The 288358-nt window shown below is 34.1% G+C and overlaps 8 protein-coding genes across 10 annotated transcripts; 3 read left to right on the top strand and 5 right to left on the bottom strand.

The window, feature by feature from the left end:
- The first annotated feature begins 4945 nt into the window (after positions 1 to 4945).
- On the top strand, positions 4946 to 33653 carry LOC123671144 (chymotrypsinogen B-like). Its single transcript, XM_045604839.1, has 6 exons — positions 4946 to 5214; positions 5274 to 5374; positions 24686 to 24792; positions 31556 to 31701; positions 32656 to 32936; positions 33458 to 33653. The coding sequence occupies exons 1-6, from the start codon at positions 5145 to 5147 to the stop codon at positions 33632 to 33634; spliced, it is 882 nt and encodes a 293-aa protein (XP_045460795.1). The 5' UTR covers positions 4946 to 5144; the 3' UTR covers positions 33635 to 33653.
- Positions 33654 to 42168: 8515 nt separating this feature from the next.
- On the bottom strand, positions 42169 to 58271 carry LOC123671143 (scavenger receptor class B member 1-like). The gene is made up of 6 exons (XM_045604838.1): positions 58064 to 58271; positions 50034 to 50125; positions 47582 to 47742; positions 46672 to 46816; positions 45268 to 45468; positions 42169 to 43336 (listed from the first exon to the last, which is right to left on the bottom strand). Exons 1-6 carry the CDS (start codon positions 58089 to 58091, stop codon positions 42335 to 42337), a joined length of 1629 nt encoding a protein of 542 aa, XP_045460794.1. The 5' UTR covers positions 58092 to 58271; the 3' UTR covers positions 42169 to 42334.
- An 83507-nt stretch (positions 58272 to 141778) lies between these two features.
- Positions 141779 to 142769, bottom strand: LOC123671142 (cilia- and flagella-associated protein 20). Its single transcript, XM_045604837.1, has 3 exons — positions 142422 to 142769; positions 142093 to 142325; positions 141779 to 141975 (listed from the first exon to the last, which is right to left on the bottom strand). Exons 1-3 carry the CDS (start codon positions 142695 to 142697, stop codon positions 141888 to 141890), a joined length of 597 nt encoding a protein of 198 aa, XP_045460793.1. The 5' UTR covers positions 142698 to 142769; the 3' UTR covers positions 141779 to 141887.
- A 286-nt stretch (positions 142770 to 143055) lies between these two features.
- Positions 143056 to 145417, top strand: LOC123671141 (saccharopine dehydrogenase-like oxidoreductase). The gene is made up of 2 exons (XM_045604836.1): positions 143056 to 143949; positions 144062 to 145417. The coding sequence occupies exons 1-2, from the start codon at positions 143208 to 143210 to the stop codon at positions 144619 to 144621; spliced, it is 1302 nt and encodes a 433-aa protein (XP_045460792.1). The 5' UTR covers positions 143056 to 143207; the 3' UTR covers positions 144622 to 145417.
- A 1279-nt stretch (positions 145418 to 146696) lies between these two features.
- LOC123671140 (saccharopine dehydrogenase-like oxidoreductase) lies at positions 146697 to 148495 on the bottom strand. Its single transcript, XM_045604835.1, has one exon. It carries the CDS (start codon positions 148341 to 148343, stop codon positions 147048 to 147050), a length of 1296 nt encoding a protein of 431 aa, XP_045460791.1. The 5' UTR covers positions 148344 to 148495; the 3' UTR covers positions 146697 to 147047.
- A 2275-nt stretch (positions 148496 to 150770) lies between these two features.
- Positions 150771 to 152063, bottom strand: LOC123673917 (saccharopine dehydrogenase-like oxidoreductase). Its single transcript, XM_045608686.1, has one exon. It carries the CDS (start codon positions 152061 to 152063, stop codon positions 150771 to 150773), a length of 1293 nt encoding a protein of 430 aa, XP_045464642.1.
- Positions 152064 to 158057: 5994 nt separating this feature from the next.
- On the top strand, positions 158058 to 159353 carry LOC123673909 (saccharopine dehydrogenase-like oxidoreductase). Its single transcript, XM_045608675.1, has one exon. It carries the CDS (start codon positions 158058 to 158060, stop codon positions 159351 to 159353), a length of 1296 nt encoding a protein of 431 aa, XP_045464631.1.
- Positions 159354 to 161931: 2578 nt separating this feature from the next.
- On the bottom strand, positions 161932 to 271725 carry LOC123671138 (choline O-acetyltransferase). 3 transcript variants are annotated; one of them, XM_045604833.1, is made up of 5 exons: positions 271564 to 271725; positions 218805 to 218914; positions 183045 to 183236; positions 165434 to 166593; positions 161932 to 163336 (listed from the first exon to the last, which is right to left on the bottom strand). In XM_045604833.1, the coding sequence occupies exons 2-5, from the start codon at positions 218841 to 218843 to the stop codon at positions 162793 to 162795; spliced, it is 1935 nt and encodes a 644-aa protein (XP_045460789.1). In that variant the 5' UTR covers positions 218844 to 218914; positions 271564 to 271725; the 3' UTR covers positions 161932 to 162792. The 3 variants fall into 3 exon arrangements, with proteins under 3 accessions (XP_045460789.1, XP_045460788.1, XP_045460787.1); XM_045604832.1 differs by lacking the exons at positions 218805 to 218914; positions 271564 to 271725 and adding an exon at positions 212303 to 212482; XM_045604831.1 differs by lacking the exons at positions 218805 to 218914; positions 271564 to 271725 and adding an exon at positions 188928 to 189113.
- Positions 271726 to 288358: the final 16633 nt, after the last annotated feature.

The following is a 288358-nucleotide window of genomic DNA, read 5'->3' as shown; positions in this document are numbered from 1 at the left end:
AGTTGTGTAACTTGGATCCTGAAGCTTAAGCGCTCAGAAAACTGGAGGCTTTCGAAATGTGGTGCTACTGACGAATGCTGAGAATATGTTGGAGGGTGTATACTTCAAATGACGACGTGATGAGAATGATGGACACAGAGAGCCAATTGGTTGGCTTGATTAAATGAGAAAAATCGAATATTTTGGTCATATAAGCAGAGGACCAAAATATTATTTACTTCGTCTTTAATAAATTATGAGACGTTTCTGAGCCAATTTCTTAATTCTGCACGCGTTTTTTAGATGTGTTCAGTTCCAATTGTCGTTGGGAGCTGTTTTCATGGTTTTCCTGATAACACTTTTTGCTAAGTATGACGTTTCACGTGATCGCTTTCAGAGTTTAGTTTCTCCAGGCATTCAATTTTACTATTTCTAACCTTCTCTTCCTTTGTGTTGATATTAGGTATTTTCTTCACATAATGTTTTTACGAGCACCGAAGAAACATACATTGCCCCTTCTAGAGCTCCGTGCAGAAGACCAAGAGGAGAAAAAGAGAGAAATACAACAGATTCTCCTCGGTTCCCTGAGGTGGTACGTTCATGACATCATCACCATGATACCAATAGGTCCTAGGCACTGCCACACTCAAGGTATATAGATTTTACTCAGGTTATCTCGTAACTTAGTTTGTAGTGAGTGGGTAACGCGTCATCCGTTATCCATATCGACATTGGCCAAGATCTATAGATTAGACATTGCCTCGTAACTTCAACCAATCAGCGTCAACCATTCGTGACGTCCGAATTCAATTAGAAAGTTAAGATGCAACCTGCCTAATTTAAAGACGTTGCGCCACTCTTTAACTTAGGTGTTAAGGTATATCCGCCACAACTAACACAAAGTTAGGTCAGGACTCACTGTTGGGACTTTGAACATGGCTTCAGAAAAAATATCGTAAGCTATATTTTTGAAATGGTAATTTTAAGCTCTATCGAAATATGTAGAAATATACAGGGTGTCCCATTTGAGAAAAAAATTCATAGCGATATCTCAAAATATCACTTTGCTGGAAATGAAATTCACATTATCAAATTTTTCGTAGAAATTGCTACAATAATATGTTTTTAAAAAAATATAAACTCCCAACAGAAGGAAAAATACAGCAATATTTCGAAAATGAACATTCTTGAAAAACACCCTGTAACTATAAAACGGTGATAGCTATGGAGTTGCGGTTTTCGCCAATGAGTTTCTCATGAAAACTGAACCTCAGACACCGACATTGTCTTTCGCCTATCTATTAAATAAATTGGACTTCCCCTTCAAAAATGTCCAATTTGGTCCTTCTTGTACCTACAAACATTGCAAGGTAAATGAAAGCTTATAAAAAACTCGCAAAATCTCTACGGAAGTTGAAGAATTCCCCAGCATTTTTCTTCCTGCCTTCTTCCTCAACAATGATGGTTTTATATTCAGTTGACACGGTACATTTAACATCCTTTCGAAGCAGTAGCACCAACGTTTTAACGATAATTAATTTTCGCCAGGACATACAGGTATACCTGAAGTGAGTAATATTAATCTCGTTAATCTAGAACCGATGTCTAATTCTTACAGGATTGTGCCTTGTAAACCTACAGCAGACTATCATTTATCTTAATTGAGATGTTTAACAGTAGCGTCCCGTTTATTGGTATTTAACCTTATTAGAAAAGCCGTGATAGTAATCTTGGCTATTCGTGGGAATTATCTTTGTAAGAGATTTGAATTTGCTTTGTATAAATTATTGAACTTCAGAATAACTCTTCTATGTAATAACTTATCAATATCTAGATGACTAGAGATACTAGGGAAAAATTTGTTTGTATTTGAAAATGCGGAAAGCAAGTTAAGACTGGAGCATTTGGGCGTTTGTTCATTTATGCATTACTTATGCCCTTGAAGATCACACAATGGTAGATATATATTTCCAACTCAATGCTTCCTTCTTTTTCGAGCGCTTGTTCTCGGAACCGATTACAATGTCTGAAATTCTTGAATTTCGAGCTGGAAATACCCTCAACCGACAGCTGATGACGAATCTGCCCTCATTTTCGATTATGTCCGTCCGTCCGGCCTTATACTTGGTGAGTTCTGAATTGAAGGGCCCAGAATCTTGAAATTTTCAAGATAGGTTCAGATGTCCCATACCGCGATTGAGTTCGTTGATGGGCAAAATCCGACAAAGGGTTCCGTGAATATTGCCTTTCAAAATATTTTTTTCTTGTTTTTTCCAAAACTGTTCTGCAGTAATGAAAATTTGGATTTTAGCAATTTCAAGTTTCGTGAGAAATTTCATGATGATTGCGTACTAAAACCATAGGAAATTCAAAAAAGGAATCGAAAAAGAATTACCAAATTATTAACGCGCCGATAATTTCTGGATATTGATATGCAATAACAATTTCAAGCTGATCTTATCATTTGAACCATAAAAAAATTCGAGAAAAATATTTCTGTTATAACAGATCCGATTGGGTAGTCAGGCTTCTTGATAATTGCTCATCAGAACTATAGAAACTTTGAGTACAGTATCCAAAAATAAAAACCTAATATTTCATTGACAGCAATTCCGATCGAGTTGATATTCTGCCTGTTTATTTAGAATAGCAATTTCAAGCTTCCTGCAAATTTTCGTGTTGATAGCGAACTCAGAAATATAAAACATTTGAGTACAGTATCGAAAAAAATTAGGGAAGTATTGATGTAAAGTCAGACTCATTTGAGCGCACATTCATTCATACGCCTATTGCACCCTTGCAGAGCACATATAGAATAGACCCTTACATGAGCGCTCAAAAGCTCTTGATATCTCTTCTGTGTCTCTTTTTTTCGATATTTTGATTAAAATTTTCTACGACTCTGGATATGCCATCGATGAAATTTGTTATTATACATCTACACACAAAATGTCCACTTGGTCGGATCTGTCGTCAATGAAATATTATTTCTTTTTGATACTCTTTTCGACTTTTCTCGTGTCTTGCCATAGTTTGGTGCGGCTCCGGCGGGTTCATGAGGATCAACGCGTTGCAGCGGAGTCACCTCTCCATGGTGTGAGAGGATTTCTTGGGCAGAGATCGCTGAAGAATCTGAAGAGAAGAGAACTGAAGAGTCTACCAGCAATCTCGAGTGAGGGTGCACCTATAACATTTGGCTCGAGAAGCGATTTCTGAGGTTAGAGTACCTATATTTCAAAAGCAAAGACTCATTGTTCTACAGAAAAGGTAGTGAAAAGTTAGTGGAGCGTTGTAATGCATGCATCATTCTTTAAAGAGACTAATCTGAGTTTTTACTGTCTTGAGCTGGATATTTTTTAGTGAAGTGTTCTGTTTGGGGACGAGTGCTCAGAAATTTGAATGCAATTCTGATAACGAACTCTCGTTATATTCAAGAATTGGTCACATCCAGGAAATAGTCATTTTCCCTAGCCTGAATAAAGATAAGCTTCGTAATCAAATTTGCAGGTGTCTTCCACACTGCATTGTTACACAAAACAAGAAACAGTAATTCCAAAGCAATTATAGATAGTGGAGTCAGTTCGAAGTTTCCTCCTATGTTGCTCCAGAAACGAGAGAAGTTTTCAAATGACTTTGATGAAGATATTCACTTCAAATTCAAAGTGAATGATAATTTTCATTGAAATGCATGTATAATATATCATAGTGAAGGTAAGGTAGGTTTTTAAGAAAAAATCGAATAATTGGTTTAGACAATTGATGTTCACTTTGAATTATGAATAAACAGGCTGTTTCCTAACTATAGACCGAAAATTCAGATTCGTTAGGTCGTTAAAAACAATATTTCCTATGAACGTATGTCCGGAGTTGCTTAATATTATAAAATACAGAGGTACAGATTGAACTTCATTTTGATAACCTACAAAACTCCTTCTACCGACCAATCTTACACCTGGTTTTTGAGAATAGCGAAAATTATCAATTGAAAAATTTTTTGTTCGACCGGAGCCACACATTTGATATGTTTATATTACCTAAAAAAAACCATATTGAAATATTTCAGTACGAAAATTTGTGAAAATTGATCTCACTTCTATATTTCATACATATATTTTTTCTTTATGAATATTCAAGATTACAATCTTATCACTTGTGAATATCCCATTCTCAAATAAATAGAAATATTTGGAAGCAAATTACTTCAAACGAATTTATATTAAGTAATCTATTGATATTATAAGAAAATTTTGTAATATTCCGCTTACAACATATCAAGAAAAGCCATACAAAATTTGCGCCATTCAAACGAAAACCTGAATATCATTTTATTTTTTTCGCTTTTGTCGAATTTCTATTATATATTTTATTGATATCATATACTGAGTGATATGTGTTATCTGACGCGTGAATTGAAATTTTTCAATACTGTCCTGCAATTTTTGAATTTATCTTTTTTGTGAGCTGAAGGAGAATGCTTATAGCAACAATCCTGTGAATTATCAGCGAAAAATTTACCATTTTAACGAAGATATGTGAGTTCAGAGTTTCAGCAATTTTTCATAAATCACCCTATAACCCTGAAAACAATATCCTTGCAACATTTAAACCCCCTAATTCTCATTCAGTTTGTGGTCCTTCAGCTCCATTGAGCTGTTTTCTCTTACGTCACCAGTCACCCAGTATATTCATTTATCGGTGTTTTATAATTTTTTGGACATTTGTGGATTTCTCAATAAATAATTCATGAACTTGGAAACAAAAGTTCCTGATTTCCTTTCTCGAATTTTTCCTCGAGAAACCCATAAAAGTCAACCCGTCACGATATATAATTTATACTTTATTTACAATAATCATCCTGGGTTCATAATAAATCATTAACGGCAAACATCATCAATTCAAACTCTCATTATTTCTTCCATCTACAATCCACATTCCCACTCACTATCTGGGTTACAATAAGTGAGGAGATTCGATATTCCGTCCACAAGAAACGACCACTTTCATTGTTCTCACTATCACTCTCACTTGGTCATTCAAACCACAGAATACGACGGATTAGATCCGTCTGTGCAGGACCAATTGTACTGATGCAGCATCGAGCCCCTGGAAGTGCGTCCTACCCCTCAGTGGCATGAACACTGAGATATCACAATCCTGGTTTCATCATGGGCTTGCAGCTCAGAACGATTTTCATCCTGTTGGTGATACAGGAGACGATCCTGTCCACCCAGCAAGGTAGAATTTGTTTGAGGTTGAGTGTGGCGGATTTCTCAAGTGTAATGTGTTTTGTGCAGATTGCGGTAGGAGCGTCAGAAGGTCGAGGCAACCACGTGTGGGATCTCTTGGGAGGATTATCCAAGGGAAGCAGAGCGTAAGGGGAGCTTGGCCTTGGCAGGTGAGTTGTTGATATTTCATTGTTTCATTACGTTTATTACATATCTGGCCGTTTACGCGACCGTCAAATGTGAGGGAGAATATAATTTTTAGCGTTTGATCTTTTTTTATATTGTTGGGACATGAATACTGCAAATTTTGAAAGATATTGTGCTTACTTTTTGAGCCAACCTTTTCAGAATCGTTATACAGGGTAATTGAAAATTCAGTTAGGGCCGTATTTATCAAGTCACAATAGGACTTTTTTTCCATAAACATAAGTCCGCAAATGCTTCGTTACCGAACCACAGATTCGTTTCAAGATTTTTTGGTTTTTTCTCCATAGCTTCTCATGAGATATTAAGATACAATTTGAAAAATGTTTTCGTTAGGTTTTTCATTTTTTCAAGGAAATTTGTATTTCAGATCATTTACCAAATACGTAAATTTTTTTGTTTTTACCGTGGTAATAGATTCCTCCCCCTTGTTAACAATTATAATAAAATGTATACCGAATTACAAAAAATGATTTGACCCTTTCTCGATGACAATCGCAGATGCGTAAAAATAAAATTGCAAGAAAATTCATCAACAAAATATGGAATTATTTTCTTTTGTTAGAATCTACTAACGCCGCTCTACAAAAATGTTTATGAGGCCCCTAAAAAATCTCTCTGTGACTTTTTACGATCTCTCGGCATACTGAATGATGTAAACACCAAAACGTAACCTCTCGATAACCCAAAAATTGAAAGAGATATGAAAAAAAAACTAAAAAAATCTTGAAACTTTAGCGTCCTGTATTTCAGTAACGAAGCGTGTGCGGACAAATATTCATGTAAAAATGTCTTATTTTGACCTGAAAATACGCTCCTTGAATCTTGGTACTGAATTCTGAATCACCCTTAATAATTCAGTCACATTGTCTATATTTTTCTAAATTTGAACCGAGATTGGTCGCAAACGATTAGTGATAATTCTAAATCAAATTGAATTATGTTCCTACGATCGGTCAACACGATAACAGTGGAATGGAAAAACTAGGGAACTCACAATTTTCACGTCAGAATCGAGTGTTGAATCCAGAAATTTTTCTCCGCCGAAGAAATTCAACATCTAGGGGTTATTATACAATAGTTATTTATAATACGAGTACAGAAGGCATTGATATTCTTTCACCAGTTCAAAATTCAAAAACAAGCCACGAAGTGGCGAATTTTCGAATAAACGAGTGGTAGAATGAGCCTTCTGTACGAGTATTATATATTATTTTCTCTAATTCATTGCATTCTTATTGAAATTAATGAAAAATTTCCATAAATATCATTCAGTGGTTTTTGCATTAAATAATGTTGGTTGGCAGAACTGATTTCTTTAAGGCAAATTGATGAATTGACAGATAAAGCCGTGGCGGACAGTTCGGAGTACCAACATATAATAATAAAATATAACCATGAAAAACATGCTTTTCTGATATATTCTCGCACGATTTTGTTATACAACATGTTGAAAGAATGAACGGAATAACCAGAGAATTAGAGAAATAATATTCAATATTTCAATTTTCCATCCAGGATCTAAGACTCATGAGGCATCTTATAGATTTGTCTTTTAACCTATTGCGGGTTAGAGCAGCTCTGGAAAATTGTATTTCAAAAGGAGCTGAAGATGCTGGCGTTGATGAAAAATCCTTGGCCATTTTGGCCAAGTTTGGAAAGATATTTCTCAAACAACCAAAATCTACCAACAGATTCCATAGAAATGTGAGAAAACTACTAATAACGTCACACTGGCGAATGCTTTAGTCTCTCGGCGTTCGAGGAATCCCCTCATTCAGTCTAATCGCACACGAGATTGCAGAAATATATGCCGTGCGACGCGAGCATATCAAGCTCAAGTAATATCATGTAGCTTGATATCAAGTTAAGCAATAAATATCTAAAATCAAGCCAACGATCGTAGTCGAACTTAAGACGAAATTATATTGAAATGACGATATTGAATGCAATAAATTGATCTAAAAGATTCCGCATTCTTTTAGCGCAATAATTATTTCGGAGTTATACATTTTTTTTAGTGGATCTATATAAGGAATAAATGAACTCGTATTCACACCTCGTTGCTTTATACATATCTATTAGTTTTTTCTGTTTGAGCTGAAATATCCTACAAAGTAGGAGGGAATATTAAATCATTTGTAAAATTTTTTGCAGTTTTTTTTAATAGTATATTTTTTGTCGGTTTCAATCAGTAAAATTATAATTGAACATATATAAATAATTAATTATTCTCAACTGCCATGAACATTTCGAATCTTGATCAGACTTCAGAAGATTTATAGTGTGATGAACATCATTTCTGTTTTTCATCTTCATCAAACACGATTGAAAGAGAAGAGAGAATAAATTAGTTGCTGACTCCCACTGGGGACGGAACAATTAGCATATCGAAGATCTAATAAATTCGTTTTTTGTTGAATCCGATATACCTCTGCTCTTTCTGATCAACATAGATAATTATACGAATTAGTAGATGCTTGATTACTCAGTGCTTTTTTTCATGATTATCATAGTGGGACAATCGATTTCCAGGTTTTAAAATGGCAGTACACCGACATGAAATCATTCTGAATATGTGATGGATAGTTCATCTTTTTTTACTATATTTTTCTTAGGTTGTCTTTTAGTATTCACATCTCATTATTATTCAGATTAATTCATTGAGCATACGTTTCCTTAATAGTGCCCTCTATCTATCAGTCACAATGTCGGTCTGTCTGTCTGACCGTAAGCACGATATTTATCGAACGTAAAGACCTAAAGCTGCGTTTCCCCTCAGTTATGTGCTGGCAGCTCATCGATTCCTATGAAAACAGAGAATTCTTTTGGAATATAAAAAACAAACAAAATTTTAATCGAAATAAGAGAGAGGATGAGTGAAAGGAATTTAGTTGTAATCTTAGGTACATAACACATTTGTACAAAAACTAGAACTGAAGGCAGCTTGCTTGAGGGCTCACCCCACTTCAGCAATTTTTCGCTCTGAATGCTGCTCTGTTTTTGGTAGTGCGAAATTTTACTCGAAGCGAGTAAGTTTCACCCGAGTGACTTTCGCGAGGGATTATCGCTAATGTAAACGCAGCTTAAGAACTTGAAATTTTGAGTTTGAGTTCCAATCTCGAATTCAGTGGCTAATTTCACTGAAGGACAAGATCCGTCTTATGTGAATATGTAAATTTCAATAAAGTTATAACCTTGAACCAGAGAAAATTCAAGAGACATTTGACTAATAAATTATGCAATGTTTCCATGACCTTTGAAGTTGTGATTGTTTTTCAGAATCAAAGGAAATTCAAGAACATTATTGAAAAACAAATATCCAGATCGGATCTGTAACACAGAAATATTGGATATTTATTTTTGAATATTCTTCTTGAATTTTCCACTGTTCAAATGATATGATCAGCATGAAATTGTGTTACATATAAAAATTCAGAATTTGTGGTTAATTATTTCTCGTTATTTTTCTTGAAATTTTTTTCAATTTTGGTTACGCCTATGGAGATCACTGTGTATAAATTTATGGTCTTTTCGATATTCGTACATATCAGATTCAGCCTATTCCACTTAGTTTACATAGTATTCTGGGCTTGATTCATGTTGCATTTTTGTTTTGTGAAAAATATTTGAGTAACTCATGGGCGGATTGGAGAGTGGGGGCAATAGAAATAGTTCAAACAGAATGGAAATGCATTTTCAACCCTTTTTTATATTCACAAAATCCACAAATCCACTTCTTTTGCCTCCTTCCTAATTTTTAAAATATATGTTATTATTTATTTGGTAGAACCTCAGACTTCGGCAAATATATTATACTTTCGTATCGTTATATGGTGGTCATTAAATAAGAGGCTCTTGATAATGCTGTCAAAATGTGGACAGGATTATTTTCTAAAGGTTTCTATAGAGTAACCTTCTGGTTATATATAGAAAATCAATTCGTTTAAAAACTACACTGTAGGAAAAAGCTGTTGTGCAGAAATTTCAATGTAAGAAGATGAAGAAGTTTGTAGAGATTATTACATTTTCTAATTTTCACGTTACGCAATTATATATAACCTTCTCCTACTGTACCCGTATTATTTGTCATTGACATAAACTATTATGTAAAAAAAAGAAAATCCATGTTTTCTATGTCTGTGTATCAATTAGAACAGTAAAAACCTTTGTCTATCATGTTGATCTATCATCAAATCATCGAATTCACCTTCCTCTCAAAGTATAAACATAAATTCTAGGAACAATCTTGATTTTTTCAAAACCATGGAAATCTAAACATAGATAACAAAGGTAGGTCAATGACACTTCCGTAAATACAAATAAATACATCTGGTTATGCTATCTCATGAGGTAACATTGCTGTTTGGCATTAAGCTTGAGGATATAGTGCCAAGTACATCTTATTTATAGCTGCGTTCAATAAATAAACCTGCTCTCACTGAATGACCTGTGAGAAAGATATCTTTTATGACACCATCACTTTCCAAATACTACAGATGGGTGATGGGAAGTATTAAGTGCATAATTGTCAGCGCTCGTTCCCAGAACAGAACAGTACATCATTTTGTTACGATTTTTCGAATATTGAGTCACGAATAGTTTTGAACTACACTTCTGCAATATATTAAAGCACCACAAAAAATCAGTCAAACGTTTAAGATACATTTTCGTCAAAACTTCTCATGCGATTTCGACGTTTTTTTTAATGACAGGTTATTTTCTTGCTAACGTTATTGTGTAAACCGTATATGTGAATAAAAACCTCTATTTTATAAATACCAGGTGTCGCAATTATAGCCAGTTTTTTTTTCATAAAATTTGTAACACTCTGTAGAATGCAACAGTTACATTATCAAGTTGGAACAAAACTTACACTTTAGCCTCATCGTTTTTCAACAATTTCTTTTTGGATTCACTTCATTATCTTCCTCATTATACCATTTTTTATTGAATTTAATTAGTCATATCAGCACGTGGAAGTAGCAAGGTGTATCTAGACAAATACAAATGCTTAGTGTCGTATTTTTTACAAATTCTTTTATTGCAGCGAAAATGCACTTAAATCCCTAAATCCCAGACGCGAAGAATGCGCTCAAACAGTAATATTGTTTGGGGAAGGTTGGAGTTACCATTGATGAATTGGTGAAAGATTACATGTTATGTTGATACAAAACCGTTTCATTTCTTTGATTGGTCGCGCGAAACTTGTGATCATCAATGAAATTCTTACAACTGAAAGGTACATATTGGAGATTTTAAAATTGCATGTAATGCCATTTGCGCCAAATAAATATATGGCAAGGATTTTTTTTTTGATGAATGATCATGTCAAGCCTCACGCCGCTCGAGTTGTGAGAAATTATCTAGAGGTAGTCGGTATCGTTACCAAGATATAGCCAGCTCTGAGCCCATATTTAAATCCTATAGAGAATTTAGGGATATTCTTGGCACAAACATAATTTGAATACTCTGGAAAGACGTACGGAGATACTGATTCCAATTTGAGAAGATCTGGATCAAAATGACGTTTGGTCTCTTATTTTAAGTATGGGATGTTGTTGCTCAGAAGAGTTATTCATGGAAAGACTCGCCACTGACACTATCGTTCAACCTGTTCATTTTGTTTCGTTTCTCCGTTGTGTAATTTCGATTTTCATTTCACATAAAATCATTTTATGCTATAAAATGGTGTTTCTCGAGTGATAAAAAAGATAATGAAGTGAATTGAAAATTGAATTATTGAAAAATGAGGAGTCTAAAGTGTAAGTTCAATCCCAAGCTCACAATGTAACTGTTATACTTTACAGATTGTTACAAATTTTATGAAAAAAAAAAGAGGCTACAATTACGATACCCGGTATTTATAAAATAGAGGTTTTCATTCACATACAGTTTACACTATATCGTTCTGAAGAAAATAAACTGTCATTCAAAAAAAAAAAAAAACAAATCGGACAAGTAGTTTTGATGAAAATGTATCTTGAACTTTTGCCTTATTTTTAGTGGTGCGTTAATTTATTGGGTAGGGATATATGATTCAAGGATAAATGTTGTTTGGATAAAGTCGTCAGAATCATAGGAAATTCCAACAAAATATTGATTGAATATTGGAGCTTTTAGCACAATATCTTGACAAAAAACACAAATGGTAGTCGTTCAAAGCACTGATCGTTAAAAAAACATTTTTTTTTTGATTTTCCACAAATAAAATATCAAAAAAGGCGAGCAAAAAATGGTTTGCATAAGACTTGAACCCAAATGACCACGTGATACATCACTAATTCGTTAATTGGATGATATGTCTTGAAGTCACTGAATGACCACTAAGAGCGTAAACAATTTTGTTAGCTTCTGGAAAAGAATAGCTTATGCAGACCATTATCAAACTTTTTAGCACTTCAAAGGTAATACCATTCAACAAATATGCATTATCATGCGAGAATATATTATAGTTTTCATAGAAATATGTTGTATTGTTAGCGTCATCGAAATCATAGGAAATTCACGAAAAATATATAAAGAAAAAACTCAATATTTCAGTGATAACAGATCTGATCAAGATGGGATTAGCGAGCAAATGAAGGAAAAACTTGTTGCAGAAGTTCTCATACAGCGTGGCAAAAAAGTGAGGCAACTTGTCAATAATTCTTGTACGAAGAATTATTGAGGAAAATATTTTAATAAAAACTGGCTCAACCAATTATACTTTTGGTGACATAGCTGAATAGGTAATCAAATTACCTTACATTTGATGTATCAAAATTTATTTATTACCCTTTGACGACGGGTGCGTTACTTTTTTCGCACGCTGTATATCGCATCATCTGAACCATAGAAATTTCAGGCAGAATATAAAAAAATAAAACATTATATTACAGTGACTATGAATCTGATCTATTTGAAATTATCCTTGCATATATACAGGCTGATTCAAATTAACCCTTTTTTCCATAAAAATTTGTCAGCAAAGGCCAGCAGTGTAAAAAAAGATTATGGGACGAAAAACGGCTTGACCCCTGAAGCTTGTTACGATCACTCGCCTTAGTGGATGTTGTAAACCCTAAAATTTAACCTTCATTTCACATTTGATTTTAATATCTCAAGAATGGAAAGAAGTACGAAGCAAAAACTAAAAATTCTTGAAATTTGAACGCTCTGTTGTACGGTAACAAATCGTTTGTGGACCCTAGTTTATGGAAAAAAAGTCAGATTTAAACTTGAAAATTACGCCCCTGAAATCTAGATACTGAATTTCAGATCACCTTTTATAGATTACCAATTCCTAGCTTCGTGCAAAATATCGTGTTGATATCGTTGTTATAAAAATAGAGAATTGAAACAGCATGGCGCCTATTGCAATTATCACAATTGGATGACCAGCGAGCAGAAAGTCCAGACCTCACGTCAGTGCCATCGTCAGTTTTTCATTCCAGTCTTAACATTCATAAACGTAAACTGTGAACATTTGTTAGGGTCAAAGTTTTCTTCTTCAATTTCAAATTTTCAATTTATTAATGAAAAAAATACACCAAACTAGAGGCTGTACATACAACATAGTACCTATCTGCTTACATTGTCTTGTTTTGAAGTTCTCTTTTTCGGAAATTTATTTTGGATTTCGAAGCTATGGCGCGATATCTTCCAGTGAAATTTATTTTGTTGGTGTATTTTAGTGTACAATTTTTTATTAAGGAACTACTGCCTTCCCAAACTCGCACCAATACTCGACATTGAACGTAACACCAATGTGAAACTAGTGGATTCTCAGAATCCCTTGTACAGGGTCTTCTGATTTAATATTCGCAAAAGGAATATTCCAAAATGCTCCATTACAAGTCCCTGTCGACCATCAATTTTGCCAAAGATTACCGCAACCAATAATTTGCAACAATTAATGTCACATTCGCAACCTTCTTATTGATAAAACAAGTTTATTCATCATACTTCAATGACTTAAAATCGTATTATTCATATTCCACTGAGCGAACAATAAATCAGTTTTTATATCTTCCCTTCTCATAACTTCGAATAGATGTGAAGAAAAACTGGGAGTGACTATGTTATGCTTATTCTCAATGTTGTCATGGCGAGAATATGATTGATATGAAAATAAAATACAGAACGACAAGGTTAATAAAATGGAATAATTATATTTATATGTCTATGAATTATTTCAATGCATTTTGTGGTTTTTCTTGAAGGTTTTACCTCAGATTCCTAAATATCTAACGGTTTACAGTCAGCGATAGAATGATCACATGCTGCATGAATTACCTTCATCGAATTTGTCTCGAAATATACAGGGCGATCCACCAACAATTGAGCAAGCGAATATTGTAGATACCCAAATTCAATTAGGGACGATTGGACATTATGTATCTAATCTGAAAGAGAAATATTGACAGGAATTTTTCTTTGGCATTAGGCAAATTAATATCACTTTCAGTGACAAAGAAACAACGTGTTATTCCATTTTGTTTCACCCGGTCCCTTCTTGAAGCTTCACGAGATACCTTATTTGATGATAATTTCAGCGATATGCCAAAACTCATGAAAACTAAAAGATTACTGAAAAAAATGTGGGTGACGACGACTCACATTTTCTGAATCAACCATGATTGATAGGTATGCTAAGTTTCAACGAGGTGAAATGAGCACCGAAGACGGCGAACGCAGTGGACGACCAAAAGTAGCTGTCCCCGATGAAAAAATCAAAAAACTTCACAAAATAATTTTGAATGACCGTAAAGTGAAAATAATCGAGATAGCAGATATTGTGAAGATATTATCTGAAGGTGTACATCATATCATTCACGAATATTTGTACATGAGAAAGCTGTGTGCGAAATGGGTGCCGCGCGAGCTTACAATCGATCAAAAGCAACAACGTATTAATTATTCTGAGCATTGCTTGAAGTTGTTTAGGTGCAATAAACCTGAGTTTTTGCATCGATATGTGACAATGGATGAAATATGGCTCCATCATTTCACTCCGGAGTCCAATCGACAGTCAGATGACTGGACTGCATATACGATGAATCTAACCCAAAGCGAGTAAAACCACAACAGTCAGCTGGCAAGGTTATGGCAGCAGTATTCTGGGATGCGCAAGGTATAATATTCATTGATTACCTCCAAAAGGGTCAGACTATCAATAGCGATTATTATATAGCGTTGGATCGTTAAAAGGATGAAATCGTTAAAAAACAGCCCCTATTTGAAGAAAAAAGGTGCTGTTTCTTCAAGACAAGGCGCCTTGTCACAAATCAATGAAAACAAAGGCAAAATTGCACGAATTGGGCTTCGAATTGCTTCTGCATCCACCGTGTTCGCTAGATCTGGCCCCAGTGTGTTTTTCTTGTTCTCAGACCTCAAAAGAATGCTCGCTGAAAAAAAATTATCGCCAATAAGGAAGTAATCGCCGAAACTGAGACCTATTTTAAAGCAAAAGAAAAATTGTACTACAAAAATGGTATCGAAAAGCTGGAAGATCGCTATAATCGCTGGATCGTCCTCGAAGGCAACTATGTTGAATAATAAAATCGAATATAGCCAAAAAATATGTTTTTTTTTCTATGGTAGACTGGTGACTTTTCAATTGGCCTGTTACATATACCTATATCGTATTTACAATGGGGGAGACTTTTTTGTCATAATGAAAATGGGACGTATCGAATGGCACTTTTCCCCACAAAAGAACGCACGTCGAACGTTGAACCCAAAAACGATGCAAGATTCGAGTAATATTTAAAATGACTGTAACCGAACGATAAATGTGAATTATTCAAACCAGATTGGCTCACATCAAGTAATCAAATATAGATTAATTATTAAGATCGAAGTGTGTTACGATCACTTCAACTCCTTTCATTTTGCCGCTAATTGGATAATTCGTTGATCGAACTACACAGCATGAACGCAGCTTAATGTTTTTCCTTGGAACTCCGTTCACCGGATTTATATCCTATCGATCAACATGTAGGGACTTAAGTGCCCAATTTGCACCATCTTATACAGATTCAGTTGCAGTATGAGGTTCCAAAACCAGAAATAATTTGGTTTTCCAGCCAACCAAAGGTAGTGAAGTGTTCTGATCCCCTCCTCTTGGTGCTAACGAATTTATTACTGAATTATTTGCTGAAATCATTTTCAGAACCATGTTGGAACTATTTTTTCACTATTTCAAAACATCAAAAAACCCACTTTGTATAACCAACCTTTTTGTTCTGGGATATCCAAGAATATCTATATTCTGTATAATGTACTGAAAATATATCATTTTGATTCCGAATCTACTGAAGCCAGCATGAGCTACAATGCTTATACTGCGATCACTTTTAAGATGAACACAATTTTTGTCGCCGACTTTTTTTTCATTCGCAAAATGCTTTTCAGAAAATGGTCTCAACCTATACAATTTCATCAGGTTTTACCGTAGATGGTGCAACACTAAATTCAGCTTTTATATTGAAGGATAGGCGTTGAACATGCGCGAAAGTTTCTATTTCTACTCTTACGAATGTACGAAACGCCTTGCTCATGCGCATCTGTGTAACATCCCTGTTACCTTATTTATGTCAATGATATTTCTCTCTTGTTTCGTCATACTGATTTCGGAATTATTGAAAATACTTTGAATGAAGATCAAAAAATTATGGATAATTATTTTCTTGAGTGGCGCTCATGTCCTAATCCAAATGAAACGAAAGTTTCTTGTTTTCATTTGATAATCAACAAAAATAAAGAAAATTGAAAGTAACTTTCAATAATTCCGTCTTGAATCATAATTATACTCCCTTACTCCCAAATATCTTGGAGTTGAACTTGATTCTTCTTTGAATTTCAATGTCCACTTGAAAAATTTACGTTTGCAATTGAAATTGAGGAGTAATATTCTTCAAAAATTAGCTGGTTCTGCAGCTTTGGCCTAGGTGTTTTCTACTGCTGAATACTGTTGTTCTGTTGGGTTCAATAGTGCTCATGTTCATAAAATCGATGCACAGCTTAACGTTTCCATGAGAATTATCATTGGAACTATTAGATCTACATCTTTATATCGGTTAACAGTGTGTTATGACATATACTTCCGGGTCATATTCGTAGACAGGTCTCAGTCAAGAAATATTGGAAAAAATTTCATTTCTACCCGAACAGTCGAACTTATTTCTAATTGTATCTTACTCCCAGATACTAAAACTGCCAGATTAAAGTCACGCAAAACTTTATAGATTAATATCTTCCTTCAATCTAATGAAAGTGACAAGGAACTTTGGAGTTCGGAAAGGAGTTCTTGTAATGTCTTCAACAAAAGTCTAATCAATGATCCTTAAGAGAAAGTTCTAGGGTTCAATCTACCTAGGAAAATTTGATGTATTTTGAATTGACTTAGGACTGGTCACATGGTAGTTGCAATAGTATACATTCTATTGAAAGCCCACTATGTGATGTGATGTAGAAAAAACCATTCACCACTTGGTGGATACTTCACAGGGATATTAGCCTATTTGCCTACAGTGTGTGCATTGCGCATGGGTAAATTTTTTTCGCTAGGTAATAGATACCTCAGTTTGGAATTCTACCTTTTCAGCAGAGGAAAATGAGGTAGTGATTGTCGAGTACCACATTACTATGAAATCAAGTAGAGGAAGGTATTCCTTCCGGGTATATCTACCACTTTTGAAGTCATTGGGTATATCTACTGTAGAATGAAGTATAACTTCGTCAGGTTGAATGAAAAGTATCCTCCTGATAGAATACCTATTTCAAAACATTTCGAACGATCATACCTTCGGATCTCCTAGTAAATTTTGGCCCTTTGTCGAACTCAAGGGTGGTGGGTATTTAAGATCCGAAGCTTTCTTGAAAATTCTCTTGGTTTTTCCTGATAATAATCAGACTTATGGTTCCGCGTTTGGAATTCAAAAATTGCAGACATCGCATTGAAATGACATGGAGCTCTGTTTAGGGAAAAAACGCGCAAAAAGAAATACCAAGATATTCATTTGCTTATTTTCATGATTCAATGCTAGTAAGTAGTATCTCGTAAAAAATTCTCTAGACAATATAGTAAAAAATCAAATCTACGCAGAATTATGAAAAGTAAGAACAAGGTTGAGTTTTTACACTTAATTTAAAGTTCACAACTGGAAGAAATAAACCAACAGCCCATAATGACTAAATCATGTAGATATTATCCTTGGAAAATGTCTCTACTGAGAAGTAACTTGTCGACAAGTTGATGAAAAACCTTGCTGCCACATTCAGGCACGTCACTCGGGTTTCTCACAGTTCAAATACCTTACCAACTCGTCCAATCATTAATCAAGTACCACGATTGTCGATCAAGATCAAATGACTGGTGATAAACACCTCTCTTCAATTAGGCAGGAGTCTAGAGTCGACCGGCTAAGGATATTCGATAACAATATCCTTCCTTGACACCAAATCGTTCAAATAACGAGTGTCATCGGTCATTTAAGACGAATAATTCTGGTGTCTGTCAACTGGTCAAGCAACTTCCGAACAATATAGACCTTATTTGGTGACAGCAGGGTCGTTTTAAATTGGGGATTTCACTTTTCGGGTTGCACCTATTGACCTCTGGAAAATTTTAGAAATTAATCAGAATGGACATTATTGGAGAATACGATCTATTATGCATCGAGAGCAGTATCTGTTGCACAACTTTGATGGATTGGGTATCAAATTATCTTGGAATATAAAGCCTTTAATTAGTAATCAATTAATGAGTTGTTTGGTGCGGTTGTTCTACGAAGAGAACGATCTATCATTTCGTCACGATGACGGTCGTTCGTACAGGTATGTGTACAGAGTGTCCCAAATTCGGTGCTCACTAAAAGCATCTCGAGAACCAGAAGACTTAGAAAAAATCTTCAGGAACCCCCTATCTCTTTTTTCGAAATAATAAGATATCAGGAAGTAGATCATAGATATCTTGATTTGTTCTCGAGTTACAGGACGTTTCTGAAAGAATTACTGTTTCAAATATCTCACTTTATATTGGTTTCTGTTCGATATGTTCGAAAAATTCTACAACGTGTTTTCAGTGATCTTTATGGTTTATATGATACGCATAACATATCATAGAAATCAATTGCCATTTTAGAGATAAAGAGGAGAGTTGGTGTTCCTTAAATGGAAGATTTTCAAAGAATTTCTTTAGCCGCAGATTTGTCGAAAATCATCTCGTTATCGGTTCTTCAAAAATGTCAACCATTTCGAAAATAATCACTTTGTCGACTTATTTCTTTTTTTGAGAGGACTCCTTAGGTATATACTCAGAGTTATAAACAAAGATAGAGGGAGCATATGTCAATTTCAGTAAGCAAATTTTGTCCCCAATAAATGAAAATATATCAGTGAAACGAGATTTCACTCAATTCGCGAGTTTCTCCACAAAGAACGCACTTCTTATGTCCCATAGTGCATCAACGTTTCATATTAACTCAAAATGTATTGGAATAAATACCTTAATATATCAGACATTCAGAAACCAAACTTCAAGTGCGCCAAACGACGTGAAACAATCGATGACACTAGGAGAGCAAAAATTGCCAAACCTTGGATTTCAGCAAATATAGAAAATGATGAATATTCTGATGCTTATTATAAATTCAAAGTTTGGAAAAATATCGGATTCCAAATATTCAAATTTGCATATTTAATCGGGAATTACTCAAATAAATATATTTCATTCAATATAATATACATTCATAACGATATATGTAGTAAAGTTGTGGATTTGAAAATATATCACAATCCGACAACGTAACCTAACCATGTTGGGAACATATAAAAATTGTCTTTACTCCCTATATCTTTGTTTATTACTCAATTACTCTATGGGTATATATAAATATTTTTCATTTATTTCGAGATTTAATTGATTTTGTGTCCATTGTATAATTGTAATCAAATGATATATTGGGTGTTCCATTTAAAAAACACCAATTCTTCTTCATATCTCCAAAACGATAATAATTTTTTAATTGAATGGGACACCCTATATATGACTTGATGACACAAAAAGAATTGAATCTCGAAATAAAAGGAAATATCTATATGTATACAGATTAAAGGGTGAGTACTTGACTTGTACATACGAGTATATTTCAACCGAAGATTCCTGAGGTCGAGGAAAAGAATTTCTTCCTTTACCATGTTTCCGATTCGGCTCAGTTAAAAAGATACAAATACAGACTGCTGAAAATCTATTAAAGAAAATAGTTTTTAGTTATTTATCACAAATGGAAAGGAATCGAAGGAGAAGATTCTCGGAATATAATTTTTTAGTGATGATCTTTTGATCTTATTTTGATCTTTTCCGAACATAAAATTTTGTCCGGTCAACTCTAAAATGCCCCCTCTACTAAGAAAAAAAAATCGACTTTAAGAAAAAAGTAAAGGAAAAAAGAGTTTCTGTTGACCTCTGTAATCTTTGCTAGAAATATTTGTACGTGCAAGTAAAAGACTCTGCCTGCCTGGGTATATGGTCTCCAAGGATGCAATTGACGCATGAAATAACTAGCACCCAAAACTCATGACTTCACGTCAGGAGCTTTCCTTATTTTTTCAATCTTATTTCAGTACCTACTAACTACAGAGTTGCGAACCTTGAAATTAATTTTGAGGTCGAATTAATTTCTTATTCATTAATTATTTAGAGATCAATATCACATTTTCTGTATTGAAACAATTATATAAGCAACGAAACATGAAGTGAAATCACAAAAAACATTACTTATAGTCATTATAGACACTGTCGCGTCAAAAAAATAAAAATTGTGTTGGCCAACCTGATATTTTGACATTTAAAGAGGAAAACTTCAATTGAATTTCATGACTGATTCAAACACTGTCGCGTCGAATAAATAAAATTTGTGTTAACAACCTGATATTTCGACATTTCGAGAGAAAAACTTCGATTGAATTTCAGGACAATCGCAAAAGTATGATTAAATGCATTTCACACTAAACTACAGTCAATTCCTGCTCACAAGACCCTCTCAGGGGAAAGTTTTCGGTTAATTTTTATTTCTTCGATTATATAACGGGTGTTTTTTTTCGAGGTATATATATATCTTATATATAAGATGGCGACCGATTTCACAGCTGTCAAGTGATTTATTCTCAGTTTGATTTGGCAATTCATCGTGAATAGACTCACGCCTGAACAAAGATTGCAAATAGTGCAATTTCATTTCGAAAATAATGGTTCTGTGCGGAATACGTATCGCGCACTACGTCCATTTTATTTTGTTTAGCGATGAAGCGCACTTCTGGTTGAATGGCTACGTCAAAAAACAAAACTGCCGCATTTGGAGTGAAGCTAATCCTCAAGTGTATGTCGAAACACTGTTACATCCAGAAAAACTGACTGTTTGGTGCGCTTTATGCGCTGGTGGAATCATTGGTCCGTACTTCTTCAAAAACGATGATGGCCAGAACGTTACAGTCAAACAAGACGGCGCAACATGTCACACAGCTCGTGCCACAAACGATTTATTGAAAGACATGTTTGGTGACCGCCTAATTTCTCGTTTTGGACCTGTGAATTGGCCTCCAAGATTTTGTGATTTAACACCGCTTGACTACTTTCTGTGGGGCTATGTAAATTCATTGGTCTATGACTCTATGCGGATAAGCCACAAGCCCTTGACCATTTGAAAGACAACATTCGCCGTGTTATTGCCGATATACGGCCACAAATGTTGGAAAAAGTCATCGAAAATTGGACGTCCAGATTGAACTACATCCGGGCCAGCCGTGGCGGTCATATGCCATAAATCATATTTAAAATGTAATGCCACAAGATTATCTTGCGGATAAATAAAATTCATGTCAATCGAATAATCCATCGTTGTTTTATTGCAATTCAAAGTTCTATAGCTCTAAAAAAACACCCTTTATGTATGTAAAAAAAAATTTTAAAAAAGGGAAATTTTTTTTTTTTGCATGCGGGAAGTATCAATTTTGATGACCACCCATACAAATACAAATAAGTAAATAACATAAAGTTTTCTACAAATTCCGTTCATTAAGTATTGACTCAAAAGATATTTGAAAATTGGCGTATTTTATATGTCGCTGCAAAAATCCACTTTTAGGGATAGTTTTGATTTCTTCGATTTGATATGTTTTTTGGGGTGCTGAATCCGAATCTGAGGTTAAAGACCAACATTTCGTGATGGAACATTGCCTGAAATGCAAAGAAATAAAAAATTTCATTTTTTGCTATGTTACTCCGAAAATATCGATTTTTCGTGGATGACCCTTTGACACAAAAAAACGAATTTGAATGAAACAAATATAAAGAAATAATCTAAATTTTAAAAAGTGATTTTGATTGATTATGGCTTTCTATGCTAAACCCATCTGGATTGTATTGAAAAAAGTAATTATTGAGTAGAAGACATGCCATTAATAACAATTCAAGGTTGTGGTGTGGAAAATTGGGTTTTTGCAGACCGTCAAATACGCCTTTTTTCAACTATCGTTTAAGCCAGAACGCTTCATCCGACAAAAAAATCAATGAAAAAAATTTGTAGGAAATTTTATGTTATTTATTTTTGTATGGAAAGGTCATTAACGAAAAATTATATTTCTCGAGTTATAAGCAGTAAACCGCCAAAAAATGGAATTTTTCACCTTTTTTTTTAATGTTTTGTCAGGAAATTTAGGTAGAAAACTTCAGATTCAGATTAGCAGCTCAAAAAACATAAATTATCGAAAAAATCAAAACTACTCCAGAACTTTCCTGTAACAAACATAATTTATTGACTGGACTATCGAGCTCAGATATAGACACGTAAGTTAATAGGTATTTTTTCGACGTATGCAGATCATAACTTCACTTATTTTGTAAGAGGTTGCATAGACAAAAATGAATCGAACCTAAATCTTCATCGGTGTGCCCACAATTTGAAACCATTTCATACCAAAACTCTGAGAAATAAGATCATTTAGAGAAAATGAGCACTCTTTCTTGGATCAAGTTTTGCAGAATCTAATCTATCTAATTGATAACGATCTAAAAGGTATAAGTTAATGTTTATTCCGCGAATAAACTAGTTTCTATCTTAACCCTTCTTTTTCTTTAATAGTTGGAAAGTAGTAAATAATCATTAAAGACGGCTAAGCTCTATAATTATTGTGACAAAAAGAAAACAATAATGAATAGAAATCCTTAAATATAATTCATCTCAATTTTTTCAAAGCACCCAACAGGTATGCAAATGTAGATTATCAACGACATCATATCAATTATACTTTTGAGTGCTTACAAGATTCCGACCAATGTGTTGGTGCTCTTTTATCATAAAGAGTATGTACCTAATTAGCAAACATCCAAGTTATTATGTTATACATCACATTATTTTTTTGAAAACCGGGTTGTTTGTTTAAAAGAAGATACCAACTGAAATAAACTAAATCCAAGAAAGTGAGCTTAACTTGTTATAACCTGCTTTATATTATTCCGTGGCGAACATAACAAAGGATAGTTTCCTTCAAAAAACTAATCGTGAAAAAGATATATACCGCAGTTTAATTGTGACAGTTTGCACAACTGTATATCAAGTTGTTTTCTAGGAGAAAATAACCAGCTGGACACAAATATTTGGTTTTTATTCAAGTTGCCGCACATGAATTGAGCCTGGTGTGGTTTATTTCGTATTCAGAGGTGAACACATTAAATGAGAAATTGTGGAAAGATAGTACTTTTTGTTGTAAATGTGACGATCAAACAATGAATATCATTGTAATGGCTTAGTACCTACCTATAGAAAAGACATTTAGTTTGCATAATTTTGTAATTCGATTGCGAGAAAAGCATTGTTCGATCTTTAAATGGGTAGATTAAATCAATTGATGAAAGCATGGGATATTTTAACATTCACGAAAGTGAAAATAAGTCGGCAGAAAAATCTGTTTAGATGAATCATCAACGTGGGGAATTATTTTATTTTAACGATCATTTCAATCATCCTTCATTATTTTATATGAGATATAACTGCCATTCACATTTCTAGCGATTGTTCTAGTCCATTACTTTCAATGATCAATATATTTTTTGTTTTCACTATTACTTTGTACCTACCATAAAATTTTCGTAAGTAATTGCACAAGTGCATCAAAATTACCGATAATTTTGCATGACAGCGTGTTGTCATAAAAACTGTATGAGTTCATTTTCATTTCATTTTTCCAAAAATCGCTGTAATTTTCGATAATTGTTCTCCATATACATAGAATTTTTGACAGGAGGGAAATATTCATTGTAACAAATTTTTTTTTTATCTTCAGTTGAAACGATCCTCAAATTTCGCAGGAACAGAAGTTGTTTTTACTAGATTCTGGAAAAGACAAGGCAGCACCTTAATTCAAAAATTGTCACCTGTTCATTTTTCTGAATTTTGTAAAATATGACCTCCTGAACAAGAAAGTCTATAGATCCAACTCAATTCCATGACTAGTTTTCGAGTTGCAGGGCGTCGAAATTGGAAAACTGAAGTCATTAGAATACCATGAACGTCGTCTATTTCCTGATTTGGCTTTTGAAGAACTTGAAAATTTATTGCGTCATTAAGCTTATTTATTATCAATTCCTTATCATGTAAACAAACAGAATTGCAGAATTTGGAATGTTAAAAATCCACTCGAAACAAACTGATTACTCCATTACATTCAGAAAAAGTCACTGTGAAATGAAAAATTAATGCTGGCGAAATATTGGACCATATTTCTTTCAAAAAATAGTCGAAGAGTAACAGTCAATGCGAAATCAAACAGAACCATGTTGAAGTTTTTTTTTTCTTGCTGTATTAACCACAACAATCGATATATTGAAAACAAAATTTGATGATTGATTTATCCCAAGAAATGATCTAATATTATCTTTCGGGTTTTTGCGATTTAAAATACGTTGTGATTTCTTCCTTTTAGGATATGTTATATCACAAGTTTGTTCTGACAATCCGATAACAACTGAGCAATTGATGAAATATAGCCAAATTGATGGAAAAAAATTATGAAAAATTGTATGAAGAGAGTGCAGTAAATGTATCTTGAACTTTGGCCTAATTTTTAGTGGTACGTTATTTTATTGGTGTATATTATTGTTATATTTCCACATTGTATCGTCAATATCGGAAACCCATTATATTTCATTGAAATTAATTTGCTACTTAGCTGCTGAGCTCCTACTTATTCATCTATAGAAAATACAATGTTGGCTAACTGCTTGTATTTTATAGGTTTCTTTGCAACTCCTGCATCCTGAGTTTGGATTTCTTGGACATTGGTGTGGAGGTACGTTAATAACTCAAGACTGGCTACTTACTGCTGCACATTGTGTAAAAAAGTGAGTACATCCACATTTGTCTCCATATTAAATACATCTCTAAGTGATGGATCATTGAGAAGTAGTGAGCATCTACTAGGGTTGTTCAATTAGTTTTGCGGTTCGCTAAAAGAGGGCATTGCTATCAGTCTACATTTTTTTTTTTTATGTTGGTACAATCTCAATAATATAAACGTGTGTGATTCTTTGTTTTCAAGCCATTTAGTATCGACGATTCACAGTAGTTTTTTACAATGGAAAAAATCAAGTATCGTAATTTATGGAAGGTTTAAATGAACGAATGTTAAAAGTGTGTAAGGACTATTCGCCTACAATTAATACAGTAGAAGGATAGGTTAGGTCAGGCTGTACATTAAGGACGTCCAAAAACAGCAACAACACCAGAAATCGTAGAAATAATAAACTATATCGTATGGAAAAATCATCGAATGAATGGATTTAGTTAGATCCCTAGGAATTTCAGTAGGCGGTGTAAGCAATATTTCCACTGTAGTTTTGATTCTGAATGCTGTGAGTAAAATGGGTGCAGCATGGAGCAAAAACATATTCGAATGCGACTTTGTCGGCATCATTTAGAACGTTTTTGATAGGATAAAGTGGTGGAACAATAAATTCTGAATATAATTGTAACGTTTTAGATCAGCTGAAAGAAAAAATTCGTAAAAATATACTAGGCATTACTGTATTTCAGCTCCTAGCGACATCTATTCCAAACCTAAAAAAAATTCATGCGTGGAAAGCGTTTTTCATTTAATGATGAGGTCATAACAGTTGCAGAAGCGTATTTACAACCCTTGCAGATTCTCACTTCAAGGATGGAATTCATAAATTGAAATCTCGATGAAACAAGTGTATCAATATCGAACCGCTAATCTTATTGAACAATCTAGTATATACAAGGAATGGACGCCAAAATTTTGCCGTTTTCATTTCAATAACCCAATATCTTTCTAAAAAATAAAAATAAAAAAAAAATTTCTGTTAATGAAATGTTTGAAAAAAGAACCTCTTTGCCAAAATTTTGTGATTTTTTTTTTTATCAATAGGATGTTTTTTACTCCATTTGAAATCCAAAGTAGCAGTCTTGAATGGAGAGAACTTACCAACTAAAATTAATGGCAGATCGCTAATAATGGTATCAAATTTCATCCGATTGCTTTTCCTTGTTTTCAATAATTAGATTCTCTATTATCCAAATCGTTAGGGAGAAACTTTCAACAGGGTTGGAATTTCATCGCTCTGTCGATTCAAATATTTTATTTACTGAATAACTGAAACGCTCGAATCTTTAGCTATCTTATTTCCACATTGATGGATTATTGGACATAACGCTATCGAAATATTAGTCGATTTGTGTCTGCATCATGAAGTTATTCTCGATTAAACATGTCAGCTTACGAGCCAAACTCACGTCATTTGCGGGAGGTTTTAATTTTCTGCTTCAATATGAAGAAATATGCTGCTGAGGCTCATCTAATGCTCTCAAATACCTATGGTTAGGCCACCATTAGTGAAAGAACGTGCCGAGAGTGGTTTCAACGCATCAAGAAAGGTGATTTTGACCTCGAAGACCAGCATGGCGGTGAAAGAGAGAAGGTTTTCGAAGATGCAGAATTGGAGGCCCTATTTGATCAAGACTCGTGTCAAACGCAACAAGAATTGGCAGGATCATTGGGAGTGACGCAACACGCCATTTCAAAAGAAGTCATGGGAATGATTCAGAAACAAGGAAATTGGATGTCGTACGAGTTGAAGCCGAAAGATGTTGAACGGCGTTTCTTTGCTTGTGAACAGCTGCTTGCCAGGCAAAGACAGAAGGGTTTTCTTTATCGCATTGTGACTGGGGACGAAAAATGGATTCATTACGATAATCCCAAGCGCAGAAAATTATGGGGCTATCCCGGGCATGCTTCCACGTTGACGGCCAAACCGAATATTCACGGTTCCAAGGTCATGCTCAGCGTAGTGTATTATGAGTTGTTAAAATCGACTGAAACAATCACAGGCGATCGTTATCGAACGCGATTGATGCGTTTGAGCCGAGCATTGGAAGACAAACGATTGAAATACAACGAGAGAAATGATAAAGCGATTTTACAGCATGCCAATGCTCGACCCCATGTTGCGAAAGTAGTGTGAGACATACATGAATACGTTGAAGTCTCTATATTCGCTGGTCGTCTTTACCTGTGTAGGGGACATGCAGAGAAGAACTTCCATCTTCTATAACATGAGGTAGTCTGGCCGTCATTGGCTTTTGCTCTACAAGCGCAATCTCACAGAGGCCTAAGGTAGTTGGGATAATAACTTTATCGTTAATTAATGTCCCTTATGAAGATGATTATCATGAGTAAATTCTACCACTGGAAGTGTTGGATGTCAGCCGTAAGTCCTATTTTCATTTACTCGGATAAACGACCGTTGTCACTTGTCAGCTTTTCAATTAGTTCATAACTCCTAATTATTTTCTTGTTTATAATCGTAATACTACATAATTCGTGACAATTAAGATTGTGGAATCATAATATATAGGGTATCCTTCATAAAACAGCCCATCCGTATACTTCCGTGAAACCACGAAACTGGTAAATTTGCATGTGGAGGTAGTCATCTTGTGATTGCATATTTACGAACTACTCGTAAAGTTCAGAGGATTTTGGGGGCCATTTCTATTCTAGGGAAAATGATACCTCAGAGAGTCTCGCAACAGGGGCTGCATCCTCTTCTTGTCCATTTCGATTTTCTTTTTCCATAATCTTCAAAAGACGTGGTCATCACATGGTGATGTTAACACTCGCGTTTATGGAAAACTAATCATGATTTTGTGCTGTAAATTTGCATATTGGGGTTTGAGACAATGATCTTTATCCCTCGAACATTATCAAACCTTCACAACTTCTGATTATACCGGAAACAGACTACTACTTTCTTATTTCAAATTGTACACCCAGTATAGTATTACATCATTAGATAGGTTATTCCATGACAATTCCAGCAATATTCCTTAACTTGGGTATAAACTCAACGGTTCATGAGTTAATGCTATTTTATGGAAAAAATGGTTGCGACGAGTACTCAAGTTATTTTAAATATTTTTGCAGAAAATGCTTTTTTCAAAAAATCCTTTTTCATGCCCTGTTCTGTCAATATGTAGTATTATAAGACTATTTCCGGTTTGGACTAAAAATGTACAGTGTTTTCATGAGACTTCGACTACCAAATTCATTAGAACACAAGTATGTACCGCATATATACCATAAAAGATCAGAAATATACAATTAAATAATTTTTGTATCTGAAGAGCATTGAATTGAAGTTATTCATGAAAAACATTTCTAGTAGTTGATAGCACGTCGGCGGCCCAATAAGTCCCGGTCCTGCTTACATATGGCAGTACCAAGCTTAAAAAAGAAGCGTATCCAACTTCCGGAAGGTAAAATTCAGACTGGTCTGTTATTTTGGATAATGTCAGAAAAGGTGATGAAATGCTTTTGAGCGGTCATGAATTGACAATCTGTGAAAAAGCGGTGGAGTTCGAGATATCAGAAAGACGTGTATTCACTATTTTGCCTGAACATTTATCCATCAAAAACGTTTCCAAAAACGAATCGTCGATTTCGACAGCTGTTTAAGCATAATAAACAGGATTTTCTCAGATGGAGATGTGACAGTGGAAGAAACATGTATTCATCAATAACTTTTTAAGTCAAAGAAAACATCAGCTCAGTAGAAAGCAATGGGTGAAAATCGCCCGAATCCACCAAAATATCAGCTAGCAATGTTATGCCATCCGTATTATAGGATGTATATGGTATATTGTTCTTTGACTAACTTGACCATCACAAAAAAACCATCAGCAATGAGTATTTTTTAATATTATTGGATCGATGACTACAGAAATTAAGAAAAAACGACCTCCTTAGAGAACGTGGTGAGGTGAAAAATCTCTTTCGCCAAGACTATGCTCCTTATTACAAATCGATGAAAACCATGGTCAAATTAAACGAATGGAGCTTATTCTCCAGATATGGCCACAATAGATTACTGCCTCAAAAGATGCCCTAGGGAAAACAAACTATAATAAAGAAGTGATTGCAGTGGTTGAAACCTATTCCAAAACCATGGACGAATCTTTCTGCATAAAAGGTTTTGCGAAATACGAGAAGAGTTGAATAGTATCACTCTTGAAGATCACTATGTTGTCGAATTTTTAAGAAGCAGGTGTTTTTGCCGGATAAGCTCAGGATTTCTTGAGTGGAGTGTTAAGAGCTACAATGACTATAGATTAACATGTAAAACATCTGTGTGTCAGCCTAAGAACTAAGAACAGTCCACCTAAAATTTCATATATTGTCATTTGACCTTTTGAGGCTCTCTATTATGTCATATCGATATTTGTAATTTTAGAATTTTGACCAGGAAAAGGTCTTAAAAGATTCACTGATGACGAATCCGGACTCAAATTCAATTCTGTCATTCCGTGAACACAATGACTTGCGAACGGAAAGAGCTAGAAACTTGAAATTTTCAGAGTAGGTTCTTACTTCGAATTCCATAGTGTTGAGTTCGGTTATAGACAAAATTTGACTAGTTCTTCGATAAATATGTTTTCATGCTAATTCCGAAACTGTACATTAGATCAAGATGAAAAATAAGAATTTCAAGGTTTGTGCAAAATTTCATGGTGATCACGAAACCAAAACCAAATAAAATTCGAGAAATTCAAGAAGAACATCGAAAAAAATTAACCAATTTTTTTTAAGACCACGTAACCGATAGAGTTGAGTTTTTTCCTTAAGATTGGAGCATGAATGAACGAGCGATAAGAAACTCCTGACTTCACGTTGGTAGTTTCCTCATTTTTTCATCCTTTTTAATGTCAATACTCAACAAAAAAATACGAAGAGCATTCGTAAAATTCTGTAGGCGCTCAATACGTTAATTAACTTTTCTGTTGTTTCGGACCTGCTCATACACTACAATTTCAGCTTATAAATTAGACTCTGAGAGGAGCTGGGGCAAAAAAGGGTTCTAAATGATCTAATTACGATAGAGGACTTCTAGATGGAAAAAGTTTTCCTTTTTTCTATCTGCTGCATGTAGAATTCTGACTCCCAACTAATAACGAGTTCTTTCACGTACGTAAGTGCACTGACCGTGAAAATTGAAACGACACATCTTTTCAGTATGTTATGGTACACACCGTTTTTCAGGAAATTAATCGCAGCAATTTTACTAGCACAGTAATTGACATATTTCATTTCCGTAATTGATAAATGAAAATTTGGAGAAAATTGCGTTGGTGAGTGCAACATCTTCTATTTAATAGCAAATGAATTCATTATACAGGGTGGCCATTTGAAAACGAAACAGAGGAGATTACAGACGAAATAAAGTTTTTCGATAGAAATGCTCGGACAGGTCGATTTCTGTTTCGAGGGGGACAACTTAAGATGTAGGTTACGGACGCACAGCGCTTCAACCCTTGCTGCTACAACCCCCACCCCCAATTTTTGAATAGGGAAGATGGGGTGGGTGATACCTCAATTTAAAGGTATTTTTATACTGATTTCAGCACAGTAATTGTTTTTTCATTTTATGCATTAGTTCTCGAAATATTCATGCGTTAGTTAGTTAGGAAGGAAGCCACAGTCATGGTTGTTTTGAAGCTCAAAATGTCGATTTTTCACAAAACACTACAAGTGCCATGAAAACACCACTTCATTTTCAAATACTTAGTTGAGAATATTTCGAGAACTAATGCATAAAATGAAAAAACAATTACTGTGCTGAAATCAGTATAAAAATACCTTTCAAATGAGGTATCACTCACCCCATCTTCCCTATTCAAAATTTGGGGGTGAGGGTTGTAGTAGCAAGGGTTGAAGCGCTATGCGTCCGTAACCTACATCTTAAGTTGTCCCCCTCGAAACAGAAATCGACCTGTCCGAGCATTTCTATCGAAAAACTTTATTTCGTCTGTAATCTCGTCTGTTTCGTTTTCAAATGGCCACCTTGTATAGTGAAAAAATTCATTATTTTTGCATGAAAAACAAGGCTTTAATTACCAAAGTTGGCATGATTTGATTTAGGTTGAATATGCGCCGTTTTGTTCAATAACTTCTTGACATTTTGATGGTAATATTATAAGGCTCCTCTCATAGAAGCCCTCGTCCCTATTGGAAAAAAAATTGAGACAGTCGATTTTCACAAGCCTCTGTTGAAGCGAATTTTTCACCAAAATTGTTCGCCATGGACAGACACAGATTGGCATCACTTGGTGCCAGGTCCCTACTATAAGGTGGATGCATTAGAACCTCCCAACCAAGCTTCTGGCGAGTCACTATCCATGTGTGAGGCCTGGGCCCCTCTAAAATTCTGCTGGCCTCCTCCAAAATTTGATATACTAAGGCTAAAAGATCAGCAGAACTATAGTTTTGCTTTACTTCGGCCCCCCCAAAAAAAAATCCAGCCCCTTCTTGGCCACTTTGAAAGCTGGCGTCCCCACTTCTATCTATATTCTAAGGTTTCGATATATTTTGATACTTTCATCAATGAAATTCATGAGGCTTGTGATAATATGTTTATTATCTATATCCATACCATAAACCTAATATTTAGCCTCTGGGCTCAAATGTAATGTGTATTACTAGTTATTAAAAAAAAACTGTTTCATGTAATTATCTGCAAGATTATTTGCCTAATTAAAATAATTCACTATTGTAGATCTATGTATTCTCAGAATGAGGTCAATCTGTTTTAGTGATCTTTTTAACCTACCCCTTCCACCCTTATGGACTGCTGTACTAGGAGATTGGGATCGTGATGTCGAAGAAAACTCAGAGGAAAGAATACCTGTTGAAGATATCATCATTCATGAACGATTCCATAACTACCAACATGATATTGGTATGACGAAGGGAATTTTTTTTTTCTAATTGACGATATATTTTCAGGATGGATACTTCTTTAACGTCTGCGAATAAAGTATTATAGTCAAACTTCTTATGAGCACTGCTATAAATTTGCACATTTTGTGTTTCATATTCTTCTATTCAAGAGTAGCGTATTTGTGTGTTTTAAATTAACATATTCAACTTTTATTTAATTTTATTCTTGAATTTCATTCAAATTAATTTTCATTCTCCTCTCTCCTTCCTCATTCATAATTCTCATCCTCAATTTTCATTCCTCATTTTCAATTCATCTTGTAGATTTTCAAAATGAACTATATTATCACTCATTACTCATTCTTTTTCCTCATTCTCATTTCTCATTCCTCATTATCATTTCTCATATTCATTCCTGATTCTCATTCCAGATTTTCATTTTCAGTTAATCCTGTAGATTTTGAGAATGAACCATATTATTCCTCATTCCTCATTCTCATTCCTTATTACCCATTCTCATTGCTAATTCTCATTCCTCATTTCCCATTGCTCATTCTCATTCCTCGTTTCTTATTTCACACTCTCGTTTCTCATTCTCATTCTCCACTCTCATTAGTGTCATTCCTCATTCCTCATTTCTCATTCCCATTCCTTATTTATCATTCCTCATTTCTCATTCCACATTCTTATTCCTCACCCTCTTTAGTGTCATTCCTCATTCTCATACTTCATTTTTCATTTCCCCTTCCACATTTTCATTCCTCTCACTCATCAGTCTCATTTTTCACTCTCATTAGTCTCATTCCTTACTCTCATTCTCATATTCACATTTCATTGGCATTATTCGTTTCGAATGATCTCATCTCCCATTCTTATTCAAGGAATTTATCTTCAATTCATGAAGTGATTTCGTTCAAGAAGTATTCTGGTCGGATATTTGCAACCTATTACACCCACAACTATTTTTTCTCAGCATTGATGAAGTTGTCACGACCTGCTAAAATAATGGGTGATAGCAGAATAAGATCCGTGTGTCTTCCAACTAAGAGACTTTCCTATAACCAAACCGCCAAGTGTGTTGCCACTGGTTGGGGAAGAGATGTTGAAGATGGTTTGTTACCAGGTAAACTTCTGGAAGCCAAGGTACCAGTTCATGATAATGCCGTGTGTAGGAAGAAGTACGGCCACACAGTTACCATAAAATCTGGACATCTTTGTGCTGGTCATTTGGATGGATCTTCCGGAACTTGTGTCGTGAGTAAATAAATCGTGTACTGACATTGTCGAGTGAAGAATTGAAAGTTTTTGGTCCAAATATAGGTTAAAGGGTCTCAAAAGAATACTAGAGCAAATAAACAATCAAACTCAATTTTAAATAATAATTTTGAGTTTGTTAGTGCTAAGTAGCATATGATTACAACATTGAGAGATTGGTCTCCTTATTTAAGAAACAAAATTTCAGTTCTACAGAATTTAATCATTATCCAGATTTGAATAGCCAATAATTGTGGCTAATTTGCTTGAGTGCTAAAACTTACAAAAAACTTTGCCAACTCGTTTGAAAATGATTTTCAGAAGAACGATCACACTATTATGCTTCTTCTCGGAAATGATTTTAATTTAATAAAGAATGCTTTTCTTCGATCAAACAATTTGAAGATAAAAACGGCATGATCTTACTCTTTGTAGACACAAGATTTTTTGACGAATGAATCGAGTTCTATTTCATTAAATGGAATGGGCGTGTAATTGTCACGTGATTTTTATAATTTCAGGGTGACAGTGGTGGTCCCCTCCAGTGTGTTCTAAAGGATGGAAGATGGATACTAGCAGGAATAACATCCTTCGGTTCTGGATGCGCCAAGCCAGGATTTCCAGATGTTTATACTAGACTTTCATATTATTTACCTTGGATCAGATCGAAAGTGAAATCGTTAACTACAGTTTTGTGATACATAAATGGGTTCTGTATGAAGCTACAATTTTTTATATGTACCTTTTTTTCGAATTGGATGAATACTTGTATATATTAATTAAGTACCTAATTAATAAATAATTTATTTTTCTCTATCTTTCTTTCCATCCATTGGTCATTAGTATAGCCAAATGAATAGATAGAAAATATTACAGATATAAGCTGAAAACTAAGACAATAATAGTAAAAGAAAATCAAGATTATATTACATCGTTTGATTTCTTCTGAATTTTCGAAATCATTCCTCACATATTTGGTTGAAGAACATGGTTTCCAAAAAAAACAACGTTTGAATTATGAGACAAAAAGGGTCTCAAATGATTGTTCCAAAGACCAATATTTCATGGTAAGTCAAATAGGGGTCGAAAACGAATAACCTATAAATGAATATTGAATGAATGAATATGTTGAACTGATTCAAAAATCAATTGAATTGATTTAAGAACTAATTCAAATTGTATCAAAATCAGATCGATTTTTTTTATAATCATTGAAGTTGGCAGAGGCGGATCAAGGGGGTAAATAGGGTAATTATATGACCCCCTGAAACAGTACCATGGATCTGCCACTGAAAGCTTCTTCTTCAGAAAAAAAATTGATAATTTTGTTCATTATTTTTATTATACTTAATTGTTTCATTTATTATTTTTTTTTATTCAGAATTGGACCAAGGTTTTTTGAACATAATGAAATGTGAATATATGGATAGACATCGTCAAACTCTGTTTTTCTGATTAAACTTGAGGAGAAAATGGAGATTTTTCATATGATGAGAGCAAAAAGAAAATATTATTTATTTCCGGTGCTGTATTTCGAACTCTTTTGTTTTTTATTTTGTTCAAATATCTCTAATAGGTCATTTTCAAAATCCAAAAAAAATATATGAGGTTAAATTCGTTTTCTTGTCAACGTTCAAAATTTTATATGCACTAATAATTTGGAATACCAATATCAAAAATTCACAAATGAGTGTTAAAAAGCTGGTCAGTGGAATTAGTTCGTAGCAGTGGCGACGGCAGCTTTCAAGGATAGGGGGCCAAGGAGGGTTCAGGTTTTTAAAGGGAGGGCCAAGATTTCCAGGTCCATTTAGTTTACGTTAAATTCACGTTGAATTTGTTGCTCATGCGATATTTTAGCCACCACTGGTTGATAGTGACTGTTTTTTGAGTGTTATACTCGTAGTTCATATATATTTTTTGAGGTAGAGCAATACAAAAAATTATCAACTTCAAACAATGAAGCATGAGTAGATGTAATCTCACTATTAGAAGAGGAAATGTAAACGGGGAATCATGCAATTCAACGTATGATACAACTGCACATTTAAAGACCTCCGCAAAAACTCTGTCTCCTGTATAGGTGGTTTGTGTATTTATTTACAAATAAGCTGACATATTTATATTGAAGGTCTTCCTCTTCATCCGAACAAAATCCTCTCCATCCTTTCTCTTCATCAACGGTTGACGACTTCATAATTGAATTTGAAAACAAGAAAAAAAAAAGAACCAGAAATGAGTCATAAATGAAAGTTTCCATTATATTGACTTGGAGTTAGCGACCCGTTCAAAAAATAAATCCGAAACTGAATGCATAGCTTGAAAACCCCTATGAAATTTATAAATTGGACAAGTATTCACCAAGTGGTCCTCACTCTCACATAGTGGGCTTTCAATAGAATACCATTTGAACCAGTCCTGAGTCAATATGAAATACACAAAATTTTCCTAGGAAGATTGAAACTACTTTCAACGTTTAAACTTTTGTTGAAGATATTAAAAGAAGTCCATTCCGATTGCATAGTGCAAACGGACAGAGACGACATTGGGTACAAGTTCAAGAATTTAATTCACAATTTTTCTGCTAATCCTTTAAGTAAATTTCAACTTCCAGCCTCTAAGATGATTCATCTTGGTAACCCCTTTACCTGCATCTGCTAGAAATGCTGACAAGAAGTGTTTAACATTGACCTTTGTTACGTTCGTGTTAAGTAGGCGTAAATATGTAGCGATATTTTTACTTTTCTACACCATTGCGGAAATCTGGCTCTCTCGTAAGTCGAATCCGTACGGAAACACGCGAGGTCTTGAAAAAATCAGTGAAGTTTTGTTTATAATGTGCTTTTCCCTATTGAAAGAATTGAGTTTCTCTACTTCTATTTCCGTTTAAAAATTTATTGAATTCGTTGAGATGATTTGCAAAATAAATTGATTCTATATTTTTATATTCCTACAACGAGTTCAGAGTATTCTAGCACATCGTCTATCCAGGGTTTAGGGGTTCAAACGAACATGAAGGATTCCCTGGATAATTTTAAGAAGAAAAAGTTCTACAAAGTTTTTGTTTTCGAAATAAAGTTTGATTTTTTTTTCAATTTTTTTCCCATAGCACCGTCCTCTCACAAGATATTATTTAACTTAAATTTAACACAGTTATTCCAATTTAGATTTGACATCACGTGACATGCCAATTTCGATTGCATATTTGCAGGATAATTTTTTATTGGACCACGGTAGTGAAAAAAAACTGTAGTCTAATACTGAACTTTTCGATATTCTGTAGTTTTGTCGTATCTGCTTTCGATTTCGGGAGAAAAATTTCAAACCATCTCTCAAAATCCTTGAAAAAATTCAAATTATCATAAAATCCCACTCAGTAAGCTGTAATGCATAAAATAGTTTTGTTGCTAGTTTTTTGGATATGTAGCGTTTAATGATTCATAATGATTCGATGAACTCGAATAAACATGACAAAAAAATAGGACTACAAAAAACACGCAATATTTCGAAAACAAACCGTTGTCGGGCTCATGTGTGTATGACTTCTTGTGTTTAAATTTAATTGAAGAATCTCTCTGGTTTCATTTGCATCACCAGTTAGGAACCCCCTGTATGAGGAATAAATCTAGAGTTTGATATAATTTTCAGGATATTATTATCATTTGAGGATTTCATCAGCTTCAAGCTGAAGTGATGTTCAGATCAAATAGTTTTTTCATTTCGTTGATTCTCGCTATTAGTAGTTAATATTGGTCAATTAGAATTTCATGAGAATTCCAATAAACAACAGCGTGGTCCAGTTTGAAAGGCGGAAACTCGGATACGACAGAATGGAACAATAATATGAATTTCCTTGAACTATATTCGGAATAGATTCTTTTAGAAAGTACAAAATCGATTGAAAAAATGAATTTGATTTTCGAAAATTTTCTTGAATTCAGTTGAAATAACATACAGAACTACATTAAACATTCACTTATCAATTCAAGGTATATTTATAAAAAAATTCAGATTTATCCTAAAAACGTTTCCTGAATAACCTGCCGGATATGATAGTTTGAAATTAAACTGGATGAATCTCCTTCATATTATGGAATTGTCGTTAGTTGATGGCAAATATGAATTGGCCAGCTAGGGAGAGATGATATCAATAACAACATGGTCAATAGAATTCGACCAGTTGTTTGGCCACCTAGATCAACGGATCCAATTCTTTTAGTCTTCTACGTCTGGAGAAATATGTCTTAAAAGAAAATTTCTCCTAGGTGAAAATGTGATTGAAAGTAAAAAATATTGATCTATTATGAAAATACACTATTTGGGAATATATTTCCTGAAAATTGTATCTTCCAAATGTCTACCCTCGTGTTGAAGATACTCAATCTAACACTAAAATTCCTGATCACGGCTTGGCAAGTATGTTCCGTGATGACTCCAATTTTATGGCGAATATTTTGTTTGTACCTACTGAGCCAGGGAAGTTACTTCACTTACGTAAACTTCAGATTTTAAGAATTCCCTCAGGTGAAAGTTCATAGGCGTCAAATGAGGTTTGCGAGAGGGTCCAATGAATGTCATCTCTCTTCAATTAATCTGGAGAAATTTCACCAACTTGGGACAGAGACACATTGCACGTGTAAGAAGTTGTTCATCCTGGTGGAACCAAGTTCTTTGGTAAAAGGCAGGAAAGTTCCGAAGTTCAGGCAAAAAAATTTTCATTTTGATTTATCTTGTGCTTAACCGGTCCTCTCAAACTTTTTTACCCATTTCCAAATAAGAGGAATTGTTGATGAATCATTTAAAACCTCGAATATCGAAAAAATTGCTTCGAGCTAGTCACAGAATTACCACTTTTTAAAATTCTCGTACGCACAACGTGCGATCCGCTCCCGAAAAACGCTGCATTGCTACTAAATTCCCAAGATCCAGGCTACCGATTGACATCCCTTGCGATTCACTGAATTATAGTCTAAAGAAATATAAACTTTCTTTTGAGATATCTTGTACAACAAATTTGCTTACACTTAGTACGAAACTCGAATAGAAGGAAGGGATGATTTTATTTCAATAATTCATGAAGTTTGCGGAGACATTCGACAAAATCTGAGCAGGTCAGATGAAAATCTGAAATATCAGCTCCAAAACAATCATCAACTAGGAGATAACGAAAATGTATTGAGTTTGGTGAATTGCATCTCGAACAATTTTATTCTCTATTTTTGTAGTTATATTTATTTTTTTTTATTTATATTTTTTTTATTTTCTTTATGCGAGAAAGCTTTTTTTGAATTGGATGAGGAAATCGAAATTGATGCTTATTCACATAAAGAGGAGAGGCGAAACAATTTTTACCTTCAAATATCTATTCATGTAGTTCTATTACATTCTTATTCATGAAGTTAGCAAAGACATGCGACATCTGAACAGATCAGATGGAAATCTGAAGTATCAGCTCCAATACAATAATTAACGAGGAGATACCGGAAATGTATTGAGTTTGGTAAATTGCATTTCGATCAATTTTATTCTCTTTTTTTGTAGTTATATTATGATTCATAAAAGAAATTTTTTCCTTAAAAATATCTAGTCATGTTCTATTACAGACGCTACCGGTATAAAAAAAATAGTTTTCGTCATAAAATCAGGCCTGGGAAATTCCATTCGAATATATCCATCCATTTGACATCAATACATTTAATTTTTTCGAATGATACTTGAACACCTAGTATTTTGTAAATGTGAAGTATTTCCCGAATATAATTCATTGGGCCAATTCATTTAATTTTTCGATTCTCAGTCGGCTCCTGGACCACCCTGTATAAAGTGTTAATTGACTGAGAAATCAATGACTGAAAAGCTTCTGACGTATTTCTTTCTTTCTTCAGATGAGTAATTCATCAAATAAAACACAATTCATTTTGTAACAGTGAGAGATTTCTTAAAAACCAAATAATATAGAATCAGCACGTGTCATTCAAAACCTGTTAAACTCTCTAGTCGTTTTTAGCGGATCGAATTATTTATTACTTCTTCCAGTATTCCGTCCTTCCTCTCAGGAAACCTTCTGATTATCACCGCGATAACAACACTTTATACCGATTCTCGTAATGTTTTGACTAATTACCATAAATATCGAATAGGTTTCGTCTAGCTCATTATGAGAAAACCATAACAAGGTCAATGTCTCATTTCCTCATTTGGAGACTTAATTGTAGAGTTAACAACGATAATGCTATTCTAGTTATTTTTCAGTTCCATGTTCGGATAACAGAACCTTCTTTGGGTGATTTTAGACATCTCATTATGACAGACGGCAATGAATTATTTCTGTTTCTCACTTTTATTTGCATAGAATTTGAATTTTATCGCGTTCTTCTGGAGAAAATCAATGACCTGAGGACATTCTTGTGCGTTTTTTATACACTTATAGCGGAAAGACAATTTGAAGAATAGCAAAAAATGCTAACATGATGTTGGGAGCCTTTTGTGGCTTGTTTTTCGTCCAATTACATAATTCCACCCATAAATATTCTATCAAACACTATTAATACTTATAATTTATTGGGAAGAGCTCCACACATTCAAAAGTTTTGCATCACCTTATTCTCATATGAAGGATTTTTAAATATTTTGTGGGTTTGTTTATCAATGTTTTTTCTTCCAGAATCACAAAACTTTCAGAAGCAACAGATGTTCACAATTTTTCTTTAAGATATCACAATTTTAGTGCGAATATATTTAGTTTGTGAAAGCAGTTGAATTTTATGATTTTGACTGCCGATATGAATAGAAGAGTGATAAGTGCGAGAATTGTGGCTCTAATCGGAGAAGGCATGCTCAATAGAGTTGGTGTTTTGCAAAGTGACGTATTTCGCACGTTCCATCACTATCTCCTCGCCCATTCTCTTCATGACAGACCAACGAGCAGAAGAATTTGATCACTAATCAACGACAAAACATGAAACTTGACATGGAAATTCAAATATTACGGAGACGAATACTTGCGACAGGTTTGAGGTGTCGTCTACCACTGATGAATTTTGGAATTTAGTGTTGCTTCCAACAAAAGATAGCTATCAAATAAGTTGTGGAGGGCAGCCAATAAGAGCAGCTCTGCTCGACCATACTTAGCCTCTGTGTCCCTTTGCAATAAGTTTTGGGCTGGTTACACAGAGCCATATTCAGGAACCACGTTTGGTAATAGATGCCTCAAGAAGATTTTCCATCCTCACGTGAGATAAGGGCAAGCAGCTAACGGTGATGATTCGTTTCCATGGACGATAATGGTCAATGGACGGCCTCATTGTACTAGAGCGGTGAATGTGTATTTTGAAACTGAAATCATCAATATTTGGACCCGCCCGCCTTATCTCCAGACATGAATCCCATAGAACATGATTGGAGCATGCATGGCAGGTCAGTAACAGCACCCTGAGAGGACCCTATTTCAAACCGCTCAAGAGGAATGGCTCAATAACCCTCAGCAGCATATCGTTAATCAGGTTGATATGTATAAGCGTATAGGAGCTTGCATAAATGCCAGTGGAGAAATACTCGCTTCAAGGCCGAATATAGATCAGCATTTTCCAAAAAAATAATAAAATATTTTTAAATTATTTTTATTCAGAATACTTTTTTATTGAAGGAATGATGGTGTGGTAATAAAATGTACAAAAGTTTAATGTTTATTTTTAAGTTGGAACTTTTCAATTAAATAGAATATGCAAAACTTTTGAATAAATTTGTATTTTGAAAAAAATACAAATATTTTTGATGTGACTTATTTATCTTCAGAACGGATCGGTAATTTTAACTGAGGAAGATATACACCACACAAGTACTTTCAAGTGGAAATTTTCATGGAATATAAGAGAAATTCGTTTATGCAAATTATGGCTATAGAGGGCGTCACTTACCTGATATAAATATGGAACGCTAGATATAGACTCACAGTATGAAGGTAGAATATTCGGATGTCACATCCCGAGGAATTGAAAATGGTCTCTGTCATACTCATGATATTCGTTATAAAACATAACTTTCCCCAATTCAAAATACCATCATTTTTTGATCAAATGATAAATGACAAAAGTTGGAATATTAATAGTGGAAGTTGAAAAAGAAATATTTCAGAATAATGCGATATTTTTCCAAGTAGTGAGTTATGTCTATCGGATTTCCGACAAAATCACAAACTGTAATTACTGAGTGTCATGAACTGTTGTTGCTTATTGATAAGAAAAAATTGGCGCAAAAAGAATAGATTCGTCTGATTCAAGTTTCTAGAGAATTTCATTTATTTTTACCTTTGCACAAAGAACGATCGTATAAATAAAAATTTTTCGTCAGTGGGTTTGGACACTGTACTTCCTCGTCCTCAGTCGTCCACATGAAGGTCTTGAAATACAATTATATTATAGCTCACAAAATGATCTAATTCATGCAAGTACAACTCCACCGTATAACCAAAAAAGCTGAAATTCTTATGGAATATTTAATTTCGTGTAGAGACTCTCTCTGCTCACAGATGGCGTTATTGGTTTCCGTGCCACACTATTTGGCCCCGGCGGATTTAAAGGGGTCGTCGAGTTGCAACAGAGTCACCTCTCCACGATGGTGTAAGAGGTTGTGTCTTAGGCAGAGATCGCTGGATTGTTTAACTGAAGAGACTACCAGTTATCTCGGGACGAAACACCAAACCCCTGGGCGCACCTCGTAACTCGCCAAAGTTCCAACTTGAGTAACCAAATTCTCACATATTTCGTCAAAATCGAGAACAACTCGAAATATTCAGATTCCGAGTATCTCACGTTTGCGCATAAGCAAAGCGTACCGTACATCAGAAAGATCTCAAATTTTCACGAAACTTTCTTTCTACCCAACCTAAATATCTATTACTACCAAGTTTTGTCAACATCAGACAAGTAGAACGCGATATATGAAAATATCAGCAATTTCATTTCAGTGCACATTTTATCTGGAAAGGCTGTATGGGGTCATCTTTAACTGAAACTGAATGCCTTCACCAAATTTCATTAGAATCGAATGAGAGTTGTAAAAGTTGAGGTGGCTATAAAGATTGTGTGGATACACAGACATACACAAACCAAAGTTTTTCTGGATGCATTTTGCGAGTGGAAATTTTGAAATCGAAAACTAAACTTTGTTTTTTCCCTGAAATAATCGCAATGTTTCCACTACCTTCCGTAGACTAGGAATAAAAAATCAAAGACGGTTAAATATGAAACTATTTTAATTAACTTCACTTACAAAACCACACTAATCTAAGTATCACCAAAAATATCACTTTTCGAACTATGTACAATTGAATTGGCAATAAATTAATTAAAAATCAGTCTATACAGCATCACAGATGCTAAAATCTACTTTCAAAATAAAGTTCACTTAGATATTCTCCTCATATTCTGTCTTAAATATTGAGGAGGTGAACTCACTGGGATCGGTTTATATTCACTGCTCCTTCTCAAACTAAACCTACTGAATGGTAGAGCCTCTATATTTGTTTCGGCTATTTCCGTGGAATTAAGCATTAGTAGAGCTGAACAAGAGATCATAGCAGCTCCAAAAACGCCCAGAAGGTATTTGCACATAACTTCAGTGACTGGAAGTATCCCATAGGCTAATGTAATCAAAATTTTAACGATGGAAGGGACCTCATCAACTTGAAGCTCTAACCAACATAAGGGTACATGGAGGTTGTTGAATATGGTCGTTTTGGCATTGTACTTTGTCTGACCAACATCCAAGTTGACCTGTATTCTCAGGTTGGCTTTGATTGGCAGTCCCAGACGTTTATGAAGGGTGAAGTTCAAGTCGTGTAGAGATTTACTGGGAGCTAGACCTGTAACCTGCTCAACCAGGCTAGGATCAGCGTTGTAAAAATGAGGTTGGGATAGAGTCATAGGAATGTCATAGTAGCATGGTGCGATGCTAACTAGTCCTCTTGGTAAGCAATCTCCTTCATCTTTGCAGTAACAGGCGTTATCTGGATTGACAGAAGGTTCATACAAGAAGTTCTTTTGCACACCAAATTCAATAGCTTCATAACCATCCATGGTGACTTCTCTGACAGGAAAAGCTGGGAGTGCTCTGCAAAAACCTCTCCTATACAAGAGCATACCATGGTCCATTGTTAAGTCTCTAGGGAAGAGGGTACCATCATAAGAGCCGCCGATGAAATTGCATTTCGAATTGGAGGTGCTTGTCTCATTTCCTTCAGTATCTTCGTAACCCCATTGTTGAAGACCTGGCGAACCATTGAACTCCTGAATGTAGAATTGTCGTTTGGTATCTTCTATGTCATACAGGGGGTTTGCAGGTGTTGCCTTCTTATAGTTGTTCGTTATAGTGACAATATTCGAGCCATTTTCTAATGCCATAATCTGGAAGAGAAATATACATATTGATTATGGTACTCAGAATTCATGCGTTTAGAATGGTCGCAGAGTTTATTCTTTTCTTTCACTGACGGCCATTTATAAAAATATCTATATTATTTGTAGTTATTAGCTATAACAAAGTGAATGGTACAAATTGTGATATGTCCTGCGAATGAATAGATATTTCTTATTCGAAAGTAAATTACTTCACGTGTTATAAGTCATTGAAATTAAACGTTCATTTGTTCCTGTTACAGTTGACTCATAAATTAATATTTGTACAAAAAAAGAGGGAGAATTTAAAACCACAAACATATTTTGAAATTATGAGAATTAAGGTTCCATTAGAACCAAAAGATACATACGTATTCTACTTGCTCGTCGAAAGAACTAAGTATATGTTATGTTGTTAAAAAATAGAAATTGATTTCTTTTGAATTGTTATTCACAGATACAAAACGATACACGAGAGAGAAAATTTTCGTAGCAAGTGCAAGCTAAATGCAAAAATGCCAATCATTTTAAAAATTATTGCGAATAAAATATCGAGTTCATCCACACAATATTAACAAGTTTGATGCAGAATGACCCTTCTTCTTTGAGCAGCAATGATATAACTGCATATATCAGAGCAAATCAAACCTTTCTAGCTCGCAATATTCATTAACTTTATAAAAATTCATAATTTCCGAAAAAGTAATGAATGCTATATTTTTTCGTTATGTTTATATGCGAAATTCCATAAAAAAAATTACAAAAAGACGAATAACGACCCCTGAAAACTACTGACTTCTTTTTCTGATGGAAAAAACCCTTAAAAATGCGCTAATTGGAATTATGTTTCAATAATTTGGCCTATAGAAAAACTGTATATGACTGTTGAACTTTTTGTTTGCCCTGACTTAGACTTTAACATATTGAAAATTCAGCCAACTTGACAGGCGGCCACTTTCTCTAATAAAGTGTGCGGTATTCTTTTCCCAAATTAATTTATTCACCTCTGTCAGATGTTGACAAGCAAAGACTGCATAATCGCTTATTCCCTAGAACGAATTAAAACTATTATTCATTCGCTAAAAGCACTTCGATTTACATGGCATGTAAATAGCTTTATTTCATACAGTGTTAATGAAAAGACAAAGTTCAAGACCAACCCATACCTGCAATATTCAAATTTTAAATTTCGATTTATTGTAACTGATGGATCAATTACTGGATTTGAACAGGAAATGTTGATTCAGAAGACGATAGCAGTTAATGTTTGTTTTAATGAACAGACGCAATTGAATATTTGATAGATGATGTCTCCATAGAATAAAAAATGCATTACTCTCACAAAAAATCGTGGAATCGAGCGAGAAAAAACCGACATTGTATTAGAGAATTGATGAATTAATGAGTTTTTTTCAGGCCAAATTATCAATGCTATTTTCAAAATTAAATTTCATATAGTTCTTTTTTTGGCAATTTATAATTCGTCAGATTGAATTAAGAATCATATTCAATGAAAAGAGCTGAAGTATTCCGAACTAATTATTCAAAAACCAGAATAAAAAATATTCTGGGCAATGGAATAATAATTAAAACTAATAAATAGGTACAACTATATTGTCATGAATATAGTTCTCTCACTCACGCGTAAAAATGTAATACATTTTTAATTTAAAAAATTGTGAGAAATGTGGGCACATTCATCAGATAGCGGTTTAGGATCATAAACTCGCTACATAATTCAACAATATACAAGATATCGAGCTTGTATCTAGAGACTATTTTGGTATAAGACATGAATCAGGAAGAACATAAACAAATTTCAAGGTTAAATTCTCGACTTGAGGTTAATTTACATATTGATAGCGTCAACATCAAAATATAAAAAATGTTTTGTACATATCTCTTCTTCAGCATTTATAATTGGTGTATAAGAAACTTACCCTATCCAAAATACCGAATCTTTCGAAGTTGATCCAGGTAGGTAGAGCTGTATGTGCTAATTTCACTAGGAGATCATCGTATCCAAAGAGGTAGTCATGGACAGTTATATTCACGAAGGATTTGGAGTTTGCTGTGTTACTGACCATCGTCAATGCTAAATTGGTGAACATGGAGGATTCTCTCAACATAGCAGAAATTCCCTAGAAACAAAAATATCGTGTTAACGATGTTGGTTTCTTCCTCTTCAATACCGAGCAGTTGTAATCTATCTGCTCCAAAAATATATCGCACCTCTTTTAGATATTTTAACATACTCGATTTTTGTAGAAATCTGAGACATTTGAATAAAATAACAATTTCAAGCTCAATACAATTGGCGCATGAATGAAGAAACGAGCGCTCAAAAGCTCTGAAGTCAATACTTTTCGCTTTCTTGAAATGTAAATTTTTGTACTCGGGTTTTGTTTTTTTAATAAAAATAATGATTCCTTCAATAGATCACTACTAATCATGAAGGTCTTTTTAAATATTTGAACTAACAATAATTTCGCGGAAATATTAACTCACCATGAATAAGTGGAAAATTATTTACAGTAATTGGAGAATTAACCAACATACAAACCAAAATATGAACGACTTAATTGAATGATGTAACTGGAACTCAATATCATATTCTCAAAAAAATCCAAACAATTTGAGACTCGAATGCAACGAACTGCAAATATTTGAGAGTAGAAGCTTCTGTTTGAAATGTTGACAAGAACAGAACTGCTTAAACCGATTTGACTCAATTTCGGTGAAATTTAAAGAAAACAAAGTGTTCAATTGAATCCAGAATTATCCAAATTCGATATTAAAAGATACGGTTCAATTATCTATGCAATCGAAATGATATTTATCTATTCATTTACAGTTACTGGAAATTACGTAGTAAGTAATTTAGTATTATTTAGTATTTAGATTCAAACACACTCATGGGGACTCAAAGAACACCCCAAATGAATAACTTCCATAAATGAAAATTTTCTAAATTAGAAGTGAATTTGCCCTAAATAAAAAATATCGAAATGGTAAGTTACCGTTTGAAACAATATCACTTGATGAATATTTGAACTTCAAACCAAACAAATGATTCCAATATAATCATAATATTTTATTTCGATAATGTTCTTATAGTGATATAGGAAGTGATAACAACAAGAAAGTAGAATGATATGATGGAGATTTTTCTTCAAAATTAAAAAAGTTATGGATATAAGGTATCCAGTTACTTTAATTTTTCATGAAAAAGAACTGGAAAATGTTCCATCCGGTTTCTAAATCTATAGTACTCAGCTTCATTCTGTTTATTGCTTGAAAACCATTCACCATTTGTTCCAACAAAATATCAAAGAAAAACTTACCACTAGAGGTATATTAGGTGATATAATTCTGTCAATATTAATGTCTCCAGCGGACCTCTCAGGTATGAATTTAAGGGTTCTCACTGGTATATAGGTGACTGTGCCATTTGGATGGAATGTTGCATTGGTATTGAGAAGGATTTCCCTAAAAGAAAAATGAATATTTCAGATAAATACTTCAGATATATATTACTTTCTAATAAAGTAACGTAACAAAAATTTTAAATTTCAAAATATCAAGTCGGCTCTGAAAAGAATGTTTCCAATGATTGTCATTTTGAAGATAATCCAGTTTTCAAAATCGATTGCAGCGTTATAACTTATGAATTTCAAAAAAGATCAAATAGTTCGACTTTTTGAAAATCTAAAATGTTTTTGGATATATTGTGCAATAGAAAAATTTGAGGAAGGTTCACCTTGTCTAAATCTTCCGAAATGTGTAAAACCTAAATTGTTGAATGCACATAGAGCAAATCGTTAGAGTTAATAGAAAGTGTAAAAAAAAAAATCGAAAGTAATTGACAAAACTATCACGGCGTTCGTTTGGTAGGGTCTTTCTGGGACACCCAATATATGGGACAAGTAAGACGCGAAGCTGTGAACAGTCAAAGTTATATTCGCAATTGCTCAACAAAATGAATAATTTCATCAACCAAAATCATGCTCAAGATGATATGATGAGAGGTTATGCTTTGGCTTCAAGTCAAAATGCAGGTGACTATCAAATTTGGTTGAAGGCTCACAACAAACCTTTTGTACCGAAAAACAAAACACGAAGGTATCCTGAACGTGAATTGAAAATTACGGCAATTATTCTTTTTCCGAACGATTCTTGAATTATAATCGGAAATAATGAATCAAAATGCATCCAGAAGTGTGAGATTTCGTAGAAATTTCAAAAAATACTTACTGGAAGCAGTAGGGCCCCACTTCCTGAAGAGCTAACTTCTCCTCACCCCTTGTGAATTTTTCTTGATTCGTTACATTGAATATGTTCACATTTATGTATATTTTGTATGGCGGATCTTTCCAAAGGAAGAAAAACAGAGTTCCTGATTCCAAGGACAATAGCTGAAACAATAAGAAGAAAGGCTATCAGGAAATTGCTCAGGATATATACAACTGATTATTAAAGGCATTGCAAATCTAGAAGGAATCAATTTGACAGTTGTTGTAAGAAAAAACATAAGATAATAAAATTATGTAGGTACTGTTATGATTCTACGGATGTTCTCTCTTCATTTGAATGAAATATTTGAATAAAAATATTCCACATTAATCGATTTTCTTCTCAACACTTCATTCGAATGTTCATTAAAAAATACACGTTTTTGGAAATCAAACAATAAAATGAGATTACGTAGGTGGGTATAAAAAGGCTAATAAAATATGTTTTCTTTTTTTGCTAAACTAACATCGGTATTTACTCCATTGAGATTTTTTGGAAGTTTAATTCTACGAAGAATTCCTTGAATTATTCATGTATATTTCACGATGTGAAAATGAATTTAAATTTGAGTTCGCTACCTCTGTGATAGGTATCCGTATAAAAAAATTTAAACTCGCACATTACACGCTATTAACTTCATGATATATACATGAGTTGATTATTGATTAGCAGCTAGATTAATAGGAGAAATATGTTAATCTATAAAACATTTCATTATCAGTTCGTGGATAAAAATAAGTTTCTGTTCAAATATAACATGAATGATTTCGATGTCAAATCCTTTTTTTATACTATCCAATGAGAAATTATTCTTCGATTGTACTATTCCTTTTTCATATTTATTTGTAGTGTATTTCTGTGTTGAATTTCTCACATATAACTGGCACTATTACATTGTCTAATTGATGCTCATTTCAAAGCTAATATTTCAGGGATTGATATCACATTTTTTGGTATCAACAAGAATATATGAAGTGAAATTATTTAATAACTATTTATAACCATACGCCGAATTAAATATATTTGCATATGCAAATGCAAATCCAGCCAATTCTCACCAGTTATTTTCAATACTTAGTAAAATCTAGGGATTCTTAATTTTATTTTGATGTGCTTATTTGAAATATCGTAGAGTATCTAGTAAATTAAATTAAGTAATTAAATCAAATGGTTCTCAATTTGACAGAATCATAATTTTTCATCGATAAACCTATTGGAAAGATATGACTGATATTGTCCACTTGAGAATCATTATGTTTATCTACTACCAAGCCCGCAGTATTTTGATATGAAAAAATTCTTAGGTGTTATATGTTATATGATCGAATTTGATGAGGCTATACAAGGATAACTGGAGTGTGACTGATTTTATAAAAAAAATTGAGATATTTCGTGAAAACGCAAAATGTTGAATTAAAGAATTAGATACCGTCATTATTTCGATCATATATGACACTTTAATTGAAAATAAGCTCTCTATATTAGGAGAAGCTATTTCTCCGATACGAATTTATTATTTTATATTGTAAGGCTAAAGGACGTCAGTCGATGGCCACTAAAGAACAGTTATTATTATTTCACATTATTCAATTTTCCTTGAATATAATTTTTTCTTCAATTTTATTGTTGGACCAAATTAAATTTCAATAGCTGTGATCAATTCTTGTAGAGGTTTAGAAGGCAGACGGATGAATTTTTTCTCAATTCTACTGATTATAAGACGCGAAATTTTTCAGGAAATTTAAATTTTTATAATTATTAATCTGTTAACCTCATTTGCTTGTCCGACATCAAACAAATAAAAGTTGTGTTGGAGGATCTAATATTTCAAGAGGGAAAATCGAACAAGTCAAGCTCCGGGAAAGCTCTAAATTATTTGATCATTGCTCGAATTTTTTTTAGCATTTTTAATTTTGTGCCATGTTTGAAGTTTCATACTATATGAAATACAACTCGTGAAAAATGTATCTGTTTTATTTTACGAAACGAATGAAATTGAAATCCTGTTACAAAATGGCGAATGCGCCATGACCATCAGTAGGCTGTTGAAAGGACTCTATGAGAATTTTTTATTTCCACATGTTCAGGGGTGCAGAAGACATGATATTGTTTCACTGAAAATGTTTATAAATTCCTAAAGTAGAAACATCTGATACATCGTCTTTTTAAATGTTTTTTACATAATAGTAGCCTTTGAAATATGTTTTCTACCGCTTTTCACTAATATTGGCAACTACATATTATATATAAAAAATTAATAATCATATATTGTTTTTCATCAATAAGTTATTACTGATTCTCATTCAAATTTGTGAATGTTGTTCGAAATCAGAGATAAGGAGAAATATTTGAACATCAGTAATTAACAATCATTTATAACAACCCTATATGTGTCTCAATTATTTTAACTCACCTTATTCACCAGTAGACTGATAGGTTCGTAGATAAACATGAAATATGAAGATAATACCATTATGACTCCCATCAGAGCCAGTAGTAATATTTCTGAAAAAAAAATAGCACAATCAGATAAAAAATTCAATATGAAACACCAAAAATTGCATATGATTCAATGAGGTTGCACATAACTTTTATTTGATAACTGCACATGCTTTCCCCGTATTTATTTCTTTGGAGTGTAAAATCAACATCTAATTGACCGCTACATGTTGTATGCAAACACTCATCCATTAATCTGTACAAATTTACATGGAGAAAATGAAACATTGAGGTGGCCAATATATTTGCACATCCTTCAGTTTCTCCGATAAATTTATTTATCTTCTCAGCAGATAATCCGCGTACAGTATTCTATCGAATATTATTTAAATTTTTATGAATGTTGTTCCACGTTATAGCCAATCTAGTTGGCATTAATCCTGTAGATAAATAAAAATACTAATTTGGTGGGAATGACATCTTGTTCTTCTATAATTAGGTCGCACGATATAAATTCTAGAAGAAGAATAACTCATGAATAAATCATAAACTTGTTTGGATTTGTTTAAATGAAAATAACATGTGCAATCGCTAGATATACGTTTATTATGATTTATATAGATTCGTAAAAAAATCAGTAGGTAATACAAGAGCTACAGCAATTCTGATCTCACTCGCATAAAAAAGCAAGATATAATAGTCTTCTCCAATACAGAATATCTCGTATAATTTTTTTTGCTTCGATTCCTGAGATTCGTTATCGAAAATATTAAACCAAAATTATTCAGGAGAAAATTTAGGTTCACTTTATGGATTATTTTTCATCAGAAAATACCTCAAATTATTGAAAATAGCGGTTAACAAAATTAAAAAAAGGCGGAACATATCGAGAAATTATATATTTAACAATTTATAATTCAGAAACTATAAGTGCAATGAAAATGTTTTCAATTTTATGTTTATATGTTTTTCAGTTTTGGAGAAATTAATTTTTTCATTTTATTTTCTTGATTTTTGTTTTCTCAAAGCATGGATCGTATTCTTAAGCTATCTGGATCAATGTGGGATGGCTATTGACTTTTGTACCAAATATCATGCAGAGATCTCGTATGGTTCAATTGAAAAGCTCTTAACGGCGGTTTTTTCATTTGTTTTGTAGATTCTGTAGATTTTGTAGATAGAAAATTTCAGGAGGGGGGTCAAGATATTGTTTTTTCCTAAATTATTTCAAAAGTGTATGTTTGAGAATATTGAACTTCAAATATGAAAGTTGAAAAAAAAGTTTTCTCTTCATTGTCAGTTTGAGCATGCGCTCAACAAGTGTGTCCATTAGATATTGCGAGATTGTAATATGTTTAGTGAAATAACACCGAAATCACTGCGCGTTTTAATTTTTGTTTTTTAATTTTGTTTTTTGGAAAACCTTTACTTTTAATTGGGGTCCAACAATTTTTACTACATGGCCAACAATCACTTCGAATATCATTTCTGTACTTTCTTAATGCAAGGTATAATCTCAAAGAGAAATAATTATTTTTAGGTTTTTCCTTATACATATCATATTTCCATAACCGCTGCTTGTTGTTGGTAAGAGTTAACAGTCCTGTTTCAGAAACCTTATTTCTGTCGAATCCACACCGACGTCAATATCCGGAAAGTTTTAGAATTCAAGTTCGTCAAATTGATTAAAATTATCGTATCTTTCGTATTTTCCAGATTTCGTCTGTTTATTCATATCTCCCACATAAAATCCGGATTTGAAGAGGAAGGATAAAGAAATGTATCGAACGGATGCTGCAACGTCCGATCTCCTGCGGTAATTTGGAACCAGAACTGGCGACATACACTGGTTAACATTGAACATGACCGTGAACAGGTGAATTTCGCAGAAATTTCATATATGGATTTCTTCGACATTGTGTTCCGATTGAACTTCCTCAAAATACTTTCGTGGTTGCATTGGAGGTTTGAGTATGAAGAGTGCAATAGGAATATACTGATATTGGCTTGATTGATGTCAGATAGAATTTTCTCAATGGAAGATATGTTTCGTATAAACATTTTAAATATCAACAACTTTGCCACATTCCAAGGTTTTTACATCTTCTATGATATTTAATTGCATAGTCAATATTTTAACTAATAGTAATGCATTAGTCAATACATTTTCATGTGTTTTTCCAATATGAACAAATAAAAGGATACGAAACTTTAACTGTTTCATAGAAAATAATGTGTAAAATCACATGCAGATGAATCGGAAAGAAAAATTGATTATTATTGAAAAATAATTATTTATTAGATTTGCAATACAAAACGATAGTGTTAGACTTTGTGATGACGATTTTGTCATCAAATATGACTCTATCCGTCGGTTGATGAGATAACTTTCGAACGGAAAGCTTGAAAAACTTAAAATTTTCAGGGTATATTTGCATCTCGAATTTTGCTTCGAACTTTTGAAGTACGTTAATGAGCATAATCCGTAATTCCGTATCATGCCAAAACTACCTATTCTTTCGGAATGAAATGTTGAATATATTGAGAATATAAATTATTACTTACAAGCAACTTTTCATGATGATCGCGTCACAAAAACTAGCCAAAATTCAAAGGGAATATTAAATATATAAATTAATAAAAAAATTGAATCCGGATTCATTTTATTGCTCACAGGGTAGGTCAGTCCCAAAACAATTCATTTTACGTCAACGATTTCTGGAATAATCATATTCATTTGTTCCAATTTTGTGGTAAATTCGTTTATCCTGCCATAATTTATGAAACGAAAACGAGCAGGAATATTTCGCTTTCACACACATTCATGGTTATATTTCATTATAATATGTTGGTACTCTCTCAATCAATCAATACAAAAATCACTGAACGATATTTATGGAAATACTTATTTCATCAATTTTAAATTTTCATTGAATTATAGAAAATAATATATACCTAATACTCATTCATTCAAAAACTCGTGGAAAAATATCAATGCTTTCTGTACTATTATAAGTAACTAGTCTGGAATCGGTTTCAGTAACGAATTCTTTGTAACGTCTTGCTTGGATATACCAATTTGAATTAAGGAATGGTTTTACAGTTTGATCTGTTGAGTTTTTGGCCAGAAATTATGATGTTAAAAATCTAAAAATTCTTTGTCTCTTATTATAATGAAATGTTGAAACTTGATTAACTTGATATTTATTACCAGAATGAAAATTTAAACAAACTAAATGACAAGTGAATGAAAAAGACAGATGTATCAACGCAGTTATAGAAAGAATTTCAACAATGTCTTCGACTGGACTTTGATTTTTTTTATTTCGAGATAATTGAAAGTTTCCACTTAATCTATCACAATATAGTGTCTACGTGAATTCTTTCGTCTCCTAATGGATATTTGACTGAGAATATAATAATTCTCCATAATTCCAAAACCATTTGAGGAATTACCTAAGTTATATGATCTCCTAACAACAACCGATAAAATAGAAAACTTGTTCAAATTCATATTATATTTGAGTGATCGTTCTCCCAATAGAATATTTCATTACATGTCTGCAATTTTTTAATTTTGAGACAGAAATCTGTCCTCAAATTCCATTATGTACGTCCTATCGTCGTTTCAAATTGAAACAGAAGATTCTTTTCGAAAAATAAATGAATCCCTGTTTTTCCAATGTCGTTCGTTCCATAGACAAAGGATGTTAAATATGAGAAATAAAAAATAATTTTTATTCATAACTTCCACAATTTGCTAAATTTTTCAATTAAATTTTAAAGAATTTTTGTGTTCAATAGATGCTTCATTTTGAAAAAAAAACATTTGCAAAATTTCGTTAGAAGAACGTCTTCAGAACCATGAAAAATTCAAGCAGCATATCGAAAAATCAAACCTCATGTTTAGGAGAAAATTTAAAGTTAATAACGGCGACAAAACCATAAAAAATTCAGAATAACAAAAAAATTTGAAGAAAGAAACTGATAAGAAGAATTCGAAAGCTGTTTATCGTTTGTTCATTTATACCCAAATGGCACCCTTGCAGACCGCATTTAAACCTAACTTCACATCAGTGCTTTCCTCTTATTTCATTTCATAATTTCGAAATTGGGTCCCTACAATCAAAACATTTGGTCGAAATGTAGAAATTCAAGATTGAGGGAGACTCTCGAAGTATGGCCTTATCAATCAATTCATAGATATACAAAATAACTCACCAAGAAGAAATCATCAACGAATAGTTTACAGATTATGCTAATTCGGAGTTTTATTAATTAGTACTCAAGAAACCATTTCGAATGTAGTTAATAAAATTTTAGCTTCCAGCGACATTCAACTCTTCGATTAGATTTCGAAAGCAGCAAAATATACGTTTCGGTTAGACTAGGGCCTTGAATTTGACGTCAGCTGAAATTTACCTTATCCCCAATTTCGCCAGTTGAATTAACTGATCTTCTTTTGTGATGGGTATCAGATCCAGGTCAAATTCAGCACTCAAGATATGAATTTTCAACTGGAAGCTTGTAATTTTCTATGCGAAAACGATAATTACACATATTTGCAGTTTACTATCTAGATTAATTGTATCAGCCGCAAACATGTTTAGATATGAAGATATGATACATTTGCTATAATGCATTAGAAGACAGTGGCGGATCAACGCAAAAGATATGGAAGCACGAACTTGGGGCTCCAAAAGAAAAGGGACCCCAAAATCTATGAAATTCACTCGTCGCTTTGGTGAAGATAAATTAAAGTGCTCTCATTTAATCTAGATACCTGTAATATTTTCCAGTTCACATTGTAATGTCTATGAATGATCAATTCAAATAAAAAATCAGTTAGGCAGTGATAAAAAAATTGGATTAATATAATAAAACAAATTCTGCATATTTATATGAGTCATATTAAATTTGAAGTTTTAACCATCAATAATATTCCTTGAGATAAGAATTTGTTCATGAAATCGAAATCAATTTCCTGTGTTATATCATCATATTGAGCAAATTCGTTCTTGACCTCCAATATTTGCATGAATATATTCTCTAATCTTTCTATACTAAACAAAAAAAACATTGCAAATTTCAGCCAATTTTTTATCAATTTTCTTTTTCTTGAAGATTATCAACTCATCCATAAGTAAATGATATTATCAATTTGATAACATTGTAGTTTGTTCTGGATGTCATTAATCAATCAAATATTGGAAATTTCATGATTCTGAAAAAGATTTCTGCCAAAATTATTTCAGTAGCTCATTTTTAATTGTTTTCAAGAAATATTTTTTTTGCTGTTGAATTTTTAGTCCTTGGATTTCATAGAGTGAATTATCCATCTAGATAACATACTACAATCGGTAAATTGCAAATAATTGGGGGGTTTAGAGTACGTAATATCTTCAAAATGATCCTAAAAATATTTTTGTGGTGATAAAATGAATACTTAGCATAAAACACCATCATAATCTTGAAGGATTTATTTCTACTGGATTCACACACCCATTCTATTTATAAATACCTATCCAAATACTTATGGTATTAAATTACCTCCTTATGAGACGACTAACTGTGATTTTCCGAATACCACCAACACACATATGCAAAGGGGAGGTCACACACTCTTAAAGCTAGATAATCACTTATGCATACAAACAAGTCTATCGCAAAAAAAAATAGTTCAATATCATCCACTAAAATTCCCAGTTGCACATTCAACAATATAATTATATGTTTGGATAAATAATATTACCGGAATTTCACAAACATTTAAGACCTTGGGGTACAATTCGATCTGTTTGATTATTTACTACATTGGTACAGAAGGAAAGTGAAACAGTTCTTGATCCATGGTATTTTCATAAACGAGTTCGTTAACTCAGGAAATAATGTAACTCTGACCATTCAGAAATGATATAACTCAATTTAATCTCATCTATAGCAGCAACGGATCAATTAATATTGGTTTATAAATAGTTATAATTATTATTGATCGGTGTGGTATGCTTAGAATTCTAATTGAAAGAGTTTGTCTAAGGGATAATTTTTTTTGGGAAACAGGTCGAAAATGAATTCATTATTGTAGTATTCGCCTTATTAATATTCGATATTTTCAATATTGAAATATAATTTGTGTTGAGCTCTGTTTAACATTCTAAAAATGCTCATATCCTCTCATCAATTAACGATTTCAACATATTCTTCGATTCAGTTCACTAGAATAACCTTGATAAGATAAACTACCACTTAAATGGCACCTACTTCTCAGATATCGAAGTTTTGTGACTTGAACGAATCTCTTTCAATATTTTGACCAAGAAATGCATTATTTGAATTCTTACAAATAAGCACCTCGTTGTAGTGAAACCAACATGGAATTTCTTCATTTAGAGTAAACTCACATTATTTTTAAATAAGCATAACAACTTAAAAGGCCATGAACTTTCATTGCAGAAAATTTTCGTAGAAGTATTACTGTCTTGATAATGATCACGTTTGAATGATTTTTAGACGTGTTGGTCATGGAGATACGAAGTAGTGAAATGGTTAAGGTTCATTAATTTGAAAAATGGGAATTTTTATTAGTACTACAGATATATTTGAGCTGGTTGAAGGATTTTATGTTATCTTATATTTTTATGAGAAAAATGAGCTATAAAATTTATAGTTATTGTTTTCTACAAAATAGGAAAAAGATTTAGTCACCAAATAATCATCATAATAGTACAAATTTGATTTAATTATTCATCTTAATTAGTAACCAGAATACTGCAACTGATAGAAAAGAGTTTGAGGTGATTACTTTTCTTCATGTACAGTATTTGTTTACACCCAATTTTTCCCTATTTTTCAACAGTTATAATCGAAATAAATACAGAACAGATCTGCCTTATAAAATAGTCGATTTGAAATCATCTTGCGTCACTTATATCATTCAATTAATTTGTGTTAGTCAGTTTATCAATCATGAAATTTTCTAGACTAAGCTTGTTAAATTGATTACTGCTAGAATTCACATAATTTGTGAGGTATATAAATTAATTTTCAGATTTTAGGAATATGATCCCTTAATTAACAGATCTGCATAGATGTAAGATTTTTCATTCAACATTTGTACTTGAATCTTTTCTTTGAAATTATTGAAAGTTTTCATTAGAAGGAACATAACAATTTGAATTGACGATATAATAAGCAAGACGGCAAATAGGAAGTCGGGACTTCACAAATACGATAATGTAAAATTATTTCGTATAAAAGAACCATTTCGTTCAAATAATGAAGAAAAGTAGCTATTGTTTAATATAAACCGCACGTTGGTGACTATTTGATGTTGTAGTTAGAATAGTTAGTACAAATAAAAAGTAATTCATTGCCTTACGATGCATTGTACAATTCTTCAATGAGTAACATTCATAAAACTATTTATCCTGCGAAAATAATATTTCCGTCTTCATGTTAACCTTATACTGACTTAAAAAACTGCATTACTTATTTCAAACATGGTAAACTCATTAATCCGAAGAAGGATTCGATTCGAATTAATGAATTAATTGATGTTATCCGAATTTTTTCTCTCATTTACATAATCGAGTTTTTTATTATAAGGAAAACCTTGTCCTCTTAAGTGAAGAATATTGTTTGAACTTATGGAAAATTTCATTATACTTGAAACAATAAATAATAACAAATTCATCAAAATTCGTGGCTCTGACGAATATCTACCTAATCGATCAAGTTTTCTCATGAGGATATGCCAAATTCAGGCAATAAATTTGTTTTTAAGCCCCTAGGTATCCGAACATATTTTTGGTACGAATTCAAATGAGTGGAAAGTTTTGAAGATACTTTATTAAGCAAGGATATTTAGAAGTTTCTGTTTGGCGGTTCGAAATCGAAATAAATCGGATAAAATTACAGATAAATCAAAATTGAAATTTGTAGGGTTTGTCGCTTGGCCCACTGTCGGTATCTCCAAGTATAAGGGAACATAGAGTAGGTACTTACTTGTGTTGAATTTGTAAGGTAACTCCATATTTGTCACTAAGGGTGGTAAAAATCACTTAAAATCACTAAAATCGAGCGGTGTTCACGTTACGTACCCACGTATCCCCCCAATAAATCGGGGAAGTTGAACGTTTGAAATCTTGCCGGTCCACAATTACAGTGGTCTTGTCTCGTATGAATATGTCGAGTAAATTGAGGACAAAAATGAAGAATGAATTGGTTTTTAAAAGACGAGACGTCGGGATGCCGGTGGAATGGGTGGGGGTTTCAGCACTATGACGTATTTGCGTTTTTCAAGAATTGATACGATGCGAGCGGTAATAATTATTTGTTTTAATGAGTTGTGGACGTTATAGCTGAAGAAAGAAGTCTACTTCGATCCCTGATCTAGTTAATTCAATTTTAATTGTCGTATTTGTTATCTCTGGAATGGGTATTGGATTTCGGAGTCGTGGGTGTTCGAAATTTATATGCATTTGGAACTTGTTAGATACATTTTGATTATGCTTAGAAAAATCGAACTTTAGTGAAAAACCTCGAAATATGGTGGTGACCTTGAAATTCGGGTTTGTTGTTTGATGTAATTAAATATGCCTTGATTATGGTACTTAAGGATTGAACACGATGAATTTAATGTAATCTTTGAACCTCTTATGCCTTTTTTGTTTTAAAAACTTGTTTTCTGAAAGAAATTTATTCAACTTCCAATGATTCAAAGAGCTTGTGTGGTGTGATTTGCTGATGTTGCGTTATGACTCAAATCAGTATGTATGTATACTTTTTGCTATTCGTACTTATTCAGAATTTTTCTGAGCAGAAAACGTGGTGACGTCAAAATATTCTTTTATTCAAATAGAGAAAGCGGTATTTGTGTTTTTGAAAGAATTAAGAGATGAATTATTCATGAAATCGTATGGGGATTTCCTTTTCAGCCAAATATTCGAAAGTGATTTCGATTTTTAATTTCAGTAATAGAGGCATGGATTAACTTAGAAGATATCTACTGAATTCGTTAAATAGTTTGAATAGGTTCATCAAATTTCTCATTTTCTAATCAAACACTGATTCAACTCAAAAATTTGAGGTTTTACAAAAGAAAAATTTCTTGAAAATCTGTTTGAATTGATTATTTTCGTTGTACATTCATATCATTAAGAGGATATTATCAAATGCTGTCACAATATCTATCAAAATAAAACTGTGAAATATTTTAGTAGAAAAATTTATTTCAACGTTAATATTTTCGGTAATGTAATAGGTAATAATGAAAAAATATTCGAAAATAAACATGGGGACTTTTTATTTCTCGATATTCCACAGAAAAACTGTCAAAATGAGAATATCAATAATTATTTATATTATGCAGCAATTTTCAATTCGTATCTATTTGTTCTACGAATTTCGTATGAAGTACAAAGTTACCGTTAGGGGTAAAATTAAGCAGTTATATTAATCGTCTTACCATCACATTTTTTCCATTTCATGATTTATTATAGTTCCGGTAATAAGAGCTATTTAAATTTATTTCTTAATTTTTTTATATTCAAATTAAGTTAATGTTTTTTTGGAGCTAGAAGACTTAAAACGATAAAATTGCTTAATTATCATTCAAAACTGCTCTTATAAATTCAGAAAAAAGTATACGTTGAAAGTTTTAGAGGTGGGGTAAATTTTTTATTGAATGGTTCCAAAGGTTCATTATCCAAAATAATGAACCGAAGACTGTCCTTCATCTTTGAAACGTCTACTTTGTAAGGTTTTTTTTTGGAAATATAACGACTATTCGTAAAATTAGCTTATATCACTTATGCTTTAGTATTCATCTCTTCATTTGAAAATTTGAACCATATGAGTCGAACGAATTCAAATTATTTATGGTTTCTAACTAACGAATGATTATATGCTATTTTTGAAAATTTCAATGCGACTATTTCAGAATAGTCAAAAATAATGTTCCTGTAATGGTAATAAATGAAATCTGATTTATATTTTCCAACAAATAATTTTTTGAGTGATCTCAAGCGACATTTCAGGATTGAAATTTTTCCATTTTTCGTTCATATTATGAATAAGGCGATGAAAAAGTATGGCTATGGTTTTTTGTATTCCATGAGAACCAATGTCAATCTCAAAAATGATTTAATGGAAAGATTCATCCAACATTCCCAAATTCTTGCCGATTGAATTGTTGAATTTGATGAATAGATTAAAAAAATTATATTCGAATGACGTCTATCCAGGTTTTTCATCTGAACGTATAGTATATGAATGAACTGCTATCATACCACATTGGTACTTTCAGCTGGATTATTATATTTTGGGGCAAGGAATAAAAATTTGAAAAAACAGTCCTTGGAAAATTGATGAAATATCGTAATGAAACTCCAGATATTTATGACTAATTTGTGTTTGATATTTGTCGTTATTTCTACTGGTAAAAAGCCTTTTGAGGTACTTCTGAACATCTTTTAACATATAATATTCAATTTCTACAATTCTTACTAGATTTTGATAAAATTTGGTAGAGATATCCTATTTGAGCTGTAGACAATTCTTCATGAAGCTCTTCTGTTCTTCTTACCTAAAATTCTTAGTTATCCCATTCAATTGTTGTTACTGTTGTTATTAATTTTTGGACTGATTACTTGCCATGCTTAATACATGTATCTATATTTTATTTCCTTTTTCATTTTCTCGAAACAAGTGTTTCTACACTAATCGAGAGACAAATGTTTGTTCTTTGATATTGTTTGTGTATTGTTTATCCTGTGGATTTCTGAATAAACATAATTATTATTATTATTATCTATGTTTGACACACCCTGTAGCATTTTTGAGGGGAATAAATGAGTTATGGGTTAACTCGTTTGGCTTGTACGTTGATTTTAATGAAATTTATTCAGATTGGGTTGAGAATGATTTTATGAGAAAAAGCTCTCATACAGTGCGCGTCAAAATTATGGAAAAATTCATTTTCTCAGAAAAAAAATATTTATCAACAAAATCCTGAAGCAGGTCAATTTTTGTTTCACTTTTACCAAATTTTTATGCATTTTTGAAGGATTTTTTTCAATTTTTTGAATGGGGAAAGTGAGGCATGTGATAGTTTTTTGGCAAGGTCTTTGTATTTTCTTTACAGGCGTGCATAAATTTTCGAGAAAAAATTTTTTTTTCGAAAAATAAATTAGTTCAAAGAAGTTTTCAATATGTGCACTTTGTCAAAAAAGTACCATATGACCCATTTTCCCTATACAAAAAATCCAGAGGGTTGATAAGAATGGCACAGGGTGCAAGAAGAATCCTTCAAATATACAAAAAATTTGGTAAAAGTGAAACAAAAATTGACCTATTTCAGGATTTTATTGCCAAATATTTTTCTTCTGAGAAAATGAATTTGTTCATTAATTTTGAAGCGCACTGTATAATCCCAAAATTTCGAGTTCATCCAGATGCAAGTTTGTACCTATAGCAAATTCGATACCCATTTGTATTGAGAATGGATATATTGTACGCATCACGCACTCGAAAACGTGAAATTCCCTCGATTGCTGTATTTCCCGTTTTACTAGTCTGATTTAATCAATTAGATCCCGTATGAGAGTTTGTGTTGAGACATAATCAACTCCTTCGAATATGATCATGAGTAAATTGGGTTTTTTTGTGCACCAAAATTAAGAGGACTGTAAAGGGCTGATTTTAGAAGCGAAGTACGAGAAAGCCTAGTATTTTACCTATTAGCGAGTATGAGGATAAATGAAACTGATCAAAACCTTCAGAATTCTTTAGCGCCCGTTCTCCGAAAACAGATCACACTGTAATTTCGACATAATTTCTGTAATTTTTCAATTACGAGCTGGAAATGGTCTTGAACGGTAGATTAGATTCAAATCACTGATGGCGAATATCACTGATTTACTGATATCGATTCTGTTCGTCCAGCCGGTCATATAACTGTTGATTTTTTTCGAGGTATATAACTTTAAGTTGGTATTACTGTTCAAGATGGCGACCGATTTAACAGCTGTCAAGTGATTTATTCTCAGTTTGGTTTGGCAATTTATTATGAATATACTCACGCCTGAACAACGCTTGCAAATAATGCAATTTTTTTCGAAAATAATGGTTCTGTGCGGAATACGTATCGCGCACTACGTCCATTTTATTTTGTTTAGCGATGAAGCGCACTTCTGGTTGAATGGCTACGTCAACAAACAAAACTGCCGCATTTGGAGTGAAGCTAATTCTCAAGTGTATGTCGAAACACCGTTACATCCAAAGAACTGACTGTTTGGTGCGCTTTATGGGCTGGTGGAATCATTGGTCCGTACTTCTTCAAAAACGATGATGGCCAGAACGTTACAGTCAATGGTGATCAGTATAGAGCCATTATTACTAACTTTTTCATTCCTGAATTGTACAACCATGATGTCCAGGAGCTGTGGTTCCAACAAGACGGCGCAACATGTTACACAGCTCGTGTCACAATCGATTTATTGAAAGACTCGTTTGGTGACCACCTAATTTCACGTTTTGGACCTGTGAATTGGCCTCCAACATTTTGTGATTTAACGCCGCTAAACTACTTTCTGTGGGGCTATGTGAAGTCATTGGTCTACGCGGATAAGCCACAAACCATTGACCATTTGGAAGACAACATTCGCCGTGTTATTGCCGATATACGGCCACAAATGTTGGAAAAAGTCATCGAAAATTGGACGTCCAGATTGGACTACATCCGAGCCAGCCGTGGCGTTCATATGCCAGAAATCATATTCAAAATGTAATGCCACAAGATTTCATGTCAATCGAATAATCCATCGTTGTTTTATTGCAATTCAAAGTTCTATAGCTCTAATAAAATTACCCTTTACATGATAACTTTAGAACGATGGAACGAAGAGGAGACATAAAAACTTGGAAATTTTCAGTATTGGATCGGATTAAAAATGTCAAGATTGACTTTAATTGTAATGTAATTCCCAGCTTTGTGCAGAATTTTATATTGATCGCGTTACCAGAAATATTAATAAAAATTTCAAAAAGAATATGAAAAAAATATTATTATTAATTATTCCCGTGAACATAAAATTGATCTAATTGAGGTGTTGTTCTTTTATATAAAATAACAATTTCGAGCTCCGTGCGAAAATTAAGTCGATTATATTATCAGAACCTTAAAAAATAAAGCAAATAAAATTCAAGAAGAATATTGCAGTATATATATACTGCAGTACAGTATATACATATATGCACCCAAAATATCCGTGATTACAGATTCAATCAGTTTGAATTGTTCGTGTATATATAGAAAGTCTATTTCAATTTCTTGTGAATTTTTGTGTGAAAAGCATACCTTCTGGGTAGTATGCTATCCAAATGAAAATTTCCATAGAAAAATCAAAACGACAAACAAACATCTGATATTTCAGAGAAGATAGATCCGTTAAAGATGTAATGTGTAGTGTAGGTTGTTAGCTTGACTTTGATGCAGTCTGATATTTCTCTAGTCTCGGCTGAAATATTTCTATACAAATTTGAATCATGAAATTTGTGGAGGTAATTTTTTTTTCTGGAATTTGTGTTGGTAGTCGGACGAAAAACACCAAATGATTCAAGATGACTGAAATACCTTCGGTTTATTTTTTTAAGCTTTTTCGTCTCCCCAAAAAAAATTTTCCAAGTGATAAATGACATTTGTTGAAAATAGATACATACTCTTATTCCTTCATGGTATATGTCACTTTGATAATAACATAATAATTGAATTTGATTAAGAATCAAGAGACCAGAAATCATACATTTTCAACTTGTATTCAAAATTCTGAATATATTTAAACAAAAATCTAAAATATCAGAATACGTTGAGCATAACTGAGATATTTACATGAGAGTGAACATTAGATCGTAAACACGTTCACGCATAAATCTATTACTTGGTTGTGAGATAATTGTTTGGAAGTGTGTATGATATTTCTTGAACAAAATTACATCAATATAAATAATGTGATCTTCAAGAGCACAATTGGCGCATTAATGAAATGGCGCTCAAAAGCTTGTGACTTCACGTCAGTGCAGTGTCAGTCAAATACTCGAATATTTTCCCAACTGCAAGTGCAGTATCATATTCATCAATATGATTAATTGAAAGTTTTTGAAAGGGATAGGTAGACTTGAATATTTCAAATGAGAGCAAGCCTATCCTGTATCTTTTAGGTTCTTACAAAAAAAAAAACACAGAATATTTCACCAAATAATATATATTCAAAAGTTGCTTATATTTTGGGCTAAAAAGCATTTCAAGTCAGTGAATATTTGTTCAACATAGTTAAGTAATAATTAGGGATAATTAATTCGAATGAAAGTGGAATAATTCACAAAAATCAACAATAGAAGTTTTCACATCGAAAATCAATCTGTCTAAAAAGTTCTCAGTCTCCAATCACGTTTTTGTTAATTAAAAATTTTCATAATTCTTGCTTCTATCTTGAAATTCATCAGATGTTAGTCAAAATATTTGATGAGTAGAAAAATAACAATACTTGCTCTGGTAGAAAACAGCATTGCAGGGAAAATATTCTGCAGTAATATACCAACTGACACTTGCAGTATTACTGATTTAATTGTTTCTTTATCGTTGTTTGCAAGAAGCGAGACAGGCTGATCGAAGTGTTAAAAATAAGAGGCTTCCATAATAATTTTATTTCCACATTCCACAAACTGCTATCAGCGTGTAGAAAAACAATGTGCTGTTTGTTTGGTCGTAAGATCTATTTTTCGAAATCACTCATTATAGAACGACAAATTACCTCAACAACTATTAAATTCCTATCGTGAATATAATAATTCATTAACAAAGCGTTGACATATCACTGCATAAGGCAAGTGATAAGATATCGATTCAAGGGTTAAATGACTGGAGTAGTGTTATTTCTGTTCTTCAGTACACGAGCCCATTATAAATACATAATATCAATTTTTTCATTTATTTTCATTCATTCCCGTTTCTTGTTATGTCCACGATGCTGTGAGTAACCGGTACTACAATCAATGTTCATTCGAGATAAGTTTCTGTAGAAACTTTGTTTATGTTTTGTTCACAGAATGAACTCATCAAATTCAGATCGGAAATAACGAACAATCATAAACAGCTTTTATGGAGATTAAGAAAATCGCGATTCAAATTCGTTAACTCAAAAATGCAACAATATTTTGGTGATATATCTGAAATTTAGCATAAGCACTTGAGATAGCTAAATGCAAAATGAGATAAAAGATGTACAGAACGATTTTAAAAGAGCGATGGCCTTGCATTAGCTTTGTGAATGATAACATTTTTTATAACTATAGAGATCCGACGACATTTTGTTTGATAGATTAGTCTTAAATTTATCATACCTAGGTAGATACAAATTTTCAAATTTCCTTCGACAAGATCGAATTCTCACAAGAAATAAACAGTGAGAAATCAACTTCCCATCCTTCATTGAAAATGGATATTCTTTTCGTCAGTTCATTATTTTCAACAGTCAAACGAACGCATAGTTATTTATGCAACAAGTGCAAAAAGTGAATGTTTATTGCACTCGACGTGAAATTGTCGTTGGACAACCCGTCGAGTGCAATAAACAATTTTTGCACGAGTTGCATACAACATTTTTTCTACGTTCATGCAAAAAGCAAAAAATGATTTATTGAGGTGCGGCACTAGGTGTAGGAAAATGAAAAGCGCAACTTGAATACTTTATTATTAATATCGATTTGCATTGAAACAGGAACTAATACGTTACGAACAATTTAACTCAAACTTTATTTTTACCCTCAATGTTGAAAATGAATGAACAATTGGTGCAATTTTCAATATGAATATTTCGTAGTGAAGTACTTTTTGAATCCACTTCTTGATTTGTTACTGCTGTAAACGTACTAGTACTTGGTAACTGTACATCGTTATTTCCTTCAGGCTGTTTTGCAACACTGAGTGGGTTTGAACGTTTATGTTTGTCATGATGACAGCACGTTGAAGTAGAATGACAGATGAGTGCAATAAAAACTTTATTGCACTAGTGCAATAAAGAACTTCTTTTTCCACTGAATATAGTTCAATAAAGTTCTGCTTTTTGCATGAATGTAGAAAAAATAATTTATGGTTTCTTAATATTGACGAATGATTTTATTGCATCTTTGAAGATTTCAATGTGAAATTCGATTCTGTCCGTCCTGTCGTATACACGATAACTTTCGAACGAAGCGATCTAGGAACTTGAAATTTTATAGAAAGAATTCTATTTCAAAAAGACCAGTTCATTTCGTAAATAGGGAAAATCCGACAAGGGGTTCCGTAAATATGACCGCTCAAAGTTTCTCTTGCTGATTATCTAAAAACTACAGATGAAAGATGGGAATTGACTGTAAAAGTGTAAAATGACAATTTTAGGTCTCCTGCGGAATTTTATGTTGGTTACTCAACCAGAAATATACCAAATAAGTATATTACCAGAAAACAGACAGAAATCATCAGAACCTTGAAAATTGACACTGTATTATCGAATGAAGTCGAGAACCATAAAAATGAATACGTTTTAGAATGTTTCGAATATCTCGAACTTCTGTTCGAGATGTCGATATCTTGGTTTCTATCAGATTTTGGGACACCCAGTACTTTGAAGACATTCATACACGTGTATCATAAAATATTATTTTCAAACCTGCATCTTACCAATGTTGGAAATGAATTTCAGATCAGATTAATGTTTTCCTTTCACATTTCATATGATTGATGATTTCAAAACGATTGCAAATCAAGGCGAACTCTCATCCAAATCAAAATTGATTACAGAAAAAAAAATACGAAAAATTCAATCCTATGAATCAGCAAAAATCAAACAGGATTTATATAGTTGAAATTATTTTTGTTACCTGAAAAACTTCATCAGATCACAATAGCCAGAATGATATTCAATATCCGATTAAGGATGAGCACTTTTAAGAAGAAGAAGAAACCTTGAAACCACGATGGACTTTGATCTGAGATTTAGCATTTAACAAGCAATTGCATTTCTCAGTTAAAAAAAAATTAATATCAAACTGTATGAAATATTAGAGAGGAGCACTTTGTATCAGGAATCTTACTGCTCCTTCAATCACACTTCGTTGGAGACCACAGAATTTTATATGAGTAAAATGACATTTCAATTCAGAGTAATAAACATAGATAGAGGTAGCATATGTCATTTTCAGTAATAAAATTTTTTCCCCAACATGAACTAACAAATTTGACATGAAGCGCGCGGAAATGAAAACGAATCATTGATTCGATATTTCACTCAATTCGCGAATTTCTCCACAATGAACTCACTTTTCATTTCTCATAGTGAATCAACGTTTCATATCAACTCAAAATATATTGGAGTAAATACCTAAATATATCAGAAATTCAGAAAACAAAATTCAAGCGCGCAAAGCGATGTGAAACAGCCGATGACACTAGGAGAGCAACAGTTGCCAAACCTTGAATTTTGTCAGATAGATACAGAAAATAATTAATATTCTGCTTACTCTATATTCGACAATCAAGGAAAAAATCGGATTCCAAATATTCAAATTTGCATATTTAATCGGGAATCACTCAAATATATATATTTCATACAATATAATATACATTCATAATGATATAGTGAAATTGTAGATTTGAAAATATATCAAATTCCGACAACGTAATCTAACCATGTTGAGGACATTTAAAAATTTCCTCTATCTATGTATATTACTCTATAGATTTTAACTATCTTGAATTGGATGTCGTTGAAATATTCAGATATTCTGCTTAAATTTTCAACGCTTTAGGTAACGCGATCCACATGAAATTTCTCATGAGGCTTGAAATTATTATTAATTGATACTTATTGTCATATTTCATCCTGATCGAGTTCATAGATTTGTTATTATGAGGTAAATTCTGCCCATTAATGAATTCAACGGCCGCATTCGGAAACAAAATAGAACAATCAGTTCTGGAACGAGAACATAAAAGAAAACAAAGTGTCTGAGAGCTGTCTCCATTGTAATCATACAACTTGTGATTAAAATCCCCTGAGATAGTGTTACTTCTGATCCTCTATATACACGAGCCGCCCAACATATCAATTTTTCAATATTAATTTTCATTCGATCCTGCTTTTTGTTTTCACGTGATTTTGGGTAACCGGTACGTCAATCTCTTTTTGTTTGAGATATATATCCCTATCTTTGTTTTAAAATGAGGTCATCAATTTCAGATAAAAAGAAAAAAACGATTATAAACAGCTTGTATCAGTATTAAGAAAAATGCTATAGAAACAAGCTCACCATAGCTAGTTATAGGTTATAATATGTGTGTCTAGTATAGGTTTGTTTAGGAAATGGGTAGATTAGGATTATTGGAATCAAAAAAATATTCTCTGCCAATGGGTATGACATTATGGTTCCTCGTCTTCCAATCCTGAAAAGTCAGCATTCTTGTTAGATTTTTATCTTCCGAAAAGATTTTTACGGCTACCCAGCGCACAATCATAATAGGTTAATTTCTAATTGGACGAATAGAGTGCAAAATATTGGGATCTCAAGTATTTCACGTTCGAACTGCGCGATCAATATCCAATTTTCTTAGAATTCACACTACGTGAAATATAGAAATATTTTAATATTCATGGTTGCGCATGCTTAACGCAAACCCTTTCTCTATGAAAACTTTAAATGGGACTATTTACAGCCCAACCTGAATGCTCATACCAAATTTCAGCAAAATGGATGAGAATTGTAGAAGTTAAAGCTATACAAGAGTGTCAAATACACAAACCGACAGACAGACACAAAACCAAAGTTGTTTGAAACAGAAATTTTGAAATCGGTGACCAACATTTTTTTTTAATCCTAACTCCTTAAAAATCATATCTCATGTATACTTTCATGCATGTAATTGTGTGGATTTCAAGTACGCAATATGCGCACGTATGACAAGAGCCTGAAACCACCTGAAGCCAAGTCAGATTTTCTCTCGCATCTATATCGATGAAAATCAAGTAGGTGGTACCACAAATGTTTAAAGATGTGATTTCGATTTGATCAGATACTTAAAAGAATCTTATTTTCGATCCTTTTGAAAAATTAATCACTCATACGACTTAATTTTATCATTCTACACACTTCTTGAATGTTTTGAATAATTTTTCAAGTGATTAAGAAAATAACAACAGTCTTACATAATCTTGATATTTCAATAAAAAGTTCTATTCCTCTAATAATTGATTCCATTCTTCTCGAAGTTCAACTTAATTATTAATGCATCCAGTTATTAATTTCCGATAACGGTATAATTGTATCTTATATCGAACACTTTGTTGTTTATTATATGTTGATAAATGAATTGAATTCCAGAATAGAGGAATCAATACTTTGATAATATTCCAGATTTTGAGATGGGTGTATCAACTAATAATCTACCTACATTATATCAATATAATTACTACTCCATATGCGGCAAACTACAATGTATGGGATGAGTCAATTTTGATTCGGTGATTGGAAAAAGAAGAAATTGAAAATTAAATTTCTATATTGACAAAAAGATATCCGATAAACATTTACTAACATTTACTGAATATTACTCTTCTACTATTGCGGTAGTGATTTATGATGTTATCAGAAAACAAAACTTATTATTATTATTATTATTAAACTATATACAGGGTGATTCCGGAGGAGACCGTCAGATTTTAGGAGAAGTTTACACTAGTCAATGCAGTTTCTGAACAATGTTTGGTTTATGGTTGGGGGCTTTTATTGAGAGTCTACAGGATGATTTGTCCGATTCGAACCAATCATTGTTCATCTGCGCAACGAATTTGGGAATATTTTTATTTATCAGGATGATAACGCGCCACCACAGCGCACACGAAAGGTTCAAAACATTCGTCAAGAGAACAATATCCAGATAATGAACTGGCCAGTAAACTCACCAGACATGAATCCAATTGAGCAATAAACAATCACCAAAACCCACCTTCAGCTTTTCAAGAATTGAGTTCAGCCTTCAGGAAGAATGGAACGGTATGGCTGAAAATTTCATAAATGAGTTGATTCGTGGGATGCCTTAGCGTATTGGGCAGTTGATTGAAAGAAGAGGTGGTAATACGTACCATTGAATAACTATAATTAATCAAAAATAAACAATCGATGAATTCAGATTTTTTCTTATTTTTCCTATTTTGTCTCATCTGGCATAAAGCAAGGAGTATCAAAAGTTTTCTGACAAATATATTGCGGTTGAAATAGAGGAAAATATTTATCTCAATTCCAGAACATAGATTGTTGGGCCAAGACTTTTGACGATGTGTATATGTAAACGAGTCAATCGAATGATCATGCTGAATTTTAGGAGGATCGTATTAACAATACCCCCCATCTAGATAAACTAATCGACAAAAGTGATGACATGGTAAATCTCATCTCATATATAACAATAAGTTTTGAGGTTCGATAAGAAAAGCACAATTTTATGGTTTGAAATACACTTTTTACGGTATAGTGTCCCCAAACATCAATACAATTGTTCCAAAGAATTTCCAATTTATGAATTTCATCCCTGAAGTGAGAAACTGGAAGGGTTGCAAAATACTCTTTTATAGCTGTTATGGCCTCATTATTTTATAAAAAACGCTTTTGACTCATGAATTTTTTATGTTTGAAAAAAGCTGGAAGTCGCTAGGGGCCGAATCTGGAGAATACGATGCATGCTCTAACAATTCGAACTCACGTCAAATAATTAATAATAATTTTCTTATGCAAACTAGTTTCATTTCCACTATTTTTTTTCTTCAGGTGGTCTAAAAAGTTATAATAATATTCAGAATTCATTGTTTCACCAATTTCCAAGCAATCCAAAGACAAAATTCCTTTCGCATCCTAAAAAACGCATGCTAACACCTTCTTGACCGATTTCTGGACACGTACTCGTTTCGGATCCGAACCAGGCTCACACCACTCTTTAGCCTTTTGTTTTGATTCAGGATCATGGTGATAGACTCATGATTCGACCATAGTGATGAATCGACACACCAAATCTATTTTATCATTTCGAAAACGCTCTAAATGTTGCTGAGAAAATCGCATTTGAATGTGTTCCACTGTTAGCGAATGCGGTGCTAATATTGCACACAGCTTTCTGAAGCCCAATACTTTAGTCAAATATTCACGGGCGCCCGCAAAAATTTTTCTCGGGGGGGCAAAATGAAAATTATTGAAAAACGATAAGGCGTCCATGTTTGTCATTGAAAACCGGAAAATTGTTTTGAATCCATTACTTTCCTTTTTTCCATGGCCTTTGGATTGAAAAAGTAATATTGAGGGTATTGTGCTGAAAAATGATGGAATCAAAATCTCAAGGGGGCCATGGCCCCCCTGGCCGCCCCTGTTGGCGCCCATGCAAATATTGCTTGCACTGCCCAATGAGATGCCAGGATCTCATACTAAATCTTTTTCATTCACTCGACGATTTTCCAATACTATATTCTGTATTTTGTCTACGATTTCTGTCTTCTGGTCTTGTGCTATTTTTGGAGGTCCTTGACGTGGATTGTTTTCAAGGTTTGCAGCGCCAGCGCGGGTAATTTTGGCGCCTGAAGCAGAGAATCAATAACAAAAAAAAAGAGCACCTGTTCCGATAATAACACAGAACTTTCTTACGATGAAGAATCTTGCGGTAAGGCATGCAAAGTTTCATTATTACTTCGAAAACTAATTGGGATTACAAACATGACGTGTTCCGCCGAAAACATTTGACATTCAATAGTAAATAGTTTCGAATGCAAAACCGTAGGAATTTTCTGTATGTTGAATATGTAAACATCGGCTTCGAAAGCGAAGGTAGTGGTATTTTTCGTCTTTGTCAAATACATAATGATTTCATCCCTCTTTCAATGAGAGTAATAGGGAATTCTGTTTATATTGGTTCGGCTTAGAATATAGAGGCGGTTTGAATATGATTATTGACAAACACAGCGGAGCGACTGGGCCGAATGGCCGCCTCTCAAATATAGGAGCCTGAAACGAATGCTCCACTGTTTCAACGCCATCCCTGAAGGCTTGTACGACCACGTTCAAATTCAGCATCCCATCTTTCTACTGTACGAATTGAAGATGAAGAGGCCTTATTCACTTTCAACATTCGCCCATAATTTTTTTTTTTTTCAAAAAATTTAGGCTAGTAGCACCGCACTTCCTTAACAAACCGCAAAACTTATTGAACAATCCATGTATATTTATTTCTATAGTTTTTTGGTCTACAAGGGTGCAATAGATGCAATAATGACGATCAATCAGAAGATTCTAATGTTGTTTATCTACAATTTTTGATGTTGTTTATCTACAATGTGGACTTCTTTACACCAACGGCTCAACTGTATTCTGGTAGGCCTAATTCGATATTAAACATAAATGGACTGAAAAAAATGGAACAGACGAAATTGGTTTACGAAATGAAGAATAACGTCAGAAGTAAAAATGCAATGAGAAAGAAATATGCAAGAACATGTATCGGACAGAATTCTCCAATGTTTCGGGCTGTTGATGTTTTCAATTCTATTCCTATGGAAATAACAATTAGTTAACATTAATTCTCCATATACAATAATAATATATAAAGAAATTATAGAAGTTTAAGAAACTCCTTGAGGTCATGGCACATTTTTCCAATATTTCCACTAATTGTTATTTCCATAGGAATAGAATTGAAAACATCAACAGCCCGAAACATTGGAGAATTCTGTCCGATACATGTTCTTGCATATTTCTTTCTCATTGCATTTTTACTGACGTTATTCTTCATTTCGTAAACCAATTTTGTCTGTTCCATTTTTTTCAGTCCATTTATGTTTAATATCGAAGTAGGCCTTCGATATTAAACATAAATGGACTGAAAAAAATGAAATGAAAAAATTCTGCTAAAGATACATAGTGAACATTTTGATTAGATATTCCGCTGTGAATAATGTTTAAGGTTCATTGTTTGAAATAATGAAACACCAAGAAGAAACAACCAACGTATGAGTTTTATCAATTACGCAATACAAAGAGATATTTTTTTTAATGTCGATTAGTAGGTAACATATTTTGTTATGCTGATGGTCCAATGAAGCATAACTCATTCGAATTTATGAGATAATATTTTCGAAACAGACATAAAACAGAAACCAAAACGTCGAATAGATTTTCGACACACCGGACATCAAAATGAACATGAATTGGAAATAAATAACCTCACTTCAAAGCAAACTGCAGTTTGCATTGATTTGAGATATGATCGAATCAAACTAATCATCTGTAGTTGCCGCTCAGCCATGATCTACTTATGTAGATTGCTTTATTCTTTTGTAATTTCGTCGTTAGTACGTCATTGTGTAAGATGAAAAAAATTGTTTATGTAAGTGTGTAAGTACCAATCTACATATGTCGAAAAATAGATCTTTGATCGGTCAGTTACCTATGTCGAAATAGTCATAGAATTTTTCTACTGCATTTATATTTTATAAATAATATTTCGAGAGAAGTATCAAAAGCTTTTGAGAGCTAGTTCATTCATACGAATATTGGGTCCTTGAAGATACAGAACTGAACACAAATAAATAAATGTTGTAGGTAATTATCTATAGATGAAGGGATCCAATGGTTCCATCCTCCTGAAATTCGACAAGAACCAAATCATTATTTTACCGTAAAGTATGGAACAAATTCATTTTTAGCTAAACACACCATTTTAAGAAATAATCCTGAAACACATCGATTTTTTATTTTAATTTACCGTATTTTAAAATAATAATCTAATGTCTAGGGTGAATTACTTTCGAGTAATAATGTCACCGTAATTTTTTTAAATGGAACACCCCAATTTTCCGAATACTCCAGCTGAACTGATTCCAAAAATGTATCACATGTTGATTCGAATTGGTACAGGGTGGACAAAAATAAAATAGTTTTGTGTGTACTCATAAAGTAACGCGTAACATTCTTTATTAGTTAAATTAACAATATTATCAAAAATATCTATTGCAATTGGTTCAAATGTAACACCCTGTAGTTTGTTACATTTTTAGATTATAAAAATGTATTAAAATAAGAAATAATTTCTTTCATATTCTGTCTGCTAAATCACAAGTACCAAACATGTTTGGAAACAGCTTATTTTTATTGATCTAAAAATGTAACAAACTACAGGGTGTTACATTCAAACCAATTGCCGCTAGACAATAAGTATTTTTGATAATATTGTTAATTCAACTAATAAAGAATGTTACGCGTTACTTTATGAGCACACTCAAAACTATTGTATTTTTGTCCACCCTGTACCAATTGGAATCAACATGTTATACATTTTTGGAATCAGCTCAGCTAGAGTAAACAGAAAATTGAGACAAAATGAGGGTGTTCCATAAAAAAAAATGACGGTGACGGCATTACTCGAAAGAAATTCACCCTTAATATTAGATATTCATTTTATAATACGGTAAATTAAAATGAAAAATCGACGTGTTTCAGGATTATTTCTTGAAATGGTCTGTTAAGCTAAAAATTAATTTGTTTCATACTTTACGGACACAGTGTATCTATATTATACTTTTATGGATTATAATAATAATAAAATGGATGATTTTCTCCCGAAAAATTGTAGCCTGAGAGTGAAGTTCGAGGGTGCTTTAAAGATATAGCATCCGCGACTGTGTTCGTACCGAATTAAAATTAAAAAATCTGAATAAATGAATTGTCGATATGACATTTTAAATTCGAGAACACCATAATCTGGATGGAATTCATATATAAATTTGTTTACTATGATGACTTATAAATAAGGGTAGCCATTTTACTTTTGTAGATATCGAACAAGTGTACTCGCATTTCATGAGTTGGTTTTCAAAGTTTTTTAGAAATATTACAGAAGCGTCTGACGAAATTATTGGAGAAGCTGCTGCACAAATAGTGGATGATTTAGTTTCATAAATATTCCGGAAGATTTATGGAAAGTCCTTGAAGGAATTTTGTCATTTGTGTGATTCTTAACCAAATAGAGGAAATTCATAGCCAGAGTCTGAAACTGGTATATTTTATCGAGAAGGAGAACTATTTCGAGGCTTTCACCAATTTTTTTTTATATTCTACTTGAATTTTCTAGAATAGATCCCTTATAGAGGAAATTTTTTTTTCGATGATTTTCTAGAATATTGTCTAGTTTTGATTCAAAGATCAGTATGAAATTCAACACGTTTATTGACGTTGTTATTAGACATATGTATAAATGCAGAATTTTATCACTATCGAATTCGTAGTTTTTTAAATTATCGTGAAAACAAAATTTGGATCATTCATATTTACGATACTTCTTGTTGAATTTTGCTCAAACCTAACCTCGGTAGTCGAGATCCGAACATAACTAAAAATTTTACGTTTCTAGGTTCTTATGTTCAAGAGTTATCATTTTTACGAGCAGGCGCAGAATTGGATTTTGGGACAGATTCGTCAGGCGAAAAATACAGACAAAATGAAAAAGAATTGGTGTAAGAATATTAGTTGTGTGTTAAAGTTAAATTGAGATTTTTCTTGGGTTCTTTATCTTTCCACTCATGATCGAAAGGCACCCTAGAAATATTTAATTAAAATTTTAGAAATATTTAATTAAAATTTTACCAAGTTTACCCTAGTTTTCTGCTCCAAGCTCTCAAAAAAACCAAATGATTCATTCAGATAATTATGTACCTACATAAGTTTACCTTCATAAATTATTCACAAAATTATTAGGTATATTGCATTGTTTTGACGTGTTTTGAATCTTACAATATAATTGAATGACGGTACTTCATTAGTGATAGTGATTGCTGTGGACTAATTCATTCGAGTGTTTTATAATGGCAAAATACCATAGGAACAGCTTGTTTTCTTTCTTTCTATCACAGCAAAACCGATTCTGATAAATATCATTGAATTAAAATTTTTAAAACTAAAGAGTACTCTATTATTGTTGAATGAGCGAGGTGTTTCTGTTTGTTCTGAAATTGTCTAACGAATACCATTTGAACGAATATATTCCTGCAAAGTTTTACTAGCATAAAAAAAACCATTAAACACATTTCAAAACCATCATTAGAATACTCAATCATTTTAGGGAATAAAATTATTGTTTATCGCGAAATAAACCGTTTTGTAGATATCCAAGGTATAATAATATTATATCGATGAAAAATTCGTCAAATTTCAACTTAGGTAATTATGGATCCACCCCAAGGAAGGAAATGCCTTGAACACAGCTGAGGATATGTTGTCGCGTTTTATTTGTATGTACAATCAAAGTCAAAGGTAATTAATTTCCTGACGAAGGACATGCATTATACGATTTTTTCTTGCTACCGAAATAATAACTCCAAATTGAAATTTGATCACAAAATGTTCGTTTTCTATCTATATACCAAAAGTTAATTACGCACAGGTAAATATTTCGTGAAATAAATACCTCTGTAATTTTTTTATGTTTATAGTAAATAAACATTATATTATCTTGATATAACTAGATTTATGAGACATCGAAGAAGCTGTATAAGCCCATTTGACCTTATGATTTATTGTTCTTTTTCATCTCAAACGATATGTATATCATTGAAAATGCGTAACAAAAATTCTTTCGAAAAAAACTTTATTTTACATGAATTATTTTCCGAATATGCATACCCTTTGAGATGAGAAAAGATAATAAATCATATAAGGTCAAGTGGGCATTATTTTTGGTTTAATATCCACAATAATGAACACCTCTTCAATTGTTTACGTTTTGGGTTGTTCCATAGAATCCGAAAATGTCATAAAAAAATTCCATTCCGTCGTACACAGGCCAGAGCTTCTTACGGAATTAATGGGAGCTATTTTTATAAAATTTGGTAAAAAAAATGGGTTGGTATGCCGCATTGATCCTTCTAGTTCTGAAATATGATCCATGGGTTTTTAAACCGAAAAAATCATGGGAAAAAATTTAAAAAATATTTCTCAGAAAATTACTAACAGATGATCAAGAAATGAAAAGCAAGTTTTGCTACGATGATAATAAATACAAAATTTTTACCGCAAGGTCCTAACATTTATAATTTCGGAGATATGAAATTTGGAAATTTTCACGGATTTCGGAATTAATGCTGCCACTGGATATTCATAAAAAATTCTTTTACCATTGATAATTTCATATCTTTTTCGTGATTTTGGTGATATTTTTCGTCAAAAGAAATTTACATTTTATTTCAATAAAACATAGTGTGAAATTTGCAGTGTTTGTCAAGTAGAATAATCTTTTCTTGGAATTGGGAGGAGCTAGGAGGACCAATACAATATAATATCACTTTATTTCACCCAATTTCTTGGCCATAATTCTTATAGTTCTAATATAAATCTCTGCAGGACGCTTGGAGGATGAAGTGTTTTTTATTCGATTTTATACATCTCTAAGCATATACAGAAAATTTCAGGTGGGTTGAAAAATTTTGTCCCCCAAACGATTCCAAAGGTTCATTTTCCGTTTGACAAACCAGAAGTCAATATTGAAATCCGAAAAGAAAATATCATCCATGAATTCCTGAAAAGAAGCAATTACCATAGAAAAATTTAAAATAACTAATCTAACATCGTTTAACAATGATCGCTCATGCAAATTTGTCACTATATTAATGTATAGCTAAATATTATGTAAATTCATTAACTAATACCCAATTATAAGTATGTAAACAATCACATTTAATGATGCTCACAATGAGTGGCGTCTTCGAAAATATGACCTGACAGCTGTTAGACTTCTATAAAAGGTTGAACTACATAGACTCGACCTCGTCTTCTAGATTATCGGCTGATAAACCAAGGTTTCACAAAGATTCAACTTGGTCATATGTAGAGGAAGGTGATTATTCCAATAGTTATGATATGATTATGTAAAGAAAGCAATGAAGATTTGATGTGAATATTGCAGTTTTAAATTTTTTAATTATCCGTCCAACAAATATTTGTTCTGTTTTAATTGCCTTCTAAGTGAGTGCAATCGATGTTGAAATAAGTTATACTTATTTGATTTGATTGAATTTTTCCTATTTGTTTAAATCACTTATTTTCTTGTTACCCAACTGAAATGTTCGGAAAAACACTGCAAATTTACACTTTCGTATATTATTTACTCCCACCTTATGTTATGATATATCTGAATTATTGTATTAAAAGGAATTAAAAAATTCGAAAAAAGAAACTCTTCATTGGGACCTGTACCTTCGGCAATGCAGTAGGGTAGGTCAAATGTAAATAACTATGCTTAGATGCATGCTTAAATATTGAAAAAATCGAATTTGAAACTATAAAAATGCGCAACTAATTTTTTCAATTCTATTTTTATGTTTTTCTAAGTTTCTGAAAAATTAATTTTGTTTTTTGGATTACTCAATTTTTTTCCAAAAAAAATTTTTTTCTTTAAAAATCATGCACCGTGTTCCCGAGCTCGTATAGGATCAATGCAGTACAACAATGGAATTTTGTACCAAATTTTATGCAAGCTGCACTTTCAGTTTTCGAGAAAACTTCTGGACGAATTTTTGTTATTCAATTTTTTTGGATTCTATGCATTCCAACACAAGAAATTGAAGGTTTGAGAGGGACTTGTCTGTGGTATTCAGAGATTTAGAGTGTAAAAATTTCACTCATTTTTTATGAGAAGTACATGAAAAATATATTGAGTATTTCTTATGGATTTAAATTTAAATAGAATAGATGATGCGTAGGAAACGTGGAATGGAATCAACAATAAACGTGCTCTACATAATTCTAATAAATGAATTATGAATTATATGAAATGAATTTAGGTTTCAGATTTTTCTGCTCAATTCCTACTGTATAAAACGCTCGAACATTTCGTTAATTCTTTTAAGATTGTGTAAAACAGTGGGACAATTATTTTTAATTCGAATGCGCCCACGCCCAACACTAGGTATAACAACAAACGAATAGATGTTGCAGACCTCTTGATGCAAAGATGTTTGAGATTAGCGAATTTGACAAAATAAATCATGTGTGAAATAAGTTGAAATTTAAAAAATTAGTTCAAAAATTTCTCGTGAAAAAAAGAAAATGCCGCCCTTCAATATTTGCCGCACCTCTAGAGCGGGATCTGTGGTTTCAGGTTCTTCTGCTGAGTTTCGACTTCATAAAATGCTTTAAAATTCTGTTGATAATGAAGATGAACCATTGTTTCAAATTCGAATGCGGCCACGCATTCGTTGCAAATTGAAAAAAATTGTTCGTACATTCTTCTAAGAATGCGGATTTCTTGGAAAAAGTAGAAAATGCAATATTTGCTGCCCCAGCAAAATGCCGATTTCCCGACGCCCTCTAGAGATTTTTTTTTTCAAATTGTTACAACTATCAATACCAAATTTGAGCATTATAAGTCAATGTTCTGTTTATTTCGCCAGTTTATAAAAAAATTGCTGCTTAAAATCTTCGTAATTGAATCGAAAGAAAATTACCAATTCTGTGGCCTCCATGGGTGCAATTGGCGTTTGAAGGAACTAGCGCTCAAAGCATCTGACTTTAGTGCTTTTCTTATAATTTTTTACGTTGCAGCTCACTTCGTATAAATTCGATCATATCCGTTATTTTTCTCTAAAATGTCCTTATACCTTAAAAGTTTCTGATCTAAAGATGCAGATTAAGGTCGATTCAAGTTGAGCACCTTCAATAAGAGACTTCCGTGTACTGCGTATATTCAATTGAAAAGAGGTGCTCACAAATGTGCTAATGCTTTAATGGGAAACCTCAATATTTTATAATCTTTTATTGTCCAAAAAAAAGTCGAGGCCATGAAAGTTTCTTGAACATATTCTTTTTTACTTCGGTACATATTTACGGTGGGAATAGAATTGTTGATGCTTAATCCCACATTTGGGAAATTTCTGGATTTCCCCACTTAATGAGATAAGGATATGTCTTTATTAGTAAATATCATAAATTTTGTTTCTCACTATAAGCGCCTACTAAATTGGATGTTTTTTTTTTATGTTTGAAACAACTGCTTCGTGTTGATGATACGATTGATGTTGTGGCAGTTTTATAGCGCTATTATCGTCCATAATTTCTTCGAGCGTCAATAATCCAAATAAATCAATTCAATTAATGCTTTTTGATTTTATTGGAGTTTTAAAGATTTGTTGTCATCGACCTCGTGAATGACCAGAAATGACCATACACCCAAAATTTTGTATGGTGTTCTGATACCACCGTGAAAAAATTTCTTTTGTAAAGATCACGTCCGAAATTGAGGTGTTATAAATGCAGCAATTTTTTTGTATATTTTCTGGGTATTATTCCAAAGTGATCAAATTTCAATTTGGTCCCCTTGGAAAAACAAAAATGAAGAATTGGTGAGGATAACCTTTTCGAAATCATCAAGATTATGTTTATTGCGATCGGTGTCTAACTAACCTATTCCATACCGTACGTGTATGTTTTTGAGTGCTCTTTCTACGCAGGGCCGGTGTTAAAGGTGAAACAGTAAAGTGGACGTTTCAGGCGCCTCTTTTTGAAGGGCGGCAATTCGACCCAGTCAGCTGGCTGCCTCTTTATGTTTCATCCTTGATTCTTAAAAACAACATAAGGTTGTTTCGCTCCGCTAGAGATTCGCGGCTTGGCTTGATTTTGACTTGATTTCAAGTCAAGCTCGAGTCAAGTAGTAGTTTTTCAATCTTAAGTCAAGTCAAGTATTTATTTATCAAGTACTTGAATCATATCAGGCTACTTGATTTTTAGCTCTTTTATTGTGTGGTGTCACATCAATAACAAAAGGATGAAATGAGAAAGAACCTTGCAAAAAATACTTTTATTTATTAAGCTTATTGTATAAAAGAACCGAAAATATCAACTCTTTTGAAATAGAAACATGAATTAAATCATTATGAATCATAACAAAATAAAAATAATAAAAAAATTAAGTTTCTTGATATTGAGAAACCTGCAGGCTTTGTTTGTTACATAATTTTCCATCCAGTATCTAAGACACATGAGGCATCTTATAGATTTGTCGCCTAACCTATTGCGGGTTTTTGCAACTGTAAGAGCACTTATATATTTCTGCAACTGCCAAAATCTACCAATAGATTTCATAGAAATGTGATAAAACTACAAATAAAGTCACACTGGCGAATGCTTCAGTCTCTCGGCGCTCAAAATGTCACTTAAACAGTTGATGTAAGTCAAAATACACGAGTACCTACTATTCTGGAACACTATCAAGTCAATAATTTTATGAACAATTGAGATATATTTAATATACATCGTCTTTTCAGACTCTGAATGAATTGTTGCATAGAGCTAAAATCACGCTTCAGCTGTATTCAAAGTCAAGTACATGTTTGACATTCACTACAACAACTTCAATGAGCTCCTAGGTCATGTTTATGATTTATGAAATAATTATTTTGGTTTTATAGATTCTGATTAGCCAGGAAAATGTTATGTTATTTCCAATAGTATATAAATATCTTGTGTTCTATAAAAATATGAATCTGAGTTCCGGTGAAGAAGAGAATTTCCTCAATCATAAATTCTTTTAATATTATTCAAAAAATGTGATTTAGTTACCTTCAATGCAATAAAATAGGAAGTGATGTTTTGTGTACCTTGTAAGTGAAATTTATTGAAGAATTTGGCCCTGATAGAAAGTTATAAAAGTTGAAGATATATCATAATTTTATTGAAGGTAGCAAAAGGTCATAAATTGAAATCCTTTTCAGATGAACACCTAAAGGTCTTACCTTAAAGCATTTTAATGGCCTCACAATCCTACCGATATTGAAAATCCGATAACTCACAAAAGATTGAAAGTATTAGTATTTTCTTTCGTTGAGTAAGTATATTTATATAGTAAGTATATAATACTGAGTTGAGTAACTTATTTTGTCCTATTGTTACACAAATATTTCTCAGGGCCCCCGCAACCGCGCGTTCAACGCGTGCACCGCACGCGGGCGCCACTCTGAAGGGGCGCCAAAATCTCTTATAGACCGCATGAAAAACCGAAAGACCAAAGGTTTTTGAAAAATTTTTTTTTTTATTTTTTCAACAATTTTCAACGTGCAAAGACATCTTTTACACATCCAAACAAGTTCCCGAACCCGAACGTCGCAATCCCCATAAAATAACCTCGGCCACAGATTGCAATTATACGATTCTTTTCGAGTAAACAAATCATAAATAATCATCCCTTACGGTACGGGATTTTTAATGGACCACCTGCACCGGACGGCGGGAACCATTTCTTCGATCTTCACTAAAACGCCTATGGTACACATAAACAATCATAAATACCGAAGCAATAGCTTTTAGCCAGGGGAATTACTGAAACTTTCGCCACCATCTGTAGGAAAAATACTACAGGTTACAGAGAATTTCTGAAACTACCATAATCTGCTTGCTATGCTATAACAGCAGAAACCTATCCAAAGAATAGTTATTTTGTTTCGAAACGTTTAGGGGTTGAGGTCAAGACGCAAAAAATTAAAATACTCAGATAATTGGAAAGATTTGTATTTTGTGTAATTATGGTTTGTTTTACTGTTTCTTGTTGTGATTCAATTAAATTTTATGAAATGGTAAGTACCTATCCACATATATTATTATTATAGTATTAGCATTTCTATTAGTCTATAAAATTCGATAATTTTTTTTCTGTTTAAAAACGTGCACATCCTAAATTAGCCCATACCTATATACTATAATTTTATTTTTATTTGCTTCAAATAGGGAAGTATTGTTTGTAATCGTGAAAAAATTGAATCGACTTTGATATTTTGAATTTGTTACCTGGGGCCACCATCATATTATACTTAATTTTTTTTTTTTAATATGCACCCTGGATCTGTATTATTTATTTGATGTTCGTAGCCGTAGCATTTCTATTAGTCTATAAAATTCGATAATTTTTTTTCTGTTTAAAACGTGCACATCCTAAATTAGCCCATACCTATATACTATAATTTTATTTTTATTTGCTTCAAATAGGGAAGTATTGTTTGTAATCGTGAAAAAATTGAATCGACTTTGATATTTTGAATTTGTTACCTGGGCCACCATCATATTATACTTAATTTTTTTTTTTAATATGCACCCTGGATCTGTATTATTTATTTGATGTTCGTAGCCGTTTGACATTCTAAAAAAATTATATTTCACCTTTGCCAAAAATTAATTATTATAACAGGAACAGGGTATGTGCTTCAGATCGGTCTTAACTTATTATTATTATTAATATTAACTCCGTTTAGGTTTAAAGGCTCGGATTTAAGGTTTAAATTCATAAAAATGAAAACATACGGGTTATTCTCAAAGAGATGGCGCAAAGTAAATCATGGGTGAATGTCCTTACCAATTTTGGATCGAGTTTTTCTTAAATTCTAGGAGCCATACAAGAGAAAACGACCTTCTGGTGCAAAATTTCGACAGCAAAAAAAAGCTAGACTTCAACAAAGGGAGAAGATGGCTGGGAGTATGTTCTAATACTGAAACGATAGAGGGAGAAGAAATTACAGTTTCTAAAGCGGCGCCATCGCCATCTTCTGCAACATGTGAACCATCTACATTAACAAGTATTGAAAATCTAGCCTCTGTAGAGTCGGCCATCCTAACAACTACGACTACAAGCGACACTTTTGATGATTGTCAGATTGTCACAAGAAAGATTATCTGGTTTGGCCATCTTAGCTATAGAGCAAGAGATACTCGATAAAATTGATTTTGATGATATATTAAAAGAATTCGCAGCAGCCAAATCTAGAAAAACATCCATTCAATTTTATCCTTCAATTGAATATTTTATTTGTTATTTGTTTATTGTTTGGTTTATATATTTATGAATAGATTAAAGAAGAATAAAGCTCAGGTTTTGAAAACTCTGCAGTTTCATTACAAAATTAAAATAAAATGCGGTTTTGATCGAATGCTTGAATAAAATAATGAAAAATTTAAAAAATGTATTATGCAACAACTGACAGCATAAAGTTCTTGAAGCATCCAATAAAGGTTGCTGATAGTTTTTTTAACCCTTCTACAAATAAATTCCTAACAAAAACTGAAACATTTTTTGCCGATTATCCTGCGACGTTTTTCTCCACTTCCCCCCTTTAAGGGGCGCCAAAATATTTTCGGCACGCGGGCGTTGATGGCCCTTGCGGGGGCCCTGATATTTCTGATAAAAAAAGTACGAGCTTGAGTTAAAAGCTTGCCTAATATATTTCTGATAGCCTATGAGTAATATTTAATTGTAGTATTTTGAACCCTTTCATGCCATTTTAATGAAATATGATACAAATTGGATTTTTTTTGTCATCAATTCAAGTATATTCGAATGAATTTGAAAAAATTGTTGTTGATCAATTATTAGGAGAAAACAATAGTTCATCAAGACTATAAGTATTTTTCATTGAATCATCAATACCATTCGAGTTAAACTTAGATCCATCAAAAGAGTTTGAATTAATTTAATAGGTATTAATTTTATTTGTATTTTTTGATATTATATACTTATGTATTATGATTTCTTAGAAATATCCCAATCACAGTATCAATGGAATATAATATTCTGTGGCTCTAATTCTAAATTCCTAGGTTTTATTTTATTCAATATGTTTAGATACCTACTTCCTTATGTTGTAATGGTAGGAAAATTTTTTTCATTTCATGACTCACATCGTACGGATGAGCTGTTCATTAACTATGCAAAAATCTTGATAAAGTACAAAAATGATGGAGTATCATCATAGCACGCGTCATGTATACGTATGTATATACGAAAAAAAAATTGAAAATGTAATATCGAAAAAAACATCATCACCCATTCACGTGAAACGTGCTTTATCGTGAGAAGTCAAAAATCAACGAATTGTACCTAGTTGGATAATGAAATACGACAAAGGAAATCAATTACGTTCTAATGACTGTCGCAGCGTCAATAACAAGATGATGGAAAAAATCACTAAAAATAAATTTGAACTCAACTGATGAACATTGATGTTTTCAGATGTCAAATACTCAATTTTTTTCTACTATGGAGCAAAAATTTTAGTTTTTTTTATGAGTCATTTTAAAAGCTACTGATGAGATAATTCAGGAATGATATCGAAAAAAACTCAATATTTTAGTGACAACAGTACAGATCCAACCGAATTGAGAAAAAAAATTTCAGCTTCGTGCAGACTTGGTTGAAAATCAGTTTTTTTATAATGTGTTGAATTAGTGTTTAATAACCACTCGAATGTTTTTGCCGAATTCAAGGGGATCTCATCATCAGAACCACTCATCTGGAAAAACTAACAGACAACAATGACAGTTCTATTGACGCGAAAGGCGTGTGAATGAACAAGCTCGTTGCAGTCAACTAGTTTCTTCAAGTGGACATTCAAATTGTCGCTTGCTTCTTCAAAAACCCTATAGGCTTTCCATTCTTGGTCCCTATAGCTTTGATGGCTTCGTTCGCACCACGGTATATTCATGGTAGCTCTTGGCAGTTTATTTTCAGCGGCTGGAACTTTCTGATTGGCTTTTGTCTTCATAGCCCTATTCTGCCAATCCAAAGTTTAGTTGAGGTCTTGCAATTGACTTGATCACTCTCAGTTTCGAATTTTGGATCATTTGGTTCTTTCTTTCTATGAGTGGGTAAATTCTGCTCATTGCTGACTTTGTTTCACCATTAAGTAAATATATGGTTTGCACATGTATGTTAATTATCTAGAGAGCAAAATGTCTCTTTCCTTCAAGCTTCTTCTCTACAAATTCACCATCCGGCAAGTCATGACTTAGGCCTGGCTTGGAGGATACTTCTGCAGATCCTTCAAGTCATGTAGAATGACACTCTGAGACAATCAGTAAATGTACCTTGATTCGTCAGCAACGAATGAATTCATGAGGATCAAATTCTATTCCTTGAAGACCACCTAATAGAACTAAGTAAGTGCGAAGATATTCAATAAAGCGAAAGAACTCACAAACCTCTTACAAGGATGGCTCTCGACTAATATGAAAAAGCCCAGAAGAACCACAAGTGATCGAGGATGACATTCCCATAAGAATTTATTTTTAAAGCAAACATCAGCTGACAGCGGCACGATGTAATTAGGAATTACACAACAACTTTTTCTCTGGTATACAGCCACCTGTTGTGTAGGGCTCAATGCTTCACCAGAGGTGAATAACACTGAGATAGACCAGTAAGAGGTAGAAGGAATGTCTGAAAAAGAGAGAAAAGCCAAAGTTTAATATTTTTGACAAATAAAATTGTTCATTAATAATTTCTAATTGATAAATTATTGAAGGGTAAGGTAGCATATTCAATCCCCCTGTCGAGATTTTACAAATACTCTGGAGCTATTTTTATCAAATATTTGGTACAAAAATCAGTAAGGTATGATAATATATTGGTTCTTCAAACTTGGAAACGGCATCGCCTGCATTTTTGAACTTAGAATTAGAAATTATACAAGTTTTAGAAATCAATGTTTAATATCTTTCAGAACGAAAATGTAAAAATTTGGAGATTTTTCTACAGCCTTATAAGTTAATAATATTGGAAGTAATAAACCAATAGAAGATTGACCTTCATTTTCAGGCACGGTCACTGACAGAATGAGAATTATCTTTTGTATCATCTCTAATTTCAAGACAATATTAATATCCAAAAGGTGTTTAGAAATCAATTTATCTCAGTCGTAGATAGAGTTAATCATTCATCAATTTGCTGGCGATAGCTATACCTACGCATTATAGCGATACTCGATCATTAATTCAAAAAGCTTTTGTGATGTAATGTTTAGGATGTTCATACACTTCATTTGAGTAGTGGAGGCGACAATTATATTTCCGCGATCCAACATTCTGAATTATTCAAGTTATTTTTTGTTTAGACGTTGGGTTTTGTTACTGCTTACTAGACCGACGGCGACGTCTCCATAAAAAGACATTCAATTTCAAAAATTACCAAAAAAAAAAAATATTTACATAAATTTATTAACAAAATTACACTTTAAACATGAAATAACGTTACTACAAGTATTTATGGTTATGTCTCTTGTATGCTATTTCATTATATATCACGAGTAGACCAATAATCGTGCTTTCACTGGGCCTTTACAAATTTGGTTCAAAGGACTTACCTAATCAATATTTTATAATTTCTTAATTGGGATACTTCAATATTCTTTAGTCGGTCATATAAACACATATACATATTAGGTAAAAACTTGCTTATATTTCTTTGTTTTAGAGAGAATATGTACCTTAGAAATCACATTCTGTTCTGACATATACAATTAACATGCAACTTTAAATGATCTGGAAACATAGAATGATACAACAGAGCCGAAACAAAATGTAGCTGTTTTAAACTTTTAAATTTTGATAAACGAAATGTACATTTCGTTGAAAACTAACTCAACTATGTTGGAACTCATATAACGTAAAGTCCTGATTTTTTTTGTTTATCGTACTACGTATAGAGCAATAATTGAATAAACAGCAATCTTGAAAAAATGAGAAAAATGGTAAAGTGAAGTCAGGAGATTTTGTAAACTTGTTCAATTTCATATTGAATTTTCCTATAAATATCGTATGAACTTCGAAACCCTGATCTGAGACCTATTAGTGGATTTCTGCTTAATCCTATTTTCGATTCGATATTCAGGAAGTTTCATGAAGATCAACGTTTTATAATACATTGGGAATTTTCAATTCAATATACATACATCGTCAAAAGTCTTCTCCCCCCTAGGTTTCCCAACAAATAAACAATCTGTGTTCTGAAAATGAGATGAATATTTTCCTCCATTTTAACTGCAATTTATTCGTTGAAAGTCTTCGTTCGTTACTTTTTGCTTTATGCAGGATGAGACAAAATAGAAAAAATGAAAGAAAATCTAAAGTTATCATTATTTATTTTTGATTAATTATAGGTATTCCACAACTGCATCCAAATTCAATAGTCCGTATGACCACCTCTTCTTTCAAATAACTGCATCCCACGAATCAAGTCATTAATGAAATTTTCAGGAATATCATTTTTACTAAAGAGCTAGGCAATTTCCAGGCTACTAAGTAATAAAATCTCCGAGACTAAAAAATTGCCAGTGTACGAGAGGTCTGAGGTTCGAAATTTGATTCTGTTAACAGAAAGAACTAGAAACTGTCAAGGTAGCTTCGGATCTCAAACTATAGAAAATTCCAGATGAGTTTTTGCATATGAAGGGTGTTTTTTTTAAAGCTATAGAACTTCAAATTGCAATAAAACAACGATGGATTATTCGATTGACATCAATTTTATTAATCCGCAAGATAATCTTGTGGCATTACATTTTAAATATGATTTCTGGCATATGACCGCCACGGCTGGCTCGGATGTAGTCCAATCTGGACGTCCAATTTTCGATGACTTTAACCAACATTTGTGGCCGTATATCGGCAATAACACGGCGAATGTTGTCTTCCAAATGGTCAAGGGTTTGTGGCTTATCCGCATAGACCAATGACTTTACATTAGCCCCACAGAAAGTTGTCTGGCGGTGTTAAATCACAAGATCTTGGAGGCCAATTCACAGGTCCAAAACGTGAAATTAGGCGGTCACCAAACGTGTCTTTCAATAAATCGATTGTGGCACGAGCTGTGTGACATATTGCGCCGTCTAGTTGGAACCACAGCTCCTGGACATCATGGTTGTTCAATTCAGGAATGAAAAAGTTAGTAATCATGGCTCTATACCGATCACCATTGACTGTAACGTTCTGGCCATCATCGTTTTTGAAGAAGTACCGACCAATGATTCCACCAGCCCATAAAGCGCACCAAACAGTCAGTTTTTCTGGATATAACGGTGTTTCGACATATACTTGAGGATTAGCTTCACTCCAAATGCGGCAGTTTTGTTCTTCGAAATAAAATTGCACTATTTGCAAGAGTTGTTCAGGCCTGAGTCTATTCATGATGAATTGCCAAACCAAACTGAGAATAAATCACTTGACAGCTGTTAAATCAGTCGCCATCTTGAACAGTAATACCAACTCAAAGTTATATACCTCGAAAAAAAACACCCGTTACATTCAAAATCTCAACTGCTGCATATAAGATAACCATGTCGAAATGTTGTGTCGATAGCATTTCCAGAACTGCTGAAAATTCAAGGAAAATATCGAACAAAAGAGGAAAAAACTGAAATGGAGTTAGAAATTTTTGAGCGCTCATTCATTTATGTCCCAATAGCTCCCTTGGAGGCTATATTTATACCTATATACAGTTAAATTGTCTCCAAAGGTATAATTGCCGCATGATTGAGGGAACGTCAGTACTTTTCCCATTTTTGTAGATCTCCCCACAAACATACATCATTTTGAATTTTCAGTTATTTTATATTTTACTTCAGATAGAGGAAATAAAATGGAACTGTATGAAATTCGAGACCTTTTTCAATCCAATCGAAAACATTTTCGTTATGATTTATGGGTCCACCCATCTTCACCTTCCAAGGAAAACTATTATATATACACAATATTGTTTGTAGTTTCCGTTGCAGAAATCATGGTCAATCAGAACTGAGTGTTTATCAGAAAGGTGTGTAGTTGCCGTTCACAAGTAGTTGGCGTAATTGTTCATTGATCTTTGACCTACTGATAATGAAACACGGATTTGTTTGAATTTATTGTTGGATGTCGAATTCCGGGATTCCTTGAATGACTATGATTTAACAACGATCGATAGTAAAGTATCAAGACACACTTTGATTAATTAACGTGTATGAAAGTAAAAATGGGACCTTCATTTTGAACAACTATAATATGTTGGGTACTTCAATTTAAGAAATGATGTCGATGAAAGGTAGAATATATTGTTATAACTTCAATTTCGAATCTAAATTGATGTAGGTAATACTTTTTATAGGTGTTTAATTTTATGTTAAAATATAGACAATCAAGGTGGTAAAATTACATTATTAACTTCAATTGTACCTATTGATATAAATCTAAAAACATTTTAGAGGAAAATTCTAATGAGGTACAATTTAATTTTCCTTGTACAAACTACTATGAATTCCAAATCAAGATAAGGTGTTGATCTATGAATTTTATAGACCTGAAAAAAAAGATCATATCTGAATAAATTCTTCCTTAATGAATTATGATGACTATATAATTATGAAATACGAAACCTGTGATTTTTTATATACGATATATGTATGAATTTTTTTTTCAGAATATACTGGTAGTCTGGTGACCACTGGGGCAACGTGAAGATAGGGGACGTCTAAGTTAGTCGGGAAATGCTATTTAAAGTAATTTCATGTTTCTGAAAATTTTGATAAATTTCAAACAGCTCTAACTTTCGAAACAGTCAATAGATTTTGGCGATGTTTTTGTAAAATTGGTGACATTAGAGTCAAGTTTGCTGAAAGAGTGGAGAGATGTAATTCAAGGTCCGTAAGCAAGAATTAATGAAACGAAAAATCTGTGTTATTGTTGAAAAATACAGATATTGGAAGTGCAGAAAATTGTTTTTATATCCATCCATTAAAACGGATGGCATAAATTTCCAAAGTCATCTTCTGAATACATGAACGTAAGTTGGTCGATTGCTCTCATTGAGTTTGCAATTTTTCAATTTTGAGCTGGGTAGAATGAATAATAGCATGACTAAGCACTCGGGCAACAGAAAAATACCTTTGCTTCAAAAGAAAAATGTTTTTTGAGGCTATTTAGTGTGAATCAATGGAGAGAGTTACTATGATTTGTGAAGAATTTTTTCTTCGCCTTCTAGGCAATATCTCTCAAATAGGAAACATTTTTCAGAATCATGGCACTCCATTTCATTCCTCATCACGAGTCAGGAATTATTATTATATTATCAGTACTGATAGCCCAAAGGCCCACGACGGCCAGACCGTTGTTAGTTTAGAAAAGCTGAAAAATTTTCTGAGCATTTCATCAACAGGGATGGATGGCAAGGGGTAGCAACTATATAATTATCCGACAATGGAGAACGAGTTTTCTCAAGTTACCCTGAAGAACACATAAAAAAATTGAGCTTTATACTTCAAAGAATTTGATGTACTAATTTATACACCTTCACTATCTTTTTTTATAAACGGAGGGAAGTCCACCCAACAAATCTCGACAAGCGTAAAACACCTGTCGGCACCAGTTAGGTAGTGTGAGGCTCTCCTGAAGGGCATACTCAATAAAAACCTCCATTAAACCTCCGCCGAACCCATAGAGAAAGGTTTCAAGAACGCCAAACTTCTCTTACGCGTTCAGCCTCAGTGCGGCCGGCTCACCGAGGGTTTGGTACTCTACGGTGGAATGTCGTTCTTATTTCACGCTGTCCTGCCCTAGAGGAGTATGTGATAGGGCAGGAACAATTCGTTGAAGGTGGTAGAGTTATCTAGTAGGTAGCCAAAAAAATGTGAGGCATCTACCCACCTATGACCTTCCTCGCTCCGTGGTTTTTCCTATGCCTGAGGTAGTTCCCAAAGAAGGCAAGCCTCCTCCCTTATCTCCACGAGGAGACGCCTCTTGACCCTGGTCTTGCGAACTTGCGCAACTAACGCAAACCTTAAGTTCTCACATCATAGGATCAACCGTAGTTTGTGCAGGGAAGTTATAAGGATGGGGGTTTTTTGAAGGGAGTTCAGTAGTTTAGACTGGGAGTAGTAGGGTTGAGCAGAATGCTAACATAACTTTTGTTATCCTCGTTTCGAGGGCATTAAAGTCATAGTTACTCCTTGAACAGAGTACCGACAATTACACTCTAGGTCCTAAACTGGCGCCAGCGGAAACATAAGTAGCCCCTATTCCACCACGTACTCACAGCCAACAGTTGGCATCATCTTTCTTCCTTCTCGGCCTCTTGTGTTTCGTTCGGCTAGACCTGTCAATAATATTCACCTACCTTTGTGGCCTCTGTCTGGTCGGTTCTGCGCCTCTTTCTCCTCTTTAGTTAGGCCAACTGGTGGGCTGCTTGGATTCGCATGGCAAATCAACCAAGGGTCTATCTTTGATAATCTGTGAAGTTCAGATCATAAATATATTCGGTGACCACCAAAGGTCTCCAGATCTAATACCGTTAGACTTTTTCAACATTTTCATTTTGATGAATTTTGTTCTTCGAATGACCTTGGGAAAAATCAATCTGTGCTAAATCCGAAGACCTCAGAGGCCACCGGATTTTCTAATTATCTGAAGTTCACAGATTTTTATAGATAGGCACAAGGTTGATTCGCCATCTGAAACAGAAATTTTGGATGATTTTTATAGTTTATTGAGACTTTCGAATATGTCTACAATACGACGAATAGTAAGTTGATCAACTGAATAATGTCTATGAATTCTTCTTGAAGTTCTCCCACTACTCAGAAATGAGCAATGATTTTGACAAAACAATTCAACAAACGTTGTTGAAGTGTGTATCTTTTGATTATTAAATGAAATAACCTACTGAACACAAATGACATAAGAAATGTCAACAAATTATATACAGTGTTGGCATTATAGTCATTTCAAATTGCGTCACTCCTATTAAAAAACTTTTTACTTTCTTTCATCGTCTGAAAAATTTTCTGGTACCTATTGAAATTCCTTCACAAAATTTTTCAGTTTCGATTTTCAATTTCAATAATTGTCCAAATACCATAAGTAGGTAATTATAAAATGTATAACTGTCATTAAGATATAATTTTTCTTATTTGAGATATTTTATGTCTTTGGAATGACGCATCGGATTATCATGCTAACATTTTCATTACTATCATACCATATTAAAGGCATTAAAAAATTTTGGTATTCAAGAAATGGAAGAAACTCCAAACGGAACTGAATTACAGTGTGTGAGCATAATATGCTGTCAGGAATAGTTGTTTACCTGATATACCAGTAATATTTTTATGAACAGAAAATATCAATTTTCTTGATCTGACGTAGATAGTGCGTGGAATTGACTGAAGTAAAAATAAAAAGAAGAGATTCTAAAAGCCTGCTATTGGATTTCCCGCCAGTTTATGGAAAATTACTCGAAATGGCCAAGGCATGCAACGAAAACAAGTTTCAGCAGTCAACGCAAAGCATATAATCGCCCAAGAATAGTGTTGTTAGAAGATCCCTGACGCAGAACATATAAACGTTTATTGATGAGGCCAATATTCAAATTAGGAAACAATAATTTAGAAGTATATTATTATCAATCAGATATTTAATGGATATTTCGTAAATTCCGTTTACGATATTTGTGTTTGCGATTTTGCAGCCATCGTCCTACTAGTCCATTTATGAAGTGCTGAGGCCAATTTTGGAGCGGAGATCGAAATATACTCATTTATTATTGGTTCATTCGTTCAGATATTAGTGATTTCTTCATGATCAGTGTCATTTCAATGTGATGTAGCGATTAAACATGTTGAAATCACGAGCACTCACACAATTTTTTTTAACACAAATATTAAATTATACTCATTTACATAAGATGTGTTACACCCGAAAGTAATAATTTCTTTTACTCAATCATTTTTCATCTTGATATAGTTGTCTATTGAAAATGGAATAATAACAATTACAGATTGCAAATAGACCTCAATAATTCCCAGGTCAGGCCAAAAATAAATAAAAATTCAACTTTATTCGTCAACGTAATCACATTTAAGCTTGGTTACCGAAAAAAATTCAAAAACAAAAAAATATATTCACAATTTCCCCGATGGGTTACGCATTTTCATTTTGAATTTAATATCTTTTCCTAAAGAATTCACAGGTTCATCAAGCATACTTCTAATTGATATTTTTAGCAGCCTGTTACAACACTCAGTAGGGTCCTGAGGGTCTACAATGAAAGAGAGTGGAACAAAAAGCAATAAAATCTGAAAAATTATCAGATCACATCGAATATTATCACAAAAGGAATAAAAACAGGACCGTATTTCAAAAAAGTTACATAACAGATAAATTCTTTCGTTTGCTACTCCTTTGAAAAAGTGTGCCATTCAAAGTAAAAATTGAATTGATTAGAATGAATTATGTATGAAAGTGTTCATGACAATTATGGTATTTCTCTAAAACGTGTAAAAAATATAGATTTCGAAGTCTGAAGGAAAAAAGTCAATGATCTGAGTACTGCCCTGAAAATATTGAAATTACTTTAATCGTTTTGAAGCACTGCATGAAGTTAATAAACCCACAAAATTTGAAGAAAATTGCACTGCTGATTCCCAAGTTATAGAGATCAGAAATTTAGACCAATTTTCATGAATCACCATGTATTTCCGAAACTAACAGTCTTGGGATACAAACCAAGCTACTTTTCTGGAAAGCCTGAATGATGCTGATAAATTATACCAAATAGGTTTTAGAGGCATAATCCTGGATTGGATTCTGAGCTACCTCTCTAATCATTCCATATATATGTATGTATATGCCCATGTAGGGGAACACGTTTCTACCGAGTATGAGAACAATCTTGGTATCCCTCAGGGATCAATTCTTGGGCCACTCATTTTTATTCTGTTCATGAATGACTTGCCTGAATATCTTGTAGAGTGCATTCTGATTCTGTTCGCAGATGACACCTCTTTTGCTATCAAGGCTAATAGCCTAATCGAATTAATATCTAAATGTGAGATGGTGATCCATCTCTTCAATAAGTGGTGCAGAACTAATTCACTCATCATGAATGTGGATAAGACTCAAGTGATCCGATTCCGCTTACGGGATTCGTCATCAGTTTCGCCGTTGATTCTCAGTTCTCAGGGGGGAGCTCTGAAATCTCTCGAATGCATCAGATTCCTTGGGTTGTATGTAGACGAGTTTCTGAGATGGAATTTCCATATTGAACATCAAGCAAAAAAATTGAAACGGTCTTTTTACGCCATTCATCGTCTAAAACACTCGCTACCCATGGATGCATTAATAAATATGTATATACTACGGTATGGTAAACTGTCACCTTCGTTATAATATAGTTTTATGGGGAGGGTCTTCTGGTAGCGACCGAGTTTTCATTGCCCAGAAGAAAATCATTAGATTAATTTTCAATCTGCGTCCTCAAGAGTCCTGTAGACCGACATTTAAGAATTTTGGAATCCTGACATTTCCATCTCTTTACATCTTAAACTGTCTCCTGCATGTAAAATATAACATTAATAACCTTATGAAGTGTTCTGACTTTCACGAATATCAGACAAGACATAGTAGCATCGTCTGCATACCACGACATAACACAAGCAAATATGAGACCTCGCCTACTTTTGCGGGAATCAAGTTTTACAATCATCTTCCGAACGAGCTGAAATCACTAGATATCAAAACTTTCAAAAAAAGATCAGATGTATATTAGCTGATAAATGCTTTCACATCACTCAGGAGTTTCTTTCTGACTCATTGAGTTAATCCTTTATATTGTTTCTTGTAATGTCAAATTTTGCATCTCAAAGTTTGTAACTATGCTATTTTTTTTTCCTGATGTTGACTTATCCTATACATTATTCGGTGTCTTAGGGATCAATAAAGAATTGAATTGAATTGAATTGATCTGCATTCACCACTAGGCTATGGTCAGTCACTCATGTTACACCTTGTATATTTTCAATATTTCTGAACTCAGGTATTAAGGCATCACTGAAACGGCATAAATGGGCGAGTCCTGTCTTTCTTCCCTGTAGACTTTCTCTGTGTGCCTTCCAGTTGGGGTTTCGGTTTATTACAATTCCGAGCAACTTGATATTTTCCCATATCGCTTACTTGCACCCATTTAAAGTTAAATGTTTCGAGCTGTCTGTAGTAGGATGGAAAATGACAAAGTTAGTTTTGGCATTCTTCAAAATCAAATTATTTTCTTGCAAGCCAAGTTTGAGTGTACTCCATTGCATCTGGTGCCTGGAACTTGAGATCTGGCCACAGTTACAATGAGCAGATTTGTGTCATCTACATAATGTACCGGGTTTTTCACCATAATTTGACCCCCCCTTTAACTTCATAACTAAAAGAGGTACAAAAAAATATTTTTCACAAAAGTTTCACGAAATCGACTAGTATTTTTTTAAATTATTTCACAAAACGAAATATATACAGAGTGGACAACATATTGATTGCAACTTCATTCTTTCGAATGGAACACCCTGTATATTTTTGTATATTTGACTAGTTCTTTTTTCCTTGATTTCGAATATGCAACATATGTTTGGTTTATCTCTCTTATTCTGAGTACCACAGAGTTTCAAATTTTAAAAACCACCTGGCAAGCTAAGTAATCAGTTTTCAAGTGGAAGGCTCTGCGATAATTCAAAATGTCATTTTTTGAGTTATCTCGTTTGCAACGATATATGACATACGTTTGTCATTGAATGAAACTATTAAACGAATTAGCACTACACAGAAGCGGAAAAATTTGTGATATTTCCACTTTATGTGAAGAACAATGAAAATAAGAAAGCTACAAGGAGAGAAAATATGGAGTATGTCATACCGTTGCCACAGAGGTAACTTAAGAAAAGGCATTTTGAGATATCGCAGCCTACCACTTGAAAACTGATTACTAAGCATGCCAGGTGGTTCTTAAAATTTGAAATTGTGTGGTACTCAGAATAAGAGAGATAGACCAAGCATATGTTGTATATTCGAAATCAGGAGAAAAAGAGCTAGTCAAATGCAGAAAATTATACAGAGTGTCCCATTTGAAAAAATTAAGTTGCAATCAATATGTTGCCCACTCTGTATATATTTCGTTTTGTGAAATCATTTTAAAAAACACTAGTTGATTTCGTGAAACTTTTGTAGAAAACATCTTTCTGTACCTCTCTAAGTAATGAAGTTGAAGGGGGGGTCAAATTGTGGTGAAAATCCCGGTAACACTTATAATTTTTCCATTAAACCACCTGACTTCAATTACATAACCTTTCGGATATATTATGAAGCACTGCCATCCTATGCTATTCAAAATATGATTTACTTCAAGTCAGATCTCATATAAAATGAATACGGGTAATCGTTTTTCTATTATTTAGTATCCAACGACAGAAACTTCTCCTATGGTCTCCATCTCCTGATTCCGATTTTTGCACGTTTTGGTAATTTTTCTGATCTCAACGATCCAAAGACTTTCATATGCGAAATATTCAATGTGTTTTCTACTCTTTTGGTACTTGTTGTAGAATTTTAAGCTACTAAATCTAAAATTTCCTGTTGTTGTACAATTGGTTGTACTACATGAGAACGCTCAAAACTTGTTACGTTCGGAAATATTCCACGATGTTGTAGGTAATAACACACATTTGTAAATGTTCCTTTATTAGGTAATCTTCTGACGATATTCTCGTACTGCTGCTCTCGAATTTCCATTGCAAAAGTCATACACAAACGTCAAATCGAAATACTCATTATTGGTGTAGGTGTTTCAGAAACATGGCTTAATTGTCAATTAAACTATTTGATTTTGACAGCTATGTTGAGGAGCATAAAATATATTTCCTTTGGAAGTTTTCCTAAAGAAAACGAAAAGAAAAATAGATAGTATCTTGATGGGAGCTATAAAATGTGTAGCTTCATTACGAACATCCCTTATCTATCTCTTTCGAAACTATGTTATCAATTGAAATGAATAGGTATAAATTTTCTCAAAAAACTAAGTTATTTTTGCTATGAAGAAAATATACTCACGGTTTTTGTTTCAAATTTAATACCTATCTAAAGAATTCGTAGTTTTGACAAGTATATTTTAAATTTAAATTGATATTTTCCGCAGCGTGTCACGGATGATTACTAAGAAAGAGAGTAAAACTGAAAGCTATAAAATCCAAAATCTCAACAACATAAACATCGAATGACTGGTCTCTAAAAGAAGCTCGATTCACGGCTTGGCTTGATATTCAAGCTACTTGTCTTGAGCTTGACTTGATTTCAAGTTGATTTCAAGAGCTCGACTTGATTTTAGTCAAGCTCAAGTCAAGTAGTAGTTTTTCAATCTCAAGTTGAAAATGGAAAATTGTCGTTCAACATGAGCTGAAGATGCTGGCTTTGATAAAAAATCCTAACCCATTTTGGCCAAGTTCGGAAAGATATTTCTCTAATTCTGTGGTTATCCCGTTCATTCTTCCACATCTTGTAGAACAAAATCGTGCGAGAATATATCAGAAACGCACAGTTTTCATGGTTATATTTTATTATTCTATGTTGGTACTCCGAACTTTCCGCCACGGCTTTATCTGTCAATTCATCAATTTGCCTTAAAGAAATCAGTTCTGCAAACCAACATTTTTCAATGCAAAAATCACTAAAATATATTTATGGAAATATTTCATTAATTTCAATGAAAATGCAATGAATTAGAGAAAATAATGTATAATACTCGTACAGAAGGCTCATTCTACCACTCGTTCATTCCAAAACTCGCCACTTCGTGGCTCGTTTTTGAATTTTGAACTCGTGGAAGAATATCAATGCCTTCTGCACTTGTATTATAAATAACTATTCTGAAACTACCAAAATCTACTAATAAATTTCTTTGAAATGTGAGAAAACTACTAATAAAGTCACACTGGCAAATGCTTCAGTCCCTCGGCGTTCGAGAAATCCCCTTATTCAGTCCAAGCGCGCACAAGATTGCAGAAATATATGCCGTGCGACGCGTGCATATCAAGCTAAAGTACTATCAAGTAGCTTGATAGCAAGTCAAGCAATAAATATCTAAAATCAAGTCAAGTCAAGCTCAAGTATATAATTTTTCACGATCTCGATTTTCAAGTCAAGTAGTCGGTTAAAATGTCTTGCTACTTGGCTTGATAAATCCCTAATGGGTACAACACGAATTAACGCAAACAATCTCATGGACCAAATTTCCATGTGCTAATCACTGCTGAATCGCAACAAAATCGAATCATTTTTGAACTGGTTGGTAACTGGTGATGAAAATGGATAACTTACGACAACGTCAAGCGAAAACGGTCGTGGTCGAAACGCAGTGAGCTGGCGGAAACGGTGGCCAAGCTAGAATTGACGGCCAGGAAGGTTTTGCTGTGTGGAATTAGCAGAGACTTATCTACTAAGAGCTGCTTCCCTACGCCTGAATTGTTTACTCGGAACTGTACCTTCAACAAATGAACCGTCTGAAGAAAGCAATCACCCAAGTACGCCAGGTCACACACATCGATAGTGATTCGCCAGAAACTCCGATAGCTTGGTTGGGAAGTTCTTATGCATCCACCTTATAGTCCGGACCTGGCACCAAGTGATAACCATCTGTTTCTGTCCATGGAGAACAATTTTGCTGGTGAAAAATTCGCTTCAACAGAGGCTTGTAAAAATCGACTGTCTCAGTTGTTTGCCAATAGGGTTGAAGGTTTTTATGAGAGAGGCATAATGGCAATAAATTATCGAGCAAAACGGCGCATATTTGACCTAAATCGGATAGTACTAACTATGGTAAGTAAAGCCTTGTTTTTCATGCAAAAATAATGCACTTTTTACTAGATTTTGTACTTTTTGTATCTTGAAGAGTTAGTATTCCAAAGAAAATTCTTGGAGGCATCCATTGCTGAATGATTCCGCCAGAGTATTTTTTATTCGGTTTCCTCATTCTTTTGAACCTTTTTTTGAGGTCTATTTTCCCATACTACAAAAAAAATCCATGCCACTAAAATGCGTTCGTATTATCCTACTACCAATTGTATTAGCTTCTTCATTTTCCTTGACTCTTGAGTAGTCAGAAATCCTGACTGAAAGCATTTTATAATTATTGCCTAATTCATTTGTTATTTTTCTCCGGTACTGTCATATCAATTTTGAATCTATGACATAGAGGTTCGGTGCTTTTGCTTTGTGAAGAGTTCGCTATATCAGGTTACTGCTAGCTTCTCTCCTCATTCTTTTGAAACTTTTTTAAGAGGTCTATTTTTCCATACTACAAAAAAAATTCCATGCCACGAAAAGGCGTTCGTATAATCCTACTACCACTTCTTCTTCATTCATTTTCCTCGACTCTTGAGTGGTCAGAAATCCTGACTGAAAGCAATGCATAATTTTTGCCTAATTCATTTGTTTTTTCTTCGGTACTGCGATATCAATTTTGAATCTATGACAAAGAGGCTATGTGAATGGTTCGCTATCTCGAATTTTGAAGAAAATAGATAAATCCATAGCGGAAGAGTTCCCAAAAGGTACCAACATATACATAATATAAAAATATAATCATGAAATCTGTGTAAATCTGAGATCTCGCAGGATTTTTTTCTTCAAGGTATTGCCGAATGACCGGCTTTGCTACAGAATCAGAGAAAATATAATCTGTAAAAATAAAATCAAGTGTATGAGAATTCGTGGAAATTCAATATTGGAAAAACCACGAATGTTCTCAGTTTTTGGAACGAATCGAATCGAAAATAAAATTCACGCTGTGAAGGTGAACACAATGAGTAATGTATCAATTAAAAAAATCTTCGTCACTGTCCATTCAAAATATTAGCATGTCTTCCGACTTGTTCCCCAGATATTTCCAAAATTGTTCTCAATTGCATCAAATTATCACTTCGCACAGTTATATTATTCATTCTTGGAAAGTCTACTGCAAAACAAAAATTCCGAAGTAGGAAATTGTGACTGATCAAAGATTACTGTTGTTACGTCAGTTGGATGAAGGTGTTCCAGTATGCGTAATATCCATATTCAATTTTTGTTCACAGTAAATCGAAGGAACGCATCATATCGTACCTATCTCAAAACTCTTTTCAAATTTAATCAAAAAATTATTCCTCGAAAATTATATCATACGGAATCGGGGAATATATTGATATTCAATTTTATGATATCGCCTTCATCATCAATAGTTTTGGAGTTATGGATTTCTTGGAAAAAATGTTTTTCGTATGAGGTGGTGTATTCTAAGAGAGAAACGGAAATAAAAGGATATTAACGAAGGACCATGCAGCAACTTGCTGGAAACATTGTCAGTGGTTAATTTTTCAGAATTTTTTGTATTTCGTAGAATTTGACCCACTGAACAAGAAAGTCTATGTGCCCAACTCAGTCATATGACTAGTTGCTGAGATACAGGGTGTCGAAGTTGAAAAAAAGCATCTCTTCAAAGTAATATTTCTCGTAGGAACGCATCTTGAAAGGAACACTTCTACTCGACAAATATTGCTTATAAGGTAATAATTTTTGACTCGTTTTTGATGAAAATTATTGTAAGATACGAGTCAAGTCAAACATGATTCAAATGAAATTCGTTCAGTTCATACTTGTAACTGAAAAAGTCGATCGTGGAATTTTTCAATTTTTTGTCATTACTCTTACTTCGAGTACACTATTATAATGTGAAACAGTATTGGCCTTGCTAGACCAGTTTTTGAGATACACAGGGTAATATATTAAGTGGGCGATCTTTATTAGGTACAAAAGTTGTCAAAAAATTGTATACAATGAAAGTCATACAGACTAATGGTAAGAGACACGTTGGCGTTTACTTATTGTTTTTTTGTCCTGTATACTATAAAGGACATTGTACAGGATGTCTCAAATTGGATGTTCGGATGTACTAGGAAATAAAAAAGTCTAAAGCACAATACAAATAGTTTCAGATGAGAAATTAAGTAAGTATTGTGACTTAGTTACCTACGGTTAATATGAGAATCTCAATGACTCGGAATATTTAACCGACCCGAAGCTGTTCTATGTTTGTGCATGCTCAAATCTTGCTCTTCACCTAAAAAATTTTGAATTGGACCATCTTTGACTGAAGCTGACTACTCATACAAAATTTTATCGAAATCGGATCAGAATCGTAGGCGTAAAGGATGTGCGACCACACAGACCGACAGTCAGACACGAAACCAAAGTTTTTCAGGCTGATCTGAAATGAACTTTTCAAAAATTCCAAAATCAGAGACCAAATTTTAAGTGATCACAATGCTACCTTCAGTAGACTCGGAGCAGTTGGAATGGTATAATATAGGTACTTCCATTATAGCTTATGGGCCCACACTAATGCTTTTTGGAAAATAAAGGATAAGAGGCTGAAACAAAGTGAATCGAGATATGTCTTCTTCAAAAACCTATCCGATTAGAATGTTGGCAATCATATTGGGATTCATAATTTTGTTGGTAGCAGCTCGAAACAGTTCTCCTGAGCTTTTCCCAAACCAGGTTCTAAAAGGTTTCGCAACCATGATATTCTTCTTCTTCTTCTGGGTCTCCTTCACTTTCCCTAGAATTGTATTCTGCAGTAGGGAGTATCTCTATTTATTTCTCATAATATCCCAGGTATTCGAGCCTTCTTCTCTTAACTGTATGAACGATTTCTAGGTCTTTTCTCATTTTCTTTAGCACTTCTTCATTTGTTATGTGAGCTATCCAAGATATCCTAGGTAATCTTTTATATAGCCACATTTCGAAAGCTTTCAGTTTTTAGTGGTGATTTCTGTTAGTGTCCCAGTTTCTACGCCATACAGTAATACGGAAAAGACATAGCATCTCAGTTGTCTTACCTTCGTTTCCAAAGATAAGTTGTGGTTCTTGAAGATGGCACTCATTTTGTTGAAAACCGTCCTAGCCTTCCTAAGGGACTTTTTTTCTCGTGCACTGTCCCATTTCTCATTTATTACAGTACCGTTCACGTACATTCTCTCAGAGTACAAGTTAAAGATCAACTGATATAAGATACAACCCTGTCTGACCCCATGCAATATCTTTACTTTTTCCTTTCGTCTCTGTCCAGTCTTGCGCACGCTGTCGGATTCCATTAGAGGTTTGGAATTATCTGGATATCTTGATCGTCCAAACCAGTGCCTTCTAGAATATTCACCATTTTATGATGTTGAACGCGATCAAAGACTTTTACATAATCGATGAGACATGCGTACACATCACAGAATCGGGAATAAGGCCTCCCTGGTACCAGCTGCCTTCATGAATGGTTGTGCGATATCTGTTCTTCGCATTTGCTATAGATTCTTCCATGAAAGATCCAAATGAACACCTTCAACCCATGACTCATAAGGCTGATGGTCCGATATTCCTCACATCTTTTGGGGATTTCTCTGAATTCCGACTTTAGCCATTCTTCGGGAAAGGTCCCGAAGTTATAGATCCTCTTGAAGTATCAGTAATCCAGGCTATTCCTTCCCCATCCAAAAGTTCAAGAAAGTCAACTTCTACGTTGTCTGGCCCAACTGCTTCTCTCATTTTTAATTAGTCCACTGCAATTTCCACCACATGGATCAGTATGGTTGGCCTGTTGGTTCTTCTGATAGGGGATTATTGAGTTCTGGTCTCTGATCTTCTCCAAGTACGATTTCCATCTGGTTTTTTAAGTCTTGCTTTTCGATGATAACTTCCATTTGTGTCCATGATCTTCATCACTTATCGCTTTCTGAATATACCAGTTGCCTCTTTCGGATTTTTGTATACGTCAAAATTGTCGTACCTGGCTTGAAGCATCTAAGATTTCTTCTCGACAACTTTTTTCGGTTTAAAATCTCTCTTTCTGTGTTCTCCACTATCTTCATGAATTCTTTCATCTCTGCTGAGACTACTCATTAGGTGCTTTAGGGATTAACTTACTCGTTTTAATCCCTAATTTCGGGGACTAAAATGTTTTTTTTAATCCCTGGGGATTAAAAATGATCAACATCCCCTTTCTATAAGACTTCTTATCGGACATGTTTTTGAGAAATTAGTAATTTGTTATTGAATCCTTCATTTTAATTGCTCATAGATAAATATGATATGATATCTTCTCCAAAGTATATCAAATATCGTATAATCCGCGAATTGTAGCCCTCGCTACGTTCAGGCTACAAACTCTTCGCCTCGGGAATAAATGTACCACTTTAGTCCCTAGCCTTATAATATACTATTGATAATTTAATTCCGAAAAATGCAAGATTATAATGTTACTTTCGAAGCATATGTTAACCCCGTGAAACGTTGTGTTCCGCACGTAGATACATTAAAGAATATCGCTTAATTCTCGATACCAAATATCAACAACCCATAGAACAGGCCCATTCCGAGAACAAAACCTGCCGAATTCTTTTAACGGTGCCTTTGAGACTGCAATGACGCATGTATTTTTTACCCGATGCAAATTACAGGTTCGATCTTTCAGCTGTAAGAATATAACGAGAACGAAACAACTTTAATCCAGTAATTCCATGTAGTATCCTTATCTGAAAAAAAATACATAATAACTCGAATAGAATTCGGATATGTCATTTGTTCTCGTAAAACGTTAATGATAGATGTAATAGATATAACCACTGAGTAATTTACTAAAAGACTATGTTGATTGGATACAGTCTGCCTTGGAAATTGTATTTGAAACTATATCGTCCTAATTTGTGCGATATACGTGATATAAAATATTCGCAAAACATCTAACAAAAAATTCGGCTTGATGGAGATGTTGTTTGGTTGTTTTTGTGTTCTTTCAATAACAGGTATATAGGAGTAATCCCAGACGGATTTTGAATTAGTATATTACCGTGTGATATTGTACAAGGAAGTGGAGTATTAAATATTTGGATTTTTGAACACAAGAAGAATAAACCATGGAAAACTAGGTCTCTGTGATTATCCACCAGGAATATTCCATAATTATTATAAGAATTCCTTCAATACGTCAATATTTTGATTTGGAAGATTTTATATGTGGATCTTATGATTGAGTGTGTCATTATTACATACAGGGTGTCCCGAGAAGAATGCGATGAACAAATACCATGAATGAAGGTTATCATGAGGGACTCTTATCAAAGGGTTCCAATCGCCTGAGTGCCTCCATTTGAGATACACAGGCTGATGTTCATCTTATGAGTGAAATTTCACAGTTCAATAACTGTTTAACTAATCGACCCAATAATTTCAAATTTTGAAGTATTGTCACCCTTCTCTATCGCCTTCTTTCAATATTTTTAAAATCGAATAAATCAGATCAGGACTAGTAAAATTTCAGACTTCTTTCTATTTCCGTGAATATTGGATCACCCTGTACGTGGACATTATATTTTTTTTTTTATGAAAAAGAAAACTAGTGTTTAATCAGAGATGTAGGATTTCACATATGCCTACTTATGCGTTTCGTCCCTGGCACACACACCGGACTCATCAGTGTGACTTTGGTATATTTGTGTGTGCCGTGTCACAGACGCTTGGGGAATTTATTATTATCGGGAGCCGCCGGGACTCGAACCCGGCACCTTGTCGCATCTCGGTGAGTGAGTCTACTCTTAACGTATAGGCTACCGAATGCTGTGTTTGTTGTTGCTTTGTGGAGCTTTATGAGAAGCCGCCACAGAGAGTTTTCGTAACCACAAAGAATTAATTCATAATAAAAATTCTAAGTCTCAAAGATCAGTAGTACAAATGAATTCCCAAGTTAGATTGTCGATAAATGTTTGGTGTGGTATCTACAAAAATCGTTTGAAAATGGGTTGACAGGAGAAATTAATAAGAATTTCTGGGAACATACTTTGCCTAGTTTGTTAGAAAACATTCCAATGGAAACATCGTGCTTCCAACACGATGCAGCTCCTGCGCACTATTCAAGAGGAGTGTGCTAATATGTTCCTAAGACTTTCGAAAACAGATTGATTGGCAGAGGTGGACGTGTGTCTTGACCTCGTCGATCCCCTGATTTAAATCCCTTGGATTATTTATTATGGCGAGCGATTTAACGAGAGATCTATGCAGTACAGATTGACAGTAGGGGGCAACTGCTACAAAGAATGATGCTTTCAATATTATTAAATCTCAACGGTATACGATATCGAAATCTGTGAAACTACTATATTAACGTTCTGAAAACTATATGAAATGGAATGATACCATTTTGAACAATTTTTGAACTAAGAATTTTCTCATTTATTTCGTTTATGGTTAATTATTTTTAAATTCAAATATTTGTTGTTTTTTGTTCTATTCATTTCCAGTTAGTTGATCGAAGTATTCTCTAATAAATTCGTTTCATTTATGAACACTTTTTCGAATCTGATATCTTAATATTAACCAAAAAACTAGTATTTTTTTTCAATCATAAAAATAAAAAACATGATGTTCACGTACAGAGAGATTCGATATCACTGGAAATATAGTACAGAATTTTACTAGTCTGTTTCTGTTTTTTCGTAAATGGTGAAAAATTGCTTAATTTATTTACTATGAAATTTCACTCATAAGAGAATGTCGTCTGATCACCCTAGTATAGAATTTTACTAGTCTGTTTCTGTTTTTTCGTAAATGGTGAAAAATTGCTTAATTTATTTACTATGAAATTTCACTCATAAGAGAATGTCGTCTGATCACCCTGTATGACGGTGGCAAGCGGAGATTTAAAATTAAAAAAGTCACAATGTTCACCTACAGGTTGATCCAATATTTTACAGAATAGGAAAATCAAAAATTGTACTAGTGTGGATCTGATCCTCGACAATCTTCGGAATTAGGCAATATTAATGCTTTTTCTTTGCCGGAATTATAAGTTATTGGTGTGGAAAGCGTTTATTTTAAAAAGACGGCGCTACATGCCACTCAAACAACGAAATAATAGCAATTTAGCAGGAAAAGTTTGCAGGCCGTGTAATTTCTCGAAAACGTTATAACAATTGATCTTGTTATTTAACACCTTTTTTTTTGAGGCTGCGTGGAAAATAAGGTCCATGTGTGATGTTTAATTCATGAAGAATTACATTTCCAAAGGTTGAATATATACGTTATGTTTTCAACTAATATAACACTTCATAAGTTATGATAGTATAGGTACTAGGATTTCTTGGTTACGCCTCCACCAATTCGTTCAAAAGTAATCTAAACAAAATATGTAGGTCACCGGAAGAATCAAGAAATTCATATTTAACATAAACTTTCAGCAAACATGATGAATATTACTGATATATGACAAAATGACAATCACAATGAATGGAGGTCCAACTAAAATTCAATCACGATAACTCAGGTGTTGTGATTTTTTCCATCTATTCAAAGAAAATCCCTAAAGTATATAATCATAATTTTTTATTTACACGATTCTGTAAATATCCGCAATTTTCAGTCAAATAATAATATTATTCTATTCTGACGTCAAAAAACGCAAAAAACCAATCTCATAAAACTGAAACTGGTATTCTATATCTCTTTGTTCGACATTTTATGATTAGTGATATTCATCTACTGAATAATAGCATTCTGAGCCGAATATAACGCCTAATAATTGGTGGGTACTAAAATTGCTTAAGTACAAGCTGTAAAAAACAACTTCCAAATGGACCATAATTGAGGACGATATGCACCTGTCTGGAGAGAGGAGAGACAGAGGATTGCTGTTGTTGAAGATATGATAAATATTTTCTTTCGGTAATTGACCATAAAAACGTCCGAAACATATACACAAATATTAGGGAATGAAAATTTATTGAATAAAACACAAGAAAATCCCATTAGCCGTTTTCCCATGACTTCAGGTAGACATATCGAAATAATGAATTTGGTGACCTTCTAGATTGAATAATATTTCATTTTTTGCTGGATTGTCAATATACATCTTCTTAGAAAATAATACAAAGGAATTGATTTCTTGAGAAACCTAGGGGGAGAGGTTTCTCAAGAAATAAACAATCTATGTCCTGGAAATGAGATGAATATTTTCCTCAATTTCAACTGCAATATAATTGATACAAAGTCTTTGTTTATTACAGTTTGCTTCAGGATGAGATAGAATAGGAAAAATGAGGAAAAATCTAAATTTATCGATTATTCATTTTGGTTATTTATAGTTATTCCACAACTGAATCCAATTTCAATAGTCCGTATTACCACCTCTTCTTTCAATCAACTGCCCAATACACCTATAGGCATCCCACGAATCAAGTCATAAATGAAATTTTCAGGCATATCGTTCTATTCTTCCTGAAGGGCTGAACTCAATTCCTGAAAAGTTGGAGGTGGGTTTTGGTGATTGGGTATTGCTCTCCTCAAGTAATCCAATTGGTGCTCAATTGGATTCATGTCTGGTAAGTTTGCTGGCCAGTTCATTCTCTGGATATTGTTCTCTTGAAGAAATGCAGACATGTGGTTTTAATTTCTTTCTTCTCTCGGAAAAAGTGCTTAAAAATATATTCCTCTTGCTAGTGTAGGTCCGGAGATCCCATCATTAAACATCGAACTTGAACCACAGCTTATGAAGAAGCTGTGTAAGGGTGTTTTTCTGTTGAGAGGTATGTCGATCCCTTGTCGGCGGCTATTCCTAGGGCTATTTTGCTCTTTTATTATCACATCTAAAGTATGGCATTTTGGCAAAGGGTAACTCGCCACAGAGTTTTCGTTTTGCAGAGGAGAGCTCTCAGGATAGTTTCTGCTGCAAGTTATCGCGATGATTGTACCAAAATCCCTGTTCATATCCAAAGAGGCCGAAGAGGTTTTTTCCTTTTAGACCAAAAATGGAAATATAGACAATTTCCAGTGTAAATATATTCAAAAATAAGAGTAAACATTTTTAAATTCATTACGAAAAGCAACTATCCTTCAACTCTTGGGATAGCTTTCAGAACGGCTTATAGAGCATTTGAGGTGAAATCAAGGACTTCTTTTATTTTTATGGTCACTTTTCCCATTATGAAGATTGATACTAATGTTTTAATTTTTTTTCTTTTAATTAAATATTGTTATATTTCAACAGATTGATACTTTTGATATTTTCCGATGAAACATTTCAATATTCTATTTTTCAACTATCCTTCATAATTTTTTTTCTTTTTTAATGATAATGTTTTACCATTTGGGCGCTGCACTGCTCATATCCTTCCATTTTATGATTGTATTCTACACCTGTTTTTCCCACTGTAGATATCACCACAAACAGGCTCTGATTTAGTGGATTTCTCTATTGATGTCATGGGCGCCCGCAGAAATTTTTCTCAGGGGGGGCAAAATGAAAATTATTGAAAAACGATAAGGCGTCCATGATTGTCGTAAGCGACATCAGTATTCCGTTTCTTTCTATTTCTGTATTTATATTTATCACCAGCGTCTATTCTGAATTTCAAAACATCACTAAAATTGCCAGAGTTCTTGTTGCTCTTTCGTATAGGTATATCGTGAGTTCCACAAAAAACTATTTTTTTTTATAATCGGTAAATTTTTTGTCTATTTTCTGCAATACTTTTTTTCTTACCTTTATCTATTGAAGATAATATGTCAGGTTTTTCATTTGATAGCACATCAATAAAATTTTTAGCACGGAAAGTTGAATCCTTATGCCAAGCGGAACTAGCATAATTTTTGCCTGCATGTGTAAATCTTTGTATTTTATGTATGGTCTTTTTATGAATGTGCCTAAAGTACTACCATGGATCACAGATGATGGAAATATTACACAGTATTTACACAGTGCACCTTTAAGGGCTCTGGAATAAACCATCCATTCATATTGATCCAGCCATTTATAAATAAATGGTCTTTCATTTGCTCCAACATCTTGTCTAAAATAAGAAGTTGCTGGTGGCTTATATGGCATTCTTAGTAAATCATATTTTTGTTTGTTTTGAATAGATGAGAAAGCTATAAAATTTCCAATATCTGTTGATTGTCCAAAGTCCACCGCAAAATTTGGGAAAATTCAAGCCCGCGTGTTGAATTTCGCTATATTCCTTTTTTTTGTATTGCTTCTTTATTGGTACTGGAGGAATGAGCCGCCATTTGTATATAAAGCTTAATATTTTTAGGAGACTAATTGCAATCGTCATCGGCAATTGATTTCCTTTCGAAAAATTTTCGAATATCCATATTTCCAAGGGTAAATCTATCATAAAAACATAAACATAAGTGAAAATGACTCTCAACAAACAAAAGAAAAAAAAGAAACGGAGCAGTCTTTGGGCACTGCCGAAAGGCGCCTAACTGAAAAATCAGCTCTGTAATTATTTATAGAACTTATCTATACTAACGTAATATGAAGTCACAGACATTAAAAATACTCTCTAAACACACTCTCAACGTGGTTTGTCTAGAATAGGAATACAAATGAAAAAATTCTGTATTTATCCCCTTCATTCTTACTTCTTCTCGAGAAAAAAATATCTTGATTGGAGAATGGACAATTATTATTGAAATATGAGAGAAGCCGCATGAAGAATCCCACATCAAAGAAAGCGCCTAAAAAGAAGCCGTCCATAAAACGATCATCTGGTGACGTTCAAAGAAAATGCCGATCGCCGACACGCATATAAATATACTATGAATTTATAAACAAATTGACACGCATGGAGTGCTTTCGGTTCCATGATTTTTCTTCACCCAAGAAGTGCTCAACGTGCCTAAAAAAGTTTTCGATTAAAAAAATACCTCTGCCGATTATTATTATATGTATAGTATGTAATTACATTGAAAACCGGAAAATTGTAATCAATCCATTACTTTCCTTTTTTCCCTTTGGATTGAGAAAATAATATTGAGGGTGACGAGGGTCTTGTGCTGAAAAATGAGACAATCAAAATCTCAGGGGGGGCCCCCCCTGGCCCCCCCTGCGGGCGCCCATGATTGATGTATTGATGAAGACATCAATTTAGATCTGAAAGATGTCTCTAAAGTAAAACTCAAAGTGGTGCTTCCTATGTCGTTATAAATCTTCTCAATAGGATCCCTTCGGCTATTCAGGACTTGCCCTCAAATAAGTTCAAGCGAGGAATTAAGAGTTTGCTTCTTCAATGTACTTTTTATGATTTTGAATTGTGATGTAGGAGCAGTTTGGTCCCGCTGTTAGCTGGTTTTTACCTTTTATTGTGTTTGCATATTTTACAAATATATTATGTTTTTCTTCGGTGGAATTCCTGCCAAGTGCAAACAAATTCGCATGATAGGATACTAGTAAATAAATCAAATGTTGGCCTCTTCTGTTCGATCGCTAGCATTGAACAGTCGAGTTGAGATGTTCACAGTCGAAGCAGAACTTTGTCAAGAAATTTAGAGTTCTTTGCATGATACTTTATATAATATTATTAATAAGCGGTTATAAGATCATTTTATCTTACTTTGACCAGAGTTGAAGAATTCATTCCTAAAATACTGAAAGAGAAAATTTTTCATATTTCATAACTGGTTTCGAATGCCGCAATTAGACATTTTTTATAATTTTTTAGGTCGGTATATTTATTATCATATTTCCGAAGTTAATAAATTAACTGAAGCGTAAATAAGTTTTATATTCTGAAGCTCCTATAATGTACACATAGATCCTCCTTATATGTATATTCAAATTTGAACGGTGTGTGAGATTGTGCTGATATACTCATATGTAATTTCCTAGTCATTGACAGATTCAATTTTTTCTTTGCTTCGAATGGCTTTTATGATTGAAAGGCTCGACATATTAATCCTAAAAAATAATTGTTTTCCATTTTATTTCGTGAAAATCGGATATAATAATAATGGAATAATAATTGGGAGATTATCTAGATAATTGAAAAATAGATGGACAAACGAACAGAATTCAATACTGCACTACGTGATAGAATTTTCAATAGATATAGAAATGCAATATTGTTGAATACTGATTTTCATAAATGTAGGGAATAAAATCAATCCAATCAGAAAAATTAGCTCATGTGTAGGCAGATTCAGAATCCGCAATATCTAATTGATTTAAATCGAAAATTATAACATAATCGTTGTAGAAATTCAATAGTAGGTAATTTTAAATAATGGAATATTGTTATTTCTACAAAAAGTTCACATTTTAACTACCTGATCGTGATAATTTTCAACGGAGTTTGAATATTGTCCCATATGTATCTACATACATGCTTCAACTGTACATAAATTAAGACTTATTTTTGATGATTGAGTCAGTCATGAAATACAACTGAACATTTCTGCCGCAAATGTTATGTATTTGACGTGACAGTTAAAATTGGAAATACAAATTTTATGAAAGTTGTCTAAAAAGGAAGTTTATATTTGTTTAACTTACTTCGTGAGCAACTGAAAGGGGGCAGGAGATATGTCATTCGGTAGCCAGGCTCTTGGGATTTCAGTCCCTAAGGAGCGTTTCTTGGGAGCGGATCGTTCGTTGTGCGTACGCGAATTTTAGAAAATGGTAATTCTGCGACTATAGCTGAAATTTTCTGCAATATTTCAGGTTTTCGTCACCCAAATGATGCGCCAAGCATTTTTCATTCGGAAAGGATTAAAAAAGTTTTAGGACACCGGTTCAACACTAGGTTAACCAAAACCTGGTCACCACAAGTACATTGTCTATTCCTCATGATCCCGACCTCTCTATTTGGAAACCTGCAGGTGCTTTGAATGTACACTATATTTCACAAAAATATATAAAGCTACATCCCTATAAAATTCAATTGGTGCAAGAAACCAATTTCCAAGAAAATTAATCTCCAGGGGATGTGACATCCATAGCCCACTCCGCTGACCTGATTGACTACTATAGACTTTAACCTGTAGGGTTTTCTTGAATATAAAATTTACGTTTGTGAACCAATTTCCCTGACCCAGTTGAAACAAAATATACTTACCTCGTAGTCTTTTAGAGTTATTAGATTATTAGATATAATTCCTAATTTCACTTTTCCACTAGTAAAATCGTATTGATTCAAAATATTAATATCTCAAAAATGTATATACAGGGTGTTTTCAAAATAACCGTGAACCTTGGAGGAGGTTTAGTATTTTTCTACGTTGACCAATTTAGATGTGAATTTCGGATTATTTTCATCAGAAAAGAATATAATGTGTATGACAAAAGTAGAACTATGCTGTATTCGATGTTGAATGAAAACGTGATTTGAACGTTGATGGTAGATGATGAAAAGAATAGTAAACATCTAATACAAATTGTCCTGCAACTTTAGATTTCCACAATTTATGTAAGACAAAAATATTTTGAAAACTTGCCAAATTCCATCTTTATTTCCTAAAAAAGTTTGAAGTAAATATTTGAGTAGAAAATGTAATAACCTCCACCATTCCTTATACTATATAAGTATAATATAAGTTGTTACTTTCTGCCTGAAGTTTACTCTCAATCTTCTCGCTGCTTCGTCTATTTATAATTATAATCGAATTTGATCAACATAAAAAATATTGATGAAAAATGAAGTAAAGTGAGAAATCTTCTAAAAATCACAAGAACTGAAATATCTCATAAATTGTTGATTTTTGGTTTTTACTAAAGATGGATCGAACGACAGCAAATGAGTCCTACTAACACGTCATCCAAGGTTCACTTCTAATTTGGATACCCCCTTATAAACAAAAGAAAAAATTGAAAACTTTTTTCTTCATATATTACTTGCATTATGGTATTTCTGTATTCCCATATTTTTTATTGGTAGCGAAATTTTTTCTAGTTTGCTGAATATAACTTTGTCAAAATCACCTCCGGACGTTTTTCCTAAAGTAAAAAATTCTAACAAACATTCCCGATTCTCATAATTCTTTCGTCGCTATTATTCACAAAATGATTTGTGAACACTTTGGCATATCTACAAATCAGTTTATAAATGTTATCTACTCTACGTGACTTACATCATGGGTATTAGCAAGTATCGAAAACATGCTTGAAAAATAAAAAAATATGGAGCTGAATTTCATTATTTTAATTAGTCCTCGAATCCAAAGGTGAGTTCAAAAAGTAAGAATATGGTAACACTTACTTTGCAAGTAATTATATTAAACGATTACAAAATATTATAATTGATTGTAGTGTAAAATGAAAACATATTGGAATAGTAAAATATGGAAATTGTGAAATAGGTATTTCTCCAATATTTTGCATTCTTTTGAGGAATCAACGTTCCGATTGGAGAATTCAAAATAAAAATAACCCCAAATATGGATTAAAATTTGGCAAAGTTCATCAAAGATAAACACGAAAACGGCCTTCTGAAATATCGAGTTAACAAAATCGTTGCAAAACTGAAGTTATATTTTCAAATACCGTAGCCAGGTGTCAATATCTCCAATTCACATATCAATTCATTCGAGAAATCAATAAAACTGTCTCCAATCAACGAATACAAAATAACACGATCGGAGATGTTATCTATAAAACTATGTAAATGTATAGTATACGTCAAAAACATCCCACAACTTCCGAGAATCTGCTCCGATTTGTAGAAATTCAGATAGGTGAAGAAGATTCAATGCCCCACTGAATCTGATACCTGCTCTTTCGCATAAGAAGATCGAAAAGCAGCCACCAAGCTCCTACGTCAAGCCAACGGTGATAAAAAAAAGACGAACACTTCGTGCGTCATCAAACAGCCATATATTATAGAGAATTAAAATCACTAGAGATTTGTTACTGGTAGGGAACATCTATAATTAAAATTTTGTGGGTCCTCATCTGCACCAAGATACTCAGAATATCGCCTTAAGGAATACAGGCCAGTCTCTCCAAGGATTGTTTCTTTATTTTTATATCCGTTGACGAGATGAATATACGTTAGTTTCCAAGAATAGAGACGTTAAAAAACTATGTATTAAATAATATAGTTTCGAAAAATTAATTCACATTTTTTGATTGGCTATGATGACAATAATAAATTTATTTTTTATGTCGAAATGATACAAAACCATAGAGGTTGATGTTGATTGCTATAATTTGTAAATTTTCACGGAATTTCGGACGTATATTTTTGCTTTTATGCAGTGTGTGGATAAAATAAGGAATAAAATCCCCAACTCCGTTATTGAATGTTTTCCAGGAAAATTCATGGACAGACCAATTTCAGTTTTTAATCAACCACTTCATGGCATACAAATTTTACTCACGACATCATTTATTTTTACTGAGTGACGTCATATTCTTGTAATGACCACCCCAATAATTTCCTTATTGACTCATCAGACACTGCAAAAAACCTAATTGATGATGTAAAAAAATGGCATCGAGATATCAATTTTATTTGAAAAAAAAACACATTTTCTGTGTGGAATTTCAAAGCGATATTTCATTAAATATCAGTTTGCGAAAATTCAATTATGTACCTTCATTGAATTCTACGTAAGAAGTTACCACAAGAATGTTTTTACAGAAATGAAAAATTTTCAAGAAAGAAAAAGTTCAAGAAAAGTTACAGCAATATATCGAAAATTAACATATTCGAAAAACAATAATACGTGTCCATTTCAGCCCACCCTGTACATCTACATGAATAGGGGAAAATGCATGAAGCTTGAAGTTCTCATTTCGAATTTAAATGCAACATTTAAATTCCATTGAATAGGTAGTTTTGAAATTATCAGGAAAATTAAATTTTGAACTGCTATATTTACGGAATCCCTAGTCGGAATACGTGCATTAACGATAATATTCTTTTCTTCGAGAGTGATCGTGTTTACTGCCGGACATACTTGAATTTGACCAAAAATTTGTTATCAGTAAGTTTCAGGCTAAAACTCTAAAATGAATAACTAATAGCAATCTGCAATTATGAAACTCATTCACAAAATTTTAAAATAAATTTAAGTTAACTGTATGAATTTACTTTTTTTGTCCGATTCCAAAATTTCCGCGACATAAAATGGAAAATTCCATTGAAGACCCTCCTTTAAATTTAAAAAAATGTGGTTTCATACAAAATGGTGCTCTGGGACATAGTAACTAGGTAGGTATATAGTATATATTTCTCCAATCCATTTCACACATGAAATAAACAAACCATGATATTGAAGATAACATGTGATTTCTTAAAAATACCATATGTGGCGCTACTTGTCATCTTGCACAGATTTGTCTGAATCGATACGGTTTAAGTTCTTGTATTTCAGTCGATTAAGTTAGACTTTCAGCCAGTCACAGTCACATCATCTGTCATTCAGTGATCGACGCAGCTCAGCAACAGACACAACAGACAGTCGGCTGATTGTTACATTTACGATCGTAAAGCACGGACGAGTTGGACATAAAAGTTCAACCCAGTGCAACTTCATCAGCATTCGCCAATAAGCACGGCCAAAAAGTTCCTGTTACCAGCGATCCCAAAGCCGTAAAAAAACAAGAATTCCTCCAAAATGTAGGACATTAATGCAAGAACCAGGATGTCCACGAACGAGAACCTTCCAAGTATCCAAAACGAATAAACAGAAAAAGGAGATGACGATGGAAAACCACAAAAACCGACGGCAACACAACACTATTTCAACCACGCACAAGACAATTATAGAGTGGGCCCACAATGCATGAAGTACACTACGCAAGAGAGGAAAAGATGGTGGTGACTTCACCAACGAAGTGCATCAACTGCCAAGATCCTCACTCCGCCAATTACAGAGGTTGTCCAAAATTCCCGGAAGAGGAGAAGAAACAGCGTTCAAATAAAACTCTGAAAAGGCCACAAATTTTTAAAAAACCCAGACAGCCTTCTACAAGCACATACATAGTGGAAAGAAAATAAACACACATTCAATTTCGAAGAAACGAAAATATTAGATAAAGAAAATATAAAAAACACATAATTCCGCGAAATGATTTACATTAAATAAAATCAGAATTCGACAAATGATAGAACTGACATAAAAGGATTGAACAAAATCTATTCAACACTCATACAAAAAGTAATAAGTAACAGTAGTGAAAAAGAAAAGACCACAGTTTGAATATTTGATAATCATTAATTCAATAATTTAACAACATAAGGTGATGCGTTAAGGCTGACTATCTCGATATTCGAAACAAATAAGGAGTTATTATTCATTACAGTACTCAAAGAGGTAATGGATCTCTATCTGTTTGTTTTTTGATTGTATAATGTTTGTAATTCATTATTATTACTAGGCATTGAAAAAGGGTTCTACCCGAAACATTTTTACAATTGTGACTGTGTTAAGAATCACAATAAAAAGTTCTTAGTAAACAATTATCCCAAATAATCAAATACTTAACAAATTGAATTAAAGAAATTAATGAACTAAGTTCAACAAATAATATACCAAAATTCAGATACTTTCCTGATAGATGGAAAAGAACCACCGTGAAAATGGCCATGGGCCAACGCTGAGTGCGTCTGCTTGAAAGGTAGGTTGCATTTTTTCCGTCAAGAGTATCTACTCTTTTCTTTGTATTATTGTAAAAGGCAAAAAAGCGTATTGTGTTCAGGTGTTCGGCTGCTTTTTACAAATGGTTTTTCTGATTGTGAATCATTCTATAGAACTATAGTTTCATCCAAGTTGTCAAAACCTATCACTGTTTTCTTCACTAAACTGTTTTAGAGCAATTTCTTCGAAAAGAGGATCGTCAACATCATTTTTTTTAAAGAACTTGATGTGTTCAAAACTAACTTAATATCGGACGTGGTGCCCTGTTGACCCTTAATAAACTTTACGCGACAATAACATCAACATCGAACCGTTTGATTCTTTTTGTGTTATTAAACAATGTTATGACTTGAAGGTACAGGGGTCTGTAACCTATTGCAAAAATTTGAGCAGCGGTGCCAGATTAGAATTTCGCTTGGGTCGGAGAGGCACCACGTCCGTAGCTAAAGGTTAAACCATGCCTCTCTCTTAAAATCCGCAATTACCAGACCCATCGTAAGGACCGGACTGACTAGAGAAAAGATGGAACAACCATCTTGATCAAGAAGTTCGTTGATCATTCGGAGATAAATCTACCTGATCTCAAGCGTTTAGAATCCAAGGCAATTACTGTGTTCACCAAAATCGGTGACATAAAGTCTTATTGTAGCATATAACATACTAGGACAACCATTTTTTAATGAGGACTTGATACGTATTTTCGAACTAGAACACCGAACATTCCACTGTCCTGGGAACTGTCCACACAATACATCGCAGTGTCAGGGGTGCCACAGGACAGCAATCTTGGTCCCTTTCTATTTGTGAGATGTACAGAAAGTGGTACATATCAACGCAAACGAAAAAATGCAGAAGAGGTTTTTAAGGTATTTATACTTGAGAATTCATAGTACTTATCTCTATATGATTTCTTATGAAAGTATGCTGACAGAATTTAATATGGTTAGATTAAGTATTAGACGTGACCTGATTGATGTACTATTTATTTATAATATTGTTAATGATATAAAGTAGAAAAAATATTCCTTGATTGGAATCATATCATTTGTAGTTCCTAAAATGAACTTGAGAATAGGAAATGAAAAGCTTCTCCAGTGTTTGACTTCAAGTAGTTCACCTGTGAATCGAATTTTATGTAAATTTAATGAAGCGGTTCAAAAATTTGATAGTTATGGATTTAGTCAATAGTACAGTACGACAAATTAAATCCGTGATTTTGGATAATGTTTGATGTTCATATGTGTTTGTATGTTTCTAGTCATGGTTGATAGGTTAGCTGTAGTTTTAGGCTAGTGAGCACTCTTATCATGTAATTACATTTCTACAATGGGTTTGTAAGACTTGTAAGAGTATAATTATAAATAAATAAATTATGATCGAAGATCTGAACATATGACAAAGCAGAATCACCGAAAAATGAAAGAATTCTGACCAATTTTGCGGGCAATATCTGAAAAATTGATAATGATGCTCTGAATGAGCTACAGATCGATATGTCGTCCAGACATGTTGGACATTATATGGATGATGTTTGGAGCTCAATCTCCTTTTGGTCCATCTCGAGGATGAATACGAAGACGATTCATCGAAGACAAAATCATGGACCAACTGGCAGGTTTTCCAGAACCAAATAATGACAAATATGGATCAGATTGAGCCAATATCTAACCCTAGAGAACTGGAGAATCAGCCTTGACAAATATTAGTACCTAACGGATTAGATCCGTGAGAAACAAAACTGACATAAGATGTTAAGACTAATTATTTTCATTAGAATTGATGAACACAACCGCTGCCAAAATATAACATTGTTTGGTTCATCAGCAATAAATTCGAAGTTATTTTCAAGTCTGATCAAAAGGGGATCTACAGAAGAAACAATGGATAATAATTCATTTTTGTACAGCGAGTGATCGTAAAAACAATTGGATAACCATCAACTGTAACAAAAAATTGTTGACTACATCGTTAAGTCCATATGATGAAAAACTCAGTGCAAATGAACATCGCAGAACTATGAAATCAGCATTTCATGAGCATTACCTTAATGACTGGTTTATTATCTAATATTGTTCTTTTTTCGATGTATCCAACTTATTACGTGTACCTACTGTAGATAGGTACGAGTGTCTGAGGATACCTTAAAATTTTTTACACATTCACTAGATGGTGAAAATGATTTGAATTTAACATTGACCTTTGTTGTCAGGATCTTTTGTAGTGAAGAATGATAGTTTGATAGTTTCAAAGTACCAATAATCTCGCAATCATTTCACAGAGATTGACAGTGATTCTTTGTCGACTTTTTAAGCGCTCGTTTCCTGAACAGATCTGTCTATAATTTCGTCGTCTGTAATTTTCTGATTTTTTGCCGATAAATTTCGACTCACTGTTAACGAATCAGTCCGTCTGGCCGTCCATAAACACAATAACTCTCGAACGGAGCGAAGCTATGAATTTTCAAGGTTGGTTCTCGAATGTCAAGGTTAAATTCGTTAATGGGTAAAATCCGTCATTGGGTTCTGTGAATATAACCGTTGGTTTTCCTGAAAAATTCGAATTTCAAGCTCCATGCGAAATTTTATATCCATCGAGTAACAGAAAATTCAGGAAGAATATTGCAAAACAAATACCCTATATTTGACAACATATAGGATCAGGTTAAAATTTGGCATGATAGATTCGGAGAAACCATATAGAACTCTAGCCAAATTTCGAAAAATTAAATCCAATATATTAGTGTTGAGATTTTGTGAATAATGATTTAAAGAATTAAAGAAAATTTCTTATTGATCGCATCATCAGATTCATATCAAATTCAAGAAGAATATCGAAATGAATATTGGAAATCACTGACCTTACTTCAGAAGCCCACAGAGTGGTCTCTCTGACGAATTCGTCCTCAAATTCTATTATGTCTGTCCGTCCGTCCCTATACAAGGTAACTTGTGAATGGGAGGACCTAGAGCCTTGAAATTGGATGTAGTATCGGATCTCCAATATGAGCGCTCGAAATTTTGTTTTTTTTTTTATTTCAAGACTACTATTAGATCTAAATGAAAATTGGGAAAAAAATTACAATTTCAAGCGAATCAGAAAAATTACACAATATTTCTGTGACCACAGAACCGACGGAGTTGTGATTCTAGGTGGTTTATACGAAATAATGCTTAGGCTCCTTGCAATAAGAAATCGTCAGAAGAAATTCAAGAAGATTATAGGAAAATAATATTTTCTTGATTACAGATTTGATCGGCTTGGGAATCTGTGTGTATATATATAAAGAAAATCCATTTCAGGCTTCCTGCAAAATTGGTGAGCATAACATAACAAAAATCAGAGAAAATTCAGGAGGGATATCGAAAAACTAAAAACCTAAAAAAAATGATATGCTGCAGGGCCAATAGTGAACAGTCTCTCTAGTCTCAGCTGAAATTTTTCGATCTGGAAGTTGAACCGTTAGTCAGAGAGATGTTTTTTTGGAATGTGCGTTGATTATCTGATAAAACAGGTGAAATAATAAGTGATGACCGAAGTACCTACCTTCAAAACATTTTTTTTCATAAGCGTTTACGTGTGCTCAACATGATTTTTTCAACACAGTGATAAGTGATATTGTGTTGGAAGTAGGTTCTCCGATACAATTTATTCATAACATATCACTTTGCCGATATATTGTACTTTGTATTCTATAATGATTAAACTTCGGTGGCACATATTTTGAAAACCAAACCAGTAATTTCAGACTTCAGACTTCCACTTAGTGTTCAGGAAACAGTCTGTTCAGAAAACTGAATATATTAAAACAAAAACCTAAAATATGAGAAACCGTTGATATTCATTGAAATATAATTTTGAATGTGCACATTAAGTTGTGAACACGATCAAGCAGTTGTCTACTAGGTGACGAGATAATAATTTCAAAATCTCCCTTTCACCTAAATTTGAATTAAAACAGTGTGTGAGATTGTGATAGTTTTGAAAATTTTGTGTTTCAGATAGAGAACATTTTATTGGCACTAAGTAATGTGACAAATTCCCTAAAATTTTCAAGATGAATCGTTCGTTGACCAAATTGATGACAGGGTATCAAGCCGTGACATTGAAAACAACAGAATAATAAATTTTTTAATAGATCGTTAAGATATAATCGTTACTAAATGAAACGAAAATAATATCTTATCCTCAAGCGTGAAACAGACTGTCCATAATTAACTACCCGTAATAAGATATCGATGTAGTATACGAATTTACTGACAATTTTCCGGCTTATAAACTAATTTGATCATTGTAATAAATGATGAGCAGATATTCCTACCTTAATGATAACGTATTCAAACACGACGAATATTGAGAAACCTTGAGAAGAGATGAAGTCATTAATTTCCTTAGGGGCAGATATGACATCTCATGAATACCTGTTCACAATGTCCTGAGTCCAAAAAATTACGTATATACAATAGGTATGTTCAATAAAAAATAATAATCATGAAATTTATTAGTCCAATCGATGGTTTGTAAACATAAACATAAAACATAAACATTTATTTCAGCATCAAGAATTCACATGCTTCGTCAACATAGAAAACCATTACAAAAATTCTTGAATATTATAATGGGTGTTTTTATTCGAGGTATATAACTTTAAGTTGGCATTACTATTCAAGATGGCGACCGATTTAACAGCTGTCAAGTGATTTATTCTCAGTTTGGTTTGGCAATTCATCATGATTAGACTCACGCCTGAAGAACGCTTGCAAATAGTGCAATTTCATTTCGAAAATAATCGTTCTGTGCGGAATACGTATCGCGCACTACGTCCATTTTATCGTCGACAAAATCGTCCATCAGAGCAATTAATTAGATTAACCATGAAACGTTTTCGCACCACGTTTACTCTTATTGATAACTTGCATCCCCAGAGACGTCGTACAGTGCGTACAGAAGAAGCTATTGCTGCTGTAAAGCGTAGCATTGAGAAAGACCCGAATGAGTCTATCCGTCATCGAGCAAAGGAATTGGATCTGTGTCCATCCACTTTATCGAAGATATTGCGGATCTTGGTTTGCGTACTTACAAAATCCAACTCGTGCAAGAATTTAAGCCAAACGATCATCAAGTAAGGCGTAAATTCGTCAAGTGGGCCCAAAATGAGATTGCCGTTGTTCCCGATTTTCATGAGCGAATTTTGTTTAGCGATGAAGCGCACTTCTGGTTGAATGGCTACGTCAACAAACAAAACTGCCGCATTTGGAGTGAAGCTAATCCTCAAGTGTATGTCGAAACACCGTTACATCCAGAAAAACTGACTGTTTGGTGCGCTTTATGGGCTGGTGAAATCATTGGTCCGTACTTCTTCAAAAACGATGATGGCCAGAAAGTTACAGTCAATGGTGATCGGTATAGAGCCATGATTACTAACTTTTTCATTCCTGAATTGAACGACCATGATGTCCAGGAGCTGTGGTTCCAACGAGACAGCGCAACATGTCACACAGCTCGTGCCACAATCTATTTATTGAAAGACACGTTTGGTGACCGCCTAATTTCACGTTTTGCACCTGTGAATTGGCCACCAATATCTTGTGATTTAACACCGCTAGACTACTTTCTGTGGGGCTATGTAAAGTCATTGGTCTATGCGGATAAGCCACAAACCCTTGACCATTTGGAAGACAACATTCGCCGTGTTATTGCCGATATACGGCCACAAATGTTGGAAAAAGTCATCGAAATTGGACGTCCAAATTGGACTGCATCCGAGCCAGCCGTGGTGGTCATATGCCAGAAATCATATTTAAAATGTAATGCCACAAGATTATCTTGCGTAAAAATAAAATTCATGTCAATCGAATAATCCATCGTTGTTCTTTTGCAATTTAAAGTTCTATAGCTCTTTATATTGGGTTTTGTACTAATATCTTTTTAACACAATTTTCAAATTATTTGGTTGAAAGATTTTCGAAGTCGTCTGGTAACCTATTGTAGATTTTTGGTCCCCAGTAATCTAGTCCTTGTTGTGTATACTTCCGATCGTGATATGGGAATTATGGGATTGTAAGTTGGTTCTTGCTTCTAGTATTATAGAATGCGTGGAAAGTTCTGTTTGCTGGAAAGCTGTCCAAATTCTTGTGTATATATGTAGCACATTCCAATGCATTAACTGCTGGTATAGTAAGGATATTGAGTTCTCGAAATGCATTTCTGCACCTATATGTGTGTTTCAAGCCTAATATTGTTGTTATTGCCTTCTTCTGAAGAATGAGGATGTCTCCTGCATGAGTTGACATACCCCATAAGAGGATCCCATATGTTTCAAGCGAATGAAAGTTGGCAAAGTAGACTATGATAGCTGCATTCCTGGAAGAAATCCTAATCACCACTGAGATGATATAAATTGCTATACTCAGTTTTTTTTTTAAGTACAATTATATGAGATTCCCAAAACAGGGCTCCATCGAAAATTATTCCAAGCAATTCTATAGTTTTATTTCTGTGGCTCCTTATAGTTAGATCTTGGGTTTTATAGTCATTGTTCGAAAGGGCGTTAAATCTGAACCAATATCTGAATAATAATCTGAACCTGTGATATTACATATCTTTCCAATGTTCTGAAGGTATTCAAGTCTGTAGTCTTCAGAAAAGAAGATGTCGTCTGCAAATGAAAGAGTTGTTAGATACATGGTAAGGTCATTTTTTTATGTTCAGATCATTTATAAATATTAGGAAGAGAAGATGAAATATGTATGATATAAGACGAGTAAAAAAATACAATATCACATCCAAAATACTCAGTTATAACATCACAAGAGCATGGACAATATTTTTTTATACACCGATTCACGAGACGTAATTCGCGAAACATCACGAGGGCGCAGTTCGAATGGTGTTTCTCTAATTCTGTGGTTATTCCGTTCATTCTTCCACATCTTGTAGAACAAAATCGTGCGAGAATATATCAGAAACGCACAGTTTTCATGATTATATTTTATTATTCTATGTTGGCACTCCGAACTTTCCGCTACGGCTTTATCTGTCAATTCATCAAATTGCCTTAAAGAAATCAGTTCTGCCAACCAACATTTTTCAATGCAAAAATCACTAAATTATATTTATGGAAATATTTCATTAATTTCAATGAAAATGCAATGAATTAGAGAAAATAATGTATAATAGGTACTCGTACAGAAGGCTCATTCTACCACTCGTTCATTCCAAAACTCGCCACTTCGTGGCTCGTTTTTGAATTTTGAACTCGTGGAAGAATATCAATGCCTTCTGCACTTGTATTATAAATAACTATTTGCGAACTACGTCGAGTGAAGAGGTTCTTCTTATTGAAATATATTGTCTATGCTCGAGTGGAATTCGTTACGATTATAAAACGAATAATTTCAATAGCTATAACCAAAGTACTGCATTTTGGTAATTCAATGACATTTATATAATAAATATGTATTATAATAAATAAAAAGACAACCCTAATTTATACAGCCATACTAACAACAGAAATCATCAGTTTAATATTCCCTCACTGAATAATACGCCTTCTCACATGAATGATTTTTCAATTTATTCCTGATGCTTTTATGACCGCAGTCATTTCTCACAGATTGGGAGAGAATTGAAGAGTCTCATCCCAGCAAAAATAGGACAATTTTCATAAAGTTCAGTATTATGTTTCGGTGTCCTAAATAATGCACCATATTTTGTTTGGTATGAATGAGAATCAGATATTTTCAATTCAAAGCTTGAAATTGGTATTTCACATTTAATGCAAAATAAAAATCTTGTTGCGTCGTTCGGGCAATGGCAAACTCAATAAAAAATAAAATAAACTCTGAGGACAAACAGAAAATTTACCGGAAAACCACCAACAATATCAGATGAAAGAAAAGCACAATATGTTCACACGATGTACACAGTCGTTCACCTCCGAGTGAATACTACACAGCTGTAATTTTCGGGTTTATCTGTAATGCGTTACTGAATAAACTCTATTCTATTCTATAACTAAACATATTGAGACAATTTTCACGGAAATTGAATAATAATGTATATCAATATAGCGCCTCGATGAACTAAGTGTAGAAATGAGGCATTTTAAGTTTTTTTTTGAGTCACATATTCTCACCTAAGAAATATTATTTTGTTAATTTTATATGTTTTGTGAATATCTAAAGTTGTTTCTCAATCAACAAAAATTGTTTTATTCACATTTTTGAGGATGTTATAACTCGTTAAACAGTAAGGTGTCTCAGTTGCCCCAACCTTCCCTAAATGACTTGATTACAAGTATACAAAGGACACAAAATGAATTAAACCTCGAAATAAATGATAAATAGGTGTCCCATCAAGGAAAGAAGTCGAAAAACCCAATATTTTTAAAACGGGTGAAATTTTTGAAAGACCGAAAATGGGATGATTTTCCATGAATCTGCTGCTAAAAAATTGCGTTTGAAAAATATAGGGTGCCCCATTTAAGGAACAACAACTTTCCTATATATTATATTGTCTTAAAGGATGATCAATTTCTATGATATATGAGTATATTAATTGAAAGAATGTTTTAGAATATTTTGAATTTCTCGATCGGAAACCAAAATATAATGAAATATCAGTTAGGAAAATAACTATTCTTTGATATATTTTTCTGGCAAAAATATGAGTAATATAATTTTTGCTGAATGTTTATAAAAGACAAAATTTACGTAATAACCTTAGAAAATGTCAAATTTCATTATCAATAAAACGACAAAGAATGTTTTCGACACAATAAAATAAGAAAACATGCACAAGCAAATAATTATATAGTTTCCATAGAAGACAACAAATTAGCATTCTGTTGTCAATTAATTGAATGCAAAAAAATCCTCCTGGGTTTACAACTTCTGATATCACTAAACATATACGCTTTGAGCAGTTGATCTTCTGAACTGATTCTGAATTCAGTAATATTATAATTTCACCTTTGCATCATCTCTTGATCCTCAAAATAATGAAAAAAAAAGCCTTGGTGTATTTTCAACGTTAATGGAATTCAATACCTTCGGACTGCCTCCAATCTTTATGCGCCAAAGAATCCGATCGACATAATTTTTTTGATCACTGGGCAGCCGAAATGACGCAAACCGTTTTATTCAAAAAAATAACAAACATTCAACCGGTTCTTAAGATTCAGATTGTTCTAGAAAGAGGGCATCGGTTTATGTTAGAAGATATACTCCAAGGACGTATCGATTAATTTTCTTCATAGGAAATGCTATAATGTTTTGATTGAGAAATAGAAATCTCCAAGACGTTATAAATATTTTATTTCATTGAAATTTAATTCAAAAAATTATAGTAAATTAAAAAATATATGTACACTGCAATTCAAATAATTCGACACATAAAGAAAAAATATGTATAAAATATCAATAAAAAAAATGTAAGTAATATCCAGCGGTGGGATTGGATATAAAAATTTCATTAATTCCGAAAATATAACTACTATGACTTTACTGTAAAAGATATTGTATTCACTAAATCACATGTTCTCAATTTATGATGTTTGAGCCAAGAATAGTCTCAAATATTCGACTCACTGATGACGCAGTGGTGGATCTTGGTACTATTTAAGGGGGGTAATAGAGATGGAAATTCTAATATGACAAAAGTAAAATATGGATATATTTCTATTAGACATACGTAATAATAAAAACAAATAAAATAGATTGGTAACTCATTAAGATGAGATAAAGAAATATTTCCGGTCGATGATATCTGCCCAACATGAAAATAATTTTTTTTTATTTTCAATTATTATATCGATAATAAATTAAATGAACAACATTCTGCATATGCAAAAATCAAATTAACACACGTTTTTGAAAGGTGCGTATAAAGTAAAAATAATAAAAGTACACAAAAAAAAATAAATCAACATAACATTACAAAAATAGTGACAAGTAAAGAAAATTCAGCATATCACAGTCAGAAAACTTTATAGTGATCGAATTAAAGAAATGAACTGGGATAAAATGCGTTTAATATACTTGGTATTCACTGGTATTAGTTCAATTTTGTTAAGGATGCTTCTATACTAAGACCCAAATGATCTTAGTATAGATGCATCCTTGGTTGAAAACAGATTCGGCTCTGAAACAGTTTCTGTTTGTTTCAGACCAAAGCGTGTTCTTATTGCCCTTTTTTGTTTTAGTAAAACCTTTTCGATGCAAGTAACTATTGTGTCCTCATATAATGATTCCATATAACATCTGACAGTGGAATGCCGAAAAATATGTTAGTTTTGCAGTTTCCACACTTGGAATCTCTTTTATTCTTCTCATAAATATCGCCGTCCACATAATTTATCAACATAATTGTTTCACACGAAGTATTTAAAAGATGTATTAATTGGCTTTTCATAGTAAAATTAAATTTTGAGTTTTTTCGGTGTTTATGAGCTAATCAAGAGCGTAAAACCATTTTTTGGCATCTTCTAGAGAGTTGATGTCTTGTTTCCAAGGATGTTTTTGGATATGTTAAGACCTGTTTCATCATCTTCATAGATGCAGATTTTGTCAGCTTCTACGTTCATATTTTAATCTTCGTGAAGAGAATAAGATAGGTCCCAATATAGAACCTTGTGGTACTCCGGTCTCGGCGATAACCTTAGCATGGAATGACGTAGAAATTTGAATATGTATGTATTCCTTTGTGCTTCATGTTTAGGAAATGTTATTATTCATTATTATCTCTATCATACTATTATTTGGATATGATTAATTACATTCCGTTCTCAAACATTAACTGCGACGATGAAAAAAGTATTTGCCTTGTTTTTAGACGACAAAAACCCATTTAATCGGGAATAGAACAAAACGAACGACGTTTTGGTTATTGAGAACTAATAGTATAGATGAAAAGTTCCCTGCTGCGAATATTCTAAAAAACTGGGTTTCTTTTTAATAGGTTTTTCTCAGAATCAATTCGGCAGATTAAATCCTTCGGTGTGATTAATTATTATTCGATTTTTCGCATCTTTAACTTCGCTTTTTCTCTCATTGAATCCGGTTGATTGATTATCAATCTCGGTATATTTTTCTTCAGCTTTTTCATGCTCAACTATTCAACTGATTTTCGGTTTAGTATTGGGATCAGTTGGCTTAGTTTCGTTTAGTGGTGACAATTTTTTCAAATCAAATTCAAATCTGAATTTGCAGATTTGAACCTGCAAATTCAATCTGAGCTTATCATAATTCCCACTCTGTATTTTTAAAAAACTGTTGGAAGTATAGGAAGTACACAATCATATTATTCTACACTGCAGTGACGGCTCGTCAGGGTCGGCAGGGTCGGCCGGGCCGACCCAAAAATTATCGGGAAATAGAAAATAATTATAGATATTCAATTCATTCAAACTCAATCGGAGTTATCGGTTTCGATATCCAAATTCCCTAGGTAATGAATATTTCCACTCAGAACAGGAAAATATAACTTATACCGGCCAATATTTTCTTTCGGACCCACCTAATATTCGATTTCCAAAGCATCCAGCGTTGTTATTCCCTTTCATAAATTGTAACAAACCACAATCGTAAATGGTTACTTTTCGTAACATCACCCCAAACAAGTTATTCCAGAATTGTACGTAACACTGTAACATTAGGTCTGAAATGTCACTGAAAGCATCTCATCACGTTAGGTCGGCCAATGGCGGAACCAGCGCTACCGAGAGCGCTACGTAAAGGAAAAGATACTACGACATCCGCCCAGAATACGACCACTCAGTAGAACGGCACAACAACTCGATGTTAGGTCGCTTCCCAATCCACAGGGTCGGCCGGCCGGTTATCCTATTGCAGAGCGTCAAGCAGCAACTTTTCACAGTTTATTTCAAATATTTGATAATTAAATGAATGGTTAATTATGAGACATTATGTCTTAATCAGAAAAGAATATAGAAAGAATATTCGATAAGAGAGAAGAATTAATTGAAGTTTTTGATCATATCAGCGACAATTTGGATGAATGGGATGATATTACAATACGTGAAGCTACCGGTCTGAAGAAAATGTTGAATGATTTCGAATTTTTATTCATTCTCCACTCTTTTAATTTGATTTTTACATACACAGATCCCGTTTTCTCTATAATCCAGCATAAGTTATCAGATATAACTTATTGCAACGCCAGAATCACTTCTTTATTATCGACTCTGAAAAAATTTCGCACAGAAGATGAGTATTTCATTCGCTTATATTCAGAAGTAGAAAAACTCCCAGAAGTAATGCCACCGAGTGCTAGACGTCGAAAACGTAAAATAGATTCCGAAATTCAGCTCACGGATAATTCCTCAATGAAACGGCTTTATTGTGAAATTCTGGATTTAATTATAACTCAAATTGAAATAAGGTTTAAAGACATTTCATCACTTCATTTTTTGGAACTAATGAATTTTAATAAATTTGATATATACGTTCGTAATTTTCCGGAAATACCTTTCAAATCTTTGATCGATAATTACAAAAACTTTTTCGATAAGGATAAACTCAAACGTGAATTACAAATTTTGTACTCGGACAATGCTATCTTCGGCAATTCAAATACGCTGAATGGTATTACGGAATTCATTTTCTCAAATAATATTGTTTCCGATGTTCCTGAATTATATAAGTTATTTTGTATGATTTTGTCCCTTCCACCAACATCCGCGTCAGTAGAAAGAAGTTTTTCAGCGCTCAAAAGAATAAAATCTTTCAGTAGGAACACGATGTCTCAAGACCGTTTAAATAACCTGGCACTGATATCAATCGAAAGAGGTTTAGTTAAAGAACAAGCCAGAGGAAACATTTTTTTCGAGAAAATAATTGATGACTTCGCGACAAAGAAAGATCGTCGAATTGATTTGATCTATAAAAATGAATAAAGGGTACGCAAGCTCATACATTTTTGACCAGAATACATGCGGTCATTTCCACAATATTTTTTGTGGTCTTTATAAGATTTTTTTATATTTTAATTTTATACTTTTATTTATATGTATTCATGAGAGGTTTTCTCTATGTTTATTCAAATATATATTTTATGTTGATAATTGAACAAAAAACCAACGCGTCGTCAAATAGTACCTCTTGGGTGACGTGGAAATCTATTTGTTTATATATAGATATATATATTTTTTTTATATATATATTTTATATATATATATATATATAATATATATATATATAAAAAAAAAAAAAAATGTGTGGCCGACCCACATCTCGAGGGCACGAGCCGTCACTGCTACACTGAAAATTTCATCAATATTGATCAAGCCATACCAAAGTTATGAATAAAATAAAAATCGGTCGAATCGCACAAATCACCCTGTAGACTCTCAATAAAGGCCCCCCAACCATAAACCAAACATTGCTTCGAAACCTAATGACAAAAAAAAAATAACACCGACCTTTGTGTCAGGGTCGGGACATATTTAGTGACGTGTTATGAGGATGTCAATCTTTTTTATACTGTCAAATTACCTATTGTCATTTTATAGATGGATATTATAATTTAGGCCACAACCGTCAATTGTAATGAATTCTGAAGAATTTGCTTGTTCAGAAGACCCCAAAGAACCTGAACAACGTAAAAAACCAGTCAAGAGCGGAGAATCATTCAAACAATTCAAGCTTCCAAAAATTGGAGAGAAACAAAAAGAAATCTTGAACTGCTATCGAGGTACTGCTTTGAAATATAGTTTGGCAGCAAGTATTTTGTTAATTTATGTTACTGATTGGAAAGCGGTGTTACGATTCGTCCCATATATAAATGGACCTTATAAAGACCCATAATGGAATACCATTATTTCATAAAAACTGTCCAATGTAAGAAATCTTTGACACATCTATTGCTTATCATGTGATAATTACTACAAAGTTTGTTTATAATATGTTCTTTGTGAATATAAACTTTTATTAGTTACATATTCCTATATAATAGTTGTTAGAATTCGATAGATCTATTCTGTTAAATATGTATATTGCTGAAGTCTTCATGGCCGAATTTTCTGACAGAATTGGAAAATTTCGGGCTTTATACTCGTGATTAAGTTACTTCAGACGCTTCAGTTGAGAGAAATCCATCATCGATTCGAGTAACAATTTAAGACCTAGAAAGCTCTGAAGAATGAAGATGCCTGCCGTTGTAGTAGCCGAAACGTCAGATTAGACCACGGCTTAAAAGACAGGAATTTTCCGATTCTGCTTAATCTCTAAATAACATGATTCAGATACGCAGCTATACAGTGTGTCTCATTCAAAAGTATCCACCCTCAATAACTCAACAAAGAATCAGAATTTGTGAAAACATTCAGACAGGTCGATTTTTTATGACAGAAGGACATGATCTGGGATACAAAGATTGTTTCTACTAGCAACCCCCTGAAGAGGGTTGCAATTCCTTTAGGAATTTGAATAGGGAAAGTGGGTAGTTTTGTCACACAAATGTATGCATGGGTTCAAATTTGTACGAATCTGCAGTTTGTGTTCTATAAAGTGAATATTCACAAAGTGTTTTTTAGTGAATTATGGTACCGATAAAACTAAATGCAACAGAGAAGAGAGAAGGAGATGATTGAAAAATGCTGTCGTTTTTGAATAGCTATAAGAGTGGGAGAGAGGGGGGGGCTTTGGTTGGTTTGGTTAATTCGTTTTCAAAGATTCAGTGTGAAAGTGTGAAAAACTCCACACTTTTGTATGAAAACTGAATAATACAAAATGTATTTCAAGTGTGATTATTTTTTATGGATTCAAATTTGAATCCGATAGATGATTTAGGATAAATGGAATGCAATAAACAATAAACGAGCTCAACTGAATTCTAATGAATAAATGATAAAATATATGAATTGAATTCAAGCTTCAGATCCTTCTGCTGAGTTTTAACTACATAGAATAATAAAAATATAGTTTATTCTGTGAACTAGGTACAGGTATAAACAGTCGAACATTTCTTTGATACGATCAAATTTTAAATTCGAATAGATGTTACAGATATTCACGATGCAAAGATGTTTAAAATTATTATATCTGATGAAGAAAATCATTAGTGAAATACGTTCAAATAAAAAAAAATTATTCAAATCGTTCTTCCAGAAAACTAGATTTCCCAGAAAAAGTAGATAATGCAGCCCTCCATTATTTGCCGCCCCTTTAGAATGGGCCCTGCAATTTCAGGTTCCTAGCGCAGTTTCAATTTTAAAAGAAGCTAAAAAATTCGTTCATTTCGTTTAGGATTATTCAGTAAAACAATCGGATGTTGCGGATGAACCATTATTTAATTCGAATGCTCCCACTTCCAACACTAGATAATTCGATATAAAAATGAAGAATATTATAAAATAATGGAATGTGGTATGAAATAATAAAACTGCCTATATTTCTTGAGAAGGATTAGATAGAAGTGATGAATTGGAATTGTTTTCTTATATTTTGCATTCCATTCTGTGGAATCAACATTCTGATTAGAGAATTGAGAGGAAAATAATCGAGTACCCTAAGTGGCAATAAAATTCGACAACGCTAAGCCAACGTCGACAAGCCTGATGAGTGCATGTGTTTTTTTGAGCGTCAATAACTCGTAAACAGCACAATGAGGGGATCACGCTAAATCTGGATATTTCTGAGCATAATGTACAATGCGGCACCATTGATGGTTTTTGATGTTAATTAAATTTGTCGGTATTCCTTTCTGTTGTTGCTAACTGAATCAAATCTCATTTAGTACTTTGAATTTCGACACATGTAATTTTTGTTGATCAAGCTTGAAATGCCGCCCTTGAATTTTGCCGCCCTAGGCGACCGCCTACCCTGCCTTCCCCTAGCAACGGCCCTGCGTTCACTGGCTCTTAGACTGTTAGGTATCTTCTGTAATTTTATATAATTGCGATCAACAAAGAATTTTCCACAAAATTTCATACTCCAAAATGAAATTCTTCATCTTGATCGAATATGCAGTTTTGGAATTAACAAGAGCACAGCATTTCGAACGGCCATATTTACATAATCCCCAATCTGATTTTGCCCATTAACGAGCTTAACTGCGGCATTTCGTTAGTGTAAAGTTATCCACTCTTGGCAAAAGTTTCTGACGTGTAGACGAGATTGGGATACATTGAACTGTATGTTTATAATTGAAATATCCGAGGAAAAGTTGAAAGCCTCACTGAGAATTATCCTGAATTGAGGCAACGTTGTTGAGTAGGTGGAAAGCACAAGAGAACTGATTTGTGTATGATATGTTATTAATAAAAGGCACAATGTACTGACAAAGTATATAGCTTATAAGCACGAAAAAGATAGTACGTTACCATTTTACCTGAACAAGAGAGAATGCCTCACAGGGCCAACGACTATGTCCAGAAGGAAGACTGAAAAGTTGACAGATTTTTTTTCTTCTATGTACCTTGACAAACGTTTCAAGTTATTATCATCAGTGTGATAAACATAGATAGAGGCAGCATATGTCATTTTCAGTAATTAAATTTTGTCCCCAACAAATTTGACAAGAAGCGCGCGGAAATGAAAATATTGTGATAGGATATTTCACTCAATTCGAGAGTTTCTTCACAAAGAACGCACTTCTTATGTCCCATACTGAATCAACTTTTCATATTAACTGAAAATATATTGAAATAAATACCTAAATATATCCTAAATTCCGAAAACAAACAACGTGAAACAATCAATGACACCAGGAGAGCAAAATTTGCCAAACCTTGTATCTCGGCAGGTAAATACAGAAAATATGTAATAAATATTCGACTTATTATTCATAACGAAATAATAAAATTGTGGATTTGAAAATATATCACAATCCGACAACGTAATCTAACCATGTTGGGGACTTGTAAAAATTGCGTACCTATACTCCTTCTATCCATATTTATTACAATCTATGGTGTATTTCAATCTCGACAATACAAACATCAGAAACAGTGGCCAGGAAAGTATGAATAACTTCAAGTTTTTAGGAAATTATCCTGTTCACGCAAGGACATAATCAAATTTTAGAACGAATTCGTCTTCAATGACTACAAATTCATCTTTTAAAACCATACCTGCCTCAAAATTCGAAAAATACTCACGTGACGGAATAATAGAGCTCTGTTCGGATAACGAGTTTTCAAAAAAGAAGAAAATTGATATACACATGAGAAGCATATGATCAGTTCACATAACCGTTTTGAGGATAATTTCCACGGAATTCCAGCTTAGCTTTCAATCAGTAATAATACACATATTATGCGGAATCGAATACTTATTGACGCTAAGAAGGAAATAATTGTATATCTTATGTCTAATAACAACATCTGACGATGAACTCATTGAAAAAATATAGATATCTAGTTTACTTGGAACTTCCAGATATCCCGTTAAATCACCCTAGATATTTCAACGTGCATGAACTTAAGTTGACGATAAATCATATAAAAAGACCTGTACAGGATATGAAACTAGTTATCAAATATTTACTTTTCACCAAGTTTTGCTATATTCCTTCAGATAGCATAGTTTGGCACCTCTATCTTTTATACAGAGACCTGCAACTCAGGCGGGGTACTCCATATCTTTATTTTGAAAAAAAGACATCTAATTTTATTTAACATTACATTATGCTTATTGCAAACTACGTAATAAGAATGTTTTCGGCCACACAGGGAGTTCAGTTTTTCCTGGGCGGATCCCATTCCTTTTATCAATCAAAAAACCACTTTTTCGGTTTTTACATGAAAAATGAAGGATATATCATACCTGCCCTCACAAAATTGAAAGATTTTACTTTTTTAAAGGTGGTGTAACTTCCCCTCAGTCAACTCTAGTTACGCCATTGATCACTGATATTCCTAGTGGATATTTATTTTTCAATGCTTTTTTTTAATTTTCGCACATAGCTTGAAATTGTTATTTAATATTAACACCAAAAATATCAACAACATCCGTTCTGAGATAACGAAAATATCGTTCGATATTCTTCCGGAATTTTCTATGATTCTGGTTAAGTTCTGAACATAAAGTTTTGGACGAAGCTTGAAATGGTTTTTCTATATAAATTGGCAACATATATTCTCGAATGAATAATCACAAAAATATTGTGTATTTCCTTTCCGATATTCTTCTATTCTATGATTCGATGTGATCAACTTAAAATTTGTACGATGTAGTTTGAAATTGGTATTTCATAACAACACCCAGAATCTCAAAGTCGTCAGTTCTGTGGTTTATAGAAATATTGAGTAATTTTCTTTAAATATTCGTTTTGAATTTTCTAATTTGACCTATTTACAAGTTTGTTTATTTACAGATGGCACATCTACCTTCAGAAGCACAGAACTCCAAGGGTGTCACATGAATGAACGAGCGCTCTCAACTCAATTTTTTCTGCAGAAAATCATGGGGATATTCCGGCCATGCTTGCACGTCGACGGACAAACCGAATATTCACGGTTCCAAGGTCACGCTCACTATTTGGTGGGACCAGCTCGGCGTAGTGTATAATGAGTTGTTAAACCCGACTGAAACAATCACAGGCGATCGTTATCGAACGCAATTAATGCGTTTGAGCCGGGCATTGAAAGACAAACGGCCGCAATACAACGAGAGACATGATAAAGTGATTTCACAGCATGACAATACTCGACCCCATGTTGCGAAAGTGGTCAAGACATACTTGGAAACGTTGAAATGGGAAGTCCTTCCCCCACCCGCCGTATTCTCCAGACGTTCTTGCCTCGGACTACCACTTGTTTCGATCAATGACACACGGCACTTCAAAAGATAATCATTTTTTTCAAAGCGGGATTCGTACACTGCTCGAACGATGGAAAAAGTAGTGGCCAGCGATGGACAATATTTTGAATCATGAGTGTATAACCAGTTTTTTACAATGAAGCCTCGAATATCGGAAAAAAATGGCGGGAGCCAAGTTGTACGCCTATGTAGTATTATTACTATTATTTATGTTCAATATTATACCGGGTGATTTTTGCAATAAGAAACAGGGGTTTTCATTTGAACTTTGAAAATTGACTCCTTAACCCTTAAGGGGAAATTGAACTAAAAGATTCTGGTATAAGTACACTACCCCCTCAAAACCATCAATCTTTCATTAGAAACTTTTTCCCTAAAGAAGTTTCCTTCTCGAGAAATTTAACTAATTCAACTAAAAAAAATTACACGTTATGTATTAGGTACGTATGAACCTAATAAAAAGTGTTTTGAATGTGCATTGAGGTCAACTCCACCCAGATTTTCAAAATGTCAGAGTTCCGATCCGATCATCGTTATAAATAAATTAATTGTCTAAGGATCCTTTTTGTTTGTGTAGGTAATTGATGAAAAGAATATAATGAGCTAATCCATTAGGTAGTTCAATTTCCTTCATAACTGTAATTGTTCAACCAGAACCTTAAACATTAAGAATTAACTTTATATTGACGTTGTGTTATCAAATTCATTGTGATTCATCCTTATCTACTCAATAATTTAAAGCAATATGACACATGTTTTTCACTATTGGATGATGACTGATGAGAATCCATTAATTGGAAATTGATCTTTTATGTAAGGATACAATGTTGACATGTCAGGTATAAAATATTCAAATGACCAGGATCCGGAAAATAATAAACAAAACTTTTTCAGTTTTTTTCCTACGTCCAAACCGTGTATAAATTTAATATTATATGTTTCCCATCTTATAGTACAAGATATTTAATTTTTCTTCCCAGGATGATTCATAACATGGATTTTTTTTGTTCAACGATCGTTTGTAAGTGTATATTATGATGTCAGATGTCATAGTCATACACTGGTGAAAAAATACCTTCGAATTAAATTATGGATATATTTGTTTAAGCTAGTCATTTATTTGACTGTTTATACTCTTATATCTTCACTAATTTTTAAGTGGTGAAGTAATCGATGGAGAAGGATGATAAAAAAAGGAAATGTATAATTTACAGGATTGAATGTAGGTACCTACTCAATATACATTGATAACATATAAATCATTCCATGGAAAATCTCTAAAAAATTGAATAAGCATTAATTATAGACAACATATACAGGGTGTTCCTGAATTGGAGGTACAAATGAAAATTCCTTGGATAATTTTAAGAATAAAATGTCCTTTAAACATGGACCCGAAAATGCTTTGTTTTCGAGACACAAGGTGTTTCTTGTAGTTCTACTTTTTTGTGATGATTATACGAGTTGATCGAATCTTCATGAATCATTGCTACAGATCGGGAAAAAAAGCATCACAACTAATAAATAATTTATTAATCACAACTTACTAATTGGATTTTTCCCGAGAGAACTATTACGATACGATACGACATAACTATAAAAAACCAAAAATTTCAGTATGAGAAAAAGTTTCTTTTTATATTTTTCTAAACTATGAGTGGTCGACCAAAAAAACAGTTCTTGAGTAAAAAAGTGGGCACAAAGATGTCACCCATAAACGTATCAAATAATGAGATAATAAGTTAATGATATCACCCTGTAGATTTGCAACCGAAATTGGCATATCACGTGATGTAGTCTCTAAACTGGAATAACTATGCAATATTTCAGTTGAATATCTTGTGGTTTGCAGATGCTATGAGAAAACATTCGAAAAAAATCAGACTTTAACACCCTGTATCCGAGCGGGGTCCCGGGGTGGGGGTCAAGGGGGGTCATGACCCCTCCCCCCCCCAATGGAACCACCTAACACTTAATATGCGTTTCAAGCAGACAATGTACGAAATGGTCCCATCAAAAAACTTGAAGCCCATAACGGGGAACCCCTCCCCAAAAACGTGTGCAGGCCAATGACTTTTTCTTCTTGAAATGACCCGGGGAATCTCTCATTTTTATTTTTCCTCTTATTTATGAACACCCTGTACAGGATGTCCTTAAGAAAAAGAGTTGTAATTTCTGGTTTTAACAATAATTAACAACGAAAACTTTATTTTCTCATTCCCCTCCATGTTAGTGGGCTTCCACAACAAAGCAGCATGCGTGCTGCCAGGAAGCACGGAGCGTGCTACTTATTTTAAAACCCATACAAATATATGCAAGGTTTCACACCGGCGTAGCGCCGCAAAAAAGCAACGTGGCAACATGCGACGTGCGATTTGAATATAAAACGGGTCCTATAATTTGCTACTTTGCCACGTCTTATTACCAATCTGCGTTTACCAAAGCGGAGGTCTGATGATAAATGAAGTCACACTATGCAACTTTGGTATGAAAATAAATTAGAGGGTCGCAGTTGGTACTTTGGTGTGAAAACCCAGCAAGTTTCATTTTTAATTTTTGTGAGTAGGTACCTACTTGATGAGTGAACATCTAGGTGAAAATGGTTTTCCATTTTCGAAGAACATGTGAAATTTATTTGTACTAGGTAATACTCAAACAGAAAAAGTGCGAGAGCAGTTGCAAGAATTTTCAACCAGAATCATCCTTACAATTTTTTTCCACATCTTACTCGTTTCATCTTTAGTCGAAAAATCCAGGAAGACTGGTTCAGTTCACAAAACAGCATCCAGAAATAGTATTCAATGATGAAGCTACTGAATTTGCGCTGTTTTGGGCCATGTTGCAATTGCATTTGTCTCCTATCACCCAAACCATAGGAAAATTATCAGAAACTTATGAAGTCAAAATATCATTCAGGTGTTCAGCATTTCTCACAAATGCAATTACCCAACCATTTTTATAAAATACTCCATGTACAAGAGTTGAATGATGATGATGTTTACAGACGGCTAAAATAATTTGGTAAAAAAATCTCAGATCTCATGAATAAAGACCCAAAGCTTTTGTGTAACATTTGTTTTTCGGATAAATATAATGCAGTTCTTAAATGGGCACGTAAACCGTCACAATCCTCGATATTGAAGCGTGAAGTTCATCTGAATGTGCTCCAAAATCCTCAATGGGTCCTGCCTCCTCTATAGGAAAGGCAGAAATTAATTTTTTGCAGTCAATCCGTACTCACCAAGTCTTACTCTACCTCTGGTAAAAGTATATACAGTTATTCCTGGGACACCCTGTATACATATAGGAATGGAACGATTACTAACATATATTTCTATATAGGTTTATAATAGTTCCGACGATGTTTGTACAATTATAAAATTTAGATTAAACTCATTCTAAACGTCATTCTTTTTCTCGCTAACTGCTATAAATCTATCTATTTATTACCTGAATAGTAATTAACATTGCTGTTCGGTAATAATAGCTCTATGAATTGTCTTCGACACTTTCCCCTCCAAATATTTTACCTTCTATATGTCCGCTTCATTTCTGAAAAATGGCTGAATATATCCTTCGATAACCCTTGAGAATTTTCATCGCTGATGCCTCTCCAAAGCAATTCAATTCATCACATTGTCGTTATCAGCTTTTTTGTAGGATAGAATAGCGACTTGCTCTCTTTTTATATGGAGATGTACCGATTTACCCATTTAGTGCAGTTCGGCTCAGATGCCGCCACCTACCTTTAAGAAGTCAGCGCTCTACACCCATTGGACAGGTTCCGCTGATTTGAAGTAATTGTCAGTTGTTGCGACCAATCAGAGCTACTCTACTCCAGTCATATGTGGCGCCAAATATTTTGTGGTGCATTAATGAATCTCATATTAATAAAATATACATAGATATGCCCTGTCCTGTCTTCATAATAAAACCTTATGAGGCTTGAGAAAGTAATTTAAGATCAGCATACTTTTGCTAGTTAACTATTGAGTGCTTTAAATAAAGACTTTCTTTGTTATTTAATGGTTGATTGAGTAGGAGTCCGGAGATATCCGAAGATGTCGAAACGATGCGGTTGCTATGGTTAGATTTTGAAGTGTAGTAAACCAAAAGAGATGAAAATGGCATTTGTTTGTATTTTATCCCTTTGCTCAATGAACGAATGCTCATCACATTTTTTTACTCATAATCATATTTTATTTCACTTCAAAATCTCGGTTTGTGGTCAAGGGCATATTGGGATTTTTTTTATATTCTTTAGTTTTGGTTACGCTATCCATATGACATTTCGAATGAGTCTTTTTCATATGAATGCAAAATTTCATTTCAATCGAATAGGCATTGAATTATTTGAATGGCCATATTTGCGGGAACCCTAACCGCTTGCCCATCAATAAACTAAACCGTGACATTCGAGAATCTAAACCAAGCGCTCAAAAATATTGGCATATTTTTTCTTTTAGGTATCCTAAAGTTTTCGCGAAATAAGTAATTCCAATGTGAATCCTCGATTTTTGGCTGTCATAACTAATGGATTCTGTTCGATAAAGTGGTATTACTAACTATTATAGCAAATAAATGCCATTGGTTTCCACAAAAACCCTTGACAGATTTCTTAGCTCATAATAGTATATTCTACAAATTCCAAAACATAAACTGTTAGAATTTCATGGGTTGTTGAAGTTCTCTTTGCTAAATGATTCCAAAGATTTATTTTTGAGAATAATAATTCAAACTGTCCACCTTACTATGACTTTTGATCGACTGCTTGTATTCTTCAGTTCAGTTGGAAGTTCTCAAACTTGTTTCCAACCTGATTTGTTGTGAATTCAGATATGCATGTCCCTATCCAACAATTTCATCATTTAGTCATACAAAATTCCATTAGAAATGAAGAATTAGACAGATTTAGTGTTAAATAATTTTATTTTTTGTAAAACACACTTGATATGTTAATCTCAGCACCACACTGTGCTTACAGAATTCTAATATGTCTGCTTATTCACAAAGTATTGTCCAAGGCTATTTATTCGGGAACATAGTTTGCTGATGTTTTCTGAGCCTATCCCTATTCCATTTCTGGGCAAAATTGTCCTTTCAATGCATCCCCTTTTTCGACTTTTTCCAGTATAATTCCCAGTTTCCATTGTAGATTGAAAATGAAATTATATACAAAGAGGGTATGTGTTCTTTCTGGTATGGTTAGTTTTAAAGATATTTCTGAATCTTTGAAACTATAGAATGAACATGGTTATCAGTATTTCTGAAGGAAGTATCTTTTAAAAGTACACTCTCGAAATCTTGTTTGCAGCATCCAATATATTTTACAAATTATCCTAAAAAGAACAATGTATCCCATTGAACGCATAACAAACCTAAATCAATGTATAAAAAAAAAATTTCCTAATGAAGAATCAGTGTTATTTGCATCAAAATATCATATTGTTTTTGATTAGAGAATATTATGGGATCAATATAAAAGTTGTTGCCTGATGAGGAATTTTTGAAAATACATACAGTGCAAGTGATACAAAAGTTCTTAGAACAACTATGATTTATGGTATTTATGGTAATGGTGTACTATTTAACACTTTAAAATAAAAGTGAATTAAAAGTAAGTTATTTGATAACTTATAGTAAAATGAATCACAAAATTACAACAAATGGAAACTAATATATTAGAATCCATAAATATGCACGTAAAGAAAATTGAAACTTTGAATGCTATTTCTTTACCAAAATTGTGACTAAGTGAAACTATATAAAAAACAGTTTGCTTATACAATGAAAAAACTGATAAAGCACTTCACTTTTAATCCACATAATACAATACAAAACATTCTCGAATCATCTTAAACAAAAAAACTCATTATCACAAAAATATCTGACGATGTGTATTTATTTCCTCAGTGCTGCGCAGCTACTTGCTTAGTTTTGCTCTGTATTGGAAGGAAGAGTTTGAACTCAGCTGGTAGTTCATCTTCACTGTATAACCTTAAAGAGAATAACAATTAGTTTGGCTGTGGAAAATCTTGTTATCTTTATCAATATTGAGAACGATGATTAACATTGTTTGAAATTATTAGAAGATGCCACTTATAAATATCTTACCTATCAGAAAAGTAAACCCTCCTTATTCTACAGCTAGCATGAACCTGCACTCGTAATGTTTCTACATATGTTGTACCATAAGCACGTCTTGTGAAGTCTGCTACATTGAATTGAATTTGATTCCACCCATCGTCTAATCTCATAGGCATCGTACATATGAAAGGTTTCACCCTAGTTGTTGACTGATAGTTACTAGCTCTGAACCTCCGTCTCACATTCTTATCATCCAGAATCTTATGAAACATAAATATTTAATATATGAAGATCAATACATCTAATCAACCAATTATTCTGTTTGATCAATAAACATTAACGACATGCTTTCTCACCTGCACTTCGAACGTGAAATACTTCTTCAAATTTTTAACAATCATAACCAGATATGGCAGTTTGATTCCTAAGGTCTTTTTTGGACAGGCAGGACAAGTTATATACGTTGTGCTCACGTTACAACCGACTATTTCCAAGACAAGCGATTGGATTTCTTCGTCGGTTATTCTTTTGATATGTCCATTTTTTACCTTTTTGTCCCATATTTGAAGAGGTTTGCTACCTATGCTATACAAAATAGACAAAAAACCACTTTGGAAAGTGTTTTTAAACATGATTCTGACAACAACCAATTTTTCTGTTTACATGTTATCTTAAACTCAAATATGACATATTCAGGCGTGGAGTGACAATATTCTTTTAAGCTGCCATCTATTGAACAAAACTATCAGTAGAAAGAGAAATCTTCTTTCGGAAGAACATAAATAAATCACAAACTCCTCGAATAAAGCATAATTGAATGAGGTTGTAGCTAAATCTCATTTAAATACTACGTAACACTCATTCTGTACATTGTACAGTTATATAACACATGACATTCTTTTTTTTTTTGGAAATATGAATTAAGACTACTAAGAGGAACCTGTAACTTATATTTCAGTAATCTGAGAGTTTTCTGACAGGTGTCAATGGTGTCATGAATTGCTCACGTAAATATCTATCTATAAACGTTCCGCAATAATCCAAAGTTTATAGTACATTACCCTTGAAATTTTATCTTCAAATACTACGTGTAACCGGTAACCGCTAAGTGATAAAGCAATAATTACCTTCTTAAGTATTCTATGATGGCAGAAAAATTGGATATTATACTATTTGGTGTAACAGGATTCACTGGAAAACACGCTTTAAAGTATGTACACAAATTTTCTTCTGCTAGAGGTCGGCATTTGACCTGGGGCGTTGCTGGAAGAAATGAGTCTAGAATACGCGCAATATTAACTGATTTGGAGAAAGAAACTGAAGATGCAAGTATTGCTAAGGTCCCTATTATCCTTGCGGATCTCTCAGATCCTCAAACGATTCAAAATATGGCCTCAAGGGCTAGACTTATTATCAACTGTTGCGGCCCTTACAGATTTATGGGAGAAACTGTTGTTAAAGCTTGTGTAGAAGCTGGTACTCACCACGTTGATGTTAGTGGAGAGCCAATGTTTATGGAAAAAATGCAGCTCGAGTATAATGAGAAGGCTAAAGAAAAGGGTATTTACATTGTCAGTGCTTGTGGTCTTGATAGTATCCCTTGCGATTTGGGCTTGATCTTTCTACAGAAGAAATTTGAAGGCACCTTAAACTCTGTTGAAACGTTCCTGAAAACTGGTACTGAGGATCCATCACTGACGGGGCCTGCTATAAATTATGGTACATGGGAATCAGCAGTTTATGGAGTGGCAACAGCGGACCAGTTGAGACCTCTAAGGAGTAAATTATTTTCTAAAAAGTTGCCCAAGCTAGAACCTCGTCTAGCAACCAACAAATTACCATTCAAAGCTCCCATTGATGATGAGTGGGCAGTTGTTTTTCCAGGTAATTATGAATTGTTTTCAAGAAATTCTCGCAAAAATTGCTTTTTCCAACGAGAATTGAAATATTGATATTGTTACAGAATTAAAAAGTTATAATTTTCTGTTTCTTTCAGGTTCTGATCGATCCGTAATGATAAGAACTCAGCGCTATTTATATGAAGAAAAGAAACAGCGTCCCGTGCAGGTTCAAACTTATTTCCTGGTAGCTACTTTTTGGCAGTTGATGATATTAGGAGTGTTTGGAATAATATTCGCTCTCCTTTCGAAATTTCAATTTGGCAGAAACTTGTTACTGAAGTACCCAAGTTTATTTTCTGGCGGTGCATTTGACACCAAAGAACCATCAGAAGAAGTAATTGAGAAATCTTGGTTCAAAATATCTTTGGTTGGAAAGGGCTGGAAAGAAAAATTGGCAGGACCTGAAGATCAATATAAAAATCCTCCAAACAAGGGTATTCTTGCAGAAGTTAGAGGAAAGAACCCTGGTTATGGATCAACCTGTATCTGTTTGGTTTTGGCTGGAATTGTTATACTCACTGAACCCTCTAATCTTCCAAAAGCTGGTGGTGTGTATTCTCCAGGGGCCACCTTCTCTGAAACATCACTCATTGAACAACTCGATGAGAATGGAGTTACCTTCAAAGTTATTAAAGAATATGATATCAATGAGTAGAATTGTTATCATGATTTCACCTTATCAGTTGCAATATTTGTTTTTATTTTAGTAGGTGTTAGAGATATTTTCAGTTTGTTAATATTTATTTTAAAAGTTTGGTGTTTATCTCTCAAAACAAGTTTTTAGGAAAAAACAAATTCATCACACTTCTAAAGGCATAATGGCTTAGCTTTTGTCTTGCTTATGCTTTTGTCTGTTCTTATGTACCAATTGAAATATTGTAGATGACCATCTTTCTATTTTATAATGGTAAAATTAGATATTGTTTGTTATTCTATCTGAAAACTATAGAATATTTGACTTTGTTTTTTCTGTGAACTTTTATTATTATTTGTTTGGTTGTAATTTTGTATTTGGTTTTCTTATTTGATATCATTTAAACTTCATTTATCTTGAAAGCTTTATGCATTCAGTATTTAAATGTTTCCTTATGGATGGGCTGAAGTTTCTATTTGTTAAAAGTCTGAAAAGGAGAATTGTACTGAATATGATTTTGATATCCTGATTGTTAGTGAATGTATTGAAGATTACAGACAATTCCAAGCTGAATAACAATGATTGTGTGCTCATCAAACTATCTAGATTTAACTTCGCAACCAGGACATCAAAATTAATGTTACTAATGTGAAATGAAAAGTACTTATTTTTATACTCGTTGATGAAAATTTTTTCAAAATATAGTCTTTGTATTTATTATATATACCTGAAACATGGATTACTATTTAACCAGTATATATTTTTATTGCATTTAATATTTTTAACCGTAATCTTTTGAATATATGTTTATTGGGAACATAGGATATTATTCTGGTTTATTATCCCCCTCCAAGAAATCACTGCAATCATTAGATGGATATTTATTCTCAAAATTGCTATAAATAACAAAATGAAAACAGATCGCAATAAGGGAAAAAAATCAACTTAATAACCCAACAAAAGAAGATGTTTTACCTATAAAAAACATTCTAAATTTTATTTTTACAATTCATTTCAAATTCTGATATCGAATATGGTTCACAATCAATTTAAAATTGAAGATACAGTTTTCTTGAACAAAGTAAAATCAGAAATATCTCTTATTCTTCTACGAAGATAATTATAGATCTCAAAGCTATCTATTTTTACGAAAAAATAACAACATTCTGATTACATATAAACCTATTGTGGTCATTTTATTGAATTTTTGTTTTAAATATTCCTACATGATGATCTATATGCCATCTGATTCATTGATCTTATAGCCCAGTTTCTGTGCTTTAAACACTCGTCTAGCCTGAGGACTACCTCGCCAAAAAATTATTCCATACGAGAGCAAAGACTGGAAGTTCGAAAAGTAAATAGCTTTCAAACAATCCATATCAACTTATATTATTATGAGGGAGGCACACAGTGTATTTCCCAATTCAGATGTTTGTCAATTGTAACTCCTAATAATTTAATCTGTGGGCTAACATGAATTATTAGCTTTAAAATTCAAAACCTTTTTCTTTCAAAGAGTAAAGTAGTATTCTGGATATATCGCGTGATATATTGGTCAAAAATAAACGTCTGAAGATGCTAAGCAGACAAGTTCTTCTCCCTCGAATCAGAAGTGTGCGGGTACTATCGTTTTTCTAGATTTTCATGTGGATGAAGATGGAAATTCGAAGGTTTCCGTTTCCTTGTCACATATGATATGCGTATATCTATAGGCATTGCAAAAAGAATGAGATTACAATATTTATACAATACTATAGGTATTTGGTGACTGATAAATTTTTGAGAGGAAAATTATATATCACTCTTAGAATTTGTGAGAGTAGCAGAGTGTTGACTATGACTAGCCAATAAAATTTTTCAAGTTTGAAGAATGCAAAATTATTGCCATATCAGTAAAATTGCTCAGAGCAATAAAATAAATAGAGGTACAATGACCCTCTATTTGTTGTGAAGTAAATTATATTATGTCTTTGTTTTATGATTTGTGGCATTGGATAAACGGGGTCCAGAGACCGCTTCACCGTTTTCTGCCGCCCCGGCAAAAATACAAGTCGGAAACCTTTCAGGTTTGGGATTTTGCAAAATGCATTGTATCTTTATTATTAATCATTTTATTATTTCTTTCGAATTTTGGAAAATATGGCAGGGTAGATTCTAGTGAAAAAATTTTGAACATCAATCAATAGGCTTTTTTCATTTCACTTTTGATCATGGAAAAACCATAACAATACCTACCCACCTTAAAAGCAGGTAGGTTTTACAAAAGTAGTATGTACTTAAGTAGTACCTATGTATAAAAGCTCACAAAATATTATCTAAATTTTACATTATCTATAATTTTTTTCATTAACATTATTCACCTCGTCTTGAGAATTTCACTTGAAAAACTTTCAACTTGAATTGATCACTATAATTTGTAACAAAAAAAAACCAATAGGAATATACTAAGAGGTAATGGCAAATTCGTTGAGGACATTAAAAGATAATCCATGATCGTCAAGATCCTTTACAATAGTGGTGTCTCTAAAAGCTATGCCTGGAGTGTAGACACCTGGTTTACCAGGTAGTTTGTTAGACTGTGTTGACAATAAAAATCCGGATAAAATCAAACAGAGGGCAGAAACTCTATATCCCGGGTTGTTTCCCTTAATTTGAAGTATCATACCATGGTTCGGCATTTCATTGAGTTTCTCATGAGGTCCAATAATTTTATTTTTCCATCCTTTGGCTACGAAGGTTAGTCTGAAGTAAGAATTCTCACACATTTCTGCGGAAGGTTCTCTGCTACCAAAAACTCCAGCACTGAAAAATGCTGGGTACCTCAACAGAATTTTCCTTCCTAATTTGAAAGGGAGGCAAATGGAGATCATGAGGCCATAAATTACAAAGAATATCAAATAATAAAGTGCCTTTAACATGAGGTAGGTTTGTATTTGGACTGGGCGATGGTTCTTCTCCTCATACAAATACTGTTGCGTTCTCATCATCACTGACCTATCTGAACCAGTTAAAAGAATTGACCAGCCATCTTCAACGTGAGGTTTGAATGGAAAGTATTTAGTATCAAGAGCTGGTTTCAATTTGGGCATATGTTTATTGAATATTTTTGCTTGCAAAGCTTTAAGTTCGTGTTTGTTCACCAAAAGATCGATGGTAGAGTTCCAAGTGGAAACATTGTAACTTGGTCCAGTTAAGGTTGGATTATGGTAGTCCAATTTCAAATAGGTCTCAACTGAGTTTACTGTTCCTTTGAATTTGTGCTGTAAGTGCTTCAAGCCAAGGTCGTAGATTACACAGTCAAAACCACAAGCACAAACCACGTATATTCCAGCTTTCTTGGCATCTTCATGATATTCAACTTGGATTTTGTCGATGAAGTTCTCTTCAGCACTCACATCAACGTAGTGAGTTCTAGATTGTATGCAGGCTTTCTGCACGACAACCTCGCCCATTTGTCTTAAAGGTCCACAGGCTTGTATTAAGACTTTACATCTTGAAGTCATTTGATTTATGGACTGCTCATCGCTCATATCAGCGAGGATGATTGGTATTTTCGCCACAGATTGGTCTTTAGTTTCATCCTCGAGTTTTTCCAAGACTTTTTTGATTTTGTATTCGCTTCTTCCGGCAACTCCCCATGTTAAGTTCTTCTCTTTACATAAACGATATAGATAACGGACACCATATCGTCCAACTAGACCGGTAACACCAAACAAAATCAAATCTAATTTTTCACTCATTTTTGATACACAGAGATGAGTTGAAGAGTGACAGTTATAAACTGAAGTGAAAAATGGTTCGAAATTTTTTATATTCTTTATGTAAGACCCTTATTAGGTCGAGAGTCCCTTGAACCCGATAACAAGATTCGTATACTATAACTATATGCGATTCAAACTATCAATTAAAATGCATTCTCCTATCAATAATAACAATTGATATCAAAGAAAAAAATCGAAATGATGCAGGACCTCGTTGAACTGTGTGGTAGCTTGCAGTGGTGTACCCAGACCCTTGGAAGGGGAGATACTTAGAAACGAACCAAAAATTATTATTCGTTTCCGATGTCATTTGAATTAATACACACTTCTTGAGATTGATTCTCACCTGTCGAAGAGTGTTATATTCAATGCAAAAAAAATTGAAGGTTCGCCTGCATCAATTTTCCTTTTTTAAAGAATTTTTCTGAATTATGCTGACCCATAATTTTGATCATTTTCGAGATCATGCAACACACATTAAGAGTTAAACATGGAATATAATGGAAAAATTTCACGTCATTCACCCCAAAGTAATCAACAGAATATACTAAATTTACTGACCTATCTTTGTGAGTGAAATGTTAACGCAGTTAGTAATGGAATCCAAAGTGCCGACAAATGGATAATTAGTTATAATATGGTATTATTTATTTGCTTTAGGGTCCTAAAGAATTAGAGAAATGACTTCTAGATTGTATGCAGGAGGACCTTACACATTTGTCTTAAGGTCCACATGATTGTTAGATTTTGAATTTATTTGCTTTATGGACTTCTTCTTAGTGTGCCTTCACCGTCAATGGAGGTTGGATATCATATTCCTCTCTGTTTTCGGCGGTTCTTATAATTTGTTCGAAATTTAGTCCAGTCCACTGTCGTATATTTCTCAACCATGACAGTTTCTTTCTTCTCAGTCCGCGCTTTATGGATTACTCATCGCTGATTTCAGCGACTATAATTGGTATTATAATGCCACAGATTTTTCTGTTTCTTCAAGCCTTTTTCGATTTTGCATGAGATTCTTTCCGCAACTTTCCATGTGAAGTTTTTTGCATATTGCATACAAATGCGGACACCATATCGACCAACAACACCAGAGTAGCCAGTTTTGGCGCCTTAGGTAAAACATTTTTTGGCGCCCCCATATTGAACACATTGTAAAAAAACAATTGCTTTTTTTGTTTCATTATATTTTTTTGGGAATGAATTTTATTGTTTTCATATTATTTAGAATCAATAACCATCAAATGCTCCAAAAGGAAGGATAGCGTGAAATTCCGAACACTACGGTAAAAAAATCAACATTGAATTGAAAGATATTCTTTTCGAAGATCTGCTTATTGCACAAGGCTTCAATCAATTACCTGCTAAAATGCAGAAAAGTTCTTGCAGTGACTGTGTATTTTGCACTAATTTAAACTCATTGTGAACCTTTATGTGAAAAATTAATTCTTGGGTCAATAAATTCACATCTGGTATCTTTCAAAAAAACCTAAATAGATTGTTGTAAATATCAAGTATTATTATTTATGAGAAATTTATTGTGGACTGTAATTTCAGCTCTCGTTTTCAAAGAGAAAAAATATGTTTTGCTTGTAGGTATGATATTATCGATTTTTGAAATCTCACCTTCTTTGAATTTATTCGTAGATTAAATTATTCTCTATTGAGAATGTATTCAGATTGATATACCTATTGATCACCATTGAAGAAAAACAGTAACTAAGCCACTAACAAAGTAATGTCTCCTGGAACCGGTCCTGTGCTAGACCGGTAACATCAAACAAAATAAATTCTAGATTTTTGAATCAGTGTTGAGACATCAAGGCAAAATAAATATAAGCGAGTTACTGAAACGATACAATACAGAAAAAAGATTTCTTTTTCTATACAGGGTTTTAGTGATTAAGTGCCACAAACTTCAGTGTTCTGCAAGAAAAAAAGATTATATTTTGCCATATATATTTTGTTCGCAAATACTTTGTATTCTGAGATATGGAGAGTAAAAATTTTTTCTTAAAAACTGACTATTGCTCTCAATATCTTAGAAACAAAAAATGCCACGCAAATTAAGAAATTAGATATTAGAAATCGAACTGCACCTCTTTGCAATCTTACTGAAATTATTGAAACAGTTTGCAGACAATCTTTTTAAGCGTTGTTGTCGATGAAGTAGAGTCTGAATAACACTTATCAAGCCATTGCTTTGCTGCACAATTTTATCGAAACGCGTTTTCATCCATTTTTCATTAAATGAAACGTCACTTACCTTCAATATAAAGATCCAGACTAAACCTTATGTTCAGAAAAGTTGACAGACATGTTTGTATTGATATATAGAGGAAATATATAGGTTACTTATTATAGTTTATTACAATAGATGAAAAATGAGAAATAAATAGGAATATCTTATGAGGTAATGGTATATTCGGTGAGGATATCAAAAGTTAATCCACGCTTGTGAAGATCCTGTACAATAGTGGTTTCTCCAAAAGCTATACCTGGGGTGTAAACACCAGGTTTACTTGGTAATTTGTCTGACTGTGTTGACAATAATATTCCTGACATAATCAAACAGAGGGCAGTAGATCCATATCTCGGATTGTTTCCCTTAACTTGGAATATCATACCATGATTGGGTTTCTCATTGATTTTCTCATCAGGTCCCACAGTTTTATTTTTCCATCCTTTGGCTACGAAGGTAAGTCTGAAGTTAGAATTCTCACACATTTCTTCGGAAGGTTCTCTGCTACTAAAGACGCCAGCACTGAAAAATGCTGGGTACCTTAGTAAAAGCTTTCTTCCTGCCTTGAAAGGTAAGAATATGAGGAACATGAGGCCAAATATCATATAGAATATCAAATAATAAAGAGCCTTCAACATGAAATAGGTTTGTATTTGGACTGGGCGAAGGTTCTTTTCTTCATACAAATACTGTTGGGTTCTCATCATCACTGACCTGTCTGAACCAGTTGAAAGAATTGACCAGCCATCTTCAACGTAAGGTTTGAATGGACAGTATTTAGTCACAAGAGTTGGTTTCAATTTGGGCATATTTTTGTTGAATATTTTTGCTTGCAAAGCTTTGAGTTCGTGTTTGTTCACCAAAAGATCGATTAAAGAGTTCCAGGTGGACACACTGCAGCTCGGCTCAGGTATGTTAGGGTTGTTCCTGTCCGTTTTCATGTAGGTCTCAACGGAGTTCACTGTTCCTTTGAATTTTTTCTGTATGTGTAATAAGCCAAGGTCGTAGGTTACACTGTCAATGCCGCAAGCACACACAACGTATATTCCGGCTTTCTTGGCTTCTTCATGGTATTTAATTTGGATTTTGTCGATGTATTTCTCTTCAGCAGTCACATCAACGTAGTGAGTTCTGGATTGTATGCAGGCTTTCAAGACGACCTCTCTCATTTTTCTTAACGGTCCACAGGATTGTATTAAGACTTTACATCTTGAAGTCATTTGCTTTATGGACTGCTCATCGCTCATATCAGCGAGAATAATTGGTATTTTCACCACAGATTTGTCTTCGGTTTCATCCTCTAGTTTTTCCAAGACTTTCTTTATTTTGTATTCGCTTCTTCCGGCAACTCCCCATGTTAAGTTCTTCTCTTTGCATAAGTTATATAGATAGCGGACACCATATCGACCAACAAGACCGGTAACACCAAACAAAATCAAATCTAGTTTTTCACTCATTTTTAATACAAGGTCAGAGAGAACCGATATATCCTAATTACGGAACTCAAAAAAGGATTTTTCTCAGCTTCGAATTCTTATTATATAGGCCTCTAAGGTTGGAAGTTCCCTTGAACCCGTGAGATAACAAGATTTGTACTATTTATGCGAATGATAGCATTTTGACTATCAATTGAAATTAATTCTCTTCTCAATAATAATTGGTATCGAGGGAATACTAACTACTTGAAAACATTTCGTACCCTACTGTGCAAAAAACATAGAAGTAACATAACTGAGTAGCCAAGGTGTATTATCAAATTGTTATTATTATGAAGAAAATATTTAAATAACCATTGCAGCATTGCAATTACAGTATATAAACATCGAATTTGATATGTTATCAACTGTCTGTTAAATAAAAATTATATTGTAGAAATATGCGTAATGGAATCTGATGACGTCCATCTTTTACATCACTCGAAATATTGCTGAAGAATTAAGGATCCTAAAGAGTATTTTGAATAATCCCCTTGACCTGTCCTATACACCCAGGGCCCCCGCAAGGGCCATCAACGCCCGCGTGGCGAAAATATTTTGGCGCCCCTTAAAGGGGGGAAGTGGAGAAAAACGTCGCAGGATAATCGGCAAAAAATGTTTCAGTTTTTGTTAGGAATTTATTTGTAGAAGAGTTAAAAAAACTATCAGCAACCTTTATTGGATGCTTTAAGAACTTTATGCTGTCAGTTGTTGCATAATACATTTTTAAAATTTTTCATTATTTTATTCAAGCATTCGATCAAAACCGTATTTTATATTAATTTTGTAATGGAACTGCAGAGTTTTCAAAACCTGAGCTTTATTCTTCTTTAATCTATTCATAAATATATAAACCAAACAATAAACAAATAACAAATAAAATATTCAATTAAAGGATAAAATTTAATGGATGGTTTTCTAGATTTGGCTGCTGCGAATTCTTTTATTATATCATCAAAATCAATTTTATCGAGTATCTCTTGCTCTATAGCTAAGATGGCCAAACCAGATAATCTTTCCTGTGACAATCGTCAAAAGTGTCGCTTGTAGTCGTAGTTGTTAGGATGGCCGACTCTACAGAGGCTAGATTTTCAATACTTGTTGATATCGATGGTTCACATGTTGCAGAAGATGGCGATGGCGCCGCTTTAGAAACTGTAATTTCTTCTCCCTCTATCGTTTCAGTATTAGAACATACTCCCAGCCATCTTCTCCCTTTGTTGAAGTCTAGCTTTTTTTTGCGGTCGAAATTTTGCACCAGAAGGTCGTTTTCTCTTGTATGGCTCCTAGAATTTAAGAAAAACTTGATCCAAAATTGGTAAGGACATTCACCCATGATTTACTTTGCGCCATCTCTTTGAGAATAACCCGTATGTTTTCATTTTTATGAATTTAAACCTTAAATCCGAGCCTTTAAACCTAAACGGAGTTAATATTAGATAATAATAATAATAAGTTAAGACCGATCGGAAGCACATACCCTGTTCCTGTTATAATAATTAATTTTTGGCAAAGGTGAAATATAATTTTTTTAGAATGTCAAACGGCTACGAACATCAAATAAATAATACAGATCCAGGGTGCATATTAAAAATTAAAATTAAGTATAATATGATGGTGGCCCCCGGTAACAAATTCAAAATATCAAAGTCGATTCAATTTTTTCACGATTACAAACAATACTTCCCTATTTGAAGCAAATAAAAATAATATTATAGTATATAGGCATGGGCTAATTTAGGATGTGCACCATTTTAAACAGAAAAAAAATATCGAATTTTATAGACTAATAGAAATGCTAATACTGTATGTGGATAGGTACTTACCATTTCATAAAATTTAATTGAATCACAACAAGAAACAGTAAAACAAACCACAATTACACAAAATACAAATCTTTTTAATTATCTGAGTATTTTAATTTTTTGCGTCTTGACCTCAACCCCTAAACGTTTCGAAACAAAATAACTATTCTTTGGATAGGTTTCTGCTGTTATAGCATAGCAAGCAGATTTTGGTAGTTTCAGAAATTCTCTGTAACCTGTAGTATTTTTCCTACAGATGGTGGCGAAAGTTTCAGTAATTCCCCTGGCTAAAAGCTATTGCTTCGGTATTTATGATTGTTTATGTGTACCATATGCGTTTTAGTGAAGATCGAAGAAATGGTGCCCGCCGTCCGGTGCAGGTGGTCCATAAAAAAATCCCGTACCGACAAAGGGATGATTATTTATGATTTGTTTACTCGAAAAGAATCGTATAATTGCAATCTGTGGCCGAGGTTATTTTATGGGGATTGCGACGTTCGGGTTCGGGAACTTGTTTGGATGTGTAAAAGATGTTTTTGCACGTTGAAAATTGTTGAAAAAATAAAAAAAAAACTTTTTCAAAGACCTTTGGTCTTTCGGTTTTTCATGCGGTCTATAAGAAATTTTGGCGCCCCTTCAGAGTCGCGCCCGCGTGCGGTGCACGCGTTGAACGCGCGGTTGCGGGGGCCCTGTATACACCATGTTTGTGTCTGAAAGGATTGAATAAAATTTATTTATTTATATTATTTATTTATTTATCCTTTGCACATACTTGTTAGTCCTGGACTTGGATGTCACGCAGGTAGCTATAGCTGTCTACGTGTTGAAGTTGGTTGTTGCCCGAATACCCATTGGGTCTGCCTACGGAAAACACAAATAAGAGGCTGGTTCATGTTGTTGTTTGTTTTCCTCCAAATGTTGTTCGTCCTTACACTTTTTCACCGTCCTGATGAGGGTCGAAAGCCCGAACTACGGTTAACACTTTTCCTTGAGGGATGTCCGTTGTCATTTTCTTTGAATAATTATTAAATTATTTCCCGATTCTTATTATGCTATCGACCTAACCTTCAAATTTTCTGCATTCTGCAATTTCCTTAGTCGCTACAGTTTGTTTTGAGTGTGATAATCATTCGTTCCAAGATTATTAAAAAAAATGCAATAACTCATGTCAGTTCCTTAGAAAATAGTAATCCTTTATTGGATTTAATTTTTATTGGAAAATTCTATTCTTTATTATCTGAATTTAATATGTGTCTAATGTAAGATAATTCCTGCATTCATATTTTTTTTGAACCTTTAAATTTATTTTTTGTTGTTGTTGTTCTTTATGTTCGTTTCGCCTCTTAATATTCATATTTATTTCCCTAATATTGAGTACTTCTTTTCTTCAATGAAATGCGATCATTATATTATACGGAAGTTATTTCCTGATTTTCAAAAATTTTTGTATTTAATAATTCAATTAAGTGCCATTATATTTTCTGAATATTTTTAAAGATTTTATTTCATTTGTTTCTACATTTTCACAGTTGTTTTCTTCAAGTTATATAATTATCTTCCACTTTTATTGAAATTTTTTTCAATTTTTGTGTAGGTACTTGTTCTAAGGAAACAGCGGGCTATTTTTTTTGCACAGATTTCTGTAGTTCTAAAATTTTGAGTCGAAAGTATCTTAAACTAATCAACTCACTGATGAGTTAGTCCGGCCGGTCGTCTGTCATCAACACGTTAACCATCTACAGCCTATATAATTTTCGATTTATTTTCGTTATAAAAAAATTGATTTGAAGTCAACAGATGGCGTTCGCAGAAATACAATTCCAAAACTATATCTCCTTTCTTCTAAAATTTCATGTCGATTATTTCAACTAGTACCCATTTAATGTTGTCTCTCACGTCATAAGAAAAAAAACCCTGATTAACAATCAGGTATGTTCCGTAAAAAAGGGTCATCAGCAAATCAATCTTCCACATTCCAAAAGAAACAAGGAACGTGATAATGTCGATTTCCTCGATAAGTAATTCGAGTAAATCGTCTGTAGATATTGTAAACTTTTTTGACTTAGGTTAATTAGGTTAAGCTATGTTTAAGCAATTAGAATTAGGTTCTAGGTTAGGGGAATTAAGATTGAATTGTACTAACTGGTGATCCGAAAAACGTTTGAGAGAACATTTGTAAGATAATTGTAAACATAAATACCTTCACGAAGTTTCAATGATGATTGATTCTATCGTTTTTTCGTTTCGAGTAAACTTCTGATTTTGAATAACCCGAAACAAAATAATTAATAGGATTCAATAAGTCGGGGCTCCTTGCAAACTAATTCTGAGGTCCACTCCTACCAATCCAACGATTCAGAAAATTTTCGTTCAAGAAATTGGTCACAATAGCTTTGAAATGAAGTACAGCCCTATCGTGTTGAAAATACATGCCTCTGACATTAACAGCTGCATCAAGCAAAACAGGTAAAGTATTTTGAAGAAAATCAAAATGAACTCCACCAGTTAAAAAGGGTAACGGACCAACAAATCCATTATTATAAACATCATAACAAACATTAAATTAAAACCTGTATTGAAAATGGGCCTGTTTTGAAGCAAAAGTATTTTATTCGGCGCAGACATATGATTTTTTAAAATTATTAATCAGGTGATTTGTGCTCCATCCCTAAATAAGATCTGTATAAAATTCCTTGATTGCGCAATATTCACCTGAAAAGTAGTCTAGTGATTTCATCGCCTAACTCTAACTTCTGAACTTTTCCTATTACTACTAGATCGCATGAGGAAGTTCGAGAAATACCTTGCTTCCCAGTTTTTTCTCCTTTATTCGAATATCTTATCAAATTCAAGAAATTCTAGGCTGTATCTTCATCTATTCATCAATTTTTATTAGGCTGGACCTGAAACATAAATCTAGTTGTCTGTTATGAAGTCGTTGTTGTATATAATAAACGTAATATCATGAAATATATAGGGTAATTTGAAAATTATGGGTAATTGAAGAAATGGACAAAATCAATAAAACACTCTGTATCTTGATTATAAGGAGAGATATAGGTACCCTTCAAATATAGGTTATTTCTATTCGTCTCAGAACTAGTTAGTCAATAATGTATGTTTTTTTTCAATTTGAACGAATTTCTAGAATTTGATGAAAAATTACATATTTTGCTACTCAAGATTCGTAATTAATGATATGATTTTCAGGAGGTCTTGAACTCCTAATTTCAAACCCCAAAGAGTGATTGATCTAAATCAATGATTTTTTTCGTTGATGATAAACGCTCTTTACGCTCCATTAAGCCGATAAACTCAAATACACACATCGTCAAAAGTATTGGCCCTCCCTAGGTTTCTCAAGAAATAAAGAATCTATGTTCTGGAAATGAGATGAATATTTTCCTCTATTTCAACTGCAATATATTTGATAGAAAATCTTTATTTTTTACTCTTTATTATGCAGGATGATACAAAATAGGAAAAATGAGAAAAAAATATAAATTTATCGATTATTTATTTTTGATTATATCACCTCTCCTTTCAATCAACTGCCCAATACACCTAATCATCCCAAGAATCAAATCATTAATTAAAATTTCGGAAATAATCAAATGATTCGCAATCTGGTGATTCGACAAAGCTTCCTGATGTAAGGCAACTATTCTTGCCCGGTCAATCTGAGAAACTGGATGTCCCGGAATTTTCCATGGAATATTCTTAATATTACAACTCTCGTTATTTTCTAAGAACTGATTAACTTCGAATGCACCTGTATTCTCCCGAACAAAAAACATTTTTTGCTGGTTTATTGTTTTCATTTTTAAGTGATAAGATAGTGAAGATTCACACAATCTATCAAGTTACATTCAACAAGTTGAGAGTTGATAGGGGGGCCAAGACTTTTGACGTTGTGTGTATATCACATTTACTTATTGTGTAACACATCAAACTTTGACCTTGGGAATTCGATCATACCCAAGATGATAAAGTCATATCGAATTTGGAAAACATATTTCGCTTCAATAAGGATTTTGAATCAGAGGAATTTCTGCACGATCTCTCTTCGGTAATATCTAAAATTACTATCAGTTCTACTACACATATATAAAGGTCACAATTCTAGAACAGCGGCAGTCAGAGATAAAAAACTGCCGAGTTTGAAAGCATAATGCCTGAAAGAAAATTAGATGTTATCTTGTTTGGAGTAACTGGTCTTGTTGGCAGATATGGGGTGAATTTTTTCCATGAATTAACGTCAAAGAGAGGACTTCAGATCAAATGGGGCATCGCCGGAAGAAATGAAAATAAAGTCCGAAAAGTACTGCAAAAACTACACGAGAAAACTAAAGATGAGAGAATACCCAAAATACCTGTGTTTTTAGCTGATTTGCAAGATCCTGAGTCCATAAGAAAAGTGGTGAAAAATACCAGAGTATTGTTGAACTTCTGTGGACCTCTACTTCAACACGGTGAGAATGTTATCCGTACTTGTATAGATTTAGGGACTCATTACCTGGATGTGAGTGCTGAACCCAATTTCATCGAGAAAATCCAACTAGAATACGATGACCAAGCCAGAAAAGCAGGAGTGTATGTGTCCAACTCATGCGGTTACGATTCTCTGGCTTACGATATGGGTATTGTGTTCCTCCAAAGGAAGATGAAAGGATTAGTGAATTCTGTAGAGACATATTTAAAGTATGGTTGCGATAGAGGGGGTATTCCTGGACCAGACTTCAACACGTCAACTTGGAACTCTATGATCGATCTGCTTGGAAACAGCAACGAGCTCAAACAGATGAGAAAGCTCAGAAAAGAAGAGTGGCCAGTTCTCAAACCCAGATTGAGACGTAGGTTGATCCCATTCAAGCCTGAAAATGAAGAAGGTTGGGCAATTCTGTCTCCTACGGCAGATCTTTCGGTGATGCGAAGAACTCAACAGCATAGATACAAAGAGAGGAACGCAAGACCAGTACAAATAGAATCTTACTTTGTATTCCCTAGTTTCGTGGAGATAATTCTCTTCATTATTTTTGGTGGATTCTTGCTACTTCTCAGCAAAACAAAGTTTGGAAGGAATTTGCTACTAAAAAATCCATCTATGTTCACTGGTGGTTGTTTCTCCGACAAAGAACCCTGTGAAGAGAAGTTGGATGACAATTGGTGTTCTCTTATTTTAGTAGGTAAAGGATGGAAGGATGCAAAGGATCAACCTAAACACGCCCCCGATACTGAATTAGTGGCTAGAATCAAAGGAAATAATACAGGGTATAAATTGACTAGTTTGTGTTTAGTTCTCTCAGGAATTATGTTGCTCACAGAACCAGAAAAACTTCCTAAAAGGAAAGGAGTATTAACTCCTGGAGTTCTTTTGTCTGAAACGTCAATAATAGAGCACCTACACGCAAATGGACTCAAATTTGAGTGGATCAAGAATAAGGAGATGCAGAAAAAGTCATGTTAAGGGAAACGATATTCCCGAAATTTAATTGAGAAATTGAGCTCTTGATGATATTCAGAACCTATTTATACTTGCATATTCAATTTGATATCAAAATCATGATGGAAATGGAAAAAAGACTGTATATTATATATAAATTTCCAGGAATCCTGTACTTATTTTGTAAGTTTATCATGAATAAATATAATGTCAACTTTTTTAATGAATTTACTTCATTTGTTTCCTTTTCAACTAGCGATAATTCATTTAAATATATCCAGAGACATAATGCCAAAGAGCAAATTCATATCATATCGTAGATACCTATTGAATAAACAAACTATTGTCGAAAATAATATTGAATGATTGAGGCTTTTATCTTGAATATTTTTTTTGGTATCATTTAACCTTCGAAATAGAAAACGATCGAAGTTTTTTGAAAATTAATAACTATAGGTATAGGATGTTCTACGATGGGATAAAAAAAACTTACTATACGACGAATAACAGCTCGGATCATTTATTGTTGAACTCATTTTTGGAATTGTTCACTTTCATTTTGTTTATAACTTTGAATGAAAGGAAATATTCTGCATAAAATTCTTAAAAAGGTCGATTGATCTTGTTTTTTATTCGAGGTAGTTTAAGATTACATGGAGTTTTTAATTTAAAAAGATATCAATAGTTGCATTCATTCTGACTCCTTTTCTAATTTAAACTATGTGAACTTGTAAATAGTTCGATCAGATATTTTGATTCATTCGAAACTCTTCTTCCTTAATAAGTTCATTCTCTCAGCACTGAACATTCTATAAATTCAAATTATGGTGAGAGAATCAGTCAGAAGGTTATACTTTGAAAGAAAATCATTCATTGAGATATGGTAAATCAATTATAATATATGCTATAAAAAAATTTTGTTTGCGAAGCACGTTTATTGATTACTTCATCGAAGAAATGAGCTTCTTGCCATTCCTTCAAGCATAAGAATGACTTTTTTTCGCACTTATCACTTTTGAATTATTCAAAAAGGTTTAAGTTTTTTGGACCAACACCTCTGATAGTATTTTGGATTCGATTCGAATTCAAACTATGCCTTAATCTAAAATATAAATAAAATTCAAAATGATTTCCGAAATTTTATTTACATACATATACATTCTTAAAAGTTCTATCACAATGCATATAAGATTTAATACTTCGGAGTTTTTTGAGGCAATTCTAAAAAGTGATATGCTCGGGAATTGAAATCACATATTTCGATAAATAATTAACAGGAACAATAAATAACACGAGGAAAAATATTCTTCTTAAAAGGGTTACAGTTGAACGAAGAAAAATGAACAATCATTCTATATTGACTTTCTTCTGTCATTTGTGAATTTATGTTGTTTATTCTTCTTCGTGGGAATTCTTAAATTCAATTATTATTTCTATTAGTTTTGGCATTCTATCACTCAGTACTACATATTTAAAATTGGGACACAATTTCTGCCTGAAAATTATGAAATACGAATAATTGGAGGTTTAACGATCTATAGCTATATCACCCTTATATTTGTCTGCATACATTTGACAATATTATAATGTATGGGCTTAAGTATATTCCCATTTCTAAATCTAATTCTATAATTAATTCACATGAAACACTTAAAGCGAACATATATCATAACAGTAATTAGTTAGAGAACACAAAGATCATTGGAAAATGCAACAACGCAATATACGAAAAATTGACTCAATTTCTATCGAATAACACCAATAAGTATGTAAAATTCATAGTAAGGGTAATAATTTCTTTTGATATTTCCATACCTTTATTTGATGTTATAATTTTTTGTATATATGTATTATTGTTGGTTCAATTATGAACATAAATAACAGAATATCTGTCTAACAATTTTAAAGCTGTTTCAGCAGTCATTACAAAAAAAGCTTAGGTACAATATCGATATGGCTACATTTCTTCAGATAGTTGATATGTGATTTTTGAATATCAATGATACGAATTCACACTTGAAAATATAAATATGTCTTTCATAATGATTGATTATTTCATATATATTGCTAATACACGACTTTCTAATAACTTTTATACAATCCATTAAAAAAAATCACTACTAACCTATTTATACATTTAAAATGATAAAATATTACATTCTTCACAAATGTTACAAATGAAATCATTTGCGATATAGATTCTCTTTTAATATTGTAAGTTATATATGAAATCGAAGGTTGACTCAGAAATCAATTTCATAATTTTAGTTTAATTCCCTCATCATCGATGTCTTATAAAATCGACCAAGAAAAATCTGCAAATTTCATTCAATGGTACAATCCATCATTATTTGATCATTTAAGTGAATGAAAGCTACTTTAGGATATAGTAAAATACGATATGAAATATAATGAAATATACTCATTTTCGAAAAAAAAGAAAGAAGTAGAATTTCAAATATTAAAGGTAATAATATAATGATATAATATAATAATGATTCATTATTCATCAAAACAATTATTTAAATTCGTTATAATAAAATTTTGAAATATTAAAAACATCAAATATATATAATAAAACTCAGTTTTTACAACATTTGTGAATAATAGATATATCAATCAATCTCTTTTACCATAATTCTATCTTACATCTTATAGGTAACATTCAACAACTTTACAACAATATTTATATATTATTTATAATATTTCAACAAGTTCAATAAACTAATGACGATTTCCAAAAGCAAAACAAGAAGGAAATCAAAGCTTCATATTGATAACGGAAACATATCAATAATAATAATAATAATACATAACAATCAAATGAACAATCCGTAACAATTATAAAAGACCAAATTCATATGTCGTTTTACTTCCTGAATGAAGCTTCATTTTTCAATCAAATTATATAAGTTTTTCCTTTTTCCCTTCTCTTTTTAGTCCTAAAATTAAGGTCGAGAAGATAATAAAATTGTTTCTTATTTACATTCAAATTTTTTGATATGTTATATCAGAATTATACTTTCTCTATAATCAGGAGTTGCAATTACAAGAATTTTTTTTTTAAAGATTGAATATATGAATACAAATAATGAACTATTTTTCCTTTCAAGTCATCTCATAAAACTATTTCACATAACATTCAAATCATAACATAAAGGTAAAGAAGAAAATATAGAAAAATATTAGTACTTCGATATTCGAATAGTAAGGTAGATACCGAGATTATTACGTCCAATATCAGTTATATGATGGCCACAATTTCAGTCATGTTAAAAATTGTAAATAGTTGATTCATCACAAATATAAGTCGGACATCAAATGTTGTAGGCATAATATTCCTTGATTTCTATTTCATTTTGTCAATCTGCCTTTCGGCAATATTCATTCAACGACTTCATCTAATCCTAAATAATGTTTTTTATCAAACCACGATAACTATAAATTATTGAAAGGTATTTTCTTATTGTGGTCTTGTGAGCAAAGCTTGCAACATATTCAAACTTTCTTCTAGAGCCTGCGCAAATCGTGATGTACTCGTAATTTCAGATGACCAAAAAGCAGAAAGACAGAAAATAATACTATCACCTTTAATATTATATGAAGCACCATATCCATTTGGTTCTACAGGACCGTATCCCATAAAACTATCACCACTAGTAGCAACTTGACTAGTACTCAACAAAAATGTATTCGCTAACCTATAAGAACTATCCGTGAAAATCTCTGGCAGAGGAAAATTGGCATGAGGAGAAGTGTCTTTAGCTGCTTCCTTGAGTCCTAGGAGATGGATATCAATGCCTTCTCCAAGAATGTTGTCAATCATTTCCCTGGTTTGTTGTCGAACTGCTTCATTCCAGAGTCTTAGCTTCTCTTCGTCACTTACCAGGTGAAAAGTTACCTTTTTACCAAGCATATCATCTTCCTTTAACTGGGACATTGCAGTGACCCAAGTTAGAGCTTCTGGACTTGCTGATCTTATGCAGTCTACCCTTCCCAAAGCAAATCTGTAACATAGCACGATGAAGATGTATTAAAATTTTTCACTAAACTGGGAATTTACATTGCTTATACACTAATCAACAATTGCTAGGGATCACTTATGAACTTCTCTTCATTTGTATTTTTTTTAAAGTTATCTCGTGAATATCTGTACATTATATGTTCTCTAAGGAAAAAGTAAGATGTTTTGAGTTGATTATATCAAAGTCTTCCTCACTTCATCGGCTCTTGTTCACAAAATCGATTATTATCTGTAGGCTGTTACAGGTGGAGTGAAAAGCAATGTGGTATTTGTTATTAAATCTGTTTTTTTCTCTCGTTCAAACACATAAGGTGACAATAATTGAAAAAATGAGAACAATATCAGCTTATCAGTCATGTCGAGAAGACGTTTGGCTCCTGTGCAACTGGACCAAATCATACGGTGGATACAGGAAGGTTTGTCCCAGCGAGAAGTGTCCCGGCGGTTGAATGTTTCGCAAAGTGTCGTGAGTCGGGCTTGGAATAGGTTCATCCAGAACGACTCAGTAGCTTATGTTCATGGGGGAGGTCGGCAGCGCAATACAACAGCTGCCCAAGATCGTCTTTTGATCCTCAATGCTAGGAGAAATCCCACTTACCCGGCGTCGCGGCTCAATAGATCACTGAGAGTTGCAACAGGAGTTCTAATTTCGAACCAGACTGTAAGACGACGACTACATGTTCGTGGTTTGAGAGCATGTACGAGGGTACAACATCCCCGTTTGAATAGGGAACACCGGGTTCATCGACGGCAATGGGCTGAGGAGAACCGCAATTGGAAACTTGAAGATTGGAGCCGATGTTTATTTACGGATGAGTCTAGATTTCGTTTGGTCAAGTCCGATGGACGTATTCTTGCTTGGAGGGAAAAAGGTCGAAGGTATGCAGAACAGTTTATGGTACCCACAACAGCTTTTGGCAGAGGTTCTATATGTGTAGGGGGAGGCATTTGTTTGAACCAACGCACAGAGTTGGTTGTTCTGCAGAACATCACCATGACCAACCAGAGATATCACGATATGATTATTGAACCCATAATTGTTCCGTTTGCGGCTGCCGTGGTCGAGAATTTCATTTTAATTGACGATAATGCCCGTCCACACCGTAGTCGTCTGGTTAATGAAGCGCTAGAAACGCATGCTATTGATAAGATGAACTGGCCAGCTCGCTCTCCAGACATGAATTGCATCGAACATGTCTGGTCTGAGATGTCTAGACAATTGTCAACCTTAGAACAACCGATCAATAACCTGGAGGACCTTTCTAACGCTTTACGGGATATTTGGACGAATTTGCCTCAAAATTTTATAAATCGTTTGATCGAAAGTAGGGTAGAATCCTTGAGACGAGCTCGTGGGGGACCAACTAGGTACTAGCTTAACCGAAACTTCAGCCTTCTTGTGGTTTCATCATAAAATTTTTATGTTATTCAAACACAGAATTTTGAGTGTTCCTAATAAAGTCTTTTTTACTCTCCAACTTTACATTTTTTCATTCTTTTCTCAAGTGAACCATATTATCAACTGAAAATACTCTGATATCTGAGTAAATTTATAATCTTGGAGCGAATATGTCAGAAATAAATTTAGAACAAGTAAGTAATCCCTATCAATTGTTGAACAGTGTATACACGTAAAATCTGAACCTGATCGAATTTATAATCGCGAAAATATTTAATTATACTCATGCAATATTCTTCTGGAATTTTTTATGGTTCTGATGATGTGATCAAATTGAAATTTTGCACGGGGGTTGGAATTGTTATTCCATATGTACACTTGAAATCCAAACTATAGCGATTTCTTGTTCAAGGAAATACATATAATTTGTAGTAAAAAGAAATCCAGTATTTTTCCAATAGATAGCTTTAGTTGGCATGGGTGGTGGTTGGTGATGAAAAACTGTTTTTTTCCAGCATTTATCGTGTTGACAACACAATGAATCAACAGCACCAAGTATTGGTCATGGATGTGCTCAATACATGAATGATGAATAATCAACAATGAATAATGATGATGAATAACGAACATGCTGAATATATACCTAAAAGCGACAGAATATAAAAATGTGATTCAACTCACCTCCTTGTAGAAGCACTTTCGTAGGTAGCTGTTAATTTCCCATACAACCTATAGTAAGCCAATTGCAGAGCCAACTGAACATAAACATCAGGACTAACACTGCAAGATTTGATGAAATTTTTTCCATAATTATTAAACCTGAACACTTGAAAATCCAGATCCTTCACAAGGTTATCTAGGAACTTGGCTGCTTTTTCCATGTTGAGGTAGTCTTCTTTCGTTAAATACCATTCTAGTCGTTCAGGAGGGGGTAGATGACCAACGGAAGCTGTAGGAACTTCGTTCTCTCCCATTTTACTATCAGCATAGCTCCAAAGCTTCTCCATTAGGTTGATAACGGTTACTCCCTCTGCAGTTGAGTGTTCGTAACAAAGACCACAAGCTCCATCACCAGATAAAATTATTTGGATAGTTTTATCAAACCATCTATTAGCTGAGTTGTATGAACTTCCTCCACCATGCAGCATTTGTGCAGCCAGGTTGGCCTCATCTCGATTACCAGCTGAATGACCTTTTGCTCCTCTTTGAAGACGACAGTTGAAGCTGGGAGGCAGTGCTTCGTCCAAACAAATTACTAATAGTGATTTCGATATAAGGTCTAAATTTCTCCTATTGTTTTCATCTAGAAGCAATAATGCTCTTGCTTCAGCCCATAAAGGGCGTTTCCATCCCGTGAGTAGACCAATAGGAGGAGGGTTATTCAAACAAGGTGCATCGTCTAGTATGTGAAGAATTTGTGCACACAGTTCATCTTCAGAAAGTCTGCCTCTATCGGTTGCTTGTACTGTAACACAATATAATTGACTTCTACATATGACTATAACGTGCTCATTGACTAAGGAACTAGATGATGATTGAGGACTCAAATACTGGGAATCCCCGTATTCTCCAGGTATCCGGCAGGATCCTAGAATCCTGTAATACTGTGACATGCAAAGTGGTTGTCCAGGTTCTCTGGAGGTAGCTCTTTCTATTGGTAGATTCTGTCTGTTTAGGATCTCTTTATGGTCTAAGGCTGCTACAAGTAGTCTTGAGGCGAAACGAGCTATGTCCAGAATGGTTGTGAATTTTCGGGGAGGAAAAACCATGCCAGGGTTGGAGTTCACGGGTAAAGCGTTTGGGTTCTTGAGGTACATATCGTTCAGCCAGTAGTCATAAGCCTGAAAAGAGTTAGTAGTTAGTAAACTTCAATGTCCAAAGATCATCGTTATCCAAATAGGTTTTTATCATAATATGGTTAATTCATATTAGGCTTAAGACTGCACCGGAACCTTGATGTTTTTGTTCCCTAGTGATTTCACTTGAACTTCAAATCCACTATGAGTTATGAATTATGTAAGTTGAGATTTTGGTGACATGACATAAGGATTTCAAGCTTCGGTCAAAATTTCGAGCTGATCGATTCGAGCTAAAATATGTGGTACTAAGCAAAAATTATTTACCTCGGAAAACTTTACGACTTATTTGGATGAAGTAGGTACCTGAAATTCTGTAATATTTCTACTTTCTTTCAAAAATTAACAACCGTTTCATGATACCAAGGCTGAAAAATTTTCTTAAATTTGAAGCTGAATTATTGATAATAAATAACGAAAGTATTCAAGGTATTATAGTATCTGAGAGGATATAATAATTATTATTATTTGAACTGGGGTCGTTGTGGCTCGGTAAGCCTTCCGGGAACTGCGACCATGTAGATCTTATGTTCTCTACCCTACTCATACATGGAAACCCAAGGAGGTCGTAATGACGTTAATAAAACTGACAACCTCCTTAGGGGCCTTGGCCGTTACCTATCGGGTATCTAGGACCGGCTCCCCCATATGAATGGTTCTTAGGCCAGCCAGCTCTGGACACTTGCATACCATGTGTTCGGCCGTTTCTGCTTCTAATCCACAGAGCCTGCAAATTTCATCTGGTGACTTTCCCATATGGTACAAATGATGTTTGTACCGACAGTGCCCCGTCAGCACTTCCACCATCACCCGAAGCTCAGCTCGTGACCGCTTCAAGAGCTTTGTGGCGTAGGTAGGTGAAATCATCACGAATTCCTTGGCCATGAGTGTTAGTCTAGTGGGTTATCCGGTTATTCATCTCCCATTGCTGGACCGTAGCCTTATATTGGTCTTTTCCTAGCCCACAGAAAGGCTCAGGTCCAGCAGGTGTTAACCTTGATGCACTCTTTGCAAGTTCATCGGTTTTTCCATTTCCTTTAACACCACAGTGCTGGTACCCATAGTAGAGTTACTTTATTGCCTCTGGCCAGTTGCATTATGGTGTTACGGCATTCCCAGGTCAACAGAGACCCCTGGCAGTACGATTCCAGGGTTCTCAGCGTGATTTGGCTGTCGGTGGTGATGTAGACATGCGCCCTCTTGGGGTTCATTTTAAGACACTCCTGAGCGCATACGTAAACAGCCAGTATCTCGGTCTGTAAAATAGAGGCCTCACTTCCTAGGGCTTAAGAGATCCTCAGTTTAGGTCCATATATCCCAATGCCAGTACCTCTCTCTGATTTTGATTCATCTGTGAACCATATGGATGACTTTTTGTCCAAACGATTTACGAAACTTATTGTACTTGGACGGTCTTTTATGACCGAGGAATTAATAAACTATTTTAGACTTTAAATTTACAATGTCTTCGACAAAAATGTAAGTATCAGAGCAATTTAGATTAATAGAATTTAAATGACAGTTATTCCATTTCCACTTTTAATTATTCCATATAACAATTAGAAGTGGAAATAAAATAACTGTCATTTGATTTCTATTGAAATGAATTTACATCAAGTGAAGACCGAATTAATCCAACAATTCAGATTAGGTTCAGTTAGATTGAATATAAAGACTTTTCCAATAGAAATGATGAAGTGTTTTGCAATAGGAGATTTCTATCGAATTTATTTTGAGAGAAATCCATAGATGTTTGTTTCATTTCAAAGTGGAAGATATAGCATTAACCATGGAAAAGGATATAAGTCAAATGTCCGCCAGGCAACGGATGCAGCACTATATCATTTTCATGAAATTTTACTTGACCAATTCAAACATTTGCAGCTGTATATTCACGATCACTTCACGAATTCCATATTTGAGGTCTTGAATCGATTGGGCAAAGATTGTTGTCGAATCAACAAACTTCAATACCAATTGAAAAAAATTTCGTCCAAATTTTCTCTCTTATGATATATATGATTATACGAAACCACGGATTCAATTGAAGGTAATTATTTTAATTTAAAACAAACTCAAGGTTTATTTTATTTTCGATATGTGTATGAACATGAACAACCAATAGGGCGGATTAAAATTGCGCAAGCGTATGTTCCAGACCGCCCGCCAATAGCTCCTGACCGGGAAGTCCTTTAAGACAATGGAAATGTTAAATCGCATTCTCTTGCATCGCTGCTCATTCGGAAAACCCTGGAAAATACTACGACGGAAATAACTTTGATTGGTGAACTCCAAGGTTCATTGCTTCTTCGCAGTTACGAATCGTTAAATGGCCATATTAATGCAGTTGGTACGATTGCAGTCTTTGCTTAATTTTCCGGTGGAAATCGAAAATCACCCTATATATTATGAAGAGGTGAACTTTTATGAACTTTTAAATGTTCATTTGATGTTCATCTGAGTAGCACCCACACGTGGTAGGACTATTTACAGTTCCTCGTGACTCACACTGTAATGTACAGGGTGGGCAAATAAGCGAGGTAAGCGGCTATATCTCAGGAACCACTCATCGTAGAGACTTGCGGTAAAAAAATTTACCACTAAAGTAAACAAAAGACAACACCGGAAATTGTTTTGAAGTTCATACCTCCACCGCTAGGGGGCGTAATAGCTATCGTCGAGTAGAAAAATGCATTTTACTCTAAAAATTTTCATATTAAGTTGGAAAAAAATATCATCACTGTAAACCTTGGAAAATTCTCTATCTGTTTGAATATTCACTTTCGATTTTGCGACATCAAATAAGGGTGGAGGAAAGATAGAAATCTGACTGATTGAAATGTCTGTAACTTCAGTTTGGCTCAACATTTTTGAGCAAATTAGATCTTATTTGAGAGACAACATCTTGTTGATTAAGGAAAAAATATACTCATGATGAATTTGATTCAGCTACTTCCGATAGGGAGCGCTAAGTCAAAAGTTCATTGTTTTGTTCATTTTTCTCTGAAATTTCAAATGTAATGATAGGATTTTCTTAACAGAAACAAAAATTTCATTGAATTTGCATGAAAAAACCTGAAGGTCGCAAAGCGATAATTTCAAGCGTTCTGAAGTTATGGCCGAAAGAAGATATTCTTCAACTGATGCACTGCGAAAAACCAAATTGAGTCTTCAAGAGAAATCCCATCAAATTTGTATGAAAAAACCAAAAGATCGCAAAGCGATAGCTTCAGGGGTTCAGGGTATTTTACCGCAAGTCTCTACGATGAGTGGATCCTGAGATATAGCCGCTTACCTCGCTTATTTGCCCACCCTGTACATGTACATTTTGTATATGTTTATGTTCAGATTTCTTACATTTTGAATGACTAACTGAATAATTCACATTTCACATAACATTTACGTTTAAATAACTAAATAAAAGAATAATAGATCGGGTTTGAAGTCACTCAATTATTATTATTTTTTTTATTGAGTTCTTTATTAAATGTTGCCAAGCTTTTAGCCATTCACATGGCCATCTTTAGGCCAAATCAACTTGAACCCAACTGTATAAAGTCAAGCAGAAACGTAATCAAGAAATTCACCTCTACACATAAAAATCTTCATGGTTTGAACATTAAAATATAGGTAATCACTATTATGAGTAAAAACAACCAATTAAATAACTAAATTCAGCAATTGAAAAAATTTCAAATAATTATATAGGGATAAGTGCAAGTTAAAAACAAAGGACAGAGGGAAATAATGATTTTTCGAAAATATTCATCAGCGGTGAGTTGTTTACATCTGTTCGAGTCCTGGAGCAATATTTACATTTTATTATGGTTGTTTATTCTTGAGGCTTCTAATTAGTTAAGGGCATCTTTTTTATTTACGTCAGTTCTGATGTCTTCATATCATTTGGATATATTGCTTGAATATTATTTATTATTTATTTTATTCTTCTGACATGGAACTTTCACATTGGCAGAATCTGAACTCCGTTCATAAACCATAAAATTTTGCACGAGACTTGGAATTATCCTTTCATGCCCAAGTGCAAATTTGCACCTCGATCTAAGTCACAAACTTTAAAATAACAGGAAAACAAAATTTTGAACGTTCATATCAATCATTTCGAAGTCCAAGCGCTTCAAAAGGAGTTTTACCTACTTATGATATAAAGGAATAAATTAAATTTGCGTTAACAGATGGCATTCGTAGAATTAATATCTCGAAATTATAAGTCTTTATCATTGAAATATCATAAATTCTATACAAAATTCACGTCGATTATTATCAACGTCTCTCTAACGTTCCTATAAACCCTGACTAACAATCAGGTATGTCCTGTATAAAAGGATCATCGACAAATCAATCTTCTGAATCACATATCGCCAAACTTGAGTGATAATGTCGATTTGCTCGTTAAGTGAGATCGAGTAAATCGTCTGTAGATAGACTTTTTTGACTTAGGTTAATTAGGTTAGTGTTTATGCATGTTAGATTAAGGCTTCTTTAGATTTAGAATAGGGGAAGATTGAGTTGTACTAACTGGTGATCCAAAACGTCTGAGAGAACGTTTGTAACCTAATTATAAACATAATATCCCTCTGTTCTTTACTGAAAATTCCAAATAGATGGCGCTGCCTTCTAATTTTGGTAATTGAAAGGAACACACACAGCAGATATCATTTGAACATTGAATGGCTTCATTTCCGAAACACACATAGTATATTGTTAACATAAAAATCCAACTTCTATATAATGTCTCGAGAAGATCTCAATGTCACAAAAAAATTCAGCTCATTCATATTGAAGCATGGAAAAAACAATACAAAATATTACGTTTTATAACAAATTAGGAACTAATCGGGATTACAAACATGTGTTCCGCTGAAAACATTTTGTATTTAACATTATCTAGTTTCGAATGCAAAATCGTAGGAATTTTCGGCATGTTGAATATCGGCTTTCAAATAATTCGAAAGTAAAGGTGGTGTTGTTTTTCGTCTTTGTGAAATACCTAACAATTTTATCCCTGTTTAAATAAGGATAATAAGGAATTTTGTTTATATTGGTTGGGCTGTCATGTTTATTTATTATACAGGCAGCTCACACTGAGAGAAGTGTTTATTTGATATAAACGAAAATGCATTATAGTTAATGAATCATTCATTGGATATATGGACAAACAAATTCATGGAAATGAATAATTTATTTGAAATCCCACTAATAATCATCATTTATTATTACACTTCATTTATTTACGCATAACTTATATTAATAATGCTGAAGAACTATCCATTTGAAGGAAATGAATATAGTTGAGGTTAATATATCGTTGAGTAATAATTAATAAACCTTATTTGTATGTAATATGTATCCATGTTGAATAAAAAAAATATTTCAATTCAGTAATAGTATTTCTTAGATAATTATTTTTGTTGTGGCTTTTATCCGATTGTTAGGGTCTGAGAAGAACCGTTTGCCAAACTAGATTATTTTTTAGAGTTCATATTGAGGGTATCCGGGTTTGAACCCCAGTGATCTTGATCGCATTTTCCCTCTTCTACCAATATCACTAGTAACTAAGCAGGTACAAACGATCTAAACCCAAAATTCAACACAGATGAGCTAAGCGGCGTTCAATAAGCCCATAGTAACACAGATTTTATGTTTGAAAAGGAAATTCAAATCAAAGGAAAAGTTCGAGGACAGATCCTTCAAGGAGATGCGCTTCTCTTTGAGGAATGTGTCCTTAAACTTTTCCACAGATTGGATCGCTAGAATTATGTTAGTTTGTTAATTATTAATAAATCTTATATTCTGAGTGGATAAATTATTGAATTCTTGTAAGAGTTCATTCATAAATAGCAAATGTTCGTTAACTACCAGTAGAAAATTTGTTGATAATGAATTTATGTTATTTGTGGAGATAACGTAAGTTCATATAAATTATATATAACCGAAATATATTAAATATTTTCAAATACCTTATGTTATTCTCTATTAATAAACTTTTTTGAATGCATAATTATTTAACTATTAATGAATATATTAAATATCAATCTGCTGTTATAGTGGTGAATAAATAACCTCCAAATAAGTGCTTTAATAATAAAAAAAATGGAATTATTTCAGTGTAGTGAAGACGGTTTGGAGATTTTATTGGAGGGAATATTGACAAGCTCAGCAGAACGGGACAACCTTATGTTATTCTTACGAATTAAGGATGAAATATGAAATGTCGGCCAGCAAACTGGGCCGAATTGCCGTCCCTCAAATAGAGGCCCCTGAAACAGTCGCTTGACTGTTTTACCCGAGGTTTTACCCCAAACGCCGGCCCTATCGAGCTCTATTGACTCACCCTGTATATTTGGCACATAACGAATCTATCAATTTCGATCATCCCAGGTGAGAAGCGGACCCAATTCAGCATACGCGTAAAATGATGAACGATCCAAACATCTCCCAACCCCGATCCCTGGGGAAGACGAGAGAGCAAACAGCGCATTTGGCAGCCCCTTGGGAGATTAAAAATTATAATTGGATTGCGTGGGTCGAAGTCCCAGAATAAATACCGTGAGTTTACCGTGCGCTCTGCACCCTTGAACGTTTAATGCCGAGAATAAATTTTGTATTCATCAAAATATTTGTATATAAGTCCTACAAGATTTCCCCTCGGATTCGATAGATGAATATTTCAGTAACTATTTTCTCCGAAAATATTGCTTTGATTCCATAGATGAAAAATAATTATGTACTGGCAGTGTGAGATAGGAAAATTATCGAAGGTAACACCACGAGTGCTTCAAATATTATCGATAATTTTTTCTTTTCCACGAAAACTTGTTTATTTGTCAAAAACATGAAAACAAACCGATTGATAAAATCACGAGTCCTTTAGGACGAGTGATTTCATCTGAATTCTTTGAATGTTGAACAAGTTTGAGTGATGAAAATAAAAAATTATCGGATAAAATTTGAAGAACGAGTTGTATTTGGGAACATAATTTTTTTCAACACCATATATGTTCGATATACTCTTGGGCGATTGCACTGAATCCATTTGTGTTCATTTTTCAATAAACTTCGAAGCATTTTAAGTTTTCAATAATGACAAATTCAAAATGAAATTTTGACGTTTCAATGTAAACAAGGTATTTTCGATGAGGAAGAAGTATTATCAGTATAATCCCGAATGATTGGCTAGAATAATGCATTGTTATTGGTCGAAACCACCAAAATGTCAGATTTTGACATGTGAAAAAAATAATCAACAGTGAAAACACAAGAGCTTTTTTTTATCGGATAAATTTCTCTTTTGCCAATTACTAATTTTACGAGAAAAACTGATTTTATCCAAAGTCAGTTTTTCGAGCAAATTTAGTGATTGGCAAAACTTTGAGAGAAATTTATCTGATAAAAGAAAAGCTCGGGTGTTTTTTGGCAAGATAAATTAACGACAGAATATATGGATGAACAACAACAATCATTATCTTTATTAATACAACAAATTTAAATAATTTCCACACCGATTCAAAATGAAAGCACTATATGTGCTCTGACAGACTAATTGACAGTTTTACTAGATATTGAGGAAGAGAAGTTTTTATCCGATAAAAAAGGATGCACCTTTTTTATCAATGTCAAAGTGACAACAACATTTCCAGGTATATGACATTTTAACATTGGAGTTAATTCATCAGCAGAATATATTTGGTGAACAACTTTACTTCCGCCGTTTTTAAATAGATGGCTGTAGCGGTAAATGGTAGTTACAGTGACTTAATTAAACACAGTGGTGACAATCGTTCAAATTGAGCCTAAAAATGGCGAACGGGGATATAGAACCATAGGACTTAAAAATAAAATTGACTGAACTGAAATGACACACGTCAAATTCAAAATTATTGGGCCTGATAGTATTTGATTTTGTATAGACCAAATTTATTGAACTGAAAACTATTACAGTGACTTATAAAATGGGCCTTACATTCTGAATAAATCCCATGCAAAAATCAGATAAACGGAGAATGTAAACAAAAAGCCGTCATATTTAGGCTGAGTTAATCAAAAACGAGACAACGCGTGTCGCCACTGCGGTTTATTGAGTCACTGTAGTGTAAGTCGAAGGTTGAACATGTCAGCTAACAAGCTCAATTCTCGTCATTTGCGAGAGGTTTCAATTCTCTGCTTTAATATGTAGAAAACTGCGGCTGAGGATCATCGAATTCTCTCATATACCTATAGTGAGGCCGTTATTAGTGAAAGAACATGACGAGATAGGTTTCAACGCTTCAAGAACGGTGATTTTGACGTCGAAGACCAGCATGACGTTGGAGGTTTTCGAAGATGCAGAATCGAAAGCATCACTTGATGAAGACTCGTGTCAAACGCAACAAGAATTGGCAGAATCATTGGGCATTACGCTACAAGCCATTTCAAAACGCCTGAAAGTCATGGGAATGATTCAGCTGCTTGCAAGGCAAAGATGGAAGTGATTTCTGCATCGCAATGTGACTGGAGACAAAAATTGGGTTCATTACGATAATCCCAAGCGTAGAATATCATGGGAATATCACGGCTATGCTTCCACGTCGACGGCCAAACCAAACATTCACGTTCCAAGGTCATGCTTAGTATTTGATGGGACCAGCTCGGCGTAGTGTATTATGAGTTAAAATCGTGTTTCACCACCTGAAGTCGAGCCTGTTAAGCCAAAAATAATTTAAGCTTAGACGCTCAGTGTTGTTGATTCCGTCAAAATTCGAATCATTTTATAGCCACAAAATTTACAAGAGTTATCGATCGATGGAACACTATATTGACTCTCCCTGTATATACACAAATGAACATTCGAATGATTATTTCACATAAACCAATTAAATTTTCTCCTAGGACGATCTGTTGTGACTGAAATATTGGGTATACTTGAATTTCCTCTTCATGTTTAAGTGATAAACATGAAATTATGCTCAAAGTTTAAAATTGTTATTATAAGTCTCCTACACTCCTACAAGTTTACTACCTCGCTTTTATAAAAAAAAATACGGCATTCGTTGAGAAATGATACCTATGACGCTTTGTTTTGGGAAAGAGCCCTCAAAAATCATCTCTTTTTGTTATTTCCAACATATGCGAAAGATTCACAAGCAATAGAACATAACATTTATACCACCTAAGAATATCTTTATATTCCATACAAAAAGTATAAGATTGACATGCTCAGTCTCTGGAAATAAATAAAATATGATCTATAAATTCCAATATTTCAAACTAACGAACAAATATTCAAACTTTCCCCTATTTCGAATATATTTAAATACACCTAAATGAATTTTAATGAAGTGAAAATCATTGAACATATGAATAAAGTTGGAGAGGGGTCACATAGATGTCGGTGGCTTCATAACAACACCGTAAATACCGAAACATTTGTCTTGAATATGGGATCGGAATAGTGTTGAAATTATCCATTGAAGATTGGGTCTCGGGTATCAGCATATATGACCTAGTTCGCTTCGATGAGAAGCAGCTTGTGCTAGAATGCTGCAGGTCGAAGAGCCCTCCGCCCTTTTTAATATCACACTGTTACCGATCCATTCAACTGGACAGGTTTAAGGGATAATACGGAACTGTATAGTAGACCCTTCAGTGTTTACGTTGTTTTGTAATTTTTTTTGAAATTTTTTTTTGTATATATTTAGTTTGTTTTTAGTTTTTTTTTTTCGTTTTTTTTTAGTTTTTTTTTTGTACATTCTTTGTGCCATTTTTTGCTTTTATGTAGCTTTAAGCAGTAGTTTTAAGGAGACGTTGCGAACTCGATTTTTGTTGCAAGGCACTTGCTGTGCGAATGATGATAGATGCTGAGGCCCGATAATGATAATCAAAAATTAAACATTTATTTATGTCGAATTGAATTACTAGGAATTATGCAAAATCTTCCTTCAATTCAAAACAAGTATTCATAGGCAATTGAAATATATACATTACTCCAATGAGGAATTATTTGAGATTTTATTAGAAAATTTTTAAAATAGAAAACGATTGTTTGATACCTCATTGGTTTCATTTTGAAATTATTCTAGTCGAAATATATACAGGGTGGCCATTTGAAAACGGAACAGACGAGATTACAGACGAAATAAAGTTTTTCGATAGAAATGCTCGGACAGGTCGATTTCTGTTTCGAGGGGGACAACTTAAGATGTAGGTTACGGACGCATAGCGCTTCAACCCTTGCTACTACAACCCTCACCCCCAAATTTTGAATAGGGAAGATGGGGTGAGTGATACCTCATTTGAAAGGTATTTTTATACTGATTTCAGCACAGTTATTGTTTTTTCATTTTATGCATTAGTTCTCGAAATATTCTTAACTAAGTATTTGAAAATGAAGTAGTGTTTTCATGGCACTTGTAGTGTTTTGTGAAAAATCGACATTTTGAGCTTCAAAACAACCATGACTGTGGCTTCCTTCCTAACTAACTAACGCATGAATATTTCGAGAACTAATGCATAAAATGAAAAAACAATTACTGTGCTGAAATCAGTATAAAAATACCTTTAAATTGAGGTATCACTCACCCCATCTTCCCTATTCAAAAATTGGGGGTGGGGGTTGTAGCAGCAAGGGTTGAAGCGCTATGCGTCCGTAACCTACATCTTAAGTTGTCCCCCTCGAAACAGAAATCGACCTGTCCGAGCATTTCTATCGAAAAACTTTATTTCGTCTGTAATCTCGTCTGTTTCGTTTTCAAATGGCCAGCCTGTATATTGATCTGGTCCTAAACAATGGTTGAATACGAAAAGTAGAAAGACCTGTATGATCGCGATGTACCGTCGTTTTGAGGAATTTCAACAATAGTTCGCAAAAATTATCTTCGGTGTTATTTCTCATGGCCGAGCTGAGGAAGATTACCAATGCTCAGTGCTTGTCATGCTCTTTTCCATAGTGAAATATCCTATGGCTTTTTGATTTGGGGGATAGCCAAACTGCCATGATGTGTTCCTGAAGCAGAAGAAAGCAGTACGCATAATTACCGCCATAAGTAGTAGGTACCTACAACCCCATGTTGGGACTATTTTCGGAAATTCGGAATTCTTACCCTCCCCATATATTTATATGTGTTGTTTGTATGTGCATGATAATTACACGAAATATCTCACTAGTTGAAACCACCCTCACTATTTCACTAGAAATCGAAATTCTCTGGAAACGCCCTGTCAGAGATTGAATATCACCAGGAAAAGTTTCAATTATTGGCGGATTCTGTTCTATAACCATTTGCCAGGTAGTTTGAGAGATGAAAAATCTTTCAAGAGAAGTCTACGAAAATACACTGATAAACAATTGCTAGGGATCACTTATAAACTTCTCTTCATTTGTATTTTTTTCAAGTTATCTCGTGAATATCTGTACATTATATGTTCTCTAAGAAAAAAGTAAGATGTTTTGAGTTGATTACATCAAAGTCTTCCTCACTTCATCGGCTCTTGTTCACAAAATCGATTATTATCTGTAGGCTATTACAGGTGGAGTGAAAAGCAATGTGGTATTTGTTATTAAATCTGTTTTTTTCTCTCGTTCAAACACTTAAGGTGACAATAATTGAAGAAATGTGAACAATATCAGCTTATCAGTCATGCCGAGAAGACGTTTGGCTGCTGTGCAACTGGACCAAATTATACGGTGGATACAGGAAGGTTTGTCCCAGCGAGAAGTGTCCCGGCGGTTGAATGTTTCGCAAAGTGTCGTGAGTCGGGCTTGGAATAGGTTCATCCAAAACGACTCAGTAGCTTATGTTCATGGGGGAGGTCAGCAGCGCAGTACAACAGCTGCCCAAGATCGTCTTTTGATCCTCAATGCTAGGAGAAATCCCACTTACCCGGCGTCGCGGCTCAATAGATCACTATGAGTTGCAACAGGAGTTCTAATTTCGAACCAGACTGTAAGACGACGACTACATGTTCGTGGTTTGAGAGCACGTAGGAGGGTACAACATCCCCGTTTGAATAGGGAACACCGGGTTCATCGACGGCAATGGGCTGAGGTGCACCGCAATTGGACACCTGAAGATTGGAGCCGATGTTTATTTACGGATGAGTCTAGATTTCGTTTGGTCAACTCCGATGGACGTATTCTTGCTTGGAGGGAAAGAGGTCGAAGGTATGCAGAACAGTTTATGGTACCCACAACAGCTTTTGGCGGAGGTTCTATATGTGTATGGGGAGGCATTTGTTTGAACCAACGCACAGAGTTGGTTGTTCTGCAGAACACCACCATGACCAGCCAGAGATATCACGATATGATTATTGAACCCATAATTGTTCCGTTTGCGGCTGCCGTGGGCGAGAATTTCATTTTAATTGACGATAATGCCCGTCCACACCGTAGACGTCTGGTTAATGAAGCGCTAGAAACTCATGCTATTGATAGGATGGACTGGCCAGCTCGCTCTCCAGATATGAATTGCACCGAACATGTCTGGTCTGAGATGTCTAGACAATTGTCAACCTTAGAACAACCGATCAATAACCTGGAGGACCTTTCTAACGCTTTACGGGATATTTGGACGAATTTGCCCCAAAATTTTATAAATCGTTTGATCGAAAGTATGCCTCGTAGGGTAGAATGCTTGAGACGAGCTCGTGGGGGACCAACTAGGTACTAGCTTAACCGAAACTTCAGCCTTCTTGTGGTTTCATCATAAAATTTTTATGTTATTCAAACACAGAATTTTGAGTGTTCCTAATAAAGTCTTTTTTTCTCTCCAACTTTCCATTTTTTCATTCTTTACTCAAGTGAACCATATAATCAACTGAAAATACTCTGATATCTGACTAAATTTATAATCTTGGAGCGAATATTTCAGAAATAAATTTAGAACAAGTAAGTGATCCCTATCAATTGTTGAGCAGTGTATTTGATCCAAGGAGTTCATTTTAGTTTTGACGAATACCTCATTTGAACGTCACGGATTAATCCAGTCCGCTCAATGTTATCATGGTGTTTGTTCTATATCTTTTATGATATGTTTTTTTATTGTGTTGTTGCATACATCATTTTTTTTAAATTACTGTTATTACTATTTTTGTATATTGACTATTAAGTATTGCTTGCTGTTTGTAATACTTTGTTAAATAAATGAAATGAAATGAAAATTTGCCCACCCTGTACATATTCATCTAAATGGTTCGACTTCTATTTATTTTTTTCGATAATTTGAGATATTTTATCAGGAATTTAGAAATGAAGGTGTGATATTTGCGGTATTTTTCAAGTTGTACCTATGTTATAAGATTCAAAGTACACAACCGTGATCTGCTAATCAGTTCAACATACATAGCCTAATAAGCATCTCCAAATTCGGGGGGACAATTTTAATCCCCTGCAAGGGGGGAAGCGCGGCGGAAGGGATTCCATCCCCTGACTCTCCAATTGACGCACACCACCCGTGTGAGTTTTGGGCAACCAAGCGCGACAATTTCTGCCTCCCCATGCCCCGAACCAGATCTTGTTAACTATGAAAATTGTTTGATCGCCGATTCGGAAAGTAAACGTTGTTGCCCCACGAAACAGGGCTTGTTAGGGGCCACGCTGTCTTGTGTGTCATTGATTTTAGAGGAACGGGATCTCTATAACCTATCCCAATATATTTGGAAGCTCAAATTATTGACATTTATTGAAGACCCATGAAGAGCTCTTATTGACTAACCCATTTCTCCCGAAGCTGGTAATAACGGGTGTTTTTTTTCGGGGTATATAACTTTAAGTTGGCATTACTGTTCAAGATGGCTACCGATTTAACAGCTTTCAAGTGATTTATTCTCAGCTTGGTTTGGAAATTCATCATAAATGGACTCACGCCTGAACAACGCTTGCAAGAAGTGCAAATTTATTTCGAAAATAATGGTTCTGTGCGGAATACGTATCGCGCACTACGTCCATTTTACTTTGTTTAGCGATGAAGCGCACTTCTGGTTGAATGGCTACGTCAACAAACAAAACTGCCACATTTGGAGTGAATCTAATCCTCAAGTGTATGTCGTTACATCCAGAAAAACTGACTGTTTGGTGCGCTTTATGGGCTGGTGGAATCATTTTGGTCCGTACTTCTTCAAAAACGATGATGGCCAGAACGTTACAGTCAATGGTGATCGGTATAGAGCCATGATTACTAATTTTTTCAATCCTGAATTGAACAACCAAGATGTCCAGGAGCTGTGGTTCCAACAAGACGGCGCAACATGTCACACAGCTCGTGCCACAATCGATTTATTGAAAGACACGTTTGGTGACCGCCTGATTTCTCGTTTTGGACCTGTGAATTGGCCTCCAAGATCTTGTGATTTAACACCGCTAGACTTCTTTCTGTGGGGCTATGTAGAGTCATTGGTTTATGCGGATATAAGCCACAAATCCTTGACCATTTGGAAGACAACATTCTCAATGTTATTGCCGATATACGGCCACAAATGTTGGAAAAAGTCATCGAAAATTGGACGTCCAAATTGGACTACATCCGAGTCAGCCGTGGCGGTCATATGCCAGAAATCATATTTAAAATGTAATGCCACAAGTTTATCTTGCGGATAAATAAAATTTATGTCAATCGAATAATCTTCGGAACAATCCATCGTTGTTCTATTGCAATTTAAAGTTCTATAGTTCTAAAAAAAACACCCTTTAGTACCGCACTGGAAAGCCACTCGTGATTGCGTTTTCAACTTCAAAATTTTTCGAAAATGTCAAAAAAATTATTTTTGGTGAGGCTTTCTCGAGCCAATTTTGAAGATGCTCCCTTTGTCTGAGGATTGCGATGTTTCATCCCGAGATCACTGACGGAACCATCAGTTTGGCACACAGTGATCTTTGCCAAATACACCATTCCCCTTCATCATCTAGTAGTGCGGTGAGTTTTAAATACCCATCGGTGCCGTTTTAGAGTATGGCGTGAAGCCCATAACGCCATCTCTCGGGTATGCACAAATTCACTACTTATTCATGAATTGTACACTAAGATATTGTTCCGATATTTTTCTTTCCACCATTTACAGTTATTGTTCCAGGAACTTGCTTATACTTTATGGTAGAGATGGAGAGAATGAGAATATACCTACATCCTAGCATTAGAAGGGAGAGAGAGTATACTTTATGGTATGGATGAAGAGAATGAGAATGAGAGAGATCTGGAACACCTAGACCCCTATATTCGGCAAAAATATAAATATCAAAATTATGGTTAGGATTAAGGGATATATTGTAATATTGTGGGTTAAAATGTAAGAGTAGCGTAAGCTGAACTTTCGCCCAATAAAGACCGATTTATCATTATTATAATTGTGCCAAAACCTTCACTATATGATATATTTTTTTATACATATATATTTTTGTCAAGAAATACAAATTCAACTGACAAAAAGTCAATCCAAGAAAAAATAAATCATCGAAAACTGTACAAATTGAGAGAACGGATAATAAATCAAATAACTGAATAAAAATAATTCGAAATTTTCGAATTTTTTAACACAATTCTAAATTTTCCCTTGTCAAAGTCTTATGGTTGAAAAAGTTCTGAATTCAAAAACTTATGACATGTATATTCATTTCACTAACTTGTATTTCAGAAAACCGTAGGCTAACTTGAAGGAAAGTCGCAATAGTTGAAGTCATAGATTTTCTCTCTTCCTCTTCTGTGAAATGAATATGCAAATCATCATTTACAATCGAATTGGTTTTTAAATTTGGTCAGTTGGAATTATAATTCAAATAATTAAGGTTTTCGCACCATGACGTCATAATTTTGTTATTTATATTCCTCATCAAGTAGACTCATTCCACCTTAATAATTTAAAAATATAAATATTTTTGAAAAGCACTCTAGAAAGTTGCATTAATTCAGCATGCATATATAAAAGCAAACAGAAAGATACACGTTTTAATAACTTTTAAAAATTGTTGAATTATTTTAATTAAATCAGGCTCATTTGTGAAACCGAGAAAAATTTGGACAAAATCTCTTGTATCTTGTAAAGAGAATTCGCTCTCAAATATTCTTTACTATGGCGAATAATGACGATCAACTATATAAATTCGTCTATGAATTCTCATTAAATTTCTTCCAGAACCCTCAGTATATTCAATAATCAATATGATTTTGATAAACAATTAATTTCAAAACTTTGTAGAAGCGTGTATCTGTCCATGATTTAAAGGCATAAGCATAAGCTACTGACCACAAATGACATTAGAAATGTCCAAAAATTAAATACAATGTTGCCATAAGAACCATTTAGAATTGTATAATTTATATTAGAAAACCCTATATTTCTATTTTTTACTTCAAACACTACCCTGAACCGAAAAGAATTCGTTGAATTCATTTTCATTAACGGCATAACAAATTCAGAATTAATTCCAAATATCTAACATCAATGGGTCTTACCCAGTTCTGTTTAATTTTTTGTTGTTCCAGAAGATAGGCCTGCAGTCGAGGACCATGTTTTTCACCGAATTCTTTCAGCAGATTCCTTAGTTTGACTTTACCCTTTTCATCCAGGAGAGGTTGCATGGTTTTTTCGTACTTTGCCAATGTTTGTTCCAGAGATGGAAGCGGCAGCTTCGGAAGTTGTGATAACTGCAAAAAATTAAAAAAAGTTAGAATTTATTGAAAGGTTCTCAAGAAGTGTTTATAGAAGCTACAACTGTTTCTGTTTCATTGATGCCACGACTACACTGCTCAGAAACATTTTAAAGTGTGTTAGAATAAGAATGGAACAATTTAAAATGGTTATAATGATAGATTTACAGAAACCTATGACCACAAATGACATAAGAAATGTCAAAAATTAAAAATGTTCAAAATTATACACAGTGTTGCCATTATAATCAGAGTTATAAAAACAAAGAAACAAAATTTTTTTGTAGGTAAAAGAATTGTAATTTTTGTTGCTGATAAAGATTCTGTTATTTAGAGTGTGGTTATTGCAATTTCAGTGCTACCATTCTCTCGGTCAACTTCATTGATGGACAAAATAAAATTCTTCCGGAGATTTAACTTTATTTTTGATCTCTATAATTAAAAAAAAAGGGAACTCAGGTAAACCCAGTTGCACTCTTGGAGTTCGCATATACCCAATGCAGTTCTGTGGTATCCAAGACGGTAATTGGCGCTCAAAATCTCCCGACCTCAAGTCAGTGTTTTCCTCATTGTTTTCCAAAATTCTTCTTGAATTCTGAAATATTCGGATGACGCTATTATATAACATTGAATTCTACAAAACGCTAGGAGGCAGGGGGGCACGGGCCCCCCATTATATTGCTAGTCCGCCCTACGATTTGATATACTAAGGCTAAAATAATTACAAGATCAGCAGAACTATAATTTTCGCGAATTAGTTCGATTTACTTTACCCCCCAAAAACAATCCGGCTCCCCCTTGGCCCTCCTGTTTCTTAAAGCTGGCGTCGCCACTGTTGATTGATGTTGGAATCGAATCATCGATTTTCTACTTCTTGGAGTTCAAAGAACTATAATTTTATGCAACATTTTATTAGGAGATTCTCTTAATCTGAAGTTTTTTATGTTTAATTTCTTATTGTTATATTTTTAAAAAACAAATTTTGTTGTAACCAAAATTCATTGATATCATTTCCATATTAGATATATTGTAACTTTCTGATAGTTATAGAGATTAATTATTGATTTGTTTCACCATTCCCTGATGATATATTACATACATAAAAATCACATTTTCGCTATTTCAATAACTATAATCATATCAATCTTTTTTATCATCAGAAAAAGTAAAATAAAATTGGATAGAAGAAACTAAAGTTTTCCTCTATTCTTAACTCACAGTGAGTTCTCATTAGTCTCTCAAACGTTCGAAAATATGTACTTTCAGTATAGAAAAAGAACCCTTCGCGTGTGCTCAAAGAACCTTGAATCACGCAAGAATACTTATTGCACAGACCTAATGAACGATTCTTATAAACGACCCTCAAAATGGGGTTTCTAAATGTGACGTTCGCATGTAACTTCCTCGGAGTTTAAGGATTTATTATTCATTGGTTTTATTCATTTCCTTCAGCTTTTTTCTCTGGAACGGATATCTTGGGTAAGTTTAATAACGAACCAAGTGTCTGATGAATGAACTAATTAGAGCATACTTTTATGAGAGTTGAAATTGACCTCATCTTGTTATTTTTAGTTCCAACTATAATTCTCCTTGCTCCTTTGAAAATGGTGTTCTATGATCTTTTGTTTTTCCATTGAACGCTTCGTTATTGTATTAAAATTATTTTACTTGTTGCTCACCCTAGCAAATATTGAAAGGTCTTCGAATATTCGTGCTGGTATGAGGAACCATCATTTGAAGAAGACTTAAAAGAGGGTTCCCAGTTATCTATAAATCGAACTTGGTTAGATTTTAGTATGTTGGATTCATAAATGAAGCACCTATTATAAAGTTAATAACCATGTAATAATAATAAATGTAAGCAAATAATATTTCTGTCCATAGCATTATGAAATTCGAATGAGTCTGAAGTGGATAAAGGGTTTTCAATTGAATTTTAAATTATTAAACACTTTTTATTAGCCTTAATACCAAATGCTTGATTTTTTCGGGCAGCGTACGAATCCCGCGTTGAAAAAACTGGTCTTCTTTTGAAGCGATCAACGAATCGATCCAATATTTTACTTCTTTATAAGACCGAAGTGACACGGCGAGGCCGTGTGAAACTGATCGAAACAAGTGATAGTCCGAGGGAGCAACGTCTGGGGAATACGGAGAGTGGGGTAGGACTTCCCATTTCAACATTTCCAAGTATGACTTGACCTCTTTTGCACCATGGGGTCGAACATTGTCATGGTATAAAATCACTTTATCATGTGTCTAGTTGTATTGCGGCCATTTGTCTTTAAATGCCCGGATCAAAAGCATTAATTGCGTTGGATAACGATCGCCTTTGATTGTTTCAGTCGGTTTTAACAATTCATAATATACTACACCGAGTTGATCCCACCAAATACTCAGCACGAACTTGGAACCGTGATTATTCGGTTTGGCAGTCGACGTGGAAGTATGCCGGGATATCCCCATGATTTTCAGCGCTTGTCATTATCGTCATGAACCCATTTTTCGTCACAATGTGATGCAGTAACCCCTTCCGTAGTTTCATTGCAAGCAGCTGTTCACAAGCCAACACATACGAAACCCAATTTGCTTGTTTCTGAATTATTCCCATGACTTTCAGGCTTTTTGAAATGGCTTGATGCGTCACTTTCAATGATCCTGCCAATTCTTGTTGCGTTTGACACGAGTCTTGGTTAAGTAATGCCTCCAATTCTGCATCTTCGAAAACCTTACCTTTTCAAACGCCATGCTGGTCTTCGACGTCAAAATCACCGTTCTTGAAGCGTTCAAACCACTGCTACATTTATTTTTTGGGAAATGGATAAAAATGTATTCATTAATGATTTATAATGAGTAAGTGACTGCATCTGAAGGTTGCTGAAAGTTTCTTTCTTGACGTATAAAGTCGAAATTTCAAGAAAAATGTTTGCATGGATTGAATTGAAATTCTCTGGGATTTTTGTGGTGATATTGAAGTGTAAAACGAATAGTCAATGTTGATGGTTTCCTCTTTATTTCAATTCAGCGCTTGATTATCCAAAAAGCCTCCGAAAGCTTTCTTTTTATCATCTTTTCAAATTAATGTAGAGGACAAAAAGAAATTTTTTCCGAAAATCCAATAGCTACATCTTGTAGAGAATTCATTCAAGATTTCAAAACATCCCTTAAATTTTCTGTGCAATCATTGATTGGTGAGATATTGATGGTTGAAGACAAAAAGGTCCTTTTCAATTCAAAGTTCGATATTTCAGAGAGAAGTGCTTGCATCGAAATTGTGAAAAAAAAGGATATTGAAGCTGAATGAACAAGTTATCCCATCCATATAGTGGTTAAGTTGGAAAAAATAATTGCCTAAAATAAAAACTGAAACAATTTCGCAGGAATTTTAGATACTAAATTCTTCAGGATTGAGCGGTACACGTTGCTTAAAAAATGTTTTCATCGTGAGATCTCTAAACTATAAACTTCCAGCTTCAAAAAGTTCCTTTTCAAATTGAGATACAACCATTGTTATCGAAAATACAGCCATTGGAAAAACCGCTAAAAATTTCTAATTTTATTTTGATCCTTCAATTTATTCCACTAGTATATGATAAAGGTGTAATATAGAAATGAGAATCTCTTTTTATTCCTGAAATATTCGTTAATATCAAAGAGAAATCTCTGAAAACTCCTTTACTAACTAGCCAGACGACCAGGCAGGATGATTCATGGCATGTTAATTGGCGCTTCACCTCTTCCTCGCGCCTCTTCTGCATCGTTGGCCCTAAAAATTGCAACCCCCAACCCTATGAATATATGGATGATTCCGAAACTGAATTAGCAGAAGTTCAGGGGGAGTTATCCCGTCAGACAGAACCGTGTTATTTTCGCTTTATGCATATCAAAGGTAACTGTAGCTCCGGATGAAAAGAAACTGCGACGCAGAGGGGAATTCCTGAACTTTTCCATTACGGGATGAAACAAGAATCTCTCCGTCCTTAACACCTACCACGTGCCGTGCGAAAATTATTTCGGTGAAGGCCGTTTTCCCTTTAGAGAAGATTGGTTTATGATTTTCTGTGATCATAGGAAAAATAAGAGCTGTTTGTTGCATTAGTTCGATGGTTGAGAATTGGACTTTTGCTCGTTGAATTGGAACTGAATTTCATTGAATTCAATGAAGAACTTCTGGAATTAGTAACATCTACTTGTTGTTTGTTTTGTTTCTTCTTTTCTTTCTTTATTTATATTTATATTATTTATGAATCTAAATAATATTTGCATCTCATGAATCCATGTTCAATATGGAATGTGCTACAAATTTTCATTCAAAAATGGGGCCGCTGTTTTTTACCTGTATAACACTGGTCTTATTCAGATATAAGTTTATACAGTTCGAAAGAGTATGATATTCGACTAGAAATACATTCTAATAGGTTTCACCATAACTAATATCGAAAAAAAAAAGAAGTCATGCAAAATTTCTTTAAAACCGTCAATATTTTCCAAGTTAGGGACAGTAGGAAATATCACCCTGAGTTACCGAAAACATAATAAAACTCTATAAAAAGTAATGTTTCTATACAGATAGCTAAATAGGAATCTAGCAGTGTGCCACCATTGCAGTAGCCTGTTTGGCTACCTATAATCATACCTACTTAGTCAACGTCTTGGTAGTACCAAACTAATTTTGAGTTAGAGTTTGTTGAAATAATAAAAGATATATTTATTATCAAGTTCAGTACATTTTACGATTGAAGACAATTATTGTCTGAAATCTGAAGAACTTTCTTGTTCCATCGAATATATTTTTTTAATTCTTTTAAATTAACTTCCATCTAAAAACTGAAAACACAAAACCGACGGAAACTGACAAGTGGAGAAAAGTCCTTGCACCTGCATTAATTTCAGAGGCAATTTATCCTTTTTTTAATTCGATATTTCTTTCTCTTCAGAAAAGCATAGGGAGACCTGCTTTCAAAATAAAAAATTCATGGATTCATGGATTTCCCTCAATAATAAATAAAAGAATTATGGTCTCACTGCAGTTACTTTCTATTCACGAATTGTAAATCATTTCCTACTTTTTTTAATGGAAAACGGTACAATTACTACTTTTAGCGACATCGCTGAAAAGGTAATCAAATTACCTATTATTTGATGATCACAATCCATATATTTCCATTTTAAAAATCAGGTAGAGGAGTGCGGTGTGTGGGGGATGAGAAATATCAAATTCAAAAAAGCACAGGCAAATTGCTTTGAAATTAAAAATCGGCGGGGCGACGATTTTCCTTAATAATTCTTCATAGAAGAATTATTGACAAGTTACGTTCCCTTTTCTGGCACGCTGAAAAAATATATATTACTGATTTATCAGTCTCAGTTCCTACTAAAATACAAATTCCACTAAAATATGAAAGATTTTCTTACTTTAAGACCCTTTTTGTTTACCTAATTTGTCTAGCAACCAGTAAACAAAACCTATCGTCTTGGCAACAGATGCCATAAATAATCCAGAGAATTGGATCGTGCAAAGAGTAATAATTTCACTTTCAATAAATATAAAAATATAAAAGGGTTTTCAAGGAAAAATTCAACATGAACCCTAAACTTTTCCCTAAAAAACTTCGAACAGAGCTAGAGGTTAACCCAAACATCCATATTACATGAATCCCGTAGCTTTATCGATCTGTTCAAACCTACTCCAATGGACTGCGTGAAGGCCGGTTCTCTCCCCTGGAAATGCCGTGCCAATCTCTTTATCAGCAACAGTGATCTGCAGGTTCCACACCGGCTATGGTGAAACTTCCGACAGCGAAATTTGCATAACGTCCTAATTTTTTTCGTAACTTGTGGCAATGTGCACATTTCGACTTGTCGAAAACGGTTCGAGAGGATAGAAACGGCGTCAATGTTAAAACTGGCTCTGCGAACGACGTATATTGCGCATAGAAGTGCGCATCTCGAGACCCGGAGTTTTTAGAGGTTAGGAGTGTTAGGATTATTTGAAATTCGAATAATTTGAGTGATATTAATTGATGTACTTAATTATCTTGAAACATCGATCAAATTTTATGGAAGCGTTCACAATTCCTTGAAAACATTTTATCATGTTAGCAGCTTTTACAGCATAACTCGCATGGTTATTTCCGAAAAGATTTGTCACACTGTTTGCAAAAAATAAAACAGTTGCTTTCGTCTCAATGACATATTGGGAAAAATATCTATAATCTGTGATGTGGGCAGGGGCGATGCCAGCCCTCAAGAATTGGGGGGCCAAGGAGAAGCCAGGAAGATTTTGGCTCATGCAAAATTTCAGAGGGCCCCTAGCGACATCAATGGATATGCTTTATCAAGCTTTCATAATTACCATACAAGAAGTGGGGGAGTGCTTTTTGTGCCAAAACACAGAACAACAAAATTTGAAATGTCGCCCACATATCAGGGCATAAAATTGTTCAATCATTTACCTTCCCATATTACGTCTCTGAATCTTAAAGAATTCAAGGCCAGTGTGAAAGCTTTATTGTTAAGAAATTGTTATTATACTGTTGGTGAATTTTTAAACGATACATTTGATAATTATTTATGTTAACTTTTTCTTTTTTTTGTGACTTATCTCACACATAATTGTATGTCTTATGAGATCAATAAAGGATTATTATTATTATTATTATTATTATGCGATATGAAACTGAAGTGTGACGGAACGTGACACAATACAAAGATTTCAAGAATTACAATGTTCATTTCATAAATTATAAATTATTGGAAAAATAAATAATGAGGGTTTTTTAAGAACTTGACAATTTGAAATGATAATACAAGTCAAAATATTCTTGGAATGATTTTTTCTAATTATAATCTGGTTGATAATTTCATAGCATTTATTTTGAAGAGTGATTTTCAGCGAATGTCCGCCGCGGCTACGAGTTATATAGTCCAACTGATCAGTCCAGTTTTTCACTAATTTTTTCAATAAATCTGGTCAAATTGAATATTAGTTTTCAATGCTTCAAGAGTTGCTGGTTTGTCAGCATAAACAAATGAATTAACAGTTGAGCAGTTGAGAGACGTTAAATCGAACGAAAAGAGAGAGCCAGTTAAAAGGACCCCTTTTGGAAATAAAGTTGTCACAAATCAGCAAAATTGCGACAAAAACGATAGTCACATGGCTTCAATTTTTGCACGAGCTGAATTTTATAATTTATATAATTTCCCCAGATTGGATCTTATGATCGGTGCCCATCAGACTTCCTGGATCCCCAGAGAGGGCATGCTTATTGGATTCGGAGTGATGGCTATGGAGGATGCTTCTTTAAATTTCCTCCGTTTTGATCTTTCTTTCTTCGATATTATGGAAGCTTCAAGCCATTTAATCCTATAGTCTTCATGCCAAGCATGTTGGACTATCCTGGATTTCCCCTGTTTCGAGCTAGTTTTTGGTGCTCTTTCACCCTTGTGTTCAGAGGGCCTTTTGGTCTCTCCAACGTAAGTTCTGCTGCATTCGCATTGTATTTCGTATACGCAACTTTTAGTTCTTTGATTTTCTAAGGTTTCACCTTAGTTAGGTTAGCACTGACAGTGTTTTTTGTTTGGAATGCTGTTCTCACACCGTATCCGTTACCAATTTTTCTCAGTTTTTCTGATAACCTTTTCACATATAGGATGACCGTGGTTATCGTTTCTATTGATCCGGTTTGTGTTTCTGGTCGGGTCTCCGTGTTATCCCTTGGCATCCTGGCGATTTCTAGTATCTTCTTGGGGTAACCGTTCTTGTCTAGAATTTCTGTGATCTTGTAGAATTACTCCTTCTTATCGTTCAGACTAGAGCATACTTGAGTTGCTCTGTCATAGAGGCATCTGGCCACTCCCAATTTGTTGTTGAGGTTATGGTTAGAGTCGAAGTGAAGATACTGACCTGTATTCGTCGGCATCCTGCAAATCGTGGTTCGAGGAGTTTCCTCCTGTTTGTGTATGAGCACATCCAGGAATGGAAGTTGGATATTTTCCATTGTTAATTTTATCGATTCCTCTATGTTATCGAGGTGTTCTAGGAATCCAGTAATGATCTCTTTTCCATGAGCCCAGATCACGAATGTGTCATCCACGAATCTTCGCCAAAATTTTCACACGGTTTCAACACATATTGATCATAGTCCTCTTCCCTCAAAATCTTCCATATATTATTTGTCTTGGAATTCGCACTAATTCTACTATTGGAATTATTAAATTCGTGATTTATGTCTGAATAAATCGATTTAACACCACCAGAATTAAGAGAAATTTCAAATAATGTTGAAAATCATTCACTATATCCAAATTATATTATATTGACAATTATTGACGTTTGTCAGCATAGACAACCACAAACCGAAAAATATAATGTAATGTGCTGTAATGAGTTCATTACAGCACTGTTTTTAGAACTGTAATGAACTCATTACGACACTGAAATAGGGAAATACCAATACACAGTTGTATGGTCGCAAATGGCACATAAAGAAAAGAACGTTCAAAAGCTCCTAACATCAAGACAGTATTTTTCTCGAATTCTTTTCTGTTTTATTATGAGAACTAAGACCTGCATCGGGCATTTATTTTGCTAGCCAGGGTGCACGAACAGAAGAAGGGTAGGGTTCCTTAACACCGCAAAGAATACTCATCGCATCATCGTTCTTCAAACAAAACAAACCCGATATACATTACAAATGACTAGGGGTGGATGGAATTTCATGGGGGCGCTGTGGGAATTCCTGGAACGCTTGCCAGGTGCCGCAATATTGCTGTTATTGTTCGGTTATGAATTCTGGAATAACACGGCGATGGAATCGAAAGGGGATGATTCTTCCTGCCATATTGGATTTTTGTTAATAGTCGACATCGGGAATTGGTAGCAGTTCGACGTGGTAACAAGAGAAACAATGAACGATACAGATTCGGAACAAAACAGTATATATATCCTTTTATTCACTCGGATCTTCCACCCTATCTTCAATCAGGTTGTGCATTATTTGCCGACGATACGAAGCTGTACAGGGTGGGCAAATTTCAAAGTTTTAGCACTACAACTTTTAAACCAGAGGAGATAGACCAAATCTGATACCCCATTCTTGGTCTCTTCTTCTGAGAAACTAACAAGGGTAGTTTTTATTTATGGTCACCTTCTTTTGTTTTCGAGTTATAAGCGAAAATTGGAAAAATGGCGATATCGAAAAACATTTATATCTTTGTTAAAACTGATGATAGAGCTCTGAAATTAAAACATTATACAGGCACTTTTTAACGTAGAATCCAGTGGCGTGCTCGTCTTTCCAAAAGGGTTTTTAATTACGAAGCTATGACCCAAAGTTATGTTTTTTCAAATAGGAACACTAGATTTCTGTGCCATTTTTTGAAAGCTTAATTTTTCCTGATTTCAAAAATATATAATATCGTATGGTTTGTATTGAAATAAATAACAGAAAATGGTCAAAAACCTTTTTTTACCTAAGAGTCTCAATATTTCTATGGTTTCAACTGTTGATGAGCACATAAAAATTGAGCTTTCTATAACAAGAGCAGTGTCTTTCCGTCAATCTGATGATTCTTATGCTTTTTACTCACTTCTACAAAATTCGAATCTAGATATATTTTATAAAAATAGTTTCGAAAATATAAATGAACTCGGAGAAATTTTCCCAGGCTGCTTGAACACAGTTTCCAATATTCATCTATTGAATTCGGTGCGAAATATCGAGAAGATGTGTCGACTGTGCATTGTGCAATTGTTGTTATTATTAGGTTAACTATTATTTTTTGTTTGTTCCCTTCGTAATTATATTGTTGAGTTCAATTATATATATGCGTTGTTTCATATGCTATTTAAAATAGATTGGTACTTGTGCGTATTAATTCTGGAGACCTATGAAAATAATCTTCTGATACATCCATCTCATTACAACTCTTTCGATCGAAACATTCGATCTTGTGGATCTTTTCGATATTTCCAATTCAATTTTCAGATAAAAATTCATTAAACATATTTAGATTCGAATTTTGTAAAAAATAGTGAAAAGCATGGAAAACATCAGATTGACGGAAGGACACTGCTCTTGTTATAGAAAGCTCAATTGTTCTGTGCTCCTCAACAGTTGAAACCATAGAAATATTGGGACTCTTAGATAAAAAAGAATTTTGGTCATTTTCTATTATTAATATTAATACAAACCATACGATGTTATATATTTTTGAAATCAGGAAGAATTAAGCTTTCGAAAAATGGCACATAAACCTTATGTTTCTATTTAAAAAAACATAACTTTGGGTCATAGCTTCATAATTAAAGACCCTTTTGAAAAGACAAGCACGCCACTGGATGGTACGTAGAAAAGTGCCTGTATAATGTTTTAATTTCAGAGCTTCATCAGTATTAGCGGAGATATAAATGTTTTTCGATATCACCATTTTTTCAATTTTCGCTTATAACTCGAAAACAAAAGAAGGTGGCCAAAATAAATACTACTCTTGTTAGTTTCTCAGAAAAAGAGAACGAGAATGGGGTTTCAGATTTGGTCTATATCCTCTGGTTTAAAAGTTGTAGTACTAAAACATTGAAATTTGCCCACCCTGTACAATTATCCTATCACATGTGCTGATGTTCTCAAAAATGATCTCAATACTATAAACAATGGATGTTTCCTCTTTATGTAGAAAAATGCTGTGTACTCCATGTGGGCAAAAAAAATCACAAAATCGAATACTTCATCGACAATACATTGTTAAGGGGTGTTGAGGAGCACTGTAATTTGGGATTGATAGTGACATCCAATCTTTCCTGGTCCAGCTATATAACATCTACATGTAATAGAGTTAAACAACTATGCTACTCATTATATCGCTCTTTTCATGGTTGCAGCTTTCACCCTTACAGACTTGGCAAGGAAAAATTTGAGACTACTGTTCGACAGAACTTTCTATCCAACAGAATGTTTGAGAGCTGGATTGCCATCTGACGTAGTGACTGCACCATCAGTTAATATCTTTTAAGAATCGCTATGATAAGTGTGTCTCAATTCTTTTATTCAATTTTTTTTTAATTCTTTCATATATTGTATTGAGTTCATAGGTTTATCACCTCAACTATTATTGTATCTAATAAAAATAATAAAAGCAGAATGTGCTTCAATCTCAAATCTGATGAATCTTTTTTATTTTTCACTATTAAAAGGTATCTCAAAAAAAATTTTTTTTTAGCTCACTAAGTAAACGAATCAATTCAGTGGGGGTGCAAGGAATATATCAATTCAGAGCCGTATCTAGATCCGCAGGGGAGCTTAAAAATATCAAAAGAAAAAATATTGGAGCACCAGACGAAATAACAAACTTGGTTTTCATGTAGACATTGTGTGTCAAGGTTATGGACCAAATTCTCTTCCTCAGAAGAAAATTATTTGGCAACAAAATCCAAAAACAGGTCAATTTTTGTTTCACTTTCACCAAATTTTAATGCATTTTTGAAGGATTCTTGTTGCACCCTGTGCCATCTCCATCAACCCTCCAAATTTTTTGAATAGGGAAAGTGGGTCATGTGGTCCTTTTTTGGCAAGGTCTCCACAATTTTGACGCTTTATATACGCCTTGCAACGAGCAATGTCTAGGAATCTGGATTCTGGAAAAATTTAAAATATTGCTAGCCTTCTCTAGAATTTGCGTACTAAAAGTCTAAAATAATTACAAGACCAACAAAACTTCAATTTAAAGTGAGAAACTCATTGAGGAATATTTTTCATTTTGAAGAATAAAATTATTCTTTATAATTTCTCAAATAATGCGCCGTTCTAGAGTGATTTGATCTCAAAAAAATTATCTGTGAAATTCAAGAAATTGGGCAATTTGGGTGAATGCATCTCTGCTTTTCTAATATAGTAGCTCATGCCAAAGAATGAAATGGTATATTATCTTATGGTTGGAAAAACTTTAGTGTGCTGGTTTCCAGGGATAGCAAAGCTCATTATGAACATTTAAAACAATTATTAATTTTCATATCGATATATAACTCTATATAGAAATGATAATCTGTAGAGTAAAATTGGCAGTGGTTTTCTTCCTATTGCTGAAGAGTAATTTCGTGGTCTTCATATGGAAATAACTATCGTGTAATTCATCTGTGTATCGTCTACACCTAAACAATTAATAATAGGGAATTTGATCTTTCCACTGTCATATAGCAGTTGAAAACATAATATTGATTGATGATGAGGACTGCGAACTTGAGGGGTTAGGTCAAGCCTATCCTTCCATAGGCGGCTCGTGTAAAGGTTTTGCCAGGGAATTATTCATAAAGCTAGAGAAGGTGAGTTATTCTCATTCAATTCTTAGTTAGAATATGCTACACCTCCTCACTGGATTCCTCACAGGGCATTGCCACCTTATGAGAATGGTTCTAACAGAAAACGACAAGTGCAGATTCAGTGGGGAGGAGGAAGAAACTCCGGACCACCTGGTGACGAAATGCCTCGCCATCGCTAGCCAACGCCAAACCTGCCTTGGACACGAAACTTATAGAAGTGAGGAATTAGCCTCCTTGTCGCAATACAGATATTGGAGTTCATCATAACTCTGGAACTGGAAGGCGAGCTGTGGATCACGTTATAGAGGAAATAGCTCTGATGGGGGCACAATATACCATTAGGTCGCAGTGAAACGAAACCTCCTTAATTAAATCTATATATTTAATCTATCACTCTCGAAGATGACAATGTAGTTTGAGGAATTTTTGTCAGAAAATATGTTTATACTGGTTAGGCACAAAATCTCAACCCCATTGATTTTCTAATGGTCTCTGTCATGATCATATATTTCAGTGAAAAATATTATATTCAGTATCATAGCATTACATTTTTCATGTTAATTGTTTTTTACAGTTTCATGTTAATTGTTTTAAATATTTTTGTTGAGTTTTCGAGAATTTTCTAAATTTTGTTTGCTCGTTTTTTTACTTTTCAAACATACTTGATCTCATGGAACCAATGCGATATATCAATTATTATTTGTACCGGATTTTAGGTAAAACAAGGTACGTAAACAAAAAGCTTCCATAGTTCCCGAAAAAAGTTCAGACGTCAGAAGTACAATTTTGTTTCCGATTTTCAGTACCTATTTAGATTATCCAAAATGTGAATTGAAAATCTCAGGGGATGGAATTTTTCATCCGTCAAACTATTCCTAAGGCTCATTATCATAAAAACAAACCACAATCTGCAAAATCCGCATACCTCACATAATTTTTTTTTTGGCAAAATGATTCACGAACCCCCTTGAACCCTAAAACCGTACTGCTATGTTATCGTTATTTCATCCCTATCGGCGTAGAGGTTAATTAATAACGGTGTCGCAAGATGATAATCCACCCTCTCTCCTAACAAGGCCACGTGTCCAGCACCCGCTGTCCTATTGTTGCCACTGTCTCTGTTTGCAGTGTACTTTACCGAATAGTTCCGCCTATGGGCTAACACAAACCCCATTTTATATTCCATTAGGTAGTAGAATGGTTATTGAAATATCATGAATAATTTAAAATTGAATATAAATCGATACACTCTTCTGTACTCTACTGAGAAGTAATAGTAGCTACATAGGCGTACAATTTTGCTTCCGCCGATTTTTTTCCGAAATTCGAGGCGTCATTGTAAAACATTTGTTAAACATTTTTGACTCAAAGTATTGTCCATCGCTGGTCAATACTTTCCTACATCTTTCGGTCAGCGTACGAATCCCGAGTTCTGAAGCAATCCAATTTTTAACTTCTTCATAGGACCGGAAGTGCTGGTCAGCCAGACCGTGTGCCATTGTTCGAAACAAGTAAAATTCAGAGGAAGCAACGTCTTGAGAATACGGTGGGTAGGGTAGGACTTCCCATTTCAACGTTTCTAACTTTTTCAACATGGGGTCTAGCATTGCCATGCTGTAAAAACACTTTCTCATTTCTCTTGTTTTAATGCTGCATTTTATCTTTCAATGCTCGGCTCAAACGCATTAATTGCGCTCGATAACGATCGACTGTTATGTTTTCAGTCATAACAGAAACTGTAGTATAAGCTCAAATTTCTCATTAATTATGAGTATTAGAAAATACTTTTTGTAACTTAGAATAGACCGAATGCAAGATATGTGGTATCAAAAGTTGTAGAAAAGAATGGAGAAATATTCTAGGACCTGATTGAAGAAGGAAAACTCACCTCCGGAGAGAAAATAACGAAAAATCGTTGTTTGGTGCCCTACGTTGGGCGCCAAAATTATGTTGTGGATCTTTGAATATTCAATTCTAAAATTAAAAACAAAAATAATATGAACCATAACAGTAGGTATATTCGAAATATTTCGGTTCGAATTATCTGAATTCTCGAATACATTTTCTCTTAGAATTACAATTCTTAACCTGTATAAGGTTTCCAAGAAATTCTAAATGGAAATTAAACTACTAGACACTGTTAGGATGTGGGCACCAGGGACGAAACTGCAGAGATAGAGCATGACTCTCCTCTTTTTTTTTATTGTTTCATTGTTTGTGGATGGGAAGAGAGAAAAACGTTGCCACCCTCCGTTTGACTCTCAGCATTCTTTATGTATTCTTCCAAACATTTCATATCACATTCTGAGATACTGATTTGGCATCACTGTATATTAATCAAAACATGAGTACGATAAATTGAATATAAGCTAAAAATATGAAAATATGGCGATATGTAATTATTTACAAAAAAATACGAAATGTTTGTAGATGTTCTTAGAGAATTTAAATTTTCTATCACTTCTAGGATTATTTCGAATAATTATTTTCTCCTGAAATGTATGAAGTGGTGTTCGCATGAATAATCGAGCGCTCAGAAGCTCCTTATTCACGTCAATGGCTTCCTCATTTTTTCCATTTCATATGTCACTCTTTAACGAAAAATCATTGGATTCTTGGAAAGGACCCCGCACGTTTAGTATGGGAAATGGCTTTCCGTGAATTTGGCTGAATTTTTGATATGTTGTAGTTCTTGATAAACTGATCAGAAGTGTCCTCAGCCACAAAGCTCAAAAATGGATAGTTTTTGAGATATGGAGCTTTGAAAATGGAATTTTTGCAGTTTTCGGGGTTTTTGCTCATCAATCGGGGAGCTGTCATTTCTGGTTGGGATGGAATTTGGATGTTCGGCGGCCAGAACCCGACTGAGAAATGATCATCCTTGTTTATATTAGGCACCGCCATCGATAATTTTTTATACACTGCTCTACATTGGCTTTGAAATGAGATACAAAATCCAAGATCTTCCATACATCTTTTCATGCCACAAGATGACGCCAGGATAATTCACATGAGACATATTGTGAGATTTTTTTAAGAGAGACCATAATAACTGAATCCTCATATATCTGATGTCCAATACTATCAAATATGTTAGCCGAAATGTTCATAACCAGGCATCGCGAGCTGTAATGGGGGAAAATGGGAAAAACATAATCATATATCCTCAGGGAAAACAATTGTGATCACTATTGATGTCATTAACATATGATATGTGATTTGTTTCTCACAAATCTCGACAATCTGACAATGGGGTGCCAAGACATTTTCCTCAGAATGTCTCGAAATTGATGATAGCATCTCACAGACAAACGAATCCGTGAAAATGTCTGCAGTTTTGATGTAATATAGTACTATACGGGTAGAATATAGAAGTCCGAGTGTTGGAAGCTAACTATGAATGGAACTTCCGATATTAACCCACCAATTCTTGAAAATAATTTTTTTTTTCTATGAACTTTTTGAACTTCACACATACAAATGAATACTATCTAATAATATGATCGTTGGCAAAATGAATGAGTAGATCAATCAAAAACAATATAATTATGAGAGTAACATTCATAACAATAATAACAATAGTGATAATAACATATCAAAAATTCAGCCAAATTCACGGAAAGACATTTCCCATACTAAACGTGCGGGGTCCTTTGTACGAATATTTTAGGAAATATTTAGGAAAGTTATGAACAGAAGAAGAAAAATCTCCGAGTAGAACCATCGAAATATCCTCATCTACTTCGTATTCATCGATCATCCAATCTTGGAGTTTGTAATTTCAGCAGATGAATGTTCAGGATCAAGTAATCCACTTCTCGGGCTCCTTTGATGTTCGACCCCTACTGCTCATCACGAGTGAATACTTTGCAAATTAAACGCTACCTATTCGGAAAGGATTGCATCAGATCGTGTTTGCCCGGTGATTAATATCAAATTTCACCCCCGTATCGGTACATGAATCAAGTAAATGAGCTATGCCGGAGTATGGCGAGTAATCATTACGCTTTTTCGAGTAAATTCGATTACTTCGCGTTACGCTCGGTGCGTCCGGTTGCCAGACTGACTGAATGTCGAAATTAAGAGTTACTTAGTTGAGCTCACTGTTGTTGAACTTTTCCGATGAATGGGAGTAGGTATAGACTTATTCTCGATAGCCTAGGGAATGACACATCTCACAGGACTACGTCTACCTTTCCCACATCGAATTATATTATTTTGAGATCCACATCGACCGAAACAGCACAAGTCAACATAATAGAAGAAGCTCGGCCAACGCCGTTCTTGGAAATGTGCGCGATAGTGCAGAAGTGCAAATTCTCTCTGTGAACTCATAAAGCTTTCTTTTTAGATTTCAGAACAGACTTTAGTTAGTTATGAATCAGACTTAGAACATCAAGCTTCGTTTTGTAACTCACGTTGTTCCCAAATCTTAATCTGTACAATTATTAATTATTTATCCAAATGTTGTAATTCTTAATTCAAAATAGAATAAATCCTTTTTAAAAACAGACTTTAAGGTACGGAAAACATAATTATATGAATTGTAGTACTGGAGATGAAATTTTACCTGCCTAAATTAGGAGAGGAAATGTGAACGGGGCATCATACATTTCAAAGTGAACAAGAGAACAATTTTTATATTCTCAAAAGAATATATAGAGGGTGAGTCGGGAGGAATGCGCCAAACTCCAGGTGTATAATGCACGTGAAAATAAATTTGAAAAACCCATATTATGTTCTCATACAATCCTCTTTTTTTTTTCAAAATATAGTGTAATTACAATCGAACAAAATTTCGTCCATTTCGTAGAAACTTGAACATAAACTCATCAAATATCCTGACACTAACATATGTATATATGCCAACTGACAAAGAAACTGCAACACCTAGAGGGAGCTGTTCAAATTTTAATTTTTTTTTTGGTAAAACATAGGTAGTATAGCAAGGAGTAAATGATTGAAATTATGAGAAAAAAACGAAGGGTTTAAATTTTCTTTTTTGATTAATTTGTTAATAATGGGTTCAACAACCGCGATTATCTATACATTATCCAACATGTCTCGTTATTGATGCAATAAGATGGTCTATTTCTTCTTGAGAGATACTATCCCAAGCTATCTGTACTACATGTCTCAGAGCCGCCAAAGTCCGTGGGGGCTGGGGTAAATTTCTAAACCTTCTACCGCTGATGTCCCAAACAGGCTCTATGGAGGAAAGATCGGGGGATCTGGGCGGCCATGGCAAAATATTCACATGGGTCGCTTTGAAAAAGTTTAAACAAACTCTGGCGACATGAGGTCGGCATAATCTTGCTGAAATATCAGCTTCTCGAGCCGGTTAAGGTAGGGGAGAACATATGTCTCCACTATTTCTTGAAGGTAATTAGCGCTGTCATGTTACCTCGAATGAAGACTAAAAGTGACCTACTTGCATGTGCAATAGCACCTCATACCATAATACCTACTGTCCGGTGTACATGACGCTCAACATCAAACTGAGGTTCACGTCTTTCTCCCCGACGTCGTCTAACCTTTCTTCGGCCGTGATGTGCACCCAAAGGACAATCAAGATTCATCAGAAAAGACGACCTGATGTCATTCCACATTCTTATGTTCACCTTTCCTGCACCACTGTAATCGTTGCCGGCGATGCTCAACTGTCAGAGGTAACACAAGATGGGGTCGATAATGCTGCAGTCCAAAGACCTTATCCGGCGGTAACCCGTTCGGACAGTTACAGGATGGCCTTGTTTGCCTAACCACTTATCAGCCAAAGATCGTGTTGCCGCAATGTCTCTAATGGCCATAAGTTTTAGACGTCGATCTTGAACTTCAATTTGTGCCTCTTCGACGTCCGGTGCCTACTCTTCTTCGATTTTGGACATTATCAAACCCCGCTGGATAACATCTCATAACAGTAGTTGGATTTCTGTTTATACGGTTAGGAATTTCTTGAAATGACAACCTCGCCTCCCGTAGACCAATAATTCGATTTTCATCAAATTCACTTAGCTGGCAATAAATTCCACGTACGCGTGCTCTAGGTATTTTAACAACAACTAAACAGCGACTCCTCGAAGAGCTGGTTTGTTGGAAAATTCAAAAAACATGACAACAATATTTAGTAACAAAAATTGTTCACATGAAAAAACCTTTACGATTTTTTCTCCATATTCAATCATTCACTGCTTGCTATACTATCTATGTTTTACCAACAAAAACTAAAAATTTAAGAGCTCCTTTTGGGTGTTGCAGTTTCTTTGTCAGTTAGTATATATAGTACAGGTTGTTCCATCTCAAACGAGCCACCCCGTATATTTCTTATCCCATCGTGATTGGAAAATTTTCCCGAAACACGTCGAATAATTTATTCGGGGGACATTTTCTATATATTTGAGGCTTGAACGAGCAACTCCCTAAATAATAAACAGGGAAGGGGTTGAGTGATATTTCATTTGAAAGGTCCTGGAAGCCTCTTCACAACGGTGTATGAAAAACGTAGTTTTGATGAAACGTTTTTCAGTATTCACATAGTTTTTAATTGTCAAATACTAAACGATCACAGCTAGAAAAATGACAGTTTTCCAGGTAGCGGTATATTCAAAATGAAACCCTTTTTTTTTTGTGAAACCGACTGCTATGCAATGAATCACATTTCACGACTGGATCCTAGCAATTTCCTCGTTCAAAAAATTTAATCTAGTCGATCTGACATTAATTACTGAAACAATCGATGTTACATGAAACAAATCCTCCGTACCCACCAGCATTTCTTGCTTAATTAGACGGGGCTTATCTACTCCCAGATAAAGTTTGCATTAACATTAACGGAGTGCTATAAGCCGCTGTGTCACGACTGGGGCTACATCCCATTGTACACCATAAGACCACCAGCGAGTTCACACAGAGGGTGCGACCCTTCTGGCAAAACGCCCCTCTTCCTAGCGCTATAATAGCGTTTCTGCCCAGAATTTGCATTATGAATTAATTAATATGTATGCAGATTAAGATTATTCAGTTTCATTTTTTTATGAGGTTCGGGAATTGGTTCGTGGGTTCATTCTTTGGTAGTATTAAGGGAATTTCAGGGGGTTTTTAGATTATTTTCATATACTGGGTGTTAAAAACAGAGTTCCTATATTTTGGGAGCTTATTATAGATCTCAAAATAAGTAAAAATTCATATATTAGGCCAATTGAAAAGTTCCCGGTCTGATGGACAGATGGCGGTGCTAGTATGATTTTCATTTAGTACCAACCTTCAAACGATATGTGTCAAAATTTGACAGCAGTCCGACCATTAGTTTGTGAGATATTGCGTTGTGAGTGTAGCTACTTTTGTTATTCAAAAAAGGTGACTAAAAAGGATTCCGTGTGCCGATAAACTATTGCTTTTTGAGGGGAAAAATACAGTTGAAGCTAGAGATGAGCGATATTTCACGAACTGTGATTTAATCACTGATATCAGACTGTCACAGGTAGTCACGGTTCCGAAAAACGAATACAGAGCGTGACGGGATCACTGTTTGAACATTTCACAGATAGTTTCAGGGCATATCAACGTCCGTGCAATCGTAAATTATGAAGCCAGCCTGATGGGCACGGACCCCGATACCTTAACAGTGATCACGTCACGCTTTAATATCACTGATATCATAAAGGAACAGTAACGTTTCACAATGTGATCTAGAAATCACGTTATCGCTCATCTCTAGTAACGCGGCGAGAAGAGAAGTTTGTATCGAGCCTGAATAAGTATTTGAAGAAATAGTGGAAATAGCCCATCTACCAGACACTTCTTGATTGGTTGCCACTATTTTTATTGGCATATTGCCACCTGCTAGAGCACAAAACAATACTTCGTTAGAGGTGAATTAGAATGAGATCAAGTTGTATTGGCTTGACTTGAAAAGAGAAAGAAGTAAAGAAGTTCAAAGTAGGCCAGTAACCTCACAGACAAAAAAAAGAAAGGACGTGTCGACAAATAGATTGTGATTAGGGGCCCATTTCTGGAATTTTACAAGTTACGTGGTAACTTGGTCAGAGGGCAGAGGGCAATGTGCTCCATAGGTTAATCAAGCCGATCCTCAGGACATGACATCCTTGCGCTCAAGGATTTTTGCACCAGTCTCGGAGAATCAATGGTAAAAAGAAAATAGAAGTTGGTCCCGGGTCATCTCCGACAAAACCATTTAGGAACCATAGCACTGCCTTTCACAACACTGCTGTCGCATCACCGAAATAATCAACTGATGGACATTTCATCAAACCCGAAGAATTAAAGCTTAGCACAGAGTGTATGCAAAAACTACTGCCATCTCATCGTCTATGGTATTCAAAATGTCGCAAGCTAGATTGTTGTACCTTAACCCTTACTGGTGATGAGATGTTATTTACAACTTGTATGCTCATTATCCTCTTCAAAATGTTATGAAACAGTCGGTGGAATGCTGAGTTGAAGCAAAATCTTGGCTTGATGAAGAGTTTCTGGGGTCTGCACCAGGAAAATCAACCATCATTGATTGGTTTGAGCATGTTGAAATGACCACCAAAGACGGCGAACGCAGTGGACGCCTAAAAGAGGCTGTCACCGACGAAAAAGTCAAAAATGTTCCCAAAATAATTTTGAATGACCGTAAAGTGAAGTTGATCGACATAGCAGACATTGTGAAGATATCATCTGAGCGTGTACATCATATCATTCACGAATGTTTGTACATGAGAAAGCTGTGTGCAAAATGAGTGCCGCGCGAGCTCACAATCGATCAAAAGCAACAACGTGTTAATGATTCTGAGGAGTGTTTGAAGCTGATTATGTTGTTTATTGTACATGTTGTATATTGTAAAAAGATGAAGATATTCTGTGGCAATATTCTATGACCACAGAATATCGAACAACCTCGAGATGAGAGAGGTTAGATCCTTCTCCAACTTGCAGGTGTACAGACAACAACAGCTACATACTTGTAAATAAATAAAATAAATAAGTTCAAACAGAAAGTGTCTTTAAATATATAAATATATAAAGTGAAATAAAACATTTTAAGTGCAATAAACCTGAATTTTTGCGTCGATTTGTGACAATGGATGAATCATGGCTCCATCATTTCACTCCGGAGTCCTTCGACAGTCAGCTGAGTGGAATGCACACGATGAACCGAATCCAAAGCGAGGAAAAACACAACAGTCTACTGCCAAGGTTATGGCATTAGTATTCTGGGATGTGCAAGGTATAATATTCATTGAATGTCTCCAAAGAGGCCAGACCATCAACAGGGATCATTATATAGCGTTATTGGATCGTTTAATGGATGAAATCGTTAAAAAACGGCCCCATTTAAAGAAAAAAAAAGTGCTGTTTCATCAAGACGATGCGTCGTGTCATGAATCAATGAAAACAATGGCAAAATTGCATGAATTGGGCTTCGAATTGCTTCTGCATTCATCATATTCGCCAGATCTGGCCCCCAGCGACTTTTTCCTGTTCTCAGACTTCAAAAGAATGCTCGCTGGAAAGAAATTTAGCGCCGATGAAAAAGTATTCGCCGAAACTGAGGCCTATATTGAAGCAAAAGACAAATCGTACTACAAAAATGGTATGGAAAGGTGGAAGATCGCTATAATCGCTGTATCGCCCTCAAAAGTGTTGAATAATAAAATCGAATTTTGCCAAAAAAAATGTATTTTACTATGGTAGTCCGGGGACCTTTCGATTGGCCTGTTAAACATGCGTCCGCAAATGAGCTGTTTTGGAGATAGAAGTGATTTTTGGTCTTCAAGTAAACGACTAGCGGAACCAAATAGATATTCGTATAATTTTCATCTTTTATATGTCTTGTTTCCTGAACTTATCGAAAATCGAAATGATTTTCAGTCGGTTCATTGAAAAAACTCACAGCTGGCATGAAACATTTGGTTTTCTTAGGACATTTCGTTGAGTATTTTGTATCCGATACGAGTTATTTACTTTCTTTCACTGGGTTGTTAAGAACAAGTTATTATTTCTGAATTTGAAATGCCTTATTATAATATTGAAATGAGTGATCACTATGGGGATTTGTTACTATTTTCGAATAATTGAACTATAAAAATTGTAGGTACACACTGTAAAATTGACCAAATGGAAAAACACCAAAGAATAATGCTTTCAATAGAATCTCATATTAATGACTGTTCAAAGCTTGATTACTGATAGTGATAATTAGCTAGGTTAACGTTTCGTATTGTTTAACAATGGAGAACAAGTGAGAGTTTTCAGGGATTTCTATAGTCAAAACTAGCCAATAGAAAAACTTTCGCCAATTGAACTTTTCGTTTGGAATGACTTGGACTATAACATATCAAAAATAGGAGGCCACTTTCCCTACTAAAGTGTGTGGTATCCCTTGCAACGGTTTCTTTGTCGTAGTTCTGTACAATAAACTAGACTGATGTTTATTTACGTTGAATCGTTTTCTTCAGAAAATGTATTATGCCAGATCTATCGAAACTGTGTAATTCAAAAACACTTCCTGGCCCTTCAATCATGGAAACAATCAAGATATGATTCATAGGTACATACTATCGAAAAAAACACACCTGACCCAAACAGTAATTTCCCTATTACAGGATAATTGGAAACACGGAATAGACGTTAAAGGACAAATTAAGCATTGGCAACGTAGGGTCATGTTATAACGTGGCAGCCAGCCACGATCAATACAGGTTGAAAACAAGGTTGTTCTGCATGGCACTGAAGTAGCTCGGTCTGCAACTGCACGCAATGTTTATTTACGTATACACAGATTAATATCTCTTCTTTATAGAATTAAGTGTAATGGAAACCGCTATTCGTATTCAGTACAATGTTAAACCTCTTTTCAAATGTTTCTTATGGTGTTGCGAATTGGCGAATGCGCCAGACATCTGATGGTTGTTCGTAGGAAACACTGGGTTATCGTTTCGTTTTGCATAAATATTGAAATTTTGATTCGACAAAAGCCATGACTTTTATGCAAGTGAATTTTTGTTTGCAGGGTAGGTTTAGGGTCGGTATGTCGCGGTTGAGTTGAAATTTCGCCTTATCATAGAGTACCAAACATAGATAGAGCAAGTATTCGCAATTTTTACATGTCCCCACTGTTTTTGGTTGAATCGATCAACTATAATTCTATTAAATTGGGATAATGAAACACCGGATTTCTTAACTGATATATTGAATTTGGCTCTACAAGTTATGTGTTTACAAGGTAACAGCTACGAGCGTACTGAATATGATACCCCCGATTTCCTGGGGATGTTGAGTGTCGCTTTGGATTTTGCATACCAAAGCGCAATCCAAGTCCCTGATTGGTCCACGTCTTCATTCCTTGCCCTAAGATGTGACTTCAGGATGTGGCGCCAAGGATACTGTTCTATTTTTAGCCCTCGCTGTACCTGCAGGGGTTGGTTTTCCGACCTAAATGCGTATCTCTGAATATTCAACTGCACGTAAAGTTTGTGTGAAATTCACTTGACGCAACACCCACCATGGTTAGATTACGTTGTCAGATTGTGATTCATTTTCAAATCCACAAATTTACTATAATATCATTATGAATGTATATTATATTGAATGAAATATATTTATTTGCGCGATTCCCGATCAAATATGCAAATTTGAATATTTGGAATCCGATATTCTCCTAATTGTCGAATTTATAATGAGCAGATTATCTATTATTTTCTGAATCTACCTGCTGAAATCCAAGGTTTGGCAATTTTCGCTCTTCGAGTGTCATTGGTTGTTTCACGTCGTTTGGCGCGCTTGAAGATTGTTTTCTGAATTTCTGATACATTTAGGTATTTATTTCAATATATTTTTAGTTAATGTGAAACGTTGATTCACTATGAGACAAAAGAATTGTGTTCTTTGTAGAGAAACTCGGGAATTGAGTGGAATATCGTATCACTGATATGTTTTTATTTCCGCGCGGTTCATGTCAAATTTGATAGTTCATGTTGGGGACAAAATTTGCTTACTGAAAATTACATATGCACTCTCTATCTATGTTTACTACTCTTATAGCCTTATCAAGGATAGAAATGAAATGAGTTGCTATACAATTATACATAGTGTTCCTTAATTGAAGGTATAAACAAAAATGATAGATTTCTGGAATCGTTTTGAGAAAAAAGTCCTATGAACATGGGCCCGCAAACGCTTTGTTTTCGACTTATAGGGTGTGTTAATACTGTTAATGCTTGATTTTTTTTAGTTCTTTTCTCATAGCACCTTTCCTTCACGATATTTAGATATTTAACTAAAATTTGACATACATATTCCAATTTGGAGTTTTCATCATGTGATATGCTCATTTTGAATCCAAATCTACAGGGTGATATTTTTTCTGGAAGTGACTGCTTCTTCTGCCCAGAACTCTTTTTTTAAGAGTTCAAAAATATGTTAAAAGATACTTTGATCCAGTATTACACTTTTTGGTTTCTTGAAGTTCTGTCGTACCTGCTTTAGGTTTCGAAAAAATTCAATTCCTTAATATTCCCAGGAAAATCTAAAATATTAAGAGATCCAGTTAGTAGGCTGTCGTGAATGAAATGATTCTATGTTTTGGAACTCATTTAGGCATTCTGTAGCTGAGATTCGATACTGATGTAATCATAACGAAAAAGTAGGACAATATTTAGATTTAGACTTTGATTTAATTAAGGTGGTTTCATTGCACTGCGGCCTAAAGGTCTATTGTGGCCTCTCATCAGAACTATTATCGCCATAACGTGATCTACAGCTCGCTTTCCAGTTCCAGAGTTCTAATGAACTCCACTCTCTGGAATAGCAACATTTCTAGTGAGGAAGTAGCCTCCTTGATGCAGATTCTGGAGTTCATAGGAACCCTGTAGAAGGACTACAAGAAACGTCCAGTATCTCGAAAACAAACCGAGCTCATGTTTGAAAAACTTTTTCTTACAATTATCCGAAGAATTTTCCTTTACACCTCCAATTTAGGAACACACTATATAGCGAAACAAATTCTCGTTCAACATTTCCTTTAGAGATTCACGTTTATTTAACATATTTTCGTAAGGTATACACGGTGTAAGTGAATAAGTGCAACAAACTTCAGGATATGATTCTGCATGAAAAAATAATGACATTATGCATTATAACTTTTCCCACAAATGCTACTTTTTCCAAGATACAGGGTGTTAAATTTCAACTGGGAAATTGACTGTTCATTCATTGCTCTGAAACTGGTTGAGATATGCGGATGAAATTTGGTGGGTTTCAAGAGATTAAAAATTTTATGTTCATCATTGGCGCACATACGGGTAACGATTTCAATCTTTTTAGGGAAAGAAATGGTAGGTACGCTACTGAAATATTTCAAACTAACAATCGTTTTTAACTTGGTGACTAAAAATCTCTCCTGTCATTTTTTTATGTGGCGCCGTTTTTATACAAAAAATTAAAAATTTTAACGCGTGTTTTGCATTTTTTTGATACATTATTCAATAGAGACATTGTCGCAAATTGGAATTCAAAAATGATTTTCAATTTGAAATATCTTAACGGCGTACCATTTTCCTCAATAAAAAATGAGCAAAACTGTCATTATTTTTCATGCAGAACCACTCCTTGAAGTTTGTCGCACTTATTCACTAACGCCCTGTATAGCAATTAAACTTCGTGCAGAATATGAAACTAATACCTCAAATAATTTATAAAGGGTGTTTTTTTAGAGCTATAGAACTTTAAATTATAATAAAACAACGATGGATTATTCGATTGACATGAATTGTATTTATCCGCAAGATAATCTTGTGGCATTACATTTTAAATACGATTTCTGGCATATAACCGCCACGGCTGGCTCGGATGTAGTCCAATCTGGACGTCCAATTTTTGATGACTTTCTCCAACATTATGTGGCCTTATATCGGCAATAACACGGCGAATGTTGTCTTCCAAATAGTCAAGGGTTTGTGACTTATCCGCATAGACCAATGACTTTACATAGCCCCACAGAAATTAGTCTAGCGGTGTTAAATCACAATATCTTGGAGGCCAATTCACAGGTCCAAAACGTGAAATTAGGCGGTCACCAAACGTGTCTTTCAATAAATCGATTGTGGGACGAGCTGTGTGACATGTTGTGCCGTCTTGTTGGAACCACAGCTCCTGGACATCATGGTTGTTCAATTCAGGAATGAAAAAGTTAGTAATCATGGCTCTATACCGATCACCATTGACTGTCACGTTCTGGCCATCATCGTTTTTGAAGAAGTACGGACCAATGATCAGTTTTGTTTGTTGACGTAGCCATTCAACCAGAAGTTCGCTTCATCGCTAAACAAAATAAAATGAACGTAGTGCGCGAAACGTATTCCGCACAGAACCATTATTTTCGAAATAAAATTGCACTATTTGCAAGCGTTGTTCAGGCGTGAGTCTATTCATGATAAATTGCCAAACCAAACTGAGAATAAATCACTTGACAGCTGTTAAATTGGTCACCATCTTGAACAGTAATGCCAACTTAAAGTTGTATACCTCGAAAAAAAAAACACCCGTTATTTCCAATGAACGGGGCACAAATATTACAAAATGAAAAACTCTATATCCTTGACACTTTAGTTGTGAATTTGGGTTAAACCTTGATATTTTGTGCTAAATATATAGTTGAAATATTTCCAATTACTTATGGATATACTGTTGGTCGCATTTTTTGAAATGCAGCTTTTCAAGATAATTACTAGGATTTCGTCTGGATCACTAGTCCATTTACGTAGCAATCTTCATATAATATCGTGAACGTCGATGTACGGGACTTATTAAAAGTTATACCTTCAATTTCGTTTCATTTTTGATCAATGGTCATTAGTTTTTCTTAATTTCGATTCTCCATTAGGCTAGTTGCAGCTTTCGAAAAAAAAGAGTTGAAAATATTTGCTCTGGATTTCAGTTTTATATTTATCGAAGTGGCAGTTGATGTTTTATCTTCTTTCATGTGCTTCATCATGGTCCATACTACGTTATTTTTATTTTCAGCTATATTTATGAGGTTTGTTCATTTTTCTTCTGTATTCGATTAACAGGCGATCATATCTATTTTTGATTATGTCATTTTGCTTTCTGCTTATTAGCTGAGGACAAACTTGAAGTTTTTTTAATATTCAACAGTATCCTCAAAATATTAAATCTGAAAAAGTAACTGTGAAGCGAAATAATTGAAATTCATAAAATTAAAAAATGAAAATATAGTAACTGTCATTTCATTTTCGATTTAAAATGATGTTCGATCAAGTAAAGACCGAGTCGATCCAATAGCTATAATTATTGTAACAAAATTCTTCATGCATTTCTTTGATGGAAATAACATCGAAATCTAACTCCCCTCCTTGAATAAAATATTAAAACTTCTAGATTATTATTACTGTTTCAGAATATTCAAACTGAGTTTGAGAACTCGAATTGGAAATTTCGACCGATAATGCGTCATCGATTCTTCAATATTTGCTTCGGTATCGGAAGTAAAATTAGATTCTGAAGTTTGATTCGATAGCATCGTTCCTCCGTTACCAAACGTAACATAATAAAAAATTCATGTTGGAGGGGTTTCGAACGAGGGAGACATGGTGAAAAAGTTACGTGAACTGACATTTGGTCCCTTGATAATCGACGTTTAGAAATCAATGTTGTGACGCTCTTGGAATGATTCACCATTATCAACCTGAAGAGTTTGTAGGTTGTAGTAAGTTCAGTACTTATTCTCAAATATATTTTGACACAACCTTTCCTATATCAAGTTGAATTTTTGAAAAAATTAAAAAAATCAGTCTCGTATTCTACGATGATTTCCCCTGTAGTAAAATGAACCAATTCGAATGAATTTCAACAAATAGATAAGGCACAAGATTTATTTCATCGAGAACTGTATTTCTATTTGCCTTTTATAAAGAGTTTAAATAAAGGATTATGAAAAATAAACTAACCTACAAGATAAAGTTGGCAGGCTTCACTATCCTTACCTGCAGTGGGAAAATACCAGAGAGATTGGAGTTTTATGTTAAAATAAATGATGCAATATCCACCACAAGACAAAATTTTGCATTCTTATTTGAAAATCATATGGTATCGTGTTTTACTACATTCGGATCAGCATGTAATATCAAAAATAATTTAAGCTCATGCTCTGAATAGTGTCGATTCCGTCAAAATTTGAACCACTCTCCTAGCCCAAAATTTCCAAAAGTTATCGACTGATCGAGCATTGACTCACGCTGTATAAAACATATCATGTATTTATAAAGGATCATTTTGACGGTGATAGTTATGCTATGTGTTTTCTGTTGAAAACGTTGTATATGTAAACGTTCATTTTCACGGTGATAGTACTATCACGATAGTGCTATAGTATTAGCAACTTTCACCGTGAAAATGAACGTTTACATATATCAACAACGTTTTCAGCAGAAAACACATAATTATAATAACTTCTAAAGTTTTTTCAAAATATTTATTTCCGAATAAACGATTCTTTATTAAAATCCCACAGCAAAATTATAAGTTATGGTGAGAATAATAAATTAAAGAGAACAACTTATAAGATTTACAACGAGGCTACCTACAATAACTGAACATTTATATTCCGAAACATGAATTACTTTTTTTACTATGTGCATATGATTCCATCATCGTTGGCCTGATAATATTATTTATAATCATGATAAACGATGCCATCCTTGAAAATATTTTGATTTCTACTCACCGAAGCCTTGTCGAATCGTCTTTTTTGTACCGTCTGCAAACCATCATTTTCAAAATTGACCATTTCAATAATTTCTTGCGCTCAGAGGAGATAATTTTTTTTATGCCCGTAAACTGAAGTCAATAAAGCAAATATGTTTATCCTCTGAAAGGAAACACTGGTTTTAGTTATCTCTGAGTTTAGAACTGAACTGTTCTCATTAGGTTGTTTTGGATTCCTAAAAAACTATCGACTTTTTTGTGGAAATGACAACTGATAAATATTTAAAACTAATTTGTTTCATCAATTATTTATAAAACCCATTTTCCTGGAGTTTTTGAATCGTGACATTCCCAAATTTTGATTTTTATTCAGAGAAATTCGATTATATATTCATCTGCATTTCCAAATACGGAAGAAATGTTTAATGAAATGAATTGATTTGGATCCTTTTAAATTTTTCGATTGAACTTATAATCCACCTTGAATGAATTTTGTTCATTCTCCTTTATTTTTAGTTTTTACTTCTCAGTTTCTTATTCTTTGTTCAATATTTCATTTGAGTTCTTATTTAATTCTTGAGTGTCTTGAGCCAATTGCAGGCTGAAAATATTATCGTAGGATGAGATTAAACGATGACATCATTGTCTCAATTTGGTCCCAGAGTCTCAACACCTGGAAAAAAGCCTTGGCACAGAAATATTTTTTTTAAAATAAGTATTAATTGGAGGTATTAATACAGGTAAGATGTAGATTCATGAATTATACATCCTTGAAAAATTCAGAGTCGTACATATTTAAAAAAAAATCCCCACTGAATTGAAAATGCATTTACTACCAAACACATTAAAATTGATCTGTTACAGAGTTTATAATATTATTAAATATTCAATAATTTTAAAAAAATATTATATACAATAATATATGAATAATTATAGGTGAAATAATAATTCCACCAAAACTAAATAAAATGCAAAATATACATAAATATATTGAATTGAATGCTTCCCAAGAGGTCAATTGAGACATGGATATACTCAAAGGTCAGTGATTTCATCATTTCATTTCAAACCTATTATAAGTTTCAACGGTTGTAAATATAGTCTGAATTTAGAGCAGTACGGTAAAGTTTTGATTTCATTAACTAACTGACCACGGGCTACAAACTTTCATATATGTATATTATGTGCTGAAAATAAAAACCATTATAATATCAATTAAAATATTATGATATATAATCTCCACAAATAATAAGAAACATCCTCATTCAACCCAACTTGTCAAACTTCATAACCATATAAATTAATTTGTTTGCATTTTGGGACCCACTTCCTAACTCAACCTTAAAACCCGCCGCTGGCTAATGGTCCCAGAAGGCTGAATCTGACGCCACGTGCCTTGTTCTTGTATCATACAGGATAAAGCTACATTGAAATGCCATCTACATTTTTCATGTCCCTTGAGGATGGATAAAACCAAAATGGAAAGGAAAATCAGATAATGTTGGGCTCCATAATATTTCTGGGATGCCCTAGAGGTGGAAATTTTAAGTAGTCGGAATAAATGAATGACTTAAAGACTTTATTCGGCAGAATGTGTTCAAGGTGGTAACTGTGAAGTAGTTAACCATCGGCCAGGGTGCGATTTTTCAAGTAATTTATCAGAAAGAATTACACGAAAAATCGTTATCTATGTCCATCAAAATGTTGTTTTTTTCGATAACTAATATCAAAATTAAAAATTCGATCGGAATGAAATATTGTTTTCATATTTTATATTTTAAATGTAAAATTTCAGGCACCATTAAAATGTTCATGTTCATCGGCCATCACATTATTATAACCCAAGAAAATTCTAAAAGTATATCGAAAACAATTATGGAATATTTTCGTAACCAGAAAACTGAAGAAATTGAGATTTTGGGTGTAGATTTTAATTGAAAATTCTAATGACCACAAAACCAACAGAGTTTAAAATTTGGCTGTAAATGAAATAAAAAAAAAATTGAAGCTGTTTATATACCATCAGAACCATAGAAATTAATAAAATAATATTGGAAAAACGAAACCTCATCTTTCCTAGACTAGACATCTGATCGGGAGCTCAAAAGCTGCAGACTTCACGTTAGTGCTTTTCTGCTAATTCATTTTCGATATTATACTTGAATTTCCTACGGTTATAATGACGCTCACACGAAAGTTAGCACTTGAAATGGTCATTAAATATATAGGCGTACAACTTCGCTCAAGCCGTTTTTTCAGAAATTCGAGGCCTTATGCAAACACTGGTTATACATATTGAAGTATTTCCCATCACTGGCCTCTACTTTCTCCCATCTTTCGGGCAGCGAATGAATCCCGTGTCGAAAACTGGTCATCTTTTGAAGCTATCCACCAATCGATCCAATTTTTTAATTCTTCATAAGACCGGAAGTGCTGGTCAGCCAGAATACAGCAGGTGGGGTATTACTTTCCATTTCAACGTTTTCAAGTATGTCTTGACCACTTTCGCAACAGAGAGCGTAGCATTGTCATGCTGTAAAATCACTTTATCATGTCTCTCGTTGTATTGCGGCCGTTTGTCTTCCAAAGCTCTGTTAAAACGCATTAAGTTCTTTCGATAACGATCGCCTGTGATTGTTAAACTCATAATACACTACGCCAAGCTGGTCCCACCAAATACTCTGTATATACTGAAATACTGAATATCGGTTTTGCGGTCAACGTGGAAGCATGGCCGGGAAATAACCATGATTTTCTACGCTTGGGATTATTGTAATAAACCCATTTTTCGTATCCAGGCACAATTCGATTCAGAAATCCCTTCCGTACTTGCCTTGCAAGCAAACAAATGCCGTTCAACATCTCTCGGCTTCAAGTAGTACGGCACCTAATTTACTTGTTTCTGAATCATTCCCATGATTTTCTGGCCTTTTGAAATGGCTTGTTACGTCACTCCCAATGATCCTGCTATTTTTCGTTGCGTTTGACACGAATCTTGATCAAGTAATGCCTCCCATTCTGCAACTTCAAAAATCTTTTCTCTTCCACCACCATGCTGGTCTTCGACGTCAAAATCCCCTTTCTTGAAGCATTTGATTAGCCTCAGCCACAGATTTCTTTCTATTAAAGCAGAAAATTAAAACCTTCCGCAAATGACGAGAATTTGGCTCGTAATCTGACATGTTCAACCGGGAATAACTTTATGATTCTTTATGATGATAATATTTCGTTGATGTTATATTTACAAATACCTAATCTTGTTGTATGACATCTTGACATCTACAATTTATTTATTTCGATTACCACTCAATGCTACAGCCATCCATTGCAAAACGGCAAAAGCAAAATTGTACACTTAATAATTATAATTATCAATAAAATCTCAATCCTGCCAGATCTGTAATGGCGGAAATATTAAAACAGTCTACTCGATTCTGTATTCGTATCCTAGAAAAATAATCTTCATCTATGTTTTGCAACATTTCCTGAATACAAATGTTGATATTATGCTTTCGGAAATTCGGCTGCCCATCAAGTTAGCCACACTCCGAAATGAATATGCAATTGGGCTAACGACGAGGTAGCATTTACATATTTGATATCTCTTGGGAAAACCCTCGGAAAGCCCTTCTCTCTCCTGTTGGATTTGGAGCTGCACCACATCCTCCCGTCCTGCCTCCATATTCCTATCTCATTCGAGGCGTTCTGCTACTTCGAATTATGCAAATACTTATCTCGAAGAGTTATCTGGGGATTTTATACCTTGGAAATGACAGGGGATAAGCAGCGTTTCTAGATTTCCGAGTTTTATACCGCATAAATTCATTATTCTCCATTTGGATTCCGCTTTTTCCTTCAGGCGTTAAGTGGAGTTTCAGTTTAAGATTGACAACTCTAAATGTGGATGGAATTTTCGTATTTGGATGAGTTATTCCTGGAAATTTAATAATTTATTTCAACGAAGCATGTTATTAAAGGAGATGATAGAGCAAATTGCTTTTTTTGAATCCCATACCCATAAGAAGGATAACTTGTCATCGTCGAAAACACATAACAGCACAGAAGATAATGGAATATTTCTGCTGCAAAGTACTTTGGTACATTGCTAATGCCAGCTCAGGCTGATCTCACTTATGTTCGTCCAGTCGCTGTTTATTTGACTTCCCAAATATCTGCAACTATTAACTTGCTCGAAGTGTCGTTCACTTTCAATCTTTTGTAGGTATTGTTAAAACAAAAAAATAAGATGTTTTGTGAGTTTGTATTCCCTACCTTCATCTTCGCTATGCCTTGGACAACAACGTTCAGTCTGAAAAATCAGACTGTACTGTATAAATAATGTTTACGGTTTACGAAAAACATGCATATTTCATTCTTGGTAAGGATGTGTTTTCACCATCGTTTGTTCTGAACTAGAAACTATCGAGCCCAAAAAATCATCCAGATCAAACTGCGATGTCCAGTACTGATCCTAGTCCCATTATTTCTGCTTCCATCAGCCAAACTGAACCCGAACCTGGTCCAAGCGACAGATAAAACAAGACGATTGATCTAATACAGGTATTTACTGCGGAAATTATAGGACCATACTCAAAAGCTGGCCCTAGAAAAGCAGCTAAAAAGAATAGAAGAGAAAAGCTGCAATACTAACAGACATTCCCGTAAAGAACGTTTTAGAAGAGCGGCAAAATAGAATCACAAAAAATTTGAGAAGCCAAAGAAGAACACAGATTAGGAAAGAAAGATAATGGTCTGTAAAAAAAAACTGCAGTCAAATGCAGAAAGTGATGATGATGCTGATTATTTCTGTCTGATTTGTTGTGAAGGCTATGCTGAAAGTTTACCAGGAGAAATTTGGATCCAGTGTCAATCTTGCAGGGAATGGGCACATGCAAAATGTGTTCCAGGTGCTGGTTATACTTTCGTTTGTGTCATTTGCAACAGTTATAATGACGATTGAGTTGCTAAGTTCTAAATAATATTTTCTTTGAAAATATTGAGTCTGTTTTGTTTATTCTATTTTCAGTTCATTATCCAAAGAAAATTATTTCAAGTTTGGTTGTTCTGTCACTATAAAACTATAAATAAAGAGCTGATTGTCAAACACATATTTCTCTTCATATCTGGTCAACATTGAACCCATAGTTTGGCTAGACATTCTTAGTGCTCAACCTGCCTCATACCCTTACCTCAAATTACATATCACCTATGGGGTACATTGATCATGCTTGACTTTCTGCATTCAAACAGCCTGTAGCTCTCAAATTCGACTCTTTACAAAAAAAATTCTATGGACACTCTTACTGAAGAATAAATTACTAATCCATCAGAACACATAACAACTCATTGATACTTATTGAGGAGATATATCTGCTCGAGTGGAAAATTGCTCAACTATTCCCGCCCTACCCTACTTGAACTTGATTCGTGATAGTTATTGCTTTACTTGATATCAAGCTACTTGATATTGCTTGAGCTTGACAAGCATGGCATATATTTCTGCAACTAGTGTGCGTTTAGTCAAAATAATAATCTTCAAAGGATAAATGGGTGAATTTGACTTCGATCACCTCAGTTTATTCAAAAAATCTCATGTAAATCAAAAAAATAAAATGACTTGGCGTTATGAAATAGACAAATCCCTGACTACACTACGTGCTGATTACTCTTAATATATTTTAAAATGGTGGAAGAGGCACGAAAACCTTTTTCCAAATTTATTTTCACCAACGACAGCAGCTTCAGCTCCTATTGGAAGATAATTTTCCAGTGCTCTGACTGTTACAAAAACCCGCAATAGATCAGGCGAAAAATTCTTAAGATGCCTCATGTGTCTCGATCCTGGATGGTTGAAGATTTAATCAAATAGTGCTTGAAGGTTTCTCAAACTTTATTTTTTTATATTTAGTAGTAATTTTATTGGTGTTATCATTTTTAATAGTTGATATTTTTGGTTCTAGTATACAATGAGTTTAATAAATGTTATTTAAGTGCTTTTCATTCTTTCTAATTTCATTCTTTTTTAATTGATATGCACACTACACAATAACACTGCTAAAAATCAAGTAGATTGATAGAATGTTATTGAGTTTTCAAGTACATACTTGATAAATATACATACTTGACTTGATATTGAAAAACTACTTTTGACTTTAACTCGACTTGATTTCAAGTCAAGTAGCTCGAATATCAATTCAAGTCGTGAATCTCTTCTAGCAATATCCGATCATAAAATGAAAGAATAATTAAAATTTCCAAAACAATCTTCTTCCAACAAAGACCGAACGCAACCCTAATACACCTAGCCCCCCTCATTCATCCCCTACAAGCAGGAGCGTTACAACCCCATTCAAAATGACAAATCAATTTGTAGGAACGGGTCCTTTTTCTCCCCCGCAGCGTTCATTATTACTCCCCGACACAAAGAGACGCCGCTGTTCGCAACCTTTATTTCCACTTGGATGTCAAGTGCACGTGAACCTGCAAAATCGGTATGTCAGGCCCACGCGATGAGGTCTTACCTCGTTCTCCTGGCGGTCCTGCGACATCCTCGAGTTCATTTGAGCGAGGGTGGCCGTGGTCACCAGCCATTTCTTCTTCAGCGCTTGGATCGATTCCTTCCATCCTGGAACTGAAGAAAAAAAGGAATTGAAAGTCTGATTTTGTTGTAAATTTTGGGTTATAATGAGAGATGGGAATTAAGTTCGAGCTACCGTTGAATTTCAACAGATTTGGAAATGTCAACAATGACACGACGTTTCATTCAAGTTTTGAATGTGATATATTATTTCCGCTTATAAAGAAAATATCTCGATTATAAAGCAAAAATAAAAAAAATAAGAAAGATTAGGTATATAACTAATGTTCTGATGAACCAATAGGATCCGTGAATTTCCCATAGTTATGGCGTGTTGATAATTGAATATACTACTTGATGACGTGGTATAATCGTTTTGGTGTTTCGTCTTTTGCCATATTTTGATCATTTCCATAGTAACATTCTTGGACGTTCGCCAAAAACTAAAAGACAAGCTCAGTGAAATGTCATTGAACTATCAAAATTTATTGCTTCAATTTAAGTTATTGAAATTATTCGTTATATAATCGTAACGAATACGAACTCGAGCATAGTCAATATATTTTGATCATACGAACCTCTTCACTCGACGTAGTTCGCGAAATACCACTCGATGTGCGCTCTCGTGATGTTTTGCGAATCAAGTCTCGTGAATCGGGGTATAATCGAATATTCTCTATGCTCTTGTGATATTATAACTGTTTATTCTACTCATGTTCTGGCGAATTCCGTAAATTTCCCATAGTTACAGCGTATTGATAAGTGAATACTTGACGACGTGGTGTAATCGTTTTGGTGTTTCGCCTCGTGCCATATTGGAATCATTTCCATAGTAACATTCTTGGACGTTCACCAAAAAATAAAATAAAAATACTCGATGTATAATCGAATATTGTCTCTGCTCTTGTTATGTTATAACTGACAATATCTTTTAACTAATATCCAATTTGGAGATTCGAACGTGGAGTGAGCAAAACACGTTTTCAATTTCAAGATTGGTTGTGTTCAAATCAAATCGAATAGTTTATTCCAGAAAGTTACAAAAACAAAGGTAATAATTATCCATACAGTAAAGGTTCCAAAATAAATTAAATATAATTACAAAGCAAATAAAGGTATGGATCATGTGAATGGAAAATTTTGCCTAAGATGTAAACATATTGTGTGCTACAATTTTCCACCATAAATAAGTACAATTCAGTTGACCCGGAGATTACATACTTAAATCAATAAAATTAATTTTCAACATATTGAAATATTACCGAAACTATTATACAACTCAGCTATCGGAAATGAACGAGGCTTTCCATATAAGATTTTGAGAACTGTGTTCTGATAGACTTGTGAGTTATTCAGAGTATTATCATACGCACTACCCCAAAGAAGTTTCTGATGTAAGATTTCTCTGAGTTTGAGATGGAGTTTGTGAAATATCTTTCTTGTTTTTGTACAAAGAGACAGAATGGTTACTCCATTTTGAATGTTGATCCAAGATTATTCCGAGATATTTGACGGTGATATTTTTTTTGTTTTGATGGACCAGTTATAATTTAGCTCTCGGCAATTTCTCTCAAGAATAATAAGTTGATCCAGGTAAGGTTGATCTGAGGATGTCACCGACAAAGTCATGAAGAAAGTCTTTGACGTATTGAGATACAACCGGATACAACAGACTATCATTCACCCATAGGTGCAATCTATTGAAACCCTTTTCTGCCTTCTCGTGAACATCTACTCAAGACCTTGCACCAAACAACAATACTGTATCGTCAGCATAAGATGTGACAACACAATCATCAACCACTCCCCCTATTTCTTCAATGTAAATTACAAAAATAGGACCAATTACGGTACCCTGTGGGATACTTTTTCTGAAGTTACCTGAAATGTCAGATTCAATTTTTAGATTTGTCAAAATAGTGTTTTATTTGAGAATTGTGAAGAGGAAAACCGAATTATAGGCTCAAAATGTTGTTTCCCTCTGTTTTTGCAAGTTTGTTGTTTTATTATTATTGTTTTTATTGTTAATAAATTCCTCTTTTTTTGCTGATAAACGCAGTTAAGTCTTTATCCAATTCAAATAGTACTTATTATATTAATTTGATTTATGCATTTAAAAATACTTTTTGAATTAGTCGGCACTTCTTTCTTCTAATGCTTTCATCTATCGGGTGTCCCAAGGTGAGTGGCCTATTAGATTATTATGGAAACTATTGATGGTAAAGATTTCAAATTTTGTGGATATATATTTGGCGATGTTAGGTACATTTTTAAAATAATTTCACATTTCCAGTGTTGCCGGATGTACCACAATTTGGCAACAACTTTGTTATTTTGAATAGGACATCCGGTATTTCTATTTTTTTTATGATACTCCATAAAATATTAAATCTATTCACTCTTACTTTTCCATCTCTATCTTCAACGGTTTTTGAGTTATTAATTATTTTTCGAAATTTTTGATCAAATTGGCGTATTACGAAAATGACTCTAGTTCGTTCAATATTTGAGATTTAAGTCAGAAATTTTGCAAGTTGTTAGATATTGATCTGATCTGTGTCACTGCTCTTGAATTATGGTTGTCAATAATACAGGACGGACCAAAAAAAATCATCATTTGCCAAGTTACAAAATTGTAAAAAAGTCTATTTTTTCAAATTAGACACCTAGTATATTTTTCAATTTTTGGAATCAGTACAACACACTCTACAATTTTTCTATTCACGTCCTTATACCTATCTCAACCGGATTCCGAGTTATATGCGTTTATTAGATTTCACATTGATTCAATAAGTGTTAATATCTTTTGTATTGTTATGTTCTCTATGTGGTTCATAGATCGATATATCAATGAATCAGTTCAATCCATAAATGTCAAAATAAACAATAATTGCCTAACAGGTGTTTTGTTCCGAGGTTTTTCTATAAATAATAGCTCAAGAAAGATATACACATATAACGCATATAACTCGGAATCCAGTTTGGATAGGTATAGGGACATGAATAGAAAAATTGTAGAGTGTGTTGTACTGATTCCAAAAATTGAAAAATATACTAGGTGTCTAATTTGAAAAAATAGACTTTTTTACAATTTTGTAACTTGGCAAATGATGATTTTTTTTGGTCCGTCCTGTATTATTGACAACCATAATTCGAGAGCAGTGACACAGATCAGATCAATATCTAACGACTTGCAAAATTTCTGACTCAAATCTCAAATATTGAGCGAACTAGAGTCATTTTCGTAATACGCCAATTTGATCTAAAATTTCGAAAAATAATTAATAACTCAAAAACCGTTGAAGGTAGGGATGGAAAAGTAAGAGTGAATAGATTTAATATTTTATGGAGTATCATAAAAAAAATAGAAATACCAGATGTCCTATTCAAAATAACAAAGTTGTTGCCAAATTGTGGTACATCCGGCAACACTGGAAATGTGAAATTATTTTAAAAATGTACCTTACATGGCCAAATATCTATCCACAAAATTTGAAATCTTTACCATCAATAGTTTCCATAATAATCTAATAGGCCACTCACCTTGGGACACCCGATATATGTCCAAGTGCACTCTCGGATATACCGCAACTTACAGTTTACTCCCTTCCTCTCAACATCTTTCAACTACACTCATCTAGAACAAATTTCATCAAACTCTCCCATAAGTAAGAGACAAACGACCGTTCCAAAGACATAAAATTCGATCTGTGGAAAAGCTTAATGTGGTCCACTCAGCATGTCGACGCCCCTTACAAGAACCGACATTCGTGATGTATCTGGCTAATCTAAGAACCCCGATTCGGTGGGAAAACCACCCCAAGGACTCGCGTGATTGCTTCGTCAGGTTGCTTTATTGTCTGCAGAAGTTTATCATCGCACTACGCGTCATTTGTTTCGCTTTCTAGGAGGAAGAAACTGCCATGGTGTTGTGTGGGGTGTTTGGGTTAGAAAGATGTCACAACAAGCGTTTATTTTGACGTTGATCGTGATGTTGGAACTTATTTCATTAGGTGTTTGATTGGTCCTTTCAGACTAAGACGAATGAAGCTGGTAGCTAAGCCTCATAATCACTACGAAATTAAGAAGTAGTGCTCTAGGAGATTTAGGTTAGTAACTTGAAATATCAGACTCTCTTTTAGATAATAGGAAAACCTGTAAATACGAAGAATTTATTCTGCCTATTACTCAATCGAATATTCAACAGATTTTCAACATGGGCATTCAACTTTGCTTCCTCCGTTTCGAGGCTTTATTGTGAAAAACTGGTTGAACATATATGATTCAAAGTATTGTCTATCGCTGGCTACTACTTTCTCCCATCTTTCGGGCTGCGTACGAATCTTGATGCGTTGAAAAATATGGTCATTTTTTGATGCGTTCCACGAATCGATCCAATTTTTTACTTCTTCATAAGAATGTTGATCCAAGATTATTCCGAGATATTTGACGGTGATATTTCGAATATTCGAATATTCAACAGATTTTCAACATGGGCATTCAACTTTGCTTCCTCCGTTTCAAGGCTTTATTGTGAAAAACTGGTTGAACATATATGATTCAAAGTATTGTCTATCGCTGGCTACTACTTTCTCCCATCTTTCGGGCTGCGTACGAATCTTGATGCGTTGAAAAATATGGTCATTTTTTGATGCGTTCCACGAATCGATCCAATTTTTTACTTCTTCATAAGAACGGAAGTGCTGGTCAGTCAGGCTGTATGCTTTTGATCGAACAAGTGATAGTCCGAGGGAGGAATGTCTGGAGACTACAGCGGGTGGAGTAGGACAGCCCATTTCAACATTTCCAAGTATGTCTTGACCACCTTCGTTGCATGGGGTCGAGCATTGTCATGCTGTAAGATCACTTATCATGTCTCTCGATGTATTGCGGCCGTTTGTCTTTCAATGCTTGGCTCAAAAGCATTAATTGCGTTCGATAACGATCGCCTGTGATTGTTTCAGTCGGTTGTAACAACTCATAATACACTACGCCGCGCTGGTCCCACCAAATACTGAGCATGACCTTGTAATCCTGAATATTCGGTTTGGCCGTCGATGTAGAAGCATGGCCGGAATATACTCATGGTTTTCTGCGTTTGGGATTATCGTATTGAAGCGATTTTTCGTCTCCAGTCACAACGCGATGCAGAAACCCCATCCGTCTTTGCTTTGCAAGCAGCTGTTCACAAGCAAACAAACGCCGTTCAACATCTTTAAGCTTCAACTCGTACAGCACCCAATTTCATTGTTTCTGAATGACTTCTATGCCTATCAGGCGTTTTGAAATGGCTTGTTGCGTCACTCCCCATGATCCTGCTAATTATTGTTGCGAGTTTTTATCAATTAATGCCTTCAATTCTCCATCTTTGAAAACCTTCTCTTTTCCACCGCCATGCTGGTCTTCGACGTCAAAATTACCGTTCTTGAACCACTTTCGGCACGTTCTTTCACTATTTTCGGCCTCACCATAGATATTTCAGAGCATTCGATGAGCCTCAGCCGCAGATTTTTCAAATTAAAGCAGAAAATTGAAACCTCCCGCAAATGACGAGAATTTGGCTCGTAAGCTGACATGTTTATTCGAGAATAACTTCGTGGTACAGACACAAATCGACTAATTTTCCGATGGCGTTATGTTTACAAATACCTAAGCTTATTGTATGACATCTACGATTTATTTATTTCGACTACGACTACCACTTACTGTTACAGCCAACTATTGCAAAACGGCGGAAGCAAAGTTGTACACCTTATAATATTGAAGAAAATGTAAGTTGGATATTCGTTTCAGTGATATACCACATTGGTTCCACCAAACTATGCAATATATAGATCAATCTATCTCTAAAATTGAATAAAAATCTCGGAACAAAAATTAATTCCGTAGCCATACATCTACCACTTCTTATTCAGTGGTATTATCTTCCCATTCCGGAAATCACTTCCCATAATCCCAATATGATTACTAAAGTTCTGAACCCATAAGCCTTCTTCCGTTCCAAAATGTCTTCAATTAATTTTCCAACGAATTCCTGACTGAATTCCAACTTTTTCATCGTACAGCGTCCCCGCTAATCCTGAGGGATAACCGAAAAGACACGCGAGACACGGATCTGTCGACAAAGGAAATGAAGGGAACTAGAACTTGCCATCTACTTTCTCACGTTTGTTATAAGGTGCGTAGATAGATTATCAAAGTTTACCTAATATAGCGTGACCTCAGTTGACCTAGTATTTTGGTATATGTATTTTCATATTTTCAGGATTTGCAATTAATACGAAGCAGATTTTATGTTTATCACACTCTAAATTCTGTTTATTTTCAACAGTTGTTTGTTTCTGGTGTAAAATTGAAATATAAACAGTGACGCAAAATTTGAAATAACTAAGAAATTCCTTTCTTGCCTAGATTCACTGAAAATTTCGAAAAGTTTTCTGAATAAAAGCCACAGTAATGTGGATATATTTTCTTGAAAATACTCTTTTGAAAGTAATAACTTACGACCTAAACTTATATTGGCAGTTTTCAGGATTCGTTCTCTAAACCTATAGATAATCATAAAATGTGTTACAAAAATTAGTTGCTTTAATAAATATAGTTCGTTGAAATACAAGACGGAGCAATATAAACAAAGTAAATCGTATGATTTGCACATAGGACTATTCTTATTGGATATTGGATCAACTATATCTCTTTCGTTTCTAACACACTACCAGTATCGTACTCGCAATTTTAATATTTAATTTTTTTATTGATGTTTAGGATTTTGTGATATTTTTCCGATTCAAAATAATTATATTTTCTATATTTCGTCCATGTCTTGTTAGATTTCTGACATTATACAGGGTGTTTCCTAAACATGCGGCAAAAATTCAGGGGGTTGTTCCTTGGACTATTTTAAGCATGTTTTGTCCTTGGATGATTTTTGAAAAACCTCTTTGTTTCGAAGATACAGGGCGAACAACATTTTTCATATTTTTAAAATTAATAATAGTTTAAATAAAAATGCGTACCGCACTGTGTTTACTAAGTAGGTACAATTTATTTTTAAATTTGTTTAACAACATTCCAATTACTAAAAACGGCCAGTATTTCCTATGGGGCCATCTAAAATCATTAGTTTATACCACTCCAGTAGAAAATGTGGAAGACTTGCGAAATCGGATCATTGCTGGGTGTAACTTAATAAGAAATGATCCTGGTGTTTTTGAAAGGGTTCGGCAGTCAATGAGGAGAAGATTGGATGCTTGTATGCTGGCTAGAGGTGGTCATTTTCAACAGTTTTTGTAGGTTGAGTTGAATTTTCATGTAATTTTTCATAATAAAATGTTATTATCTGAAATTTTGTTTCCCCTATATCTTCGAAACAAATAGATTTTTCAAAAATCATCAAAGGACAAAATATTCTTAGAATAGTCCAAGGAACAACCCCCTGAATTTTTGCCGCATGTTTAGGAAACACCCTGTATATTATAGTATGTTGATAATTACGTGAATAAAGAATTGAATCTTGAACTTTTTACATTATGTGTAAATACATAAAAAATTATTTCGAGTTTTTTCAATATGGAGTATGAACTGTACGATTATGAGAATGTTCTTAGGTCGACTCTGGATGGACAGTATCTCTTCCTCTTCGAAGAACCTCATATTTATTCTTGAAGTGACCATAGATTGAGCATTCTAGCTCGAGCGCATAAGCCATTAATTTTAGGAAAATCATACACACATAGACATAGATCAACTGATACTGATGTAAGATTTCAAGAAAGAAGATATGAGTACGAGAAAACACTCACAATCTGCTTTCTGAACCAGAACAGTAGAGAAAGAAGAATAGGGAAACGTCAAGATAAAATATCAGGTCATAAAATGGAACAAAGAAAGTAAAATATCTGATGGAGGACCAAAAATTGAAAACTAGAAGAAACCGTTATTGAATCCAAACAACCATATCAATATTATTGGGAATTGAGTTGAAGGTCATAAATGCATAACGTATGCAGGAATTATGGGGTTCAACATTTTACATTACAAGAAGGAAATATTCATTAAGAAAAGCGGTTGTTCAGAAGCAACTAGCAATTCCGTGGAGAATTGAAACTATTGAGGAAATAGAAAACAAATAAATAGCTAATAGAGATACTGATAAAGCATGGCAACAGTGAATTGGGAAGAATAATCGAATTCCTAATAACAAAGACAGATAAAACAGTTAATAGATGAGAATCATGACAAGCAAGAGAGAGAGAAAGTTTTCTGTAACAATCAATTGAATAAAAACTATTGAAATAGAATACAAAACACTCCTCATACAATTAAAACACCTAAGATACCAACGTCGATCATAAAAACAGAAAAATATCCAGACGTCATAACTGAACATTTCCATCGGAAAATTAGATTTCCCAAAGTCGTAAATAGTAGCATCAGTACGTGACAATTTTCCAACGAAAACGTTGTATAATAATGATAACCGACTTGAGCCATCTGGTGCTCCTGTTGACACAGCCTAATACACAGACGGATAATCAGATTAGTCATAGCAGAAATATGGCATGCGATTTTAGGTTAATCCTAATAAATGTCAGTGGAAGAACAACGCTATAAATCAGGAGCAAAGATGTCACTTAACGCCAATTATTGTCGCCCCCATGAAATCGACTCGATTACTGGTAAGCCCCGCAAGGAGAAGAGGACATCAGGGGGGAACTTCATTAATTTGGAGGATGTAAAGGGTAATTAAGAGGGATGGGAAGTTTTGTCATCTCGTTTCGTGATGAAACGGTCGGCGTGAAATGTCTCGTTGAGATTCTTGAATTTTAGATGTATTTTCGTATTTGGGTGAAATATTTAGATCGGGCATTTCCTTATGTTGCTTAACTATAAACATAGATGTTAGCAAGAAGTATTTCAACTGATTTAAAATAATTGGAAACTTACAAAAGTGTTTTAGATTCCAAAAAGTTTCTCAGATACCTTACACAATAAGTAACAAAAGTCCCAAACAAATTAGTGAAAGAACTGAAATAGTATCTTAACAAGCAGCTGAAGCATACCACTTTTTTTCTCGTTAGTACTGGTTAGATAGTTCTTCCAAAGTTGCGTGTCAAAATTTCGGAAGATTAATTTGATTTTGGATAGGGATATTGAAGGTTAGGTTGTTCGAAATAACGAGTTTCCTGTATAGACAGACAATACTTCTTGTTTCAACTCGATGAAAATCATGGTCAAATTGCTTCAACTGCTTGACCACCCAACATTTTCTCCATACTTGGCTTCCAGTGATTCCTGGCTTTGTGCAGACCTTAGAAGAATACTCCAAGAACAGAAATTTGCCTCTGTTTAATGCAAATATGAATCTTTCTTTTATAAAGTTCAAAGTTGGCGAAACGTTGGAGTACAGGTAGAACTCTTGATGAACAAAATTGAAATTTTAAGAAAATGTATTTAGGCTGATAAGGACAAGGACTTATTGGGTGAAGTATTTTACATATCGTTTAGGTCAAGTGACTTTGGAAGGCTGTACCAGCATTTTGACCGTGGAGCCGTGGTTATAGAACATTCACATAAGGTTTTAAATGATGTCACACACATTTCAGTGCTAACCAACCAACTTGGTACTGCTTACAGCAATCACAAATCTGGGGATATTTGCTCGTACCACTATTGCCATTAATTCATGATGTTACCGATTTGTCATCATGATTGCGAATCAAATTTGACGTTTTCATTTCATTCTTCTAACTTAAGTTTGGTAACTCCAATAATATAACAGTTTTTCTGAATCAACTAAGAGAAAACCAAAAAAAAACACCAAAATAATTCAAAACACGAAAAAATTTCGACAACCAATAGTCGTTGTTGTTTTTATTGTTAATCTTGGCAAAAATCTGGCAACGATACTGGAAAACGCTTCATGGCTTCATTTCATGTCTAAAGTGAATAGACTATTATGTGAATACAGTGCTGGCAGTTGGAATCTCTGGTTGTAATATCAATGTTAGAAAAAAATGCATTGAGAATGTCGAAAGTCAAACCGAGGCGACAACGTTTTACCCTCCTTTTTTTCTGTCCAATTAGAAAAAAAGGAAGCAAATCTTCATTTACCTATCAGATCCGGAAAAAGAGTAGTGAGATATTCAATGAATGTTTAACACTGTTTGTCTTATTTGAATTTTCTTTTACAGTTGGATGTTGGTTTGTTATTGCAATTTGATTCTTCTGCTTGTCGTGATTTGATGCATTATTTTTAAATATGTATGGGCACATAAATGACGTGTCATGTATTTCTTGATGACAACATTTTTTAAATTATACATCACATAATGTAGGTGTATACTGTATGAATTAATGAGAAATAATTAAATGAAAAAGTTTATGTATCTTGGTAGAATCAGTAATGAAGCTATGACTAGCACTCAAATTTCTTAAGAAATTTTCATTCCAATCCGTATGTTCAACAATTGAGAACAACACCTGTCTCCCAGAAGATTCTATCAGGTGAATGGAATTTTGTGAGAATATGAGAAAAAATATATAGGAAGATGATGCAGATTTTTCAGAATTATATTTCAACTTTGTAAATTGATTGTAAGCTTATGAATATTAAGAATTTTCAACTCTGTCTTATATGCTATCCCTGAATACAAAAGTGATCATTCTCGTTTCCTACAAAATATCAACTCAGAATATAGGTATGTAATCTTGTCCGAATCATCTCGAAAACATCTACTTGTACCCTTCTTCCCTCGAAGCGATGTTGAAAAGGGAATTATTCTTAAAACTCATTTTAACGGTGACAGTACCTTCTTATCGTGATAGTTATATCGTGATAGTGCGAGAGTGCTGTCGCACTATCACGATAGTTTTATCGTGATAGTTACAAGCACCGTCGAAATAAGCCTTAACTGATGGGATTCTGCATCTGTCCTTCGCATTAGATATCTATATATAAAGGGTGTTTTTTTAGAGCTATAGAACTTTAAATTGCAATAAAACAACGATGGATTATTCGATTGACATGAATTTTATTTATCCCCAAGATAATCTTGTGGCATTACATTTTGAATATGATTTCTGGCATATGACCGCCACGGCTGGCTCGGATGTTGTCCAATCTGGACGTCCAATTTTCGGTGACTTCTTCCAACATTTGTGACCATATATCGGCAATAACACGGCGAATGTTGTCTTCCAAATGGTCAAGGGTTTGTGGCTTATCCGCATAGACCAATGACTTTACATAGCCCCACAGAAAGTAGTCTAGCGGTGTTAAATCACAAGATCTTGGAGGCCAATTCACAGGTCCAAAACGTGAAATTAGGCGGTCACCAAATGTGTCTTTCAATAAATCGATTGTGGCACGAGCTGTGCGACATGTTTCGCCGTCTTGTTGGAACCACAGTTCCTGGACATCATGGTCGGTCAATTCAGGAATGAAAAAGTTTGGAATCATGGCTCTATTCCGACCACCATTGACTGGAACGTTCTGGCCATCATCGTTTTTGAAGAAGTAGGGACCAATAATTCCACCAGCCCATAAAGCGCACCAAACAGTCATTTTTTCTGGATGTAACGGTGTTTCGACATATACTTGAGGATTAGCTTCACTCCAAATGTGGCAGTTTTGTTTGTTGACGTAGCCATTCAACCAGAAGTGCGCTTCATTGCTAAACAAAATAAAATGGAAGTAGTGCCTCACGTTTTCCGCACAAAACCATTATTTTCGAAATAAAATTGCACTATTTGCAAGCGTTGTTCAGGCGTGAGTCTATTCATGATGAATTGCCAAACCAAACTGGGAATAAATCACTTGACAGCTGTTAAATCGGTCGCCATCTTGAATAGAAATGCCAACTTAAAGTTATATACCTCGAAAAAAAACACCCTATACTATTGAGACGTCGTTGCCTGAAAAAATTTTTCAACAACATGATGTCTAATTTTCAAGAGGATTCATCGGGTAAAAAAAAGCTTCGAAAGTAAAATTCGTCAACTTTCGGAAAGGTCAAGTTTGGTCTAACCTAATTCCAAAGTTATTTTTAGCCAGGCGAATGCCGTGCCATCGTATGTAGCTTATCTCGCCCGTTAAATTTTCCGATCTAGCAACTGTAGGAAATCGCCCAGTTATCTCCTGTACGTGTCTTATCGATCGACGCCTCACCTTGTTCACGCCACCCTCACCCCACACAGTCGCTCAATTTAAGGCGCACCCTTATCCTTTACAAATCCTTTTTTAGCGGGCGTTGAGCTTGTTTCGTTGCTGAAATAATTCCGGACTCTGGGGAGTATAAGGTTGCTCAAAGAAACACACAATTCTCTAAGAACGACGGGGCTTGAAGTCGAGATTCTGAAGTATTGTCATCTGAGAAGAAATTCCTCGTGAGTTTAAAGTCGATTGGAATCGCGAAGGATTTTTTATGTGTGTCCTTGGAATAATAGAGTTTTCGAGTCAGTCCATCATTTCGTATGTATGTTTCGAATTTTGAGACAAGAGCGGTCTCAAACGATAAGATGCGAATCACTTGTGGCGACAAAAAGCAATTAAACCTAATGTCTGTGTCTAGCCGAAATTGTCATCACAATACTTAATAGAAATTCACCTGCATTAGTGTAACAATGATCTCTCTTGATACTTGTGCATACAACTTTCTCATTCATAGGGTTCTCAGAAAGATAAAATAGAGAATGTTTTTTCCATACTCTAATTAGTGTGCAGGTACCATGATACCATTGCGCAGGCATATAACTTAGAGAATAAGAAAAGGAAGAAGAAATTCACAGTGTACAATATGATTTTTTGTTTGTAACCCTGGTATCGAACTGGGAAGTGGAGAATTCAGTGGAGTAAGTTAGGAGGTGATGAACAGTTGAGTTAGTAGAGTGTTAGTAAAATTCTCGTCTGTCGTCCGTCAGTGTTTTAAAAATCCCCACGAAAACGCGATACCCCAAACACTGATAACAAATTCGTGGTCAAATTTAAGGATGCCATTTTTGCAACTGATTTGGAAATTTCAGTTCTTTCAGATGGGTATTTTTTCAATAATTGAGAAAAATTTCAAATACATACAAATTCGAAACTATAAAACGTATTCCGCTCATTAAATAATTGAAGAAGGATTTCCTGACCCTGAACATACCCTGAAAATTTGAATTTTTCGGCACTTCCATTTCGGAGTTATTGTGTACATGAAAGACAGACGAACAATATCGATTTCTACCTTGACTCTATCAGGAAGTCGAACACAATTATTTAATTATGAAATTCGAAAAAAACAACATATACGGAGTTGGTGAAAAGAAGACTCAGACAATTGGTTTTTAACCATGATGTCGAATTTTTGGCTGAAACTTATCATTGAAATTTCACCATATTTTACCGATATGGCTCCGTTCTACTTAAAACTCAATTGAACAATTCGAGGCAACCATTCTCTGTTAAAAACGGAATTCGCACTCCGCAGATATTTCTGAAAATTTAATTGAAGGATTTATAATAAGGATAATTGGATTATTCGTTGACATAATTGGATTATTCCGAGATTGGACTAATCTGCTGGTGACAGAAAAAATTGATACGAATACTACATACTCACATATTTTCTTATCATCTCGTCACTGGGAAGGTTCGCTGATGGTATGTAATTAATCATGGAGGTACAGGCTCTCTAATTGCTAGTCCTCCCTGACATACATAGGTACATTCAGTGAACATTCCCTTTTGCAGACAGTTTGTATTTTTTTTTCTTGTTTAATTTAATATTGATATTATGATGAATCATAATTTGTACATTCTGCAAATAAATGTTTACCTAATTACTTACTTACTATATGCTTGCAATAGAAAGATCCGTAAAAATTAACCTAGCAAGAAACTAAAAGAAAATGTGATATGGCTATACATTCTGATAATCAAGCTTCAATTAAAGCACTGAGATAACATATCATCGATTCTAAGATGATATTGGAGTGTCGAAGAAAACTCAATGGAATAGACAAGAATAACAAGGTCTTTTTAGTCTGGGTTCCCGGCCATTCGGGTATTAGATGGAATGAAGAAGTCAACATAAGAGCACAAACTCCGTTCATCGGCCCGGGATATTTCTGTGGTATAGACGAATGTACCTACCAGAAAGAGTTTCAGGAGAAGGAAAAAACCGAAAAAAAAAAACACTCTGGAGGAATCTTCCTGGTTTGGATCATTCCAAAAAGTTTCTTCGAAACTTTGACACTGCGATATCCAAGAAGTATCTGGAACTTAGCAAAAATACACTACACCTTCTCACTAGATTCCTCACAGAGCATTGCCGTCTTAGGAAACACCGCATGAGAAAATGACGAGTGCAGATTCTGTGGGGTGGAGGAAGAAACTCCGAATCACCTGTTGACGGAATGCCTCGCCATCACTAACCAACGCAAAATCTGCTTTGGACAAGAAACTTGTGGAAGAGAGCAATTAGTCTCGTTGAAGCCATCCCAGATACTGGAGTTCATTATAACTCTGGAACTGGAAGGCGAGCTGTAGATAATAATAATAATAATCAGTTTTGACTGATAAAACAGTCCCTCACAACAGGCCAGATATATTGCTAGTTGATAAACATCAAAAGGCAGCTATACTCATCGACGTAGCAATACCTAATAACAACAACTTGCGTCAAAAAGAGGTCGAAAAAATTTCAAAATATAGGGACCTCGAATTTCAGATAAAGCGCCAGTGGGGAATGATATCAACGAGAACTATTCCAATTATCATCTCAACAACAGGAATAATACCCAAAAATCTGAAGAGAAATATCAAGCAACTAGGGCTTAGTGAGTATATATGTAATGTAATGCAAAAAGCTGTTCTTTTAGGTACTGCAAGGACGATGAGAAAATTCCTAGGAAGCGAAGGACAGGTCCAAGGATCGCGTGTAAGAGGACCAGAAGTTCGACGACAACCAGGGGGACCACAAGGACCGGACACGACCGAGCTCTACCCTTCTGATATTTTAAATATCTGGGATTGAGTGAATGTTCCTCTTAGCGAGGAGTGAGAAGCCGACGGCGAGGATAAATCCTACGCGTATAGGCAAAAGTCGGATAATAATAATAATAATAAATTTCTTTATTTGCAGAAGTATTACATAACAGATAAATGTTCAAGAAAATATAATCACGTTATGGAGAGAATAGCTCTGATGGTGGGCATAATAGGCCATTGGTTCGCAGTGAAACGAGACCTCCTCAATTAAATGTATATCTAAATCTTACTGACATGCTATCATATTCATTTCTATCACTATGGCTTAGCTAAGATTTCCTCAATTCACAGCAGATCCTAATGACATAGTTGTTGAGCTGGTTTCTTAAAGTTGTCTAGCTCTCATAGGCTGGTCTTTGAATAAAACCGGTTACATACAGTAAATAAAAAAAGAATTATTACCTTATCCTTCCGACAAAGCTACCATAATTCAATTAAAAAACTCTCCAAACTTATCAAACCTCCACATCATCCATCCAACAACGAATCTCACCATTCCAAAGCCTACCTAGAACCCAAAACTAACCAACCCCTGTCACCCTTCCTTACCAAAAAAAGAGATCTAAGATCCCGGACCGAAATATATTTGACAAGTTATCGCACACATACGCTCGGCAACCGCAATAAGGGCGCGTTCATACATCACGGGTGTCATCGGTGGGACTTGCGACGATTTTACAGTATCTTCGGGGATGACGCCACCCCCGTTCAGGGGGATTAGGGCGGTCGGGCGTGTAATCCCCGGTATCGCGACGAGGAATTAGGTCTGATAACTGTTTCCCGCAAGTCTCTCCGGCTATTGTTTCGGATTCATTACGTCCCGACACACCGCAAGGGGTTTCGTTTTTATTGCCTAGACAATAAAGCTGGCTACGTCGATGATGATTAAACGTTTCGTTAGAGTTTTAGTGGTTTGGTTTGGATTTAAGGTTTTCAAGTAAAGGAATTAAAGATCGGGTAGAAAGTCATTTGGGTCGTCTTTACTAAATGTCGTCACTTAATAAAGAGGATAACTTACTCGATCTATAATTCCGTTTTCTTCATAATTCAAATAAGGCATTTGCCTGTTTCTTCTTCGTCACCATGCCAAGTCTGGTCTCAAGTTGTCACTCTACGCTTCCTCGGTCGTCCGACACTTCTGCGACCGAAAGGTGCTTTTGTCGCAAGCAATTTTAACAATTTGTGTGTCCTCCATTCGATTAATATGTTGGTTCCATTCGACCTTCCTATTCAGTATCCAGCTGTTAATATCTTTTATCTTGCATGTTTATCTGATAGTTTCACTTCGTTCTCAATCCAACAATGATTTTCCAGAAATTCTTCTGAGTACCCTCATCACTGCCATTTTCAGTATACCTACGTCAAGTCTTTGATGTGTCTGGTCGAGTTTCAGTGGTGTAAGTCATTATTGGCCTTATTATTGCATGGATTTCGTTTCGGTCAAAATGTGTTTACTCCGCCATATTGAGGCAAGCTATTCTAGAGACTTTGTTCGTTTGCTCTTGGACCTCAATATCTTCATATCCCGATATTTCCATACCGAGATATTTGAAATTTATTCCACTAAAAAGGGTTTCCAGTGAGGAGGCCGTATCTCTGTAGGGAGGGCCGCCAAGAAAAAAAAAGAATGGAAACTTGTCATCTTATTTTTTTTATGTTTTATCTGAATCCGAGAGTTTTTCCACATTTTCCCGGACACCATCTGCAACCAGGACTGCATCATCGGCGTAACATATTATTGTGATCTCTTTATCCCGTGAAGATGATTTACAGAGGCTTCTACAAATGTTCAATCAGACGACCAATATGCTCAATATGGTGATATCAACATCTAAAACAAAATGCATGACAAAGACAAACATTCCAACACGTAAACTATTGATGATAAAATCATTGAACAAGTCATAAAGTTCAAATACCTCTGTATTGAAATATCGGGATATGGAGATGTTGAAGCCGAGGTCCATGAGCAAACCAACAAAGTCTTTAGAATAACAGCTTGCCTCAAAAAATCAATTTGACAGAATAAACACAATTTAACTGAAACGAAATCCAGGCAACAATAAGACCAATAATGACTTATACCGCTCGACCAGACATATCAAAGATTTGTACACGTGTACTGGAAACGGGTATTCAGTAGAATTGCTGGAAAAACATTGTTGGATAGAGAACGAAGCGGAACTATCAGAGAAACATGCAAGATGAAAGATATTAACAGCTGGATACTGGATAGGAAGGTCGAATGGAACCAACATATTAACCGAATGGAGGATACACAAATTGTTAAAATTGCTTGCGACAAAAGCACCTTTCGGTCGCAGCAGTGTCGGACGACCAAGGAAGCGATGGAGTGACAACTTGAGATCAGACTAGGCATGGTGACGAAGAAGAAAGAGGCAAATGCCTTATTTGAATGATGAAGAAGATGGAATTATAGATCGGGTTATGCTCTTCATTAAATAGCGACATTTAATATAGACGCCCAAACGACTTTGTACCCGATCTATAATTCCTTTACGGTATAATCATCGTCGCCGAACAATTCGATCAAAAAAATGATGCGATCGAAACGTACCTCCACCTGATTTTTATAAATTTAGACTTGAACACTTTCACACTTTCCACTAAATCCGCGTGGGTGATCTCATGAATTGAAATTATTTTTCTTTAGGTGTACAACTTCGCTTCCGCCGTTTTCCAATTGATGGCTGTAGCGGTAAGTGGTAGTCAAAATGAATACATTTTAGATTTCATACAATAAGCTTAGGTGTTTGCATACATGACGACATCGAAATATTAGTCGATTTGTGTCTGCATCATAAAGTTATTCTCGATTATGCATGTCAACTTACGAGCCAAAGGAAGGTTTTCGAAGGTATATCATTGAAGGCATTACTTGATCAAGAGTCGTGTCAAATGCAACAAGACATTTCAAAACACTTGAAAGTTATGGAAATGATTCTGAAAGAATGAAATTGGGTGCCGTACGAGTTGAAGCCGAGAGATGTTTGACGGCGTTTGATTGTTTGTGAACACCTGCTAGCAAAGCAAAGAAGGAAGGGATTTTTGCATCGCATTGTGACTGGAGACGAAAAATTGGTTTATTACGATAATCCCAAGCGCAAAAAATCATGGGGATTTCCCGGCCATGCTTCCACGTCGACGGCCAAACCGATTATTCATGGTTCCAAGGTCATAATTCCTTTGAGCCGAGCATTGAAAGATAAACGGCCGCAATATAACGAGAGACATAATGAAGTGATTTTACAGCATGACAATGCTCGATTCCATTATGTGAAAATGGTCAAGACATATTTGGAAACGTTGAAATGGGAAGTCCTACCTCACCCGCAGTATTCACTTGACGTTGCTGCCTCGGACTATCACTTGTTTCGATGAATGGCACACGGCCTGGCTGACCAGCACTTCCGGTCTTATGAAGTAGTGAAAATTGGTGAATTGCTTCAAAAGTTGACCAGTTTTTTCAACGCAGGATTCGTGCGTTGTTCGAAAGATTGGAGAAAGTAGTGGCCACTGATGGACAACACTTTGAATCATAAATGTATAACCAGATTTTTGCAATAAAGCCTCGAATTCCGGAAAAAAACGCTGGAAGAAAAGTCTATGTACCTTTGTGAAAATAAATAATCTTGATAACCTGTTTCCGATTTTTATTGATCATTGTGAGTTTCTATATAAATTTTGTACTTCTAAGGGTATGATTCCATCTGGTTCATTTGGAGGCTTATCAGAGATTAATGGTAGACCACTATCGTAGGCTTTTTTTAAGTCAATAAGGTTTACAGCAATTTTCTTTTACATGACCATTTTCAGAGGGAACATCTTCAGATGGCTCAAGAGTACTTTGATAAAACGAACCAAAAAATCTTTAAGCAACTTATCCCAATCAAATCATTCATTTAAAACCCCAACTTTCTCCACCCAAATACCCCAAAGATTTTCCCATCGTTTTCTCCTCCAAAACTTTCCCATTTTCCGAATTCAATCAGCCGCGAAAAAATTCAATAAACTAATCATCCTCTCGATTTGAATCCTGACAACTTTCCGCAAATAGCGCGTCGGATACAAAGAAACACGTCTCAAGGAGTGAGTCAACGGTTTTCCTTTTATTTGCACGCCGCTCACGTACGTCGGTCCCGGTAATCCCGGGGGATATACGGGAACGGCTAAAAAGTTCCTAACGCTAACTTTGTCCCCACACAAAGGAAACGAAACGGGGGAGGAATAGCAGGTGGCAGATCCCGGAGAAGCCATCGAAATGCAGAGCTGGATCTGCTTGCCATGAAGATTTCTTTATAGATACTATATGTATCATATATGTACGGAGCGTAGTATGCCAGGATGCTTCTGGAGTTTCTTGATGTTGTTTGATTAGATCAATAGTGCATGGATGCTTAGCTGTGAACTGCTACGGAATTGCTTAACATGGGTGACTACAATTGCGTTACATTTTTGACGCATGATATTATAACGATTTTTTTTAAGATGACGAGAATGTTTAAATGTATTGAGATTTCTGTTCAGTAAGATTTGGCAATTCATCATGAAAATTGAAAGGCCAGAACAATGCTTACAAAATTTGCAGACGTACAGGGTGGGCAAATAAGCGAGGTAAGCGGATCCACTCATCGTAGAGGCTTGCGGTAAAAAATTTTACCACTAAAGTGAACAAGAGAACACACTGGAAATTGTTTTGAAGTTCATACCTCTACCGCTAGTGAGCGTAATAGCTACCGTCGAGTAGAAAAATGAATTTAACTCGAAAATGTTTCATATGAAGTTGAAGAAAAAATATCATCACGGTAATCCTTGGAAAATTCTCTATCTTTTTGAATTGTCACTTTCGATTATACGACATCAAATAAGGGTAGGTGAAAGGGAGAAATCTGACTGATTGAAACGCCTGTAACTTCAGTTTGGCTCAACATTTTTGAGCAAATTAGATCTCGCCTGAAAGATCATATCTTGTTGATTGAGGACAAAATGTACTCATGATAAATTTGTTTTTGCTGCTTTCGATAGGGGGCGCTGAGTCAGAAGTTCATTGTTTTCTTCATTTTACTCCGAAATTTCAAATGTAATAATAGGATTTTCTTAACAGAAACAGAAATTCCATCAAATTTGCATGAAAAAACCTGAAAGTCGCAAAGCGATAATTTCAAGCGTTCTGAAGTTATGGCTGAAAGAAGATATTCTTCAACTGATGCACTGCGAAAAATCATATTGTGTCTTTAAGTTCTGACAGAAACAGAAATCCCATCAAATTTGTATTAAAGAACCAACAGGTCGCAAAGCGATAGCTTCAGGCGTTCTGGATTTATGGCCGAAAAAAGATATTCTTCAATCTTCATCTGATGCACTGAAAAACTAAATTGTGTCTTCTTTCGGCCATAACTCCAGAACGCCTGAAGCTATTGCTTTGCGACCTTTTGGTTTTTCATACAAATTTGATGGGATTTCTGTTTCTGTTATAACTTAAAGACACAATTTGGTTTTTCGCAGTGCATCAGTTGAAGAATATCTTCTTTCGGCCATAACATCAGAACGCCTGAAATTATCGTTTTGCGACCTTCAGGTTTTTTCATGCAAATTTGATGGAACTTCTGTTTCTGTTAAGAAAATCCTATCATAACATTTGAAATTTCGGAGTAAAATGAACAAAACACTGAACTTCTGACTTAGCGCCCCCTATCGAAAGCAGCAAAAACAAATTTATCATGACTATATTATGTCCTCAATCAACAAGATATTTTCTTTCAGACGAGATCTAATTTGCTCAAAAATATTGAGCCAAACTGAATTTACAGGCATTTCAATCAGTCAGATTTCTCCCTTTCACCTCCCCTTATTTGATGTCGTAAATTCGAAAATGACAATTCAAAAAGATAGAGAATTTTCCAAGGATTATAGTGATGATATTTTTTCTTCAACTTCATATGAAACATTTTCGAGTAAATTCATTTTTCTACTCGATGGTAGCTATTACGCCCCCTAGCGGTTGAGGTATGAACTTCAAAACAATTTCCAGTGTGTTTTCTTGTACACTTTAGTGGTAAAAATTTTTACCGCAAGTTTTTACGATGAGTGGATCCTGAGATATAGCCGCTTACCTCGCTTATTTGCCCACCCTGTACAGTGATGTTGTCGTTTATGTTATGATTGTTGAAACTTTGAACATACTTTATATCATTCTATTTGTGTATTTTATTCCAGAGAATGTTAATGCTTTTGTATCAAGCTCACATAAATATAAATTAATGCCTCCAGATATATAAGTGTGAACACGTTAAAATATAGAGTAAAATCATAGGTAGATAGTGGTTTCATTTGAAGAATAATCTCGTATCATATCATTTATAACTGTATTTGTAGATGTTCTGATGGATTCATGTTCATTCCATCCCTTCACTTTTTTCATTATCAATATTTTGTTATAATTTCTGTTGAAAACACTTCATCCATTCTCACATTTCATGGATAGAACATTTATTTTGTTGTCAAGCTGCATTTTTCCTCGCATGCCACATCTGGTTCAGGTTTTCATTTCTAATCTATCAACCTTAACGTACACTTTTATGGTAATCAACCAACAGCAGGGAAAATAATTTCCACTAATCTACTGATTAATTAATCTAATCACTTTGTTATATTATTTTACCTATAATGAATTTCCATTAAGTAAGGACCGAAACCATTAAACAATAGCATGGTGTTTTCTCTCGTCCACTTTCTATTAGAAGAATCCACAATAAATAGAGAACACATTATGTTTATCTGAAAACATGAATTGTGCAGATGTTGAGCTGACAAGACTGATGGAGAACCAAAACTAATCCTCCTTAGAACCACATGAGCACTAACCTACGCACTCAGTAGCCCAGAAGTTGGTTCTGGGCGGTCCGAAAAAAAATATTTGGAAACAAACCTATTCATAAAAGGTACCATTGTTATTAATTCACAGACGCTAAAATCCATCATTTTCGACCTACACATAAAGGTATATAAAAAAAATCGTGTGGAAAATTAAACGCTTTTCTCATTCTACTGAACTTGCAAGTCCATTCAGCTGCCGGGTCAACACTGAATTAATAACCACCTACCTCTAACACGAGTAGCCCACAATACTCCAAAATTTGAATAACAACATTTCGTCCAAACAATTTCCATTCTTCCACCCAACAATGAACAATAACACCGCTCTGTTTTCGTTTGGTATTGGCATTTTCCTGCCTCTATTTATGTCGTTGTATAACTTTTGTACCCCCAGGACTCTGCCCTTGATGGATCCGCCTCGCACGCAGTCCCTGGGGCTGCCTCCTGGGATTTCCCTCTGGCACTCGATCAGTTCGGATAACAGCACTCGTGTTCGGCTTTTGTTCGAAACAGCCCCCAAACCTGACGTCGCTTTTCGCAAAACTTTTCACTAATTGCTCGCAGTAATCTGAAACTTGTTTTCTTGGGGGTTATTCCTTGGAGTTCGCTGGTTTGATAGCAGCCCTTTTTCGTTCCATAGAATCGCTATTAGATATCATAGACTGTAACATTGAGGTTAATTTTGCTGCAATAAGACAGTCAAGTATCCTGTCAGATCCCAGATGATTGAAAGATAACACTGAAGTGTTGGGTGTGCGTCTCAGCATTATCTTGTGTCCTAAGATAATGGATTCTTGAGGAGGCAAGGTAACGTTGAGACGCTTACCCAACATTGGTCCTTCGAGCCGGATATTTGCACACAATCTGTTTTTTTCGGGAAATTCTTAAAACAAAGATTCCATTATATCTTTATAAAGGGTGTTTTTGTTAGAGTTATAGAACTTTAAATTGCAATAAAACAATGATTGATTATTCGATTGACATGAATTTTATTTATCCGCAAGATAATCTTGTGGCATTACATTTTAAAAATGATTTGGCATATGACCGCCACGGCTGGCTCGGATGTAGTCCAATCTGGACGTCCAATTTTCGATGACTTTTTCCAACATTTGTGGCCGTATATCGGCAATAACACGGCGAATGTTGTCTTCCAAATATTCAAGGGTTTGTGACTTATCCGCATAGAACAATGACTTCACATAGCCCCACAGAAAGTAGTCTAGCGGTGTTAAATCACAAGATCTTGGAGGCCAATTCACAGGTCCAAAACGTGAAATTAGACGGTCACCAAACGTGTCTTTCAATAAATCGATTATGGCACGAGCTGTGCGACATGTTGCGCCGTCTTGTTGGAACCTCACCTCCTGGACATCATGGTTGTTCAATTCAGGAATGAAAAAGTTAGTAATCATGGCTCTATACCGATCACCATTTACTGTTACGTTCTTGCCATCATCGTTTTTGAAGAAGTACGGACCAATGATTCCACCAGCCCATAAAGCGCACCAAACAGTCAGTTTTTTTGGATGTAACGGTGTTTCGACATACACTTGAGGATTAGCTTCACTCCAATTTTAAATCTGAAATTCACGATATCAGTGTACGAACAAGAGATAGGCTATCAATGCCGAAACATTCCCTGCGGCTGTTCGAGCGGTCCTTCTCATATCAGATTGTTAATCTTTTGAACAAACTGCCTTTTGATATTTTAGTAATCGGTTCACGGAGACGTTTCAGAGTAAAGATTTTTGAAAACCTTATTTCGTCCCCGCAATCTTTTATTTCCCTTCCTGCAAATTAGGTATAGGTAACGATAATATATTTTTTCTTCTTTTATTTGTTTCATTGGGCTGAGAGATCATTACTTTATTCGTTGAATTGTATCAATTTGTGAAGAAATATGATGTTTTTTGTGTATATATATTTTTTTTTATTTGTATTTAACCATACAATATATATTTTTATTGTCTTTCATGGGTTAGGTGGAAGAGCAGACACTTCACTTGGAGTGAACTGAACCTCGCCGTTTGCTATATTTTTCAGTGAATTTGATGTAGTATTTTTTCTCTATCAAAAATCAATAAAGACATATTATTATTATGTGGAAATGATAATTCTACAAAGAATTTAGAGGCATAATTCCTTGAACCTCCTTTTTATTGAGAAATATGGAATAATTTTCATGTAAATATTATTGCCTTGAAAGGAAATTATGATATGATGGTCATTTTAAGGATTTTTTTTACGTTTCGTTAATGTTATTTCGGAATGAAGGTATTTTTCGAATTGTATTGAATACGTTGTGGAGATTGCAGTAGCCTTGGAGTTCCTCATTTAGTACATTTTTTGGTTTATTATTTCCAGTAATCAATCTTTGGGTTCCTTCAAGAAAAACAACTTCAATTATTTATTTACGTTTTGGAATGTGTAGAATCTGAATATACTGCAAACTTTGAGATATACTATTGCCCCCTATTTTAATATTTTTCATTTTGAAGAGTCTGCCATCTGGACAGCTTTCCTTTTTGAAACATTTTAACATTTGATGAGTAAAAACTACATCATTACTGAAAATGGAACGATTCAATAACGCATTGAAATTGTTGAAGTCCAATACTGACTGAATATTTTGCAGTCACAGTTCGCAAGACTAAAGCACTTCGAGAAGTAGGTACCTTCTTGGCATATGGCAGGCAATACTGAAACTAGTGGGAAAATTTGAGCTATTGGGAGAAGTTAGTAATGTGAAAATAAAAACAGTGTGCGTCGCTCGAAAAAACGTTGAATATTGTTGCTGTAGCCTGTAGTGTTTACCAAAAAAAAAGTATCAAGGGTAGTCTGTTGGGGTGAAAATATTATATTCAGTTACATCGTGATAATTCCTATTTTTTTTTTTATTTAACTTAACGTGTCTCGGCAGCTATGGCCATTGACACAATATCACATTGAGAGTAGACAATATTACAAAAATTTGAATTGCCATGTTTCTGAGGAATACTTTTTTCGAAAAACTTGTAGATATTATTCATGAATCATTTTCCCAAGCTTCTCAAGAATTTTCAAAAAATCCTGTGCAGAACTTAAGGAAACAAAAATAAATATTTCTTCTTGAATTAAGTATATTCTGAGAGATTATTTCACGATATATAGGTATATAAACACATTCTATTCAGATAATACCGAAAGAAAAATAACTTAATTTTATTGGGATCAAATGTACCGATGTTTTTTTGAAATTTTGACATTTTTATTGGCTCATTCCTTAAAATAGAAAGTTGGAGAGAAACTCCGTAACATACACTGTTGAGACGTTGAGGATGTTTTTCGTATAATATTTTTAAGATTTATTAATCAATAAGAATCAGTACACGTGTTTCACTTTCAGATTATATGTATATATTTTATTTAACCTACCGACCTAATGCTGAAATTATTGTAATGAAACACGTGTTGATATTGAATAGTTACTAAAAACAATATCACTGACATCAATTACTGGTGGAATGTTAGGATAGTTTTGAATGGTTTGAAATAAACATTGGTGAATTTGATAATGATAATGAAATAATTTTCATATTATAATGGAGATGTATGAATTCCAATAGTAAGACAGAAAACAAAATTTTATAGTCTGAGGTTGATGAATTATTAGAAAAATAGAATTGATAAGATTGATTATTTTTCGAATTATTCAAAAGACTTGAAACTGGATTAGCAATGGATTCAATTCCATTAGATATTTTTTTCATACTGCATACCTACTTATTCATAAAAATAACACACATTGTCCGATATTTGGCAATAGTACCAATCATGAATCTGTAATTCTTTCAAAAAATTAAAGAAATTGTGATTTGTTTTCATAACACTACATAATCCAATGCGATAAAATATAATGTTATTCTGCTAGGATTTTCTAAGGTTTCGATGATACTTTCCACACAAAGTTACGCACGAAACTTGGAATGATTATTTTGCATATAAAATATCAGCACGAACATAATCACTTAAAAGTAGCGTATGTTTTTTACATATTTCTCTTGAACTTTTTAAGGTTCTGATTATGTGATCGGCTTGAAATTCTGCATAGACCTTGAAATTGTTATTTCCTATCAACTTTCAAAATTTCAACTCCGTCGGTTTCGTGAATTGATAGAAATATTGGATAAATTTTTTTCTTAATTCTTCTCGGATTTTCAATGGTTCAGGTGGTGCGATCAACATCAAATTCTGAACAATACTTGAATTTATCGATCTACATCCCAAACCAAAGTTTCATCTTGATCGCAAATCTGCAGTTTTAAAATTAATAGATAAATGAATTTGACCAGTCTAATCTCAAAATTCGAAAATTTCAGACATAATGATGAAAGAAGAGATCAATCTGTTTAAATATATTTGGTAATTGATAGAATTTTATCAAAAAAGAGGTGAAACAGAAATCAAATCAATGTTGATATTTGAAATGACCCCCAATGTTTTCGATACAAAAAAACTACCAAAAATGTTTTTCTCCGTCGTACCTAAAGCAGTTTCTATCGAAAATAGTCAGATATTTTGATGTCATAAAAATGAGGGATAAAATAATGCAATTGAATGATAATTATTTTTAATGAAGTTCGAAGTTCATTTTCTATTATTTCACAGCGTCCCTTTTACTTTAAACCATAAAAGTATTCCTTTGCAAGCTCACGACCAAAGGTGAAAGTGACTAGTGAAATCCAAATTCAATGATATAAACTTAGTCGAGATCTCAATAAGTTTACGGAAATATCAGATCCTGTAGACCTGAATTTTATGATAGCCCAAAAACAGATGTCGCAATTGCCTATCTCTCCTCATTCATTCCGACCATTCCTAATTAAATTCAAATCGAACATTCACATCTTCGTTCGAAACATTTGAACAATCGTTCTTGTCATGAGTGAAAACTCCTCTACCCTGACTAACCCTCAGGAGTTCTGTCTTTTAACGTTTCGAACAACGTTTTAGCCGCTTAGTTTTTTTTAACATTCATTTTTTCTATATTCCATATACTACTTCTTTACCAAATTTGTTTATTATATTTCATACCAAGCATATTAGATAGTTATGTAAGATTTCATTTTTTAATTAGCGATTTCATATTAGGATAAGTATGTATAAAGGGTGTTTGGTGGCGGGTAAAATAAGGCATCAACCCAGTGAATTAGCTTTAAGAAAAACGGGCACACCAAAATGTACATTTGCTCCGTTAATATCTGTGACACTAAGAATTGGTGGGTCTTAGTGATAGTGGCGCGTTGGTTAACAACCAATATGGACAAAAGTTATTAGAACCGCTTATACGGTTCTGATCAGACATTCATTGCGATTATTTCTGTATGGCGGATCTGCAATCCAGTGAAAATTTGTACGATCCCAGTGAGTGATCCCAGTTAACTTGAAGTGAGAGTGCAATATTTTGATTAACAACTGAGAAGGACAAGAACCGCTAGGTTCTGCTGAAATAATTAACTGAAATTTTTGAGATTCATTAGAATCGTGTAGAGTATGAGCCCACGACGGTCAGACTTTCATCATTTCATTAAAGCTGAAAGTTTGTGTGTGGTGAGTCAGTGCTGTTGAATTCCCTGGAGCATGTGAAAAAGCACTGCATTCTATGCTATGATTTACGTTGAGTTTACGAATTTCAACGACTGTTCGAAGGAATAAATAAGTTAATCTGTCTTATTTCCTCACATATAAGTATATTTATCTACTCCTATTGAATTATAAACTCATTATTCAACTGCTTTTGAGCAATTAATAGTATCTATTAACAAACAGCGTGATTTATAATGACTCACTACTATAACTCACTATTATAAATCGGAAAATATGGATCTGTGCTTCTATACTTCTCTGCTTCTTTTCGATTGGCCGAAAGGGAACATTCCATTATTGTTATTGAGGGGAGGAATGTCCGAGGGAATGTCACTTTTGACGTTTTCAAATTAAGTTGATATCTAATTATTGGGAATGTTTTGCTGAAAACAATTAATTCAGATAGTGAAGATGAAATATTATAAAGGTATACATTTCCAAAAGACAAACAGCTAATGTTACCATACAGAATTAATTGCCCGAAAAAATATAAAGAAGTTTGAAAAAATTTTCAAGATTGGTGTAGCAGTAAGATCATTAAGTAATCGTTTACAGGGAATATTTTTTGGTATATTTTAATGCATTTTTATAGGCAATTATTAAGGTTTTTCAAAAAATTTCTATGTATGTACTCTGTACTGGATTCGAGCTAGCCGAAGCTAGTTCGATTGTGATTGGTAGCACTAAGTTTCCTTCTCTCTTGTACGGGATCGAGCACATTATGATTATTTCCCGTTCCTTCTGCCTTTATTCTAAGTCTGTATTTTTTTCTTAGTATTTATTGATATAGTCGTAAATAAAGTATAGTATTCAACTTGCGGTAATGGTCATAACTCACTTGATGAATTACAGCACTCGCCTGCGGCTCGTGCTGCAAACATCATCTGCGTGAGTTATGACCTACATTACCGCTCGTTGAATAATATACTATTATTTATTGCCTCAAGAAAGCAAATACTTAATAAAAAAAAACATATTTATTTTTTACTTGTTTTCTGAAAACAATTTCCTCAAACAATCTCTTTATACAACAATATTCATTCCGGAAATAATTTTTTGAATAACTATTAATATTTAAGAATATCAACATTATTATTCATAATTAATTGATAATTAAACAATTATGTTCATTAAATCATTTATTCTATCTATTACTTCGATATTCCGAGTAAAAAAGCTTTCAACATTCATTATCCAAATACACAGCCGTCAAACGAAGGATAATCTACTATATTGATAATAAACCTAACCAAACTCAACCCTACAATGACAACTGACAAGACAACCCCTTTAAACTTAGAACATAGAATATTCTATACTCTAAGCCTAGAAATGACTGCATAAACATTATTTTCCTTTTTTATTCAGCAGAAATATCGACCTTTCATTTCGCCGCAATCGATGGACTTCGATGAGATATCGAATGATCCAGCGCTGAATTCAAGAAATATAATGGTTCATCCTACTCTGAACCATCGGTAATTTACGAACTCTAACTGTATAGTTACCATACTTACCAAAAGAAGTCAAAATGTAATTTGACGAAACAATTATTGTGTAATCAATAAATTTAAGCGGAATTAATATTCAACTTTTCAATCATATCAAAATAATAATAATAACAGTACTTTATGAATTAATATTCAACTTTTCAATGATATCAAAATAATAATAATAACAGTACTTTATTGCATATGCAATTGGCTATCGACCAAGGGTCCTTCAGCCTGTATTTTAACAATTTTTGGTACATTCAATTTGTTTAAGGTAGAAGGTTATTAAGTTATATATTTCATTTTTTTCAGAAAAAACCATAGCTACTTCTTGTAGAGAATTCATTGAAGATTTCAAAACATCCCCTAAATTTTCTGTGCAATCATTGATTGGTGAGATATTGATGGTTAAAAACAAAAAGGTTCTTTTCAATTCAAAGTTCGATATTTCAGCGAGAAGTGCTCGTATCGAAATTTTGAAAAAAGGATACTGAAGCTGAATGAACAAGTTATCTCATACATATAGTGGTTGATGGAAAAATAATTCACAAGTCTGTAGGCCAAAAATAAAAACTGAAAAAATTTCGCACAAATTTTAGATTGAGCGGTACACGTTGCTTGAAAAATTTTTTCATCATGAGATCTTCAAACAATAAAGTTCAAGCTTCAAAAAGTTTTTTTTCAAATTTAGATACGATCATTGTTATCGGTATCGAAAAAACAGCCATTTGAAAAACCGCTAAAAATTTCGAATTTTTTGATCCTTTAATTTATTCCACTAGTATACATATACATATATAGTCTAAGGGTAATACCTACGATGTGATAGGTTAAACCAATATGGAATCATATGAGAATCAGGGAGTATTTTTGGGATATATTTTAATATTACATCTACATGTACCATTTCAATTCGATCAGATTTGATGACACGAAAATATTGTTGATTTTTCGATATTCTACGTTTCGATATTTTGTTTCGAATGATATTTTTATAACATCTACAAAAAAAATTTCTGCTTGTTTGAATATGTTGTTACGGAAATGCTGGTAATTTTTACGATATTCTTATGAAATTTGCCATGGTTTGATGATTCGAAGAGCATGATATTTTGTATGAATTTTTAAATTGATATTTTACATCTGACAGTTTATTTCGATCAATTGTTTCGAAATCATAAAGAATAGACATTTCGAACGAGCATATTTGCGGTAGGTACTTTTAGTCCTATTTTATTTTGCCCATTAAAAAACTTAACCCCAACATTTCAGGTTTCACCGTTCGTGTTATTGTGTTTACGGTAGGGCGAATTTAATATCACTACGGATTTGTTATTACCAGTCAAATCAGAGCTCCCCATGACTCAAAATAAGAAAAGTATATTTATAAGTCTTGAATAAATAAAATAGATCTCGTTTGAGAGACGAGCTCTCAAACAATATTCTCAAATTGATATTCTTTATATGAACAGAACCTTCGAGGTCAAAAAAAAAAATAAGCGTCATCGTTAACTAAATCTAGGACTAGTTGGGAACGTAAAACTAAAAATTTAGAATCTAAAAACTACGTATACTTTAAGTCTAGGAAGTATCACAGTAGTGAAAAAACCTATAACTAATATCACGATAATTTTGGCAGAAGCTGTATCACTAAAATTAAAGGAATGTTTTGAAGGAAAAAATATATAATTTAATATATGAAGCGCTCTTTTCGAGTGTTAGTCGAAAGTAAATTACTTTTTAAAAATACGAAGGTTCAAAGATGAGACTCATCACAGAAGAATTAATACTTATATGATGAATGGTCTCATGAAAATTGTATTGTGAAAATGCTATTTGAATTTTCAAGGGATATACTTCTCCGTTAGAACAAATGTTATCGCCATCTACTGGAATTGTTTCGATCAGATGCATTTTATTATCTTTATCTCTTAAGTATGGACATATGATATCAAAAGGTGATTGTGGAAAAGAGACCATTGACATCAGAGTGAGATCAATGATTTGGTGTTTATTTATAGGTTATTACCACTGTTGAAGAAATATTTAATGTTTGTGTGTGTATTTGAAAACTCAATTAGTGAAATGAAGAATTAAAATTAAAAAAGTGCCTTCTTTGAGTACAGCCTAAAGTTCTGAAAGACTATTAATACATTTATACATATAGAATGAACGAGATGAATGTCGATATATGAATTCTTATGATTTTCATTCATTTCATGATTACTTTTATTTCATTTATTACTGTTTTATTTCTCGATTTATCTTTCATTTGTTTAATCAGATAATTATAATCTGTCCCGGGAAATGCAGTGCTAGAGCAATTTCATTTGAAGAGGGACATCTTGTTATGGAAAATTTACAACTGTAGAATCATCCTTTCAAACGTGGTGGAAACCATCTCAAGAATCTTAAATGGCAATTAGGGCCGAGTAACACATAAATTTGAAGGTTTTGCTTTTCTTTTTATAAAAATTTTGAACATTTTCTGTTTGGCTTTTGATTAAGTGTAAAAAATTCGTTGGTAGTGATATGTGAATATCATCAAGATATCGAGGGTCGGAAAAAATTTAAATGAATAAGACTTTCAATTGTCTATTTCATTCAAATGTTGATTATTTTCATTCTGAATCTTTTTGTGGTGAAAATCTTCTAGACGATTAGGTGGTGTTCATAATGCGCATTAGTACCTATATATCGAAATAAGAGGTCTTATTATTATTATTACCGAATTAATTATTATAACCGAAAAGATGGAGCTCTACCACACCCTTGAGTTCAAGGTGGTAAGTGATTTTATATATAATCTTCCTAGATCTCCTGAATTGAAACCTCTAGATATTTTTTTTTTATTGATTTGAAAGTGTCATGTTTAAAATAAGTTTGAGGTATATTCAGTTTTTACTACCAGAAATATGGTATAAAAATTTGAGGATTTCATTTTGTCACCTCGTAGTTTCGAACTCATTTCAATTCCATCATCAGCAGGGCCCGCTATAGCATTTTTGCCGCCCCGGAAAAAATGACGCCTTTGCGGGTTTGGAGATTTGTACTACGCTTTTTATTGAAAGTATTTTAGAGAAGGAAAAATTTGTGATTCGTTTGATAATAACTGAAAGGGAAATGATAACTGAAATTAAATTATAGAATTAAGTAACAATAAAATAAATGCTATAATCAAGGCAACAAAAATTTAAGGGTCATTCACTATTCACGTGCTCTACCGAATTCTAATGAATAAATTTAAAACTATATGAATTGACTTCAGGTATCAGATTCTTCTGCTGAGTTTCGACATTATAAAACTCTTGAACATTTCGTTTATTTTTCTTTGAGATGATTGAGTGATTCTTGATACAAAGATGTTCAAACTTGATGAATTTTATAAAAAGAATCATGTGTGAAATTCATTGAAATAAAAAAAAATATTCAAAATATACTTCTACGAATCCAGATTCCTCGGCAAAAGTATAAAATCCCGCCCTCCAATATTTGCCACACTCTAGAGCGGGCCCTGCGGTTTCAGCTTCTTCTGAATAGTTAGGACTGTATAAAACGCTTGAACATTTCGTTTCTTTGTAGATGATTCAATGAAATGCGACAGAACCATTATTTTAAATTCGAATGCGAATGCGAATCAGCACTAGTTAATTTGGTTGTGAAAAGTCATCTGTGAAATTCGTTGAAGTTAAAAAAAATTGTTTGATACATTTTTCGGAAAAACTAGAAAATTCCACCCTCCAATATTTGCCGCCACGACAAAATTCAAGTTTGCAGGCCTCTAGAGCGGGGCCTAAGTTAATTATCAAACACTGTTCGATTTTATAAAAAAGCGAATAAACCTCATGAACTCAAAATGAAATTGGGGGCAACGAAGTCCTAATTTTTTCCAGACACAAAGCAATTTTCTTCCCCGTCGTTAGCCAGCGAAAAAACGTTCCAATCTAACACTTTTTCCAACCCTCGTAATGACAAACCGGAGAAGATTTTCTATCGGCGCTGATAGATGACTTGGGCTTTTAGAGACGTGTTTCCTGATTGCCTACATTCCTGGATTATTGCCCGGTCCAGATAAGATCGCTAGACGTATCCGGGTACAATAGTCGGCTTCCTGGCTTACTTATCCGACAAGCCGTATAACGGCATCGTAGTCCTGCTCTTTCAACGGGATGTACAAGGATCAAATTTGTCAAGGGATAGGATGAGAATCGGCTGGAGAAGGCGCAGTTAAAAGAAAGAGATACAGGGAATTTTACATGTCTCTCGTGATCGTTTTATGTAGATATTTTTAACCGTTCGCTGAATGTCTAAAGTATTATTTTCATCGAAGCGATTCCACGTCAGATCGTTATATTGATTAACCAAACTTTCAGAACTGCAATCTAAACTGAAAAATTTTAAGGAAATATGTGATGAATTGAAATGCGGCAACATAATAGGTACAAGTTGTCCTCAGAGTGGCAACTTGAGAGTAGGTACTAATGAAAATAAAAATTTCCAGCAAACATAAATCTCGAATTTTTTCACTTCCATGACAAAGGGTTTTACAGATGGAAAAACTGACACGTTTCCTTACAATAATTCCAAAGTGTAACTCAAAACAGACACACAGCAGTCATTAGAATAGCTGTACAATTTAATAACAACTTTAAAACTATAATGAACACAAATTGATGCTGGATTAGGTAAAATGCTGGATTAAGTGAAGCATCAATTTTGCGTAACAAAATATACATATTCGACTGTGTACAGTGCATCCCATTTTGGGTGAGACAGTCAGGTTTCTCGCTTGTTATTTAAGATAGAGCCTTGCGGTTTTCACGTTCCTGTCCTACTTTTTCGTGAAACTCAAGTTGGTCTAATCAGATTTTGCATAACTGTTTCCGTTCAAGAGATACAGGGTGATTTTGGAAATTGATACTTTTCGGACCACTCCTTTATCTCTGAAATTATTAGAAATAATGCTGAACTGAAAACTACGTCTGAATCAGAATTCTGCGTAGAATCCAGTGGCGTACTCAATATATTTTTTCGGGGTATGGTTTTGAAGATTCAACACAAACCTATATTTTTTTTAATGGAACACCCTATATATCATTACTTCGTTGAATTCGTTATTTTTTTCCCTTCAAAATGATATATGATACTATGTAGGTAGGATGTTCAGAAATGTAAAAAAAAACACTAAAACGTCAAATAATGAAGATTTTTTGTAAAGTGGCCATTTTCTATGTTTCAATAAGAGGATTATTACTTTCGATTTTTAAAAGTAGTAGGTCATTGATGACACAAACATCCTTGATGTTATTATGGCTACTATGCATTTGGGACCATTGTTTTATCAAGTTGGCATTGGAGGGAAAAAACCAACCTGATCTAGCTGTCATCGCTATAAATTATTGTTATCATTATTGATTCTTCTTTTCTATGGGAAATCCTTTGCCCATTAACAAAAAATCATCATTATTTGATGTTTTAGTGTTTTTTTAACATTTCTGAACATCCTACCTACATAGTGTCATATATCATTTTGAAGGGAAAAAAATAATAAATTCAACGAAGTAATGATATACATGGTGTTCCATTAAAAAAACATAAGTTTGTGTTGAATCTTCAAAACCATACCCCGAAAAAAAATATTGAGTACGCCACTGGATTCTACGCAGAATTCTGATTCAGACGTAGTTCTTACCTCAGCATTATTTCTAATAACTTCGGAGATAAAGAAGGGGTCCGAAAAGTATCAATTTCCAAAATCACCCTGTATCTCTTGAACGGAAACAGTTATGCAAAATCTGATTAGACCAACTTGAGTTTCACGAAAAAGTAGGACAGGAACGTGCAAGCCGCAAGGCTCTATCTTAAATAACAAGCGAGAAACCTGGCTGTCTCAACCAAAATGGGATGCACTGTACACAATATTTGTGTGGTTGGATTGGTGAATTTATATAATTTAGTGAAGAAAACTTCACACTTTTTTATGAAAAGTATTTTAGGAGATGAAAAATGTATTTGAAGTGTAATTATTTTTTTTTTCAATTCAAATTTGAATCGAATAGAATGAAACAACCGGCTGATTGCTGAAAATACATTATTTTTTAATTGAAATAAATGTTGCAGATAGTCTCGATGCAATGATTTTTAAGATTAGTGACTTGAAAAAAAAAATAATATCCGAAATTCGTTGGAATTAAAAAAAAATTTTAATGCATTTTTACAGAAATCCAGATTCCTCGGAAAAAGTGGATAATGTCACCCTCCCACTTGGAAATAGTGAATTGGATATATTTCTCGAATATTTTTCATTCCATTCTGAGAAATCAACATTCTGATCGAATAATTGAAAATAAAAATGATCCAGAAGCCACCCTAAGTGGCAATAAAATTCGACAACGTTCAGTGAAGCCAAAAAGTGTAATTTGATTCTGATATATTTCTTTAATTGAACAATGTTTTTAAACCTTCAGTTATATTATTTTCAAAAGAAAAACTAGAGTTAAAAATAATTATTTATCAAGTTGGAATATTTTCTACAATATGCTGTGAAAAACATTCAATTCAAACATATACAGAGTGGGCGAATTTCGATATTTTAGCATTAAAACTTTTAAATATGAGGAGATCAAAATCTATAACCCATCCTCGTTCTATTTTTCTGAGAAACTAATTGATGAACTTTTCCACGGAATTAGTAATCCAAACCCACCCTGACAATTTCAAGTTCCTAGCTGTTATTGTTTGTGAGCTATCGTGTTTGAGGCAGGCCGGGTAGAATCAAAGGCCTAGTTAAAAATTTTCAAATTATGAAATGATACAGCGATCTGTTAGGAGAAGAGCGCTCAAAATATCAGTATCGTGCAGTTTAGATCTTCGAGGAATCCCATCTCGTCCTATTTCTCTTCTGTTGAACTCTCATGTTACATCTTCTCCAACACGAAGGACTTGAAATTCGATTAGAGATAAGCAACTTGGCATATGTAAAAAGGCGAAATAGGTCGTTTATCGTTCACAATCGAAAGAAGTATTTCTCTCGAGGGTAACATGGCACTCGACGAAATTGAAAGTGTCAATAGGTTCAGTCTGACAATAAGAAGAATAGCTCCATATACCAGAAATTGGAAAACGGCTCCAAAACGAAGATGTTTATTGTATTACCATAAACGTATTGTTAAAGATCAATGAGGTTTGCTGTATATCTAAGAAAAACATGAACATTCCATGTTATCGAATTCACTAAATTAAATTACCTATATCTAATATATTTAGGTAAATTGAAAAATCACCGAAATCACTCGTATTGCATTGATCAAAATTTAAGTGACTTAATTTCCAAAAAAATTTTTCTGGAACAAAAATGTTTTGTCCTCTATATCTATAATGATGAGTTTAGTTACTACCATTCTGGAAGATTTTTTACTAGGTGTGATACAATTTGAGAAGATTATAAAAGCAATACTGTTTATTATTTTTTCCACAGTTCTTATATCATTGTGTCATTTAATCATGAAAAGATACACACTTCAACAACGATTAGAAATTGTAGGATTGTTGCATCAGAACAGAATTAATGCTCATTTGTAAATACTGAGGGAAACTTAGGAAGGATACATGGACAAAATCATTCAATTGATAAAATCACTATTCGTTGCATTGCAGATAATTTTGGAAGTGGTTCCAAGTATTGCTCAGTACCTTCGGATAAACCAGTTCTAAATTCTCACGATAAGATAACTAATACTCATAAGACTGTCAACATGATAGACAATTTACTGAGGGCTGATTTAAACGTAGTTCTGCAACCAGGAAATCAGGGAGCCTGGTCCTTTCTGGCCTACATTGATTGAAGGTCAAAGAGGACCAGGCAGATAGAATGTAGTACATTCTATCAACGGATTCCTGGATTAGATAATCCAGGAAATCAAGTTTTAATGTTGAAAAGGAACAAGACGTTCCGAAACGTTGGCAAAATCATAATTGATTATTTATTTCTGTCCAAATTCCTATGACAAATTGCTTAATTTTTAAAACATGGACGTGAATAGTACAGAACAATCCAAAAAGTTTCTTCGAAACTGTGAGATCTAAGAAATATTTGGATCTTAGCAAGAATATACTACACCTCCTCACTGGATTCCTTACAAGGCATTGCTACCTCTGGAAGCAGCTCATGAGAATGAGTCTAGCGTCTAGCAGAAAACAAGAAGAATTATATGGAGAGGAGGAAGAAACTCCGTATCACCTGGTGATGGAATGCCAAAATTGCTTTTGACAAGAGACTTGTGAGGGAGTAATCTTCCTGAAGCTATCTCAGATACCTACTGGAGTTCCTTAGAACTCTGGAACAGGAGGGCGAGCTGCAGACTACAACGACTACTGGCGAAAACAGCTCTGATGGGGGGGCACAATAGACCATAAGGTCGCTGAACAGTTAAATCTAATATAATTCAATATTTGCAATACTTTTCCATCGGTACTTCTGCGAGCACTCTCTAGATTTTCTTCATTGCGAAGTCCTTAAATTCCTCACCATTCTGATTGTGCATATTGAATACCCAGTCCGTAAATATTTTCGCCAGACCCTTGTGGAGATCACTATTCATCCAAGAAATATAATTTGGCCTCACAAAAACTATATACTGTAGCCATATATACTCTTCGTTGGATTTAGTATTATTTTCCTCGATTGATTGTATTGAGCTTTCACTATCTACATACTTTAACTTAACTTGACTTTATTTGAGATATTTATTGTTTCACCCGATATCAAGCTACTTATTATAACTCAAACTCGATAGGTACGAGTCGCACGTTATATATTTCTGCAAGCTACTAGATAGAATTAATTCAAAGATATAGGTGAATTTGACATTCATCTCCTAAGTTTTTCAATATATTCAAGAATGGTGGGAAAAGCACGAAAACTTTTTTCCAAAATTGGCTGAAATGGCCTAAAATTTTCCATCAAGGCCAGTATATTCAACTCCTGTTGAAAGATTTTTCAGAAAAATTTCCCAGAGCTGCTCTGACTCTAACAGAAACCCCCAATAGATTAGGTGGAAAATCTATAAGGTGCTTTATATATCTAGATCCTGGATGGAAAATTATGTAACAATATTCACAAACTATAAAACTGTTGGGATTTTATGAGATTATTCACAAACTAAATTTTTTTATATTTTGTTATGTTTTATATTGATTTTATCAGTACATTTTAAAATAATTGATATTTTTGATTTTTATTCTAAATAATTTTCATGAATAAAAGTGTTTTCGTCAATGAGGTTCCTTCTCATTTCCTCATTTTTATATTGATGTGCACACCAGCTTTCAAAAACAGGGGGGCCAAGGGGGAGCTGGTTTTTTTTTTGGGGCCAAAGTAAATCGAAATGATATGCAAAAAAATATATTTCTGCTGATATTCAAATAATTTGAGCCTTAGTTTGTCAAATTTAAGAGGGATGGGTAGGGCCCACCCATTTCCCCCTCCCTAGCGTCGCCACTGGTGCACACTGCACAATAACACTGCTGAAAATCATTTAGATTGATGCTAGAATGTATTGTATTTCTCAAGTGTCTATGTACTTGTTAAATGACTTGACATTGGAAACTACTACTTGACTTGAACTTGATTTGATTTCAAGTCAATTTGTTATGTCATTGGCAACAGGATGTTTTCCCGATGCATTTTTCGCCAGCAGTGCAATTAACGCTGTATTTTTCTATAATTACATTCCTGTAACGAGAAATTCCGAGTATGGGGAAAATATTATTGCAGAAAAACCTCTTCTCTTCCAGCACCAATTCCATAGCAACACACCAAATATCAGCGATATCCACCCCTCCCCCCACGAACGTCACTGTTCAGCGTCAGGTATGAAGGAAAAAACCACTCGACGACAGCCGCAAATTAGATTTTTTCTCTCGTTGAAGTTGAAGACGGTCGAACGCCGAAACTGAATGTCTCACGTTTTTCATTAGGGATAAAGATTGAAATTGCGAAGGGGAAGAAGGAAACAGTTTTATTTTCCCCGAGCCGTACGGGAATTAGTGTAATTGGAAATATAATGAATACGGAAACGAAAAAGTCTTTCCACTCATCCATCTGTCTCATGTTTCCGCTTTTTCAAACGCTAACGCTTTGTCGGCAAGACGATGTGTCTTACCGATAGGTACTTTGAAGTTGCCGACATTAATCCGAGAACGTGATACCGTTAGGATTACAAAAGTTTAGAAATTCGTTATAAAATGAATATTTTTCTTGTGGTCTGCTACGAGAACTTCGCCGAACTCCAAACCGTCGATATTTCTTTCCAAGAAGTTCAAATATACCGAGTTACATAAGAAGGATTTCAGAGTTATAAACATAGATAGAGAAAGCATCATATGTCATTTTCAGTTAGCAAATTTTGTCCTCAACATGAACTTTCAAATTTAACATGAAGCACGCGGAAATGAAAACATATCAGTGATACGATATTTCACTCAATTCGCGAGTTTCTCCACAAAGAACGCACTTCTTATGTCCCATAGTGTATCAACGTTTCATATTATCACAAAATATACTGAAATAAATACTTAAATATACGACATGAATAGGATGACACTAGGAGAGCAATAGTTGCCAAACCTTGGATTTCAGCAGGTAGAAAATAATAAAAATTTTGCTATACTATACTATAAATGTAGGCTTAGTTAATCGATCGTCTAGAGGTATGATTCGATTACCTGGCCTTTCGTCTTTTTCTCCGTGACTTTGTGGGATTTGTAATAATTAAACTCTTTTGAATTATTTACATCTATTTACAAAGCCACATACAGTACAAACTCAGTATTGAGAAGATCCTAATTACGTCTCAATTAACAAGTTTCTCACTACGGTACTGAATTTCGTCTTTAACTCTAGTTTTAATTACTCGAAACGTCTTCGATATGTCACGTCTTCGTCTTATTACAAGTTTTGGTCGTCTCGTCTTTAACTTGTTCGCGACTCGTCTTAATCTAGCCCGCGAACCTTTTTTTCGTCTTACGTCTTAAGTTGACCGACCGAACTTGACTCGTCTTCGACTTAAGTTAAACTGTACTGTCTGTACCCGTCTTCGTTTAATTTGAACTGTGCTCTCTGCCGATTGGAACTACCCTCTCTCGAATATATACCTCCCTCCTCTCGGTTTGACAACACCCTTAGGGGAAGGTACCATCCCCATGTCCAATAAGGGCTTTTGCCGTACCGCCCCCAAAGATCTTCGCGGATTCCTGGAAATCGAATATTCTAGAAGGACTAGAACCTGAGAAACAGATGTAACACATCTGGTACAACCGTCTTGTTCTAGAACTTTCCCAACCCCAGTAAATCTCTTAAGTTTTACAACCGACATGACACATTCTTCGACACCCCGAAGAATTACACATACTTTTTACATTATATGTACAATAACAATTCGTTCCCCGTAAATCAATTGAAATTGTCATGCCCTCGACACTAAAAGAAACTAATAGGTCTCCAAGCATCCGGTTGACCATCGCAATTATTTACAGGGAAGAATAATTGGATCCTACATAAATACGACTATTAGAAAAAATATCGGATTCCATATATTCCATTTTGCATTTTTGAGAATAAATCAGATAAATATATTTCAATCAATATAATATATATTTATAATGATATAGTAAAATTATGGTTTCGAAAATATATGACAATCCGACAACGTAATCTAACCATGTTGGGACATGTAAAAATTGCGTATACTCCCTCTATCTATGTGTATTAATCTATGGAAAGAAAACATTTGTAGTCTTCTTGGGCATCAAATAATTTTGTCACAATGGTCTCAATTGATAGAGTTCGACTTATCGATGGTGATTCCTTGTTAAAATTCAATGTTGTTCATCCAGTCCAGCCGTAAACGGAAGAACCTAAAAATTTTATTTCATTTTTCAGATGAATTAAATATGTCGTTGTGAACAACTTTGTCTTTTTGAAAAAACTTGCCTTCTTGCCTTCCTCACATAAAACAGTATTCAGGATGCCGTTCTAACCTTCTACAAATCTTCCACTGATATCGATTGCTATGCAAGAAATTCGATGGTTTCAAAACAGCGATATATTTTGTGCTTAATACAGACCAGTTGTTGACATCAACGTTTAGATGCGTAGTGGAAAGATAGCTTCGTAGAGCTAGTTGTCTGAAGCGCCCATCTTGACTGTCACAATGCTTAGTATCGATTGATCGTTCTTCTTCTTTCTTCACTAATTTCTCCTATATACACACTAATCTTTTTCTGTTTACACACATTTCATCGATATTGGAATATAATTATCAACACGTCGGACACACGTGATAAATTAACTAAAATTTCGATAATTTTATTTTAACCCTATAAGTCACTAACACCGAGGCTAACACGATGATGACTTGATTGATTCAATATCGAGCCTTTTTGTAAAACTTAACATTCCTAGTAGTAGCAATAACCAAAAATATTTGTACAAGTGAGGTTTTCCAAAAAAATAAAAATTTTGTTCTGCAAAAATGTCGTAAGAGAAAACATCAATATTTTTATCAAGGAATGCGCTTCAAATATAGTTATATTATTGGCCAAACTCATCAGCTAGTGAATAGTAATTATGAAATATTTCCAATTTTTCCTGTTTTTTTTCTTCATCAACACTAATACCATCGAATTATACTACATATTTCACCTTTATTTTCCCTAGCGAAAATCATAAAGCTGCAAATTTCATTAGAGCTCCATATAGCCACAGACCACAGCAAAATTAATGCTCAAATAATGATCTCCGTGAAAATTTACTGCAAAATAATATCCCCCAGTTAACAGAGTAATTTTGTTCCCCCTGTATACTTATGTATAGTTAGTTACCTATCCACCCTCCTCAGCCAATCCTGGTCCCCCATGTTATTACAGCCATAAATGTTTTATATTTCATGTGGATGCCCCCAAGCGCAATTTTTGACAGGAAAGCAGAACCGTACACAGACTAGATCAGGGACATATACACCGAATCCACAAATTTTAATTTTGATACACATTGGAAAATCTTATTGATATATTCAAACTAATTTCGATATATGTCCAATAGGCAATAAAATTCTACGGAGAAATATAAGATTCTTAACAAGCTTATGATTTGTTTAATTAATTGAAATTTAGCATGGATATATTCAGGTTGGTACATTAAAGCTTTGCAAGCTCAATTTGTACTTTCAGGCTGAAAATAACTTACTGTGAAAGGCTACTTTTTTAGGAGCAGGGATCGAAGGTAAAGTACCACACCTATCGATAGAAATTTTTGTTTTGCTCATTCATTCATCCGCCCGATCAATTGAATTGAATATTTCATAAAGTGCTTGCTGAGTTTTTCCACGAACATTTTTCCTTATGAATTCATAAGATGGTGAAAAGAATAATATTTACTTGGAATATCATAAAATTCAACATCTAGATGCGTGTTTGAAATGTTCTTGCATACATTTTTCTCCAATCAATAAAATTTTCACGATAGGCAGTGAGTTGTGCAAACAACTAACGCTATTCATCCAGTTCATGACATGACTTATTTATTTCATGAGTGTTAGTAGTTCTTTAATTTTTCATTTTTAGTTTCAATTAAAAATCATCGCTTAGTAAAATGAGATACATAATTAATCCTCGAAGGCCTTGATGTCCAATGAGATGAGGCGAGATTTGGGAACTGCAGTGATAGGTTTCGACCAGTGGCAGGTACTCTGTAACCACCCCTTCTGCCACTATGAAAACCAAGAGGTCTGACAACTCAGCTTCAACTATTTTAGGGATTTCACAAACCATATCAAGTTACACACTAGTAAGGGACATGGTGATGATGATGACGATCCAAAGATTTCTATTAGGTATAGTGGAATACATAAATGGACATCGAATTGATATGTAGTAATCGACTAAAATAGTGAACCACATAATAAACTATAGTGAAAAAACTTTGTAACAATTTCAATACATATCCAATTTACCTGTGTCAATTTCTAGGAACTAAAAACATTCTCAGTAAAAGTTTATGGGAAATTTCTCAGAGAATTCAAATGAAGTTACACCATTCCAAAAGCTTACTTCAAAGTGAGTTTTTCACCCTTCGAAAATTATTCCTTTCCCAAAAACATCCACGTGCACAATAACCGTTTAAGGGATAAACTTCCCCAGAACCCATGACTGGTTGCCGCAGAGAAAGAATACAAGCTTATGAGAAGCATCCGTTGTTACTACCAGGGTGCGTGATGACAGATACAGGACATTAATATTCATAACTGGGGCCCATTCTTTCAACCCCTATGTAGGGGTGTCGTGGATAATAGCTAGGAGGAATAGTCCTGACGCCGTCATCAAAGTACAGAGATGGAAAGAGAAGTTGAAGGTGGAGGATCGGGGGTTTCAAAAGAGTTTGCTTTATTAATATTACTGATAACTTTCATTCACGAGTGATATATAAATATTATCATATTACTTAGATAACATACCCTTATATCCATAAGGGTATAAATATAGAAAAAAAATTAAGAGTTTTTTTCTATATTTTCTGCCACATGCAAAATTCTGATATAAATAATACTATAGAAACAATATTCGAAACAAGACTTCGAATAGGTCACACCAAGCTAACCCACAGCTATCTGATGTCTTCAGAAAATCAACCCAAATGCGAACACTGTCACAATACTCGTCTAATAGTACGAGAGCTAGCAACGTCGGGAAAACAAGCATTTCAGGTAGGCTAGTTTTTAGATATGCTATCTCTCTCACTCCCCCGGACGTCATACGGGCTATCTGGCTGGCGGTAGTGGTTGCGTTCATCAGTGCGCATCCTACCTGTACAGGTAAAATATCGATTTTTCAAATCATTTTAAGAAGTTTTTTTTTTTTTTTATTATTTTTATTGAATTTTTCGCAACATGAATATATTATTGCCAGATATTTTTATCGTTGTTTAAATTGTGCCAGACGCTAATTTTGAATTGAAAAAAAAATTTTTTTCAAAATATTACAGTATGGCTGAAATTTTTATATGATGTTATTTAAGTATCTAAAAACCTTAAATTAATTTGCCAAACAATAATTCGATTGTTAAACCTTCAGCCAGACCGATCTAAAAGTAAAAAGTGATGTGGTACCATTTTGCTTGGTATAGGAATAGTTGTCGAATAAATTACAGAGAAAGAATTAAAAACTATTGAATTAATTGCGGATTAAGATAGCATTAAAATAATTATTTATTTTTGTGCAAAATTAAGGTAATAATCTATCTCAAGGATGAAAGTAAACAAAAATTATATTTTTTAATCCATAATTGTGTCACAAAAAACGGAGGCATCTTGATAATTATCATCATCTTCATCACTACTGTCATTTTCATTGCCATCGTCGTCTTTTGGATTATCATCGTCTTGTAATAAGCTATTATCTGTAAAAGAATGAAAAATTTTATAATCTTTCGGCAAAGAAATTTATTAGTATTTTATTTTCAATTTTTACCTTCAATGATAATGTCGGCAACTAATGATGGTATCTGCTCTCCAACAAACCAGATAAATGGTACATTCAGCATTGATCAAATCATTTGGCTTGATTTTTGAAGGTAATTTTAATTTGTCCATTTTTAAAATGGTGTTCCGCAGGACTAAAGCTACTTTATCAATAAGCTCATTTTCCTCGAGTCTCGTCAAATCATTTTCTTCTAATAAACTACAATCTTTGTGCATGATAACTTTTTTTCTATTTTTTGAAATAATTTCAATTGATTTTTTAAATTGTTTAAATATATTTTCCTCAAGATAATGATTTGTCATTAAATTTACATCTGACTGAGACTGAAGCTTTAATTCATTATTGTATGTATCACAAAGAGAAGATAACAACACACAATTTTTATTGTTGATAACTTCTTCCTTTATTAATAATACAATTTGGTTGAAAATGCACTGGTGGATACTCCGATTGTCATGCCAGGGAGTTTGTGGATTATCAGCAATAACTTTATTATAATCATTTAAATATCCCAATTCACACGAATGATGATAAAAAATAATTTCTCTTTTTGACTGTAAATTTTCTATTTTGTCTAACAACTCTTGATTACTTAATTTTGTCATCCACTCTGCTATTTTTTTATAAATATTTGCATCATTTGAGGAGTGTAAAGTTTGTTGTTTACCTTTTGATTGCTTGCGATCTTTTCCACAAAAAAAACAAACTCGTTTAACACCTGAATTTGTTTCTATATTTACCACACTGTCAGGCTCAATAATTGCATTAGAAGTGTCAATTTCTTGGATAACAACTTCTGTTTGTGAATTCTGAGACGTATTATCTGGCAGGATTTTGCTAACATCTACTGCCGTATTTGATAACGAAGTTGAACTAGATGTGCTGGAAAGATCTACTGTTGACGAGAAATTAATTTCAGATAAATTACGATATTTTGTCATTAGAGCTGTAAAACTGCTGTAACAATTTCTGTGATATCCATCAGTGTCATTAACTTGCTCCGGTAACTGTACACTATTATATTTCAGTTTAAAATTTACACGTATTTGTAGAACTTCTTTACACTTTTTTAATTTATCTTCAACAAAAGTTATTATTTTTCCATTTCTGTCTTTACAAAAAACACATTTTAATTTTTCGCTAGCCATTGTAACGCAATTTTGTTAAAAACATTAAAAATAACAGCAACGAATACACCAATGTGACTAAACTGACGCCATCTTGATTACAAACAGCTGCTGTCGTCTATCTCGCTTGCGCAACTAACACGTGATTGTCTGTACTCTTCCAACATGCCCAATCACTTTTCACTTTTAGATCGGTCTGGCTGAAGGTTTAACAATCGAATTATTGTTTGGCAAATTAATTTTAGGTTTTTAGATACTTAAATAACATCATATAAAAATTTCAGCCATACTGAAATATTTTGAAAAAAATTTGTTTTTCAATTCAAAATTAGCGTCTGGCACAATTTAAACAACGATAAAAATATCTGGCAATAATATATTCATGTTGCGAAAAATTCAATAAAAATAATAAAAAAAAAAAAAACTTCTTAAAATGATTTGAAAAATCGATATTTTACCTGTACAGGTAGGATGCGCACTGATGAACGCAACCACTACCGCCAGCCAGATAGCCCGTATGATGTCCGGGGGAGTGAGAGAGATAGCATATCTAAAAGCTGGCCTACCTGAAATTCTCTCTCGAAAACGTTGCTAGCTCTTAGACTATAACTGTTGAACACCTACTATCCATCTGCCCATATTACGGAAATGACCGACGTCGACTTGGGCTGAGAGAGAATCTTGGAAATATCCTCAATTCTCAAAAACAAATTGAATTAGCTCTTAAATTCCTCAAAGAATGTCAACTTTACAATAATATATGAACTTGTATATTCTCAAATTTTAGTTCTTTAAGCTTCGAATACTCAGATTTATATTTAGAATAAGTTAATGTGTACTGTACCTCGTGTCAATGACCTCGATGTCGAGACACGTTAATTAATAAATAAAAAAAAAAAAAAAAAATCGATATAAATATTGAATGTAACTTATTTCTGCCGACATTTGAAAAAGGTAATGAAAGTAGAATATTATATTATTTATATTTGTTGGATATAGGTATTCGATAAAACTTATAATCCACCCCAGGTCAGTGGGAACGTATCAAATATGAAGACATTTCTTCATTGGAAACAAAAATTGGAACTGTTATTTATTTTTGACCACATAAATCTATATCTTCACTCTTTTCCAGATATTGTATAACAGAAAAAGATTGGAAAATGAACAATTCCGTCTATTTGGTAAACATATCAGCTGAGTGCTCACATTTGATCTTAATGACACAAGATTTATTCATATGAATGCATATCAGTTCAATAAATATGGTTTGTCGATTTATTCTACTTTATTCATTAAAAAAGATTATATAGAACGTTAATTTTTTTCTTATCAGGTATAATTTACAATACGATTTTTTCCAGTTATTCCAATCGAAATGAAAAATTATATAAGTTGGTTGTAATTACATAGTAATAATTATAATAATATGTTTGATCATAATAATAATATTAATTAGGTATTTACGAATTTTTCAAATTTGAAATTAATTGAGAAACATGAAGTGAATGAAGAATACACAAAAGGCATGCCTCATTAAAGCTAACCAAAATAAATTAATTAATTATCCAAAGTTTTATATGATTGGGTAAACGGTTAATAAATCGAATAATTAACATAAAAATGAAAAAACGTTTTGAAATTTTGTATTTTTCAATACAATCTTTCGTCAACAGTGTCCCATAATTCGAAAAACTTACTGAATTCACAAACCTACAACTTGCATTTGAGAACAACGCTAACTGAAATGAGAGTTTCTGTGATGATTTTAACAGAGATATCAATATCAACAGTAGTAATTGATCGCTCTTCTTACTCTTCTGTGAAATAGATATGCAAATCATCATTTACAATTGAGAAAATAATTCCAGAAAATTTGATTTTGATGTTGAGTCTAATCGATATATGATTACTTTAAATCATAAGGGTCAAATGGGTCTAGACTTTATGAACTTAATGAGGATTGTATGGATACAATAAAATCAAATGGATACAAAAATAAATATTCTAAACCTGATGCTCAATATGTTTATTTCAAGATAGTTAAGTATTCCAAAAAATAATTCTATTTGATTCAACAGCGGAATTTATATATTCTTTCATAATCTTTTTGGAATGTTACTGTTTTTCAGAATATAAATATGAACGTCGATTTGTTGAGCAAAGTATATCAAGTGTCATTTCATAACATTTATTGACCCACTTTCATGTATTCTCGAATAAAAAGGAAAAATCAAAGGGGGAATTCAAGAAGATTATTATGAATCAATTCAAATTCGAATGTAACTAGAACGATTTTCTAATGGATTATATTTAATATACCCAGTCATACCTAGCATTATCCCATCAAAACAAGCCTTAATTGAATTTAATATACAGTAGTTCTGTGGAAGACTAATGGACAAAGGAGCATATCAATCGATAACAGTGCACGTGCCTTTAAAAGGACTCAATGGTCTTCATAATTGATTGGGATATCTGTCGCATTGCATGACTTGGGGATACTTATTCGAACTGTGTCGTGAAATATATCATTGATAGTGATTTTTTTAGTTATTCACTATACTCGTAAATTCAATGTGGTCGGATTTTTCTTTTTTCTCACTCATTCAAATGCGTTATGTCCATATTCTCTCTTTTTACCGTTCCTTAATTTCAATATTTGAATCAACCTTAGCGGATATTTTCTTTCGAATCATTTATTATCATTTTATATTTCAATTCGAAAATCTATTTTGTCGATACTTAATTTTTTTGCTTTCCGGTATTATTTTCTCTATTTCTAACCTTAGTATAATTTAAATTAATTTATAATTAAATTGAAGATTACCTCTTATGAGTAAGAAATCCAGGTTTTTGAGCTAGAATCACCAATTTTTTACTCAATACCTAATATTCTACAAGCCAACATCGACCAAAGAGGAACACCAAGACAGATCTTCAAATTGAAAACTGAAATTGAAACTGAACCATCCCATTCCCAATGGTAACTATCATAATTTGAATAGAGTTTGCCTCGTGAGATATTCAAAATTTATATATGAAAAGTATAAGTGCGAACGATTGCGTAGCTCTAGTAATGTAAGCACACGAATATATTCATGATGCATTCTTACACATGTGTATTACAGCGTTTTATCTACATAGGACTGTTCATAATGATCACAACGTTGTGATTGACTTTCGTGAAACTAAACTGCAAAGTTAGATATTAATGGCTTTGAGATCATCGAAATATGTTTATTATTAGGTGTACAATTTTGCTTTCGCCGTTTTGCAATAGATGGATGTAGCGGTAAGTAAAGTAATCGAAATAAAAAGGTAGATCGTAGATGTCATACAATAACATAATGCCATCGAAATATTAATCGATTTGTGTTTCATCATGAAGTTATTTTCGATTAAACATGTCAGCTTACGAACCAAATTCTTGTCATTTGCGGGAGGTTTTATTTTCTGCTTCAATATCAGGCAATATGCGGTTGAGGTTCATCGAATACTCTCAAATACCTGGTGGCCGCTATTAGTAAAAGAACGTGCCTATAGTGGCAGTTGCGCAGATGGAGACATTACTTGATCAAGACTCGTATCAAATGCAACAAGAATTGGCAGAATCATTAGTAGGGACGCAACAAGCCATTTCAAAACACCTGAAACTCATGGAAATAATTCCGAAACAAGGACATTGGGTGCCGAGAGATGTTGAACGGCGTTTGTTTGCTTGTGCGCAGCTGCTTGCAAGGCAATGACAGAGGGATTTCTGCATCTTATGTGACTGAAGACGAAAAATGGGTTCATAACGATAATCCCAAGCGCAGAAAATCATGGGGATATCCCGGCCATGCTTCCACATTGATGGCCAAACCGAATATTCAACGTTCTAAGGTCATGATCAGTATTTGGTGGGACCATCTCGGCGTAGTGTATTATGACATCTAAACCGTTTGAAACAATCATAGGCGATCGTTATCCAATGCAATTAATGCGTTTGAGCCTAGCATTGAAATACTAACGGCCGCAATATAACGAGATACATAATGAAGTGATTTTACAGCATGACAATACTCGACCCCATATTTCTAAAGTGGTCAAGACATACTTGGAAACGTTGAAATGGGAAGTCCTACCTCACCCGCCGTATTCTCCAGACTACCACTTGTTTCGATCAATGGCATACGGCCTGACTGACTAGCACTTCCGGTCTTATGAAGAACTAAAAATTTGGATCGATTCTTGGATCGCTTCAAAAGATTCCAACGCGATATTCGTACGCTGCCCGAAAGATGGGAGATTGTAGTGGCCCGCGATAGACAATACTTTGAATCAGAAATGTCAAACCAGTTATTTAAAGCCTCGAATTTCGGAAAAAACGGCGGAAGCAAAGTTGTACGCCTATGTACATTGATGAAACCACCTGACGTCTATCAAGTTATTTTATAAATACTACCTCTTAAGTAAAAATTGGCAGATATTCCTATATAGAAGGAGTTCCTTTAGTGTCTGAATTCTTCGCCGAAAAGAAGCGTTACGTAATGAAATTGAGTTTCTTCATTCCAACGAACCAAATTTATTGGTCAAATAGCTTTAAATGAAGCAGTCGTAGATGAAACTCTTGATTAAATCTTCTCTGAACCATGTTTTCTTGCGAAAATTGTATGAAGAAAATTGTGCCTTTTGAGTCATACGTTAGACAACAAGCAAGCGCTCGCAGAATATTTCAGATCATTCTACGTCTCCCTCCTTCTTTCCAACATATGTATTCTTCAAGCTTAGTTATAGCAGTGCAGTCTGAAACGGAAGGCAATTTCAGAGTTAGGGGACCGACGATGGAACATTTCCAATTTAACGAAATAGTCAAGACGTATTACTTCCAGAGTGTTCCCTGTTGTACGATACGTAAGAGGAAATGATGACCTAAGGTCTACAGGGAGCCGTTTCTTACACTTATGCTTCCCATCGGTAACGCGGATGTATAACTACAACTTCTAATTTAGACGTTTGAAATAGTTTGGGGTGAATTTGGTCAGTTGGACTTTGGGATTAGTCTGGTGTGAAATGACGTTTTGTGGATGCAAAATTCTTAATTAGAGGTAGAAGCTCTCTTAGAAAACCGAATTCCACTTCGGAATTGAACGATCGTTACTCTGTTGTTATGCAAAATGTAAAGATGCTACTGTGTAGCATCTGAACAGGTTGTAATAGATCTCCTTTCTTACTGTTCTGTGAAATAGATATGCAAATCATTATTTGCAATAGAGGAATAACTTAAGGAAATTTTAATTTTATTTTTTAGTTGATGTTGATTCTAACCAATATATGATTACTTTGAATTATAAGGGTCGAATTGTTAATCATAGTTAGTCCTAGTTATGTGTGAATTTGGTCAGTGATGAAGTGCACTATCAACTTTGGTATTAGTCTGGTGTGAAATGACGTTGTGTGGAGGCACAATTCTAAATTAGAGGTAGAAGCTCTCTTAGAAAAGTGAATTCCATTTTGGAATTGAACGACCGTTACTCTGTTGTTATGCAAAATGTAAAAATGCTACTGTGTAGCATCTCAACAGGTTATAATAGATCTACTTTCTTACTCTTCTGTGAAATAGTTATGCAAATCATTATTTACAATTGAAGAAATAATTTCTGAAAGTTTAAATTTTATTTTTTAGTTGATGTTGATTCTAATCAATATATGATTACTTCGATTTATAAGGGTCGAATAGTTAATCATAGTTAGTCCTAGTTATGTGTGAATTTGGTCAGTGTTGAAGTGCACTATCAACTTTGGTATTAGTCTGGTGTGAAATGACGTTGGGTGGATGCACAATACTGAATTAGAGGTAGTAGCTCCCTTGGAAAAGTGAATTTCACTTCGGAATTGAATGAACGTTATTCTATTTTTATGCAAAATGTAAAGATGCTACTGTGTATCATCTCAACAGATTGTAATAGATCTCTTTTCTTACTCTTCTGTGAAATAGATATGCAAATCATTATTTACAATTGAAAAAATTATTTCAAAAAGATTTAATTTTTTTTTTGTTGATGTTGATTTTAATCAATATATGATTACTTCGAAATATAAGGTTCAATTCAGAAAAAATGTTTCTCTATTTCAGTATCATAATGAGTTCATTACAGTTCTAAAAACAGTGCAGTAATGATTACATTACATTACAGCATCATTTTCAGATATATTTTTCGTTTTGTGGTTGTCTATACTGACCAATCCTATCAAATTTCAACAAACATCGATAATTGTCAATATAATATAATTTGGATAGAGTGAAATGATTTGCAACAACATTATTCGCAAATTCTTTCAATTCTGAAATCGATTTAACACCAAATCAATTTCGTCAGACATAATTCACGAATTTAATGCGTAATAATTGTAAATTATTTCGAAATTCGAAACGTACGATTTATATTCAAATTTCGTAATCTGTCAATTTTGGTAACAGTCACGCCAACTGCCAAAATACAATACAAAAATCACTAGGATATATATAGTTTGAGTTTTTTATTGAATTTCGGTAATATGTCACAAAACTATATAGAGAAATAGAGAAAATATCGTCTAATATTTGTTGCAGAAGGCAATTCCAACATTTTTTTGGAATGAAGAAAAATAATCGGATGAAATTCTTAATGAAGAATGAATATATACATTATATATCTTTCAGAACAAACATTTTCTGTTTTATGAATTTTCACATAAAAATATTATACAAAAAGCTTTGTCAAAAACTGAAAATCTGGTTCTTCTAAAATGAAAATATAAACGTGAAAACCTATTTTGAATTCTAGCATGTGGTAGAAGCGGACGGCAAATCAGAGGAACGTTTGAGATTCTTCACTCATTCTGAAAAGTAGTGGGATCTCAAAAACGCTGAGGTAAAAAGAGTACGTGGTATGAATTCTTCTTAACAACTTCGGTATAACTAATCTCTATAAAGCAATAAGAATTAAACCCGATGGGCCAACTTACCCTTATGATCAACTAGCCCCAGTCTTCCATATTTGTTTCGAGTTGTCAGTATATTTCGATGAGGAATACAATGATTTACCTTATACACTTCTATACCCGGTATCCAGAGATCAATGGGATCTCTAATCAGTTCAATAAAACTAGCTTTATATTGTTCCGACACTATATAACTCCACATCCCACTATTTATTATTAACGTTTGCGTTGCGTTTCATATTCGAAAATAAATTTTACAATCACTACTTAATCGATTGGTCTTTCAAATGGAAATGAAAATGTTTTTGAGTATTTTGTCCCCCTCACGAATCAATTTTCAATAATAAGTGAACAAAGATATGTATGAGTATGCCAACAATCTTAATTAGCTACAGTAGAAACAACTCGTGAAAATAATGCAGGGTATCGCCAACTGACTGCGATATTTACGATTAGGTTATGTTACCTCTAAGAATGTTTTATGATACTTTGTCGGTATTTCTTTTGTTTCTGGAATTTTAGAAATTTCATTCAATTCATCGAATTTCAACAGAAATTCGGATATGAGCATGGACAAGGCATTCATTTTGAATTCTTTAGGAAAATCATTAACTATGTTATAAACATATATTCTGATTGAGTCCAAGCCTACCAGGCCCAGGGTCCATGAGCGCCCACTCCAAGCGTCCAGTGGATAAATCGGCGCTATTCTGCGACATATGTTGATATTATGAATGTCAGTAGTCCACAATTCCAGTTCTCAAAAAGAATGCTATCAAATGGTTCCAAAACCACGACGGGGACTAGCGCTGGATTATTCAGGACTGATACCAAATGCTCAATATTGTTAGGCCGTTGTCTAAGTGTCTTTCAGACATACTCGCAATAGAAGGATGTGTAGAAATTAACCTAGCAAGAAACTATCAGAAATGTGGTAAAGCGATATATTCTGATAGTCAGGCTACAATCAAAGCACTGAGCTCACATTTATCCATTCTAAGATGGTATTGGAGTGCCGAAGAAAACTCAATGAAATAGGCAAGAGTCATTTTAGTCTGGGTTCTTAGCCACTTAGGAATTAAAGGGAATTAAGAGACCAACAAACATGCTAGAAAAGGAGCACAAACTTCTCTCATCGGCCTGGAACCTTTTTATACCATCGGTAATGTATCTTCAAGAAAGAGTTTCAGAAGAAGGAAAAAACCGAAAGAGAAACACTCTGACGGAATCTTCCTGGTTTGGATAATTCCAAAAAAATTCTTCAAATCTTTAACACTGCGAGACCCAAGAAGTATCTGGATCTTACAAAGGATATACTACACCTCCTCACTAGATTCCTCACAGGGAATTGCCGCCTTAGGAAACTCTTCATGAGAATAGGTCTAGCAAAAAATAACGAGTGTAGATTCTGTGGGGAGGAGAAAGAAACTCCAGATCACTTGGTGACGGAATGTCTCGCCATCACAACCCAACGCAAAATCTGTTTGGACAAGAAACTTGTAGAAGTGAGGAATTAGTCTCCTTGAAGCCATCCCAGATACTGGAATTCATTAGAACTCTGGAACTGGAAGGCAAGCTGTAGATCACGTTATAAAGAGAATAGCTCTGATGGGGACACCAAAGACTATTAGGTCGCAGTGAAACGGTATCTCCTTAATTAAATTTTAATCTTATGAATGTCAGTTCTGTAAACTTATATTCATTCATTATTTATTTTTGAGATAAGGTGGCATTCTTTCAGAAATGATATGTACTTTGACATATGAAATTATATGAAATTTTCAAACTGATCCAAATGAATCTCCAAATCCCAAGAACCGATCCGTTCTAGGGGATAAACCTGTATACTTTTAATCTATCGATTATACCCGACACGCAGTAGGTCATTCCGCCTCCCCCTCTCATCCCCAGGGATTCGTGTTGCTGTTCATAAAGGTACGGCATCGTGTTCACTAAAAGAACACACAACACGAGAGCTCTTCAACGACAGACTACCCGTTCGTTTGAGTTTCTCCTCAATATTTGACCAGCAACGTGGAACCGAATCCCCTAAGCACTCAATTGAATTAGAGAAGTTGAACAAACTTGACGAGTCGATCTTCTGATGAAATATAAATAGAGGTAAGAAGTGGACGAAAGTACGTTGAAGTTTGTGGTTGAAGAATATTCTAAGATTTTTGTTTGAATGGTGTTAGACAGATGGAATTGGAGTAATTGATTGGTTGTTATCGTTTCATCTTCGTAGACGATATTTCTGAGTTGTTTGAAGAAATAAAACTACAATTAAGATGATCGAATTATAGAATGGTCTGAGCAAGCCAGCACTTCTATTGTAACGTAATAAGGTATACTGAGTGACATTTTTGGTTTCTATTTTCCTTGTGGTAGAATAAAAAATAACTAGAAAGCCAGGAGATCTATCTTGTATGTGGATCTGTCTTCCATGTAGATTTGTTTTGATGTAGATCATCTTATGTATGGATCTACATAGTGAGTGGGTCCACATAATAGGTATTAGAACAATCGTGGAGAAAATGTAGTTTGCTACTCGGCTAGAATGAAAATTCTACGCTCGTGATTCCTCATTGGACGAAGAATATGTTGTTGATGACATATTCTTCGACTCATCGGCCATTGTTAGTCTTTGTATTAAGTATTATTATATTATCTCTATAACCTGGTCTTCTGGAAAGTATTTTTGAGGTAGCTGATTAGCTATATTACCAATAGGAAAATACCGGTGAGGGTTCACAATAATCACTCTTCTAAATTCGAATTGGACCTTGGAGGTCTTCAAGATTCATTCCTGGGTTCGTTAATTTCTATATTGATTATGAATCATTCACCTTAATGAATTAGCAAAGAGCGTATTCGAGCTGTGAAATTCAAGTAGAAATTTTCAAGTAATGGTGTCACGTGAACAAACGCATGAAAACATTGAACAGGCATGATATTTTTGTGTCAAAAGCAGCACAATTTTTGTTCTGGCGTCTGACAGCTGATTAAGTTGGAGTGACTATACTTGATTATTTAAGAAGAAAAATCTATGCTTCTTGCGGAGCTATCGATAGCCTTTGAAGTTCGCTTCTTCTCGATGCATTATTATCAGTTTACCATAATATAGTATATAGGTAGTCATTCGTCATATAACAGTGAGAAAAAGGGTGCTTCTATCGAGTTGCATAGATTATTCGAATCTCAAAAACGTATTCTCTGAACGATGTTCATTCTAAAAATCAGATCGTCATTGTTTCTTGAACAGAACACGGTTGATGATTTGAATAACTGAATCAACATAAAAACAGACGTACTTTTCAGAATTTTAGTATTTTTCAATATTATTTTTCTTAATCGTCTTATAATTCAAAAAGCTTACAAACTCAGAACTTGTAGATCAATTTCTCAAACTTGCATTTTAGGAACTGTGGGTAAACTGAAAGGAACTATTTCTCTGGTGAAGATTTACAGAGATAGCAATCACAACAAGTAGTCATATATCTTCTCTCTTACTCTTCTGTGAAATAGGTATACAAATCAATATTCGAATTGATATAACAATTTGAGAGAGTTCAATCATAAAGTTAAAAATGGATATAGGTACTTTATGAAGGCAATTTAAAATGAATATCAAAATTATGACATCACTATACTTTTAGGCGAAAATGTATGAAATAGTGGTTAATAATGATATTGATATGAAATTGCCTTCATTAAGTGGACTCATGTAACCTCTATAATATAGTATAATACAAACACTTATATTCATATTTTCAAAACTCAACTCTATGTTAACGAATATGTTTGGAGTTTGCTGAATTGTCTGGTTTTCAAAACTGTAGTTAAATGAAGATATTTTGTTGATGCAGAATCATAACACCAGCAACTTTTAGACTTGACTTGATTTGAGATATTTATTGCTTGACCTGATATCAAGTGGTACAGCATATATTTCTGCAAGCTCTTGCGCGCTTAAGACGTACTTCAAATGATGAGTAGAGTGATTTTACTTCGATCTACTAAGTTTATTCAAAAATCTCCTGCAAATTGAGCAGATAAAATAAGTTGGCTTCATGAATTAGACGAATTCCTGACTGAATCACGTGCTGACAGTTCTGGAGATATTTTAGAATCTTCAGCTCCCATGGAAAGACAATTCTCCAGAGCTGCTCTGATACAAATCCGCAATAGATTAGGCGATAATCTATAAGATTCCTCATGTTTCATCCTGGATAATGATGTAATCAAACAGTGTTTGGTGATTTCCCAATATTGATAAACTATTTTTTTTTATTTTGTTATGTTTCATAGTAATTTTAATAGTGTTTCCAATTTGAAATGGATAATATTTTTGGTCCTTTTATGCAATAAGTTTCATAGTTAAAAATATTTCTTGCAAGGTTCCTTCTCATTTCATCATTTTTTTTATTGATGTGCACACTACACAATAATAAAACTGCTGAAACTCAAGTAGCTTCATAGAATGTACTTGACAAATACATATTTGACTTGACTTAACAATGAAAAACTACTACTTGACTGGAACTTGACTTGATTTTAAGTCAAGCCAAGTAGCTTTAATATCAAGTCAAGCCATGAATCTCTAGTTAAAACCAAATGATCAACAATTGCAAAATCTCAATATCTTCGATTCATCCCTCCTCCCTTCACACATACTCATCTGCGATTCTAACACTTCACGCGTACCAACCTCCGCCGCGACACCTGTCAACCGACATGTCTGCCAACATCCCGGAACGGAAACACCCCAATGATGAAGTGCAACCCGGTTTCCGTTCGGATATTTCAATGAGTTCCTCATAACTTCCGGCCGAGCGGCTTGTGAAGTGCGCCCGCTTTGTTGTGAGAGCGGGTGCCGAGTCAATTGGGCGTGCTAGGGGTCGAAGGCGCCCTCTAGACCGCCACGGATCAGGAAGATTGGCTTTGTTAGCCGCCCCAACCCTAACCGTGTCGTTCTGAAAGAACTACAACGTCCGGACCTTTTTTTACTGTTCGATTTATGCCCGGAGCCCCGGAGAATGCGGTTGAGCATACGTAATTTAATGAAGCTCTTCAAACGATTTCAATTTTCTAGCTTTTTTTTGTGGGGGGCTGTACGAAGGGGGTGGTTGTAAAATTGGAAGGAGCTCATCAAGGTGGCTGGTAGTTTAGCTTCATGGTGGAGGGAAAAGTCATGGCCTCATTTTCAATGCTCGATAATGATTAATCTTAATGTAACAGTAAAACTGCTCGGAAATAATACATCAAGATAGATTGGCAGTCACAGAAAAATTCGATAAAAGAGAGGAGGCTGAATTCAACAATGAACAAGGAGTTCTAAAAGGTTCTTTACTGTATATACTGTTTAATGCTAAGCTAAGCGTACTTTTATGACATCTTCGAGCACAACACATGGACCTCATTAGTCATAACTAAACCCTTCTGAAAAAAAAGTTGAGAACATCCAACATCCAATGGTTACTAGATAGGTCGATATTCCTCAAATTGTAAATCAGGTAAACCCTGAATTCTGAATTTATAATCCCTAATCATCAGGTCACATAAAACTGAGCATAATACTCGGCCAAACTGGAGATTGCAAAAATCCAGTAGTATTAGAGTATGTGCCTCTGCAAAAGATATTCTGTACTGCACAGTTACACATATTTCGGGAAAGCATGGATTAAATCCGTTAAACTGACAATTTCTCAATAACAACATTTTCCATCAATATTGTATCGGGCGAATAAAAAATTGTGAAATTATTCCAGAAAATGAGGAATTAACAAAATATTTTTTTAACGATGAATCCAATTGTCTCCCCACCGCCACCACAATTCTTCAGTAGCCAGATATTGGTCTCGGATAAATGAACATTCAATCCAGTAAAGAGATTATACCAAAAAAAATTATCACCGTAAAATTATAAAAATATGAAAAAATATCACTCTCATCACTATGAAAACTCAGAATTCAATTAATCTTGACCAAATCGTTTCGAAGACATCTACGTGTTCGAACCCTTTCCTTTAGACGATGTATAATTGGGAATAATTGAATTGACCACATCTACCATCTTCATTCAGCAATGAGATTTATCTCTGTTGAATATCTACAATATCAAGACTAACCGTTGCCAATGCTGTATATACCTATATACAGTTTTGTGATCTCCAAGTACTTAATCGGCGCAAAAATTAATGAGCGCTCAAAAGCAACTGTCTTCCATTTTTTCATATAAGCGTAAAACTCTGCTTCCGCCGTATTTTTTCCGAAATTCCAGGCTTCATTGTACAACACTAGTTATAGGTTTATGATTCGAACTATTGTCCATCGCTGGCCACTTGTTTCTCCCATGTTTCGGGCAGCGTACGAATCCCGCGTTGAAGAAACTGGTCATCTTTTGAAGCGATCCACGAATCGATCCAATTTTCTACTTCTTCATAAGACCGAAAGTGCTGGTCAGCCAGGTCGTGTGCCAGTGATCGAAACAAGTGATAGTCCGAGAAGGCAATGCCTGGAGTCTACGGCGGATGGAGTCGGACTTTCCAGTTTAACGTTTCCAAGTATATCTTGACCACTTTCGCAACATGTGGTCGAGGATTTTCATGCTCTAAAATCACTTTATCATGTCTCTTGTTGTTTTGCGGCCATTTGTCTTCCAATGCTCGGCTCAAACGCATTAATTGCGTTCGATAACGATGGCCTGTGATTGTTTGAGTCGGTTTTAACAACTCATAATACACTACGCCGAGGTGGTCCCACCAAATACTGGGCATGACCTTGGAACCGTGAATATTCGGTTGGGCGTTGACGTGGTACATGTCCGGGATATCCCCATGATTCTCTTCGCTTGGAGTTATCTTCATGAACCCATTTTTCGACTCCAGCTACAATACGATGCAGAAATCCTTTCTGTTTTTGCTTTACAAGCATTTGTTTACAAGCATTTGTTTACAAGCAAATAAACGTCGTTCAACTAGTAAGACACCCAATTTCCTTGCTTCTCAATCATAACCATGACATAAAGACGTTTTGAAATGTCTAGTTGCGCCTATGATCCTGCCAATTCTTGTTGTGTTTGAGACGAGTCTTGATCGAGTAATGCCCCCAATTCTGCATATTCTAAAACCTTCTCTCTTTCACTGCCATGCTGGTCTTCGACGTCAAAATCTTGAAGCCTCGAAATCACTCTCAGCACGTTCTTTTACAAATAACGACCTCATCATAGGTTTTATGCTACAGCCATCTTTTGCAAAACCGCGGAAGCAAATTTGTACACCTAATAATAAATCTGTCTATTAACCCCAAGGGTGGAATAAGTTTAAAGTAACTCCACATCTCCCTACGTTACGCGAATATTATGGAATTGAAACCTGCCTGGAACTTGCCACCAAGCTTTCATTTTCACATATTCACCCCCAAGGTATGTTAACGGAGAAAGCGGAGATTTCCACCCACTCCCCAAAACACACCTAATTTTCCACACAGAGACTTTCTCACCCCTCCTCATACGAACAGAACACCTTCTTATCATGTGACTCATTAGTTCACCTCTCCAACCCACTTCGTCATACAATTATACCGGTTGGAGATCCTGCCAACGTGATACAACCCCGCAATTTCACGGGGGTGGGTGCACCCTCCACCACCGGCGCGGAGTGGTAGACAAGGGAAGAAGTGAACTTTTAATTTATGGCACCTAGGCGAAGTAGCACGACAATAAAGTCGAGGTTACATGAGGCATAACTGGCAGCGTTGCGTTATGGACTCGCTGTAATGGCGGGATGCACTTTAGGGGCTGATAGCACTGTCATTATGTAATGCGGGACATACTTTGATACTCGTTATTTTATTAGATGACGATTTCCCAAGGGCTTTCAACGGAATTGTTTTTTAACGCTTGGTGTGATCGTGTTTTGTATGATCGTCACTAGGGATTCACGGCTTGATCTGATATTCAAGCTACTTGACTTGGGCTTGACTTGAAATCAAGTCAAGTTCAAGTCGAGTAATAGTTTTTCAATGTCAAGTCAAGTACTTGATAAATAAATACTTGACTTGACATTGAATAACTACTACTTGACTTGATTGCAAGTCACACCAAGTCAAGTAGCTTGAATATCAAGTCAAGTAGCTCGAATATTTAGTCAAGCCGTGAATCACCAATCGTCACTGCATACTTTCATCTATAAGTACAAGTCTCAAGTTTAGAAGTTCTGAAAAAGAACTGAGAAATCACTGGCTACTTGGTCAATACTTATCCAATTTATCAATTTCATAGTGTTTTCAAGCTATCAATTCTGTTTCAGATCCGTTTTTAGAATGGGTCGCTTTATTTCAAATTTATTCTTTTTTCTACATTCATGCAAAAAGCTAAACTTTATTGAACTATATTAAGTGCAAAAAGAAGTTCTTTATTGCACTAGTGCAATAAAGTTTTTATTGCACTCATCTGTCATTCTACTTCAACGTGGTGATGGAAATCGTCGACAGTAGCGGAGGGATAGGTAGAGGAATCACATGGAAACAAGCTCAGTGTTGCAAAACAAATATTTCAGCCTGAAGGAAATAACGATGTACAGTTACCAAGTACTAGTACGTTTACAGCAGTAACAAATCAAGAAGTGGATTTAAAAACTACTTCACTACGAAATATTCTTATTGAAAATTGCACCAATTGTTCATTCACTTTCAACATTGAGGGTAAAAATAAAGTTTGAGTTAAATTGTTCGTAACGTCTTATTTCCTGTTTCAATGCAAATCGATATTAATAATAAAGTATTCAAGTTGCGCTTTTCACTTTCCTTCACCTAGTGCCGCACCTCTATAAATCATTTTTTGCTATTTGCATGAACGTAGAAAAAATGTTGTATGCAACTCGTTCAAAAATTGTTTATTGCACGTCGTGCAATAAACATTCACTTTTTGCACTTGTTGCATAAATAACTATTTCTCCCAAAACTGAAAGAGTTTTGAAGAAGAAACCAGAAATCTCTATAGTTCGGTAACAAAGCATTCGCGGACACATTTTTATGGAAATAAAAGTCTTATTACTCTTAATACTGAATTTTTATTCACCCTGAATATTATAGAGAAATATTTCTCTAATTCTATGGCAAAGCCACATCTGCCACATCTTGTAGAACAAAATTCGTTTTTTTCACAAAATAAGTAAGATCTTAGTTTTGAAAAAATTTCTGTTATTTCGCATCAAGCGCGGATTCAGGGGGGATAACTGGGGTAACGTTCCCCACCCCAAATGGTTCGGGATGCTCCTAAAATTTTGCTGCCCCCCTAAAATATAATTAATTAAAAACCAGCAAAAATTCAATTGGACTCAATTTCTGAAACAAAAATGTCTTAAAGTTCATCCTCCACAAAATTCGGGCCATGTATACGTGCCGGTTTCCCATATATGATTAAACATATAAGTATCATTTAAATTTTCGAAATATTTCGTTCAATAGAGGTGAGAATCACATGTAGATTAGATTGTCCTAGCTATCATTTACTTTATCAATAACTACTTCAATACTCTCCTCCTACATATATGTAATATTCACCCATTCAAATACCATTAAGGCAATAACTACACACAAGTTTACCTAGAATAATAGATGTGGTAGTGTAATGAGAAAATACTGACTTTTTTGATCCTTGCGATAGGAAAAGATTATTATAGGTGAAGGATGCAATTTCATGATAATACTGGAATATAACTCGTTGTATACTAGGTTATCATCCCTAAAACGCTTTTGTAATACGTACTCAACTAGGAGACTATTATATATTGAACTGTATCCCCTTATATCCAACCTATGTTTGTGTTTATGAACAACACAAAATACTTTGATATTGAACTCAATAAAAATTCTCAGGGTGAAGTAAGATCTCGTTATGGAATATGGAAATATTTAATCTGAGCTGATCGGAATCGGATACTTTACCCACCTCTCTGAAATATTTTCTTTATGGTTCGAATAAACAATTGCAATGAAGACTTTGATGATAAATAATGAGAACGAAAATAATATCAGGGCAAACAGACACTTTTCAATTCCAGAAAAAATACCTCCTCGAGCAGAACTCGAACCCGCAACCTCCGAATCACTAGTCTAGTGCTCCACCAACTGAGCTACCGAGGAAGTTGGAAGTTCCAACCATATACGAGGAACTGCTTCTCCCGGAATCAAATGTTAGTAGTATTGTATATCTTAAAAACTATATAGTTCGCAAGGGATTCGGAAAGGTTAAATATCCCAATACTTTGCTGATCGTTATGGGTCTGCATAATCAATATTTAGTGTCCTCTGAAGAAAAGGCTTTTTCTCACCTATAGTTGAGGCTGTTGTAGTAGGCAACTAGTTGGAAAAAGCAATTTTGGTAAAATTCCAGTACCATTACAAAATTTCTGGATGTGTGCGAACCTTGGAAAATTATCTACAGGTCACTATCTGCATCGAACATCAACGACTAACACTTCTGGCAGATGCTGAAGCCAGTATGATATTGACAGTATTCATTATTTTTTTATAATTTTGATACTAAAACTTTATATATGTATTAAAAGAATTATTTCTTGGTTCACATTATGCCTAAACACCATAAAGTTTTCAGATTGTGTCCAAATGCATACACACTAAAATTAAAATAACAAACTTGTATGATGTGATATAATTTTTCATATTCAGAAGTAGTTAAAGGCAGCTAGATAAATCAATAAAAATAATAATGTAATAGATCGACAATATTTGTTTGAAAATTATTGCAATCGATATAATTATTTTGTTTATTTCCAGACTGGGTAGAGGCAGCTAGATTCCAATATAGATAAAAATCGTACTTTATTGAGAAGTAAAAGAAAACCAGATTGAAATTGAAAAAGGTCTAACAGTTGCCCAATAAATATTCGATCATGGCTTTCCTGTATGTTTATTTATTCGCTGTATTATAGATGGTTTTATTTAATTCCGAAACATCGATTAGTGTAATCCAATTTCTTGTACGCTACGAGGGTTGACATAGTTTCTTCTCCTATCTGAGTAGGGTGAAATCCCTTGGGTTCTTCCTGGGCCCTAGCCCTAATTCAGATAAATTGAAGGTAGATGATGGCTTCGGCTTTTCGAGTAAAGAAAAGGAAAATCCTCTTTGAGGTAAACTTTCCGCTTTATGAATCCATATCTATGAAATTCAATAGTTGATAAAGGTTTTTCAATAAAAATATCAAATATTTTAATATATTCTTCGAAGCTTCTACATTGGCTTCGGTCACATCAAAATGTTCAATTTCTTCTAAAATTTCATAATTCATAACTACTCTCACCCCGAAAATATGTATAGGTATGGTTTACGAGATATTTAGACGACACTTTTTTTTCAATTTTAGTCACTAATTCAAAATATTTCTATAAATCGATCAAATTAATTGGTTTCGCGTTATGAAATAGACAAATTCCTGACTGAAACACGAGCTGACACTTATGAAGATATGTCAAAATGGTGGAAGAGGCACCAGCATCTGACTGTTATTAATAATTAAAATAATAATACAAAAACCCGCAATATATTACCCCAAAAAAATCTATAAGATGCCTCATGTTTCTCAGATCCTGGATGGAAAATTATGTAATCAAACAGTGGAGGTTTTTCAATATTGAGAAAATATATTTTTTTCAATATTTCATATTTTGTTATGTTTTATGGTGATTTTATTTATGTTTCCAAAAAATTTGATATTTTTGGTTTTTTTATGCAATAAGTTTTAGAAATAAAATTGTTTACAAGTTTCCTCCTCGCATTTTATCATTTTTTATGGATGTGCACACTACACAATGAAACTGCTGAAAATCAAGTAGCTGGATAAAATGTACTTGATTTTTCAAGTACTTGTAAAATAAATTCATGACTTGACGTTAAATAATTTCCACTTGACTTCAACTAGACTTGATTTCAATTAAAAAATATAAACAACAACAAAATAAATCTGATTACCATGACGACAGATAAGTGGTGGAAGCGATATTGCTTTTGTAGAAATTAAAATTATGCTCACATTCACTAAGCTTGTTTTCCTCAGTTTTTTTAAATAAATATTACAAAATTGCGTAATGAAGCTATTGAAGCAGCTACTCCAAAAAATGAGTTGGAATGTGTGAAAAATCATAAAAAATTTACGTAAAGTCTTCCTCAGGAATTTGGTGATTGGTGTCCAATGAAATAAATAGATGAAATTCATAAATAAATGAAATTCATAGCGAGAGGAGATATTGAATATGTAAAGAAAAAATTATTAGGCAGCCAATTGATACATTTCTAATAAAATTTTTAGATGAAAAGTACCTAACAGCAGGGGTTATATAAAAATTTTATTGATCTTAAATGAAAAATGAATCTCTAACTATTTCAGGTGGCAAATATTATGAGCAAGGCATTCCTGGGGCTTCAAAATAGAAAGGATTGAGGTTTACCGTTTCGGTCTCTTTTCTGGCAGATATTGGTGCCGACATTTAAACAAGCCTCAACTTCTAGTTCAATTTCAAGTTGAAAGAAATAAATAGATATTTACATACCAAATAATGAAAACGGTTCATCAACATCTTCGTTTAATATTAGTGTCCTTTACAATATTTATGTAAATCAGTGGCGACGCCAGCTTTCAAAAACAGAGGTGGCCAAGAGGGAGCTGGATTTTTTTTTGGGGGGCCAAAGTAAAGCGAAATTATAGTTCTGCTAATCTTTAAGCCTTAGTATGTCAAATTTCAGTTGAGTAGGTTTTTTTTTCAACCAAAGGAATGAATGACTCACTTCAGTTCCTCTTATGAGAGGGTAGAATGACTTATTATATGAGTCCTGCAAAAATACATTTTGTCAGACTCCATTCTTCAGTTGTAAAAATTCATACAGATACACAAACAATGAAACATCCCAAAAATCCGACACTCACACTTCTCAACCCTTTAAACAAACCATCCCATTCTTTTATCATTATTTGTCCGATACATCACCATCCGAACTGAGATTCCATCAGTTCTGGGCCTCGGTTGCAGGACAATAAAATTGTGTTACAAACGGATGTCATTATCAGATTGTAATTAAAACATAGAGCACACGGGGCACAAAGTAATTGGGTAATTCAGACGGTTCCATTGTATAACAGAGGGCAACCGCATTGCAAATCACCCCTCTGTTCGTTATCTGAACGAAATGCGCGTGGTCTAGGGGTTGTTTGCAGATCTGATAGAGATGGGTTCGACGTGACATCGATTGGGACGATTATTTCAGTTTTTTATCGTTGAGAGAGTCATTTCAACTCTTATCTCTGAGTTTCTGCAAGCATAAGGTTGCCTTCAATGTTTTAGGGGTCAAAATGTGACCTCTCTACAATTCTACTAATGTCACAGGCTCGCCTGTCAACAAGCCAGGTGGGTATTTGCCGCCTAAGATAAACAGTGGAGATGCGAGTAGATCCCTATTACCTATTGAGAGATGTTCAATGGTTGCCAGGTAAGTTCAAATTTACCACAAATACTCTAGGAGACTACCTTCAACATCACCAATCTACAAAGTAATGTTGGAATAAAAAACATTGAGACTCTTAACTGATTATTCTTCCAGATGTACCACACAATACAGCATCTGTACACCTCTAATAATAAGCTAGAAAATGGAAGGAGCAAGACAATACTCAATAACTAGTACGCTGACAACTGTAGTCAATAATACAATAATAATGTAATAAATATCTCCGTAAAAAAATATACATGCAATAGAGACCACATGTAATCAATCAGTATTTTGTTTAACGAGATGAATTGAACTACGAAGCTCTCAACAAGAGACAAAAATATAATGTAGTTGCGTCGCGTGAGCTCATGCGCATGCGCTCACTAAAACAATATCCGCACCACCATTCTACCAAATTAATAATATATCTACTTTTACTTTTCTCTAGATTCACCTCTATAGGGTGCACTGGCACATTGCTAAGTTCCCAGAAAAAAGTATGAGATATATTTGAAAAAAAGGTCTTATGATGCAGTTTTCGAGCAAACAAATTCTGATCCATTTATGGTCTCTTCTGACTGATGACAAATCATCCGTGGTCATATTCAACTCCGTACCTATACTTTCGGTTGTCCGTAAGCACGATAACTTTCGAACAGAAAAACCTAGAAACTTGACATTTTAAGGATTATTTCTGATCTTCAAAGCCACGGTAGAGTTTGAAATTTCATGAAGTGAAGAGTATTATTTAAGACATACCTTTTTGAATCTCCACATCGTCCAATGTCATTGCACGTTGTTTGAAAATCACGTTTTTGATATAACAAATAATTAGAATTAATTTGATGGCAGCAGAGGTCACTGGAACTTCTTATGCAAATATCATCTGGTCAGGCAATATTTGCTAGAGAATAGTACCAAGGCTGTGTATGCTGTAGCACTATCTTTCTTATACCAGAAGCTCTGTAAAGTCTGGGTCCATGCTCTTCTTCGGAAAATTGTCTAGCATGCCACAGTACCGGTCAGAGTAAGGGTGCCATATGTAAGATTAGTAGTAAGATTTAATTTTGATGAGAGAGCCCACCAAATTGTGACTTTGGGCTTTTGGAGGAGTCTCTGGTGGGTCAAGACTAACCGTGATTTCTCTCAGTGACACATCCTGAAAGATGAAGGTGAGGTTCATCGCTCAAACACAAGATCGCAAACAAATGAATTTGTTGGAGGACCGCAATTTCAAAGACAACGGCACAGTTGTAACTGAAAACGACACAATACACTTCTTTGAGCGAGACCCTCACCTCTTCTTTCCCTTCTTTTTCAAAGGTACCAGTCCAGAGACTCAGAAAACTGGGTTTTCTAGGGTTTGTTGTCCTTAACGCAATAAGATAATCACATGCTCACAAAATATGATCAACAATTTCATCCGTGCTTTAAACTAGCTGGACCAGGAGCAACCTGTCAATACATCAGTCAACCAACTCAGACTTATAGCACGGCCAATGAGAAGTTCGATCCTCTCTGAGATCACTTCCTGTGCTCCATCCTATCAAGAAGACCCTGATAGATGTATTACAGATGAAAAGCAGCCGTTCCAAATCAACTCAAGCTGATGAAGCCCCCACTTAGCTAATATTAACAGCCTAATAATAACATTAACTAATATTATCAGCCTTAACATGGCCTGGGATCTCCTTGTATCGACCACCAAATAACATTCAAAACGTCACTTGAACCCAGCGGACGAAACTAATGCATTCTTCTACTAAATGGGAGTAGAAATTTATATGAGAGAGAGATAATTATGTTCCATGGGACCTGACTGTTAGTAGTCCTCTAGGAATATTCTCCAGCGTGCAGACAAGAACAGCATACAGTTCTAATTTCACTTTAAAACAGCCCTTCCAAGAGGATTGGACAGACCAGAACTAGGTCCAACCCTACACTTCTAGGATCGTATATTCTCCACCGTGAATTATTGAGATATGGGGAATAGCCATGGCTTATGCTGTGAATTATTTCGATTTTCAGTTTCAATTAATAGTACACATAGCTCGTTTGAGGGGTATTTCAAATTATATTGTCATTTCAACAACTCTACTCCATTCTCTCTCAAAATTCGTTTGGTTCATTTCATTTTTTCTAAAACTACTGAAATTCCTGTATCTCTAATATCTTTGCTCAAATCCAAAGAATTTTTCAAGAAAATTCTTTTGATGAAAAATATACCATTCCTTACTGGCCCTAACCTATTCCCACAAATATTATACAAAAAAGTAAAGATTAAAAAACTTCAATCAAATATTCATGTAGTTATCCAAGAACGAAATTCACTTGAATGATTTTATGCCCTTCAACTCATTTCCATCGAAAATGTAGCCCATCTCTACCCTTCGAAACATCCCTCCTTCCGTAGCAAATTAGCTTAATTAGGAAACGACATGTCAATCCATCTCGAAGATTTGGTTCGTTGAATTTTCAATATTTTACCTTCAAATTAGAGTTCGCAAATGAAATTACTTCGTCAAAGAGACAAGTTAACTTGACTTTAATTGGAACAAAATATCGTAGAGTTCAGACGGTGCTTTCTATTGGGGTATAATTTAGATAATCAAGGTATAAGAAAATTTTCACTTTATTTGAATGTATGTTGTAGGTTCACATTTTCTCAGGAAAACACTGTTAATTGATCTTAGAAAGAAAAGGATTATCGAAATCTTTCAGTGGGTTGGCACTACTGTCTTATAACATTTACATGTTAATGTAAATGCAAAATATACAGGGTGGCCATTTGAAAACGAAACAGACGAGATTACAGACGAAATAAAGTTTTTCGATAGAAATGCTCGGACAGGTTGATTTCTGTTTCGAGGGGGACAACTTAAGATGTAGGTTACGGACGCATAGCGCTTCAACCCTTGCTACTACAACCCTCACCCCCAAATTTTGAATAGGGAAGATGGGGTGAGTGATACCTCATTTGAAAGGTATTTTTATACTGATTTCAGCACAGTAATTGTTTTTTCATTTTATGCATTAGTTCTCGAAATATTCTTAACTAAGTATTTGAAAATGAAGTGGTGTTTTCATGGCAATTGTAGTGTTTTGTGAAAAATCGACATTTTGAGCTTCAAAACAACCATGACTGTGGCTTCCTTCCTAACTAACTAACGCATGAATATTTCAAGAACTAATGCATAAAATGAAAAAACAATTACTGTGCTGTTGTCCCCCTCGAAACAGAAATAGACCTGTCCGAGCATTTCTATCGAAAAACTTTATTTCGTCTGTAATCTCGTCTGTTTCGTTTTCAAATGG

The sequence above is a fragment of the Harmonia axyridis genome, chromosome 1 (assembly GCF_914767665.1).
Source record: "Harmonia axyridis chromosome 1, icHarAxyr1.1, whole genome shotgun sequence".
Classification (NCBI taxonomy): domain Eukaryota; kingdom Metazoa; phylum Arthropoda; class Insecta; order Coleoptera; family Coccinellidae; genus Harmonia; species Harmonia axyridis.
The sequence above is the reverse complement of the archived record's forward strand: the minus strand, read 5'-3'. Positions and strand labels throughout refer to the sequence as shown.

Coding starts and splice junctions, on each gene's coding strand:
- LOC123671144 (XM_045604839.1), top strand. CDS start 5,145: ATGGGCTTGCAGCTCAGAACGATTTTCATCCTGTTGGTGATACAGGAG. Junction 24,793..31,555: donor GCTGCACATTGTGTAAAAAA/GTGAGTACATCC, acceptor AATCTGTTTTAG/TGATCTTTTTAACCTACCCC. Junction 31,702..32,655: donor TAACTACCAACATGATATTG/GTATGACGAAGG, acceptor ATTTTTTCTCAG/CATTGATGAAGTTGTCACGA.
- LOC123671143 (XM_045604838.1), bottom strand. CDS start 58,091: ATGGAGTTACCTTACAAATTCAACACAA. Junction 50,126..58,063: donor ACCTTACAAATTCAACACAA/GTAAGTACCTAC, acceptor TTTTTTTTTCAG/AAATATTACTACTGGCTCTG. Junction 47,743..50,033: donor TCAGTCTACTGGTGAATAAG/GTGAGTTAAAAT, acceptor TTATTGTTTCAG/CTATTGTCCTTGGAATCAGG.
- LOC123671142 (XM_045604837.1), bottom strand. CDS start 142,697: ATGTTTAAAAACACTTTCCAAAGTGGTTTTTTGTCTATTTTGTATAGC. Junction 142,326..142,421: donor ATTTCACGTTCGAAGTGCAG/GTGAGAAAGCAT, acceptor ATGTTTCATAAG/ATTCTGGATGATAAGAATGT. Junction 141,976..142,092: donor AGGGTTTACTTTTCTGATAG/GTAAGATATTTA, acceptor ATTCTCTTTAAG/GTTATACAGTGAAGATGAAC.
- LOC123671141 (XM_045604836.1), top strand. CDS start 143,208: ATGATGGCAGAAAAATTGGATATTATACTATTTGGTGTAACAGGATTC. Junction 143,950..144,061: donor GTGGGCAGTTGTTTTTCCAG/GTAATTATGAAT, acceptor TGTTTCTTTCAG/GTTCTGATCGATCCGTAATG.
- LOC123671140 (XM_045604835.1), bottom strand. CDS start 148,343: ATGAGTGAAAAATTAGATTTGATTTTGTTTGGTGTTACCGGTCTAGTT.
- LOC123673917 (XM_045608686.1), bottom strand. CDS start 152,063: ATGAGTGAAAAACTAGATTTGATTTTGTTTGGTGTTACCGGTCTTGTT.
- LOC123673909 (XM_045608675.1), top strand. CDS start 158,058: ATGCCTGAAAGAAAATTAGATGTTATCTTGTTTGGAGTAACTGGTCTT.
- LOC123671138 (XM_045604831.1), bottom strand. CDS start 189,092: ATGTGCACATTGCCACAAGTTACGAAAAAAATTAGGACGTTATGCAAA. Junction 183,237..188,927: donor CCTTCACGCAGTCCATTGGA/GTAGGTTTGAAC, acceptor AATTTTTTGCAG/TTATCACAACTTCCGAAGCT. Junction 163,337..165,433: donor GAAAGTGCTTCTACAAGGAG/GTGAGTTGAATC, acceptor GCTATGTTACAG/ATTTGCTTTGGGAAGGGTAG.